This window comes from Sabethes cyaneus, chromosome 3 (genome assembly GCF_943734655.1).
Source record: "Sabethes cyaneus chromosome 3, idSabCyanKW18_F2, whole genome shotgun sequence".
Lineage (NCBI taxonomy): Eukaryota > Metazoa > Arthropoda > Insecta > Diptera > Culicidae > Sabethes > Sabethes cyaneus.
Window position 1 is genome coordinate 72,416,972 of NC_071355.1, and position 257,923 is coordinate 72,674,894.

The window sequence follows — 257,923 nt, forward strand, 5'->3', positions numbered from 1 at the left end:
GTATCTACGAAATCCCCTGTAAGGATTGCTCAGCTGTGTATATCGGACAAACCTGTCGAACGAAAGGACCAATGATTCGAGTGTAGCGATGCATTCTATCTGCCTCCAACACAAAATTGATTAGGAGAACGCAAAGCTCCTAAAAATGTGAGAAAGTCCACTCATTTGAATGCGTGGGAATCGATGTAGGGTACGGGAGGGTATTTTCTGCCCATTAAGCGGTAGCCTAAACAATATTCAGAAATTATGTTGAAACTATATTCATTCGAGACAAGATTTTTATACCAGTTGATAGAATAATATTTACTGAATATCGGCGTGCATTTTGGTCTCAATGAAACGCTACTGAATTCGAGTTATAGTCGCGAGAAATGATGAAGTCGCTGCTGCTAAATTGGGCCCATTTTCTAAAGTGGTGTCTGTGTTTTTTAAATCCGACCGGCCGAAATAGCTTGTACAGGGATTAAATGCTTTTCAAAAACAGATCAAAAGAGAAACCGATGGATAACGCGGCGGTATTGCCTACACTCTTAAATAATTCTACCTATAAATAGGTCAGATTTAGTTAAAGCTAGGTTGAAACTACTCAAATTGCCCTTAAAGTGTACAAACTCAGATTTTGAGTAGTTTTTCAACCAAAAATTGGTAGTAGGAACTTAAAAGTGCATAATTTGTCATAGACAATAATTCAATTATCGGAAGCAAGTTGCCAAAATTGGTTGAAATTTTTACCCAAAGTTTGAGTTTGTACACTTTAAGGGCATTTTGAGTAGATTCAACCTAGCTTTAACTAAATCCGACCTATTTACAAGCAGAATCATTTAAGAGTGTAGGCAATACCGACGCGTTATCCATCGGTCTCTCTTAAAAACATTAAAACATTAATTTTAAAAACATAAATTGATATTTTTTAGCGTTAATCGAAAGTTACTCGTATTGTAAGTGCCATCTGTTGCGTGTTTGGTGTAGCCAGTTAAAAATATTTCATGGAAGAAAGCCACTCAAGCACTAAATGGTCCACTAATGGTTAATTTACCCTATATTTGTGTTCATTTTCGAGCTGACTTTTCAAGCGCATACGTGAACTCTACATTGGACGTGATAAGTGCGTGTCTTACAGTGACATCTTTTGCTGCTAGGTGGTCTATGGGTACATCAGCTTTTGCTAAAATACTGTATGAAACATGCGATAAATCGGAAGCGCATAGTTTATGACATGTAAAATAACACGTTTTGAGTACTATCGTGAGAAATTCAAAAGTATGTTTAGCGTAAAATATTATCAAATGTTTATTTTTGTTAACAGGTAATTTATAACGAAAAAAAATAAGATCAATTTAATTTATTGTTTGAACTACCAGCCGAAAACTTGTATGAGTTACCAATACTTTTCCGTTTCTGACCAATAATAACGGCTGCAGTTGACAGTTAGAACTGGCTGCATTTGACGTTGGATTTTTTCCTATCCGCGAATCTCTTTCAGGTACATATACATTAGCACCAGAAGCAAGTGGTTGTCACTCAAATACTAGGTATGTCAGCACGATAGAAAAGTTTCAGGCGCAACTGCATCACATCTTGGTAGTAGTGTAAATAAAGCACCATATGCTGAAATTAAAAGCAAAATGCTGCAGATTGCTAGTGAATGTGACATCATATTAACAGCTGTTTAGTTGCTAGAATAAGTAAACGTGATCGCAATTGTATGTTTTCCAAACTATCATCAAGAGCGAATAGTTATAACACATTAAAGCTTATGAGTGCTACATTCGTTTCAGTATTGTTATACAGCAGCAAAGTTTTTATTTTGGAAAGCGCAGCAAAAAAAGGTAATGTATGCCGAATTTAGTAGCGTGCTGGAAATACCCTCCCGTAACCTACAGACAGGCCACATAAATTCTGCCGAGAATTGTTTTCGTAGTTTGTGCAAAATATAGAGGTAATCGATAATAATTGGCGTACAGCAAATCACCATTTCCAGCGCATAAATTGTGGATCGTACTGGATTAGCGTATATTGCTTGCTAAACGACATTTGCACAATCTTCTACGATTTGAAAAATAATTTGATTTGCTATTCAATAAAAGCATATTAGTGATTTGTTCGAAGGATAACTTTTTGCCATATTGGGCATAACATCACCAACAGAAATTGATCTGCAGCAGACGCTGTCATACCAGATACCAGGGGGTTAACGTCGTAGACTTCGATGAAAATAACATTAGTCTGCGGATCCGGTAACTCATCGTATGAATCCGTTCGTTCTAATGCTGAACGGTCACAGACTTGACAGTACCTGTTTACAGTATCGCAACCGTTTGGTCTTATCAGCGGTAGCTCAGACAATTCTATTAGACTCTGGGATGTTGAATACGGTACCATTATTATTCGGGTAAATATTCGATAATAATTGAATATTTAGCCCAATAAAGTACTTAAGAGTAGCTAACCTAAATGTATTCAATCGCTGGTGGTGACTTTTCAACACTATTTCCAAAACCTGTACGGAACAGCCTGTACCTATTCCGACGTCAAGTTGAATCATACAATTGTAATCGCACTTTACGACTTTGCAGTTTATGACCTCCTGTAATCAATAAAGTAAAACACAGCCAAAACAAGGCGCAAAAATTCAAGTTTGGTTCACGTTTCCCCCCAAAATAACTTCGTAGGCACGTCGGATTAAAGATTATTACTCCTCTACATTCAATGCACGCGAACTGACGTCATCGGATTCAAATACCGTTCTGCTCAGCGAAGCAGTAGGTAAGTATATTATCAGTGTGATGATAGATCCTTGAACGGCCTTGCGTGCTATCAACTCTGTAGGCACGTCGCGGTCTTTCGATGACCCAATCTGGTAATTTTTGGATGGAAGCTCGGGCGCGCGCACGCGGCAAGCATCAGGCAGCCGGTTCAGTAGAGCAGCGAACTTTGGTCGCTCGCGGAGTCCCCACTGATTGAAACTTTCGCGATAAGTTTCGCAATAAATACCTACCTATACACACACCAACTGGAGCGCTTGCTGGCCGTGATATGAGAGTCGGAGGCATCGGCATTCGGAATGAGTGACGTCGCCGAAACTAACCCGTGGTGAATGACTACGGGCTACGGGGCAGCTCTCATGATGCTGACGCAGAGCCAGTGTTTTGCATTGGAAGCGTTTTGCGTGTGCGACCTGTTTTGCCGGCTGTTTTTGCACGGGTCTTTCGCTAGCGCCATTGCCTAGCTGAGCTCATGCACGTACACACCGCGGTCGGTCTGAGAGTACGGAGCACAACAGCTGATGGGTGCGAAGCGGATGGCTCGACCCGAGCCGCGAGAAATTGTCCTCAATTAATCAATTCAGTTAGGGCCCGTAGTACGTATGGGGACTATCACTTAAAATCAGTACTGATAAATATCAGTACTGCATAAATTGTTAATAACGATCAGTAAAAGCAACACCTTAGCGATTTTTAATGCAGGACAAGGTTTTTGTTTGCTATAGCAGAGTGCACGTTGCACTGAAGCAAAGTGGTTAGGTTTTACACGCATGTATAGTTAAATTATAATTTCTTAACAGGTTTTAGGGATATTTACACCAATCTATTAAAAATATTGCTACGGATCTATTACAGTGCAGAAAAGTATGAAATGCCCTGACAAATAATTATTAATCGTTAATAAAATGTCAAACATCACCTATTCAAACATAAACATAAACCTGATAGCCTGCACCCACTGCAACAATTATTTTTAATAAACCTATGACGAAAAATATTTTCCCGAGTATTTGGAAGATTGCTGTAATTATACCCATCACGATTTACAGAGTCTATTTCAAACTCTTTAAACCATTCAGAAAATGAATTTCCTTACCTCATTACCAAATGCTCAAAATGGATATTTAGTTTAATCCAATCAAAGCTCCATGCTTCCTGCAAGAAAAGAACGAACCGTACATCTTACATTTGTACCGTAAACGCAGGTAATTCCGATTAGTTCCTAACTCCGATCACTCAACCAAAGTAGTAATTTTTTTAAATATTGAATTAAAATTTATAGTTCACGTGCATGCTTTGATCATGAGAATTTTCATTAACTATAGTTTTTGATTCAATCTGCTAAAAATCAAAATCAACTACTTTGATCTGACGTAAATAATATCTGAGTCTGAGAAGTGTCAATTAATATGTGGACGTTCTGTGATTCTGTTTGAGTTGGTGACTGTAGAGAATATGCCAGATACTTAGATTAAAAATTCAAATGTGATTTATTTCAGTGTAACTGAAAAGTATAAAGTACCGGCACTCTGTTTTGAGTAGTATATAACATATAAGCATGGGTTGCTTCGTATTAGATCTGCTTTGGAAAGCATGCCCCTCAATATGTATGTGTGTGTTGGCTTTCGTTCGGGGTAACAAGAGAAAAAGAGAAACAGGTTGTATTGCTTTGTTTCGGTATCAATACTGTTCGATCAACCGAAGTTGTATTGAATGTGGGTGTGAGAGAATTGTCGGTGGGAAGAGAAACTACAAAACAAAGAGAACTGGCTAAATTAAATTGCTCTGAAGGGATAGATTTTCAGTTTATGGACGGACGTATAGACGATCGGTTGGTTTTGTTCTTCAGCGTACGGTTTGCGAGAGACGGTCACGACAGTGACCCCTAGGTGCACTTGTGTAGGAGTCTATGCTGGAAGAAGGTAATATGTACGGCCTTGTTCTTGGAGGTGGCAAAGCTGATAAATCACCCAACAAACATTTTTGTTGAATAATAGCTTTTCAATCGCTTGTTACCCGGTAATCAGTTGTACAATGGTTGAACAAGCTACTATTCAACAAAAATGTTTTTTGGGCATAGACCCATTTCGTCGTTAGGTGTACGCTGAATCCTCCGATCACCGCTTTGTATTCTTCCTCCTGGCCGTCCTGAGTGTTGAAATCCCCGACGCTCCAACTGAAAAGTCTGGGGGCACGGTTTCCGGTTGTTTGTTTTCATTCGATCACTCCGTTTTTAAAGCAATTTGTAGTGTTCAAACAAAGTATTTATTGATGCAGTTTGCGCGAGTGCAGTGTTTAGTGTTGGGTGTTGCTGCCTTCCTGTAGTATGCTGGTCATGTCGATTGGCAAGAGATAAGTATACATTTTCAAGGTTAAAGTAGTTTCCAATCACATGTCATGAAAACAAAACAAACCAGTAAACCCCAATAAAATTCTTCCAGACGCCTATTATCGAAAATTATTTTCAATGTTTATTGACAAATAGTGGTTTCAATTGGTCTATAGTTGGCGCTACGGTAGAGATGAGATTTGAATATATGATTTTGTTTAACTAAATACGTGCCAGAATAATGAAAATTATTCGCGATTTATAGAAAGATTTTTTTTACAATCGCTAGATAGCGAAATTCAACGGAAACTTATAAGTCAAAGTTTTCCCATACGTTTTCCGTGTGATAGCCTTGCTTTCCAGGCACGGACGACGATTACGTTCACTAAGCTTGTGGTCAAACCTTCCGACAAAAAAAAGCTTGTGGTTTTGGCTGCTGCTGGTGCTTCAAGACAGAAAAACAGCATAAACTTGTAGCGGTTGCGTAGTGCTGCCTTCTTGACATATAAAGACTATTGAAATGACATAAAAAGACAAGCAAAGCCATTATCGTCATTCAATCACTGCTCAACTTCCGACTTCTGATTATAGTAACTTTCTACTTCGATCTAAGCTTGGACCACACCAGCGGTAATCCGACTGTGATATCGTCACTTGGAAATTTATTGTACAAACTTCACAGCAAATTCTAGGTGCTACATTTCGATTTAGAAACTTGATATTCTGCTTTTATACGACAATCTTCGCAACAAGCTGTAAGAATGCAGGACAATAGGAGGGCTAGTGTAGCAATTCTATTGATTCTCTGTGCATCTCCCAATCGAGACTCAACCATGCCATGCATGACTTGTTAGACCAGTGTCCTACCTCGAGGCCAACTACATGACGCTGCAAACAGGCGACATATGCAGTCATGGCACTATGGGCCAGAAATTAAAATTTCGGGACAAATATATTTGTGGTTAAACGGCATGGCTCAGCTCAATGTGGTCTTCGGTAACTTTTTGAATGAAAAAATGATGCATATTTTGAAGGGGTCGTCCAATATTTACATGTTACTTTAACAACAATTTAAGTAATAACTTTTTAAATAAACTTTTTTTCACCTTTTTGGTTTCAAAATATTGAAGATAAACCAATTACAAGTATTTTTTCTGAAGATATTAAACTTCTACCTTTTACCCATATTCAGTAATAGACCTTTGTTTATAAACGACCCCTCAAATCACATTTCTTCGTGTAACATGTTTATTTCAATAGACAGCTCAATGTGATGTTCTAGACAACATTTTGCACATAAAAGAGGAATATTTTTGCTGAAGACTATTTCGCTTTTTCTGCATTAATTAATAAGATATAAACTGATTTTAGGTTAAAAACCGTCTGATGAAAAATGTGTATTTTTTCAAGGGAGGTGTCTTCAGAGAAGTAAAATAATAAAATATAGCGCATCTTCCAGCACTATTATGGTGACCATGAATTCACCTATTAGGGTGATACAAACTTTTGTTTTCTTAATTAATTTCAAAAAAAAAAAGTTTTTTACTCCAAAAGTTGCAGAACATACTAAAATAAGCAACTTTGCTGAATAAAGTAACTATTTATCTCTTACCGGTCGCGAAATAAAAGGATGTGTTAAGAAAGAGCACTTAAAAATCAATTACACTCAATAACTTTGTGCACGATTATTTTATTGGTTTCAAATGTTCTACAAAGTTATTCAGTATATTGAAATACATATTTTCGTTGAAGACTGTTTGACGTTAGGAGGCATATTTATTAAGTTATAAAATGTATGAAAAAAAATCCGCACTATTTCCAGGTATTCCCAACCATGGTATTCCCAGGTATTCTCTGAAATACTCATTTGGGCAGATAACTTTAACAATTCCCTACAAATTGGCATGCAAACTAATTGCAGATACTTGCAGATGGCTAAGATATTCGGATTTTTCATCAGACGGTTTTTACCCTAAAATCAGTTATATCTTATTAATTAATGCATATAAAGCAAAAGTTTTCAGCAAAAATATTCCTCTTTTATGTGCAAAATATTTTCTAGAATATTACATTGAGCTGTCTGTTGAAATAAACATGTTACAAGAAAAAATGTGATTTGAGGTGTCGTTTATAAACAACGGTCTATTACTGAAAATGTGTAAAAGGTAGAAGTTTAATATCTTCGGAAAAAATACTTGTAATTGGTTTATCTTTAATATTTTGAAACCAAAAAGAGCAAAAAAAGGTTATTTAAAAAGTTATTACTTAAATTGTTGTTAAAGTAACACCCAAATATTGGACAACTCCTTCAAAATATGCATCAATTTTTTATTCAAAAAGTTTCCGAAGGCCACATTGAGCTGAGACATGCCGTTTGACCGCAAGTATTTTTGTCCCGAAATTTTAATTTCTGGCCCATAGTGCATGGACTGGCTAATGTAAATCAATTTTCGTGCCCTGACGGTTGCAGCCGCGGAATGAGAGAGCAGACAAGAGCGAATATGTTCAGATGGCAGAGGATAGGTGAAGCCAGATCAAGAAATGGCTCTTGTTAATACCAATAACATATTGTTTTGAACATTTTTTTTTCCTAAATTTTTTTTATAGCTGGGTGTGTGAGGATGATTTCTATCCTAAAATACAGCGATTTTAGAACTGGTAAAAATATTCGTTTTAGGCATCACAAACTACACAAAATGCAAAATACATACCAAAAATACGCTACCATTATTTAGCACTATCATTTACTTAACGCTATTTTACGCCATACATAGGTCAATATGGTGTGAAAGGTTTTTTTAATATTCAAGGTTTCTTCACCTAACACACCTAACGTAGTATTACGCCAGGCTACTCGGCACAATCTTCTAAAAATCAACTACTTTTGTTGAGTGATCGGAATTAGGCGCTGATTGGAATTACCTGCGTTCACGGTAAACCTATTGTCGCGGTAAATCAGCCAACGAAACCCAGTTAGCTTCAAAGTACAATGCTGGACTGATAAACCAATTGTCGTATGTTCGCGCCTCGCCTGGGTACTCACGGCTTTCGACGTATTCGTCTGCTCGGTTGGTACAAAAAATTTTAGATCCTCCACCAATATTTGCATCATAAATAAAACGAAATTTGAACGATGAAAACGTAAAATAAAATACTAATTAATGCATCCTAGTTGTTTCAATCGTCAGCTTTCAACTTTCAGCTGCTGTCGATTCCTGCTAAGGAGTCTTCTCATTTCAGAAGGGAGATAACGAACAGGAAGACATTGACGAACTCGAAAGTTCTGCGGAAGAGAGGGAGGACAGTGACTGGCAGACCGTCGAAAACAGAAAAGAAAGAGATGGAGAAAAAAGCGAAAGAAAAGGAGTGAAAAACAAGGAAAATGTGAAGCGTCGGGAGAAAAAAAGAGGCGATGGCCTAGTCGTTGCTGCAACGGGCAAAATGACATATGCCGACATCCTCCGGTAAGTAAGAGCCGATCCTGACCTGAAAGAGCTTGGGGAAAAGGCAATGAAGACCAGGCGCACTCAGAATGGTGAAATGCTGTTTGAATAAAAGAAAGACCCTACGGTCAACAGCACAGCCTTCAAGGAGTTCATCGTAAAAGCTCTGAGCGAGGAGGTGAACATAAGAGCCTTGTCTCGAAAGTCAGTGGTCTTGTGAGAAACCTAGACGAGGTCACAACAGAAGAAGGGCTAAGGAAGGTGAGAACGGAAAAATGCGACCTAAAGGTGTACCGATGGCAATCCGCTTGAAGGCAACGTACGACCGTACGCAAACGGCAACAATACGACCCTCGGTGATGGCAGCTGAAAGCGTGCTGAAGCTGGGCAAAGTGAGAGTAGGGTGGTCTGTGTGTCCACTCAAAGCCATTCCTCGCACGAGTATAGAAACGGAGAGCTGCTTTAAATGCATGGTCTTTGGTCACTTGGCGAGCAGCAGCTGCAATGGACCTGATAGATCTAAGCTATGCAGGAAATTCAGCCAGGAGGGATACTTTGTTCTGAATTGCAGAAGCCAATCGAGGTGTTTGCTTTACCAAACGGAAAACCATCACGTGACGGAAGGGTTCATGGACAAAAAGGTGTAATAAAGGCAACACTAGCACTATTTCACTTTCTGCAGTCCGTCGCTAGCAATAAGCATGAACTGGACTTCACGTACAGCGATCACCAGGTAATTGGATATACCATCGGTCGTAGGAACTCCGTGTAGTGTAGTACAGGATTAGGGACTGCGAACAGAAGTGGCAAACAAAAGTGTTCGACAGAGATATTTTTGTTGAGGCTTTACGCGTCGACAGTAATTCCCTGGAACTGATCGCGGATGAGCTGACAGAAACGCTAGCAAAAGCATGCGATGTAACCATTACCCAGAGAACGGGAAACAGACGCATCCCTTTTTACTGGTGGAATGACGCACTTAAGGAGCTTCGAGCTGAATGCCTTAGAACCTCTGAGAGCATAGTATGATAGCAATGTCTACGTTTCATTCAAAAATTTCAGAATCTATATGGACATTTGTCGACGCAAGGAAAGGGAAAGTATAATACCGTCCTGAAGCCGTCCACGTGGAATATGAATGACCCCTAAGGTGCTATCCATGTACCACATGGATGTACCAGCTGCATGTAACTGGTCGCGCTTAATCGGATTTTATCGTATTGAAAGACCTGTATAAGTGCATCGCTCAAAATTATTCCTCAGCGCGTATATCGCCTCCAAAATGGTACGGATAAGCGGCTTTTGTGCGTCGAATACGATTTTGTTGGATACATATCAGTACGTAACTCTTATTTGCAATGTAATTATACATATGAAAATGCTGTCTGGGCGGTATCAGAGATCGCTGTAATCAAGAATGAGATTGAATTACGAAAAAACATATATACTTCTGAATTACCATCATACCCATTATGGATCTGGAAACCTCGCAACAAACGGTGAAAAATGCGAAAAATCGAGATATCGAAAACTACGGTTCCTACAAATAGCGTTAGTAAACAAAAACAATACCACGGAGAAGTAAACTGTCAAATGCGCGATGCAGAAAAGTGGGCAATAAAATTGAAAGGAGTGTCGTTCGATGTTACAGATATTGATCTTAGGAATCCATCGGCAATTATTACAATAATTAAACAATTTCATTCACTTATTGAATATAGTTAGTTTCTGTCAATGTTACGAAATCCATAGAACATATGTATTTACATCTAACATTTGGTGAAAGCTAGTTTTGTAAACCAACTTTCTTTGTGACCAATAATTGTGAAACCAATAATTGTGACAAGAAAACCAATTGGTGAAAAATTTATTCTCACGTTTAGAAATCAAGTTGATTTACAACAAAAATCGTAACATTTCATGGATAATGAAATTATATAGCCGTTATTGTTGTAAAATTACAATTAACATAATAATCCACGGAGAAAAAATACAAAACGAAGAATGCAATATTTGGGTAGTGTGCTATAATTGGCAAATTACCATAAATGTTATTTCCAAAATTTCAAATCTATCACCTCTCTCCACTCGGGACAGAGCAAAAATCTTCTAATTCCATTAGTTTAAGCGCATCATTCTGCTCACTGTACCCATGACGAAGATGACGTCGGCGTGCCGTCCCGTGCGAATCTTCGCTCCACTCCGCACCCGCCGCGCTCGATAAGCTATCGCCGTGCTCTGCTACTATCCGACCCCACAAACAACAGCTGAGCTAACGCTTATAGCCGGTGCTGGTAGTTGCTACATTTCGTAGCAATATTTGAGTAGAAAAGAGAAACATCGTTCATCAGCGCCATTGAGTTGAGTTGTTTTGCATCTAAATCAAACTGTTTATCTAGCTGTTTGGTAATATGGTGATAACTTTCTGCCTTTCAGTCGTATTTTTAAATTTGATGACGGAAGTTACGGTAACTATGGAAACTATCAATAGACTCGATTGAATATGACATAAGCTGAATTGTCATCCAACCGCCAACCAAAAAAATGGGATTGGCGAGACTAAACGTCAATCCACAAGGGTTAAATAATATGAAGTAATAAAGTTTATCAGCTTATTTCAATCGACGAAATAGCAAGAGCTGTCGTTGTTGTCGTAAATAATTCTTAATAAGATTAAACACTGAAAAGCTAGGCTAGGTGGGTTTTATCTTAGCAAATATGTTCCACTGTATAAGCCACCCCACCATAGAAACTTAATGTAGTCTGAAGCTTATCTTTGCATCAACTTCTAAACTAAATATTCTTTCGTTAGAAATAATTCTGTCCCCTTCTGGATACTTTGCACTTAAGTATTATTTTACTGTGTTATTCAATTCGCACTACTTAGTGATTCGTTTATGTCGTTATCAGTCCCCTATAAAGGTTCAACAGTTAAGTTTAAAAGCGTGTTATTATTGCGTAAAACAATCAACCGCTAATCAGATTCACTGATTCGCTGTATGATGAATTCACACTACAAACCGGAAAACAAGCCAGTACCGGTATCAACGACTTCTGCAAAACATGAATTCAAAGCGAACCTCATTCATCGACTGACTGGTTTAATCTAAATCCTATAAATATAACCGTTTCAATACCTCGCCTCTACTGCCGACGCATCATACCACCCCAGGTTTAAGCCGCAATTGAAAAAAGTTAGCACCATTTCTAACAACGACATAAAAGCTCGTCTCGAATGGCGATTGAAAGTTCGAACATGAACCGATGGACGGTCCCCTTCCTGACCCACAGATACCGGCCTATTAGTCGGTCCAACGCCGCACAGCAGGGACTTTCGACGCTATGTCACACCGTCCTGTTCATTTTTTTAAGTTTCAAGTCACCAACTGCAGCCCTAGGAGCGATATCGGCCATGTTATTCGTTATAATTACTCTCATTCGTTGCATAGTGCAGTCAGTATGGACAATCTATAGTATTGAGAGTACATTTAAATTTAGAAAATGCTAGAATTCGTTTAAAGAAATCAAATGTTAATAATTAATAATTGTCTATTAACAATTTACTTTTTGTCTCAGTTGTAAAAATTGATTGTGCAACAATTTTCGAGTTTCTTAGAACTCCCTTCAATACAGTTATTGATATCAATCTTGGTTGCAACCGATAAAATCGACCTAGATTTTAATATATGTTAGGATTAAACAATTACATTAAACTTTAACAATTTTACCTCCAAGTATTTGCCTACTGTCCGCATCTCGCGTCATAATCGCCATTAGAGAGAAGCGATTGCTAAGCCGTACTATTACTTCCAATTTCAACTCCGCAGTGATGGAAAGAAATTAAATGGACAACCGTTGTTGAACATTCATTATCAAATAAAAGAGAAATGTTTACAAGATCTGGCTTTGTTCGCTCTGCTTCCTGTATGAAATGCACCTATAACTGTACTTATTTCATAACGATTTACAGATACGTATTTTCATTACAATTTACATATTTTGATAACTTGATAATTTTGATTTTCAATTTTGTTACGCAGAGTAATTTGTTTACTATTATCTATGATTTACTCTTTTATGTAATTAATATAATGAAGCACCATAATATCAACATCATAGTGCTAAATTCCCAAACGGTGCGAAAACTTACTTGTCTCAATTGATTAACAAAATTTCTGATCGATCAATGACATTATTACGATTACTGCAATTATTATGATGCAGTTCCAAAACGCATAATTGAAAACTGAATAACAAGACCAACCTATTACCACAATCTTTTTGAAACATTTACAAAAAAATCAGTTATCGTCGTTGTAATTCAACAAAACATGATATTCTTCAAATAATCAAGATTTCTGGCAATCATTCAAATGTATCATTATTAAACTAATTCCATTTAGTTTTGGCGATTATTACCTATTGCATTACATACATTAAAAAGTTTGAAAACCTATCGAATAATTCACTGCTTTTTTGCTTGATTTAACGATAGCTGGCACCACTGCGTACCACGTGCTTGACAGAAGCGGGAGAAATACTCGATGACAACGCGTCGGCACCGGCACCGGTGCTAAATGCTGAGAAACAGCTGTTTTGCTTGGAGAACTCACGCACCGGCAGGTAGGCCGTCTAGTCTTTCGTACTACAGAAAGAAGACGAGCCAACCGAGCCAATACAAGCGCGCTGGTTTCGAACAATTTTTGCTAGGATCTCAAAAAATGAGTACTCCCTGCTTGCTGGGCACTCAATCGCACACGGTGACTCACTCTCCTGTTCTCTCGGTCGTGACATTCGCCTCTGCGAACAAAAACGTCAAAAACTTATGAACAACTTGGCAGTGAAACCAGTTTAAGTACTTTCAGGCTGAATCTGACAAGTTTTATTTGCTTCAGTTCATCAACGGAACCGTGTAGCATGTATAGCTAAATAACATTTGGCAGTTTTTAATACAAACCAACCACGTTTATTCAGCTACAGATGAGTAATAAATAAGTGATTTTTAAACAACATAAATCATTCCTTTCAAACTCAGCCGCACATAAACTGGTTCACAATTTCATCGAAGCTGCCAGCCCTGCTGCTCCGGGTTTAGTACCGGACGAAAAATGGCGATGTACACAAATAAACTGGTACGGTGCTCCCGGTTCGGGCCGTCTTTTACCGCGACAGTGCGAAATTTCAGTGCCGAAACTGGCCGGAAGTGGTTCCTGCATTCCTCGGTGAAATATCTCTGCCTAATCGGTGGCAGCCTGGTGGCCCTCGGCTACGCCAAGCATCGCCATCAGCCACGGGTGTACGCACTCCAGCTGCGAAAGGTAGGTGTCGGATGCTGAATGCTGTGATTGTGATGCTGCGGTTGAAATTTTCCAAGAATTACAGCCTTCGAGAGGTTGAAATCATCAACAGAAACTAGTTTCGATCGGAATTGTATGCGTAAAAAGTGTGACGGTGTTTTGTTTTGTGGTTGGTTAAGCAGGGCGAGCATTTTTTCAGCAATTTGCCTTATATGGAATGAATGATTTTACTTCGGACTAAAACGTAAACAATGTCGTTTGATTTTCTATTAGCTTGTATAAATAACACGCAACGTAAAGGGATAGGTTTAGAATACCAGAGAATGACGTTTTAACTAATTTCAAGGACAATTCACTTAAATTTTTGAACTAATCAAATGACATGAATCGGATTTGTATTTTGGCTAATGCATTGGTTCCAACAATCAACTGTGACGTTGATGTGGGTATTTAAATGACATTGTTATCTTTCTCGGTTAGTCCATTGGATTTTGTTCTTTTAGTACAAACATATGACGAATGGTTCTCAAGTTCTCAATGAGTGTCTGTCGTAGAAGAGTTATGAATCAAACGCGGAACACACACTCAAGTCCTTGCTAGTTGGTCAAGGTCAAAACGAATCACGATGAGAATACGCGTTCTTATAAATGCAGTTGAGTGCCCGATAGGCTAACGACCCCATGCTCTAGTTTTAAACGTAGGAAAATTGTTGATATTTGTTGATTACTCTTATGACGTAGAACTACGTCATAACCTTCTGCGGCTGAGGTGCCCTAATCTTAACGATTATGCTGACGTGGTAGTCTGCTGGACACCCAAACTTAACTTAATAATTCCTATTATTGAATTATGTAAATTCAGATTTTAATTATTTTAGAATTGAGTGCATATCTTTAGCAACCTTTTGGATGTAATTAGACCGCAGATATGAATCTGGAAGACAGTATAAACTTAAGAATCAAAATACAATACATAACTCATCTGTTGCATTTTTTTGATTTTTGGTGTCTGTCAAACTACCACCTCGGCCGCAGAAGGTTAAGTAAAGATCATTCGAAAAAAATTAAAAATGCGAACGATAATGATATATTTATAGGGTTTGAATGCCGATGCTTCTCAACCAATTCAAAAAATATTTATATCAATCGATTACAAATTTTTCTACCGATTGAATATAATCACGAAAACAATTTATGTTTGGCTACTGACTATTGAAAAACGCCTAAGCTTGCCTAAGTTTTCCCATAATTAATGACTCCATTGGTAATAAAATTAGTTTTTCTATTTTAGCTCTTTTTGTAGTTGTATAACTTTTTGATGTTTTATAAAGTTGTACAAATAGTAAAAATACGCAACTTTGCTGAATCTAGTATCCCGATCAGGAAGCCATAACAAGATTATATCTGTTTTATAACACATTTTGATATTTTTATCATATTATGTTATAATTTTGTAGGGACTTCCTGATCGGGATACCTCTATCTTTACTTGTTTTGGAACTGCAGTACTTTTAATATAAAAAATTTCCTAATTTTGACCCCGAATTACTCGACTACTTGCAGACATTCACCTTTATTCTTGTTTACGACCGTATCTTGCATTCGTACGAATAGTTTGTTTCGAACGAATCGGGAAGCACTATTCTCATATACGAATGAACAATAGGAAGGGGCTTTCGAACGTTCGAATTGACTCGAACGAAAACAAGAATACGAATCAGCTTAACTTTCGAACGAATAGCATTCGAACGAAAACAAGAATAAGGGTGATTATTCAGAGATAATAAATGCTTCAGATGTGTGTGCTCCATGTATTCAAAACTCTCAGAAGTTAAGTCGAATTAGCGAGTTGTTACTGGCACTGACATACGTAACATGTCATTCGATCACTTCGTACAGAAACAGATGTATGGCGAAGAAAAAGAAGCTTGGGATTCGTTTGAGGATGCAGTGCACAATTTTTAGGGGAATAGATACCAAAGATCCTCTCTACAAAACATGTTGTATATGTTGAAAGCGTATGAAGCTCAAGGATGAGCTTAAAAATACATTTCCTACATTCCCATGTTGACTGTTTTTCCAAAAACTTGAAGGCATATAATAAAGAGCAGGGCGAAAGAGTTCACCAGGATGTTAGTGAGATCGAGAGACGATATCAAGGAAGCTGCTAACAAATAAAACCTTCTGGATTTTGCAGCTCTTTTTATCCAGTTTCTGATTCATGTGAATTTATTTATATACTTTCATTTCTTCTTTAATTTTCTTTATATGCTGTCTATTGTTGTCTACCATTCTTTTAATTCGGTTCATTATTAAGAATTGGATCACCAGAAATACACACTGAGATGAGCATCATTCTGATGATTCTTCGTTTTCTCGTTATTTTATCACAGCTAAGTATTGATGCCTACCACCTGATATACGCAATGCACGTAAAACCCTTAGTTTAGAAAAGTTTTGATCGAAATGATTCCTATGCCGTCACTAAGGTAACTGGCCTGAAGTTGGCATGCTGTTGACGAATGTAACCTGGCTTAAAGATCTTGCTCAAAACATGAAATACTGCCATTGAACTCACAACTTACGGTTAATCGGAAAAAAATAAATAACGAATCTGGGTTATTTCTCGAAAATAATTGATATATTAAACCATTGATTGTTTTGAGGTTGTCTTTCAACTAACATATGGACAGCTAAATAAAATTATGATAGTTAACATATCATCAATTAGCTCCTATGCAACACAATCGAAAGTACGTAAAAATTGCACAAGCAAAGCAGCAAATTAAACGCCCAAAAGCAATTATCGGAACAGACACTCGTCACTTCTTCATTTCTTCTTTATTTTGAAAATTGCTGCGTCATGTCAAACGCATGAAGATTCCGTCAATACTGTTTTCATACAAGACATCAGTTTTGAAAAATAGCCGCCAGCTTCCTTGATATCGTCTCTCGATATCACGAACACCCTGGTAAAATCTTTCACCCTGCTTTCTACAATAAGCCTTCAAGTTTTTGGAAAATTAGTCAATATGGGAATGTAGGAAATGTACTTTTTTAAGTTCATCTTTGAGTTTCGTACACTTCCAACATGTACAGCATGCTTTGTAGAGAGGATCTTTGGTATTTATTCCCATAAAAAATGTGCACTGCATTCTCATACGAATCCAAAGTTTCTTTTTCTTCGTCATACATCTAATGTTTCTGTAAAAAAGGAATGAATGGCATGTTACGTATGTCATCGAAGCGGCCAGTCTCTTTTTGTCCACTGAATATCTCATGCTCGATTATCCCACAAGCATAGAAAGCAGGGATATTTTGTGTGCCCAACAATATGGTTAGTATTTTAAAATCTCCAGCTTCACATACCATTCACCGGCATTTTTCATAGGTAATTTTTATTAAATTATTAACAAGTCATTTTAGTTATCTTCTAAATGCACGGATAATTTTATAGAAAGTGTTATATTACTATTAAGCAAGAGGACAGCTTTTGGACTTGATTTGGAATAACTTCATACAGAAAACAACATTTTCCTCTTGAAAAACTGAGTAAACTCCTTTTCTCTGTATCTGTACCAGGGGAATGAATTACCATGCGATATAAGTTTTTTATTTTTCAACCGCACCGCACAGTTAGGTTCGATGTACGCTGCTGGACTAACAAGCCAGTCGTTTGTTCGAATCTCGCCTAGGTGGTGCAGCTAGATTAGCTATGTCAAACTGCGACCCGCGGGCCGCTTGCGGCCCTTCAAGATGCTTTATGCGGCCCGCGGACTGATTTGAAAGATGGTGGACTTGTGAGTAACTTTTTTTACGACACAGGGGTCACTCAAATCAGCCATACCGCCTCGTGCATTCTGTAATTTCGAATGCTTTCCGATTGAAATCTTGTGGTAATAGAGGTTTTGCGTCAGATCCTACCCCTCCTTTTCTTATTTTTTCTTGAAAGTACTCCCTATACAAGTGACAATGATGCAAAAAAAATTTTTTCATTGACTCTAGAATTTACTATGATTTTTTAAACAATGCAAAATTGCAAGAATGTAGAATTTTTTTTCACTAACTCACAAATGTTGAGTTTTAAAAAAGGCGTTTCGGCTGCACTGTTTATTAAAATTTTCACATTTTCTGGCAGTATTGCACAACAGATACTGACATATGTGCATCAGCGGCAGTTTACCTTCTTTTTCGTTTCGGGTGTTGCTTACCACAACCCACAAGAGTACAGAGGGGCACAAAATGGTTTCGAAGTGATGAAAATAGAGGACACTATTACAAAAAGGCGTGTAATACATAGGAGAAGTGATGTGTTGAAATAAACGTCGTTTTCATTTTTTTCATTTTTACAGTAGTTAGAGGCTTTATTAAAGAAAGTTTTATATGGGTATCATTTCTAAGTGTCAAAATCGAACATTTAACGAAAAAAAAATTTTTGACGGAAAACCTTCCCAGAAAATGGTTTTTATTGCCGCATATTTTGCATTTTGTTATGCGCAGGAATGGCCAGAGGAATTTGTGGCCCGCGACATTTATGGGGCGATCTCGTTTGGCCCGCACCATGCCTATGCCTGGGCACCACTCTGCTAGATAGAGTCAGTAGGATTTTTGCACTAGCACTATTGCAAATCTATTGAAAATCGATCGGGAAACTGCTAAGCTATCCAGCTTTCCACGAGCGATAATGGCGGATATTGAGCACAAGTGGGCACAATCTTTTGACATTCATTGGAGGAGCGTCGAGTTCGCCCTGACGGAGTTACTATGGATACATTCATGATTGTTTGTTGTTCGAGTGTAAAAATGTAAACATTGTTTAATTTTGCAGATCAGCTGAAGTGCAACATAACTAAACGGATTCAAACTCTTATAGTGGTCTGCGGCCATAATTTGCTGAAGGCACTGGCTCAAAATACTTTTTCACAATCGTGCGAATTAAACATTCGAAACATTACACATTAACGCAAACATTAACTTCATGTTGGTCGAGCCGTTGTCAAGTTTGCTCTCGAACAGCGTCTCGACTTGATAAGAAACTTTCCGTTGCGTATTTGGACATTCTCGCTGAAATTTGCGAAAACTGCAAAGCCACAATCCATAAAACTTGTTGTCCGTTCAATTATGTTCCTCTTTAGCTGATGTGCAAAATTGAACAATGTTTACATTGTTACATTCGAACAACAAACAATCATGAATGTATCCATAGTAACTCTGTCAGGGCTAACTCGACGCTCCTCCAATGCATGTCAAAAGATTGTGCCCACTTGTGCTCAATATCCGCCATTATCGCTCGTGGAAAACTGGATTAGCGTTCAAAACCTAACTACTTTTCAAGAAAGATTTTTTTAAATGACACCCTATCTAGCCAAATCTTGTCGTAAGACGTAGTCAAAACAGTACGCAAAACCGTCGCTAAAAATAAGTGTTTCATTCTTATTGAAAACGATCAAGTTTTGATGCAATAACAATAGTAATAGTAACCAACTTAGCCTGCACATTACAGCATTTTGACTGGTTCTACTCTTGCTGAAGTGGTATCTTATCAGCCGAATGAAAAATGGAAACAGAATGACTTGGCGAAGAAATGGATACAATTGGTAGTATTTCCGATTCCCAAAGTTAAGGATCCAATGACAGAAAATCTGCTTGACTGCTTGACATGCACTAAAACTCGATACAACGTCTATGCTAGCTTGATTCTTGAAAAACTTAAACACCAAATAGGATCATTGTGGTTAGGTTATACTGGGCAGTTTTTCTGCCCGATAGGTTCACTATTCACCATCTTTGTGTACCTTAAAGGCTGTTGCAGGATTTTCGAAAATGGGGAACGCCTGTAGATGTTTTTGGACATTGAGAAGGTACTCGATAATATGTCGTTAGAGTCGCTCAATTGAGTGTTGCAAAGCAACAGTATGATAATAATAACTATAGTTAAGCAAATTATTATGCATACAAATGTATAAAACCGTTTACTTGTTTAGATTTGTGTGACAAATCCATTGTTATGTATTTATTACGAGAATTTCTGCAACGTTTTTTACCAATTGGTTGTCTGAACATAACCTAATTTGATGTCCTGAACGTAAAACGTACTGAGAAAATGCGCAATGAAGCCTTTTACTTCTAACAATATATGGATATGTTAGAATATATTTAAAAATGAAATCTTGTAAGGAAAAAACGAGGAAGATAATAGAAATATTGTTTCATATCTTGTTGCGTCATCTGTGTCCCAAAGTGGACGTTTTAAGTAAGCTGCATCACTGTATTTATCTGTGGGCAATCTTTTGCATTTTCAGATATGGGACTAATTCTGTTTCGGAACAAATTTAAAATCGGTTGAAATGCATAACCATTTTTTCAAACCCCATAGGCCAATTATCGAGTGTCTTTCGATAACTCACAGGCCGTCGTTAAACACTAGAGGATTACAGCGATCGTTGCAAACCATGAATAAATTTCTCCGCGGAATTCAGCTTACGATTTCCGGTGTATTAGCAATTTGAATTTACGGCTGCAAAAAACCGAACGAACTGCCGTTGAATACCGAACGTTTAGCAATTTACTTCCCAACGCAAAGCGTGAAGCAATCACCACCATATAGATTATTATTAATATTAACGTTTAGCGATTTTTCTCGCCCGAGCAGTTAAATAATCACCGTTATACTTTTTTTTATTTTCAAAACCATCTTTTCTAATGCATTTTGAAGCGTTGGTCTTCCAAAAAACAGCAAATTTATGTTCCGAAAGAGAAAATACACGCAAATCATGACCTGGAATCTTCACTAACGCAACAAAATTGTGTGTGCATTAAAAATTGACTTGATCAGATCAGGATGGAACGAAAAAGTTAAGCAAATAGGAAAGACATAAATGATGATCAAATGAAAGTGATCCACATTTGGAATTGTAATTTATTTCTTCTTTTTAAATTAACAACATCAAATAGGAAAGTCATAGACGATATTGCGGCATGAGTAGGATCTATTTTTATTTAATTCTGCTACTATGGACTATGGAGTTTACAAAATATTCACTTCGCGAATGCTTCGTATACAAATATTTCTCGTTTACTCATTTTTGAGATTCTTTTAAGATGCTCAAAAATAACTCTTTCAATTATATAAATGTTTTGTTTTTCATGCTGATAACTCTTTAATTAAATGACTGTTATTGTCCCAAAGTACAGCATTCATGAGTGAACATCTTCATGTGTCAACGCACTTGATCGATTTTTATGTCAAATTTTATTAACAGCCATCGTTCAGCGAAAAATCTCATAAATGTTTTACTGCCATCTCCGTCAGTAGTATTCTCGATCTTGGGCTATCGACCCGCTTTTTAGTCGCAACGAATATTCGCTGACCGAAATGTGGGAGCCTCACTTGACTTGTTGACATAAATTGGCAAAACGTTAGAACCGTCTATACCAGCTGAGTTGCATCCTCCTCATATCGCAACTGATTGGTTTTTATTGGCGTTCGTGAATTGTGAGGCAAATAAATTCTGCATTCTTCGATAGGCGGCACAGGGACGTAAATTTCAGTGAATATAAAAAGCTTTGACAGTTTTTTGTCGACTTTGCCAACTTCTGAAAATCTCTAATATTACGATATTTTAATCAAATGCGGCTTAGGAAGATTTGGTTGACTCACAGGTCATCAAACTCAAAAAAAATGTTTGAATCATTCTAGCATAAAACTATAAAAACCAACCGTAACAAGTAAATGTCACCTAAACTCAACCTGATCGAGTTAAATCTTCGTTTGTTTGAATTAGGCAAATTAACTTGATGATTTCTCTAATCGGACACGCCGTAAATGTGAATGGCTAGTCCAATAAAGTTTACTATCACGTGCTACAAAAAACCGCTTCGCGTTGCGGAGGCAACTATATTCAATCTAAATCCCATTTCACAATTTCGCAAACTCGTCACAAACCCCATACACACGGCAAATGACTCAATCTTTTGGCGCTAGCTATTTGGCCACCAAGGGTACGATGACTCTTTCGAGCCGCCCCGTGCGTTGTCACCCGGGTAGGGGTTCAGCTGAGTTAGTCAACTTTGATGATATGCAGGCAATTTTATGCGAACTTTATTCGTCGTTCTGACGTTAAAAAATCGTTAAATTAAATCGATGAGAGGAAAACTACAGCGCGAAACGGCTTTGAAACGGTTGAAGATCACAGGAAGGGATGGCTTCCGACGGAATTCGGTTGACTTTCAATTTTTGTGTAGGACGAAGTTTTAGGTCCTTAAGTGATGTAAATGTAGGTTTTAAATCAGCAGTTTTCAAGTTTACTTCCATATTATTGAGGGTAATAAGGTTTTAGTAAGATTCTCTATTCATATCCTTATTTTGAACTTTTTTGCTGTTTATAATTTCTTATCTCCTCTGCCTTTGCCAAAATATGGGTTATCTCAAGTGCACGTCACCGAAGATTACAGATACTTCACGCGCCCCACCAAGGTTTTAATATCACCTGAATACGTTGGTAAACATGAACGTTACGGTAGAGTTGATAGAATACTTCTGCTGACACCAGAAAGTCGAGACTCGAGAGTTACACTACTAATCCTTTGGATCCCTTTTGTAATTTTTTTCGCACCAAGTTATAGATAATGGGACCAACGGATAGTGCGTATTGAGCTGGTTGTTTACTATTTCATTTAAAGATAATGAACCTTGTTAAGCTACCTTCGTGGGTCATAGACATAAAAAACAAACATTGATCGTCTCGTAGATATGTGGATTGGAATGAATCAAGACCAAATAAATTTGTTCAGTAATTCAACGCGGCGAACAGAAAGCCTTGTTAGCAAGGCGTACTTAGCACCTTTCGGCGTGACAGGACTCCCGCGTGTAGTGGACTTTCATTCCGCAACGTAACACAATCTTCGCAGTATTTACAGTTAACAATCCGCTTATCGCTGGCGGCGACTTTTCCAACGAGATAGAGTTATTCTCGTGCTGATTAAATATAACGATTTGTATTCATCACCGGGCTAGTCACATTGGCAGACTTGTTCGATAATGGAAGATAATCCGGGGGAAAACACGCGATAGCGTTTTGTTGTTGATCGTAGAGTTATATCATGCCGCAAGGCGATACTCATCTCTGGTTTAAAAGCTTACCGTGTGGACTTTCGTGTCTACGCTCTACACACGTAAGTGGCGGCCACAGGACAGGAGGCTGCTTCGCTGCAGCCAGCTGCCGAAGTGCCGGAGAAGTGAAGAAAGTGATTTAATTTAATGGTTCTAATATTTTCTGGATTACTTGTGTGAGATCTACACTACCGGTCTTACAGCTAAGGTGGTTTATGATTCCTTCTTCATTTATGCAAAACCTATTCTATTTTTTTCACTTGTTTCATTAAGTAATATCAATTAATAAACCGTGATTTTTAGGCAATGAATAGAACAAAGTTGAATTATGAGTCTTGGGTGGATAATGAAACTTACCTAAAACGCTAAAATTCGATTATAAAGGCTGTTTCTGGATCACTAAAAGTCATTTACATCGAAAATTTTTACAAGTATGATAAATCATGTGCAGATGTGGAAAAATATCTCGACAATTGATTATGACAAACATAATGAAAGAGAGTCCTACGTGTAGGTGTGTCTGCAGAAACCTCGTTGCTCTTGATCCAATAACGTATCAACATTTGTGGTTCGAACGGCCCGGTCTTAAAAATTGTTTAGAAGATTCAGCCCTCCCAACAACCAATAGATTCGCCCTTGGGATTTGAAAAGATCAAATTTAAGGAATCACATGCAAGGTAGACGAATGCACTGGGCACAAGCTTTAGGTTAAACGCCAACCAATGAATGGTATAGATAGAATTAAAATTGAAAAGAAAACATTGTTTTGAACCAATATATCTGTAAATATAAAATAAAACAAGTCCAGTACCATTTTTATTTAAGAACAAAATTATCTGTCAAGAAACCAGAAACTAATAAAATTGTTGATTGTGTACAGCCATTAGCAGGACCATCGATTGGCGTTCTTATTCATATTATTCATTTTCTAAAAGCCTTCTTCTGTTTATGTATGACTCAAATCGTATTAATCAATCGATTTAGATTCGATGTAAAAAGTATTTGAAATGGTTGGGTGCAATAGTAAGGGGAAATCTCCATTCATACCATCGCTGTATTAATGGTAACCCAGCGGACGGAAACATCAACGTCTCAATTAAATCAACTATTGCATACTGCCTTTCAGCAATCAATGGGAAAACAAGTCTCCGGCTCTTGTGGCACCACAGGTTGTTGGCTGTTGGCAGGAGGCAGGTTGGAATGTGTCTCTGATATCTGCACAACGCAACGCACCGTTCGAACCGAACCTTCTGGTTTGATTTGACTTGGTTCGGTTCGGTGTGTATTCGAACGTCTCAAGTAACCGACAAGTACGACCGCATCGGACCCAGGCTTCTGGAAGAGGTTTTGACATGTGAAATATCGACGGCGATTATTCAAGCGATCCACCGAAAACGAGATTTTCACCGTCTCTCGCTGTACTCCCATTCTGACGAGTTGCGTTTCTCGTTTCCCTTCGAATGCTGCACTTGTCGATCGTTCAGTAACGCGTCGACGATTACACTTCATTCATCGACGGGAAACCGGCAGAAGGCTGCGAGCAGCTGACAAAACACGCCGGGAACATCCTTCGGAGCTCCTACGGCTCCGGCAATCACCAGGATGGGAAGCGAGTCGGGTTAGTACAAGATTGATTCCTGGCTGTCAACTGTTTTAATTGAGCGGATTAGCTCGTTAACGCAGCAGATTGACTGTTATGTACTGTGATGGAGGAGGAATTTGTCACTTACATTCCTTACATGCAAGTTACTAAGTCAGTGGGGTATGTTGAGATAGGGACTCTGCACCCTGCAGTACAGTCAAGTGTTTTAAAAAAAATTTCCTCCTGTGAAGTCGGTCGGAAATTAGTTTTGCTGTTCAACGTGTAACTGTACTTTCCTGCGTACGAAGAAATGTAAATGTTATTATGGCTTATATGACAGGCCGCGTCGCAAGTGGCACGCCGCTGCGTGACAAATGGAGGTATTTTCACTTCACGCTTCAACAGGTGATCTACATTCGTGCAGGCAGACTACGGTCTCACGCAACGAAATCACGAACGTGGGAAAACGGTTTCCCAAATACTGGCAAATTCAGTTGCATGTTATAATTATAATAGATTTGCATTGAGCCTAAATGTAACGGAATAATTTTAAACACAAGAGGAAAAAGTGCCTGCGAATTGTAAAATTAAAAAAATATCTAATCCTTTGGGTATTATTTCGCATTGAAATACCCTGCCATCGCAATCCACATGAAAATAGCTTTCTTATGGCCAAAAAAATACTGGTTTTATATTATTTCAGAAGATTCCAGAATTATTGATCAATACATTTTTATACTTTGAGAAAAGTAGGGTAAAATGCCAAAATCAAACAAAAAACCACACTATTAGATGAATGGGATCCCAATAAAAATAAGCGGCATTTGGAGATATTGCAATAAAGGCATATTTTATACATATTGCATATTTAAACTCCGGTGCTTTGGTGGTATTGAATTTTAAAATATTGTCTTAGACATACGTACTGAACTTTCTATGAAAATTTCCACCTTCAATCTTGAAGCTATCGAATCCTATGTGACAAGAATTGTTATGTTGAGGTGAGCACTATTTAAAATAGTAAATATATGATTGACAGACAGAATATTTCTGCAGATGTGATACACGCCGTGGATAAACGACGTTAAATAAAATACCCACAGTGGCATTGTTTTACCTGCTGTGGGACAAGCATTTGTTGAAGCCAGATATTGAACCAGAATCCAATACTAGCATTTTTTGCAAAAAAAAATTCATAATCATTGACCGATACCTACAGAGACTGTAGATTACACAGGCGACAAGTAGGGCTGTCTAACCGGTAGTACCGGTAGTACCGAAACCGGTAATACCGACCAATTTTTGGATACCGAAATACCGGTTTTGGCAAAGCAAAAAACCGGTATTTCCGGTATTTTCTAATATCTTAGTTTTTTCAAACTCCTTATTCGAAGAAGAACTAAGTTTGATGGAAGGTTGTAAAACTCATAGAAAAACAACTCGGTGTTAATGCTGACGACATTCTACGACTACTAACAATGAAGAAGGTGAAATTGTAGGTCAAATAATTATAGCTCTTGAACCCGTTTAAGGCACAGTAGAGCATCTTTGCCGTAAAAAAGTTTCATAGTAGTTAGACGTCGCGTTTCAATTTATTTTTGAACAACTTGATATTTAAAAGCCACCAAATTATTCGAAGTTCTCAAATAACGAATTTAGCCAACAAGATCAGGGCCCAGCAACGTCACTTATAAATGGTTTTTCAAATCACTACTCAACAATGAAGTAATGAAGCTTTAGTTTCGACTGAAGCAACGCCGCTGCGTTTTAAAACTGGCTTCAATCAGCCTCAATAAAACGGGTTTCACTTCATAATGTCGACCGATTTTAAAGTTTCGTTTGTCAAATCAAATGTCTATCAAATATTCAGTAGAAGGCTAGCAACTTTGAATGCAATTGAATTGAATTTAAGTAACATTTCCGACAATTTAGCGCATATTATAATTAACCTACTCAACATCGACAAATCGTGCCTGACTGTCAATCGTAGTCATTTGAAATAGTCACTAACTTCAGCTGAAGCTTGCTTAAAACGTTCTGTTCATCAAATGAAACAAATCGCTTCATGTATAAAGCGAAGGTAAGAGAAAGTCAGCTTCATTTATTTGTTTCGAGGATACCAAGCCCTAGTCAGAATACGGGAATATTTCCGCTTTTCGGGCATTCTTGCCATTAAAGGATCTACCAGGAAACACTTTCGAATATTTTTCAAGTATTTCTAGTGATACATTGATCAAACAAGCAGATAAAATTTCCAAGCTCTGCGAATAGTGGGATTGATAATAGAGAAGAGAAGATATCTGTCAACGATGATGAAGAAGATTACGCTATGCAAGGGTTCTGCTCTAGGGATGCAGGAAAATTAGTGAAGAGACAATAGGAGTCCGGGCCATTTAATATGCTGGAAGCTAGATTACCGGGACATTTAAAAATAGTTAAAAGCGGGTTTCCCTACAATAAATTTGAATAAATGAAAGAAAAATTCCTGATGCACTTAGAGCCGTTTCTCAGACTTCGATGAAAGCAGAAATTTTCGTTGGAAGCGCTGGCAATAAAATCTAGCAGGGGAAATAAATCACTAAGCGTATTATATCTGCTTAAATTCTACTTTGATAAGGAACAATACTGAAACTAAAGATTGCAAATAGAGACATTTACTGAAAAACATCGACATTTCTATAGATTCCGAATAATCTGCCAATACCGGTTTTTTACCGGTACTACCGGTATTTTCTACGCCAATACCGAAATACCGGTTTTCACCAAAAGCACTCAATACCGACAGCCCTAGCGACAAGGCACTCAAAAACCGCTAACTTATTTATTATAAACTAGCTGACCCGACAAACTTCGTATTGCCACAAATTAACCTGTGTTGTACATAAATCATGAATCTCGGATGATCTTTGTCACAATCTCGAGTTTTGCAAGTTTCTGAGGAGTTCAACATTAGATGATTCATTTTGGCAGTTACGTAACTATGAAAGCATCCCAGGCAACCAATAAACATCACCAATGCTATTCAAATATAATACATAGTCGCCTTAAATGCTACTTAAATGCTATTTTGGCAAAATATACAGCTACTTTACTGATAACCTTCTTATAGTGCTGACAATGCTTATTTACAGCTGACACGAAGAATTTGAATATCATTTTGGATGCCAATTTACAACACCTAGACCTAGACAGTAGTGATTTCTGCGGGGAGTTGCCTCCCCACAGTGGGCGGCGCTTCCGACGGCGGGTCGCCGGCATCTCCTACATGCTAAATTTGGTTCCATTGACTTGATTAGTACTCAAATTATAAGGAAATTTGTATTTCATTTGTATGGGAGCCCCCCCTCTTAAAAGGAAGGGGTCGAAATACACCACAGAAAAAAATTATGCCATCTAAAACTTCCACATGCCACATTTGGTTCCATTGGCTTGATTAGTACTCAAATTATAAGGAAATTTGTATTTCATTTGTACGGGAGCCCCCCCTCTTAAAAGGGTAAGGGGTCGTAATTCACCATAGAAAAAAAGTTGCCTCCAAAAACACTCACATGCCAAATATGGTTCCATTTGCTTGATTAGTTCTCGAGTTATGAGTCAATTTGTATTTCAGTTGTATAGGAGCCCCCCACCTCCTAAAGTTGGGAGAGGTCCTAATTCATCATAGAAAAGATTCTTGCCTCCAAAAACACCTACAAGCCAAATTTGGTTCCATTTGCTTGATTAGTTCTCGAGTTATGAGGAAATTTGTATTTCGTTTGTATAGGAGCCCCCCTCCTAAAGTGGGGAGGGGTCCCAATTCATCATAGAAAAAATTTTTGTCTCCAAAAACACACACATGCCAAATTTGGTTCCATTTGCTTGATTAGTTCTCGAGTTATGAGAAAATTTGTATGGAAGCCCCTCCCCCTCTTAAAGGGGAGAGGAGTTATAATTCCCCGTATAAAGAGGGGAGGGGTCTCAATTTACCATAGAATAAATTCTTGTCACCGAAAACATCCACATGCCAAATTTTGTTCTGTTTGCTTGATTAGGTCTCGAGTTATGCAGAAATTTGTGTTTCATTTGTATGGAAGCCCCCTCTCTTAGTGGGGGGAGGGGTCTCTAGCCATCACTAAAAGCTTTCCTGGCCCCAAAAACCTCTACATGCAAATTTTCACGCCGATTAGTTCAATAGATTTCGATTCTATAAGGAACATACGGACAGACAGACAGACAGAAATCCTTTTTATAGGTATAGATAAAGGTAACTCTCCGCTTTGATTTAAAATTCAGCGATAATTGAGTGCCTTGTCGGCTCTGTAATCTATAGTCTCTGTGACCGATACTTAGCTCCATTGATAGTGATGTGACGGCCATGTTTGAAAAAATAAAGAGTGCCGATCCGTAAACCATCCATCCGTCATATCCATGCATCCAGACATGAACTTCATCGCTGGATACAATTTTTCGATAAAAAACGGATCTTCTTAAAGTGTTCCAAGTCTACTTATCAGAAACTCAGCCCTAATCCTTGCGAAAAATCTTATGGGTCAAGAATACACCTGTATCTTCAAAATAGTAATAATAATTTGTCTGAACAAGGTCCTTGAACGTACCACGAGGGGTCGTTTGTTCCCGTTCACACTTTCTTGTTTATTTATTTGGCGAAAAATGTTTGTAACTTGGTTGATCTACCACGGGAGGTCACTTGACCTCCAGTAGATGGCAGAATCAAACAATGTAATGTAATATATTGTTGCATCATGTTTGTTGACAACTAGAGGTTCTTATATGAATTATGTGTACGTACGAACACCATCTTTGCAGAATAGTTGTCCGACATTCTTGCAACATGCCCTGCCCATCGAAGCATCAAGGAAAAGTAAACCCGGCTTGCAGCTTGAATGCATCGTTGAATCTCTTTACTCGTATTACTGTCGGCGGTGACGGAGGATCCCAAACATATGAACTCATCAACTACTACAATTTATCACCGTCAACAGTCACTGATATTGTAGTCTTCGGAGCCTTTTCTTACCATATATTTTGTTGCGATGCATTAATTTATAACCCACTGCTCTTAGCCTCCGTTTTTAGTCTGATGTTGATTGCCTTCTCCGTCCCAAGGTTTCCAGTAATGATATCGAGATCGTCTGTGAAGGCTGGGAATTGGCATTTCACTCGCCGTGTCACACCTGCAATAGCGATGCTGAATAACGTCCCCTTGCCGCAACCTTCTGCACGAATCGAAAAGATTTGAAAATGCCTCCGAAGCACGCACGTAGCACATAACTCGCTCCAGGGTAGCTTTGATCAGCAACATTAGTTTGTCCATAGTTGTACGTGTTCGACTGTATCATATACTGCCCTGAAATCCACGAAAATATGATGCGTGTGCATGGAGTACACTCCCGACATTTCTAAAGGATTTGTCTGATACTGCTCGACGAAATGAAACGACGTTGCAAAATCTGGAAGAGCATCTTGTAGGTGGCGTTGATCAACGTGATGCCGCAGTAATTACGTTGATTACGCAGCCCCCGTCTGAAATCCTTGAAATTATACAGTGTAATGCCGCTCCTTGCGAATTTTATAGAGTTTTTGCGGGAGTCGGTCTTTTACAGCGACTCTATTACTCTTCAGCTGACCGGTTTCTTGCTGGATCACTTTGAAATCGTGAGGCAGCACGCAGTTATCGTCCGTAGGCAGTCCTAGATTAACGACCGTTGCGGTCCGGTGCGTTATATTGCCATGGAGATCGCCATCTATCGAAGAAATGCTTCCTTCTGCCGACTACCTCGCGTTCGTTTGTAGCGGGGTTTTCCTCTTCGTCTCACCCTCTTACAGAACTTGCGCGTCGCATTGGCCCAGAATAGTTGTTCTAACACTTTACGATCTCTGTCCTCCTTCGGGCGCTTTTTCCTCCTCAATATCGTCGTTAAACCAGTCATTTCGCGCACTCGAGTTTTCTTCACCTACCATCGCCTGTTTCCAGTGTGTTGATCGCTCTTCTGCTCTGATAAAATTGAACTTTGCCGCCGCGGATCCTTTTCACATTCTCGCCTTTGGGACAGATCTCCTCCAGTGCCACGACATCTAACTTTTGGGGTTCTAGCTGTTCCAGCAACACCCTGTCGCCATCCACGCACTTCAACGATCTACAGTTCCAGGTACTCATCATCATATCCTGCACAGTTGAAGATGCGGCTAAGTTAGTCTGTTTCTTCCACTTTGAACGCATTTCTTTAGCACTGTTGACTGCAGAACCGCTTTGCCAAAGTCGTTGTATGATAATTATTCAAAATTTCTAGTTCATATCACAAGGGGCGTGCCGGTGACGCACTAGGGATGTCTAAATTTACTTTTAGCCAGGCTTTATTTTCTTCTTGGACCTGGGACATAAAAACTCTCAACATAACAGCTTGGACCGAATCCAAAACTGTTTACGGAACTCACATACTTGATCTGTGCTTTGCAGACTAAGATGTTGGACAGACATGTACTTAAACTTTTCGAACCTACCAAAACATTTCCTCCAGTTGTCCATGCACGTACATGCATTTACCTACGATGCTCGTACTGATAAATACGTACCGATAAATACGCGAACCATTTTACAACCGAACACATGACTTCACACGCGCTGACAATGAAAATCTTTACCGCCTCACTACCGCCTTCAATTTTATGCGTTTGATACCGATCTAAAGGTAGTCCTTGGTAGAGATAATCGCCATGTTTTGCGTGTCAAACTCGACCGTTTGAGTGTGCCACCAGGCTTTGTCTGCTGATCAACGTCGAGTCGTATCTGACTAATCTTCGCTGTGCTTCAAATTGAGCTCAACAGAATCAAAAACTATGCGTCCCACAAGGCAGTAATCTAGGGTTATTTTTAATAACGTCTGCAAATCATTATCCAAAAGATCCGAATTTCAGTATAGCGACAACCGGAAAATTGTTTGGGTCATCAGAACTCCCACTGACTATCATCAGTTGCTGCAAAGAATCATCGACAAGCTTAACAATCGACTGATGCAAACGTAAATTCTTATAAGATGACCGGGTGTTGCTCAAACAGCTTAATCCCTGCAAATCTGGCATCGCTGCTCTACCGGAAAATTAAGCGATAGAAGGTTTAGGATTCATAGAGGAAAGACTCAGGTACTACCGAACTGGGAACGGGCGTGAGGTGGTTAATTAGTGGAAACAGCTCTTCGATTAACGCCTTAATGGCGTAATTGCAGAAGAAGGAGCAATGAAGCTTAACTTAGGAATTCATTTGGAAGATTAGGAATTCCTATGGAGCAAAGCCGCCGGTAATATGGCCAACAGTCGCTCCCAATGGATCTCACTGGGTTATTTCTAGAATATGCGAAGAGGAGAGGCTACCGGAAAAGGATGATCGGTTCAACTGCTGCAACTATCGCGACACAACACTCTTAAACACCGTCCACAACGCGTTGTCCCAGATCCGTTACGCCATTACTATCACCGATAGCACAATGTTTCGTAGGAAATTAAGGAAGTAGCTTTCATGGAAGCTCGCGGCAGTACGTAACAAACTTTTAACGCCAAAAATATCATACCGAAATGTAGGGAATACAAAGTAGCCACGTGTCGCTTATTTATTGTGTACAAAAAAATTGCATCCAATGCAATTCATTAAAACCAGTTATGGTAGATAATGCACGAACACTGTTTTCTGACCAAATATAGTCAAAAAACATTGTACCGAGTGATGTGTATCGTGCGCATCTCGAGGACACTCTCGAGATTCTTCGAAACACTAAGTGGAGGACGATATAACGACGAAACTGACAATGTGCAGACACTTATTAGACCGACAGTTCTTCATGGGCTTGAAACTGTAATGCTACTTACGGAGGACATATGCGCCATTGTCGTGTTCCAGGGGAAGGTACTACGAACGATATTTGGCAGAATACAAACGCCTACGTATATCTGGCGAAGGTCAGAAAGTTTCGGTGGGCTGGGCACCACGTAACAATGGCGGATGATAGCGCAGTGAGAACGGTTCTATTCAACAATCTTATCGGTACCAGAAATAGAGAGGTCCAACGTGTGAGATGGCTCGACCAAGCCGAAAGTAACTTGCGACTTCTTAGGTGAAATTCTATGGCATCTAAGGCTCGAGCAGCACGTTTCTCATAATCAAAGTATTATAATCTCAAGTAGGCCAAGATCGAGTTGAATGAAGATGACAGTTTGAAACAACGCGAGCTAGCCTGACTTTCTGCTGACTTTGATTCGACGACGAGCTATCCTATGAAATCAGTTCCGTAGCACTGTATCGACGTGCTGCCGCACCCTCTTCAATAGTGGTGTTTTTTTTTAACCGGTATTATTTTTTTGATTTCAATATTAGTTCTAGTGTTTTCTGTGACTGACTAACAAATATTTATGTACATTTCTAGCTTCATTCCTCGTTTCACACGTGTTGTTCATATAGACCGTCTGTCAGAGGAGTACAAACAAATAAAATAATAACCATAATACCTAACAGTGAAATATTTTTTTCAAATCCCTCGTCCAACACGGTATCTTAAGCAGATTTTTGCTAACTGAAATCGACTAATCACTGAAATCACACACGAAATCGTCTGCAAACCGAATATATTGTCAAAAACAAATCTATAAAAATGTCACCAAATAGAATAATACTTCCAGTTGTGGTAGTCTGTCCAAATCAAACATTAATCCAACAACTTCTGATGGATTGACGCTCACGCATATCGTAAAATAACATCATTCAATTCATTAGAGTAACCAATTATTGACAGATTACCGAGAAACACAGCACCTACAAAGAAAACATGCACGCCATAAATCCACATATCTAAAACGGAAAAAATTAAACTGAACTCAAGTTGTATCAATTTCTAAATTTATGTTTATTGCAACATTCGCACCAGACCTCGTACTGAAACATATTTACGGCTACGAAACTCCGTGATGTCATAATGCTATGATGAGCCGGCCAGTTTCAGTCACTCATTCCCGAGTCCTCCAATTTACTGGCAGGGCCAAACGAGTAACCTTTTGCGTCGGTCCTCCCAAATCAGGCGCCTCGAAACAGTGCTTATTGCTCACTCGTCAGAACTTTATGGCATTTTAAAAGGGATCAGAAATTTATAGCTATCGGGTATTTAAAGATTAAAACAAATATTTATTTATGGTGTTTAGCATAACAAAAGGGCAACCAACGGCTCGAAGAAAAAGGGATCATGTATGTATGTTCGGTTATATTTCTACTGGATCGAATCGGACATATCGAAAATGCAGTTGCCGCGCAATCACCTGCTTTACGACCGTCGTCGGCCACTGCCTTTCTTCTTCGAGCTTCACACGGGATGATTACGACCCGCTAACGAGTGAGAAGTGGTTCGGCTATCACCTCGCGCGGCTGCGAACCCTGATATGGTCCTGCCACCTAACAACGACAGCCAGCATCCGACTGGCCGACTGCCGTCCGTTCCAGCAAGCACATCGTGCGTGTCTATAAAGTGGCGGCTTTAGATCTGTTTTGAGCTAACTTATCTTAATCCGGAGCTGAAGAGCAACGCATTTCGTGCGCCGATCCGGCCGGTTCGCTCGATCGTTTTCCGCTGCGCTGCGCTGCACCGACTCGAAACGGCTACACCATCTGGTTCATCGAAGAAAATATGGAATAATAAAAAAAACAAAACGGCCAACGTCCAAGACGCTGAAGCAATTTGAAACCGAAACATGAACTATCAAATACCAATAAATAATAAAATCAATAGCGTATGCAACGAAAGGATTACGTGAGCTTAATTCGATCGACGGGCAGCGATCGGTGCTTGAAATAATCAAAAAAACTGAAAATTGACCATAGAATAGAACATATAAAAATGTAGTTTCATCCCAAATTTTTTAATATTTCTAGATAATATTTATTATATGTTCAGACAGTCTGTCACTAAACTTATTTTTTCGTTTCATTTTCTTTCAGGTACGTGTTAACCATTTTCTACACAGGATGCTTAACCTTTCATCCTATCGGATTTGATACAGTGGAGGACCCCCAACCGGCTAGCATTTTACTAGTAATGCCGAACCACTGCACCACTCTGCTCTGTTTTGATCACCTTTCTATTCTATGCACAATGTTGTACAAAGCGAGCAACGATTGATTTTTCGTTTTTGTAAGGCTTAAAATGAGCGTATTAGCCAGCCAGCAACCGCCGCCGGCCGGTGCGGTGTGCCGATCGAACTCCATCAATAGCGGTACAGATTTTATGACTGGTGGCGGTCGCAGTCACATTTCATAACTGCGGATGCTGGTTGATGGTCGCGTTCGTTAGCGGATACGGCCTCCAGAGAAATGGGATTCTAATTCGTGTTTGACTACGAATTAGATGAAACTGATAGGAGTCTATGGGGTTGAGAGGCAGAGAATGCATCATCAGAACCGTAGCCCTGGGGAATGTGCATCGGAATGCATTGATATTCTTGTCGTTTGTTTGTCGATGCAACACGGCGAGATTAACTTTTCGTGATGAGCCAGCGGTTCTTAGAATATCGTATAGATGAAATACACAATTCATGAGTTGCACGCGAATGAATCATTTGCCATTGCGCGAGGTGCGTGCTGTGATCTAGATCTCGGGTAGAGTTCAAGGTTAAACACGACAGGTACTACACCTAACAATTGCGCGTCTTTCTCTGAAATGAAGAAATGAAGTTGAACATGTAGGTCTTACCGATGGGGTGCTCCGGTTTAAACTGTGCGTGCTTGTAAGCCGTGTCATTCAACTTGGAGTCGTGACCGGTCCATCTAAGGCCCGACGGTGGCCAATGATCGCGGGAATGGCTATAAATTTTGTCAATCCACCTTCGGTCAGGTTCAACGAAAACGACAGTGATATTTGCAACAACAACAACAAAACAGCCCGTGATGGGTTTTTATTTATGGCTCTCCTGAACGGGAAACGAAATGCAAAAATCGAGCACGTTTAAACTTTTGCTTTTATTATTGAGATGTTTGATCCACCCGATTGGGCGGGGGAACTTGATCTTGTTCTCACGACTGAATGACCGTGATTTTGCCGGAGCCGAGACGAGAAAAGCTACGTAGGCGTTTTGGTTCGATTTTTTTTTGTATCAACGCTTTACGATAGAATATTGGTGAAGGAAAGATTAGCTGAAAATATTCTAAAGCAGTTATTGCGGAGTTTCCACCTATTTAGAGTCCCACGCGAAAATTATTAGCGTGGTTATTTTCTGCGTTTAGTACAGATGTTAGTAATTTAGCAATTCAAACCATCAGTTTTTCGTTATTGCCTCCCCACTGCACCTCTCCTTACTTGACAAGCATAGTTTCAGTGTATTTAGTGAGTACAGAATAATTATTATTCAAAAACGTATTTGCGTAGGACTCGTAAAATTGCTGCAAGGTACAATAGCAGTTAAAGGAGCAGGAATTTGAAGGTCTGATCCAAAATTATCCTATTAATAATAGTTCAGCGCGTGTTTCAACCTGTAGCTGTATTTCAGCAGTGTAGCAGGGATATCCTTTTTATATGATTCTCAAGCGGTTAGTATTTCAATACTTTCCATACGATATTTTTGCATATGAAAGATTATTTGTTGACTTTTTTTACATGCTATTTATTTAATTCCACATTTGCAGTTTTTTCCATTGTTAACAAAAGAAAAACAAACCGTTGAATTATTTTTTTTTTTTCTTATAAACGCTTAGCACTAAGTTATTTTAAGAATACCCTTGCCACGTCTGTTCTTGTATCAGATTTTTACCTTTCTTCTTAAAAAATTAGTGGAGTTGTGTACAAGACACGACCGCAATTTACACGACGACAGTTTACCATTATTAGCCAATTAGTCAAAAGCTTGTAACAGAAATTTACTGTATTCCCAATTCATAGATACATTTCCAATCAATTGAAGCAAAAATCTTCAAAATAAATTAGGAAATTAGCAAATCAGAAACATGTAAAAACAAAATTTTTATGACGCTAGCTTTTTACAATTAACGTAGAGAACGTAGGGGAGAGACGTCTACAGTGAGACACTTTTTTTCCAAAAATTTAAAAAAAATTTTGTTGATAGTTACCAACGAGGTCTTCAATCCGTTTGAAAGGTATATCCTTCTAGTTGTCTGAAAAAAAGTTTCAGCCCGTTTGGTTAAAAGATAAAATAGTTACAAACGCAAATGTGAAGGTGTCTTTTTGGCTCACTGTTCCCCAGTAGGTGGGAAGAGTGAGACAAGGAGTATTGAATACTGAGATACATATTAGAATTAAACTTAAACCTTATTTTTTGGTTACAAAGAATAGTTTAGAGGTCGTACTGTTTATTTTGTGCATGAAGGATACATTATTGTTGTGTATTATTGAAAATTCCGATTTTTCTCACATCTACATTTATATTCATATAAAGGTCCAATCCTGGTTATCTGACCTTCAACTTACACTTCAGAACTCATTTACAATCAATTTATATGGATTGATTTACAATTCAACAAAAAATTTTTTTTTGAAAATTACCCTCATCTGTTTGTCTCACTGTTCCCAATAGGAATGTTTTATAAGAAATAGTGAAATAGTGGTGTTAGCAAACAATTCGATGGTCTTATATGTTTTATTTTTATCTCTTATTCCTATGAGATGCCATGTAGTAAATTTAATTTGGGTTAGTTATGCGATTTGCCGTTAAAAATCACCTGAAAATGATCGCAATAAAATGTACTTTGACCCCCCCCCCCCCCCCCCCCCCAAAACGACTTTTATTGCAAAATATACTAAAAAATTAACAAATTTTTCTCAAACTGTATTATGTGATATAGATTCACAAACTTTACTTTGCACGAAAATATCATGAATCTTGTATGTTTTATGGCGAAGCTATTCCCGATGTCTCACTGTTCCTGTTGTCTCACTGTTGACTACTCTCCCCTACACGAAAATAATCAAACACAGATATTTATTGTGTACTATACAGAACAAAAACAAGGCGTGAACGGGCTTACTAACTTAAGTGGTAAAGGTCCGTTACCGATCCAGCGGCGAACGAATTATGGTCCTCCAGTACTGTCGGTCTTGGACTACCGTTCTCCAATACCCACGAACTCCAGCTGAACGTGCATAGTCTTCGACATCGCACACCCATCGGGTGCGGGGTCTGCCTCGGAGTCTACGGCTTCTTCCTGGTTCTCTGCTGAAAACACTTTTGGTTACTCTTTTGTCGGGCATTCTGGCCACGTGTCCAGCCCTCCGCTGCACAATGGGCAAAAACGACCTCGTAATGCCAATAATAAGAAGCCGCTAATTTGCAATCTTACAAGATACCTATTCCTATGTAAAAAAATGCAAGGAATCGATTGGTGATGGTCCTGCGCAGACGCCTGGTCTATTTTGCACTATTATCCCCAAAAATCATGGTAAAAGCTAATTAAACAGTATAAAAACTTATTTGCCGCCCGTGAAATTAACTCAAATAGCTTCCAAATATTAGACCAAACCTCGTGTTTTTAGTCTTGACCTTGAAATGCGGTCAGGCATATATTATTATTTTTTTGAAACGATGGTTCTACAATTTATGAAGGGACGGTAGGGGAAAGTAATGAAGAATTTTTGAATGGATGGAAAACAATGGAAAGGTGAGCGGGGGGGGGTTATCAGTAGCTACGCTTAATAAGTTGTCGTTGTGACCTTTTTCCAATGCTGGAAGGTGCATGGGTCGAACCAGCTATAATCTGAAATTATAAGCGGAGTCGAACCCACAACACCCGCCAGGGCATGTGGCTCGCTGGTACTTGTACCTTTGAACCATAGAGGCGCTTGTAAGCGTCGGTAGGCTCCGCTATGAAGGTTGTATGGATTTGTTTATTTTATTCGTTTGTTTCTTGTTCTATTTTAAAAAAAGTGAGAAATGCTTGTTCTTGTTAATGTTAACTCCCACAAGATATCCCACAACAGTTAGAAATAGGGCCATATACCCCAAGTACGCAGCCCACCACCCATCGAGTTTCCACCCGCTGCCACCAGGGGAAAACAGACAGAAAGCTGGACACCGCTCACAGATGATCGGAGGCTGTAGGTGGCGAAAAGATGGCGATCGGGGATTGTTTATGTACATAACGGGGGCAACGTCCTTTTGGCTAAGGGGAATAACCTGCAGGTATTAAAACGGTTTTGTCGAGATACAATAAGTCACTTGTGAATATAATCCCGGTCGAGACAGTCGACAACTACACGTTAAATTCGTTAAAGAAAGTGACTATACAAATTGAAGTACCAAGTGACAATTGTTAATAGGACTGCAGGTAAACCTTTTCCCCTTGCCTCTCGATAATTTGCCCTTCGTCAAGTTCCCCGTCGCCAGCCTACTAAAGCCGGAATGTTCATGCTTCAAATTACAGAACCCCGCTGGGTCATCTTTGAAAACCTTTATCGCCAGCGTCGGAGTGTGATCACCGTTACACCGTCGGATTGAGAATTGGATTGAGTGGCTCCCGATCCCGGCTATAGTGTCCGTTTGAAGTTACACTTGGCGGCAAGGGCCGCAGTGTAACGGAAGTTTGTAGTCGTGGAAGCGGAAGGAGAGGAGCGAAACGGAGAGGATTCTGGAGTGGCTGGAGTACGGATTCTGGAGGAAATAAGGAAGGTGTGGTGGATACGGGGCCCCGTCGACGAGAGAAATAGACAGGTTAGATAGCTTAAGAAAGTGGGAAGAGTGAAGACAATAACCGTTGTGAACGCTAAATAAATTTGTGAACCTTTACAAACCAGTTAAGAGTTTTCCATTAACTATCCCGAGCATTTCTTTACCCGCGAAAACAAGGATAGGCAGGCCGACCCTGAGGCGTTGATTCAGGGGGTCCATGCTACGCTCGTGGCTGTGATTAGCGATAACTTACACTTTGGCGCCCAACATAAAATAGACTTACCATCGTTTTTGAGGGTTCAGCTCGTAGATTTGCATGGAAAACAGTCGTTACTGCGTACGTCTCTGGGAAAACTTCCGAAAGGTCACAAGTTAACGTTCACTCACAGTGGCAAAATTGTTTCAACTCACACCGCGAATGAAATATTGATTTGATTTCAGAGGGGTTCTAAAGTCCGAATATAGCGAAAACTAAACGATCGTATAAATGAAATACAGTAAAACGAGTATCAGTGATTCAAATAATTGAAAGAGTAATTACACCAGTAGATTTCGGAAGTATAGTAAAACACAAAGAAAACCATTTACTTTATTCAATAGTCGTAAATTCCACAGTTTACAGTGCTAATTGAGATAGATCATTCCTTTTGTCACCGTTTTAAACTCAATGATGGAGCAGCAACATTTGTTGACCAATTACCACGCGATGGTCACAGGTCATCTCACAGACGATGAGATTGATCACGAGTTGCAAGTCCGAGGTGCAGATATGATAAACGAATCCCGCAGTAAACAAGAACGAACGCTGCGTGGCTTCCTAAAAGCAGAAAGAGAAAACCCGAATGTGACTCATAGAAAGTGTTGGACATCGTTGACTGGAGAATGGAAATATTGTGAGGAAAAATTATTGGAAATAAAATCCCACTTAGAAGACAGAACGCGTAAAAAGGTCCCTGACCAAGCTTTCAGAACAAGAATAATTCATATCTTCTTTCGTATGATGCGGTTGCAAACCCATGCAAAAGAAGAGAAAGACTTGAACAGTATAGCAATCATTGCGGGAGAGTGTATGAAACTTTTGAACGAATTTTTCTCAATCACCTCTCCGTTGCAAGAAGTGAGAGAAGCAGAAATAGCAATGCTGAATGAAAGCTTGCGAAGACTTAGAAACGAGGAAAATGTAGAAATAGAAGAAGAGTTGGATAGAGCAGGAAATGTAGAAACGGAAAGAATTGAACCAGAAATTGATACGGAACAGAATAATGTTGAACAAGAGGAAATATTAGTTGACGTTGAGCGAGAGGAAGAAGATAGTACAAGAGTGGCATTCCTAACGGCAGAAAATAATCGCCTGAAGGAAGCAGTTGAACAATTACTTCATCGTATTGAGGCTCTAGAAAAGAATAAAAGTGCGTCGCAAACTGCAGCGACAAATGATAAAGAAAAATCGATTAACAGTACTCATGTGGAGGGGAAGGCGGATCAGATTGATAAAGAGTCGGGAAAACAGGAAAGTTTTGTAGACTGGATTAAGAAAAGATGTAGTTCGTTAGAAAATGTGGGTGCAATAAGAAACGAGTCAATAGAAAGAGAAGAAAGGCGAGAGAAAGAAGGTAGATCCAATCACAATCGGTTCCCGGTTTATAAGTGGTCAGTTAGATACGATGGTTTAGACAATGGGAGGAGATTAAACGAGTTCCTTAAAGAGGTCGAGTTCAATGCAAGGTCAGAAGGCTTTTCCGACCGTGAACTGTTCGTATCTGCTCATCATTTGTTTACAAGAAAGGCTAGGAGTTGGTTTATGGAAGTGAATGCGAATAACGAGTTGGGATCTTGGGAAAATATAGTAAGGGAGTTAAAAAACGAATTTTTACCTGTAGATATCGATTATCAATACGAAAGCCGAATAAACGCGCGCAAACAGGGTCCAAGGGAGAAATTCCAAGATTACTATCTTGACATGGTGCGAATTTTCCGGAGTATGTCCAAACCGTGGGATGAGGACCGTAAATTCGACATGTTGTTTAGGAACACCAAGGAAGATTGCAAAATAGCTATGCTAGGAGCCAATATTACGACGATACCTAAAATGAGAGAGTTTGGGAAAAGATTCGATGCGATTAATTGGCAACAATATCAAAGAAGAGATAACAGATACGGGCAAAGAGCACAGGTTGAAGAGATAGTGGAAAGAGCTAGGGGTAGTCAAAGACAAAGCAATTATTCTAATGATCGATTCGGGGGTCAAAGGGGAAATTTCCAGGAGAGAAATTTTCAACAACGTCCCTATCAACAGAATTTTTCTGGTAACTGCCCTAGCAAAAATAAGTTTCGTGATAACCAGAACGATTTTCAAAAAGCAGTGGGAGAAGAAAAACTTTTGAAACGACAGGGTTCAAAATCTGACTTTAATACCAAAGCAAATAGCCACACTCAAGAAGCTAGAGCAGGTCCTAGTGGAACTAATGCGCTTCAAAGGATAGTGAATGCCTATATTCCAATCAGAAAGGGCACTTGCTTCAACTGCCATGAAGAAGGGCATGCATGGCGAAATTGTCTGCAAGATCGGCACACGTTTTGTGACGAATGTGGGTTTCCGGGGTTTGCAGTCAAAAAACTTAAAAAAGACTGCTTGAAGAGGCACAGCAGTCGCATCAGTAGCTCTGAAAGACCTCAAACGTTAGTGCAGGAAAATCCATCAAGTATTCTGGAGCAGTTAGGGTATTCAAGAGTTGCTGAGCAAACCAGTGAGCAGGAGGAGATTTCTTCTTTACTCGTTAAGCTTAGTGGCGATGCTAGACCGTTTACTAAAATAAATATAATGGGAATAGGTTTGATTGGTTTATTAGATAGTGGAGCAGCGCGTACGGTTCTAGGGATTGGAGCAAAAAGAATAATTAAGGCGTTAAACCTGAAGATAGAACCATCGCCAGTTCATTTGAAAACCGCGGCTGGGGAAGATTTAGAAGTAGTGGGTTGTGCGGAAACACCGATAACCTTTAACAACACTACAAAAATTTTACCAGTCCTGATTGCCCCAAAGTTAAACCGTAGATGTGTCTTAGGATACGACTTTTGGGAAAAATTCGGAATTAGACCCACAATTCTGAATGAAGCAATAGAGGTTCTGGACAATAAAGATCTTGAGAGTTTTGAAAGGGAAGATGAAGAGGTAGAAATTACTGAAGATCGAAGAAAAACGTTAGAAGAGGTAAAAAAGATGTTCCTTGTAGCAGAAGCAGGCAAATTGTCAAAGACTCATTTAATGGAGCACACAATTGAAATGAAGGAGGAATTTAAACAGTCGGAACCGATAAGGAAGAACCCCTATCCGTGGAGTCCTGACATTCAGAAGAAAATTCACTTAGCTTTAGATAATTTACTTCGAGACGGGATAGTGGAACCATCTTCTTCTGAATGGGCACTTCCGGTAATACCAGTAGCGAAGAGAGATAGTCAAGAAGTCAGACTTTGCTTAGATGCCAGAAAACTTAATGAACGGACGAAAAGGGATGCATATCCTTTACCGCATCAAAACCGAATATTGAATCATCTAGGCCCAGTCAAATATCTATCTACTATCGATCTTTCGCAAGCTTTTTTACAGGTTCCCCTGAATAAAAAATCGCGAAAATATACAGCATTTTCGGTACCAGGTAGGGGACTGTTCCAATTTACCCGCCTGCCTTTCGGGTTAGTGAACAGCCCCGCTACATTGAGTAAATTAATGGATCGTGTCTTAGGTTATGGTGCATTAGAGCCGGCGATATTTGTATATCTGGACGATATCGTTATTGCGAGTCGAACATTTGAAGAGCATATCGAAAAATTGAGGGATTTAGCATTACGTTTACGAGAAGCAAACTTGAGCATAAACATCTCAAAATCAAAATTCTGCTGCCACGAATTGCCGTACCTTGGGTATATTTTGTCACAAGATGGGTTAAGGCCTAACCCAGATCGCGTGCAAGCGATCATGGGATTCCAGGCGCCCAAATCAGTACGGCAACTTCGACGATTCCTCGGTATGGTGAACTATTATCGACGGTTCATCGCGAATTTTAGTCAGATTACCGGCCCTCTTACTGATCTATTGAAAAATAAGCCGAAGAGGGTACAGTGGAATGCAGCAGCCGACAGTGCGTTTAAAATGATAAAGGAGAGGCTTATTTCTGCTCCAGTAGTAGCCAATCCCAATTTCAAGCTTCCTTTCACGGTCCAAACGGACGCGAGCGATAATGCCATAGCAGGTATTCTCACACAACTACATAACGGTGAGGAAAAAGTTATTGCCTACCATTCAGAGAAGCTCAAAGGTGCAGAATTAAATTATCATGCAGCGGAAAAGGAAGGCTTGGCTGCCCTACGTTGCATAGAAAAATTTAGAGGGTACATAGAAGGAACCAAATTTACGCTGGTAACTGATTCTGCAGCTTTAACCTTCATCATGAGAGCGAAATGGCGTTCCTCTTCGAGATTGAGTCGTTGGAGCATAATATTGCAACAATATGACCTTGAAATTCGACATCGTAAAGGGAAGGAAAATATTGTCCCAGATGCACTTTCTAGGTCCATCGAAAGTCTGGAAATAGAACCAGCAGAAAGCTGGTATAACAAGCTTTGTGTCGGAGTTCGTGAAGAACCCGAAAAATATGTAGATTTTAAAATTGTTGATGGAAAACTATTTAAATTCGTTGCTTCCAAAGCGGACACGATGGACTACCAATTTCAATGGAAGTGTTGTGTCCCGGAATCATTAAGAACCAAAATTCTCAATGAAGAACATGATGGCAATCTTCATATTGGGTATGAAAAATGCGTGGAGAAAGTTAAAAGGTTATATTACTGGCCACGGATGGCTGCCGATATAAAATACTACATTGCTAAATGCGAACCCTGTAAGGAGAATAAACATTCTACCAAATCAACAACACCTGAGATGGGCAAACAGCGTATAGCAACCAAGCCCTTCCAAATAATTTGCATGGACTATATCCAGTCTCTTCCACGTAGCAAGCATGGCAACGCGCACTTGTTAGTCGTTATGGACATCTTTTCAAAGTACTGCCTGCTTGTTCCCGTGAAGAAGATTTCGTCGATAAGTCTGTGCAAAATACTGGAAGAGCAGTGGTTGCGAAAGCTGTCCACCCCGCAAATCATTATAACTGATAACGCGACGACGTTCATGTCACGAGAATTTCAAAATTTAATGTGCAAACACGAAATTCAGCATTGGGCTAATGCTCGGCATAGGAGCCAAGCCAATCCGGCTGAGCGACTTAACCGCACGATAAATTCAATGATACGCACTTATGTTAGGGAAGACCAAAAGCTTTGGGACTCAAAAATCTCGGAGATAGAATTTGTGCTCAATAACACAATTCATTCCTCCACAAAATTTAGCCCTCATTGCGTACTATTTGGTCATGAGGCTGTGACGAAAGGTTCGCAGCATAAAATGGAAACGAATGAGGATGCGAGCGAAAAGGAGAGAATGAATCGTCGAAGAGCAGTCAGCAGAAAAATCTACAACTTTGTCCGGGAACAACTAGCAAAAACCCACCAAGAGACCAAGAGACGGTATGATTTACGGCATAAGCGTTACTCACCATCGTTCGACATAGGGCAGCGTGTGTACAAGCGTTGTTTTCGTCAATCGTCGGCAGGAGGGCGTTTCAATGCCAAGTTTGGGCCACAATATACACCTTGTGTGATCGTCCGTAAGAAGGGCACGAGTTCGTATGAAGTAGCGGACCTACAGGGAAAATCTTTAGGTATTTTCTCTGCCGCTAACTTAAAAGCATAACCCTAAAATTGCATTAAAGGAAAAGCTAAATTGAAAACTAGTTTTGGGAACAGGTAGGATTATCAAATGTCTCTTTAAAACTACCGCAACCGTCTAGTTTGGCAATTCACTAAAAAGAATTTAAACGTGCTAGCATAAGATGTCACAAAAAGTGCATCCGTAGAATGATTATTAAGAAGGATAGAGGGGATAGATGTATGATAACGGAAATTTATTGTTGTTAAATTGAATCGAAGTCGGGTACAGGATTAATGCTGGAGTTAGATAGGAATTCTAAGAGGAAAGAGTTAAAGCAAACTACGTTTAACGCGTCTTTAGTAATGCATTCTCATGAAGATCGTTAAATGATAGATCGAAAACGCAACAAGGAGAAGTTAGCCACGTGCAGACGAGAGAACTGGAAGAATGTTAGTTAGTTAGAGTAGGGAAAGAATTCAAGGTCACGGACACTAGATGAACAGAAACACGTTGCACAAAATACAAACCCGAAACAATTCATTGTCTGGAACTCACATGAACGAAATTTAATTGGAAATAGAATTACCTTAATACTTACCTGATATCGCATGTCCATAGCCACAACCAGAGATGGGCTACACTATCGGAATTCATTAAGTGCGCACCTCGAATAATTCCGATATTTTACCACATCTTACAAACCACATGTTTCATACCGGAATAATCTCGCACATGACAGAAAATTGACAGTAAAATTTTATAGCATTCATTTCTCGCACTCATACTAAGGAATTGTGATCATGCTGAACAATGGATCACAACTCCGACACTTTGGTGAAATATTTCATAGTTAATGGGCGTGACTTTGTGTTGTACTTACTCTGAATTTTTTACTTACGTAGATTTTAATTATAAATTTAGTCATTAGAAATTTTTATTATTATATTATATGATTCTTAAATTTTTAATTTGTTTTGCATGTTATTATTATTAAATTTGTTGTTTGCATGTATATTTATATGATCGTAAATGCTGAATGAGTTGAGGTTACCATGTTGTATTTGATCGCTGGAGACCGGAGTCGCATAGACGGTGATGGTCAGTAGAGACAAAAGTCTTGAAATTGCGAGGAGTCGGTTTAACTGATGATGAAAACTTATGACCCCGATACTCAGCAACATCAATCAGTATAGTTTTCAAAAATTTGGGCTGACTGAATCTATTATGTCGCAAATGAAATATTTCATATGCTACCGTAAGTTGATGTAGTTTTGTCCAAGTAAATGTTATTTTGTGAAGTAGTAGGTTCAGCAGGTACGTGTAATTGATGTTGTGATCATGTAAATCGCTATGAAAAAAATATTTACTTCATAAATATTTTTTACCCGAGCCGGGGGAGAGTGTAAGCGTCGGTAGGCTCCGCTATGAAGGTTGTATGGATTTGTTTATTTTATTCGTTTGTTTCTTGTTCTATTTTAAAAAAAGTGAGAAATGCTTGTTCTTGTTAATGTTAACTCCCACAAGATATCCCACAACAGTTAGAAATAGGGCCATATACCCCAAGTACGCAGCCCACCACCCATCGAGTTTCCACCCGCTGCCACCAGGGGAAAACAGACAGAAAGCTGGACACCGCTCACAGATGATCGGAGGCTGTAGGTGGCGAAAAGATGGCGATCGGGGATTGTTTATGTACATAACGGGGGCAACGTCCTTTTGGCTAAGGGGAATAACCTGCAGGTATTAAAACGGTTTTGTCGAGATACAATAAGTCACTTGTGAATATAATCCCGGTCGAGACAGTCGACAACTACACGTTAAATTCGTTAAAGAAAGTGACTATACAAATTGAAGTACCAAGTGACAATTGTTAATAGGACTGCAGGTAAACCTTTTCCCCTTGCCTCTCGATAATTTGCCCTTCGTCAAGTTCCCCGTCGCCAGCCTACTAAAGCCGGAATGTTCATGCTTCAAATTACAGAACCCCGCTGGGTCATCTTTGAAAACCTTTATCGCCAGCGTCGGAGTGTGATCACCGTTACACCGTCGGATTGAGAATTGGATTGAGTGGCTCCCGATCCCGGCTATAGTGTCCGTTTGAAGTTACACTTGGCGGCAAGGGCCGCAGTGTAACGGAAGTTTGTAGTCGTGGAAGCGGAAGGAGAGGAGCGAAACGGAGAGGATTCTGGAGTGGCTGGAGTACGGATTCTGGAGGAAATAAGGAAGGTGTGGTGGATACGGGGCCCCGTCGACGAGAGAAATAGACAGGTTAGATAGCTTAAGAAAGTGGGAAGAGTGAAGACAATAACCGTTGTGAACGCTAAATAAATTTGTGAACCTTTACAAACCAGTTAAGAGTTTTCCATTAACTATCCCGAGCATTTCTTTACCCGCGAAAACAAGGATAGGCAGGCCGACCCTGAGGCGTTGATTCAGGGGGTCCATGCTACGCTCGTGGCTGTGATTAGCGATAACTTACACGCTGGATTCCTCCACTACTTCATATCATTCCCCATCTAATTTCACCTAGGCACTAACACCACTTGGTCTCCCACTTGGTTGATGATATCGACGTCGTTTATTTGTTTATTTGTATAAAAATATCAACAGGCCTACTGGTTCTACTGATACACTTAAACTAGAATCTACGTGCTAGTGCCAGGAAACGAGTTTTCAGTACCTTGCGACTAACGTTTAAGTCAAAGCTATGTGTAAATCGATTGAAATGGCGTTGCAGACCGATGATTGTGCTAAATGTGCTATAGTTGGTTCGCCGATGCGGTACACGCAGAAATGGACCGTTGCGTAGAACACGACTTTGGGCGTATATGTTGAGGTTCGCGAGTAGACATGGGCAATCCGCTCTCGAGGTCAGCATGTCGGCGACAGCCATTGCTCTGATCACGTCACAACGAGTGTTCAACGGGTCAAGGCCGATGAGTCTGCAGCGTTGTTCATAGCAGGGCAGCTGAAAGGGGTCGTTCCAGGGCAATCTTCGAAACACAAAACGTATGAATCGGCGCTGCACTGACTCGATTCGGTCAACTCCATTTTGGTAGTATGGACTCCACACAGGAGCGCAGTACTCAAGGTTGGACCGGACAAGAGCACAGTAGAGGGCTTTGAGGCAGTAGATGTCGTTGAAGTTCTTGGCGATCCGCATGATAAATCCCAGATTCCTGCAGGCTTTATCGACAATATATGCGATGTGCTGTTTGAAGTCAAGCTTAAAGTCAAGCAGTATTCCCAAGTCCTTAACACAATTTTCGCGGCGTAGAGGCAGGGTTGCCACATGCACAGATTATTCTGTGTTTAAAAGATATTTGAAAGAAATTGCCTGTACAGAATCTTTATGCATAGAATACAGATTTTCGCCAAATTACACAGATTAAACAGATTATTGAGCTTTTACATGAGAGTGAAAGAGACGGAAATAGTCAGCAAAATGACTCTCTATCTCTTTCACTCTCATTGTTTTGCTTTGGACAGATTTTTGCACAGATATTTTTCCTCGCCATACTGATTGTCAGATTTTTTCAACAAAAAACACAGAATTATATGTGGCATCCCTGCGTAGAGGCACGTCTGATAGAATGTAGTCGAAAACGAGAGGGTTCAATTTTCTTGAGAATGTAATTATTTCACATTTGTCGGAATTTAGCAGCATGCGGTTGTCTGTGCACCATTTTGCAAAAATCAGTAGCTGCTCCTGCAGGAACGCGGCGTCGGACGGACTGTCGACTTTAGCATACAGTTTCAGATTGTCGGCAAAAGAGAGTCACGGGCATTTAAGCAGGAAGTTAACATCGTTGAACTAGACGAGGAAAACCAAAGGTCCGAGATGGCTGCCTTGTGGAATTCCAGAGTTAGCAGTGAAAGGTCTGGAGGTGAACCCGTCGATGCTAACTTCTAGGTGGCGATCGGAGAGGTAGGAATTAAACCATCGTAGCAACGAGCCTCCGATTCCGAGTTTGTCCAGTTTGGCGATGGCGATTCGATGATTCAATTTGTCGAAAGCAGCGGAAAGGTCCGTGTAAATAACGTCCGTCTGCGACCGGTCGTCAAAACTTTTTATCACGTCGGACATAAGAGTTAGAAGATTGGTTGTCGTGGATCTCTGGGGCATAAAGCCGTGTTGATCATCTACGACATATTGCTTAAAGAATGCAAATACAGGTGCACACACAACAAAGCCAAGAAGCATGTGAGATTTCGTGATGCTTCAGTCCATCCAACGTCACGAAAGCGGCTGACGTCTCACCCGCTATTCTAAGGCATGATCTGGACACATTCAGCGTCGCACGAATCAGCGTAACTAGTTTCGTCGGAAAACCATGTTCTAGCATTATCTGCCATAGCTCGTTTCGTTTGACTGAATCGTACGCCGCCTTAAAGTCCACAAATAGATGATGTGTCTGTAAGTTGTACTCCTGGAACTTGTCTAGTAACTGACGCAGGGTAAACATCTGATCCGTTGTGAAACGACACTCACGAAAACCAGCTTGGTACTCGCCGTCGAAGCCTTCGACTCGAAGGACTCCGCTAACGGTCTCAGTCTGCAGAACAGGATACGGGAGAGCACCTTATAGGCAAACCTTATAAGCACCCTCCATAGGTTCTCTCGAGCTTGTCGTAGAACTCGTCCTTAGCATCATCAAATTTATCGTTTGTCGGTGCGTAGACGTTGATTAGGCTGTAGTTGAAAAATTTGCCCTTAATTCTCAACACACGTATACTGTCATCTACGGGCCTCCACCGGATAACTCGTTGCTTCTGCTTTCCCAACACTACGCACCCGACACCATATTCTGCTTTTCTACCGCCACTGTAGTAGATGTGGTACTTGAAAGAAATGCCTGTAGTAAGATCTACTGCACGAAACTCCCTTTCTTCGGAAGCCACCCCTCACCTGGGGTACAGGCGCTCAAGTACGCACCTCTTATCTTAGCTGATCCAGTATGCGCATGAGGCATTTCCAGGTAAGGCCATCAATCGCCATCATTTGACTTAGATCTGCGTGGAGGCGCTAGGTTGTGCGTGAAGGGGCAAAAGCGGAAAATTAGGTAAGGGATGGTCATTGCAGCAACGTTTAAGAAGTTGTGTTCCGCATCTTTTTATCCAAGCTGGGGAATCCACGGATAGAAACAATCTATAATTGGAGCCAATTATAGCCATCAGATTCGAACCAACTCGTCCAGGCACTGTGGATCGCCTATAGTGATGAACCTTTGAACCACAGCAGACTGGATAGAAGGAAGACTCCACAACCCCCTTATTAAGCGTGCGGCGTACTTCAAACTCCGCCAACACTACACAGACGGGTTGAGTTATTTTTAGACACAAATTGTGCCTCTTTCTCCGTCTAAATGGTTCCACTGTGAAAATGTCGATTTGGCTTTGACAAATTTTAGTAGTCCTGATTAGGACTAATTAACTTTGAAATACCTGATGATAACAGTGGATTTTTCATGAGTTTTTTCCGACGATCGAGTAAGATTTAATGCTGATGATCTGAAACTATTTCTTGCCATACAAATTATGACGGACTCCATTAAGTTGCAATTGCTGCTGGACTCTATCTAACTGGTGCCACAATTTAGCGATTATTAGTGTGTCCAAATGATTTGTTATTTCTTTCGCATGTAAGAAAAATCCAGTATGGGAAAAACGAATTCATTAAGGCGTTGTATGACGTCTTTTATGCCACATATGAACTACTAGCTGAGTGCCCGATCTTACTAGAAGGCACTTTACCTCTCAGCCACTTAAACAACCGTTTATGACTCTAATTCCCTTTGTTAGTTCTCCCGTCCCCCTGTAATTCCCATCCCACTTGTAAATCTGTCTTCTTTTCGGAAATCCCTTTAAAGAGATACAAAGCCTTTTTTCTTATTTATACCTTCTTCTTTTCTCAAAGGCCACCTCATTTACGTCCTTTTTGAACTTGTACATCTGGTATTGATCGAGCAATTCACATAATGTAAGATGAACAAAGCTTTCTTTCCTTATTTGAACTTTCTTCCCATGTTACATACTTTTATATGTATATTACCTAATTGCCCGATCTCACTCGGGGCCCCTTTGTCCCTTAGGTCACGTACAAGTACACGTAAGGGTAAGCGGGGCAAGACCGCCCGCCTAAGCAAAACCACCTGTATAAAAAAAAGTTGTAGCTCAATTTCTAATTTATCTGCTTTAAATGAACAATTGATCTATTACCTACATATAAAAAATAAAAACATAAATATCTGTAATGATTTTCTATTTTTTATTGCGATTTGGAAACACGTCCAAAAAATAGAGTATTTTTTCCATGCGGGGTGAAACACGCCCACTAACGGGGTAAAACCGCCATAGCATATAACTTTAACAATATTCAACCGATTTGAATGAAACTGGTGGCATTGGATTCATGAATTTATCTAATTTAAACAAATTGAATCAGTTTGCTATCAAACAATACATAGTTCCCCGAGATTCGCAAGTTCGAAAGAGTGTCCGGCAACCACTCGTATTGGAAGAATATCAGTAGTATAGGTACCGACAGTCTTGAAATTGATACCGTGTAGTTTCCTTAGACAACAAGATGGATCGGGTTAGGCATCCTGGAGTCAATCTTTAAGGACTAGAGAGGATCTAAGATAAATCTAACTAACAATATGGGTATTAAAGTTCCTGCAATTGATCCGGTAGGTCATTTTTTGACATTTCAAATTGTTCTGATTGATAAAGCAGATACATATTACTTTTCCATTGCTAAGATAACTTGCTATATTTTCATAAAAAATATGTTTATTCTATGTTATTTGTCCCAAGAGGGAGGAATTATTAAATAAAGCTATATCCGAGAAAACAAGAAAATGTCCATAGCGCCCGCAGGGAAAATTGGCGATTTAGATTTTTCCAAACAGTACACCAGCTATAAACTAAGCACATTTATATTATTTTATGTAAATCTGAGATCCTTTGGTCCAAACTATGCAATTATTTTAAAAATCTCCTTATCGCACTAGCATTATTCACGACGGTCTTGCGCCGTTCGTTGTGGGCGGTTTTACCCCCAAATGACCGATTTACACATTTCACTATTTATTTCAACAAAACTGCATGAACAGTTACCTAATTTAGGTACTGTCGGATGAAGACAGGATCAGAGAAGCGATGTGGGTTGGATTTACTGAAAGTTTTAACGTTTTGAATAAAATAAACCCTAAGTTCTGCGGGAACAAAGTTATAAAAAACGAAACGATTATAACGAAAAATCTATTTTTATTTATTTCTCCGATAGTTTATACGATATTGCTGTACAAGGTACTGTAAAATATTGCCTACGCATTCAGTAATATGACTGTCATCAACATTTAACACCAATTTGAGCAAGGCCCTGTAAAACCATGGTGGGCGGTTTTACCCCGGCGGGCGTTGTTACCCCGTTTACCCTTACAAGTAGTTTGTTATTGTAACGAAAATTCTCATAATGCAAGAAATAAAACCATTTTTCTTCATTTGAATGTGTCTACCCTTCGACAGCTCCCCTCTCCTGTTGTCCTTCAGTCACTTGTAAATCTCTTTTATTCTTGGCAATCCCTATAAACCGAGATAATGCTGTTTTACGTCTTTGAAACTTTCCGTTGTCAATGAGGGCAACCATTTCCCTATTGCAGAAGTCCTCTCTTGTCGTCCAGTTACTTGTACAGCTGCTATCTTTCCCAATGTAATAGGAACACACTCCTTTATCCATTTGAAACTTCCACCCCCCTGTTAAGAGACCGCCTCCCCTTTTTGTCAACGCTCCGGCACTGATTCTTGTATGTCAAAAACATGTGTGTCAAGTTGTCTGTTGTCAAGTTGCAGCTAATTATGCATGTGTTTGCTCGCTAACAATTCCTATAACAGAAGCGCAATAAAGCATTTTTTCCATATATCCCTCCTAGGGGCCATCATCCCTAATCCCACCCACATAACCACTTCCCATCGCCTTGTCCTCCAGCTACTTGCGCAACTGCCATCGATCTATATACAGGAAAAACAAAGATCCTTTTACTTATTTGGTTAGGAACAGGCTTGGCATACACTTTTCGCTTCGATTATGCTCTTTTGATTACTGCATCTCAGCCAAGCAAAATTTGAAAAAGTGATGTATGGGGCGTTTGTAGAATTTGTTATTATCTACAATATTGCTGAAGTAAGCGTTACTGTGCGTTTTGTATTTATGACGCTATAAGGCTGCTACCCTCTTGGTAGCAAAAAGAGCGCTCTTTTGGCTACCAACGGCATTGCTGCGCTACAGCGCCGTAAATACTAAAGATAGAACTTCACTTTCTTCAGCAATATTATAGATAATTACTAGCTCTACATATGCCCCATACACCACTTTTTCAAATTCTGCTTGGCTGAGGAGCAGTAATCAAAAGAGCAAAATCAAAGCGAAAAGTGTATGCCAAGCCTGGTTAGGAACTTTACCCCGTTTGTCAACCCCCCAGTGCTGATTTCCTTATGTCAAGGAACATGTGTACCAAGTTTGGTGGAAAACGGTCAAGACGTTCTGGAGTTATGACGGACCATAACGACATACTCACGTTTACTTTTATCTTCCTTTTACTTTAAGTGGCTTGCCGTCCTATGACAAAGCCAGTTGAACAAGGTTTCGGCAGTTAACTCGGTTGTGGGCTACCGTTCTCCAATTCCTCGCAAACCGAGTACTCTTCGCCAGATCTCGCTCCACCTGGTCGCTTTGTTTCTACCGGATTTGAGGCAAATACCATCTTTACAGGGTTGTTGTCCGGCATTCTTGCAATATTCCCTGCCCAACGTATTCGTCCAGCTTTAGTCATCTTTTGGATACTGGGTTCGCCATAGAGCTGTGCCAGTTCATGATTCATCCTCCGGCTCTATACTATAATACGCTTTAGAATCTCACGGCTTGTTTCATTGTCCGCTGTTACCAGTGGCCAAGGTAAACAAATTCGTCGACTACCTCAAACTCATCGCCGTCGATCATTATACTACTGCCCAAGCGGCGTCTGTCAGCTTCGGTTCCACTGGTCAGCATGTACTTTGTTGTAGACGTATTTACCTCTAACCCAATCTTTTCTGCTACGCGCTTAGTCCGCCACAGATGTTCTGTCAACAATATCCATTTCATCGGCAAAGCAGACAATTTGACTAGATTAGTTGAAGATCGTGCCCCGCGTATTGATATGCGCTTGGTTCATAACACCTTGTAGCGCTATGTTGCACAGCAGGCATGAGAGACCATCACCTTGACAGAAGGCTTCTGTGTGATTCGAATGAACTTGACAATCCACCCGAAATCCGAACACAGCACTATATACCATCGTACATTGAATTAGTTTGGTGAGTTTACTGGGGAAGCTGCTCTCGTCCATGATTTTTCATAGCTCTTTCCGGTCGATGGCATCATATGCGGCTTTGAAGTCAACGAACAAATGGTCAGTGGGAACTCTGTATTCATGGCCCTTTTGGAAGATTTCCAGGAGCGTAAATATTTGATCCGCTGTAGACCGACACTCGACGAAGCCGGCTTGATAAGTTCCCTCAAATCGGCGGAAAATGATTTGGGACAGCACCTTGTATGCGGCATTGAGAATGATGATCACTCGATAGTTCTTACAGTCCAACGCAGCCCTTTCTAAATCGATTTTTAGGTGTACTGAAAATGACAAAATTAAGACATGGCATGCCATTTGGTAATTTTGCAATAGCATGCACTTAAAAAATCAAAGGTTTGGTAGAAAAATCAGGAAGAAGTTATCCAAACCCTGATTACTTTTCGCGACGCTAGCCTTTTTATATTTTTGGAATTGCACCCTACCTTTCCGCAAGATGCAGTTCTACGTCAAAAGCCCGAATATTGTTTAAATGACGCCACGAATGTCTGGAAACTTTAAAATACTTAGAAAACTTTCTTAAACCGACAGTTTTCAGTTTCAAATTAATTTTGAATTCTTTAATCCATTGCATTGCAAGTTATTACCACCCAATTATCTCCTGATTTATTACGCACGGTTAAGATCGAAAAAAAAGTAACAGGAATTGAAGATGTTGGGTGTAAAATATTATTTCAGCTTAACTGTCTTAATCAACCTGATCAACAGAGATGCACATTGGTGTGATAAATAGTGTAGCTGTACATTGCAGCTGTTAAGCGAACTACATTCAACCGCCAAGGTATGATGAGCTGGTAATTACACATCTTCAATCAGTCAAATCGCCTGGTTGGAGCGCAATGTGCCAAGGAAGAAGCGATTTGTTGGCGGCTCAGCTGCCGCGTAAATAAAAATAACTGACTCCCGACACGTCGCTGAATACGCTGGCCCGTTCGCTAATGCCTTAATCACGCCACCACCCCGGCAGAAGACCGATCTCCACAGATCAGCTTCGAATATGTGCCGGTAAATAGTGTTCCGTATGCGCTGGGTTCCCCTTTCGGGATCGGAACAAATAAGCTGAGGAGCGATAGTTGTAGGTTCTAGTCCAGAGCTATAGCTAGATAGATATTTTAATCAAACGATAAGCATCTGACGGCTTGCATGCTAGATGATCGTGCATAGCGGCGCGCTTTGGCAATGATCTCTTTTCACCTACTGAGGTCTCGATAAGATTGGATTTAGAATGCCGCCCATTGCCGAGAAGGATGTCGAAAAAGATAATCTTGCAGCCCACATCGTTTCTATTGCGGACAGCCAAGCGCTAAATGAATTACGCTATCACTCGCTCGACAAGCACGCGGAGACAGTCGAAGGGAAATGCATCAACGGAACGTGTTCTGGAAGATAAAATACGTGTTTGGCTGATAGAAAACTCAAAGCCATGGGTATCAGATTTACTAGAGGTTAGGTTGTACGACAAATGGGTTGACAAATCTGTAGCACGATGATAGGTCGCGCGATACCATAAATGGTCACCCGCGGTTTGACTGTCAAGTCAAACAGGATAAAAATGGATTTAGAGTACGATAGCTGCAAAACCGATTTGTTCAGGGTAAACTGAGTTAGCTACTGGAAGTATATATTTTCCCAAGCGGATGTTTGATTGTTCATTGTATTATATTACAACTGGTTACAAATCAACTGTGCGGGTAACGTGTTTAACTATGCAAAACAGCAAGCACTTTTAACGTAGGTATGATGATATGATGACTAGTGCAAACGAGCTGCCCTGCACGTAGGCACTTGGTTGCGGTGAATTAATTTATTGCGCAAATTATGAATGAATCCTTCCCTTGACGCTATAAATACAGAAGTTATGCTTCTTTTGGAGGTGTTACCGCACGATGGAAGCTTTTGTACATTAAATTAAGGACATGTGGTCAACCGCACTGCATCAGTTGTGGCATTTTACCATGTCAGACATAGCCTTTTTTGCTGGCAGTACCTTGGAAATGATAAATTACACTGATGCTAGCCGATCTTACAGCGGAAGGTTTCACTGGATAACGAACAAACCTGACTACAACACATTGATAGTAGTTTCCAAACAAGAATTTTTAATTCAGATTTGATCCGCAGATCCAACGTTGGTGAGAGGAATTGCCAGCTTGGTAACTCTAATATTCTGTTGATCTTCCAAATCACTATTTTGACTCCAAACTAACCCACTGTACAGATGAATCCTCTCCACCGCAACTGCCAAGTGCGTATAGAGCACCATCTAGCGTTGTCGCTCACACTCGCTTACAAGTTTATTAGACAAACCGATCCATCACTCACCGCGACTCGCTACTTGTTGCCCTAATGGGGTTCATTATTTATGGCTCTAATTCAATTGAGACCTGTAATTTGTAGCATTTTGATGGCGTCTTTAAGCCCCGTATCGATTTCGCGATACCACTAAGTAAACTGTTGCAAAACCGGATCAAATTGTTCCACAAGTAGCAATCAAGTGCTGCCGCTGCTCCGCCATCCGCTTGTCGGTACGCCATTAAGATCCCACGATAAAAGCTTGACGCCAGTTCAGTTTCAAAAGGTTTGATCGAAAATGGTTAATCAAATTATCACTCGTTAGGTGCAAAACATGCACCTTAAACATGGCCGCCGCAACCTGCCGTACAATCCTGCCCACGAAATAAAGACAAACCTGTTTGCTACATTTTTTTCAAACAATAATACCTACTTATCAAGGTAATATAAATTAGCTCTATCAAACTACGTCGGCGATATTTGCAAGTAATCACGAACTAATTTTATGAGCTTCGGCGATGAAAAGAAAACCACCAATGTATAGGGTTTTTTAGTCTATAAATTTAATTTTTCTTGTGTTTCAGCTTTTCGTACCATACCACACAAATAGAGCTCGTGCCTACCCAGAAGGTACTCTAGAGAAGAAAAAATCTCGTATTGTACGCTAAGCTTCAAACGGCAGTCGTAACTTTGCGGGGTGCAAATGCATAATTGAAAACAAATGGCCACCCTACGGCGGCACAGTGGCGCTATCGGATCGGTGGGATTCGGTTCGTTTGAAGGAAAGGTTGCCAGGTGCCCAAACATTTGTGGAGAGTGTCTGTTTGTTGCATTTGCAAAAATTCTCAGCTCATTGGAAGATCGCAAACTATAGTTGAAAGTTATTGTGATTTGCGATAATGTCGTGTAGCTAACCGGTTTCAAGATAATTTAACATCTTATGTTAATTTTTTATAACAGTAGTTTTTTACAAGCGAAGAAGTGAGCGGTAGAAGAAAGTAATGAAACAAAGGTGTTGATAGTACCTCCGGCAGAGCTGCCACACATACAGATATTTGTGCATGCATAAATTTGAGACCCATCAATTATTTCAGTTGCTGTGATTTCTGGCTCTACTAATGTTCCTGAATTTTAAATTTTAGTCCATAAACTATTTCTATTATTTAAAAGATTATATCGAGAAAATTGAATACTCCGGAGAAAACGGTAGGGTCCCAAATTTACGCAAGCACAAATATCTATATTTATGGCAGTTCTGACCTTAGGGGAAACAAGGCGTGAAGGGGAAAATTATGTAAGGTAAGATAAGGATCATTTGAAGCAACGCTTATTAAGCTTGTAAAACGTTCCTTTTTACCTAATGTGAGGGACCCGCCAATCGAACCAAGCTATAATAGGAGCCAATTATAACTAGATTCGACCCCACTTCTTCCACAGGTGCTATGGGTGGCAGATGTTGGTGAACTTTTGAACCACAGTGGACTGGATGTTAGAAACATTCTATGTTGAAAAATTGGTGATGAAGTCTAACGCATTTGATAAATATTTTTCAATTTTTATCGAATTTCAATCGGAACATTCTCTCTGACTTTTCTTTGGAGTTTTCCATCACCGTGGACCGCATTTTTATGCTATAATCGCTATTGAATGAGCGATATGCTTATTAAATTTTATGCGTGCTTGTGTGTATGGGATAGGATGTCATGGGATTTACCCTTCTACTTTACCCACCTTGCTCCTCAATGCCAGTACTGTCTCCAATTACAGCCATCCCTGGCTGACCAATACATTTAACTATAAGTGTGACTTTTTTGCACTGTCAAGAGTGCTTTTATAGAATTAAGTATGAAGGAAGGGTAATGAGGGGCCTGAGAATAAACCTATGCTAAAGTCGCTTTGGCATCGAATGGCCTGATCCTACATCGGCATGGCATCGAATGGCCTGATTTGAACCCACGACCACTCGCTTGTCAAAGCAGACTCGGTAACCTTGCGGCTACGGAGCCCCCTTTATAATTAATTCACGTTTATATTTAACTAGCTGACCCGACAAACTTCGTATTGACACAAATTAAACTGCGTTGTATTATGTACATCTCGGATGACCTGTGTCACAATCTTGAGTTTTGCAAGTTTATGGGGAGTTCATGGATGTTTTAGTATACAAATTTTCCTCACAGTAGAAAACAACTCCCCCCATTGCTTAGCCTGATAAAATAAAGTGGATAGCTTTCAAATATTCGCCATCATTACAAACCATTTCGCCGAATATCATTTTGCGGAACACCAATTCTCGGTCGACCATAACACGGAATATAGAGTTTCGCAGAATACCATTTCGCGAAAAATCTTACGCGGGATGTACCATTTCACGGAAAATCTTTTCGTAGAAAGTGCCATTTCGCAGGATTGACACAATTGAAGGAAAGTAATAGAGGTCAGTAGATCTAGGAAAATAAATAAACCTAGATAGAGGTGATCTCTACGGGGGGCAGCAGTGGCCGGCGCTTCCGACGGCAGGTCGTCGGCAACACTCGCGGCCTGTGGCCGTCTCGCGCTGAATCATCTAATGCTACTATTGATAGTTTTTGGTGGTCTTGTTATTGACTAATGTTTTATGGAAGAGTCTCGAACTTCTCGAGTTCGATTAGTTTTTGAGTTTCGCAAAAATTTCTGTTTTATTTGTATGAGAGTCCATATCCCCATACCACAGGGGTGAGAGGTCTCTAACTATCATAAAATAAATTCATGACTCAAAAATCTCCCACATGCCAAATTTGGTTCCATTTGCTTGATTAGTTCTCGCGTTATGAGGAAATTTGTATTTCGTTTGTATAGGAGCCCCCCTCCTAAAAAGGTAAGGGGTCCTAATTCATCATAGAAAAACTGGTTGCCTCCAAAAACACCCACGTGCCAAATATGATTCCATTTGCTTGATTAGTTCTCGAATTATGAGGAAATTTGTATTTCATTTGTGTAGAAGCCCCCCTCTTAAAGTGGGGAGGGGTCCTAATTCACCATAGAAAATATTTTTGCCCTCGAAAACTTTCACATGCAAAATTTTGTTCCATTTGCTTGATTAGTTCTCGAGTTATGAGGAAATTTGTATTTCATTTGTATAGGAGCCCCTCCTCCTCCTAAAGTGAGAAGGGGTCCCAATTCATCATAGAAAAAAATTTTGTCCCCAAAAACACCCACGTGCCAAATTTGGTTTCATTTGGTTTCTATGAGGAAATTTGTATTTCATTTGTATGGAAGCCCCCTCCCCCTCTTAAAGGGAAGAGGAGTCATAATTCCCCTTATAAAGAGGGGAGAGGCTCAATTTACCATAGATTAAATTCTTGTCACCAAAAACACCCACATGCCAAATTTTGTTCTGTTTGCTTGATTAGTTCTCGAGTTATGCAGAAATTTGTGTTTCATTTGTATGGGAGCCCCCCCTCTTAGTGGGGGGAGGGGTCTTTAACCATCACTAAAACCTTTCCTGGCCCCAAAAACCTCTACATGCAAATTTTCACGCCGATTTGTTCAGTAGTTTTTGATTCTATAAGGAACATCCCGACAGACAGACAGAAATCCATTTTTATATATAAGATTCACCGAGAAGCGAAGGGCAATCGATGTGAATGGTCAGTCTATCGGCAATTAGCATGGCAAGGAAAAGCTCTCTGCTCACTTGCAACAAGTCAAGTCCAATAAGCTGTCTATGACTTTCCTAACTTGGCAGTTAATGTGGGTAATCGCCGAACCGTATTTGTTGGACCGCTTCGATCCTGTGTACGCCATTGCGGTAATACACGTATCAGTCAAATCAGTTTTGTTGGAAAACCATGTTCAAGTATAATCCGGTCCTGGTCAATAACGGAGTAGCAGCACACGAGCGGTATCCTATGCTTATGCTTATGCTTAAAACCATGTTCAAGCATAATCCGTCACTGCTCATTTAGTTTAACTGAATCATACACCACCTGAAGTCTATAAATAGCGAGTCTGCAAGTTTTATTGTCGGAATTTATCGAGGATTTGTCGCAAGTTGTATCGTGATCCGTCGTGGAGCGTCCCTCTCGAAAACCGCACTGGTATTCGCCAACAGCGTCAACGGTCTGGTTCCTGATCCCGTTGATCATTCTAAAGAAGCTTCTCGTATTGTTCTTTTCGAAGTAATTCTGCACCTCCGCCAGAACGTGAAGCCAGTGCTGATGTTTCTTACAACGGTACAATCTCTTTTCGGTAGCTCTCGGTATTTCTCCCTACTTTAGCGTCTCACTAGAAGTGGCTGCTGTAGTAGTACTCAATTACTCTCGCGCTATAGTACTGATCGCATCTTTGATGTGATTCCAGTGCTCGTTTCGATTCTCTCCAACTTGTTCACCGATCCGCTCATCAGTTCTCCGAGAGCACTCTGCAGCAATTTCGTTCGCTGATAACCGCCTAATGTCCAAGCGCATGATCCTCGTTGGTCTGGATTTGAATACGATGGATAACCGAGAATCCTTCTTACTACGAGATAGTGGTCGACGTTTTTTTTATGGCCCCGACCACTCGCCCGCACGCGTCGTAGTAAAGAGACTAGAGACTGCCGATACTATTTTGCATGTCTTGCCTTTGCAAAGCAACATAGTAAGCTCTCCTATCCAAGCAATTCTACCTTAGTAGACATCAGACTACACGAATCAATTTAATTTCAGCATCACGACGTGTTCATATGCATGTGTTAAAACTAACTTTTTACTGCCACAATTCCCCTTCGCTTAAACTGCATTATATTTCTTGTAGACTTCACGTCCAACGGTAAACTGTTGTATATTTGAAGACCTTTATAAAAACCTGATTTAATCCACCTAGTGGTGAAAGGAACCTTTGTTATACGGTCTTACTTGCTATTTGAGATAGAAATCGACACGTTTGGTTTACATGAAATTTTTGGAAATTGAATAAGTTTACAAAATTTGAACCAAATAGAAGCACTTATAAATTTTGATAGTTCCTTTTCTCATGAAATTGCTGTGTAAGTTGTTACTAATGAGGGTAAGTGCAAGTAAAAGTAAGTTGTAAGATGAAATATTATTCTTTAACATATACATTGCGTAGTAAAGGTCTAGTTTATAGGTTTTTGAACTATGCATAATTTCCTGTATTGCCATTCTATTTGATTCACAACAATAAAGTTTTCTCGAATAAATTTCATCAATTTTTATTAACCTGCGGTTACTCACGTTGTTGTATTTTGTACACCATATGTAGGTTTTTGAATGCCATATTGTTATATAGTTACAAATCGTATATTACGTATATACTAACGTATATTCTTCAACAAAAAATGTTATGAGCAAAATATCAGAATTATTCAATGCATTATTACTTTAAATTGTTAGGAAAATAGATTAGCATAAATCGACATCACAGAAACGAAGCAAGTAGCATGTGAGGTGTACCGCAATTGGCCCCAACTGGAATTTTCTTTCGTTTCTTCATATGGAAAAATGGTGTCTGTGTGCAGCAAAACTACCAGCAAATGTAAAATGTTTAAAATGTATCCGTCTGTTGGTAGTCGAGTAATTCGGGGTCAAAATCAGGGTATTTTTTATAATCAAAGTTCTACAGTTCGTAAACAAGGAAACATAGAGGTATACTATGTTCAGCAAAGTTGTGTATTTTTATTATTTATACAACTTTGTAATACATGAAAAAGTCATACAACAATTACAAAAAGAGCTAAAATAGAAAAAATAATTTTTCAAATTCATATACAATAAATAAGATCTCTTCGTTGAAGAGATAGAAGGTTACTGTCTTCAGCAAAATTTCTTGTAATAATATGCTCTAAAACTTTGCAGAACACATCAATGTGTTATATTGAAACTGAAGGAAAATAATTTTTTATTTCACTTTTAGGGGGATTAATCAAAATTCAAATTCTACCAGACGATAGAGCTTTCAATTTCAAGAAACTCTTCCAAAGGTTCGATAAACCTAAAACCAAGTTTTCCTAGTCAAAACTCTAGTGCGCACGTTTTCTTTGGTTTTGGGCTATTGCGCGCGAGTAACTGTGTTATAAAAGTTGGCGCGAGTGTTCGAGGGTTAATATCTTTTGACCGGTAAAACCAATTCTTATGAAATTTTGCATATATATTCGTAGTGTGAAAACCTCTCGTTTGATATTAAAATAATTGAAATTAGGTTATTTTTCTTGGTTAAAATCATTATAAATTATTGTTAATTTTGGTGTGGTGTATTGAATCACTCATAACTTTCAAATTAAACATCCAATCAAAAAACCATTCAATAGTGATCTATCCGACTATATTACCTGCCAAATGAAACTAATAGCACGTAAATCGGTTTGGCCATCTCTGAGAAACAGGCGATCATTTGAACCTTGTCAAAACTGGTTTTTTAAGCATAACTTTTAAACCACTTGTTTGTTTTCAATAAAAATTGGTGTGAAGTTTAGCAATAGTAAGAGCTTTTATTTGGTACTAAGATCGATGAAATCGGTTATGTGGTTCCGGAGAAAATCGTGTCACGTAATTTTCACATTTTTGCTTATAACTTTCAAACTAAAAGTCAGACCACGAAACCATTTAATAGTGATATACTAAGTAAAAATACCTTTCAAATAAAAGTTATAGCAGACGAATCGGTTCAGCCATCTCCGAGAAATAGGCGATTGAAAATTGAAGCGCACACACATACACACATACACACACACACACACACACACACACACACACAGACATTGCTCATTCGTCGAACCTGATCGTTTGGTATATGTGACACGGCCCTCCGGGCCTCAGATCGACTTCGTGTTTTTCGACCAATTCCTAAACCTTTGTTATATTGTATAACAAAGGTAAAAAGCGATCTCTGAGTCGTATGTTTCAAAAATCGAGGTAATCTGAAATCAGAAGCTCTTCTAGTATTGTGTCTATATAGGGTATGTTGCTACATCGTCGTAATTGCCTATTTCCGTCCTATCCAACACAAATATTTTTATCAGCATTTTTATGACACACAACGCAAAACTAGTTATTCCCTAATATTTTAGTTAGTTGTCTATCATACGCGATCAATCAAAGTGAGCTGAGATCTATTTAAATGCTTTTTATCGTTAAAGAAGTCCTACCAGCCAAATTTCCTACGTTTTTTCGTGCGACGAAGAAGACAATGTCGACTAATCGTTTTAATTTCCGTCATTCATAAATGAAAGTAACTCACGCAAGGCATTGTCGTTATTCTACTGCCAGGAAAACTTGCCTGACCTGCAGAAATTTTGTAGAATAACATTTGTCATGCCGTCCTACACAAATACTTACGCGTTAGCTTCGTAGACATTGTTGTGATCTTTAGTTTGGACGATGAAAAATTTTGATGGACGGATTTTAAAACGGTACGACGAATTTTAGCAATAAAGTCAGTTGCGTAATTTCAATAATATGCTTTAATAGTCGCTTTTCAGTGATTTCAAAGTTCACGGGTCGGAAGGTAAGTGTTTTTTAGTCAAATCAGCACAAGAACTTTTGGAATATCAATTAAATCCATCCAACAAATGATGAAAATTAGAATGGCTTTGCTTATTACGACGGGAATTAGAAAAATACCCTACATCTTTGATCCCTAGAAGGATGGCAGGTCTTCGACATCTGAAAATTGTCAGCTATCAACCAGAAAGTGGCCAATCTGTGAGCAGACCTTTCCATTAAGGTGTTTCCAGGTAGGCTTCCGAATGTTCCGTCGTGCAAAATAGGTGCTACAGATAGCCATTCCTCTGGCTGCAGCGTGCTTAAACACGCAAGGACGCCTAAACTATTACCTCCACATAGTAAAGCCTGACTAAAAGTTAATCTGGTTGCATAGCACAACGTATAATTCGGGATTGGAGTGTCACAAAAAATCCATAAATGACTGAATTGCTGTATTCTTATTCAGCTTTAAGTTTCACGGTTACATCATTGCATTTCTCTGGCTCCGGTAAAATCTCGAACTTTTTTCTTAGTAAAACTCATCATTCCCCATACCTTGCACAGTTGAAGATGCGACTGAATCAGCATGTTTCCTTCACTTTGAACGCATTTTAGCACTAGTGACTGTCCCCCAGCTTCATCGAAGTCGTTGGTTGACAGTTGCCCAAAATTTTTCAATGGATCGAACAATTTAGAGGTAGTTTTTTACAATTAACGGAGGGAACGGTAGAAGAAAGTAATGAAACACAGAGTCGATAGGATCTAATAGATTGAGATCTGGCGTGAAAGGAAAAGAGCGGAAGATGAGGGAATAAGGTAGGGTCATTGAAGCAACGCTCAAGAAGTTGTGTACCGCAATCTTTTATCCAAGCTAGGGGATTCATTCATCGAACTAAGCTGTAATCGGAGCATTACAACCGGATTCGAACCCACTACTCCTCCTAGGCCATGTGGCTCGCCGGCAGCAATGATCCTTTGAACCGCAGAGGGACTGGACGAAAGCTACACCCCACAACCCTCTCATTAAGCGTGCGACGTGTTGCAAACTCTAGCAACAGTCTCTCAGTCTGTGGAGTCTCTCTTGCTCCTCAGTTATCGGTCTCTACTTCTAGTTATCTTGAAAATTATTTGCCGCCTTTTCACACCTAGGTTCTCTTCAGAACATTACACGCTGTTGATTTTGGCATTTTTTGCACTTTAGCCAACTTTGATCCGGACCACTCTGGATTTTCCAAGTGTTTGTGCAACTTTTTTTTCGTCTTTCGAGTTCTATTTTGTTTTACGCCGCAACGCGGTGGAATATTTTAAAGAAATTGACCTCAGTCATTCTTCATAAACATATATATTCCTGTTTTCCTTTTTTTTTTCATATTATGTTGGAGAAATTAGGTTGGCAAATTTGAGGAGTCATTTTTATGCACATCTATTATCCTAAGAAAAAAGTCCGCTAGGGTGAATAGGTAATTCTCAAGCCTCAAGCTTAAAATTGGTCGGCGTTAAGTCAGACCGAACCAAGTGACAAAACTCTGATTTTGAGAAACACGCGTTCAAAGTTTGCTGCTCTGTATGGTTTATAGCTATCAATCGTTCGAAAGCATCTCATAGCTCTGGCTGTTTGCAATATTTATATAGTCTGATTAGAGTAAAATGTAGCTAAGAAAATTCTTGATCATTTGCTGTCATTAACCCATTTTTTAAAATTTTGCGACTTGGTCCGGTCTGATTTAACACCGACCAAGTAGCGTCGTATGAAAATTTCAAGCATTTTAGAGAGAATTGCAAAAGCAGGGACCGAAACGGTTATATTTTTTCTATACAGTTGTCAGTATGCAGTGCCATGTCAGAATCTCAGCCAATACATGATGTACCTTTTATTAGAACCGGAAGTAGCAATTTTTAAAAAATATATGAATCTTACGCTACTGGACAATAAACAAGTAAACAAACAAAACCATACCGTTGCTCCGTATTGTTTCTATATCGAGAGAGCCTGTCTCCTGATGCGTTGAAACTAGCTCGAATACGTACATGATAATAAGCAAACATTCTTACTTGCACTATGACCAGTTACGGAAAATGTCGCAGTATGATAAAAATGACAGGCATTCGCCGCTTTTTGCTTACAGTTTTAGCTGGAATAGTCTGGACAAGCGATAGAGAATTAGGTGTAATTTATGGATGCGTTTTCCACCTGAAATTTATGTAATGAAAACGATTGCATTTTTGTACGGTTTTGTGGTTGATCACTACTTTAAAGATGTTGTAGAAATAGATGCAGTTGAGTTCGTTTTCAATTTTAGGAACGTTCTTCTTTGAATCCGCATAATTTGGGGAATAGCTGTAGGCATACGAATGAAGCAGCAAACGCAAATACCAAAAACCATTGTCATGCATAGTGCTAAAATGTTGAAGCGTGTCTTGTCTCTGCCGCTCCGAAGTGTGTACGACACGACGGGTGCGCGATGTTATCGTTATTCTGATATTTCTTCTCGGTGCGTGTGTATTAGAAATCTAACGCATGACTGATCGCAAGAAATAATGTCCCATGTCTTCAGATTTTGGTCGCCAACCAGTACATTTTGCGTCCCTGGTCCAAAGTGTCTGCTTCGAGGAACCGCGGAAGTATCGAAAAAATACATTGAGAGATAATCTTTTGCCTTTTCACTCATCAAGCGATTCGATTGCTAGGCTTAAATTAATTTATATGGAAGTCCCGAAAATGAAACCGTCAAGTTTTAATAATATTTCTTACAATTGATGTTGTCAAAAATGTCGAAATACTTCGTATAGGTAGGGCCAATATACATGCTGCCAACAACACCGTCGCATGAATCGATCCTTTTCGCTTGCATCCGCGATACCGCTCGCTTGAATACGGCAAGGGCACGAAAGCAAAGTTGCAGTCTCTAGTTCGTAAAGGGCTACAGCGGTCAAAATCTATAATCGAGCGATCACGCTTCAAATTCACAAAGTATTTTTGCAGTAGCCTTTTGCAGAAATAAACCCAAAAATGTAGAATAAGAAAATCTTAGTTTAGCCTTCATGTTTATTCATGAATTTACGCGAACTTATATTTCTAATCTATCCTAGGACTGACCTAAGAAGGTCACTAGTACGGGTCACCCGATAATTTTTAGCTAGGTGTAGAATGCATAGCAACTGTATTCGCTCAATTCAATCACCATACGCCTAGTTTTTCGAATTGAATGATATCAAAAGTGGCTATAGAATTGTGTCTCGAAATGTCGTATACAATGACTGCATGTAGCTAGACGCAATTTTTCAAACACGTAGGTATATGCAACATTATGTTGGTTGGTCCCAACCGTCAATGTATCCGAAAGCATTCAGACTGGCAACTTCGGTTCCAACGATTTTCATTGCCCAGTCCCCCGTGAGCGCAGTTCGCAGATTATCAAGCCATAAATAAATTTTAGCTATAGCTATTACCATACACTTATGCAGTGCACTTGCTTTAATGGGTCGCCGCATTTTGTTCTTTTTTTTATTACCACTATCATTATAACTGATGCCGTCCGTCTATTGCCAACGGCACCAAACGGTTCTCCATAGCTATTTAGCGCTTTACCATGCGTATAATATGGCTATTTTGCCCTCTGCTCGACTTCGATCCATATTGTGCTTTCTAATACAAGGTTAATCGGGTTAAACGAATGACACGTGGAAATTTGAAAGTCGGTCACTTGGTGTGGGAACGGTTCGAATCAGGTTCCGTAATCCGGAAAGAATCCCGTTCAATCGATCGAGAAGTTTTCTTTTGCCGAAACTCATCATCCGCTATCCCCATCATAAATAAGTCCGCACTCATGTTTTCAGCCCATTTTTCGCTACAGTCAGAACCTGTCCGGAAATATGTTTCTACACCTATTTACGTCTAAGCCATTACTGAATCTGAATGTACACTGGAAACATCACACCTTTGTTATGCGGCAAAATTTTATCTTGATACAAATCATAATCTCACCTTTCCCATTGTGCATCCACAAATGGAGTAGATCTCGCCCGATCGCTCCGGGGATCAACGGGTTGGTTAAGCGATGATGCCAGACCCTCCGCAACACACTTCCTGGCATTCCAAAAACCAGCGCGTGAAATAGCGCGACCGTGAAACGTCCCGCAAAACGCCCGCAGTAATGTATCAATCGGACCAGGGCAATTAATCAAATATGTATTCCGTTGCCGCGCCGCCGTCCGGTCCGTGTCCGGTGTGCACACTGATTGAACGGATCGGCCGGCGATACTCCACCCGGTTTGGCACGGGCAAAGCAGGAAAGTGTAAATTTATTACAATTATCGCGCCCAGTGTTTTTAAACCGTCAAAAAGGGGTTGTTTTTTCGTAGATTATTAGGAGCCATAAATTTTCACGCTTACCAGCCCAGTCGGCGGAGCAGGTTGCTTGAGGAAACGTGAACCGTACGATATTAGCTGGAATCAATTGAGTTATTAACACTCGATTCTGAGGATCAGTCATCGCTTTAAGGCGTTTAGTTTGCTAGTTCTTTAGGAAATATGATGTCTTCTTTTGGGCGGATTTCACCGGCAGTGATATGGCTAACAGCAACAGGTTCAACGATATATTTTTGGTTATTCGGCACTGAAGTGAAGTTATTCGATTCGATGCGGCATGTTTGATCTGCTGCAAGAAAGTATGTAGTGCTGTCTGGTCAGGTTGAAACTTAAAATGCGATATAAAAATAGCACAAATTAAAGTTTGGCGATTGGTTGAAAATGCAAAAATTTACTGAAAAAATATAACATTGTTCGAATTAGTTAGCATGAATTAGTAACACAACCACATTGAGATCCGTAGATTTAAGGTGTGAAGCATAACATGTCAAAATGAATTAGTCTAGGTTTATTGATACGTAGCTGTGTCATGTGGTCACAAAAAATCATCATGCTGTGACCAACGCAGAAGCATTTGAACTAGCTGCCACAAACACTAAACGCTCCATTAAGTACACGACAGGTCTCCAACAGCGAAAGACCTCCAAATATTTGCGTACCTACAGAAGTTCTTCGCATCAAGCGGATAGCGGACATTCCCGAACCAGTCGGTCGTGTGTGGGATTCCATCATGCTAGCGAATGAGCGATAAATTCAGTTCGCTCCGTCTGACCTCTTGCTGAGTCGCTAAAATTTTCTGTCCATGGTTGTCAGTAAGATTTACGAGTAATTGCTTACCTTACACACTGTGACCATTAGGGCTTACGTTTCAATATCGTGTTAGATCTTTGTGCCTTTGAAAAAAAGGCCAAGGTGAATTAATCTGTTGTAATTGCAGCATTAACTGCTTTCTAACACAATGATGTTGGTATGATATCCCCCGAATCTGTAGGAAGCCCGGTAAACTTAACAAATAAAATTGTACCAAAATGTGTCTTGAACCAAAACCCTGTGATGACAATGCCACTCCGAGACTCTTTTAATTTGCAGAATGAAATTACATAGCAGGTTCAACTATTTTAAATTTGACTCGGTCAATGTTCAAATGCATTGTAAACTAGGTGCTTCTCACTGTAACAAGAATGAAACCAAATTTCAACGATTCAACGGCATTTTGTAGTCTTTTAAAGTTGAATTATCAAAAAGAATTTGAAGTTTTTCCGTACCCAAGTTAGAAGATAGTATTCAAAACACGACTGCAGATCTACGATACAAAATCAGATCAGATACAAGAAGAAATGTGGAGAAAATTGTGTCGGTAATATATCCAAAGCCTTAAAAAAAATTCATGATTTTTTTTAAGTTAAAACTGATTTAAGCACCAAATTCTGCTTGGGAAAAGCATGCATATTTACTGTGGCACCATTCATTTATTATGCCGGTTCTTAGCCGATTGAAAATCAGTTTTAAGGAGTTATAGGGTATTGTCGTTATCGTCGGGCCACTGTTATAGTCGGGCCATTACGATTTTACAGTTTTAGTGTGACTCATGATATCTATGATACAACCATTGTAAAACTTCTTACTGTGATAGCTAACTTTTGATAATATTGTGAGTTTCAATCGCGTATTCAAAACACCCGTACTGAATTCAGTGACTAAATCTTACAAAAAAAGTTTTCTAGGCGCAATGAACTTTTCTTCAAGAAATGATTCATGAAATGCAATTATCGAGATAAATTTTGAAAATGTGTGAAGTGTGTTATGCTGCACACGAAGACTATAGAAAAATCCCCCCCCAGTAAGGTGCTTGGAAAGGCTAAGGTGAAATACTATAGAAAAGCGCTATTTGTAAAGGTCGGGCCACTTATGTAGTCATGGTTGGGCCCCCATAATTTTAAGCGCAGAAGCACAATAATCGCTAGAGAATGTCAGTCACGTAAAATGTGATGAAATAAAGCAAAATTATTACGATAAAAACCTAGATTTTTGTTGTTTTTCCATTGTAGTTGTACATTTCGGAAAAGGCGATTGTAGCAATATTGATTTTACAAGATCGCCAAAATTTCGCAAAAATGCAATTAAAAATAGAGTATTTTGTACCTATGTGAGTCGTTGTTCACGGAATTCATTCTTTTCATGCCCCTATGTAGAATTTCAATGCGTATGTCTTAGATTTTCTGCGGTGGCCCAACCTGTACAACATGGCCCGACTATGACAACACTTTTTGTCTTCACGTAAATGTCTATAACTTTTTTATTTTTCAAGCAATCAGTTCAAAACTTTCCGGAAATATACCTTATTCTTAGACCTTTGCAACGATGTATTTAGATTTCTAAAATTCCTTTTGAAACGAAAGTTATGGGCGAATTCCAAAACGTGGCCCAACCACGACGACACTTTCCTATACAGTTGGAATTTCCGAAAAATCGATTTTTTGTTTATTTCATGATCGTAGTGTATATATTTAAGTGTGCACGCAGAAAATGTCATGCCAATCCGGCAAATATTAACGAAGGCATATTTATAACGATGTGCCTGAGCGATTGAAGAAGGAACGCGAAACTTTGAACGCGCGTTTCTCAAAACCGTGTTTTCAAAGTCGGTGAGCAAGATTTCTCGAAAACGGCTGAACCGAATCACTTCAAATTTTGACACAAGTGTTCTAGAGATTAATCGAAGGTTTTTCCTCACCGATTAATATTTCTCATTTTATGGACAATTCAAGAGCGAAGTTTATGTCAAAAATCGATTTTTTATGTTTAAAAAGCCGCCGTTTCGTCAAAACTTATTATTTTGCCAAATCCTTCGATCAATCTATAGATAATATATTTGATCACCGATTCGTTTTTGGTTTTTCGATTGTCGATGATTCAGTCCAAAGATATCGTGCCCACCGCAAGACCTCTTATTTTAGAAGAGTTCCAGGAAATTAACTATAGCAGCTATTTAAATTCAACTTTTTTCAGAAACAAAATATGTTAAATACAGCCAAGAACTACTGTAACATGTATACAAATTTTCACTTTGATCAGTTAAAGGGTTTTCTCTAGAAAAATTCTAGAAAAATCGATTTTTTAAGCGTTCTAACTGTATATAACCCCTTAATGCAACCTAAACACCACAATTGACACTGGATCGGTTCAGGATTGAATTGCGCTAGCTAGTACCATAATTGTTGAATTTGCTTGACTTTAAAAACGATTTTTACCTTTAGGTGTAAACAATAATAAGCGAACTTTTACAACAAGTAGCCTCAGTAGGACCAAATTTGCTGAAGACATCATTTATCTCTCGTATTTTCTAAAACCTGATAAATTCCAACGACTAACTTAGGTTGTATTGATATAAATTTTTCTGTTTTGTTTTGTTCTCATGAAAACTGCCTTCAGGCAATATTTAGAACTGGTATAGATACATATATTTTCTGAAAACATCAATTTTCTATAAAAAAAATTATCAATGTTCCTATTAAAAATAAAAATCCTAATAATGGAGGGATCCTAATTCATCATAGAAAAAAATCATGCCTCCAAAAATACCCACATGCCAAATATGGTTCCATTTGATCAATTAGTTCTCGAGTTATGAGGAAATTTGTATTTCATTTGTATAGGAGCCCCCTCTCCTAAAGTGGGGACGGGTCTCAATTCGCCATAGAAAAAATTCTTGCCTCCAAAAACACCCACATGAAAAATTTTGTTTCATTTGCTTGATTAGTTCTCGAGTTATGCAGAAATTTGTGTTTCATTTGTATGGGAGCCCCCTCTCTTAGTGAGGGGATGGGTCTCTAACCATCATAAGAACCTTCCCTGGCCCCAAAAACCCCAATATGCAAATTTTCACGCCGATCGGTTCAGTAGTTTTCGATTCTTTAAGGAACATACGGGCAGACAGACAGAAATCCATTTTTATAGGTATAGATTTAGTCTAGCTCACAACGTCACGTTAGTCAAATGAGAGATTGTTCGGATTACGAGTGGATTTCGAGTATTCTCACTGGTTGGTAGTGACAACAAAGACAGAGGCGGCGGCAATATTGGGCCAATGTCTATAGTTGATAGGGTATGAGTGAGTATAAAATGATTCGGTGATCGTGATCGTTGTATAAATTGGTTCGATAACAAAATTGTGAACAAATGGCGAGGTACGACCATTTGAATGGAACAGCTCGGTACGACCGGTAAACAAATGACCTGGTGACAATATTGATTTCAAGCGGTTTAGTACAATCGCTTTATAAAGTGGCTTTATAAACAGATTCGGTACGATCTTTGTTGATTAAATACATGGATTAATTAAATGATTCGATATGATCATCGTTGAATGATGTGTATGGTTCGGTACGACTATAGATGAAATAAATGATTCGGTACGATCATTTTTGATGAAACATGGTTCGGTACAACCATAGATGAACTAAATGATTCGGTATAAAACGTAGATGCATGGTGGTCTGGAAAATGTGTATTTTAGCTTACTGAATAACTTTGTAGAAGGGGTCAGTCCCGGCGTAGTGGTCAGCATTCACGCCTGTCACGCCGAGGACCCGGGTTCAAATCCCAACCCCGCAGAAGTCACGAATGACATAAGCTGTTAAAGTTATGATGTTATAATCTAACAAAAAAAAACTTTGTAGAACACTCGAAAGCAATAAAAAATCGTATGCAAAGTTATTGAGCATAATTTATAATTTATAGGTGCTCTTTTTCAACACATTATTATATTTCGCAACCGGTAAGAGCTAGATAGTTACTATATTCAGCAAAGTTGCTTTTTTTAGTATGTTGGGCAACTTTTTGATGAAATTTTTTTTTTTGAAATCATTTAAAAAACAAAAGTTCGTATCACCCTAATAGGTGAATTCACGGTCACCTTAATAGTGCAGAAATATGAGCTATCTTTTATTATTAAACTTCTCCAAAGACACCACCCTTCAGAAATAACTCATTTTTACCCAATTGCTAATGTCCGCTTTTTTCGATACCGGACCACCGTGAGATGGTTCGGTATGACCATAGATGTATTAAATGATTAAATGAATGATGTATATAGTTCAGTACGACTATAGATGAATTATATATAATCCGGTACGATCATTTTAAAATGATTTGTATGGTTCGGTACAACCATAGATGAATTAAATGATTCGATGCGATCATTGTTGATTGAAGTACGATTGAAGCACGACCATAGATCAATCAAATGATCAATCATCTTTGATTGATGTATATGGTTCGGTACGACCATAGATGAACTAAATGATGCGGTACGATCATTTTTGAATGATGTATATGGTTCGGTACGACCATAAATGAATTAAATGTTTCAATGCGATCATTGTTGAATGAAGTGTATGGTCGGATACGAGCATAGTTAACTAAATAGATATGGATCGATAAAACCACAGAGGAATTAAACTGCTTGATGCGACAATTAGTAAATAAGATATTTTTATATAACTACATCAACTTGCGCTTTTTGTTTAATATCCCGAATACAGTTTGACGTAAAATCGAGCAGATCCGTTGTTACGGAACGATCAGAGTCAAATCCGTGCTGACCGGAGGATATGTAGTTCTGCATGCTACAGAACATAACAGTGCTTACAATTATTTCGGACAACTTGAATGCAGCTGTTACATGTTTCATGTTACTTTATTTTATCGATTTATAATGTTTAGGAATACATAGTTTGGTACAAGGTAAGAGATTTAACTTTCATGTTTTGCATCTTTGGTTTCGATTTTTCGTTATTTTAAAAAAATATTTGTATCACCTTGCCTGAGAGGCTTATTTACATAACGAAGCTTTAGCTTCTGGAAACTTAAAGCAGCTGATAAACTAATAAGCCCATGAGGTCAACGAAGACTGTTATATTGAAAAGAGCAACTCAAAAAAATAGTCTCATGTTGTGTTATGAATGTTAAGTGAAATTAATAAGAAGTAAAAAAATCTACTTGACGGACTAAAAGTTGCTCTTGGGTACTCTACGAATCGAATCATATTCGATCCCGAAAAGTCGGAAACTTGTATTTCCTCTCATGGGGGAATGCGCTAGGACATCCGTTCGTTTTCACCAGGTACACCTAACCAGATATCAGTATATTGTGTTCTTAATGGTGTCGATTTATAATGAATTACGGAATGGCTAAGGATTTGTATAATGCATCAAGTGCTGGAAATTGTGTCAAACTGTTGTACCTTTTGGGCGATTAGTTACAGGGATTAACCTCTGTAACAAAAACAGCAAAGCCTTGGGCTCAAACGTCTTTCTAAGACTTCTTTTTCGACAGATTTAAGTGCCGACTATTAGAGTACAGAACAGTTACGGCTTACGGAGTTAGTGCTACTCCGGCACAGATTCACTCCCAATTTCACAAGAAAGAGTTATCTTCAGGATTTTGTTTGCTTGGGAGATATCAGTTCAATGTATGACAAACTCGGCTTTTATCTTCAAATATATTTAATCATAGTAAAAATTCGTCAATATAAATTGTTTTGAACCGTGTTAACTAGACATTTTTTCTACGCTTCTATATTAGGTAGTTTTTTATCATATTTTATCTTGTGAGAAGAGGAGAGAGGTGGGAATGGAATGGCCCTGGTACAGAATATCGCTTATCCCAGTATCAGAACATGCCTCGCGCAGTATACCATCTCTGCAGTGACACACTGTGGTGCCGATGCAACGAACAGTCTGAACAGTACGGCGCATCATCGTGGCGTCAATCATCGGTAGCGTCTAGATTCCGGTCGCGTTTAAAGACTTGACTGCTGAGCACAGCCAATCGCATTTAGTTGGCTAAACAAACAGTTGGTCGATTCTTTGTGACTGTAATTCAGGCTTTGCACAAAACCTGTATAAACGGAATAGAAAAAGAGGAAAAACGCTCGAGAGAAAAAGTACAAACACTGGCATGAAAAAAGAAAAACAAAAGAAAGAACACAAGAAAAACGAAGAACGAAGAAACACGAAACAAAAAGCGAAAAAACTGAATAGAAAAAAGAACAATGAAAAGGAGAAAATTCAGTAGCAGGAAAATAGGAACTAGTTTTTCCATTTTTACAAATATCGTAACACTAACTGTAGACAGGGATGGTTCTATCACTTTGGTTCAATTTTGAATTCTGTCATTCTATATTCGCACAACACGCTTCTCTTGCGACGATATTATTTTTGTATGAGTGCCCTTTGTTTCTACCGCCGAGAAGACAGACTGTTATCTATTCGATCACGATCAGACACTTTCTCCCTTTCCAAAAAGGAGTTTACGTCATGACCGTGTATAAAATCATATACAACTAAACAACAGTGGATCAGATGTTTACCTTTCGCCAGTTAATAGACAATCTCCAGGAGCACAACTTGCAGACTCATCATCTGTTTGTGGACTTTAAGGTGGCGTACAATTCAGTCAAACGAAATGACCTGTGGTAGATAATGCTAGAACATGGTTGTGCGACGAACTCTAGTCAAGCTGATTCTCGCGATGCTGGATGTCGCTTTCGTGACGTTAGATGACTGCAGCAAGTAGATACACTCTCTAACATTGCCTTAATGGCGTAATATGATGAGCAAACGTGCAAAAGAACGGAACCATCATTGTGAAATCTTACGTGCTCAGATCATCGGAATCAATCGTAGAGAATTTGAAGACCCATTTAGACCTTTTAGATGGAAAGCAAAATTGGGACTTACCATTAACACCGCCAAAACGAAGTACAGGAATCCCCCGAACAAGGCTGTACGGCTGCTGGTGGTGCTGTACGCCCATCGCGATATCTCAGCTGTCCATTAACCAATAAAGTGGATTTTTGATAATTGACTAGGTTATGCCACATTCTAACAATGTACCAAAAATCAACTTTATTGATTATTGGACAACCAAGAAATCACCATGGGTTGTACACCACCACCCAACGCCTTATCCGGGGCACTTCTGTACATGGTTGCTGCGTGGGAGCGAGGGATTGCAAATGGTGCTGGTGCCGAGGTGAAGCTGGATTGGAAACGATAGAAAGTAGAGAAAGAATTCATATTCCTCGGTCCGTTCGTGACATGTGACTATGATGTAGGTCTCGTAGCAAATTCACACAAAATGGGCAATGGCCGATGGAAAAGTAGCCAAAACTATTTTCAGTAAAGAACCAGGAAGAGGCCGTAAACCTAACTTTGTTTTTACTGGCGGGACGACGACACTATGCAGTAAAACCCAAACACTGCTAGTAAAAACGACGACACTATGCCAGTAAAAACAAGGTTAGATTAAACTTCTCGGTCGGTGGTTTCTACATTAGACAGAGGAAGAGGCACAATTTGTGTCTAAAATAACCCAACCCATGTCGCTAGCTTAATAAGCGGCGTTGCGCAGTCTCCTTTTGTCCAGCGCCTCTATGATTCAAAGGTACAAATACCAGCGAGCCAAATGCCCTGGCGGGTGTTGTGGATTCGAATCCCGTTATAATCTCAGGTTATAGCTTGGTTCGACCCAAGCACCTTCCAGCATTAGACAAAAGGTAGAAGTCACAACAACTTGTTAGGTGTAGTTACCAATAACCCCCCCCCCCTCACCTTTCCACTCTTTCCCCTCCATTCAAAAATTCTTCATTACTTTGCCCGACCATCCCTTCATAAATTGTAGAACCACCGTTTCAAAAAAAATATTGCTAAAAACTATTGCATTTTTTAAACAGTACTTTTAATTTTACTTTTTCAGAAATACCAGGTTAATGTTAAAAGCAGTGATTTTTGTCTAGATTTTGTTAACTACTGCTACAGTTCTCTCAATTAGAGAAATTGTTATCGTATTTTTTATTTCTTTTTAAATGGCAAAGTTACTTTGTTTTTTAAATGACATTTGTCCATCACTAAACGCCATATTCAACTTTCTTCTACAGTTTCAGCCTTCATTAGTATATTCACGCACCATACGCAGTTTTTCCCTCCAGAACGATGGCTGCCTCCGCATCAATCATGACTGGGTCACGATCCACAATCGACCTGCAATGCACATTGGTAAACATTTAAATTATTGAAATTGGGCTTTAAATTAGGCCTAGCTCACCCATCGATGTAGTTTGTCTGCAGTGACGATGTTACGATCTCGAATTCCAACGGCAGTCCACGGAAAACCTCCGATAGATTAACGGTTTGCGATTGTTTGGCAAAATTTAAAATAACAACGATGGTGCTAACATCCGCCAGTTCTCGCTTGTAAACAATCAGATTGTCGTTTACGAGCTTCATGTCGAATGTGCCTTCCCTGAGTGTTCGCTGTTTGCGTAATCTAAGCAAAGTTTTGAAAATTTTTACGTGACTTCGCGGAACCGATGTTTGAAGTTTGTAGTTGTTTTGTTTGTAGTACGGTGATACAGGAAGCCACGTGTTGGGATTAGTGGAGAATCCAGCACTGGTTGTTTCATCCCATTGGAATGGAGTTCTTGCCGGATCACGAGAATAGATCAGAAAGTCTCGCGCGTTTGAGCGGCACGCAGCCGGATCGACAGTCTTACTCCACGGAATATATACATCTTCCATGCCAAGTTCCTCTCCATTGTATGTGACTGCGATACCGGGCAAGGTGTTCAGTGCAATATTGTACAAATCAGCCCGCTCTACACCCAGTCTGGAGGCCAAGCGCTTGTTATCGTGGTTTCCTAGCTGGAATGAAGTGGGTTTTAAAGTGTTTGTATACAAAATTAATCAGCGCAAAACTTACAACCCAGTTTGCAAACCGATTCTGTGGCAAGGCATCCCAGAAGCGTTTGATATTATCGTAAAAGTTTTTGCCAGTGCTGTGCTTGTAAGTGTAACTTAGGACTTCAAAATTGAACGGTATTTGAGCTCCTTCTCGTTGGTTATATCCATATATTCTCATAATGTTGTTCAATGATGTGTAAGCTTCCACCATTAGCACTAGATCGTCCGTATTCTGAGCAGTTTTAACTTCCTCTAACACATCGCGCCACTGCAATACCATTTCAAACGTTTCGTCTAAGTTTTGGGTATGCGTGTGATTGAGATACTCAGGATTATCTAGATCGTCCGTGGTCCCGCTCTTCTCTTCATCTGGATACATCCCATTCTCCTGCTTACTTTCAAAAAGATATGGTAGAGCGTCGATTCTAAAACCACTGACACCTTTTCCCAACCAAAACCGCAGTACATCTTTCATGTCATTAACTACTTTTGGATTTCGATAGTTTAGGTCGGGTTGTTTGGGTACGAACTGATGGAGATAGTACGCCTGACGCTTGTCATTCCACTGCCAAGCGCTACCACGGAATACACTAATCCAGTTGGAAGGTGGAACGCGAGTTCCGTTGACCAAAGTTTTGCCCCGGTGCCATACGTAGTAGTCTGCGTAGTCCGGATCATTATCTACTGACTTTTGGAAAAACTCGTGCTCATCACTAGTATGATTAGGCACAAAATCCAAAATCAGCTTCAAGTCCTGCCGTTTACATTCTGCCGCCAGGGCTTCCAAATCTGCGATCGTACCGAACTCCTCATGTATATCCAAAAAGTTAGAAATATCATACCCGAAGTCCGCCATAGGAGACTTGAATATCGGCGACAGCCAGATAGCGTCTACGCCCAGCTCGTGCTTGAGATAGCCAACTTTCTCCATCACACCGCGTAGGTCGCCGACGCCATCGCCGTCACTGTCTTTAAACGATCGCGGGTAAATTTGATAAAAATTAGCATGCTGCCACCAACCGTTTTCTGCAAAAGCGCCGCCCACTATCCACAATATAGCACAACACACCGGAAGACGCATTTTGTATGATTGACTGTCTGCTGAGGTCCATTTAATGTACGACTGCTTTCGGACGCAGTGATTGAGCTATTTTTATATGCAACGAAACTACTCGATATCGGAATGGTACATAATTGTTCTTAGATAAACGAGCAAACAGATAGTACAGTTTGCTAAGAACTCGAAAGCCTTTCGATATTTGAAGTTTGATACTATGAAGCTTCAGAAGCTTGGAATATTGCGCAACTGTTTTGATAAACTTCATGGTTTTATCACGCGATGCGGATACTTACAATAACGATATTGATCGTCCACTTTCTTCGGTTTCGTAGTAAGAATATGGCCCTCACTGTAAAATTATATTGTACTTAAGTATAGTGCAATGGTGCAGAATTCATTTCGTTTCGCGAGTCGTATTTTTTTCGCTGGACTTCTTAGTCGGAGCTAACAGGGACAGAAACTGTTGACAGAACTTGCATGCATACATACATACATACATTATATTGAATGGACCGTTGATTGATATATTTTGGTTTTACACGTTTGGAAGTTTTAATATACAGTGCTAAAGTGTTAAAGTTTGAATAACTTTTGAAGGAGTCGTCCGATTTTCCATAACTCGCTTTCGTTTGAAAGATCTCAACATTAATTTTCAAATAATAATAAATTGTAGAGTATTTCCCATATAATTAATGCTTGTATGTATTAAAAATATGTTTCAAATACTTTTTCTTCATATTTTTTTTTATGTAACTTTCAAACCACAAGCCCAATCGGGGTGAAATTTGCAGGTTATGGCTTTAAAAGCTCTCCTTTCATTTGCAATCAATATTGTTTAAATCGATTAAGGGACTCCTTATTCCGGAAAATTGGCGGAAAGTAAGGGTGGTGTTCATACCTAAGGCTGGCAAAAAAAACAAAACCATGCCTAAGGCTTTCAGACCGATAAGTCTGACTTCAACGCTTCTTAAGCTATAAATCACGGATAATTATATCCGCACTCTCCGTTACATGTAAATCAACATGCATGCCAACACGGTAAATCTACAGAAACCGCACTGCACTGCTTAGTGACGTTAATTGGGAAATCGCTCAAATATCAAGAGACGGCACTTTGTGCTTTTCTTGATATTGAAGGCGCTTTCGATAACACATCCTTCGCGTCAATTAATACGGCTCTCTGTCAAAAGAGAATCGCCCACACTACAATGAGCTGGATTCAAGCAATGCTCTCGAGCAGACAAATTACAGCATCATCGGGAAATACGTCGGTCACGATTTCGGTGATCAAAGGATGTCCACAGGGAGGAGTTCTCTCCCCCCTGTTCTGGTCACTGGTGGCCGACGCACTCCTTCACAAGCTATCACAGCTTGGTTATGAGACCACTGCTTACGCCGACGACGTTGTACTTATCGTCAGAGGAAAGTTTGACGCAGTATTGTCAAGTCGTTTGCAAGGAGCTCTAAACACCACCATGGTATGGTGCTCACAAGAAGGACTTAATGTTAACCCCACCAAAACAGTCGTTATACCATTCACTAGGCAAAGGAAACATAACATTACTCCCCCTATACTGAATGGTGTCAGGCTGGGCTTCAGTAATGAAGTCAAACACCTCGGAATAATTCTCGATAAAAAACTGAACTGGGCTTCCCACCTAGATTATGCTGTTAAGAAAGCAACTTCGGCTATCTGGGCATGCAGTTCACTGTTTGGCAAAACCTGGAGATTGAAACCTCAACTAGCCTTTTGGTCATATACTACTACTAGAAGACCCGGCAAACTTCGTACTGCCACAAATTGGACTAAATATACGATATGTAAACTTCAGATGAACTCCTGCTGCGTTTTAGAAAAAGGGATATATTCTAGGTATAAGTCAAGTTTTGCCGTTGTCTAAGGAGTTCTGCGTTTCGAAACACCGGGATTTCAGAGAATGTCTAAATTTAACAACTGCATTAAGTCATTAGTAAGAAATGCATATCGGTGTAAAAGTTGGTTTGCCAATCCCCGCAATATCATCAGTCGTGTTGGTGGTAGTTGCATTGAGTCTTGTTTTAAAAACTCTGCTGGTTAAAAATAGTAATACTGGATGTTAATATATTTGTTGTAAAATTTGGTACGACAGCCAATATCGTCTGCTGCAACTTTGGAATTTCTCGATAATTTAAGGGCCAATTTTATATTCTGATATGTATTCAATATCAATAGTCATCAGATTTTTATTTTTTTTATTCATAAATCTATTGATAAGAATTACCCAAAGGAATTGCATCGCTGAATCTCGATAACTGTTATTCTCAATTCTCAAAACAAACTAAATTTTATTATTCCACAAAATCAATTGATCGCTGTAATGTTTCCTTTGGTAATTCACGCACTAAAACAATCTATACCTATAAAGAAGGATTTCTGTCTGTCTGTCTGTCTGTCCTGTGTTCCTTATAGAATCAAAAACTACTGAACCAATCGGCGTGAAAATTTGCATGTAGAGGTTTTTGGGGCCAGGAAAGGTTTTAGTGATGGTTAGAGACCCCTCCCCCCACTAAGAGGGGGGGCCCCCATACAAATGAAACACAAATTTCTGCATAACTCGAGAACTAATCAAGCAAATAGAACCAAATTTGGCATGTGGGTGTTTTCGGTGACAAGAATTTATTCTAGGGTAATTTGAGACCCCTCCCCTCTTTATAAGGGGAATTATAACTCCTCTCCCCTTTAAGAGGGGGGGTTTCCATACAAATTTCCTCATAACTCGAGAACTAATCAAGCAAATGGAACCAAATTTGGCATGTGAAAGTTTTCGAGGGCAAGAAAATTTTCTATGTTGAATTAGGACCCCTCCTCACTTTAAGAGGGGGGGCTCCTGTACAAATGAAATACCAATTTCCTCATAACTCGAGAACTAATCAAGCGAATTGAACCAAATTTGGCATATGTGTGTTTTTGGAGACAATTTTTTTTTCAATGATGAATTGGGACCCCTCCCCACTTTAGGAGGGGGGTCCTATACAAACGAAATACAAATTTCCTCATAACTCGAGAACTAATCCAGCAAATGGAACCAAATTTGGCATGTAGGTGTTTTTGGAGGCAAGAATTTCTTCTATGATGAATAAGAACCTCTCCCCACTTTAAGAGGGGGGGCTCCTATACAAATGAAATACAAATTTCCTCATAACTCGAGAACTAATCAAGCAAATGCAACCAAATTTGGCATGTGAAGGTTTTCGAGAGCAAGAAAATTTTCTATGGTGAATTAGGACCCCTCCCCACTTTAAGAGGAGGGGCTCCTGTACAAATGAAATACAAATTTCCTCATAACTCGAGAACTAATCAAGCGAATTGAACCAAATTTGGCATATGTGTGTTTTTGGAGACAATTTTTTTTCAATGATGAATTGGGACCCCTCCCCACTTTAGGAGGGGGGGGTCCTATACAAACGAAATACAAATTTCCTCATAACTCGAGAACTAATCCAGCAAATGGAACCAAATTTGGCGTGTAGGTGTTTTTGGAGGCAAGAATTTTTTCTGTGATGAATTAGGACCTCTTCCCACATTAGGAGGGGGGGCTCCAATACAAATGAAATACAAATTTCCCCATAACTCGAGAACTAATCAAGCAAATAGAACCAAATTCGGCATGTGGAGGTTTTTGGAGGCAAAAATATTTTCTACGGTGAATTAGGATCCTTCCACACTTCAAGAGGGGGGGCTTCTACACAAATGAAATACAAATTTCCTCATAATTCGAGAACTAATCAAGCAAATGGAACCATATTTGGCATGTGGGTGTTTTTGGAGGCAACCATTTTTCCCATTATGGATTAGGACTTCTTACCTTTTTAGGAGGGGGGGGGGGGCTCCCATTCAAACGAAATACAAATTTGCTCATAACTTTAGAACTAATCAAGCAAATGGAACCAAATTGGGCATGTGAGAGTTTTAGATGGCAAAATTTTGTTGACGCTTTAGGCTTGAGTTTAGGTTGATTAATAAGTTGGACCTATTGAAATGGTTATTTTCTGAAATTGTAAAGCCCCAAAATGTTTAATAGCATTGTGCGATGTGGCGATTTCAATGAAGGTAACCACGTGTTTGTTTGAATACGACAACGGTGCTGCAAAAAATCGTACGATGATCATAGCAGCCAATGACATGGCGCATACAATGCGTTGCGGGTTTTAAATGAAACACTAATTTTTCGAGTTTTCCTATCTTCCGAGTAAATTTTTCAATTTTTCTCGCCGTAAAAACATAGCGGTGGTGGAAACGAACACAATAAAGAAAAGACGGCTCAAATCGGACGCTCCGTTCTCAAGTGATGCGCGGTCGAACTTTTTCACTTCCATTTTTATATATAAGATTGCACGGCCTAGGATAACCTATGCTGCAGTCGTATGGTGGCCAAAGGTGAATGACGTGACAGCCCAAGCCAAACTAAACAAAGTTCAGCGTCTGGCCTGTCTTACAGTTACCAGTGCCTTGCGTACAACACCTACTGCAGCTATGGAGGCAATGCTAAAACTATTCTCGAAGGTGACCAAATCGGTCATCTTCGCATACTTCGGGAGTTCAATCTGACACCCTTAGTAACTTCAGTCTCTGACTGCATGGAAGCCAGGCCCAATATGGACGTTCCATATGAGGTGATTGAAACAGAGCGCTCATTGTGGAATAATGGAGAGCCCGACCTTCCATCTGGAACTATCTGCTTTTTTACAGATGGTTCAAAAATGGGGGCTTGCACAGGCTCCGGAGTCTACGGACCCGGCATCAGGGAAACTATCTCATTAGGAAAGTTGCCCACCGTTTTTCAAGCAGAAGTATATGCAATATACATCTGTGCAACAATATGCTTGAAACGAAAGTACAGGCATGCGAAAATCGGTATCTTCACGGACAACCAAGCAGCACTACTGGCACTCAAGTCCGCCAAATGCGTGTCCAAATTAGTTTGGGAGTGCAGCACAGCATTGAGGGAGCTTTCCCGCCAAAACAAAGTTTTATTACTTTGGGTGCCCGGTCACTGCGGAATCGAGGGCAATGACTTTACTGAAAACCTAGCAAGACAAGGGTCAGCTCAGCAATTTATTGGTCCTGAACCGTTTCTGGATACCTCCACATCCGCCGTGAAAGGCGAACTGATGACATGAGAAAAGCTAGAAATAGCATCCCGTTGGAATCAAACACAGGGTTGTAGACAAGCCAAACAGTTTATCTACCCAAATCCTGCAGTAGCTAAAAAACTACTCCATTTAACTCGTAGTGAACTACGCACAATCACGGGACTCCTAACAGGACACAGCCCCGCTCTTTATCATTTAAAGAATATCGGCAAGGTATCATCCGACGCCTGCCGCTTTTGTAACTCTGAACCTGAAAGTTCAGCGCATCTGCTCTGCTATTGCGGAGATCTTGCATTATCAAGGCACAAATTCTTAGGAAGTTTCCTTCTTACTCCATATCAGGTATGGAGCCTAAATCCCAAAACGGTCACTGGCTTTATAAACCATGTAGTACCGAATTGGGGCACTGCCAATGCCGAATACCCTTCTGACATACAAAAAAGGGACTCCTGAGAAAATGAAGTTCCGTATTTCTTGTATTTTTATACATAACTTTTGAACTAAAAGTTAGATAAATACAAAATTCAATAACGACTTATGGGACAGCCTGCCCTTTTATTTGATACTAATATCATCAAAATCGGTCCAGCCATCTCCGAGAAAAGTTGGCTCGATGAAAAGCGTCACACACATACACACACAGAAAATGCTCAGTTTTCGAAACTGAGTTGAATGGTATCCGACATTCGGCCCGCAGGACCTTCTTTCCATTTCCGGTTTACCGAGTGATTTCTATCCCTTTATATTATCTCTATCTATAAAAAAGGATTTCTGTCTGTCTGTCTGTCTGTCCCTATGTTCCTTTTAGAATCGAAAACTACTGAACCGATCGGCGTGAAAATTTTCATGTAGGGGTTTTTGGGGCTACGGAAGGTTCTCTCGATGGCAAAAGACTCCTCCCCCCACTAAGAGGGGGGGGCTCCCATACAAATCTATGCCTATAAAAATGGATTTCTGTCTGCTCTATGTTCCTTATAGAAACGAAAACTATTGAACCAACCAGAGTGAAAATTGGCATGTATGGGTTTTTGGTGCCAGGGAAGGTTCTTATGATGGTTAGAGATCCCTCTCCCCACTAAGAGGGGGGCTCCCATACAAATCTATACCTATAAAAATGGATTTCTGTCTGCCCGAATGTTCCTTATAGAATCGAAAACTACTGAACCGATCGGCGTGAAAATTTGCATATAGAGGTTTTTGGGGCCAGGAAAGGTTCTTATGATGGTTAGAGACCCCTCCTCCCACTAAGATGGGGGGGCTCCCATACAAATGAAACACAAATTTCTGCATAACTCGAGAATTAATCAAGCAAATGGAACAAACTTTTACATATGGGTCTTTTTGGAGACTAGGATTTTTTCTATGGTGAATTGAGATCCCTCTCCACTTTAGGAGGGGGGGGTTCCTATACAAATGAAATACAAATTTCCTTATAACTCGAGAACTAATCAAGCAAATGGAACCAAATTTAGCATGTGGGAGTTTTTGGAGGCATGAATTTTTTCTATGATGAATTAGGACCCCTCTCCCTTTTTAGGAGGGAGGGCTCCCATACAAATGAAATACAAGTTTCCTCATAAGTTGAAAAGTAATCAAGCAAATGGAACCAAATTTGGCATGTGGGGGGTTTTGGAGGCAGGAATTTTTTAATGATGGTTTGAGACCCCTCACCCCTGTGGTAGGGGGACTATCATACAAATAAAACAGAAATTTTCGCGTAACGCAAAAACTAATCGAACTCCAGAAATTTCAGACTCTTTCATAAAACATTAATCAATAACAAGACCACCAAAAACTATCAATAGTAACATTAGATAATTCAGCGCGAGCCGGCCACAGGCCGCGAGTGTTACCGGCGACCTGCGTTGGAAGCGCCGGCCACTGCGGGGGGCAGCCCCCCGTAGAAATCACCTCTATCTAGGTTTATTTATTTTTCTAGATCTACTAACCTCTATTACTTTCCTTCAGTTGGGTCACCCCTGCGAAATGGTACTTTCTACGAAAAGATTTTCCATGAAATGTTACATCCCGCGTAAGGGTTTTCGCGAAATGGTATTCTGCGAAACTCTATATCCCGCGTTATGGTCAACCGAGAATTGGTGTTCCGCAAAATGGTATTGGCGAAATGGTTTGTAATGATGGCGAATATTTAAATGCTATCTGCTTTATTTTATCAACCTAAGCAATGGGGGGAGTTGTTTTCTACTTTACTGTGAGGAAAATTTGTATATTAAAACACCCATGAACTCCCCAGAAACCTGCAAAACTCGAGATTGTGACAAAGGTCATCCGAGATTCACGATTTATGTACAACACAGTTTAATTTGTGGCAATACGAAGTTTGTCGGGTCAGCTAGTATATTTATATAGTAGAAAGGCAAAATATATATGAACAATAAAAATCGAAAACCGATTTTAGCATTTTTGTCCGGCCCGGCCCCTCTGTGAGATGGAGCAATTCAGCTTGATCAGCAAATTCAACGAACTGCTCGTACATCCAAAAGAGATTCTTCCGTTCATGTAACATTTTCATAACCAATGGCTTCTCAAGTATAAATTTCGAGCCCGGTTATAATTGGATTCAATTATAGCTTGGTTCGATTCGCGGATCCCCTAGCTTGGATAAAAAGGAGCGGTACACTACTTCTCAAGCGTTGCTTCAATGCCTCCCTTTCCGAATTTGTCCGCTCTTTCCCTTCACGGCTGGTCCCATTCTGTTTGGAACCTATCAAAACCTTTGTTTCATTACTCTTTTGTACCGTTCCATCCGTTGATTGTAAAAAACTATCGTTATAAAAAAAAATTAAATTTCAGTTGAAAATTATTTCTCACTAGGCCATTGCAAATTATTTTTTAAAGTTTTTGTCACCCCCCTTTGAAGTTGGCATGAAAAATCGGAGGGCAAAAATATAATTTGTCGGATATAAGTCAAAATATTTTTATAAAATCAATTGTCTGTGATCTCAGCCTAAAAAACTCGAAAAATGGGTATTAACGCTTGTAACACGGAACAGAAATGGAAATTTCGAGCAACGGAATTTCCGAAAATCAGCCAAAAAAAAATCATTCGATTTTGTCTTTCTGTTCATATCTTTTGCATGAAAATAATAACGGATATATAATAGAAGATGTCACTTTTAAATTTTAAGTAAAATGCTAAAAACGCAGTTTTTTTAACCGATTAAAAAAATCTCTTTATTTTGTTTTCGCCCCCACCCCCCCCCCCCCCCTTCAGTTGACCAACACCAGATGGACAAAAACTTTTTTAAATGTTTGTAATGGCCTTATCAACTGGAAGAAACTTAAATCAATTTTTGTATAAGACAGTTTTTTGAAAAGATGAAATATCTTATTTAGAGGTATCCCTGTAAAGTCATAGAGATCGAGGGAATGACGAAAACTAATAAGGAAAACTAAAAACGAAACTGATAAGGAAAACAAGAATCAAATTTGCGAGCAGAAAAAATGAATGATTAGTAGGAACTCATCAATGAGAACAAAATGCGATTGCTTTCTAATAAGTTTTTAAATTCTATGAAGCACAGAATGACCAAAACTTCGAACTAGCTAATTTTCGCTATAAATCTTCATTCAACTTGAGCTCAGTGCCCTTAATAATCAGCAAAAGGCAGGCACAGACGCCGGTGAAACGTCTACGCCGTAAACACACAAAGTAACTTCATCAACGAGATTATGAAGTTTCGCTAACCAGGATCCTCTTTCACCCCGCACGAACTCGTCCACAATCAGATAATATCAAGATAATCGCAGAATCTGACGTGATGAAAATTAATAAAGCTCGACTGCGATCTTCATGATTCACGTCGGTTTGATCCGCCCTCGACGCCAGTCAGTGTATGAACCAAGCAAACAACAGAGACCCTGGCTGCAAGCTGAAGCCGCTATGCTATGATACTCCAGCGTCAACATTTGCAAGCAAAAGCTACCTACTTCACAGTCCGAGTCTTGTGCGTTGCTTTGAGAAATTTCCCTCCATCGCTGCGGATCAGTTGTTTCCTGCGCAGTCACCCAGTCGGCTCCGCCCTATCCTGATTCGTTCGTTGCTATTAAAAGGTATTGCAATGTTATGACACAACCAATTAAAACCTGTTCAAATTCAGCACAGAGTTTAGCTGCCTGCTGCCTATCAATCTATCAAAATCACATTATGATTATGAGTGAGTCTGTCTACGCCACTTTGAATATGTTACTCAGCCGAAAAGGTTAGGGTGGTTTCCTAAAATCGTTTGAAGGGTGTAACAACATAAATTCAAATTAAGAAAATCCAACACTAACTAAAGTGACTAACAAATAACCAGTTAAAAAATTAAACTTTGATTGGTGCTAGTTAAATGTGCTGAAATTAGTTTAATTCGTTTGTCCAGTATAAGCCCGAAGTTTAATAATTTTAAACAATAACATGCTGGCCTCAAACCGAACACCCTAACCACCCCGAACGGCGGCGGCGGTCATCCCGGAGGGTCCGAACCACAGTTTCAATTTTGTATCTTTCATCAAGCTGCCCCGATGAGTTTTGCTTAAATAGACTGGATTAGAAGTTACGCGTTTCGTCGCGGTATCAGTCATTGCTTACGGGTCGCGAATCAACATAAAACGCATTAATAGGCAATTCGAGGAGTTTCCTCCCCCGGGGGCCTAGGCCTAGTTACTCGCGACAGGGTCGACACTGGCACTGGTTGAACAATATTGCTGCCACTTTCAATCTGCACTCACGCAGAGCAGCGCATTTGGGGCGTGGAAAACGTTAGAGTCATTAGGCAACGGAGGCTAACTGACTGGCTAATATTTGTGAATCACGATTCCTGCTGCCATAATTGTAACTATCAAGGCGTGGAATGCAAAGTTTTCTAACTACCAAGACGTGACATTGATTGTTGACTATGATCGGACTATCGGAGCAGTTGATGGTCATCCTTCCGGCTTTTTGAGGTTGATGGCGTGTCACTTTGTGGTTGCTAATTTAAATTTCTCGTACTGCAATTACCCCACTGACCGCAAAATGAGGCTACGAATATTCTAACTTACATCCGGCTGTTATTGCGATGCAAACCATAGACGTAAACAGGACAATATGCAAATCAGGGTGTGAGGTTTCTCCGCTCGTGATGAGTTTGGGATGGGAAATACCTAAGGCAGAATATGAGAAATGATTATTTGCTGACAGGTGTCTTGATTCTTTTGCGTTATTAAATGTTACCTTCTTCCCCTTGACCACTCAAGTGCTGTGTAATTAAAATCTGTAAACTTCTTTTCTTTTTGCAGGTAAGGAAAGATTGACAATATGCAGCCGTGAAATATCTGAAATCCAGGTACCAGTGGTAGTAGAATTAAATAGACATTCCTCCCAACTTCCTTGGTGATTCGGGCATGCTGTTAAGATGAAGAACACTTGCTCGCCGGTGCAAAGGACAGACACGGTGTTTCTACAAAACGGTAAGACACAGGAATATTGCCATTCCTGTGATGTGCAATAATAGTGCTGGCAAGATAACCCAGAAATCACCAGGAATGGGATTAGAATTATAATTGTAGAACCACCCACACAGGAGGTATTTGGGAAAGTAATCTGTGAGCTGAAAACTGGTAAAACAGCTAATGCTCAAGTAAAGAACTTCTAAATGCGAAGATCGAGCGGCTATACGAAGCAATTCACCAGATCATTGTCATAATCTGGAAAGAAGAACAAAAGCCGGAGGAGTCAGCGGTTGGAAGGCCTCATTGGCTCTATTTTGTGAAAATGGTATTGAGTGGAGTGTAAAAACTAACGAGGCATAACTTTGGTAATACGGAAGTTGCTCTCCCGTTCCCTTTACTGTACACTACACTAAGACCGTTAGCGGAGTCTTTCGTCGGCGAGTACCAATCTGGTTTTCGTGAGGGTCGCACCACGATGGATCAGGTGTTTACCGTACGTCAGTTACTAGTCATGTTCCGGGAGTACAACTTGTAGACCCAACATTTGTTTGTAGATTTTAAGGCGGTGTACGATTCAGCCAAACGAAATGAGTTATGGCAGATAATGCTTGGATGGACTGAAGCAAGGCAATGTACTCTCTAACCTGAACTGCAATACGAAGAGCAATACTGCAATACGAAAGGAACGCGACTATCATCACGAAATGTCACATGCTTATTCTGTTATCATAAATTAGTGGACCAATAAAAATGTATTTCAGGCATCTGACGATAGGTTAGAGATAATAATCAGAAGCAGCACTTTGTGACAGAAGTCTAGTTCTTTATCACTATATTCTCAAAAAGAAGTAAACGAGAATCGGATAGTCTTCAATTGCCATGACGAATCGCAACCGTTCTCATCTGGTTCTTACGGATACTCTTTGCGATACGTGCGGCAAAGTTTCTACCGAAAATAATTCGATGATCCCTTGCGATGGACGGCAAAAGTTGCATCAAACCCGCTGCATCTGAATTTCCGATGTAAAAAAGGAAGGTAAGTGGTACTGCAAAGAAGAAGTATGCCAAAGGAAGAAGAAAAGAAGTCGCTCCAAGACAGGTGGTAACGATTCCAACATCAAATCTGACCGCTCAACATCTCTAGAGAACAACCTGAAAGCGATGCACAAGAAGCAGAAACGGTTTGAGTAGGAGCTAGAAATGGATGTGTTAATTAAAAGGGAAGAGATGGAGTTCCACCGAGCTATCGAGATGAAGCGGATGCTGATGGAAAAGCAGTTACTCGAAGACGAAAAACAGAAAGACAAGGAGATGCAAGAAGTCATTCTGCTAGCACGACAGGAATAGCTAGACCGGTCATTGTCATTGGCGAACAAAATGAAGGCGATCCGTCAATACTGGCGAATGTCTGGAAACAGTAAAAGGCGGAGTACGAAGGTGAAAAAGCTAACAAAAGAGAATCGGGAGAAATTCGAAGAAGTCCATGAAGAAGATAGCGATTTCAGTGAAAACAACAGCGACGGTGAAGAAAGTCTACACGAAGACGAATCGGGCGATGAACCTGATGGAATAAAGAAGATCTCGAAAAAATCCGATCGATTGTGTCGACACGAGCAATGGCAGGTACAAGCCGAACCGACCAAGACGCAACTGATAGCCTGAAATGGGTACAAATTTCTTGGGAAAGCCGGAAGAAACACCGTTACTCTTAGGAATGTACTGAGCGTCCTACGAAGCTTATAAGTACTCGAATATCAAAAAGCTTGTGCGGCTAGAAGAATGCCAAAAAAGTCAAACTCTGGAGATGGCTGGAAGACAGCTGCTTTTACCAAAAACAGTTCCGAAAGTAATCGCAAGGCTTCGACGGTTTTTTTGGTCATCCGGAACAACTTCTGTAGAGTCATCTGGAGAAGGTGCACAAACTGGAACCACTGCAAGGCTGGAAAGTTGGCCACATTCATACCCTTCGCTATAGTCGTCGAGCAGCTTTGCGAATATTTGGAGGCGGCGGATCCCAAGCACTTCATCGATTCGCTTCTCTTTAAAGAGCTCTTTAAAGTTCCGGATGATTCCGGTTAGCCTGCACTGTGAGGAAAAGTCCATCAGTGTCTTAGTCTTTCTGGACGAAGAAGCGTCCGTAGCCCTGGTGGAAAAAAGCGTGGCGGATCGCTTGAGCATTGCTGAAATCCTTGAAAAGCTTACGATACGTGGACGGCCGACATTGCTAGAGTGGAGAAGGATTCCAAACGGATGAAACTGTGAGTGTCAGGTGTCGGACAGAACGAGAAGATGTTAAAGTCAGTCCGCATCGTAGATAGGTTGATGCTGCCTAATCAAGCGACAGATGCAGGGAATCTCGTACGACAACTCAAGCACATATGCAGGGAATCTCGTACGACAACTCAAGCACATACGAGATCTGCCTATTACGTCGTACAATGGACGACTAAAGATGCTAACAGGACTAAATAACCTTCACTTATTGGTCTTTTTAAAGCCATGATCGAAACAGTAATAGACCCGAAGCTCAGATGGACAGTTTACGCACCGAAGCAAACAAATGTCACCGAATCGGAACATAGATTCCTGGGATTCCACCGTGAAGTCATTCGACAAGGACTTCAATTCAAAGATCGAAGTGGTTCGAGAAACAGGAGCCGTTGATGGCGGACGATCAAGTGTTCATTGCAAGTTTGATAAATGCTGTTCTACTAAGTTTACTAATAATTCTGGTGTCCCACAAGGCAGTAACATGGGTCCTCTATTATTCGCACGATATTCCATCACCGAGAAAAATCAATAAAACACTGAATAATGATGTTACATTACTGTTGGGTGTTGGCGTTAAACTTGTATAAGCCGATGATTTGAAGCTTTATATGCCGGTACGATCCATCGAAGCCTGTCGCCGATTACAAGAACTCCTGGAAGTATTCGTATGCTGGTGCCGTAGTACCTGGTTACTTATTAGTATAGCTAAATGTCATGTTATTGGCCGGTTAAGGCCCTAACCCAGCGAGGTTAAGGTGCCGAACAAAGTCGCATTCGACTTTGCGCGACGCCGTATAGCCATAAGATGGGAGCGGGAACTCTTATCCCTACCTCCACGCGGTACCGGCCGGGACGCAACTGGGTCTAGGGTCGACCAAATACCAGTCTTTGGTTGCACCCTCAGTTGTGTGCTAACAGGGAAAGGGGGGCACGTTGTGCTTGTGGGTAGCGTGGCGCAGTGGTGTAAAGAGGCGAGCAGAGCTCAACTCCTATAAGCCAGCTGCGGGCGCCGTAGTGCTTGCGAGTAGCGTTGCGCAGTGGTGTAAAGAAGCGAGCGGGGCTCAATTCCTATAAGCCAGCTGCGGACGCCGTAACGTCCTGTTAGAGCTCAGGACTTTAAGCAAAAAAGCCGGGTCAGGAGTGCCATGGGCACATTAGGATCGGTTCCAGGAAGATCCTAATTACGGTGTACTGGACGGGCGGGAATAAACGTTTGGATTTGGCGCTACAGGGCTGACGGCTGTGCTATTCTACTACCTTATGTAAGGAAGGGTGGTACCTTCCTGAAACGGCGAGTAGGCTAATGGTACAGCTGCCTTCCGTCCCGTTAAAACCGTGGCTGGTCTCTAGGTACGTTCAAAGCTCGTCACTCACGTCAAAGTGCGGTGGTGTAGGCTCAGATGATACATTCCTGACTAACGCTGATCGGATGCTGACATCCCTGCCCCCATGAAGGGTAGGGGGGAGTGTCCCTAGCCATGGCCTCCCTGCTTGCATAGATCACCATGGGATCGTTAAGGCGACTACACAATTACGAGTGGAGATAGCGGCCTAGAGTTGGGACCCTTTCGAATGGACAAATTTCTAAATTTGAATTTAAAAGAGGGATCGAATACGGGTGCTACTAGTGGCAAAGATGATATCTTTGCAAAAAGTAGTAAGTTGGCAAGGTCACCAACAGCAAAGACAGGTAGCCCCCCGTTATCGGGGGCGCGACCCAAGAAGGGAAGCCCGCCTAGATCGGGGGCACAGCCCATACAGGGAAGCCCCCCGAAAACGGGGGCGATACCGAAGAGGAAGTTGACACCACCTAGGACTAACACCCCAGTTAGAACGCCGGTGGCCATCGCTGCCAGCTCAGCCAAGAAGGCGAGCGACAGCGGTAGGCAAATGTCAACGGAGGGCGTGGTGCACCCTCCTGAGGGCGAAGTTGGGCTTCCTCCAGCTAGTAGCAAGCTGGAGGAAGCCAAAAAGTTGGTGGACGAGTTGTACTCGTTCATCAACTCAAGGTCAAATGTCCACCTCGACATTAAAAAGCTGGCGGTGAGCCTCCGCTCTACCGTCATAGCTGCCGAGGTGGAGAGGCAAGAGCTTCTGCAGCGATGCGAAATCGCCGAAGCTCTGGTCATAGCCGCTAAGGCTGTGGCCATACCTAGTCAGGCGCGTACGCCGCTTGCCAAGCGCAAGGCGGCTACGCCCGACCATGGACCAACGCTGGTAGCCAAGAGGCAGCGGACTTCGGCTCGCGCCTCTACCAGCGAACGTGCGGAGGCGGTCCCGGATGGTGCTTCCGGGACCGGGGATGAGGAATGGCAGGTGGTTAGGCGTAAACCGCCGAGGCCGAAACCGAGCGAGGCTGCGGCTGCAAAGCCAAAGCCAAGGCGCGTCCATAAGGGCGACGCCTTAGTAGTGAAGCTGACAGGTGAGCTGTCGTACGCCGAACTACTGCGTAAGGTTCGAGTGGACCCCAAGTTGCAGGAGCTTGGGGCCAACGTAGTAAAGACCCGCCGAACCCAGGCAGGGGATATGCTCTTCGAACTCAAAAAGGACCCAACGGTCCAGAGTTCGAATTACCAGAAACTGGTAGAGCAGTCCCTGGGCGAAGCGGGTCAGGTAAAGGCGCTGTCGCAGCGTGTTCTGGTCGAGCGCAAAAATCTCGACGAGATTACGTCGACAGTGGACCTGAGTGATGCTCTGCGGGCAGCGATGCCAGATCAGCGGTTTTCCCGCTAGATTTAGCGGGATTTCAAGCCGGATAGCGGGACTTAATAACCAAACGGCGGCTAGCGGGAATCTAGCGGTTTTCTTAAATAACTCGGCGGGATTTTAGCGGGAACTCGATTTAGCGATATTTGGTAGGCAAGAGAAGTGCTGACAGAGAGGTTGACAGCAAAAAACTTCGTTTATTGACAGTCTAATGTCTGCTCATGCATTGGCAGATGGTTCAGTATATCCTGCTGATTAGAAAACTCCGTGGTTTTTGCCTAGAATGGGATCAGTTCTGACAAATACTCATTAGAACTTACTGAACAAGAAGACCACCAAACCAATCCGTTTTGCGTATTCATAATTTTTCCACAAACTAATTCGTTGCCAATGGCAAAATCCAACTGATTCATGAATTGCAAACAAAATAACACAAACAACTTATGTGTCTATATACATCATAATTTGCTATATACCGCAGCATTTGTATGATAACAAAACCAAAACAAATCGGCTGATGAGCCGCTATACCCTAAATCTAAAAGACAAATCGGTACATTTTTGCTAAAACAAAATATCAGCGAGAACAAAGAGCCGATGCGCTTTTCAGATATTTTTAAATTTTGGCTGCTTATAAAGATTGAAACATATCTTCTTTTGTCACCAAAAACCATAACCATTTGCCAGCTTTGCTGAAATTTTGCATTATTTTTATCAAAGTTAGACACTAAAAGTTAGACACTGTGCTAAAACCTTTTTTCGAAATTTTCGCATGTGTTCTTAGACTCCCTAATCTTATAATTCTTGCGAAATGTCGTAGTAAATTGTCATTATATGAGGGATAACAAGATACTTCTTTTTCTGTTTCCTGAAGCTTCGTCAACATGAATGCAGCAAATTTGCATAATGTTCATTTAATTGCAACCTCTCAATTTCAGCAGATCATCTTGATTTCAAATGCAAGCCTTACTGAAATGAATATTCTGCACCAGAAACGCAAGAATAATATGACTTTTGGTTCAGCGGGATTTCTAGCGGGAAATAGACTCTAGACAGCGGGATTTCAGCGGGAAATCAACCTCTGGGCAGCGGGAAAATGGGCAATCGACCTGGTAACACTGCTGCGGGATCAGCTTAAGGTTGATGTGGCACCCGCAGACATCCGGTTGAGGAAGGCATACGGTGATATGCAAACTGCGACCTTAAACGTGCCAGAGGCAATCGCCAACAAGATGTTGGCGTCTGGCAAAATTAAGGTAGGATGGTCAGTGTGTACACTGGTGTCGAAACGGCGTATCGAACGCTGTTTCAGGTGTATGGGCTTTGGCCATCGGGCGGCCAAGTGTAAGGCCCCCGATCGGTCCAAGCTGTGCAGGCGGTGCGGCGAAGATGGCCACTTCGCCAGGGGATGTAGCAAACCCCCCAGGTGCATGCTCTGCACAGTCGATGCGGGAAATAAGCATGCCACAGGTGGCCCACTGTGTGCGGCTTATAGGCGGGCATTGCAACGATAAGGGTGCAGGTTATACAGATTAACCTAAACCACTGTGAAACGGCACAGGAGTTGCTTTGGCAAACGGCAGCCGAGACGGGGTGCGATATTGCCATTATCGCGGATCCCTACCGGGTCCCCCGTGGAGGCGCTAACTGGGTTATCGATAAGGGTCGGATGGCAGCGATCGCCGTGATGGGTAGATACCCGATCCAGGAGGTGGTGTCGTCCGACCAAGAGGGGTTCGTGATCGCGGTGGTCGATGGCGTCTGCATCTGTAGCTGCTACGCTCCCCCTAGGTGGTCGCCGGAGCAGTTTGACCGGATGCTAGACGTGCTCACCGACGAACTCACGGGCCGCAAGCCCGTTGTCATTGGAGGAGACTTCAATGCTTGGGCTGTCGAATGGGGTAGCAGGTGCACTACTCCGAGGGGACAAAGCTTGCTGGAAGCTCTGTCCAAGCTAGATGTAAGTCTGGCTAACGTGGGATCCGTCAGTACCTTTTGTAGGGGGGTACAACAATCGATCATCGACATCACCTTCTGCAGCCCAACGTTGCTTGCCAACATGGGCTGGAGGGTGTCAGATGAGTACACGCATAGCGACCACCAAGCTATACGGTACACGATTGAACGACGGGCGCTACGGCCACGCGGGGTGAAGTCGACAGGGAGGAGGTGGAAAGTGAAGGCCTTCGACAAAGACCTGTTCGTTGAAGCACTCAGTGCAGAGAGCACCCGCTCGAACCTGAGTGCTCGTGAGCTGACCAACGTCCTAGTACGGGCATGTGATACCACTATGCCTAGGACGGGGCAGCCAATGAACGGTCGTCGCTCGGTATACTGGTGGAGTGATACCATTGCCCAGCTCCGTTCCAGGTGCCACAGAGCGAGAAGGCTAGCGCAGAGGGCCCGGACCGATGCAGATGCTGAAGCTCGGGGAGTTGATCTTAGAGCGGCAAGGTCGGCGCTTAAGAAGGAGGTTAGGCGTAGCAAGAAATCCTGTTTCCAGGAGCTATGTCGCGATGCGGATTCAAACCCCTGGGGAGGTGCATACCAGGTGGTAATGAAAAAGATGACGGGTACATCTGCGCCGCAGGAAACCTGCCCCCAAAAGCTGAAAGTCATCGTGGAAGGGCTCTTTCCGCAACACGATCCAGTTTGGTGGCCTCCGACCCCGTACGGTCAATCGAATGATGTCCTCAATCCGGTCACGAATGAGGAACTCATCGTAATTGCCAGGGGTCTAAAAACGAAGAAAGCGCCCGGTCCTGACGGGATTCCGAACGAGGCACTCAAAGCGGCGATCCAAGCATATCCCGATATGTTTAGAGAGACGCTTCAGAGTTGCCTAGAGGTATGCGAATTTCCAGACAAATGGAAAGTCCAAAGATTGGTACTGCTGCCAAAGCCGGGGAAACCACCTGGTGAGCCCTCGTCGTACAGGCCAATTTGCCTACTGGACACGCTAGGCAAATTGCTAGAGCGGGTAATCCTAAACAGGCTAACGCCTGTGACGGAAAGTGATGTCGGACTGGCAAACACGCAGTTTGGCTTCCGTAAGGGGAAGTCCACTGTAGATGCCATAAAGTCCGTAGTGGAGAGGGCCGAGAAGCCTATGAAACGGAAAAGGCGAGGCGACAGGTATTGTGCCATAGTCACAATCGATGTCAAAAACGCCTTTAACAGCGCTAACTGGGGTGCAATCGCGTTAGCGCTGCATAGGATGAGGGTACCGGATCATCTATGCAGGTTGCTTAAGAGTTACTTCGAGAACCGGACGCTAGTGTACGACACGGCGGACGGGGCGAAGAGGTACAGAGTGACAGCGGGTGTTCCACAGGGTTCGATTCTCGGCCCCACGCTTTGGAATGCCATGTACGATGGGGTGCTGAGGCTCGAACTACCCACTGGGGTCGATATCACTGGCTTCGCCGATGATATCGTCCTTACAGTGGTAGGCGAGTTTCTGGAGGAGGTGGAAATGCTGGCATCAGACGCCATAAGCATAATAGAGGGTTGGATGGCGGGCGTCAATCTGCGATTGGCCCACCATAAGACGGAAGCTGTGATGGTCAGCAACCGAAAGTCGGCCCTAGAGGCAAAAGTAATAGTGGGGGGACAGGTGATTGTCTCCAAACGAAGTGTGAAGTACCTGGGTGTCATGACAGACAACAGGCTGAACTTCACCAGCCATGTGGATTATGCTTGTTGTAAAGCGTCAACGGCGGTCACTGCGCTGTCTAAGATCATGCCGAACGGCTACGGTCCTAGCAGCAGTAAGAGACGCCTGATGGCCAGCGTTGCCATGTCGGTGTTACGATACGGTGCACCGGCGTGGGCCCCGGCTTTGGAGAGTAAGCGCAATCAGGCAAGTCTGAACAAGGTGTTCAGGCTGTTAGCATTGCGCGTTGCGTGCGGCTACCGTACCATATCGTTGGATGCGATTGGGGTTATTGCAGCCATGATTCCAATATGCATACTCCTAGGTGAGGATATCGAGTGCCACAGGCAGAGGAACGTCAGGGGCGCCAGGGACAGAGTTAGGCTGGACTCTATTAGGCGTTGGCAGGCGGAATGGGATCGCACCGACCATGGTAGGTGGACCCATAGGCTGATCCAGAACATATCGTCCTGGATCGGCAGAGGGCATGGTGAGGTAAACTTTTTCCTTACCCAGTTTCTGTCGGGTCATGGATGCTTCAAGAAGTATCTACATACACGCGGGCGGGTAGATTCACCCTTTTGCCCCGTTTGTACGGTAGCCGAGGAAACGGCGGAGCATGTGATTTTTCACTGCCCGCGGTTTACGTCCACTCGGCGGGCGATGCTTGCGGTCGTTGGGGAAGACACCAACGCCGACAACATTGTGCAGAGAATGTGCGCTGAGCAGCGCGCATGGGGTGCCGTCGATAGGGCGGCAACGGCGGTGATAACGGAGTTGCAACGGCTAGAACGGCTGCAACGACAGGCCCTGACATAGCTTGCTAGGGTCAGTAACGGGCTGATTGGGCAGCCCAGGCCCTAGGTGAAGGGTAGTGGCGGTATGAAATGGCAAGGGTGTTGTGTGGACCCACACACGCAACGGACAAGTCGGAGTGCTTCGGCACGTCCTCCCTCCTGAAGTAAAACCTAACGGTAGTTCCGGGAGGGGTTCAGGAACGGGCAGCAGGAGAGTTTTTAGTAGGTAGGCGCATGTTGGCACCATGTGAATCCTATTCGGCACCGTGAAGGTGCTGTCTATGAAGATTTTCTCCCTGCATAAACAATACAAAAAAAAATGTCATGTTATTACCTTTCACCGCACTGTTAATCCAGATCGATAATCAGGAACTAGTAAGAGCAGATCACGTTAGCTACCTAGGTGTTTTGTTAGATGCCAAGCTCTCCTTCAATTCACATCGCACAAATGTCTTCGTTAAGGCAACACGTCAGCTTGGTTTCATCTCGAAATAAATAAACAACAATGTGCAATGTGGCAGGGCTAGGCACATAGTCAGAATACCCGACGAAAGAGTACCCTGCACTTTTTTCAACACAGAACCAGAAAGAGGCAGGCCGTATACTTCGGGGCAGACTCCGCACCCGGTGGATGTGCGCTGTCGAGGACGTTACGCTGGTGTTCAGAGAGATTTGAGAACGGCAGCTCAAGACCGACAGTACTGAAGGAACATAATTCGTCCGGCGCAGGATCGATAACGAACCGTCGCCACTAAAGTAAAGTAAGCATGCTGACAGAAAAAGGGGCTCTGATGCGACTGCTGAATATTCTCATTGCCTTCAGTGTCAATTCTTATGTCTGGACGGCTCTTGATGATGATTCCACTGCAGAGCCGGACATCGTATTATCATCGCAGTGAGCGTCTGTATTTCAAATTAAGAACTCCCCACGACAGCGTCTGACCCGGAGCGAAAAGTTGATTTAAAAAATACTTAGAGCATGATTGAGTGCTCTTAATGTGGGGGAACTGTGGTTTCAACAAAACGGTACAACATGCATTAACGCGCGTATTGCAATTGACAGATTTCACGACAACTTGATCAGAGGGTAGTATGACCCTCTCAGAATTCAATGAAACTTTGTGTGTGTAAAGAGTTCATGTAAATAAGCAACTTGGCATACTTAGTTTTTCCAAAATTTGTCTAGACTAACTTTTGGATACAAAATTACATTGAATTCTGAGAGGGTGCTGCCATCCCCATAGATGAGATGACGTAAAATCTTTCGATTGTTTTATTGAAAGAAATGTTCGGCGAATAAATAATTTCGTACAATGCTCCTGTAAATTGTTCTCTCAAGTCATGCGATTTCAATATCAATTTAAAATTCTATAAATAAATTTACGTTAAGAACGTTAGATTGTAAATGAAAGACCAATCGATATGAATTATCTGCGCCCAAAAATACAGTGCTGGCCTAATAAGCCAGTCGTCGTGTGTTTGACTAGACTTTGCTTTAATTCTTTCCATAATCAATAAGCCTTCTGCATTATACCGAATACCTTTTTCAATGACTGTGATTCTAATGTGGAACGAGCTGCGGGAGGCAGTGACAAATGTGCAATAGAAACACCATGATTGTCACTTGGGAACATACTTTCTTTCTGCGCATGTTTCAGAGAATGCAACAGAAGGCGTAACAAATCGCGCACAGTAAATAAATAAATCCTGCTTGATTAAATCTACAAGGACAAACAATCGCCGTTCCATCGCAACTGGCGTCCATTGGAAATCCGTTCTGCCGTCACGATTATCTGAGAGTTTAATAATGTATATCGTTGACATCACAAATTGTTAATCCACGGGCGTTCGGTCATGGTCGAAGGCCTTGGTCAGTGTAACTGATTGGCTCGTGCACTTGTAAATATACAGAATGAAATTATCGCACTTTCATCTGGCTGCTACAAGTTGAGTACACATAACATTGAATTTTATGTCCCATTCCAGCTCCATTAGCGTGTCGCAAAGCGATGATGAGGGACAATTAAACGTTTGGAATCTCAGATCGGATTGTCTGGCGACAAATAACAAACGAAACGTCCCACGTTTTTCTGCTCTGGCTTGGTAAGGTTAAACTCTAAGCACTTGGTGACTGGAGAGTAGGCAGCAAAACCACTGCACTATATCATCTCTTTAAAACGCATAAATTGATTGTTTTGTCAATGTTAATGAATTACACTCAGCATGATTGTCCAATTGCTCCGCAATAGACACAGTATTGCAGTTTGCAGTCTCCTGTTTCCGGTACAAACAGATTCCCTCGGCAACAAAAGACAATCCCAGGAATCTTATTGCGATAGAACAATCATTTATGACATTTGGATGCACACCCTGCCTAACCTGAACCGTCTGCGTCATCATCGTTCAGGGACAGAGTTAATTAACGCCCATCTGCTAAACTGACAGTAGGGCCAATATTTGCTATCCTGTCAGGTCTGGATTGTTTGCCGTCTAAGCCTATAAAACAGGGAAAACAAGATTCCGTTTTTTCTGCTGCTGCTACCCTGTGTTCTGTGACTAAAGGATGCGCGTCAAGTGGGTGTACATTTCACCGCAGGAGAAAACCACAGTTTTCGTCTTCACTTCACTGTCATGACAAACTGGATGACAGGAGTAAACAGCCTGAGATTTCCTGCAGCGCGGTTCCGATGGTGGGTGTTCTTCACCGCAGTAATGTTTGTGCAATTGTCTTGTTGACTCAGTGTCGAGTTTTATTCAGCGAGACTTATTATTAAGTGAATATTAATCACGTAAAACCGGTTAAATAAGTCAAATAGGTTAGAACACTTTCAAAAGAGAAAAATTTTCGGTAGTTAAAGGTTTCCTTATGAGAGTGATCTGACTTCATTTTTCTATCGCACATAATGAATCAGCAAGCAGCGGAATCCAAGCATCAATTAATCAACTACTAAGCAACTAAGTAGTCATAAATATCGAAACAAATTTCAAATCCGACATGCTCGAACTAGCTTCCCGCCGACGACACCGGCGGAGAGATTGTGAGATTGGGTTGCACGCATGTGTACGCACAAGGCACAAGATCCCGAACGGGATGACATACCAAACACGTCTTACCAAAAATATCATATTCCGTTGTAACAAATTTTGCTATTGCGTAGATATTTTCATCAATGGTTTTAAGATACATCGTTATTACATCTTCAACATAACTTTTTGGGATTGAAATAATATTCAGCCACTTAATTCAGATCAACTATGATCAACCTGTGATGTGAAATTATTTTCGTTTCCATAGCTATGCTCGATATATGTTTCACCTTTAGTTTTTGCTCGGGATATGCACCGACAGAACGTTGTTGCTGACCAAACTATATTTTATTGGCTAATATTTACTGCTGTTTTAGTCATGTTAATCGGAATCGATTTATCGATGACTATCAAGAGGCCTACTCAAAATTACTTAAAATGTCTGTTAGTCTGAAATTCGTTTGTGGAGATAAACGTGCAGTAGCAGATATATGTCCTAATAAAATATTGTCGATTAGCCGAGGCGTTCTTTATGATATTATTCAGCTGGTATTGTTAAACAAATTCAGCACTCAACAATGATTAGATTAAAAGAAATGTTAATCTGCTACTCTTCTGTTCTCTTCAACGTTCTGTGGCGCAACAGGAGCTCCTTTGAGATGGACTCAACGACTCAACCTCGTGTTTTTGTCTGGAGAAATGAAGTCATGTATTATTCGAATAATTTTTGTAACGGTAATCTTTCCAATAGACACAGAAAAATTGCAAGCAAAGCAAAGCCAAGGGTATAAGCGTCCTTCAGAACATGACCCTTCTTTATCGACAGACTTCGCAGCTGGTTATTAGAGTACAGGAAAATTACGGCGGTAGTGCAAAAGATCCTATTACCTCTGTTCTCCTCAAGAGCCCTACCGGTCCCAGGAATAGAGGCCCATCGTGTCAAATGGCTCGAGAAGTTTGAAGCGAAATTGCGAGTGTCGAGACGTTCAACGAATTCGCGGCGAGTAGCCTAGGACCGAGTACAGTGGAGAGTAATTCTTGATACGGCGCGCTCTATGCTACTAGGAGATGAATATTTGTAATGCTTATACAGGGTATGGCTTCAATAGCCTGTATCAACATTTTGGAGTTCAGATATCTTTATTGTCATTTGAAACAAATTTACTCGAAATGTTTTTAATTTTTATCAATGACATCCTCAAGAGGACGCTAGATTTATTCCTCGGCGTTTGCTTTAATTTTATTCGGTTTTACTATGAATTTTGGGGTTTAATTAGGTTTTACTCTGTATTTCGGGGTGAATTGAGCAAAATGGACTATTCTTGAACATTTGGAAATTATTTGAGTTCATTTCACTGGCGGCAAAAAATCTATAATTCTCTTAGATGGATTTACGTTTAAGCCCTCTTTGTTACACCACGCCAGCGCGTGATTTAATGCTGACTGCATTTTTATTTACCTCTCACGAGAATCCCAATATCATCAGCAAATCCCACCACCTCAAAACCTTTTTCTGTTAACGCTTTCAGTAGATCGTCCACAACTAATGACCACGGTGGGGGGCTCCGTAGCCGCAAGGTTACCGAGTCTGCTTTGACAAGCGAGTGGTCGTGGGTTCGAATCTTAGTAGAATCAAGCCATTCTCGATGTCAAGTGACTTTAGCATGGGTTTATTCTCAGGCCCCTCCTTTTACCCTTCCTTCGTGCTGAATTCTATATTTACCCTCTGAAGCCTCTTAACAGTGCAAATGTCCCTCCTATAGTTAAGTGTACTGGTCAGAGGTACGAATGAGTCCTCGCCAGGGACAGCTATAATATGGGATAGTGCTGGCAGCGAGGAATAAGTGGGTAAAGTAGATTAAGCTTTGAAGGAAGGGTAAACCCCAATACACGCAAGCACGCATAAAATTTAATAAGCATATCGCTCACTCAATAGCGATTATAGCAAAAAGAAATGCAGTGCAGGTCATACAGCAAACACCCGGGCGATATTACAATAGATCAACTATACTGGTCGCAGTAATGAGTCCACACATGGAAAAAAAAAAAAAAAATGACCACGGTGGAGGAGAGAGAACCCATGTTTGCGCATAGCTTCTTGCATTGATGCATATGAAAAGCGTTGTCAAAGGCTCCCTCTATAACAAGGAAGGCTGCCAGTGAGATTTATTTTGTATCAATGAAACTCTCTAATTTGTCAACAATATTCAAAGCATCTACTGTAGATTTATTGTTCTGAACTGCGAATTGGAATTTACTTGAAGGAGCTTTTTCTAAGTATATGGCTTTAATAAAATAGTCGACAATTTTTGCAATAGTTTTTAAGAACATGAAAGTCATACTGATTGGCCTAAAAACGTTCGGAAGCGTTCTTTAACGCTTTCCAGCTTTCGGTATGAATAATGCCCTTGTTTGTCTCCAAGCGGTTGGCTAATGACTTAGTATATCAGTATATCAGGGATGGAAAAAAATCGCTTCTAGCGATCAAGAACATACGGGCGATCAGATTCAGATTCATTGACATCACTACTTGTAAGCGACGAATAGTTTGTTGCGATCTGTACAGAATATGACAAACATTACATCAGATCATGTCCATTGCTTGATTGCGTTGAGAAATTTAACAAATACAGACGATCTGTTGTGTGCAGTGCGTGAATACATAAATGCGCTTCAAAACATAAACGTTCTTCTACACCCAGAATACTTTTAATCTTATAAAATTATTTTAACATGTTATTCATAATTTTTCTACATTCACGTTTAGTGCAGCATAAATCTTTTTTTCGTGACAATGACAAGCACCAGCAACGTTTGCAAATGTTTACAATATACAAGCGATTTTTCAGACTTGTTGGCAGGATCAAATTTTGAACAGTGGCCGACGATATTTTTATTATCAACCTTCATCGTTAGTCACACAAGAAGATGTATTATTTTTCATAGCTTCGAACCTTCTAGCCACCAAATAATAATAATAATATTGCACCAGGTTTGCATTTCATTGAAACTAAATCTTGAAACCATTTTGTTTGTCCGTGTGCCGCTTGAAGTTACTGGTTGTGTATGGAGTCGCAAGTATATGTTGACGTTAGGCAAGTTACTAATTATAATATATGGTACGAATATCGTTTTATTTTTGAACGAACAATATTTTTTTTTGTAATTTGCCAAAAAATATGCTTGTTTACGTTTCATCGCAAAATACATTCTTGGTTGGATGACAGCAAGTAACGATGATTAGCGATGAGTGTGAGACAGAGATACCGAGCGAGTATTTGCGAGCGTAATCCATTCATATTTTGCTCATCAGTTTTTGCGTCGGCGATTCATCGCGAGCAATCAGGATACGATCGAGTTGCCAGTTGATAAAATTCAAATCGCTGACGAGCAGGTGATGAGCCTTCATCGTGATGAGAATTTGCAACATTGTCTATAGATTGAGCAGTGATTGGCACACAATATCAATATCATTAAGATGCTGTTGATATTGAAATGAAATTTTGATGAAATGACTATATAATTGAGTTAGATAATATCAATGAAAATGACAATTGGCCGTATGAATAAAAGAGTTAGAACAAATGCTCCGATACGATTTAAACGGGCAAAGCAAAGTAAACTGTTTTATTCATACGGCCCAATATTTCACTTTTTAATTTCAGGCATTCAATGTCATCAGCGTCTTCGTAATATTGATATTGAAAACATCATTCAATACGTGATAGAACCTAGTGAATGAACTCGTCACTACCAAAATAATTTTGATGGATTGAACTGAAATAAATCACTCGGGTACAGCGCGTTGTTTTCTTTTTCGATTGGTATGCTATGATGCGAATTTTAACTAATAGTTGTATTCATTTTCGTCGGAATGTTGGCATTGAAATTGAAAATTCGCAGCCCTGTTTGTATGGTTAGCAGCCGCAGGAGTGCTTTCAACTTGTTCGCACATCACGCTCCAGCTTTTTCTAAGGGTAAACGGGGTAACAACGCCCGCCGGGGTAAAACCGCCCACCATGGTTTTACAGGGCCTTGCTCAAATTGGTGTTAAATGTTGATGACAGTCATATTACTGAATGCGTACGCAATATTTTACAATACCTTGTAAAGCAATATCGTATAAACTATCGGAGAAATAAATAAAAATAGATTTTTCGTTATAATTGTTTCGTTTTTTATAACTTTGTTCCCGCAGAACTTAGGGTTTATTTTATTCAAAACGTTAAAACTTTCAGTAAATCCAACCCACATCGCTTCTCTGATCCTGTCTTCATCCGACAGTACCTAAATTAGGTAACTGTTCATGCAGTTTTGTTGAAATAAATAGTGAAATGTGTAAATCGGTCATTTGGGGGTAAAACCGCCCACAACGAACGGCGCAAGACCGTCGTGTATAATGCTAGTGCGATAAGGAGATTTTTAAAATAATTGCATAGTTTGGACCAAAGGATCTCAGATTTACATAAAACAATATAAATGTGCTTAGTTTATAGCTGGTGGACTGTTTGGAAAAATCTAAATCGCCAATTTTCCCTGCGGGCGCTATGGACATTTTCTTGTTTTCTCGGATATAGCTTTTTTTTAATAATTCCTCCCTCTTGGGACAAATAACATAGAATAAACATATTTTTTATGAAAATATAGCAAATTATCTTAGCAATGGAAAAGTAATATGTATCTGCTTTATCAAACAGAACAATTTGAAATGTCAAAAAATGACCTACCGGATCAATTGCAGGAACTTTAATACCCATATTGTTATATTTTATCTTAGATCCTCTCTAGTCCTTAAAGATTGACTCCAGGATGCCTAACCCGATCCATCTTGTTGTCTAAGGAAACTACACGGTATCAATTTCAAGACTGTCGGTACCTATATTACTGATATTCTTCCAATACGAGTGGTTGCCGGACACTCTTTCGAACTTGCGAATCTCGGGGAACTATGTATTGTTTGATAGCAAACTGATTCAAATTGTTTAAATTAGATAAATTCATGAATCCAATGCCACCAGTTTCATTCTAATCGGTTGAATATTGTTAAAGTTATATGCTATGGCGGTTTTACCCCGTTAGTGGGCGTGTTTCACCCCGCATGGAAAAAATACTCTATTTTTTGGACGTGTTTCCAAATCGCAATAAAAAATAGAAAATCATTACAGATATTTATGTTTTTATTTTTTATATGTAGGTAATAGATCAAGTGTTCATTTAAAGCAGATAAATTAGAAATTGAGCTACAACTTTTTTTTATACAGGTGGTTTTGCTTAGGCGGGCGGTCTTGCCCCGCTTACCCTTACGTGATTTCTACGTGATTTCTCCGTGGACTCTTTTGTATTCTTCCCAGTGTACTATTTGTTTTGCCTTGTTGAATAGTTTTCTTAAGAACTTGCGAAATTCCTCAAGAGCTTTATTACACCAAGGCGCTTTCTTGTTGGATGTCCGCGTTTTAATTGGATAGCTTTCTTTATACGCTTCCGAGAGTTTGGAAATAATATTTATTGAAGCAAGTTTCAGCTCTGTATTTTTGCTTCAAAGCATACTGATTTATTCAACAAATTAGACAGGGATCCAAGGAGAGATACAGGTACAGGTACGGTATTTTTGGGACTTCTATATTTTGTCGGAATTACCCATCTTTGTATTTGAAGCATATGTGCCTAGGATCCGATATTGAAGTTCCGTCTAAAACGCGCCAGCTTACTACGTTTTCAGAGAGTTTCGTACTAGTCAGAGAAGTTTGCCTTCACCTAGCACTTGGTCATTCAAAATTCAAATAAACACTTTGGTATTGATTTTAACCGTCAGACGGAATCATGCCAAATAATATGACACGTGTTGTATGCAACACGCCTGAATTGAAGCAATATACTGCCCATTCCTTGCTGTTTCTAGTACAGATCAAATGAACTCAGCATTACCAACCAGAAACCAACAATTCTAGCGAATCACTTGCGTTCGAGTTTGTGTTGTTCTCTAAATTCTTTCATTCTCGATAATAGTGAAATTCATCCATTTTGAACTGCTAATAACGGCAAATGAAATTACAATAAACGTAATCATTACTCTAAAAGTTTAATTAATTTCCTTCAGCCAGGATTTGGGTGATTTGAAAAAGCAGGCAGTTTAAAAAACTAAACTCAGCAGTTCAGTAGTCATGGCCATGGGCTCGGGCTGACAGATAAAAGAATACTACCAGGGGTAAAACTGTATGGGCTGAATGCGTTTTATATTCGCCTTCATGCAGGGCAGTCAATTTTTTCAAGCACTAGTTTGGCGTACCGTAGAACGGAGTCACATTGCTCACCGAAGGTAACATTGATCAGTTCAGTAAAGTTGGCAGAAATTGTTTATTTCACTTGCTTATGAGAATGGTCTAACTGATCAATGTTACTCCGATGATCAATACTATCCCGTTTTATGGTACGTGTAAACTGGACCGGATTTCCACTACCCGGCTTCCGCTGCTTGAAACTATCCTAAGAGATTTTTTGATGCAATAAACTGTGGCCAAATGCATCCTATCTAGGGCTTGAAAAGGGATCGCAAGTTGAATGTGACTGCCGTGAATGCGAACTTTTCGCATTCAAACTCCGCTTTTTGAACGATCATTTGACTGTTTTTTGAATCCAGTCAATCTGCCGTTTGCGCTGCTGCCGTCTTACAATTCATGCGGCATCTCAGCAAAAGCAAACAGTCGATCTCCCGTTTTACTTTGCGCTTTGAGAATATAAACTACAAACTGACTGGAAGCATACGGTGACGTATTTTTTAGTTTCTCTTTTTGTCTCCAAATCGGCTGCTCACAGTAATAGTTTGTTACCCGGACGTCGGTCCGACGCAAGCAAAATATGGTTGTTTTTTTTTGTAGTATTGAATCATACGATTGTGCAGTTGCTTTTCGTTAGCGTGGTGATTGCTAGTCATTTGACTGTTTTGCAGTCATTCGCTGCTCCAGACGGTAAAGGCAACTTGATCGAAACGAAAATGTCAAAAAGTTTTAGAACGCGTTCGTTCTGCTGCGTGCAATCGGCGTTTGACTGAGCAAACTGCCAGTTGTGTTATGCATAGCGTTCGTATTCCACCTCTAAACGAACGGTATGAACTTGAATGCGCGTTGGTGTGACTGCGGTAGAAAAAAAAAGATCAGTCGAAGCCCTGATCCTATCGCCTTACCAATTTCCTTCGGCGGTTTCCGAGCGGGCAACAAACTCGTAATCACTTCTTTGGCGTACATTTTTACAAACATACAATAAAAACTACAAGGTATACAGCCCTAAGGGTTGTACGAAAGGGTGACGTAGGCCTATGTTAACATTATATTGTAATATTTTGATAACATGTTTTACTTGATGAAGTATTCCTTTATGTTAGATTATTAGAGCAAGGATTAATACAGACTGCATTTCTGGTATGTGTATGTTCATAAGTATCTATCGCCTCCAGCTTGGCTCATTGAAACAGTGACCAGATGCGCTACGGAAACCGCACGTGAGGTTCAGTTCTTCGTTCGTTTCTTGTTGGTGATTGAATTAGCCAAAATTCCGTCCCGGAAGGCACATAATTATCATGACATTCGGGCTTCTAGTAAATGTTTCAAGATAAATGTGAATATCATCCATCAATCTATCCGCCTTGGTGGCCTTCAGTATCAAGTAATAATTGAAGATAAAATTGAATTTTCTTTCGACTGAAAATATTTTTTTTTTTTTTTTTTTTTTTTTTTATTGGGGCAAATATTCGATTACATAAAATACTTAAGAGTAACTATCCTATATCATATTGTGTGTTCAATCACAAGTGGTGACTTTTCAACACTATTAGAATTGCAATATATACTATTATTCTGATTTCTTATGATTTGTTACGACAATTAAGATTATTTAGCAGTAGGGATTACAACCTAAATGTAAGGGAAAAAAATATAAATCTTAACCTAATATCTAACCTAGCTAACTTATGATCTATAAAGAGACCTAATCATAGCAATAGAGGATTGCAACGATTTTTGACGGAAATTTGAAATAATTTTGTTTGACATAGTTTCTAGGGTTTCAACACCAGTAAGTCTATGTAATTCTAATGTACTAAACCAAGGAGGACGCTTCAAAATCATTTTCAAAATTTTATTTTGAATCCTCTGAAGACTCTTCTTCCTTGTAATACAACAACTTGACCAAATCGGAACGGCATATAACATCGCCGGTCTAAAAATTTGTTTGTAAATCAATAGTTTATTTTTCAGACAAAGTCTAGAATTTCTGTTAATAAGAGGATATAAACATTTCATATATTTATTACATTTTGCTTGAATACTTTCGATGTGGTCTTTAAAAGTAAGTTTTTTATCATAAATTAATCCCAAATATTTAACTTGGTCAGACCAACTCAAAGCAACTCCATTCATCTTGATAATGTGATTGCTATTTGGCTTAAGGGAAGAAGCTCTAGGCTTATGAGGAAAAATAATTAATTGAGTTTTACAAGCATTGGGAGAAATTTTCCACTTTTGCAAGTATTTGGAGAAAATATCCAAGCTTTTCTGCAGTCGACTACATATGACACGAAGACTTTTTCCTTTTACGGAAATGCTTGTATCGTCGCAGAATAACGACTTTGTGCAGCCAGCCGGTAATTCAGGAAGATCAGATGTGTATATGTTATACAGGATTGGGCCCAAGATCGAGCCTTGAGGCACACCTGCTTTAACAGGAAATTTATCAGATTTAGAATTCTGATAGACAACCTGTAAAAATCGATCAGTTAAATAATTTTGTAAAATTTTTACAATGTAAATTGGAAAGTTAAAATTTAGCAATTTCGTGATTAAACCTTTATGCCACACACTGTCGAATGCTTTTTCTATGTCTAGAAGAGCAACTCCAGTAGAATAGCCGTCGGCTTTATTAGCTCGTATCATATTAGTAACTCTGAGCAATTGATGAGTAGTGGAATGCCCATGTCGAAAACCAAATTGTTCATCTGCAAAAATGGAATGTTCAGTAATATGTGACATCATTCGGTTAAGAATTATTCTCTCAAATAATTTACTTATGGATGGAAGTAAACTAATTGGCCTATAGCTTGAAGCCTCCGCTGGATTTTTATCTGGTTTCAAAATAGGTGTAATCTTAGCAGTTTTCCATAAGTTAGGAAAATATGCTAATTTAAAACAGTTATTAAATATTTTAACCAAAAGTTGATAAGTGATTTCAGGGAGTTTTTTAATTAAAATGTAAAATATCCCATCGTCACCAGGAGCTTTCATATTCTTGAATTTCTTGATAATTGAACGAACCTCATCCAAGTCAGTTTCAAATACTTCATTAGGTGAGACGTTATAAGTAGAAATTTGATCATATTTTTGAGAGACATCGTTTTCAACTGAGCTCACCACGTTCAAATTTAAATTATGAACATTTTCAAACTGCTGAGCAAGTCTTTGAGCCTTTTGTTCATTTGTTAATAGAATATGATCGCCATCTTTAATTGCTGGAATAGGTTTTGATGGTTTCTTCAGAATTTTTGACAATTTCCAGAAAGGTTTTGAATAAGGCTTCAACTGCTCAATCTTATTCGCAAACTGTTCATTCCTCAAAGCAGTAAATTTTTGTTTTATCTCTTTTTGTAATTCTTTATAAATAATTTTCATAGCAGGGTCTCGAGTTCGTTGATATTCGACTGAAAATATCTCTTCGATGTATCAGCAACAGCAAAAATTGTTTTAGGGATTTTTACAGTATTATAGCTTAGTAGTTTGAAGGGAACGCCAGGGATGATTCGATCACTTTGACTCAATTTTAATTCATTTGACAGTACCGTCTCAGCCGAGCAAAATTTGACAAAGTGGTGACATATGGGTCAATTGTAGGTCAATTGTAGCTCTTATTCACAATTTTGATGAATGAAGTTTTGCTGTATATTTTGTATTTACGGTGCTACAATACTAGTTTCTCTATAGTAACTAAGTGAACGTTCATTTAGTCACTATTGAGTTACTAGCATTGTAGCACTGTAACTATGTCCCATATATCGCTTTACCAAATTTTGCTCGACTGAGACGGTACTATCAAATGAATCAAAATTGAGTAAAAGTGATTGAATCATCCCTGCGGAACGCCACAAAAGTAGCATATATTTAAAGTTTTAAGTACGATTAACTAAACATTTTTACAAGAAAGTTAATTTGCAATTTATTATAAATACGAATTGCAGATTACGAAAAATTTTATTTAACCTTCATTTAATTTGTTGGTGGCCCTTGAAAGGGCCATTGGTTACAAATAACATCAAAGCCAAAGCAAGTTCAGTGCAAATACCGGATGCCTTTCCCTTTTGGCATGAATGGCAACCAGAGGGGTGGTGTGGGCGTCAAACTACATACATTGTCCATGTCCCACCCATTGGTTTTGGTACTTTTGGTTCTGGTACCTACTTACTGATTGATTCATCGTAAAACAACTTAAACTAATCAGAAATCATTTAAACACAGCTTAGTGACTATAATTTAACTATTACTAGCTGTTATTTTCGATATGAAGGCTACTTCAGAGTTGTTCGCTTCCATGGATGTTTTGTCCGCCTAATTTTGACAACTTCATGAAAGATTATTATAAGTATGTTACTATAAAATTGCTGGACATTTTATCTTTCCAACGACATATTAACAGTTATGTTTCGTTCTGTAGTATAGAAGTTTAAGCATTTGAAATCTTTCATTCAAACGTTACACTTCTATTTTCATTTTCACAAAGTGCTACCCTATCCAGTATAGTAAACAAAGACGTAGTCCTACATCAAAAATTCCGATGTTCTGATACAGCACTTAGTAGTAAACGTAAACAGATACACTGTCCACAAAAATAAATAGTTAGTTACTTAAATTAACCCAATATTGAAGTTTAAACATTTTTGCATTTTTTCCTGTCGCACCCTTTTTAACATGCCTGCAGTGCCTAGAGGTATGTTCTACTTTTAACAGGAAGTATCCAACTAACATAGCTTTCCTTCTTCCTTGAATTGATCCACGTTATAAGGTTTTGCAAGGTGAAGTCACGAATGTACCGGATTGAACGCAATTCACCCATTTGACATCCACTCATGGTTTGTTTACTATTTGTTGGACGAGCGCGATATGCATAAATTGAAGTTAAACGTTTTAAAAGCGTATTATCCAGCAATGTCGCCCTCCAGACTACTCGGAATGGCAGTTTTTGTGCTTTTCTGACTTAAGCAATATTCACTTTCAACATGTTAACCCACGTTCTAAGTCGATGTAAACAAACCACTGATAGACGTCAAAGAAATGAGGTTATGCTCGCCCGTGCAAAACCTTATTAACCACGATCCGAATGGACCCGTGCTTTGCAGCAAGTTTTCTTGTATTAAAATTCATTCTCTGTTGCCATTTTTACTTCCAGTGCAAAACCAGAAGTGACATCGGTCACGATAATGGAAGCCACTGAACAATCCTATCCAACTCCTAGTAGCTAATTGGCCGATGCGTGCCATAATTTTACGCAATCCAATCCTGGTAGACTAAAATCAGCATATTTTCCATATTCTTTTCGCTTTTCTTCTCTCTAATTTATTCCGCCGATCACCGTTGAAATTTAGTGCTATATGATGATTCCCACCCAAACGTTACCCACTTAAGCGATAGATAATATCGAATTACATCGGCCTCCATCGGCTGAACCTGTTGTGTTTCAGCGTGGCACAGACTACATGGAAAAAATTAAAAAAAAACAATCCAAAGATTTATGAACACTTTTTGGTCAAAATATGTCAATTCGAAACCTGTGCGGAATCGAAATCCGGTGCCGTCAGAGGTGCAGCGAAGATCGATATCAAAAAAGCCTATCGGCGTTGAAATCATGCTGAGAGTGTTGATAACCATTGTCGTATCCTATCGGTTGGTCGACATTTCACGGAGCAAGTGCATCTCAGCGTCCCCAAATGAGGACATCTTTCCAAGAGAGGTAGAGCGTATAACCGACCATCTGTTTCCAAATAGTTTGCGCATTTGAACATAAATTTTACTTGACGATTTTGCCAGAATGAAGGTTCCAGCGGTTTAGAACTCGGAGATTTGTGGAGCAAGTGTTATCCTAATTTTGAAGCGATAAATTTCCATTCGATACCCTTTATCGTCGCGAAGGTGCTCAGAATGAAATTAGAAATCTTCGGAACTTTGAACATTCTGCTAGAGGAAATGTGCAAAAGAGAAGTAGAATCCGGCTAACGTTATTCCGTGCAAGGATGATCCTTGTAATCCGGTACTAATATGGATGTTGACCGTCGTGTGTCGGTTGAGAACTTTTTCTTGCCTGTACACCGAAAAAGACTTTTCAATCTGATCCGCGGATAAAGCAAGCGATTAGCACCATCAACGCCCGATCAATGCGGGTGATAAATATTGCGCTTTCAATTATACTACCATCGCTGATCCGGGCTCGAGCGGCCAGTCAGAGCGTGCGAACCGTGACAGTTCAAGTGCACACGGCGGAGGTGGTGATTAATATGCAGTGTAAAGTGGTGTTCATTTGGAGACCTTCCACGAGGGACGTTGCAGGGCAGCCACTTTTCGTCTCTTTTAATGCAGGGTTAGGCACGACATGACACAAACCCGACGCGACGCGACGAGTGGATGAGATCCTAAAAAGGCGTCGGGAAGTTCGCCGGTCTTACACGGTACGCGCTCTTAGTCTAATTAATGCAATTTGATAAAAACCGCGCGGTACGTCGCATCGTATCGTATCGGTGAAAAGTTAGACGAAGTGCCGTAGTTAATAGTCAATTATCGATAATTGTGCCGCTGACAGGTGGAAACTCCGCGTGTGATTTCGCACGCACGCTAACGCCACTTAATCGGCACATAATTGAATGCAGTGCATAGATTATACGGCAATTTTCAGGGGCATTTAATATGTAGAACACGCGACGTGATAACGTTGTAGTGACATGTAGTAGAAGCGAAAGTCTTACAGTTGGGCTCATTCCAGTTTATAATTAGTTTATGCATAGGGTAGATTATTCAAATTGGATCAAAAAGTATTCAGGTATTATTATGGTTTCGACAGCCATGAAAGTCAGGGCCTTCGACATCGTTATGGTTAAAAATGTATTCTCTTAGGTTCATAATTTCAGTTTAAATTTTTAATTAAACCAAACGAAAGAATACCAGCTATGGATGAATTTCCAAATGCCACAAAATTAATGTGACCTAAATTGAATCGATTACTATTCTAACAACCTAGCAAACATAGTTGCAAATTCAAATCAATGATAAATGGCGTGATCTTAAAATTTATGGATTACCAACCTTTTTGCAAACTCCTAGATTTTTCTCTGATATTCCTACCAATAGATCTTCCTATTTCGTGCATAACTCCAGCAGTAACAAAATTATTAAAAACCATCCATCCTGAATGTTTTTGTTCTCGTTTCTAAAACAAAACAGCACAACAGATAAACATCCATCGCCTTTTACGGCCACGCCGGCGGGAGTGTTGTGTTGATGAATGAATCGCAGCACCATCTATGTAGATGTAGATCTATGTAGATCGCAGCACCATCTGCTTGCTTGCGTTCGCTCGTTTCGTTGTCAACGTCGTCCTTACCATCTCGAAAACTTTTTTTTTTTTTGCTTCACACATTCAATGATTTACGACCATAAACTTGAACTGAATTGTAGCATCGTCGTTGTTGCGTTGAAGCACTAAATTTCATGCTAGGTTTGCCGCCAAAATCCTATTAGCAGGAAATAGTTTACCCGATAAATGCGGCCGGTGACACGTCTTAGATCTATTCTAGTAGGTTCACATTCCTCGGATTTCGGACTCACGATGCTCGCTAATTAGTTATGCATTTTTGGGAATTGGACGCAAAAGATTACGGTTTGCCGACATGGGAAATGGTTGCCCGAAAAATTTGCATGGTTATTTGTATGGCGGTCATACTCCGCTTACCCCTCTGCATTGTATACCTTTTGCCTTTAATTATAATATCCTGTTTTCGATTAAATTGTATTTTGACTTTAATTTGAAAAACAACACCGATTTTGTAAATAGTCATGTATGTGTTGCAAAGTCCCCTCTGAACGAATCATCATATCCGTACTGTATCTCGCTGATAATGTCATCCCGATCTTGTTGTCGCCATATGTCCGTCGCCATATATCCATTGTAACATCAACCTAAGACTTCGCACATCTCTCCATACCACGATCCATCTCATCTGCTGCACGAATGTGAACCGGGACGCACGCAACAAGGCACTATGAGAGCCTCTGATGGCTCTGACCCAGTCGTGACCCTCAGGATGAATTGCCAAAGTCATGCAGCATCCTGTCATCAAGGTCATCCCGGTCTTGTGGTCGGAGTCGTGGCAGGGGTTTCTCAGCCTGTATCTTCAGGCAAGTACGCTGAATATCGCGGATCTTTCTGTCCCTGAAATGTTTTTTTGTCCGTAGAGATATGGTTACGAACCCGCTAGAGCCCAGTACTCCGAGGTCATCAGTCAACTGTTGGAGTTCAACCGGGACGCACACAACTAAACCCTGCTGGCTCTTACCCAGTCGTGACCCTCAGGACGAATCGCCATAGTCACACTGTATCCTGCCACCAATGTCATCCCGGTCTTGTGGTCGGAGTCGCATCGAGCATTTCTCAGTCTGTATCTCCAGTGACACGTTAACGAAACCGAGAAGTTCAACCGAGACGCACACACTAAGGCACTCCGCGAGCCCTTGTTGGCTCTGACCCAGCCGTAACCCTTAGAACGAATCACCACAGCTGTACTGTATCGTATATTTCATCCGGTAGTTATGCAATTAAGCAATCGTTTTTTTTTGTTCCTTAAAAGAGTTCTCACTCACTGGAAGTGCAATCCATTGTAAATAAAAAAAATAAAAATAGTTTGCTTTTGGTTAGGAATAACTCCGCAATCACCCTAATGGTGCTTTTTAAAGAAAGGAGAGTAAGACGATTTGCAAAATATTCTTTTTCCCGGGGCATGAAAATATGGTCGTCGTCATCAGCAGTACAGTGCCAGGGTAGCTTGTGCTGTTTCAAGCAGTCCCAGTCGTCTCAGAAGTTGCAAATCACTTTCGACCTGGTCGCACCATATTGCATGTTGTGTCCCCTGTTCCTGATACCGGTGGGGTTGTTGAAGAGAACTGTTTTCATCGCCCTGTCGTTCGGCATCTTTACGAGGTGCCGGCTCAGCATACTGCCTTTCGCTAGATGTGCGATGGGAATCTCTTCGCCACTCTCGGCTTTCAGTTTGACCGAATCTCACTTTGCCAAACCGCTCGAACACGGCAAGGCTGCGTAAGGCCTAAGGGTAAGGTAAGGGTGAGCAGCGTCACGGCTTCATGTCCATAAAGAACGAGCGATCTAATAAGAGTTTTATACATCGTCAGCCCCGTCCGGCGGTAAAAGCTTCTTGATCGTAGCGTTTTGTGAAGGGCACAGTAGGCCCGATTTTCCGCTTGCCTGTGTGCCTCTTGTTTCGATGCCCACTCATCGGATCGCCCCCTCACGAGCGATGTTGAATCTTGGCTCAACCCTCGCCGCGTCTCGAAGGAACTCGAAAGTGTCCGCGAGATGCGCACGAAAAACATCACCCGATCCAATGTTACGTTTGTTTATTCGGAAATTCTTCGTGCATTATATGCCATAGCTGGTCTCGATAAACTGTATCGTACACTGCTTTGAAATCAATAAAGATGTGATACGTGGGCACGTTGTACTACCGACATTTCTACAAGATCTGTCGGATGGTAAAAATTTGATCCGTATCGGTAACAGCGTTATACCGCGGTAGTACAGCAGCATCAGTCGAGCCGATCACCCTTTTTGTAGATGGGCCAAACGCACTCCTTTCATCCACTCCTGCGGTAACTTCTCCTCCTCTCAAATCTTAGAAATAACCCAGTGTAGAGTCGTAGCCAGCGTTTCTCAGCCATCTAATTCTTCACGTTCTCGCTTTTCACTTCCCAGGATGGTGATCAACTGGTTCCTTACTTGGCCAAGTTCTCCCTAGTGTCAATGCTCAGATAATTTTACAAGCATCTAGTGCCTCTCCGATGGCCGAGCGTATTCTGCGTCAACCGTCCTCGAAATTCGAAACATCTAACTCTTCGGAAGAAGCCAATGCCACATCCGCTATTCACGCGTAGTACTCGACCGAATGCCTGATGTTCAGTCGAAGACAGTTGACAGTTTTGAGCGCACATATACTGCTACTAGGTGATGGTCAGAGTCAATATCGGCTCTTTATCTTCAATAGAAACATTCTCTCGCTGATCGTCCTCTAATCTATCACGCGATCCTGCATTCTATCGCCCAGTACTGCAAAGTCCGATCCCAATTCGTTGATAGAGCGACCGCTCTCGTAAACGTAAAACGATGCCTTCCCACCGCGGATCTTCCAAACCTTCTTTCCTTTGCGACAGATATCCTGCTGAGCTACAATGTCGAGTTTACGGGATTCAAGCTGTTCGAACAGCACCATGTCGCCACTTGCGGAATTTAGAGACGACGCAGTGCCTCCCTATCTGTATGCGAACTTAGTATCCATCGGGGTTGGTTACAGATCTCCGCTAAATTTGCTCGCACTCTGGCTGGTACCACAAGGAGGTAGGGATACTAGGAATTAGGAACTACTAGAGGAAATATACTTGAACCAGGAAATATACCTGAATAAGTGCCTGAAAAATAGCTCCCTAGTTGGCCACGATGTACGATGCTGGTTTAACAAGCCAGTCGTTGTATGTTCGAATCTGGGCTGGCAGAGTCAATAGGACCGTAGTACTAGCTCTAGTAGCTAGATGCGAAGTCTGTTGAATAAAATGAGAAGGTCAAATTTCGAAAATGGGATGTAGCACGTAAGCTTTTCTAAGCGTACGGAAGTATCCGGAAGATTGTTCCGTGTTGTTTTGACCGGTTTTGATTACCTTTTGCTACGAAACAAAGGCCATAGAGTTGTAAGCCGCAAACAACGTACAGTGTAATTGTCTGGCGTTTTTACAACATACCATGTCCATCGTATCCGTCTAGCTTTAGCCACCATCTGAATACTGAGTTCTCCATAGAGCTGCGCGAGTTCATACTGCATCTCCCGCCTCCATTATCCGGTCACCTGTATACCATCGAAGATTATTCTTAGCACTCATCTCAAAAACTTCGAGGACTCGCAAGTCCTCCGTAAGCTAAGTTTGTGTTTTTCTTCCAATGAATATGCTTCTGTCTCAAAAATTTCGACACCATCGTGTTCCCCAGTTTTTTTTACGTATATATCTAATCATCACAGCACATTTTGCGCAAATTCCGAAATCATTTTGAGACAATTTGAGACAAACTGCGTCCCAATTGCTCTTGTAAAATTAAGAGCAAAATTACATCTGCTTGATACACTGTAACTACGTAAAGGCACTTTGCGCTATTGTAGAAGTCTATAAACAGTATATTATAATGATTTCTTCAAATAGTGTTGCCAGTTATGCGAGTATTCTGAAATTTGGCAATTTTGCAGTAGATTTAACCCTTTTTCTAATAGCGAGTGTCGAACACTCTTTGTTAAGATAGCCACAGATAAATAATATACGTCAGATACAAGGCCCGACAACGTAACTTTCCATTATAAATCGTCACTTAACCCTCTAACGGGTAAGATCGTCTGTAGACGACTTTCACTTTTAGAGCTCCAGAGCCACATACGAAATTTGTCTTGAATTGGCAAAATGAGAAATATGTTCAGAACAGATTTCCTGACATGTTGGTACTAATATCGCAACATTCTGACTATGCGTTCAGAAGTTATCATCTTTCAAAAACAAGAATTCCGAAAAATTCCGAAAAAAAATTATGGTTCGAATATTCCCTTTTTTACGTTTGAAGAAAAAGGACATCTAGAACAAAATGTTCGATCTCAAATTTTTCCTATGAGCAATTTACATGCTTTTTTTTCAATTTTGTGATATATTTGAACTGAATAAATATTTGGGTAGAGCGTTAGGCATGAAAAACTAAAAAGAGAAATTGGACTATTTCCTACCTAGCGGGGACCTCCAGATAAATATTTTCCCATGAAAATCAATACTCGAGCTCCTTTTGAGTGTACTTTCATGATAAAGTAATTATTTGATCGATCGCATCGTTTTTACGATGTTGCCCGTTAGAGGGTTAACAATGAAACAATGAACTTTCCGTTCTGGTCAATAAATAAACAATTTGACTTTTTTATTTAAAACCCAAAATAACCAATGCCTCAGAAAAAGTTGTACAAAATTTTACTTTAGTAGTTATTGTCGAAGAAAGAAAACTTCTATCTCTTCAGGGAAAGAAGTTATAGACACATTCCAGCGTTACGAGACACCATGAGCAACCGTTTTTTCGTAGCAAAATTGTTCATATTTTACCAACAGCCTGACGAAAATCTTTCAAAATAGGTGTTTTGAGCTGCTATTTAGTAGTACTTTCTCAATACGAGGGCGAAATATTTATTATAATAAGCACCATTGAATAGTGGCGGAATACTTTTCGTTACGGGACACCATCGCAGAAAATGCGTATTCTGAACATGATTCAAACATTTGCAAAACTCTGCTCTGTTTCAAGTTTTTCAAAGTCGACATGTTCCAAAAATTTTTAGCTGAAGGCAGCCTGAAACTCAAAATGTAATGGTATATTCAGGTTTTGTGTTTAGTTTTTAAGATATAATAAAAATCATTTCGTTACGGGACACCATGCGCTGTTGGGCAAACGGTATTCTGCAAATGGTGTCCCGTAACGAAAAAAGTAAACTGCATTATATGGTTTATTTTCTCTAGATTTCTGTTCAGGCCGTCATATTTTCTGTATCTGGTCTATATTCACTATATTTTGTAACAAGAGTGTACTGATTTGGTGTGTTATAGTCTGGTAATAAGACATACGTAACGAAGTATATGTAAGGTAAAGTTTACTTTCAGGTAAAAAGAAATACCCATGGGAGAACTATACTGAAGTATCATAATGAAATGCTTGCCTAATCTTAGGGTTTGGACACATTAGTAATTAAAATGTAGGGGCTGTGCATTAATTATGTAACGAGTTTTCCCCATTGTTGACTACCTATGTAAGATTTTGCATGATTTTGGCCAAAATAACAAAATTCAAAAATTTTATTTGAAAAAATTTAAAACGGTAAATAAGGTTCGTCTTGATGCGAAAGGTATGCTTTATTTGCGCTGCACGCCAAAATAGTATTAAATAGCAAATATTCGAAAAATTAGGTATTTTGTTTTACTTCAGACGTATCAGTTAACGTATCATAACGCATAAATTTAAAAGTTTTTAAGCAACTCTACTATTTCATGCAACATTAACAACTCATGTTGCGAACTATAACGATAACATAAGTTGCTATAAAAGACTAAGTTTGCCTATTCTTTAAAATAACTTTGTTGATAACTTGCAAATTATTATACAGTCATAAAACAGTTAAATAAAATATAAAAAAAATAAAACAGTTGAAAAGGGTCATGAAAACTTTCAAAAAAGAAACGCTATAAAAAGTAGCTGAAAATGATGCCGTTCGAAGTACGACACTTACTATGCATCTTGCAAGCTAAAAATTGTTCTCTGGGCTAGGCTTTCTTGCTAGTGTGCTTAGCGAAGCCACTATAATTGCTAAAAAAGCTGACTAAACAACTTTCAGAAACGGAATTCCAAATTTTTAGACTATTCAAGTATTTTAATGATAAAGTATTGAAGTAAGTCGAAATCGGCGTTAGGTATAAATATCTTTAAGGCTTAACCCTTCTTCTTTATCGAGAGACTTTCTTTCTTTTTTTTTTTGTTTTCGGGTACAGTGGGTTGTTAGCCTCAGGTCCCTATCTCACTAACGTGGCTGCCACCTTAAGGTGGACGGAAGCCACTCTGTCCCCTTCACTGTTAGCCTATAGCAACGGAGATTGCGTACCCCAGCCGGCAACACGTGGACGTAGGATTAGAAGTTAGTAAACAGAGGTTATGGAATGCACATGTTCACCCTTTGCCTGGAGCCACCCTTTGTCGAGCAGCTAGTTATTAGAGTACAAAACAATTAGGTTGATTTGTCTATTTTGGATAGGCTTTACGCGTACTTTATTCTGGTCACTTCTATTTGATTTTGCCGTAAATGTCCAAAATAACGTACGCGCAACGTCTGCCCAAAATAGATAAATCACTCTACGGGGCTTGTTCAACGATCCTACTGACTTTGGCAGCACCATCCAGTCGAGATTCGAACATACGACGACTGGTATCATACCTTGTTAGCCATTACTCATCAGGCATTACACCTTTTTTTGCGGTGTCCACCTTTCATATAATGTGTCCGTTTTTCTGTACAATGTCTAAAAAATATAATTACTAGGTAATTTTTTTGATGTCAAAGCATAAGTTTTGAACAAAATTTAGTAGTATATGGCTATATCAAACAGAGATACTTGTGATGATATTGAATTTTAATCTTGAGGTGCCCGTCTTTACCGCACATTCTTTAATATTACAATATATTATTATATTGTAATAATATTTATACATACTTATAATAAATACATATTTACTTGCATTTGGTCATCAAAATAATAGATTTGTTATCGTCGATAAAGATTAGTTGAAATATGATGTGATAAGTGCTTTTTCATTCAATTACTTTTTGCGTTAAACAAAACGTTACGGGACACCATTTTGAAGCACCTATTTTATTTTACATAGAAATGCTTATCAAAAGTCAAGCACAGCGCGATTTTGATTGTACATATATGATTAAAGAAAATCCATAGTTTCAAAAAATTCGGAATTATAATCTCTGGTATATGGAAATAAATGCAAAATTTTCGTTACGGGACACCATTATAAAAGTATCTGTTTTTAAAGGCCGCTTATCTGGAAAATGCTTTCATTTTTTAAAAAACTCTGTATGAACAAAATGTTACCCTAGTAATGAAACATGTTTTGACGATATACAGTTTTAAATTATTTTGGCTTAAAACTATTGACAGAGAATTAATTGCAGCCTTGCCTAAATCATGAAAAAATCTATATTGTTAACCTCCCACTTGTAAGATGCATTTTAGCATGAATTGTCAATAAACAGTATGACAATTCAGGATTTTTGTAAGCTTTATAGTATGTTTGAACATACTACATACAAATATTTTTAATATTACTACTTTCAAAATTTGCTCTCATGGGATAGATGCGCTTGGAATGTGTCTATAGTGCTACAAACTAATGTATCCCCTTAATACCAGTTTTTCAAATATTTTTTTTTTGGTTATTTTCATTTTTACGTAGGTTTGATGTTCCGCAAAGTTGAACATAGTATAAAAAACATCTTTTTACAGAAAGATGTGTAACTCTACCCTTTTGGGTTTTCGAGCTATTCCAGCTTTTGTCTACTTTTCAAGTACTTTTTAAGGGGCTTTATTCTAAACGGGCGCAAGTATGCGCAACCAATCTCCGCAACTTTACGTACTGCAATATATGTTTCATTATGTTTCATTTCATATATATGTCACGGTGGATCACGGTTGAACATCTGAGAAAACTGCAAATGAAATTCCCAATTTCGCATGATTTCTTTGTTCTGAATCAAAATATGCAAGCAAAGATAGGTATTGCCAAAAATAATCAACAGTCACGTGGCATGGCTGGCGGTGCTTATATGAGACACTCACATCCGAGCATTTTAGCTTTTGATATTTTTTTGGCATTTGAATTTTGCCGCGGCGTCAGCTTTTCCGACAAATATTCAATAGCAGGTTAGTAACTTTGAATGCAAATGAATTGAATTTGTCAAATTTTTGAGTAATATTTCCTACAGTGTAATGCATATTATAAATAACCTAGTCAACAGCGATAAATCGTGCTTGACTTTCAATCATCGTCACTTGAAACAGTTACCAACTTCAGCTGAAGTTTGCTTGAAACGTTCTTTTCAACAAATGAAACCAGTCGCTTCATGTAGTGAAGGTGCGAAGCGAAGGTGGAAGAGAGTCAATTTTATTTAACTGTTTCCACGTCACCGGGCCTGGTCAGATGAGTTATTGCTGTTTGAACTGATCGCGATGTTAATCCACTGACCACATTGCATTTCAGTGATTTTCAATATTCACAAAACAATCACAATCCCAACGTAACGTTATCAACCTGAGGCAGTCGTGCTTCGTAGAACTTTGTCATAAATCTTTGATACCAAGAAAAATTATTATGCAAGATGCCATCAAGCGTCAAAAAAACTCAATCTGCTATATAGAAAAATATTTATAAATAGACATTCGAAGAAATCACACCATTAGAACGGATCCTAGTGATGTTCGGCGCATAAAGGCGCCTACTGATAAGCAGCAGATCATTATAAAGTTTTCATAAACAGGTAATCACGAAACTAATCACGCACCTAATTTCCTTAGAAATGATGATATAATGGATAGTGATGATCGCCAATGGGCGATGACCAATGATTATTTCATTCTAATTTCGGTTGAGATCGACGTTTAACAAGTATGATTTTACAACGGACAAAAATAAATTTGAATAATTATCGTTTTTACCAAATTAGCAAACGGAAGCGATTCGGCTAGCACTGATAAATGGCATCCGATAAAAAAATATCATGTTTTGTTTTACAATCTCATCTGTTCTGCTTGATGGGATTCGTGTCCATTCGCAGCTCATTCAGTTACAATAAAAACCTGCAAATTTATAGACCCAACTACGCACGGTCCCACCGCAAAATGCTAATGTGCGAAAATTTTGCGCCGAACGCGTTTGCTTGAAGATTGTGTAACGCAGTTAATTATTGTCATTCATTCCAGTCGTTCCAGTCCAGATCTTAACATCCCATTCAAATCGAGGATCCAACGAGCAACATAGATCAGTAAGCGAGTTCTACGCTAATTAATTCTATTCTATGTTAATCAAATGGCAGGGATTCGAATTAGCGGGCGCATTTGTTGCTTACGATTCTGTTGAATTCACTGGAAACGAATGTTATTTATTGGTACGATTGAGCTAATTTATGCATTTCTTTAGCCGATTTTGTGTACCTTAGTAAAATTGATTTACGGTGTCTATGAACTTAACAGTCACTGAAGTAGCAAGAAATTTCAAAGAGAAATAAAAATACTATGTCGTAGATCAGTTATAAAGTTTATAAACTGCCGGTATAAACATTACACTTGGGCCATGTGATGGCTAATGGCTTCAGTGTCCAGTGCAGTGTATACGATCTGTCAGTGGTGAATTTAATTCATTAAGTTGTGTTTTTTATCGACTGGATTCAATTGTAACTGTTAATATTCGGCAGGGCAGTCTTCGGAGAAATTTATCAAGACTGAAGTTTGATGTTTTCCCGACGTTTCGACACTTTGTTGGTGTCTTTTTCAAGGGGTACTGTGGTAAAATACATTTTTAATGTTATTTTTAAGTTGCTTACATAAATTTCACTTTGCTTACATATCATTTAGTCTTTTTTTCTGTTTTTTGGTTTGTACATATTACGGTCATGGAGGGTAGTAGTTGGTGCATGAGCTGGAACTGGAGGGACATATTTATTTTAAAAGTGCACTGTATTTTAGATATTGCACTGTTTTTCTTACTTGGAATATTTAAAAATTCAAATAATTTTTCTTGCTTTGAACTGTACTGCGGAGCACTAAACGCTTCTTTACAAAAGGTTTCTATTGTTTGAAATATTTCAGTTTAGCTGTTGGGCCTTACCAATCTATTACTGTGTTTATTCTTTAGTGTATGCAAGATTGCTGCGTAGGTGGTGTTTAGACCTTCTACATCTACACGCTTGTTTACGGTGTTTGGTGTATTCGTGATGTGACACATTTCTAGAAATGGTACTGTATGTGATCGGTAGCTGTGATCTACTATGGACGTTTGGCTTAGATTGAATCTGTGGTTGTGTGTGATGCAATGTTCTAATAGGGCTGTCTTTTCTCCTAGTGACCTGATTTCGGAACTGGTATTTGTGTGACTCATTAGTGTAGCTTCCAATTTGTTTACATTCGACTGATGGCCAGAAATTCTAGTTTTTAGCTTGTTTTTCGTCATCCCAATGTAGCAACTATCACAGTTGTTGCAGGGGATTTTGTAAACGACATTGGTTTTGTCTAATTTGTCTACCGGATCCTTCACGTTGCTGTGGAAGTGTTTTATTGTCCTGTATTGCCTGCTAGCTATTACTAGTGTAGGATGATCTTTCGTAAGGATTTTTGTTATTTGGTTAGTGAGCTTTGGCACGTATGGAATGGATCTGTAAATTTTTGTTGCGGTGGATGTTGCTAGTGTGTCGTGATTTGTTTTCGGCATATTTGTCTGGTCGGCGCTAGTGGTTCCTTGTGGTGATCGATCTCTAGTTGGTACCGGTTACCTTATTTAGATATGATGGTGATACGCAACAACGACCAAACACTAAATACGGACTGGTACCAAAAATCCATATCCTCCGGAAGAATGCTCCACTATAACTCCTGCCATCAGCTCAAACACAAAATAAATGTAGCCAACAACTTCATATGTCGAGTCAGTCGTTTATCACGGTCTAGAAATCAAAGCGAGATTAAAAAGACAATTCAAGAGCAACTAAAACTATCCAATAACGCTGATAAACAGACTAATCAACACCTACAACAACAAACCAGTCATGAATTCAGCATCAGCTACGGATCCAAGTCCAACCCAGCCAGCCACCATGCAGAATAAACCGTCACCGCCAGAAACACCGTTTGACACCGCAACCCTATACCCATCAGCATATGCACAAACTCCGTCCACAGAACCGCAAATTCTTGAAATCCAACCACCCACTGGAAACCATCAAAGCCAGCCATCACTGCCAGCCGTCCCATCAGTCCATTCACCACCTGAAAGTCAACCAGCAGCATCGGATAATCCACCAAAAACACCAGAGCAAGGAAACAAACTACCAACTAGAGATCGATCACCACAAGGAACCACTAGCGCCGACCAGACAAATATGCCGAAAACAAATCACGACACACTAGAAGCAACATCCACCGCAACAAAAATTTACAGATCCATTCCATACGTGCCAAAGCTCACTAACCAAATAACAAAAATCCTTACGAAAGATCATCCTACACTAGTAATAGCTAGCAGGCAATACAGGACAATAAAACACTTCCACAGCAACGTGAAGGATCCGGTAGACAAATTAGACAAAACCAATGTCGTTTACAAAATCCCCTGCAACAACTGTGATAGTTGCTACATTGGGATGACGAAAAACAAGCTAAAAACTAGAATTTCTGGCCATCAGTCGAATGTAAACAAATTGGAAGCTACACTAATGAGTCACACAAATACCAGTTCCGAAATCAGGTCACTAGGAGAAAAGACAGCCCTATTAGAACATTGCATCACACACAACCACAGATTCAATCTAAGCCAAACGTCCATAGTAGATCACAGCTACCGATCACATACAGTACCATTTCTAGAAATGTGTCACATCACGAATACACCAAACACCGTAAACAAGCGTGTAGATGTAGAAGGTCTAAACACCACCTACGCAGCAATCTTGCATACACTAAAGAATAAACACAGTAATAGATTGGTAAGGCCCAACAGCTAAACTGAAATATTTCAAACAATAGAAACCTTTTGTAAAGAAGCGTTTAGTGCTCCGCAGTACGGTTCAAAGCAAGAAAAATTATTTGAATTTTTAAATATTCCAAGTAAGAAAAACAGTGCAATATCTAAAATACAGTGCACTTTTAAAATAAATATGTCCCTCCAGTTCCAGCTCATGCACCAACTACCACCCTCCATGACCGTAATATGTACAAACCAAAAAACAGAAAAAAAGACTAAATGATATGTAAGCAAAGTGAAATTTATGTAAGCAACTTAAAAATAACATTAAAAATGTATTTTACCACAGTACCCCTTGAAAAAGACACCAACAAAGTGTCGAAACGTCGGGAAAACATCAAACTTCAGTCTTGATAAATTTCTCCGAAGACTGCCCTGCCGAATATTAACAGTTAATTCATTAAAATATAGATTAACGAGTGCACCTGAGTTTTGTAATAGAATTTTAAAAAGCAAAAACATTTACTTGATTTGGTGTAAACTTGTGCCAATTTTGCCTCAATATCTTGTCAATCTTGTCATCTCTTTTGAATCTTAATTATATTTGCTGGGTTTACCTACTAGAAAATATATGCAGCGAATAATATCCCGAAAAGCATTACCTAATTCTTTTTGAGCGAAAGGAACTAATCGAATAGATTACTCTAATGAGAAGTGCATCAGAAAGGTAAGATTCAATTTAATGCTGCCATACTGTAAGATTGAGTGACGTAGAAAAGGCAAAGAAGAGACGGCGACAAGACAGCGGAAAATGACAAAAATGTGATGAAAGGATAACGGAACAGTGACAAAAAGATGAAGGAAATACGATAAAGAGATGGTGAAAATACGATGAAAAGACGACAAAAATAAAATGGAAACGCGACGAAAAGACGCCAAAACAGCGACAAAACCTTATCGATTGGTATATTTGACTTGACCCTCCGGATCTCAGATAAATTCCTTTTTTTTCGACCAATTTCTAAACCTTTGTTATATACCGTGACCGCTCCCAATTCTGCGCAGCTCCTAATTCTGCGCATTTTTCTTTATATAAGTATTTTTTGACATTGTGCATAACTATGATCATTGCGTTATTTTTTTATAAATGTCTGTTGAATATTACCCCATCATTCACAAACGGGCCATAATATTTGAGAGCGAAATCACTTCACGTGAAACTAAAAGTATTTTATATAACAGAAAACATCGTCGTTAGCACCAACGCTAAGATTGTCTTTCTAGAAAATTCAGAAATTTATGATCTAAATTCTTTGCAATGATCAAATTACCCAACATAATTAGAAAGAATAATTAGTTTTAGTCATGTTTTAGACAAAAAGAGTGATTGCATGCATCGCTTTCCTTAGAAAAATGCGATGCAATAATGCGCAGATTTAGGCACAGATTTTTTATTCATGTTCCTAATTCTGCGCAGTAATGTATCCTACGAAGAAATCGCGAAAGAATACGCAACCTCACCCAAATGGCTGAGGTACAGAGGCATGAAAATTCAAGTAGAATCTTTAACTTGCATTGATTGGCATCCTGTGCTGTGTCTCGGGGTCCGAACCTACAAGCGCCAATTCATGAAGCCATGTCTTCTATTTTTTTTAATGTCCAACCTCATGGGGCTGTCAGAGTGTGAAGAAGTGGAATCTACATGAAAACAGAATTTTTAGTATGTTATAATTTACAGTGTAATGTTCAGTATGCAGAAAACCCGAATCAATTCGCTGTTCACGTTATCGAGAATAAAATATTTAAAATGAGGCAATCAAAATGTTAACAATATTCCTTTGCCACCCGGACAGCACAAGAAGGCCGGATCATGGATTTAATTATGGTAAAGGCTAATGCCGGATTTTTTGGTGTGCTTTCAGCGTATAAAGACATAAACAGCATGGCAGGAGTATTTATTTTCACTTTTTGGGTGCGCAGAATTAGGACCAAACATGTGCAGAATTAGGAACATGGGCAAGAAAGTGCGCAGAATTAGGCACCGTGGATAAGTTTACAAAACGAAAAATATACTCAATTGTTGGTCGACTTATAATTCCCATATGTTTTACCACATATCATAGACCGTAGCGCTACACGTTGAGGCTATCCACGTTGTTAATTTAAATCTAGAATACTTAGAATAGCGGAAGAATCATAAAAATGTCTTAACTGCGCAGAATATGGTACGTTCACGGTACTATAACAAAGGTAAAACGACAAAAAAGGCAAAAAGACGTAAAAAATCGGTACGAAGTTGTCTAAATTATACGTCAAAAATGTCAAAAACAGATGTCCAAAAGCGAAATGATGGAAAGATGGCAAAAAAAAACCTTGAAAAGACAGCAAAATAACGATAGAGGGATGACAAAGACACGAATACATCAAATATTTGATGTACTTTTCCATAAAATTTTGCTCTAAACATGGGAAATACATCAACGGCTTTATGCTAGATTTATACCACATGCCTATGGCCAGGCTTGTCCTGCACTCAGTGAACTTATTTTGCTTTTTTAACTATAACACCTCAGCCAAGAAAAATTCGAAAATATTATATATGGGGCATTTATAGAGTAAATTATTATCCATAAGGTTGCTAAACTAAGTATTGCTCTATCTTTAGTATTTACGGCGCACTCCCAGTTCACACTGGAAGCGCACCACAGTGAGATCGAACAGCTATAAAATTTTTTGAATGCGGATGCTGCACCACTTTACCCTACTGTTCATTCTTTGCTGTTTCTAGTATAGATGAAATGAACTCAGCATTGCTAACCTAAAACTAAGGATTCGAGCGAATCACTTACCTTCACGTTCATGTTTTTCTGTACATTCATGCATTCTCGACAATAGTGAATGAAATCAAATGTAAATCATTCAGTCATTTTGAACTGCCGACAACGGCAAATGAAATCACAATAAACGTAAACATTGCTCCGAAGTTTTAATTAATTTCGTTCAGCCAGGTTTTGGTTCATTTTGAAAAGCAGGAAGCTTAAAAAACGGGGCTACCCTATATGGCATAAAGACATTTGGCATAATGCTGTTTGGCATAACGCCATTTGGCATAAATCCATTTGGCATAACGGTTATTTGGCATAACGGTCATTTGGCATAATGGTTATTTGGCATAATGGTTATTTGGCATAACGACTTTTTGGCATAATTTATAATCTAGCCAGGTTTTGTTGATGGGTGCTTAATCTTTATGTGTGCAGCAATTTACTGAGTACCTTTTCAGTTAAATTGTTATAACTCAGTCAATTTGGAAGATACGTTACGGAAATTTGGTGACATCGTAAAATTTGTTGATTTCAGGCAATTGAATCTGTTCCTGTGGAATCATTGATAGTCAATTGGGTACACAAGGCAAAATTAGAATTGGTTTCACTGATCCTTTTTGACATTTCGAAAGGATATGGTCACAGTAGTACTGATTGATCATATGGGAACTGATTCTAAACGAATAATCGATGGTTTTAGGGCTAAGCATTATTTCGAATCCTAAACTATAATCTATGATCCTGTAGAAGCCAGTTTCGCAATTACCATTCAAAACAAAAATTACTACTTACTCTAGATTGTTCAACCTGATTCATCGTATTATATGAAGAAGTTCTTTAAATGAATTTCTAGAGTTTTGACACCCACATCATGACAGTTATTCTTGTAATCCAACCAGTTCTCTACTTCATAGCTGACACTCCGTCGTAATTCCGGATTTTCTGGCACTGTCTTTTAATGGCCAAATAGTCCTGTGTGTCTAAACTAGATAAATTTACGAACCAATTGACACCTGTTGCGTCAAAATCAAAATTTGTTATGACAATTGTTAAAGTTCGCTTTTGGGTAGCCGGGTACGCTTGTCGCCCTCCTAAAGATGTTTTTTGTAGTTGGTAAACCTACTTAAACGAATAAGCCTAGACAAAAAGGATTTCTGCAAAGGTTCGCCGACAAACACTCACAAACTTTATGACATTAAACTCGATTCTTATAACACCAGTGCAAAAGCCAGTGACAATTAGTAATTGATTATTAATCTTTGCGTACCGATTTCCTGTTCCATAGTATGCTAGAATGTCTTTGACTTTTGTGCTTTTCAAAATTTCTGGTAATTGATTATCTGCCGTCAACCTCAAGAAATTTTTTGTTGCTTCTTGCCATAGAAAGAAATCTTGCATAACTTTTCGAAAAGAACTAAGAGTATCACTTAAAAACGTACCGGTGCATTACATATACCTATACAGTCTGAATTCATTGAAACGATAGAATTTTGAAATACAAGTGCATTTTAGTTAGAGCAGGGCCCAACTAGAGAACACCCAACTAACGAACAGCCCAATAAACGAGATTTTTTACGAGCGAGTCATTGCTGTATTTGAAAGTGTTACTTACACTTCATATAGCACACAGTAACCATCCACTGTACACTAAATACAAAGTCAAGTTTTTAGTATATGTCCAGCCAGCAGGACAAAGCTTTTAGTCATTATAAAAATTTTTTTTTGTTATTTTTCAATGAAACCTTGACAACAGATATCCCAAATTATCACTTGTAGGAAAAAATAAAAGCTTTCTAAATATGTCTTTCACCGTGCACAAAAATTTATTCACCGTTATGTCTATGTCTTACTGATTATATTTTTGGAAATAAGTTCTTGATTTGGAATAAACGTTATTTATGAATATTTCTGTACAGGTAACCATTATCCAAAATCGTTTTCCGCTGATTATTAATGAGGACCACTCGTTAGTGATGGTAGCTGCGTGGGTACTATTCGCAGCTGCGGAAACCAATTCGCAATTGACCAAAACGCGCATTATAGTGTTTCGCGAAAAGTATTGTTTGGTGGAAATTCATTTTGCGAAAAGTACCATTTTGCGGGGAAAATTTTCGCGAAATGTACTATCTGGCGGAAAACTATTATGCAGTAAATTTCTTTTTTCGGAAACTATATTTCGCAGTAATCCACCTAATTAAGCCCATGGACTTCGATCGCCTCACAAAGAAAGTGTGATCCGTCCTTACTCGCTATCGCTCGTTCGGACCCAACTGAAGGAAAGAACTAGAGGTCAGTAAACCTAGGAAAACAAATAAACCTAGACAGATGTGTTTTCTGCGGGGGGCTGCCCCCCCCAGTGGCCGGCGCTTCCGACGGCGGGTCACCGGCGAACACTCGCCGTTGCCTACGGCCGGCTCGCCCTGAATCATCTAGGAAAGTGACCATTAGGTCATAAAATAATGTTTGAGGAATTATGCCAAATGGCGTTATGCCAAATGGCATTATGCCAAATAGCCCCTTATGATTATGCCAAATGGGTTATGCCAATTGGCGTTATGCCAAACAGCATTATGCCAAATGACTTTATGCCAAATGGGCGCCCCCCTAAAAACTATACTTTGAGATCTAAAATATCAGTCAAGAGCAAGAAAACTGACTGATAAGTTAGTCGAGCAATCAGTCAGCACTGCAATTCATGAATAAATAATTTTGAAGGGTAGAAAACTAAGAAAGACAAACACTGTCAGCAGTTCAGCAGTCATGTCCATGGGCTGTAGATGAAATAATACTAACAAGGGTAAAATTGTATACTCTAAATGTGTTTTATATTCGTCAATTTTTTTAGCACTGGTCAGAAATAGAGAAGCGAACAGAACAGAACACGTTCGGTCGAGACGGCATAAGATTGGATAGCATCAAAATGACGATTGGCTTTTTTGTTTTTGGTTACACAAAATATACCACCTATTAAATATACGCTAAAATGCTTGTCATACTTAGTACTTCACGGATTTGAACCAAATTTTGCCAGATTGTTCGTTTTCGGTCAAAAAGTAAAAATCCAAAACTTGGTGGCGATCGGACATTCCCTCGATTAATGGGAGGGAAAAATTCCCGATTTTGTCAAAACCTCTTTTTTTCTTTTGCTTATATCTCCGGAAATATTAAGTTTAGAAAGACACTACTTTCAAATTTTCAAAGGAAATCATCCAAGGAATTCTAAAAGGATATTATTTTTGAGCACCAGTGCTACCAAACATTTTTAAACTCAAATTGAAAACTAAATTTACATTTTTCTCTCAATGAAGACAATTTTATCTCAAAAATTTCAACTTCATCGTGTTCCGCAGATTTTTTTACATAAGAATCACTCATCTCCCCGAGGTATTCTTTGCCGATCCCGAGATACAGCCGTTTAAAGCAAGCAATTCCCCATTTTTAATGTAAAACTAAGAGTAAAATAACTTTTTTTTGAAGCTGTAATTCTCTACGCAATGTAAAAATACTTCGGCAAATCGGAAAAGCATTTATACAGTATATAACAAGGTTTTTCTTAACAGTGTATAAAATCGTTTAGCGGATTCGGTAATTGAATTTTCAACGTATTTGTTATTTTTCGATTGTAAATGTAGTTAAATGTTTTTCATTATCTATATTCTTTTAAAATTTAGTATTCATTTCAATCATCCCAGGACTTTTGAAAGTTTACTACGTGAAAAAAATCCCAGTAGTAAGTTTTTTTCATTGACACAATCTTGACTGGCAGCATACATATCATAGTTCCATCAGTCAGCCAGTGTTGTTATTTTTGAAGTGAAAACATAAATCTTTATAGCCCTTCCCAACGTTGAAAATCTCCCTTTTATACTAGCCTCTTGATGAATGATGTCAATTATTGAATTTTCCTCACTAGGCATTTGTTTAACTACTTGAACCGAAACGGAACACCACCATACCATTCATTGCCGACTTTGAAACAATACGGATGAAACTGTGTCACGCTGTTGTTCCCCTAACCTATGTTGTATGAGCAATTTAAAGAGCCAGTTTTACGGTTTTGTTTTCAATTATTACCTCGGCGACACAGAGATGTGCCACGTCTTGCGTCACACATGTTTGTCACTGCGTGCGTCGTTAGTCTTCTTCCGAGTTCGAAGCTTTCGGTAAGGGGGGTGGAATTTCCATTTCTCGATACATTTAACGCTAATAATGCGTGAGAAAGTGCGTCCCATAGTATTAAGGGCATTTACCTTCGTGAATGCCGAATGCCGCCGCAGTAACAATTTCGACATCGTAAATTTTTTCTCCATTTTCTAAGGCACTGTCAAAGACTTGCGCTCCCATTAACGGGTTTATGCGCGATTTCGAAAAATCATTAGGTGGAAAATACGACAATTAACACCTCCTGAATGAGAAAGGAGTAAATATTTCATTGTTCGATCGACGACGGGCGTGCACTGTGACTTTATTTTCGCTTCCAAGTAATCAATTACATCCAAACACGTGTGCTTCGAACTGTTGTATGCTGTAAGGAAAGCCACTCATATTCAAATAAAACATATCATCAACCACAATTCTTAGGAAGTCAAATTTCGCACTTGCCAAAATCGATCCATTCTGGGTTTCAATAAAAAATGGGAAATGATTAATGAATCGAATGTCATCGAACCGTTTCATAGCCGCCCGGTCTTCATAACGGAAAATATGTTTTCGATTGTTCAAACCGAACTTTAAGTGAGTTAATTTATTAAATTAACTTTGTCGTACCGTCCTCCTTCGTCGTTCTGAACTTTGTATGTTTTTGACGTTATACTGAAATACAACAAGGAGTTTAAAGTCATCACAATATTTGCTTTGACTTTTGATCTTGATTTTTGTTGTTTTGTTGTGCCCCGACTTGATTGAAAAAAATTACATGATGGTAGTTCAAAGAATCTTCGGCAAATCAGAAGTACCTCGAAGAGCGAGTTTCCCATATCAAACTAAACCAGTATATTCTGTAACCGACATCTTGGCGGCATTACTTCGCCTTACAGTTCATCGCAAGTCTACAAAGTGACAGGGTCACATAACCGACCTCGAATGATGAATTTATGAGATCGATCGCAACAGGTCATATTTCAAGAGTGGCAACAGCCAGCTTCGACTACGAGCGGTCTCACGGGACACACAGACACAGATGACAACAACCAGATCGGGCAAAGTGAAGAAAAGGATCACCCAGGCGATCCCTGTTTTGCGTAGGGTTATTGATCGTGGTTCGGCCTATGCAAAAACTGATCCTGGTTCGGCCCATCAGCTTAATCATCGATAATTCATTGAATATCTACAGATTTAAAGGTAAAATAATTTTATAAGCAGCTTATAATGTTTTCCTATGCATTCCCTTTATTTATTTGCCATAAAAATTAATGTAGCTAGCTCAAATAATTAGATTTATAACATATGTAAAAGCGGCTTCCAATGTCGCCATCACAGCTGTCTTTTTAAACATCTAGAAAGTGTTTTAGTCTGTGAAGTATAGGTTGAAAACAATTTTAAAACATAGATTCATCTATATTCTTCCATTATTGGAACATTTTATTCCAAACAAAAAGCGAGATTACGACTTATTGAGAAAATACGATATTAATTTTTTGATCTTAGTTCGGCCTACAAATGATCGTGGTTCGGCCTATCAGCTTCACTAAATCACCGCTAGTGGCGCCGCGCTTCGCCCACGTTTTACCCATTTCTGGCTGCACGTACCACTTGTGTTAAATCTAAATGTTGTGTTTTATTCCATATTTTATTATTTCATGCATTTCAGAAACAAAATTATTATCTTCCTAAAATTGAGTTTTTCTTTTAGCAATAAATATGAGGGTATTTTTTACCAAAGAAGCGTACAAACTGGGTTGTAATGTTTTAGAATTTTATGCAACCTTATACGCGGTTTCAGGGCTTGTGCATGAAACAATATTTAAAAATTCACCAATCCAGAAAAATACTATCTGGAAAAAAAGTTTCCACAAAAATTTCATGATTGTGGGAACTCTAACGAAAAATCAATAAAAGTAGTATTACGAATTAATTGGAAATGAATTCCTTTCAGTTCTACTAATTTGACTTACGTCACTTATACGCGTTTTTCGGTTACGACTTGCAACCTTCATCAGCGTGGCAAATTTCTGCAGAAATTATAGTAGAACTAAAAAGAATTCGTTTCCAATTAGTTCGCGATATTTCGTGAGTTCTACTAAGACGCTCGTAAATAATTTTTAATAAAAGTATGCTTTACCTTTTGAATTGTTTTTAAAAGTATGTCGGTTTGCCAATTTCTATTCTTTTAACGATAGGAATTTAGCATTATTTGTTGTCCCTGAATTAGGTAAAAAACCAACGACTAACGTCGGTATATGACCGGTTATTTGTTAACACAGTTGTGATTTTAAAAGCAGCTATTTTCAGTGATGTATTGGACAATATTCTGAAATTAAATGTAAATTCTGTCTTTTTTCAAAGGTATCTGTTAGAATACAGGACAATTACGAGGCTAGTGCTTCGATCTATTGAGTTTTACAGCCTCTTCCAGTCGAAATTACGACATGCAACGCCTGGATTGTTAGATCAGCGTTGTACCTTGAGGTCAACTGGGAGGAGAAAGTTAAAAACTATATCTAAATTAATCTTATATGAAATAACCACATTATTATCTATGTACAAGCTTATTTAACACTGCTAGGTAGATAAAGTGAAAAAAGATACTATATTTAGCAACAAAAATACATCTGTACTATTTTTAATGCTTCCGAAGAAAGTAAAAAATTGTCTAAATTTATATAACCCGAAATAGTTAGAATATTGACCATGTACAAGCTCATTTAACACTGCTAGGTAGATAAATTGAAGTAAGATACTATATTAGGAACCAAAAATAGGCTTTTACCATTTCTGATTGATTAATATATAAAAACATTTGTTTTGGAAACTTTATATCGCAATAGGCCGAACCAAGATCATCGATGGGCCGAACCACGATCAACATAGGCCGAACCAGGATCATAATTTGACTGTCATTAAAAATCAAATTCTAAATCAACTGGTCTTCTAAAGTTTCTTCTAAATCAAGAAATAGAATCGTCTTTAGTTATTCTTCCCAAATATTCTAATTTTTTTTCGAACAACATTGTGATTTTGTAGATATACGTGCATTAGTCCATGGGTGCTATGTGAAACAATGAGAATAGGCCGAACCACGATCAATCACCCTACTCGTCCACTTCGAAGCGAAATGAATTTGAAACTAGAGGTGCATCCGCAGCAACAGATCATTTGTCAATGCGGCAATAAAAATGAGGCATTGTCTTTATACGTATCTATTGCTGCTGCTGCTGCCGTTTTCCGAGAGGGAGTGTCCTTTTTATTGGTTACGAGAAGGATCTTAGATCGTGAGCGGTGGCCGGAAATGTGTCCTTCGTGATGAATTGGCCTTAGCCGTGAATTTATGGTTACTGATAAAGTTTAATGAGTCCCATCGAAGGGTACGCTCGGGAAATTGAGCGATAAATTTCAATGTTCCTATTACGCAGTTTGTTCTATGAACAATTTGGTGGGAAATTGCTCATAGTTTAGATCTTTCAAATTTGTCCGAATGAAACTTACACGGTTCATATATTTTAAGTAACATGTGTTTTTCTCATAATAATAAATCTTCTCTTTTGTTTTAGGTAAATTTTATACATTACGAGGAACCATTTATTTAGATCTCAGGTAGGCCAAACCAATACAATAAGATAAACAGAATAGTAACGGATCTAAGCACCTTTATTTGATAACCAAATCCATTCCAAAAAAAAATAAAAATTTAAAATGGTATGTAAAAAGTTCCAAAAATCCAGGATTAAATATTTCAGAAGAGCTTTAAAAAAGGGGAACCCATGTGAAGCATCTTTGTGTTCCAACTTAAATTAAGTCCAGAAATTTTTCCTCCGCAGGGATCAATCATGGCTTTCAATCATCTCAAAAGGCAATATATTTTCCGTAAATTATCGTCCGTTGTCGGTTTCTAGGTGAGAAGTGATTCATCTTGTTTGTTGAACGCTAAATGAAGAAGCAGTTCAAATTTTCGAGCTTTGGTTGCATATTTGTCCACGTACGAAGATTGCAGACACATTAAAATTCCGATCGACTGCCGGTAGGATGATCCTGTTTCAGTTCTGTTAGTTCATTCACGCAATTTTTATTAATTTGTTTACGACGTAGTATCTTAATTGGCGGTCGTAAAAAGTGCCATGTCACCCGGGCTTATTCGAGCCATATAAAATAGTAACAGTGACCAAGCGGACGATTTGAGCTTAAGATATTTTCAATGCCATAAACTTATTTTGCAAGGATCTACTGTCCAGTTTGCTTCACGTTCGGTCACATTACGATCTTGCATTTAGAACATGTTAGATTTGCCGAAGGAATTATGATTTCCATTCAATAATCAAATTGAGATATCAGCACGCGTCGATCTGGGCAAAATATTAAAGAACCGTGTCGGTTCCTCCTAGGTACGGATTTTGCGCGTACATAAATATTAGCAATATAACTTTTTATGGTTCAATTTGCATACTTATAAGATCCGATAAATTACAGATTTAGAACCCGCCGGGTAACGTCGTTCTCGCATTTTTCACAGCTTGTCGGCATCGATCCTATCCACGCTTCGTTAGCACATCGCGCCCTGTTTTGCCGCGGGCCACGTATCCTCTTTCGTGCTAAAAGAGTCAATTTTGGAGGATGCTTTTGTGCTGAAACAGATCCCCGGCACGATCACTAACAAGTGTAAATTGGAAAAAGCCTTCAAGGATGGCCCCACGATTCACACATCGTTAGAGCAAACGTGCAGAAATTCGTCTTCTCGATTATGCTTTACTTTAGATTGCTTTGCAACAAGTGGCTTCATCATTACCATTCATCGTCTTAAGGTATCATAGTCTACAGTTGGTTGCTCATTGATTAGAGTTAACTAAACGCTTCCAACTTTTACCTTCCATTGGGATATTGCTCAAGCTGACCAGAATGAAATTTTCGTTATTAAAGCTAAAAGAAGAAGACGAATTGGCTAGATTTGTTGAAGAACGTGTCCCACGTGCTCAAGAGCATCACTTTGACAAAGCCCTCTGTGAGTTTCGAATAAACTCCACAATTCACTTAAAATTCACACACAGTTTATGTTTAGTTATTAAGACGACACCAACAGATTATAATCCCAATAACGGATGCCCGTTAATTTCCGACTATTTCTGGGCCCACGGTCGCATCAAAAAACTTCATATCCCGGACTAAACACCTGACAGAAGAGAGTTCGCGAATCGAGCCCGGTTTCGGTTAGTGCAATGATATCGTAGCAGCCATCAGGTGCAGTCAGAATTTGCTCGTTCACGTCACAGTTTATCCCTCCAGCTTTTTGATAGTAGATGAGCACATCGTTTTTGGCACCACCGTCCGTAAGGTGTGACCTTGATTGCATCTTGGACGAACTAAAAAATGATGTATCAGGTACCGACAGTTCATTACTTGAGTTACGCAATTACGCAGTTTTGAAGTCAACGACCAAATGGTGCGTGAGAACTCTGTATTCACGTCTTTTTTGGAGGATCTGCCGTAGTGTGAATATTTGATCCCTCGTAGATCGTCATTCAATGCCAGTTCACTAAATTCCCACAAAGCTGTTCGCAATAGCCGGCGAAAAAAGATTTGGTAAAGCACTTTGTAGGTGGCATTGTGAACGGTAATCGCACAATAGTTATCATAGTCCAGATTATCGTCTTTCTTGTAGATCGGCCAGATAACCGATAAACCGATGCTCCTAGCCTCCGTTTTTAGTCTGACGTAGATTGCCCCCGCCGGTCGTTCCAATGGTGATATCCGTTTGTTGTACGATATTTCTCGCCGCCTTAGTGGTGCCAGGATGAATGCAAAGATGCCGCTAAAGGACAGAGCTGGTCAGCTATTGACTGACCGTACAGAACAGCTTAAGCGATGGACTGAACATTTTGAACAACTCTTCCGAGTTTCAAATGTCAGAGACCAACAAAACCAGCAGCGTATGACGCCTACAGTTCGTCGAATAAATCGCGTGAACTCGGAGGCGCCGTCGCTGGATGAAATTGTAGCAGCCATCAAGAGTATGAAATCCAATAGAGCGCCAGGGATAGATCGTATTTCAGACGAAATGCTCAAAGCTGACCCATCTTTGTCAGCCCAGATGATGCATCAGCTTTTCAGCAATATTTGGGAAACCGCAACTTTTCCGGTGGACTGGATGCAGGGCATTTTGGTCAAAGTCCCTAAGAAAGGAGACCTAACTGAATGCGGTAACTGACGTGGCATCACGTTGCTCTGTATTTCTCTCAAAGTACTCTGTAAGGTAATCCTCAACAGGATCCAGGAGAAGATCGACGCTACTCTCCGGCGGCAGCAAGCTGGATTTCGTGCTGGCCGATCATGTGTAGACCATATCACAACGGTCCGCATTGGAGCAGATCAACGAATTCCAGGACTCTCTTCTGCTGGTGTTCGTTGACTTCAAAAAGGCGTTCGACCGACTCAACCACGAAAACATCTGGGGCGCACTTAGGCGTAGAGGAGTTCCAGATAAGCTAGTCCATCTCATCGAGGCTCAGTACGAGGCGTTCACGTGCAAGGACTGCCTTGGAATCCTCTAACGATGGAGCAGCTAAATGACCTCGACCTAGCCGACGACATTATCTTGCTCGCACAACGCCGAAACGACATGCAGTGCAAGTTAGACGACCTCTCCGTGAGCTCCCAAGCAGCAGGTCTTACAGTCAATGTAGCGAAAACTAAGTCTATGATAGTGAACACTGACAATTCCACCAACTTCACAGTAGCGGGACAACAAGTTGAGCAGGTAGACACCTTTCAATATCTTGGTAGCCAAACAACGCCCGATGGTCATACCAAGACTGATATAGGGCCCTAATCTCACAGTCACATCACCTAAATTTTTCAGGTGAGCTGACAATTTGCGATTCTCACAGTTACCTAGGTGACCCCGCTCACCTGGGTGACTGTACAAATCAAACGAGGAGCCGTTAGGTGAGGTGACTGTGAGAATAGGGCATGTGAGAGAAGTAAGATGAGGTGAGGTGACTGTGAGAATAGGGCCCATAGCCACCCGGATCAGGAAGGCCAGGTGCCTTTGCAAGTCTGCGAAACATTTGGCGCTCAAACCAGATCACTCTACGTACGAAAACCCGAATCTTTAATTCAAACGTGAAATCCGCACTGCTGTATGCCTGCGAAACGTGGTGCGTCTCAGCGAAGAGAACGCAAATACCGCAGGTATTCATTAACCGGTGCCTGCGATACATCATTCGTGCCTGGTGGCCTGGTAACTGGATATCCAATGAGGAACTCCATCGCCGGTGTCATCAACGGCCGATAGCCACAGAAATTTGTGAACGTAGGTGGAAGTGGATCGGACACACCTTGAGGAAAGGAGCGAACGAGGTTAGCAGAGAAGCACTGGACTGGAATCCACAAGGACAACGTAGAAGAGGCAGACCCTGAGGCTCATGGCGACGGAGCTTAGCCAACGACATCCGGGCTGTAGACGAGAACCTGTCCTGGCGACAGGTAAAAGCCATGGCGGGTAACCGTTAGCAGTGGAGATCCCTGACTTCATCCCTTTGTTCTGCCGGACCGGCGGACATGGACACATAAGTAAGTAAGGTCGTTCCAAGGTTGCTAGTAAAGATATCGAAGTCGTCGAAGGGCATTCCATCCTCGTGTCGCAACCCTCTGTGCATTTAGAAAGGACTCGAGAGTGCCCCCGAAACATGCACGTAGAACATCACTTGCTCCAGGGTAGCGTTGATCAGCCACATCAGCTTACCTAAAAAACCATTCTCGTGCATTATCTGCCAGGGCTGTTCGCGCTCGGCTGTATCGTATGCTATCCTGAAATCCGCGAAAATATGATAAAATCCATTCCCAGTTGTAGCGTTATGTCGAATCTAATTTTAATCATTTCATTTTAATATATTATGAAGTGCAATTATATACCCAATTTCAAAGTTTATTTTAAGTTGGTCGGGGTTCTGCCAAAACGAACCAAGCGCCAATTTTCCAAAAATTGAATTATTTACACCATTGGATACGAAAACTAATAATCAATTGACCATAAAATAATCGTTCCATTCGGACAAATAACAACAGTTTTAGAACATAAATTATGTGTAGCAGACTGTAGAAAAAACCAAATTGCATCCAAGCAGAGCGAACTGAAAAGCAACCGTAGGAGCCTGGAATACTGCTCTATGGCTGCCCTGCAGCAAAAAAAACAGCAATGGTAGAGCTGTATTGCATTTTTTAAGTTTGCGTTCAACCAAAAGGAACCAAGTACAATTTGTTTTAACATAAATTTATTTTCATTAATTAAAATATTATGCTGCGAGAAACACCAAAAATCAGTCAATATACATACAATATATGAAATTAATCAATAGCCGTTACAAAATACCAATGCGTTGTATAATGATACCATGTTAATTATTAGTATGTATTTGTTGGCTGAACAGAAAATGAAGTTATGCATGGCTGAAAAGAAAATGTTTATAGGATTTCATTCTCTTTAAGATTCAGAATCCGAAATTGTCGACGATATCGAGAATGACTTCGCGATGGAGGACAGAAATTCAAGAGGTTAATACCTGGTTGAACCTGGTTCATCTTGACTGAGATGAGAAATTTTTTAATTTCCTTCGAACATAACTTTTCAGAAACAGGAGAAAACGTTACTTTTGAGTCTACTGAAAAAGTTTTGAATTCTCTCCAGAAGAACGTTGATTGGACGCCTCGGCTCAAAAAATGTAAAGACGGTGATGTTTATTATGGAATAAAAACCCACGTATACGGAATACTTGTGCTTAACCCTCTAACGGGTAAGACCGTCTGAAGACGGCCTTCGCTTTTGGAGCTCCAGAGCCGCATACGAAATTTGTTTTCAATTGGCAATATTGAAAATATGTTCTGTACAGATTTCTTGACATTTTGATACTAATATCATAACATTCTGACCATGCATTCAAAAGTTATCATCTTTCAAAAACAAAAATTCCGAAAAATTTCGAAAATAATTAATGCGCGAATTTTCCCTTCTTTTCTTTTGTAGAAAAAGGACATCTAGAACAAAATGATTGACCTAAAAAGTTTTTCTATGAGTAAATTTCATGCATTATTTCTTTTGTAATATATCTGAATTGAAAAAATATCTGGGCAGAGCGTTAGACATGAAAAAGGAAAAAGAGAAATTGGACTTTTTGTTACCTGGCGCTCCTCCAGATAATTATTTTTGCATGAAAATCGGAACTTAAGGTTTGATAAAATGATAAAATAGTCATTAGCTTGATCGCATCGTTTTTACGGTGTTGCCCGTTAGAGGGTTAAGTACAGCCACGAGCCAGATGCTCCATTCTTTAAGCCGGATTCAAGAAAGAGGTTGAGAGTCTACACCAATCGTTAGTCAAACCGAAATGGAACTTCTGCATGCATCATAAGTTGTTCTCAACCTTGTAAAAAGGACATAGCGTAAAAATACATCCAATCAGATTGAACTGAAAACCATATTCTTTCATTTTCATTCTGCCAAAGTGAACTCAGTGCATACATACCAAAACTAAAAGTTAATTATTTCGATAATAACGTACTATTTTACGGATCTTTACAATCTCATGGCATAAAAGACATCCTGTTTGTGATATGTGAGTGATAAAATTATTTATTAGGTCAGCTGCAAACAGTTGATGGGACGAGAAAGTTAGAGATTGAATTACTCCCGGCCAGTTCACTGATGAGCCCAGGCTGGTGCCTGTGCCCCACCTTCTCTATAATATTGAATTTCTCATTGGGTAACTCGAAAGCTCTGAAGATTACGTAAAAATTGATATCCTTTATTCTTGTTTGTTTACTTGATTTTCCTAGACTAAAATAGGTTTTTGCAGGAAGATACATCGGCCACGTTTAGCACCGCTTTGGAAGCAGTGATTTTCGACCATTTGCACTGAAGTTAGCACTGGCATTGCTCCTTTTTCCAAAGCGGAGACTCACATATTCATTCAGAGGTAGTTAAAATTTAAGGAATATTTTTGAGCGCATTTTTAATCAAACAAATTCAATACAAAAAATTAAGAGTGATCAATTAGGCTTGGCGCTGCTGCTTTCAAATTGCTCGAAAAAGGTTTGAAATGGATTCTGGAATGATTGAGTTTACGGAATTCCAGAAGTGAGTACAAACGATTGTTAAAAGGCTATGGTGAAACTTTTGATTTTATTAGCAGTTCTATGAATGCGGTCGGTGCCTACAGACATGCACCGTACATTAATAATACAGAATATGTAAGACCTCATATAGAACCTAGTTCCTGAGTCACGGCAGATAAAAATCCTGTCCAACATTGTTGGATTTACCCCTAAAAACTAATCGTACAGAAGCAACAATGCCTTTGCCGAAGCGGAGCTTCAAAAATCGAACATCCAGCCAAGGTGCCCTAATCATGTCTATCGTTTCGCCCCGATCAGATTTAACGTTTTCAGACTATCGACGATCGCATACTGCAGCATACAGCAAAACTGCGCAAAGGTTGATGAAGGAGCCTATGCGCCTAAGCATAATCGCCCAGTTTTAGCGTCATTTTGTTCGTTACAGCCTTAGAGCCACTGTCAACCGTGTAATGGTCCTAAATTGGTGCATTGTTACTGTTCGAATTTGAAACATGCAAATATGACAGAACAGAAAGCCGCCAAAAGAGCGCAAGGCGTTGCGTACACCTTTTAACGGCGCGATTGAGTTGTTAACCGATTGACTTATATTTATGCGACTCGATTCGCACAAGTATTCCTTCTGTCGTCGCCCCCCGGCTATGCTAGCTGTTTCAATGGAAACGTCTCCCGAAGAGGTAAAGCAAAGCCTTCGAGACCGAGCAAACTCCTCAGACCTTCCTGCCAGCCAATTATGAACAGCCGCAACCACAACCGCGGCTGCCTTCGGGTTTCTTATGTGTGCTCAATAAAATAAATATTTATAATAACATATATTTGGGCGCGAAAAATGAAAAATTGATCCTAATGCCGGTGGAAATCGTGAGCAGATTAGGTGTTATGCACTCGCGGCAGAGTTTTTGGTACTGCGGTTTGTTAAATGTTTTCGCGAAAAATACGAACTGCTTTAGTTTAACAGACTTTTGGTCGTCTGTTTGCCACAAACAGAATGCTGTATACATTGGCAGCTGCACCGGTGTGGTATGATTTTATTTGCACTACATTCCGGTGCTACAAATTTATTATACCTAGTGTTGCATTTGAATTGAATTAATTCCACTCAACAGGTTTAATGAAATAAAAACCTTATCGAGCTGCAGTCAATTTTTGTGCATATTCTAAGTTGACCGTGAGACGAAAAGTTGTCAGAAAATCGAAAGCGCCGAAACCAGATTTTAAAATCAACAAACAGGAAGCGTGTGCCTCGCGGTGAGAAGCCAAAAAAAAGAACTCTTACTCGAACCGGTAATTCTTGAGCTGATAACCATTTATCGTTGATTTATGCGGGTAAGCTGCCGGATAAAGTAACGCAGAGAGCACACACATGCAAGTACGATATCAATCCCGCGCGACCTAAGGATATTCTGCAGTACTTTAAATTAATGATCAAAGAGAATTTTGCAAGTGTTTAGCTAACGATCACACTGTACGGCAACATCCATACAGTGCACTGTAGCGTAAGTAAAATAAATGTAAATTTACATTTACCGCCAATTATCTGGCGTCTGTGACGCATAAACCGGATGGGATGTATACACATTACGACCAGCCGTCCAGCTCGGATACAGTAAGGTGCAAACCTTGACATTGAAAGGATGGAGAATAACACAGCAATCGGCCTATGCTTCTCGCTCGTATGAACCTTAAAGACGCCTTCCGGCTAGCACTCCGGATCGCGTCGACCATCCTTCGAAGGCACACACAAAAAACAGTCACTTTCAACAAAATCCTGAGAATCAGGTTCCAAACCAGCCAGTAGTGTGCTTTTATTTATTATTTTTCATATGGTCGAACAGTTGATTGAAAGTAAAATTGAAACCGAAATTGCTTCGCTTCCAGTCTGCTCCCAAAAGGATCTTTTCTGCATACGAATTTATCGAGCTAATACCTTAACTCGTTTGTGCGGCGCGACCTGCTTACCGGGGACGATTAATAATGATGTTATGAAGCGAAAGTAATGATCAGAATTAATCAAACGATCGGGCGAAAAGGAGTCTTGCGAGATGAAATTTTTGAAAATATAACTTTTTGTGTGAACACATGAAACAGGTCGGTTTAAGCAGGTTATTATGTATTGGGAATTTATTTACGAGTTTCTGATGACTTACTAAAAGTCTGCTAAAAGACAGAACAAAGATAAATAGATAGATTGATTTGTCACATTAAACATTTACTCTTCCCGTAAAGAAAAAAGTAAAGTGACTTATTGTCAACCAAAAAAAGGAAAATAAATAGAAAATATAAAAGATACAGTTCAATAACATTCAGTTATAAGCTAATTCAAAGACTAAGTAGTAAAGAAAAAGTTTGGCGTTCTAGTATAGTTCTAGCGAGTGTCGAAATGAATTTAGTCGGTTTATCTATCCCGCACTTTACTGATTTTCTCTCTTACCACGAGGCTAATAATTTTCTATAATTTTCATTACAAAATTCGCGATTTAATCATATTTTAACCAAGCGTCAAAAATCGTACATATAACATAAAACAAAACCACAGCATCCTTTATATTTGTGTGACAGTTTCCCATGTGAGAAAATACCTAATTCTGAGAAAATTTAGCAACCAATTAAAAATCTGCTAAACCAGCGTGTCCCACTAACCTGGTCGTAGATCATTTTTAATCAGTTTTCAATCTGAAATCCAAAAATAACTGCACATAGAAATTCATCGATCCTATCCCATATGAAGAAAAGGATCGACTTTGAATAGATTTCGAAAAATGATGGATCACTTGCCTTGTTCTAGAAATTCTTTTCGCTTAATTTTGCTTTTTTGCTTCCTTTACCTGCCTCTTCAGTTCTCACAGCAGCTGGTAGATCGCATATGCAGTGTATGTAAATTATCACACCCTTGCTCTCAGTACAAAACGTATCCTGAAACGTGCCACAGTTAATTCAAAAAGAAAAAAACAATCGATGAATCAAACCTAATAGCTCCAAATATCACGAAGCATCAATAAAAGTTCCGCTTCACGCACATTCTAGCGACATTAACTGCAGTGCAGCGACAGGGAGGCAATATTTTATCAAACCATCCATCCAAAAGTGTCTCGCCTAGCCCATTATGAAAAGAAAAGGATTCCAGCAGGAAGGGCTTTTGCTTAAAAATAAACTTACAACCCTTTAGCGTCGCAACGCAAACGGTTTGGTCGCCTGCCGGTTTGCCACCCGCAAGCATCATGCTCGCTCAGCCAGTTCAGTCAGGATGAACAATTGCAGCCCGCGCTAAATTGCACTTAAAACGTGCGTCGGTCCTAGTCAAGTGCTTCGGGCCGTCAGAAATATATCTCCTTGCGACACGCAAGGGACGCCGAGACATCCTGACAAAAACATGTTACTCGTGTGAATAGATGCCGTGCATTTCCAATATGTCAAAACAGACGCTTAGTGGTTATTTATGTTTATCGGGTTTGGTTCTTATTTATTTTCTTTTGCTTTACAGAAAATTTATGGTGCTGAGGAAATGTAACGATTTGTTCTGGTGATTTCACTTTTACTTATCAAGGAATTCTATATAAAGCAGCAACCGTTGGTTGCTGATTCCATTGCCAAATACACAAAACTGCATTAAATTATGACGAGTCATTCGGTTTAACATTAACTGCTTTATAAATGCACCAGCTTGATAATCATAAGCGATAAATTCCTCACCTCATTAAATATCACCAAGTTTCGTCCAGCAAATAAAAATTAACGAAATCAATAAATACGTTGATGAGATGAGGCACCCCGCTGGTGTCTGGCAGTTTTGCCAAACAAAATGCAACCGGAAATAATATCAATTTTGGAGCCATAAAATGATGACATTTAGTTAAAATTATAATCCGCACACGCAGCTAAAATAAATATGCACCTTTGGTCACACAAGTCTGAGTTTCGAGTATGCTGTTTGCAAAAGTGTCCTACCACTAAAGCTACATAAAACCACAAAAACTGAACACATAAAGATGGCGTTAATGTCAGCATCATCGAATCGTAACAAGTTCAAATGTGTCACAACCATTTAGTTCCGCTAAATGTTATGATTTTTAACTGCATGTAATTATCGTTGCTTCTAATGGCTCTTGTGTCGTTTATGTGGGCAATAATCACCTTTCTCAAGCGAGCGGTGGATATCGCCGTTGCGTGGGACGATCAAACAACGTCCTCTGTGAGAATTTATTCAAATCGTTCGTCGTGTGGGGAAACGTTTCACGACAATCGCCGCGCCGGTCGACGGCACTAAACTCAACTGTCAGTCGTGTCATAAAACATAATTTAATTGGAAATTTAGTTTTTTTTGCCAAATTTCCGTAGTCTGCTGCTAAATTTTCAATTGTAGGTAGTAAGGTGGCCGTTGTGAAAGATTTTTATTATGTTAGAAATTAAGTGTTTGACATTGTTAATATCGGAATTTATTGTTCATAAATTCTCAATCTCAAAAACATTCAAACATCTTGTCTTCGCACCATTACAGCTAAGTACTCTGTAGAATAAAATATAATTTTATGAAACCCAAGGCCATGTTTTTGAGTTTAAGATTTTATTGCTTGTTGCGATTACGCTATTTTGGTTTTTAGGCTATGCGTCTTAAAAACAGAAACCGAAACATTTAAATCCTTTTTGAAGATTGTAAAACTGACGAATTCACAAAACAAATGCGTGGGTTTTACAAATATTCGACTGTCTCTGTACTCTAGCATGTTAATGTCTTCAATTAGCAATTTAGTAATAACTAGTGGTAGCCCACATGCACTGCCTCGCATTTAATTGAGAGCGAATCGGTGGTACTCAACCAAATATTTTATAACGTTTTTGAATTTTGATTTTAACTGTTTTATATGCATATTTTTTCGTTTAGAACTACAATACATTAAATGTATTATAATGTATTATAGTTATGAGTAATAAGATATGCATATAATGTATTAGGAGCCAAGATAGGACTCCTGGCCCCCACCTCTGGCTACGTGGCTGCCTGAAACACTCATTTGGTTGTTCATGTGACCTTAAACGAATAATTAAATAACTGAAAAAGAACAAACAACAAATTTATTTTTGGGGCTGACATAATCGGAAAAAAGCTTATATAATCGGGAGTAGATATAATCGGGGGCTGATATTATCGGAACCATACTGTATAACGAAAAAATGGCGTCAGGAGCTTAGCTTTGGTTACAGCAAAATATTGGATACCGTCAAACAGGGTAACTTGCAACAGTTCTCAACTATGAGTGCAAGTAAAAACTTATCTGTAGTACATTAGAGGACATTTAATTAATACAAAGTTATTAGGTCTAGGATAGAACAATTTCACATGTTGAGAAAAAATATGTGATCAATATTGGCTGTCGTAGAATTTTTTAACTAATTTGTTACTAGTAACCCCTTAAACGGGGTAACTTGCAACAAGCAATATTTTTTGAAAATTGAACGAATTTAATGATTTGTATGAGTTTCTTTTGACTAGAATATGCAAATGATAATCCGACTTGAAATTTTTAATGCTCTTGCTATGAATTTACGCATAAATATCCTATGTCACGTTGGTTGGAGAAAATAATTTATGAGCCCCGTAACGCAAATTACGAATTAAACTTTTTATATTATTCATGCAGTTGACATTCCGTGTCTGGATCCGATAGAGCTGCCTTCTTTAAGGACCATTCACATATTACGTAACGCACTTAGGGAAACGGGAGTTGTGTAAAAACGCATGACACGTCGTAAATCCGCGATGCAAAATCGCGTCACGAAGTGGAGCGGAGGAGGTAAAAATCATCGATATCTTAGTTTCGTAATATATGAATGTACATTACGTTACGAGTGATCCTAATTAGACACTATTATATTGCTGGTCGATTTCTCTCAGTGAGGATATTTTCTTGTTGGCCTCTTCTATGGCCTTTTGCTGTATATCCAGAGAAAAACTGGCTTATTTTGACTTACCGAAAGTATCTTACACTTTTTAAATGTGTTTTAGTATTGCTTGATGCAAAATTAAATGATAATTTGCCTCGTGAAGTTAACGGAACACAGCTTTTTATATCTTCCAGCTGTTGCAAGTTACCCCGTTTAAATACTTGTTTTACGAATAATGTAGTAACAAGCAGGATAAACAAAACTAGTCATCATAAATCACTTATTTTGTTTCCTTATTATTCATTGTACTATAAAAAATGTACGTTAGGCTTCTTTTATTTGAAGTGCTTGTGGGCGACACAAACGTTTCACAGACGAAAAATTGATGATGAATTTAACACCACTTGTGGGATTTTTTAAAAAACACCAAAAAAGCAGAAAATTAACATAACAGTAGCTAAGGCTTCTTTGAACTGTTAACAACAAGATTCAGTGACTGAGATAGATTGAAAATTGAAGTGACAGGTAAAAAAGTACAATAAATTAATTGGATATAGCGTTGTTGCATGTTACCCCGCTGTTGCAAGTTACCCCGTTTGACGGTATGCACTTTTATAATTTACTATGCTTGTTGATTCAACGGATTTCTTAGGAATACAGGAAAATTTGTATTAGAATTTGTTGTGGGGACATCTTCCACCGGGAGCCGGGAGATTATTTCCGACCCAACTTCCTAACAATAACTTAGGTCAGGTGTTAAGTGTTGTTGGCTCAGAATCGGTGTCTAGTGATAAATGAAGTGGAAAAATGGAGTGGTCTTGAATTGATGATCATTTCGATTTCCATGAGCATCTGAGATCTAAAGATCTCGACGGATAGTAGACGCGGAGGCTTAAGATTTTTTTAAACAACCATAGTAATCTCTCCCAACAGCCTCCGAAATGGGAAATATCCGGTGGTGTTTAACTCCTCTAAGGTCTACATCGTTGTTAGCACTGCAAAATTCACTAAAATGGCCGTAACTTTTTTATCTTTCAATACTTTTTCACTAAATTTGGAAACTTTCCCGAAAATATTTTCTATTTTCATAATATCTGCAGATAATGGCCATATGTCATATGGCTCCGGAGTTATTCCGGAGTTCCTCGGGGGACCGTGACATGGCTTTTTTAGATAAAGTTGCCAAATATTTAAAATTTGCTTGAAATCTGATGATTTTTGTAAACATATCATCGATTATGGAGATATCAGTTACTTTGCCGCAGTTACGAGCCATGGCGCGCCAACTGGATCCGTGGGGACACTATGAATCCGGAACCGGTTCCCATAAAGGGACAATTCAGCATCAGTGCTCGGCAAAATAGCTATTGGCAATCATATTATGGCTTGCAGAGGCCATGTGGCCGATTCCATGTTCCGGACAAGTTTCTTCGAAATCCGTCCCTTGCTTGAATCAGAAAAGAAACCCTCACTGGGCCCGGAACCGGTCATATGGCCTCTGAGCGACATGAGATGATCGCCAATCGCTATTTTGTCGAATGCTGATGTTTTTTTGATATGCTACACGACATACTTTACTGATGCTAAAATGTCTCTTTATGCCCAGCTAGCATTTTTATGTGGATACTAGCTGACCCGACAAACTTCGTATTGCCACAAATTAAGCTGTGTGTTACACATAAATCATGAATCTCGAATAATCTTTGTCACAATTTCGAGTTTTGCAAGTTTCTGAGGAGTTCAACCTTAGATGATTCATTTTGGTAGTTAAGCAACTATGAAAGCATGGGTAGTTTAATATACAAATTTCCTATTTTTCCTCACAGTAAAGTAGAAAATAACTCCTGCCATTGCTTAGCCAGAAAGCGGGCGATAAAGCGGATAGAAATATTCGTCGTGATTGTATAACATTTCGCGGAATACTATTTCGCGAAATACCTTAAGCGGAATGTACCATTTCACGGAAAACTTTTCCGTGGAAGATACCATTTCGCAGAGGTGATCCTCTCCTTACTCGCTGTCGCTCATTTGGACCCCACTGCACTGAAGGAAAGTAATAGCCATCAGTAGACCTAGGAAAACAAATAAACCTAGACAGAGGTTCTTTCCGTTCAGTTGCCCAACACTGGAAGGACAAAAACTTGATAAAATATTTGTAGTAGCCTTATTGACTAATGTTTTATAGAAGAGTCCAAAGTTTCTTGAGTTCGATTAGTCTTTGAGTTACGCAAAAATATCTGTTTTGTTTGTATGAGAGTCCTTATCCCACTACCACAGGGGTGAGGGGTCTCAAACCATCATCAAATAAATTCATGCCTCTAAAATCCCCCACATGCCAAATTTGGTAGCATTTGCCTGATTAGTTCTCGAGTTGTGAGGAAATCTGTATTTCATTTGTATGGGAGCCTCCCTCCTAAACAGGGCAGGAGTCCTAATTCATCATTGAAAAAATTCTTGCCTCCGAAAACCCCCACATGCCAAATTTGGTTCCATTTGTTTGATTAGTTCTCGAGTTATGAGGAAATTTGTGTTTCATTTGTATGGGAGTCCCTCCTCTTAAAAGGGGGAGGGATCATAATTCATCGTAGAAAAAATTCTTGCCTCCAAAAACCCCTACATGCCAAATTTGGTTCCATTTGCTTGATTAGTTCTTGAGTTATGAGGAAATTTGTATTTCATTTGTATGGGAGCCACCCCCCCCCCCCTTCTAAACAGGGGAGGAGTCCTAATTCATCAAAAAAAATTCTTGCCTCCGAAAACCCCCACATGCCAAATTTGGTTCCATTTGCTTGATTAGTTTTCGAGTTATGAGGAAATTTATGTTTCATTTGTATGGGAGCCCCTCCTCTTAAAAGTGGGAGGATTCCTAATTCATCAAAAAAAATCTTGCCTCCGAAAACCCCAACATGCCAAATTTAGTTTCATTTGCTTGATTAGTTCTCGAGATAAGAGGAAATTTGTATTTCATTTGTATGGGAGCCCCCCCCCCCCCCTCTTACAAGGAGGACGGCTCATAATTCCCCTCCTAAAGAGGGAAAGGGTCTCCATTCACCATAGAAAAAATTATTGCCTCCAACAACACCCACATGCCAAATTTGGTTCCATTTGCTTGATTAGTTCTCTAATTATGCAGAAATTTGTGTTTCATTTGTATGGGAGCCCCCCCCCCTCTAAGTGATGGGAGGGGTCTCTAACTATTATAAGAACCTTTCCTGGCCCCAAAAACCTTTGCATGAAAATTTTCACGCTGATTGGTTCAGTAGTTTTCGACTATATATAGAACACACCGACAGACAGACAGAAATCCATTTTACAGGTATAGATAAAAGTTAAAAATTAGTATTAGGTACATATATCCTTCCTAATAAATTGTATTTGATGCGCAAAATTGGCATATCCGTGGTATTTTTGAGGCGATATACGTGATGGGGAATAAACATACGCGTTTTATCGATATAAGTAATTATATACAATATTATCCGATTAAACCCAACCCGCTCCGTTCTGCTATATGATTCTGTGCGGAAGTATGTATGTAAGCTATTATCATTATAAACGACTGAAAATCAACTTGGGCAGACTTTATTCAGCTTTTGTTACGATTCCGAATTTGTTAAGAGTTATTTACGATAATTTTCGGTGATTGATGCACGATTTGGTGCTAGCTGGGTGGTTACCTTCGAGCATCTAACAACCCAGTCGTCGTAATGTCGAATATTGACCGGACGGTGCTGCTAGAGTCAGTAGCAACCTAATAACCTGTTTCGAAGTCTGTTGATAAAGACGGTGCAAGTCTTAAAGACGTTTATAGGCTTTGCTTTTTGCGTAATAAGAAAAAGTTGCACCAGATCTCAGGAAGCTGCGAATTTTATACATCTTTGGCCATTAGCGTTCCTATTGGTGTGTAAGATATACTCCCTACCACCGGCCTATATATGGCTTCCCTACCGACCTGAGCATTTCTATCGGGGACGACTATCTTGATGTCCTGTGGTGAATAGCTCTTGTACGTTACATACAGTTGTGCGTAGAATTCTTCCTTCTCATCATCGGGTCTACATTCGTGCGGACAGGGTCTTGTTCTTGTTCTTGTTCTTGTTCTTGTTCTTGTTTTCGTTCTTGTTCTTGTTCTTGTTCTTGTTCTTGTTCTTGTTCTTGTTCTTGTTCTTGTTCTTGTTCTTGTTCTTGTTCTTGTTCTTGTTCTTGTTCTTGTTCTTGTTCTTGTTCTTGTTCTTAAATCGCGTAAGTAAATTTTCTCAGTAGTCTAGAAAAACAATTATTTGGAAAAAGTTTTCCACAAAATTGGGGCATGGTTAATTATTTTTTTCTTGCTTGCAATTCACAATCTTTGAGTAATCAAAATTTCACGATAGTGTCTTGCTTCGTTTCATAATTATAGCTGTTTGCTCGTTAGTTTCTCATCCATAACTCAGGTGCAACAAAAAACGCAATATTGATATTTTTCTCATGAAAAGATTAGGAATTAATAAATAAAAAAATACTTTAAATTTTTTTGAAACTTCCATGAAATAGAACATAGTTTTTCGGACTTTTGGAGTTTTCCACCGCGGTTCACCGTGAAAAAATGTATTTAGGTATCCATACCTAAACTTTATGCATCAAATGATTTCGGTAATCTGATTTAAAAAATTCTCTGAATCATCAGCTGGTTGCGTCGTAAACCATGAACCGAGTTTCAGTTTCCAAGAATTAAATTAATAGAGTTGAGGTCGATAATTCATCATTCCATGAATCTAGTTTCCATTTACCTCTCGTGAACACAATTATTCATGCAGTATTTCCACAACATGAAAATACACCATGTTCGTAGAATTGTGGGCCATTTCACTAATTTCCGATACTGAATTTAAACTCGTGCGCGTAACGATTCAGGGTTTTTAGATAGTTCGCCCCGACAACTCGTTGTTGATGATTGGTTGTTAAACCACGTCTCCCAGCAGTGCCGTAACATTTTCCATGTGATCAAGTTTGAATAACCAATAAATTTTATTGCAATTGGCAACGCTTCAACTATGTCGTAAGCAGCATGAAGAGAGAAGCTCAATTGGTCAAGAATACGACTGAATGTGCCTGAGCGCACGTATGCCACTCACGAGTATGAAGGATGTTTCACGACTAAAATATCACTGATGGTAACAAGCTCGTGACACACTGATGGGGCGAAGCTGCAGAGTAATTACTCATATGTACAGATTTTCCCTGAAAATGGCCATGAGGCATGATTATTGCTATTCAGGTGGCAGTAAAAATCAACAAGTGTCCAAAGTAAAATATTAAATTTACTCTCACAGACTACTTTTGGGAACTAGTTTTAGAGAGACCGATCGAAAACCACACATCTTGTCTTGTCACCAGCTGCTCGCTTCAGGAGATTAATTACTCCAGCATAGGTAAACTAGTATCAAGTAAACAAACTTTACGATGTTAAACTTTCCTCTTATTTGTTTTTCGTAAAAATGCTAACGTAATATCGTTTCCAAACTTTCTTTCTCCCAGGATGAAACCACCGAGAAAGCCATCAAGCTGACGGCCCGCGAACGCCGCTTCATCAAGTTCGCTTCGGTTGAGTTCGACGGTCAAATCTACATGACGCCGCAAGACTTTCTGGAGTCGGTCGTGGAACAGGAACCGAGACGTAAGTGAAAATTGCCCCGGTTGTCGCCAACAAACACGAAAGTTACATTTTATCCCACGCAGTTCGATCTCGACGACCAACCAATTGGACCGACCGTACACCAGATGATAAGGGTCGACTGTCTGTACGGTGGCGCTTTGTCATTTGGGAAATTGACTTTTCTCTATTTTTTGTTCACCGGCAGTCGTTTGAGCTGTTTGTTATCAAACGCCCATATGGGACTCATATTCTTGCGTATTTCTCACATTATTATGATGACAAATTTCTCAACTATTTGCCACTATTTATCTATCTTTTAAAAATAAAACTCAATTCCAAAAGAAGTTCATTAAAGTAATTTTCACGTACTTGTGTAAATGTCCTATATAAACGCGAAAGGTCGAACGTCATACATCTTTTCCTTACAGTGCGCACACTGTGCGAACGTCTGCTACCGGGAGGAAAATGCTTTTAATTTCTCGTGTTAATTTGCGTAATCGCATGACCGCCAAGATAATTGCCTTGTTTTGCGGCGACTTTCTGGCTTGGCCAGGGAGCGTTTATATCGGCGGCAAACGTTTTCCGACATACGATAAAGTTTGTTTGGCTCATTTTGATCATTGTTCGTTGTTGGTATTTGCTCCACAGCACGGCTTAAGCGAAAATCACTGACTCCGGAGGAAATACAGAAGCTAAAGGACTTCACACCACAGCTGAAGCACGGATCTTCGCAACTGTTTCGCAGTTTGCGCGATAAGGGTAAGTACACTAGATTAATGTAAATCCGATTGGATGAAATGGGCGACTGTCGGTAGAATGCCTAAGTTTATTTGTACCAGCCAGAGCATATGTCGAATATGTCGGTTTTGACATTCGAAGTATTTAACGCACTGATATAAACTTTCGCTTTCGGAAATCTAATGATCTTTTTCGATAGTACTTACATAGTATACATAAAGCGTTGAATTGTCTTAAATTGCATAAAGGCATAAATGTTAATGAGATGTTAATACGTTAGATGCGCAACTGAATTGTCGCTTTTTTGCTGAAAATGCAAGTTTATTGTGAAAAATGACTGATCAGAAATATTTTTCCTATCTGTCTAGCAATGCTCGAATACCTTTTAGATATACACGCAAGTCTTTTTTTCATGGTTTACTGTTACGAGTTTTGAAGTAACGCGGTCTTTTATGACAATTTTTGAATTAGCACGGTTTATTTTTATGGTGATTTTCTAATTAACGGTTTTTTTTTCAACATTGTTCGAATTAACGCGGTTTTTTACACGGTTTTCTTTTACGCGCCACGTATCCTTCATGTATAAAACGTGTACGTCTTCGTGTTTCGAGGCTATCTGTAAATGAAGACATTTTTTATGCCTACGGGCATCAGTCAAACCATGTGCCATCAGACGGTAATAATCAGGCTGTGAACCATTTCGCGAAATTTTTAACTTTTTGGTTAAAATTTGACAGTTCGATGGTTTTTCGAAAATAACCCTGCTCGGGAGCATGGTTAGTTTTGACCACGGTTTTGACAGTTCGATGGTTCGCTTCAGAGCCAATGAGATATGCACAGGTGAGGAAGAGAGCTTCGACGTGTTTCACTGATTTTTCATTGGAATTTTTTTGCATTGGTATGGATGCTTATCGCATATAATAAATTTGTTCAAACAACCCGGGTTGAAATGAGATGAATTTTATCTATCAAATAAAAGCAAATCAACATCAAAAATTCATCCAATTTTAACTCGAACAGAATAAACAATATTTTCATCCTCACCTCATAGGCTCTCATTGAACAAAAAAAAACTATCAATACGTCAAATATGAAATGGTTCGCATTCTGAACTGATTTTAACCACTCGAGGAGAAATAACCATCAAACTGTCAAATTTTAACTAAAAAGTTAAAAATTTCGCGAAATGGTTCACAGCCTCAGAAGGCACAAAAAAATAATCTAGGGAATATGGCAGGTGGGGTAGGATTTCTCACTTGAGTGTTTCCAAACAGGGGGGACATCAAAATCATCATCGAGGATATCAACACCCTAGTCGGTAGGGAAGAAATGTATAGACCGGTTATAGAACTTCATAGCCTGCCCACCGATGCGAACGATAACAACCAACGATGTATAAACTTCGTAACTTTCCGAGGCCTGACGATCCGAGCCACCAGAGATCCACCACCTGACCAACGTACAATGAACTAGATTGACTACGTAATTATAGAACGCCGATTCTTCTCGAATATCATGTACATACGTTCCCTACAGGAGTTCGAGAAGTTCTTTCGAGGTGCTTCAAACTTCGAAGGCAGTTGGGGCAAAATACGCTCGGTCATCGGAGAGGCACTAGATGTAGAGTCCCGTAGTATACCCGTAGTATACACAATTATTGGTGTGATGGTGGCCAACAAGCGGTGGAGAGAAAGAAAATTGCTTGTAAACATTATCTGAACATTGCCACTAGAAAGAATTATTGACGAGCTAGGACCCAGTTGACCATGATCCTGAGGAGTAAAAAGCGCCAAAAGGAGGGCAGACATCGTTAAGAATTAGAACAAATGTTTCGAGCTAGTGACATGCCTAAGTCTTACGAGAAGGTGAATCGATCTTATAAGGGCTACACACCGAATCCTGACATGCGTAGGTACGAGGGATGGAATCTAATTACAAGCGAGCGCGAAGTGGTCGACAGGTGGAAGCAGTCCTTCGATGATCACCTCGGAACGGTGGTGGAACGGAAGTCAACCTATGAGTACCCATGGAAGATAGTAATGTCTCAGCACGTGATCTCCATGAAGTCAATCGAGAAATCGGGTTGCTGAAGACCAACAAAGTCGCTGGTAAACATGGTCGAGAAACGCCGCCAACGGCTCTATAGAGGGTATTTCCAGAATTTGGAAGGAGTAGAAGCCGGATAAGCCTCCCAGTTGGCTTCGAGGTATGATGCTGACCTAATAAGCCAGTCGTCGTATGTTCGAATCTCGACTGGGAGAGGCTGTTAGAGTCAAAAGGATCATAGCAACTGGCCCTGCAATTGTCATGTACTCTAACAGCTGGCTGCAAAGGTCAAGTTTCGGAATGTAGCCCCTAGGCTTTGCTTTGCTTTTAGAAGTCGAAGGAATGGATGGAAGGAGTGCTTTGTCCCATCCACAAAAAAGGTGATCGGCGTGACTGCTGCAACTATCGTGAAACACCGCCTTCACGGTACTTTTCAAGATCCTGTTACGCCGGTTGTCACCGATAACACGTGGTTTCGTAGAAATTACCAGGCAGGCTTCATGGGAGCTTGCGCAACTACGGATCATATTTTTACCATCCGACAGATCTTGCAGAAATATCGGGAGTACCCCACGCATCACATCTTTATTGATTTCAAGGCAGCATGCAATACAATTGATCGAGATCAACTATGGCACATAATGCACGAACACGGTTTTTCGGATAAACTGACGCTACTAATTAGAGCAACATTGGATCGAGTGATGTGTTTCGTGCACAGCTCTTGGACACTCCCAAGTTTCTTCAACAGGCGGCGAGGGTTGAAACAAAGTGACAGCTTATTCTGCATGTTGTTCAACATCGCTCTTTGCGGGGTGATCCGACGAGCGGGCACCAAAACGTGAGGCACCATTTTGACCAAGGATAATCAGTTTTTGGGCTTTGCAGATGACTTCGATATCATAGCCAGGAAGTTTGCGACGGCTGAGGCTATCTTCACGAGACTGAAAGGATTGAGCTAAAAATCAATGCGTTGAAGACGAACTTCATTAATGGAAGAAGCTCAAAAAATACAAACGCGTGCCACCCACGAATGGTAACCGTTGACGGCGACGAACTAGAAGTGGTAGATGAATTCGTGCATTTGGGATCGCTAGTGACCGTGGACAACAATGCTAGTCAGGAGATGCAGCGGCGCATTCAAGCGGCATATCGGGCCTACTTTACCCTTCGCAAAATGCTACGATCAAGAAGCATACGCTGCCGTACGAGCTGTAAAAACCTTTTATTAGACCGGTAGTTCTTTATGGACTTGAAGCTGCCCAAGTAGCACTTGTAACTAATCATAAAAATAAAAAAATATAAAAAGGTTGCACAGCAGTTACATTTAGGATACTTGTAACGAGTTAGGTTACATAAAATTAAAAATAGTTACTTTTTAGTTTTCTAGTGACAAAAATCTCAAAAAGTTACCAGGTAGTTACCAAATGACCAAATTGAAACCTTTTTCAACAACTTGGTCGTCGCAAAACTGTCACCTCTCAGTTACGAGTTACCAAATAGTTATCAAGTGACACAAATGAAACCTTTTTCCAAACTGTCATCAACTTACTAGTCGCAAAACAGTTAATTTTCCGTTACGAGCAGTTACGAAGTCAAAAAAAGTCGGCTAGTAACATTTTCGCCACAACTTGTTCACGGTTCCTTGTAAACACAACGGAACGGATTAAGCAAAAACCAGATCTCAAGAATTTTACTAATGGTAAAAATAAATAATTGGTACACGGGTTGTAAATGCTCTTGTAAATGCGTTTATTTACTTAATTGATGGTACTTGGAATCTTCTCCGCACAGACATTGGTATTAAGTAAACAAATTTTGATTATTCTCAAACGTCAAAACGATCAAGTTACATCGAAACGAAACCGGCAATGAAAATAGGTTACAGTGTAACTTAGAAATGACGACATAAGAAATAAGTGACCACAATAGATTCAATATTGGTTACCGTAACCGATAGCGTAACCAGGTCGAAGGCTAAGGTTACGTGCAACTATAATGTAACTGAAATGTAACCTTCTATGATTAACACTGCTGGTAAACTGTTTTATTCAAACTGAAGCTATTCTTTGATATTAAATTAACACTTTCTTTTCACAACAATCACTAAAAACACCTTTTCCAGATATCTATGAACAATGTCTGCTTAAAATCATTTCATGCAATATGCCGAAAACGATACAAAACTTCAAAAAAGATGGTGTAGTAGTTAAAACCAAAGGCAAAATGGCTATGAATTTTACTAAGTGATAGCGAAAACAATTTGTTTTTAATGATTTCTAGGTGAATGCTCCACTAGTTCATTATTGCTAAGAATAAATTTAAAAAATCAGTAAATTAAAATTAAAATTTTTATATTTGTACATATTTGTTTTACAAAAAATCTATTTTTCAAAGAGGTAAGTTACGAAAAGCTAGATTAAATAGGAGCGCGTGAATTTTTCAAAGCTAGAATCATGCATTTCACCATAAATTTGAAACTGCATTAAAATTTGTGTTGAAATAACAAGCGAAATTTATACAGTCTTCTATATTCAACAGTTAAGTTTACTGCTTGACGTTGACAGTCATAGATTGGAATAAAAAACCTGCTGCATTGTTTTCGCTATGCAATAAAAGTTTCAAGATAACTAATTTGCCACCAATTGAAAGTCAATTTACAGTTTATGTGTAACTTCAATAGTAAACATTTTGTAACTATACATGTTACATATTGGTTATTGAGTAACTGTTAATGTAACCATATTTAGTTACATAAGTTGCGCTATTTCGGTTACACAATTGTTATATTTTAGGTTACTGTAACCGAAGTTTTACATTTAAATTTGTCGCATATCAGCCGCTTCGACTCAATTGTGACAACGCGTGCTACTTGGGTGTAACGCTACTCACGGAGGACATAAGCGTCCTTGCCGTGTTCGAGCGGAAGGTGCTACGGACAATATTTGGTGGAGTACAAATTGAAAGCGGAGAGTGGTGGAGGTGTTTGAATCACGAGCTTCAGGCAATGCTTGGAGAGCAGTATATGAATATGTACACCGAGCATCGGTAAACGAACTCATCACGAGAAAAGAGAGATGCGAGCGGTTCAATTCGCTTATAACTAATAAGTCACATACATTCACGCTTCATGGCATCGCCGAATATCGTGTGCAAAGTAAAAGTGTGAAATAACACCTTCTGCTGCTTATAAAGCAACTAGCACTACTTTAAACTATTCTCTCTTCATGGTGATATTATCTTCAACGCTTTTCGGCATCCCCGGGATCCAATACCGGCTAAATCGGCCACACTCAATATAAAATCTTCAATTTTTGAACGAATTCCGATGTTCGTGATGAGGTTATGTTCGTGATAAAATTCAAAGACAATGCATGCATTATCGTTGAGGCAGGCGAATAGTATATGTTCATGAGGGATCTTCAAGGATTCAAATAATCATTTTTTCATGAATTCTCCAAGCACTGTTGGAGAGATTCCTATCGTACATCTGGCGAAAATCGGTAGGCTACGGTGGACCGGACACGTCGTAAGGATGCCAGACAGTAGCGCGACGAAAACAGTTCTCTTCAACAAACTTACCGGCACCAGGCCAAGAACAGTGGACCTCGACCGCGTAAGATGGCTCGACCAAGTCGAAAGTGTTTTGCGACTTCTGAGACTTTTTGAAACGGTGGTTCTACAATTGATGAAGAGACGGTAGGAGAAAGTAATGAAAATTTTTTGAATGAACTTTCACCTACCGTCCCTTCATCAATTGTAAAACCACCGTTTCAAAAAATATTAATATATATGGTTGACCGCATTTCAGGGTCAAGACTAAAAACACGAGGTTTGGTTTATTTCATAGGAACGGAACCTTTCCCCGAAACCCGTGCCGAGAATCGCGGCTAACACGCGCTTATCCAGTGTTTTGCCTGTCTCCGATAATACGTGATCATTCACTGATTTTCACCACATCCATTGTACATTGTACATTCCACTTCAAACAAACCATCGGCTAAATATGAAACCATCCAAACAAACATATGGCTCTCGAAAAACTCCTCCATTCTGCAGAGATATTCCTTACATTATATGCAGTGACTATACGATGGCCTTCCTGCTGGTACTGTTAAAAGCGTTTCTTAGGTCGATTCTTCGGCATAAAAGCAATCTCGTTTAATTTTCTGCTTACACAAGTTCTCGGCTCGCTCCATCACTGTCTTAACCCCTCTAAGGTCTACATCATTTTTAGCGCCGCAAAATTCACTAAAATGGCCATAACTTTTTTATTTTTCAATATTTTTTCACCAAATTTGGGAATTTTGCCGAAAATATTTTCTATTTTCATAATATCTATAGATAATGGCCATATGCCATATGGTCGTGCGCGCCGTGGCTCATAACTACGGCAAAGTAACTTATATGTCCACAGTCGATGATATATTTACAAAAATCAACAGATTTCAAACAAATTTTAAATATTTGGCAACTTTATCTAAGAAAGCCATATCTCGGTCCCCCAAGGAACTCCAGAATAACTCCGGGACCATATGAGATATGGCCATTATCTATAGATATTATGAAAATAGAAAATATTTTCGGCAAAATTCCCAAATTTGGTGAAAAAATATTTAAAGATAAAAAAGTTATGGCCATTTTAGTGAATTTTGCGGTGCAAAAAATGATGTAGACCTTAGAGGGGTTAATAGCACCCTCCGAGGACTACCCTTTCTGCAGAATCAGAACTGTGTTCGACAACCCGATTTTGCCTTCCGATTACATCGTCATAGTGGTAAAGCTGATCTTCACCAAAAGTTTGCCGCTTATATCTAGTGGATGTATCGACCTATATACTGCTGGATACCCTGACAGTGTTCCTGGTTTAAACAACACTAGCTTCTAGATTTTTCACCTTTCAGGAAAGCTACCGTCTTCCAAATATTTCTGCAACATTGTCATAGCTGTGTCCGAGAACGCAAGAATCGCCACCTCCAGGGTCACGTTAAGGATTCTATCCGGACCGAGCGCTTTCCTAACTTACAACCAGTACTGCCACCTGTTTTTCTTTTCTGCGCCATATCCGGAGTGATTCGCGATTGGGGTTCAACTGACAAATTGTGAACAAATCGTTTTATTACACCATCAGCCTTAAAAAGACTGATAATATCCTTGGCAAGAATCCTTTCTTTTGTTTTAATCGTTAGAATTATTTAAAACAAGTTTTTAGTGATGGGCGATAGAAGTGTTTAATCAAAACAAAAGACAATTTGCAATTTAGCCCCTTGCATTGTTATGAAGTGACAGGCTTATTTGCAAATCGTTTTGTAAACAGGCGATAGTAAAGAGCGAAACTGCGTTGTTTTCAAAACACAGGCGCATTGTAAACAGGCGAAACTAAAAAAAACCAAAACAAGGCGAAACAGGGCTGGGCGAATCTCATTGTCAAAATGCTTTGAGGCTCATTCCAAGGGGTTCAACTATAAAACTTAGATTTTGAGCTTGAATGCACAAATTTTATACAGTATTGTTGTGATATTATAAGATTGATTTATTCTACACCAATTTATGTCTTTAACCTTGATTTTTGTAACTTTTATTTAAATTAAAACTTGAAAATGTACTGGCAAATTATCACAGTGATATTCCTCATTGTTTACACTTTGTTAGTTGCGCCCTTATCGCGAATCACTCCGGATATGATGTCGATGACCATGCCGTAGGGGGTGGTAAGGAAAAAAATCATTCCACAAAAGTTTTAGTTTTTAAGGTACAACTTCCTGGCTGACGTAAAACTTTTAACCTTCACCATTGCGAAGCAGAACGCGTCACTCCAAGGGTTGGCATTAGCTTATCGGTACAGCTTCTTCTTTGTACGAGATGTTTTGCTTTGCTTTATCTCCCATTTCATTGCAGCCTTTACCGTTATAAACACCACGCTATGCTTTTCTCAATCTACTGCAGTTCTGGCTGATATATTTTTGGGACAACTAGCACGAAAGATGCTAAGTTCTCATTCCACCAGTAAACTGAGCGCCGGTGATTTATTGAATCAGTTTGTCATTTGCTGCGGATTTTTGGTATCTTTCGCCACTGTAAAATATCACCTATCTAGCAGGCGTTGTAACGGTATCCGACTATCTCCTTCCGTCGTTGAAAGCGTGGTATAAGCAAGCAGCTCACCTTGCTTCAAACCATCTAACGTCACAAACAAGTCCGATGTCTCTCCCGCTACCCTGACGCTTGATTTTGAACCATCAAGCGTAACACATATCAACCTAGTCAGTTTTATTGGAAAACCATGTTCTGCCACAGCTCATTTCGTTTAACTGAATCGTACGCCACCTTGAAGTATACAAACAAATAGTGAAACTGCAAGATGAATTCCCGAAATGTATCGAGGATTTACCGCAAGGTGAACATTCAGTCTGCCGTGGAGCGTCCTTCTCGAGTACCGTACTGGCATTCATCAACAAAGGTTTCCTGTAACGGCCTCAGTCTGAGAAACAGGATGCGGGAGAGAATTTTTGTTTGCAGAACTTAGGAGAGTAATGCTTCGTTAAATGCTGCATTCGAGCCGATGGATTCCAACTAGCCCGTAGGTAATTCCACTTCAGTCCGTACCTTTAGTATAACCTGATGGATTGCACAATAAAGCCCTTCGCTCCCGACTTTTTTGCGGCGGGGATGCTGTCCTTTCCAGCTGCTTTGTCGTTTTCAGCTCTCTAACTGATTTTTTAACCTCGCTCAATAATAGTGGATCAACAGCTTGTCCATCATCCTCAATCTTGTTCATCGAAATATTGTTTCCAACGCCTAGCCACCTACGATCTTGCGGTAATCAGGTTCCCCTTCTTGTCGTTGCACATAACAGGAGTTGACACGGTTCCGGACCAGAGTTGATTCCATCGATCATATTAGGAAGCTCCTCGTATAGTGTCTCTCGAAGCAATTCTCAGCCTCCACAGATTTTGTCTATTTTCGGCAGCTCTAGCATCTCGATGTCTCTCCTTGCGCTGGCGTATCACAGTTGCAACCAATATGTGTGCTCTGGCCGCTCCTAACGTGGTATAAAAGCCAAGCAGGAGGGTAGTTTGCCAGTCAGCTATATTTCACATAAGACATAATTATGAAAATGCAAATATTTATCTTATTTTTCTCAGTATTTAATCCGCTACTTATTTGGATTTCAAACGTCCATGCTAGAAATAGAATGATTTAATGACTTGCTTTCCATTTTTACAGGAATCATATCCTACACCGAGTACTTATTCCTATTGTCCGTGCTAACCAGTAAGTACCTTTTTTAAGCATGCTTCACCACATCGAAATAAACTCCCTCGTTATTTATCACAGAGCCACACTCCGGATTCCGAATTGCCTTCAACATGTTCGACACGGATGGAAACCAGCGTGTAGACAAGGATGAATTTCTTGTAGTGAGTATAAAATTAACAGTAAAACTTTACCCCATAAAATAAGATCATGACAAAATATTCACACCGAAAACATGTGCCTATAATTGGATTGAAAATATTCTTGCGGAAGGTATATTCTTGAAATTCGAATTCCAAATTTTGTGTTTGTTACTTTTTCATTTATTTTTTTACGATTTATTTTTCTATTTTTTACGATTGTTCTCTATTTTTTATATGCATTTGTTTGCCTCGGCACATGCCCCATCTTTGCACCGCGAACACCATCGACACTCGTACTCTCATACACGTTTTAAACACAGATACGTCAACTCCTCGGAGGATCACTCAAGGATCGTGACCTAGATGAAGCGACTAGAAAAGCTGTGAGATCAAAACCAATTTTGTTTGTTACTGTTTTGCTTAATATTACTAACCTTCACTATGAATCATTTCTCCCATCAAAGCTATCCATCGGAGCTTAGCTTCTATTCATTGTGGGATATTTTTCAAAAGTACGAACAGTGTTGCGATTCCACTGCGAATATTTGTTTGCTTTTCTGTGTAAAGCTCGTTATGTACTATTTAATGTCGAGCATCAAACTAGATCAGGTTGTGATAATGTTACATGCAAATTGTTCTTAATTATTGATAAACTTAATAGACTATTCTGATATAATAATACTAACCTGTTTGTGAACTCTATTTATTGGCAAGGGTCTACCGCGATTTGTATAATGAAATCACTTTCCTAGAAGAGGGAAGGCTTTATAGCCTTCAACCGAGCTATTCCGGTTAACCACGTGTTGTGTGTCACTAGCAAACCTATTCATCCAAAGAAACCGTTAAATATCAAAAATTTTCTCTCTCATTGTGCACAAATGTGCTTCGCATGTTCATCGTTCCGCACATCCTTCACCTCCACGAATGGCTGATATCAGCTATTGCATCTGGTATCGACCACTGAGCAAGCAAAATTCTTGCTGCGTCAATACCGTCGTCCCCAAGAAGCTTCAGAATCTCGACGACAGCAGCAATTGCGACGCGGGGAGCAAAATCAACGAGCTTCCTCGGATAAAGGGAGTAAAACTTTCGTAAGTCTTGATCCGACATCGTCATCCCCCTTCTCTGTGTAATGAAGTAGTGGAACTTATAACAAAATAGTTTTGCGTGGTTTGTCAACAACCCATTACGGGCTGAATTTCCTGTGCCGGGTTTACTTTTTCCGAAAAACACACCTCTCTATTGTTTATTGTTTGTTCTGTCGATTGTTTCATTTTTCCAACTGCAGCATTAACCAACTGTATAACTCCGCAAATGCTCGATTTAAATCCCTGATATGTACTTATTTCATAAATTTCCAAATCCAAATATCACACTTGCAAACAGAATTCCTTTTGGTGGCATGATTACTAACAACACTGGAGTGAATTTCCACCTGACGTTAACGACAGCAAGTGTTTATTGTTTTGTTTTTGTTTTTGTTTATTTTTTTTCGCATGAAAAGGGATATGTAAAATGAATGTAAAATTTACTTACCTGCGAATGTATATTTGTAGAACCAGCAAATTAACTGCAATGAAGTGGAATGCTCATATTTTTTTCGAAACATGCTAAACCCTCTACGATGGATAAACCGCTTTTAGAGACCTTTTGTTTCCAATTATTGTATAGGTATTGTGTAATGTATTACCAAAATCCCGCGCACGTTGCTACGCGCCCCACTTTAAACGAATAAGGTATCTTCTGTAATAGACTGGATGTTGACAGATGAGTTTCATTCAAGTATTTTATCGAACTAAACTTGCATACACCACTGAGTTGCACCTGGTGACGTATCGCTGAATCAGCAGTTTTTTTGCTATGTGCCACTATGGCGTTATTGGGCTTACGTTACAGACCGGTGAAGGTTCTTATATATATGAGACTAGCTGACCCGACAAACTTCGTATTGCTACAAATTAAACTGTGTTGTACATAAATCGTGAATCTCGGATGACCTTTGTCACAATCTTGAAATTTGCAAGTTTCTGGGGAGTTCATGGGTGTTTTAATTTACAAATTTTCATCACAGTAAAGTAGAAAACAACTCCCCCCATTGCTTAGCCTGATAAAATAAAGCGGATAGCATTTAAATATTCGCTATCATTACAAACCATTTCGCCGAATACCATTTTGCGGTACACCAATTCCCGGTTGACCGTAACGCGGAATATAGAATTTCGCAGAATACCATTTCGCGAAAAACCTTACGCGGGATGTACCATTTCACGGAAAATCTTTTCGTAGAAAGTACCATCTCGCAGGAATGACCCAACTGAAGGAAAGTAATGGAGGTCAGTAGATCTAGGAAAATGAATAAACCTAGATAGAGGCGATCTCTACGGGGGGCTGTCTCCCCGCAGTAGCCGGCGAATCCGGCGGTTGGTCGCCGGCAACACTCGCGGCCTGTGGCCGTCTCGCGCTAAATTATCTAATGTTACTATTGATAGTTTTTGGTGGTCTTGTTATTGATTAATGTTTTATGAAAAAGGCTAAAATTTCTCGAGTTCGATTAGTTTTTGAGTTACGCAAAAATTTCTGTTTTGTTTATATGATAGTCCTTATCTCCCTACCACAGGGATGAGGGGTCTCAAACCATCATTAAAAAAATTCCTGCCTCCAAACCCCCCACATGCCAAATTTGGTTCCATTTGCTTGATTACTTTTCGAGGTATGAGGAAATTTGTATTTCATTTGTATAGGAGCCCCCCACCTAAAAAGAAAGAGGGGTCCTAATTCATCATAGAAAAAATTCATGCCTCCAAAAACACTCACATGGCAAATATGGTTTCATTTGATTAATTAGTTCTCGAGTTATGAAGAAATTTGTATTTCATTTGTATAGGAGCCCTCCTCCTGAAGCGCGGAGAGGTTTCAATTCACCATAGACAACATTCTTGTCTCCAAAAACACCCACGTTTCATATTTTGTTACATTTGCTTGATTAGTTCTCGAGTTATGAGGAAATTTGTATTTCATTTGTATGGGTGCCCCCCCTCCTAAAAAGGTAAGGGGTCCTAATTCATCATAGAAAATTTTCATGCCTCCAAAAACACCCACAAGCCAAATATGGTTCCATTTGATTAATTAATTCTCGAGTTATGAGGAAATTTGTATTTCATTTGTATAGGAGCCCCCCCCCCCCTCCCCCTCCTAAAGTGAGGAGGGGTCTCAATTCACCATAGAAAAAATTCTTGTCTCCAAAAACACCCACATGTAAAATTTTGTTCCATTTGCTTGATTAATTCTCGAGTTATGCAGAAATTTGTGTTTCATTTGTATGGGAGCCCCCCCTCTTAGTGAGAGGAGAGGTCTCTAACCATCATAAGAACCTTCCCTGGCCCCAAAAACCCCTATTTGCAAATTTTCACGCCGATTGGTTCAGTAGTTTTAGATTCTATAAGGAACATTCGGGCAGACAGACAGAAATCCATTTTTATAGGTATAGATAGATTATTTACATTGTTGATACAGTCTTCATATTATTCTTGTTTGTTATATTGAAATTCGTTAACTCTTATACATAGCCTATAGAGAAATCGCTTACTTTTGTAATGTGACGACCATATCTTGTCATTTATATTCTAAATCTCTGAACCATGCCTTCCATAAGTCAATGGTCATATTCTACATACCCAACGTTTTAGTGTGTTTTGTTTTGTGTTTTTGTGTTTTTGTTTGACCCATCTCAACCCTATCTTCATAGGTGTTGGCTTTGTGCTTTTCTCGACTTAACCCTAACAAATGTTTGCTATGGGCTTTTCCCAACTCAATCATAATGCACGTTGGCCATGGCCCTCTCGCCGGATCAATCTTAGTATACGTTGGCCATGGCCCTCTCGCCGGCTCATTCATAACACGTTGGCCATGGCCCTCACGCCGCCGGCTCAACTTTAACACAGACTGGCCATCGCCCTCACGCCGGCTCAATCTTAATATACGTTGACCATGGCCATCACGCCGGCTCAACTTGAATACGGATTAGCCATGGCCATCTCGCCGGTTCAATCTTAAGAGGGCATAGTACTTTTTCAATTTTTAAAAAGCGAAATTTTTTTTGTTTCAAAGCCAACAAAATTATCTAGTGTTTGACCTATCCTTTTTTCGATATTGCAATTTTTGTATTTTTTAGAAATGTTTAAAGTCAGTTTTTTCGACTAAAAACCTTATTTTTATGTTTCAATGTTCGCCATTTTGTTATGCGTTCGAATTTTAAAAAAAGAATGGGTCAAACACAAGATAATTTAATATACTTTCATGTCGTTTTTGAATTTTTCAATTCGGATAAGCCCCCGAGCGCCAAACCATGGTACCGCAATTCATGTTTTTTTCGATTGATCATGTTCAAGGAGCCGTAGGGGAGGGGGGAAGAGGTTCCCATATGTAAACAAAATTGTAAATATTAGTCCAAAATATAATGTTTAGAATGCAAAAAACCCGAATCGATTCGCCTTCCGCGTTATCGAGAAAAAATATTTGAAATAAGGCCAAAAATATGGTGTAAAACGTACTATGCCCCCTTAACCCTGACAAATGTTTGCTGTGGGCTTTTCCCAACTCAATCATAATGCACGTTGGCCATGGCCCTCACGCCGGCTCAACTTCAACACGGATTTGGCCATGGCCATCTCGCCGGATCAATCTTAGTATACGTTGGCCATGGCCCTCTCGCCGGCTCATTCATAACACGTTGGCCATGGCCCTCATGCCGCCGGCTCAACTTTAACACAGATTGGCCATGACCCTCACGCCGGCTCAATCTTAATACACGTTCCCGAAAAAAAAATCCATAACACGAATATGAAAATTACTGAAACTGTAAAATACAAAATAATATGTTGCAAAGATGCCAGAAAGACAGATGTTAAAAGTACGACACACGACTAAAAACGAACGAATAAAGACAATGAAAAACCGACAACAAGATGACAGCAAAAAGCAGCACAGTACACATAACGAAACAAGAGGAAACTGAAAGTGACAAATGAAATAACAAAGACGAAACGCGAATGATAAAAGATCAAGAACGAAAGTCGAGAGTAATATAAATGCGATAAAGAGTGATCACACGTTTAAGAAGAATAAAGCGGGGAATATAGGGATGAACCGTATAAAATTCTAATATATTAAAAAACAGCACACATCGAAACTAATTTACACTTGTCAGCAAAATTAACAAATCTTCAAATGAAGCACAAATGTCGGTTAAACTTTTATTTAACCTAAAATTTGATGCAGGCCCATATGCAGTTGAAATGTCTTTCACTTCCTTACAACTAATTCAAGGTTTTTAACACTTAATGCGACTTGAACCGTATAACAGATAACCCTGGAGATGTTAAATTTTCCTGGAAAAAGACCGCAGTTAACGTGCAAGCTGCATATCTGTTAACTAGTTATAAAATTTGAAGGCCCTTAGAGTTCCTTTTCAGGATTGCACAGCTTTTTCTGATTTCCACAGCCTCAAATCAATATATAGGTGTTGGATATTGATGATACATAATTGAGAATGTATATTATCTCTATACATTTTCTATACAACTTCTGTAACACATACGACGGTCGCAGCTGGAGATCGGACATAAGGAAGCAGACAGGACAGAACACATTCGGAGGGGGTAGAAGAGCGTTGGATTGCATCCACAATCTACAATTTCAATAATTGTCAGTACAGAAATTACATTAAAAGCGGAAATTTGGCGTGTACACCCTTGGTTCTACTTCATAAATTCATTCCCACTCTCACACTATCTGGCGTTAGCTGGTGTTTGTCATGCTCCTTTTTGAGAACTCTTTTTTAATACAATAGCACAGATGATAGAAAGTGAATAAATGTGTGTTATTCACGCACAGATAAGGGCACAATTGTTGTTTTATTTTTTTTTTTTTTTGTAACACTGACCATTGAGAAGATTGTCATCTAAAAGAGGACGTCGTTTTTGTAGTTTTTCTGACCGATTTCGGTCACTGTAGTGCTGGGAAAAACTCCAAATTTTTCCTTTCCTAGATACCCCTATCTACGACACTGTTTTAGTTCTGTGACAGCATCCAGATTTCAAATTGTATCAAGTCAAAAAATCGCAACATTTTGTTTATCAATTCATGGAATATTTCTTACAGATCAAAAAATGTTAAACTGAATCACATGTTGTCGAATACTGCACTAAAATAGGCACCCACGCTATGTCCGAAGGCACATATTATTTAACTTTGATGCACCTCAGATTTTTCTTCACAGGCTGTTAGTATTGATCAAAACAATGAATTTAAAAAAGGTCTTAAAATATTCTATCTTGGGTTTTTTGAAAAATTCAATTTTTAAGTTTATATTGGGGTCATTTCCTCTCAAGTGATATTACCCGTTGTAATCGACCACCTCCGATTTCAACCAAATTTGGCATAATTGCTAATTGCTCGGCCTCAAAGGAACCAACAGTTCCTACGCGTCGATTCACACCGTACTAACTATGGACTTCATGAACCAGTTCGTCGTATGGCTTTGGAGTACAATCGTCGCGGAAATAGCATGGACTTTTAGCTACTTTTTGGTGCAGTTTTTAAAATGTTGGTTCGTGTGTTTAAGTTATTTTACTGATTTTGTACTATGTATGTTTATTGTATATCGATGTAAAAGACACTGGGTTTTTGTGCCACTTTGAGTAAGAGTATGTAACTTACTCAAGGTGGCTTTTCCCAGTCCAATCTAATTTCATTAAGACGTAACGTCGGATGAATTGAATCAAATAAATAATAATAATAAATAATTTCAACCTCACATTCAATTTCCCAAAGTTTTGTACGGATTGATCAATCCCCCTTGCAGTACCGCTTCTCTATTTTTCTGAGATTTTCGAAAAAACTCATTTTTCACTGCATGTCACTGCAAGGGGGATTGATCAATCCGTACAAAACTTTAGGAAATTGAAGGTGAGGTTGGAATGAGCAATTATGCCAAATTTGGTTGAAATCGGAGGTGGTCGATTACAACGGGTAATATCACTTTAGAGGAAATGACCCCAATATAAACTTAAAAATTGAATTTTTCAAAAAACCCAAGATAGAATATTTTAAGACCTTTTTTAAATTCATTGTTTTGATCAATACTAACAGCCTGTGAAGAAAAATCTGAGGTGCATCAAAGTTAAATAATATGTGCCTTCGGACATAGCGTGCACCGTCCACACAGACCTCGCGTATTCGAAACGCACAGTCCTGAATATCTTCAGCAAAATACTCACCATTCGACACCAAAAATATTTTAATTTATCTTCATCTTATCGAGTTATTGAGATTACAAATTAATTTTGTTTATTTTCAAGAGCCTTTTACTTAAGGTTGACAGTACGTTAAACTTTCAGTTCATAAAGCCTCAAGTTTGATATTGGTTTCCAATACATTTAGGAAATGTTCAAATTTAAATTTGCATCTGATTGAAACAAATACCAATATTTCTTAATAATGTTTTTAAGGAATCAGTTACAAGCTGGAACTTCCAAGAGAAAACTAATAAAAAGGCTTTAATTTTGGCAACCAGCTCTCAGCTGGACAATCCCACACGTTTGCTTATTTTACTACTAATTTAAATTTAATTAATTTATACTCTCAATGATTGCCAATTGGTCCGGTTACTGTCCGGTTTTATGTCTGTTCATCACTGCAAGCATAGCATTCGTATTCTGCTTGAAACGCAAACCAATTTAAACAACGGTGTAGAGGTAAATCAGGTTAAAAGGTTATGGGCCGGTAAATAATAATTAAATGTTTTTGATGTTACAAAAACTTACCTGTGTTTGTTTTGCCTGTGCAGTCAATAACTGTTGTTTTCGTCTCGTTTTTGTTTTTTTTCCTTTCAATATCACAAACAAGATGGAGAAAATATTCAGCTTTGCCTGGAAAGGCAAACGTGGCATAGAAAACCAAACGGGAGAGGAGCCCGGAGAACATGTAAGTGTCAAAAAAAAAGTGGCAAGCACTGATTTTCTAAATAACCTAAATTTCAGGACGACTACGTAGATGACGAACAAGGTCTGCAGAGGAAGCATAAGGTTGACACAACACTGCAAATTCACTTCTTCGGCAAGAAGGGAAACCAAGATCTGCAGTACGATGGGTTCTACAATTTTATGAAAAATCTCCAAACCGAGGTGCTCGAGCTGGAGTTCTGCGAGTTCTCCAAAGGGCACGAGCGTATTTCGGAAGTGGACTTTGCTAAGATTTTGCTAAGATATACTTACTTGGTAATAAAACACAATAAAGTTAAAATTTCATTTCAAACATTTAGTAACATTTCTTTGGTTTACACCGTAGGATACTGATGAGTACGATAATTATCTGGATCGTTTGCTGGATAGGGAAGCCAAAGAGAAAGGAGTGTCCTTTGACGAGTTCCGTCAGTTCTGCCAATTTCTCAACAACCTCGATGATTTCTCCATTGCCATGAGAATGTATACTCTTGCTGATCAGCCGATTTCAAAAGGTACATTTAATCAGACTAACCTTAGGCTGTTCTAGGTTCATCTAAAATCTATCTTTACAGACGAATTTGGACGCGCAGTTAAGATCTGCACCGGTTCGGAGTTGAACTCGCACCTGATCGACACCGTGTTCGCCATCTTCGACGAGGACGGCGATGGGTTACTGTCCTACAAGGAGTTCATCGCCATCATGAAGGACCGGCTGCATCGCGGTTTCAAAGTAAGTCACTACGAGCACATAGTCGAAGATTACCTGGAGGACATCGACAAGGGTACGGCGCACGCCAACAACTTCCGCCAGCTGCTGAAGATGCGTTCGCGTGCCTGTCGCCGGCTGAGACGGTATTTGCTTTATTTCTATAACCATCCGGACCACGGGTACAATCTGGAGCACGAATATCGATAGGGGAAGCTTCCGGCTTAGGATCTAGTGGTGGTTTAGCTTCTAATTTTATCTCTTCATGGGTGAGACGAAGTCCGGTTATTAGATGTTCAGCTCCGGTATAGTGTTTTAACGATGTATTGTGGGATCTCGTTTATTTTTATTTTATTTTGTGTACTCTGGTTGTTGCTGTTAGTGACAACAGTATTATATATAGTTAAGCCATGTACTTATTAGTGTGATGAAACAAACAAAATCGCGATCTGACATATCTTTGTGGATAACAGACATTTATCTTCACATAAATTCCACTAAACGCCTTCATTATTTTCACTTTTTTTATAGTATTATACTTCTATACATAAGTTGCAAACAGTTAACTGACGATCGTATGATGGAAAACATTCGTTCGATCAACGTAGCAAAATTGATGAACTATTTAACTGCCAATATTTAATAGGTTGTGTGACCATAGATTGCTTCCTTGCGGTCCACCTTTAACCAAATCATCAAAAGGTTCTCTTAAAACAACTTTTGTTGTAATACCAAGATTATTTAATTGAATTTCAATTAGTGTTACGTATTTTTGTATTCATAAATATTTAAAACTATACAATTTAACTAATCGTTTGGTAATTAAACTAAAACACTAAAACTAAAAATTAGACTCTGACTTCGTCTCATTCCCACCCACCCCAAACATACTTTTAATTATTAACAAAGTTTGGTAAGTAACATGATGTGACTCACAGTTAGTTCCGTAAGCAGTTTGTGTTTCATTTAATTGATGTTATTTTGTACACACTTTCCGATCCCAATAGTTCTAATAAACGATAGATCATTTATGACTAATGATAAAAAAAGCTTTATTTTTGCAAACTTAGTTTAGAATGTTAATTTTACCAACTCTTTGCCAATGCAGCATAATTCAAATTCTTTAGTATCTTTTAGTTTGAAGAGTTCCTAACTGTTTCTGTTTATAGTTTGTTCTAAAGGTTGGTTTTTGTTATTGCTTCTGTTCTGTGTCCCGCTTTCTGTAAAATGTTAAGGTAAGTGTTACCCTTCGCTAAAATATATTCTATTCAATATTTCTTAAAACATATTTTCAATTTGGGAACAAACAAATAATAATCTGTTTTCTTTTGCAGTCCAACGTTAAATCGGAAGGATGGGAAGCATTCAAACACTGCCTCAAACAGGAAATGAGACAGAACACTTAAGCCCACTGCTAGTTACTGTTTCCCAAAATCTTCTAGCTGTGTTTCATCTAAAACCACCTACTCAACTAACAATTTACATGTACGTGTGTCCTTTCTTCATACCAAAAACAAAAACCCTTGAAAGTATTGTTGCTAGCGGAACGTTAAATCTCGCGTTTAAAACGAACAAAATTATTACTGTTTAGAAAATCGTCATTGTTACAACGCTTAAAAACCACTGTGCTATTTAAAGAAAAATAATTTCGATTATTTTGCCTTTTGAGTGTGATAGCGTTGTGAGTTTTCCAACGGCTTATGAAGCCGTATGGAAATAATAAATTCATTTGTTATACCCAGCCAAAATTATTTATTGCATTAGGCCAAAGTAATTTATTCTTGTTGAAACGCGAAAATTAAATGGATTTAGTTCAAATTTTCATGTTTAACATAGCACAATTGATGTTAGGAAAATAAACCTTAGCTAATACTATTGTTAAAAAAAATACACAAAATATTGATAGCTCTATCAAAAAACCCTAAACTTATCATGAACGATAATAAACTCGTTAGAAATTTGTTGCAGCCATCACATTATTGTTTGAAACGAGCCATTTCGAATGTGCATTTTACTCGCCAAATCCAAAAGTAATCGCTTATCATTGTTATCGCTAGCTGAAGACACCGAATGGAAAGTTAAATAAATCGACTTCTTGGTTGAAGGAACCATTTAAAAACAAAAACAGGCTGTCATCATTTGCTTCACCCAATCCCAAACCGTGTGCGAATAAAAAGAACTCATCGAAACTTTAAGAAAAAGCACAAATTTATCGTATATATATTATTTGGTTTTACCTTGCAGGTTACACGTTTCGCTCAATAAATTAGTAAAATCCTAAAAATATTGTTTCGCTTTTTTATTTTGGATTTCAGTATCTTTATTTTGCATAACCGCAAGCTTTTGCGTTCATCTCTTATGTTTTTGTTTAGTCAAACACGGCATGCGTTTCTTTTATATTTTGTTGTGAATATTTAAAAATTTGCGCTTGGCTGCATTACTTACGCCTCAACTCTGCTGAGTCTTAACTGTTCTGATGTTTTTGGTTTTATAACCCATTAGAGTTACTATTATTTTCTGCTCGCCTTCCTATTGTTGATGCTTCATTTGAGTAGCTCAAATTGAAATCACTTTATATGCAAATAAATCTGCTTCGGCTAAAAATCATAAACGCCTCTACGCTTCGCTCCTCCCCGATTTGCAGTGCATTCATTGCACACGATATTGTTCGTCCTCGGTCGACGCTGCTGGACAGCCGAACGGTTCCAATTGCTTACTCCCGTAATGCTACGATATTTACTTACAAAATACTCGCGATAAAGTAGATATTTGTATAAAAATATAGTTTGTATTGTACGCATAATTTTTTTTTCGAAATTAATACTTTTCCGACTCCTGTTCCTTACTGTTACCCTCTCCGTTTCCTACATGCATCTTCGGTCCAGTTTCCACTTGTTTTTATCCAACACGAATTAACTAATAGAATAATGGTTAGGATCTTTAAATACACTTATGCAACAGTTGGTTTTTACATTACACACTCAATCGAAAATCAGGTAGTTCACGATAGGTTTTCATATTCGGATTTTTTTTTGTTTCTTATAATGTTTGGATACTAAATCTGAACTGAAATCAAACATGGGATTGTACTCGGAACCAGGGTTTTTTTCAATTCTGTGTCTAGAAATGCAGATTAAATCTGGCAAATTGGGAAATTTAAGCAAATCTCGTGTAACTTTTCAAAAGGTCCACTGTAACAGTACATTATCCAATGAAACATTGTACTGATCCTAGGCATCTTTCATGCGATTTCCCTGCCACCTGGTGGTAAATCCACCTATGCATCGCCAATCGTACTCTGAAACAAAAACCAGGGTATCTCGCACAATTTTGCAGAAAACGCATGCTTTTTGTAAGTACCATGAAAAAACTATTCAAATTTACCATGATTCTTGTACTAGTATGTTCTCAGATAATTTTACCACCTTTCATGGTCTTGTCTAGTAATTTTGACTACGATTCTGTTATTTTTGTTATGTATCGGGGTAACACCGAAAGTAACGCATAGTAGTTTTGACCAGAACACTGCTTAAGCTAAACAGAAATCTTTTCTGCAAAAATTCACTGGTTCACCTCTTAATTTTACCCTCTAATATGGTAACAATTACCATGATTCTTGTTTCAATGTAGCAACCCTATTGTGTATAAAAAAAATTGATAGCGTTATCAATTAATTTGCAGCAGCCATGGCGAGAACCGTCAAGCAACTACGCTCGATGCTTTGTTCGTACACCAGGTGCATCCCGCAGCAAAGAAATTGGACATCGTGTGTGAGGCACTTCGTGTCCGTCAAATATATCCGATCTGGCATTTACAACATCCTCTGGTTTCTGGAGAAAGGCGATATCGTCGAAGAGAAGGCTGATTCTGGTCATCAAACGGTTCTGTGCATCCGTAAAGTGCTGCAGAAGTTGAAGAGCAAGACCTAGAGGCACTCAATCAAGTGAATGGTCAAGTAACTCAATAACACAATAACTCGCCATTACGTTGGCCATTCTCTTAATTGAGTATCTCTAGGAGGACCGATAGAAAAGTGGCCTCATCGCCGAGGGGACCGGCACTTTACGTCCCCACCCAAGGAGTTAAGCGATCGCGTTAAACATATCTTCCACACCAAGTTCCGAAAGGTAGTTATCCTGTGACTGGCGAGAAAGGAAGGCCCAAGCCGCTCTTCTTTTCTTCGGGACTTGCGATGAATGGAGAAATAAACTGTACGAAGCTGCGACCGTCAAAAATTTTTTGGCCGAACTGCTAACAGAGAATTTACTCTTATAATTTTGGGGCCGAAACGGAGGAGTAGTTGCTATCATCCATCTTTTCATCGGTCATTTGTAGAAGGCTTTTTTATAGAAGGCTTCTTAAGCGTAAGATTTAAGGAAAATTTGTTCCATTACTCAATATTATTCCATTTTTAATGCATACGTTATGGGAACGAGCTCGTTGATGAATAGCGAAAACAAAAAAAGTTTCGAATTGCTACCCCGGGGAACGCACGAAACATTTACAAATCAGTAAACAAGAACGTAAAGCTCCGAAGCATTCAAACAGTGTAGTTTGATCTTTGTACAAACATGCATTGACTGGGCATATTGGTTAACGTGGGCTCAGCCAACATGTTGGCCTGTATATGAAAGCCACGAACCAAAGCTAGTAGAGAAAGAGGTTGGATTTGGCGCTCGGTGTATGGAGACCTTTAGACGAAGCTAGGCAACGATCTTTTCTGTTCGATACACCACTAACCAGCGCTAAACCAGAAAGAGCGAAGCCATCGATAAATGCAGAACTGACAACATCCGCTAGGGGCGAGATCGCCAAAGTCCAGTCACCAAACTGTAGAGACACTGAGTTATAAGTTAAAGTTTGCAGCAATACCATACCCATAACTCTGTGTAACTAGATGTTTCGATTTTTGAAGTCGAATATGGTAGCATACGCTGAGCTAGCAGAGAGATCTCAATCGCGGCATTAGACAAAGAAACTTCAAGTACACAAAATGACTGGTTCAACGGGGTACACCAACAACACAAGCGATTTGGAGGCAAGAAAGAGTTTAAAAACTATCTAAGCATTGCCACGAGGAAATGATCATGAGAAGGGAAAAAATGCCACACGGATGACAGAGATCGTGAAGCACTAGAACAACTGCTGCGGGTTCAGGATTTTTCCTGAACGGCTTGTTAGCATATCAGAAACCACACTAAAAAGTCCGGATAATCCTGCAAAATCAGGAACATTGGCATCTCTGATTAATACCAACTTTGATACCAATTTCGTTCAAATTTTTACTGAGCATCAAGATTTATGGAACGTCTTTTCGTTAACCGACAAAAGATAATGGTGGAAACTGGGCAACACCAAATTACTAGTTACAGGAAAATTGCCCAAGTCTTACTTGTTTAACTAACTGTAAACGACTGAATTGTGCTCAGCAGTCAGGTCGTTGAACGCGGTCGGAATCTAGACGTTACCGATGATTAACAATACGACGACGCACGGACATAGTAAGCATAAAAAAATGTCAATTGTTTAATTTATTTGGGGAAAACCCTACCCCGTAACAAAGTGACAGTTATTAACAGTTTGCCATAACACCCGCCAGTGTCAAAAATGTCGCGACGATCGTTTTTACGTGCCAGTCAAAATTGACGCACCTTCGATTTCCAAAGGAAATGTTAATTTTTGTTACGTTAAATGTGAACGCAAAAAGCTGTCTGGACAACGATTTGAAAAGTGCGTATTGATTATTTCAGCATTATTTCATGTTTTCGGTAAAACTGTTTGAATTCTTGGTGGGTTGTTTGATTGATTTGTTTACAAGATAAAAAGCGGTATTTATTACAAGATTGTCATTCTTGTGTACGAGTTGTCTGCTCTAAAGTATTTGAATATTGCGTGTTTCATTAAAAGTTATCCGCTGCGCAATTCAAAATGAAATGCTCTTTCATGATTGCTGGATCGATTTGGTCGTTAACAGAACAAGTTAAGCAAAATTCAAGAGTAAATCCAAGCAATAGAGATCGTTGCAGTTGTACAAAAAACACACTGTTATATGACAGAACCAAATAGAGCATGTTATTATGACAGAAGAACCAGTTATGCTGCTATTGTCATTACCACGGAAACGTTTTGGTACTTGACATAATATTGTCAGTTCGTAAAATACTCTATTGAAATAATAAACCAATTCAGATCTTATATGCACAAGGGATTTTTTGCCAAAACAAATGATTAATAAACTCTTTCTTCGATATTTACGCCGCTTTCAAACATCTGTCGTGAACCATGAACCAGCAGTTTTAGGTACGTTTGATTAGTATGGGAGCTGTCACATTGTTACCGGGTTGGGAAAACCCGACACTTCCCTGCCAGGGGATTTATAGTAGCGCTGCAGGAGGTGTGCTGGAAGAGCTCAACGGTACGTACGTTCAGAGATGGACATACCATCTACCAGAGCTGCGGCAACACACACGAGCTGGGTACAGCTTTCATAGTGATGGGCGAGATGCGGAAACGGGTGATTGGGTGGTGGCCAATCAATCCTCGAATGTGCAGGTTGAGAATCAAGGGCCGATTCTTCAACATAAGCATCATCAACGTGCACAGCCCTCACCTCAGAAGTACCGATGACGACAAGGATGAATTCTACGCGCAGTTGGAGAGTGAATACGGCCGCTGCCCAAAACATGATATCAAGATCGTCATCGGGGATTTCAATGCTCAGGTCGGCCAGGAGGAGGAATACAAACCGGTGATTGGAAGGTTCAGTGCACACCAGCGAACCAATGAAATGGGCCTAAGACTTATCGACTTTGCCGCCTCCAAGAATATGGCCGTACGTAGTACCTTTTTCCAGCACAGAATCCACCATAAGTACACCTGGAGGTCACCAAATCAGACAGAATCACAGATCGACCACGTTTTGATCGACAGTCGGCACTTCTCAGACATTATCGACGTCAGATCCTATCGAAGCGCTAACGTTGACTCGAACTACTACCTAGTGATGGTTAAGATGCGCCCAAGACTCTCCGTTGTAAACAACATTCGGTACCGACGCCAGCCTCGGTTAGATCTCACGCGGCTGAAGCAGCCAGACGTCGCCGCAAACTACGCGCATTCACTCGAAGCTGCGCTGCCGGAAGAGGACGAGCTGGACGAAGCCCCTCTCGAGGACTGTTGGAACACTATCAAAATAGCCATCAGCAGTGTAGCGGAGAGCTCCATCGGGCATGTGGCCCGGAATCAGCGGAACGATTGGTTTGACGATGAATGTAGGAGGGTGATGGATGAGGAGAACGCTGCGCGGGCGGCCAAGATGCGCAGTGCCACACGTCAGAACGTGGAAAGACACAAACAGAAGAAGATGCAGCGAAACCAAATCTTTCGGGAGAAAAAGCGCAACCTGGAAGAGCAGGAATATGCAGAGTTGGAGCGGCTGCATCGTTCTCAGGAAACGCGGAAGTTCTACCAGAAACTGAACGGATCCCGCAAAAGCTTTGTGCCGCGAGCCGAAATGTGTCGGGATAAGACTGGCAGTATTCTGACGGACGATCGTGAGGTGACGGATAGGTGGAAGCAGCACTTCGACGAACACCTGAATGGCGCCCAGGCGGAAAACCATGGCGGCGGGGAAAGCGATTTCGACGGTGCAGCAAACGGGGAAGAGGTGCCAGCCCCAACGATAGGCGAAGTTAAGGAGGCCATCATGCAGCTAAAGAACAACAAGTCAGCTGGAAAAGATGGCATCGGAGCGAAGCTTATTAAAATGGGACCAGAAAAGCTGGCCGTTTGTCTGCACCGACTAATTGTTAGGATTTGGGATACGGAACAGCTACCGGAGGAGTGGAAAGATGGGGTTATCTGCCCGATCTACAAAAAGGGCGACAAGTTGGACAGTGAGAACTATCGAGCGATCACCGTTCTCAATGCCGCTTACAAAGTGCTGTCCCAAATCATTTTCCGCCGTCTATCACCAATTGCGAATAAATTTGTGGGAACTTATCAAGCCGGCTTCGTCGAAGGTCGGTCTACAACGGATCAAATATTTACACTGCGGCAAATCCTCCAAAAGGGCCGTGAATACAGAGTTCCCACGCATCATTTATTCGTTGACTTCAAAGCCGCATATGATACCATCGACCGGAAAGAGCTATGGAAAATCATGGACGAGAACAGCTTCCCCAGGAAGCTCATCAAACTGATTAAATCTACGATGGATGGTACGCAGTGCTGTGTTCGGATTTCGGGTGGATTGTCAAGTTCATTCGAATCACACAGAGGGCTTCGTCAAGGTGATGGTCTTTCATGCCTGCTGTTCAACATAGCGCTACAAGGTGTTATGAACCGAGCGGATATCAACACGCGGGGCACGATATTCAACAAATCTAGTCAATTCGTCTGCTTTGCCGATGACATGGATATTATCGGCAGAACATCTGTGGCGGTGGCTGAACAGTACACCAGACTAAAGCGCGAAGCAGAAAAGATTGGGTTAAAGGTAAATACGTCTAAAACAAAGTACATGCTGGCCAGCGGAACCGCTGCCGAACGACACTGCTTGGGCAGTAGTATATTGATCGACGGCGATGAGTTTGAGGTAGTCGATGAATTTGTCTACCTTGGCTCACTGGTAACGGCGGACAATGATACCAGCCGTGAGATTCGGAGGCGTATTATCAGCGGAAGTCGTGCTTACTATGGGCTCCACAAGCAATTGCGGCCGAGCAGACTAAGTCCCCGTACAAAGTGCACCCTGTACAAGACGCTTATTAGACCGGTTGTTCTCTACGGGCATGAAACATGGACAATGCTCGAGGAGGACCTGCGAGTGCTCGGAGTTTTCGAACGACGAGTGCTAAGAACGATCTTCGGCGGCGTACAGGAGAACGGAGTATGGAGGCGGAGGATTAACCATGAACTCGCACAGCTCTATGGCGAATCCAGTATCCAGAAGGTGGCTAAAGCTGGACGGATGCGATGGGCAGGGCATGTTGCAAGAATGCCGGACAACTGCCCTGCAAAGATGGTGTTCGCCTCAAATCCGGTAGGAACACGACGACCAGGAGCGCAGCGAGCAAGATGGTTAGACCAGGTGGAGCGAGATCTGGCGGAGAGTACTCGGTGTCCGAGGAATTGGAGAGCGGTAGCCCTCAACCGAGTTACATGGAGAAATTTTGTTCAACAGGCTTTGTCTTAGGACGGCAACCCACCTAAGTAAGTAAGTAAGTCTAAGGCTTTGCTTTGCTACAACAGACGATGGAAAACTTGCATATGACGAAGTGAAATTTCCGTATGACGAACACCCTTTAAAACATGAAAAATTGTTTCTCTAAGAAATCTATCTTCCGAAATATTTTATCTACCCAAATGGGTGTTCATGTACAGGTAAGAAGTGAAGAATTCATCTTGCCAAAAATTAAGTAGTTACAGACTTAACCTATAAAAACTCGCAATAAAGTTTTGAATTGTGTTTAGTTATGACGAAGAGGGTCAGCCACTCTACTGCGTTCAATATTTGACTCCTGCTTCAAACATGATAAAAATAATGTCAATATTTATGTTTCTCTGCTTCTATCGAAGTATCCTCAATTCCTATTGCTGAAAAACCACCAGTTTGCTGTAAAATCAAAATTCGCAAGAATAACGAATTGAGAGTTGAAACCCAATCCAAGCAAAATTATCGATGGCATTTAAGCACAGCTGAAAAACACAATTAGTTCGACACATAATTTTCTCGGTTTATCTACCTGTTTCCGCAATACAATCCCAAATGAGAAATTAAAATTCAAACACTTCTTCAGTCAGTTTGTTCGGACGCTGTATCAGACCTGTTGTACAGAAAGATAAACGTCGCTAAGTTTTTACTGCATTTTTGCTTTATATGCTTATTCAAACGTTGCTCTATTGAAGTTTAGGAATGAAATTCTACCCAACAAAAAAACAAACTAAAGAAATTAAGCTTGTGGTTGTTGTATTCCACACCGGTTAGATTTCTCTTCTGTGTTGGGACCGTCTATAATATAGTTTGTTTTCCGGTTATACGAAATATGTTGATAGCTTTCTATACTACGTTATATTGTTGAAAGTTCATACGTGTTTTGTTGTAGTAATCATTTGAACATCGCTTTGGTAAGTTTGTTTTGTTGTTGTAATGTCTGCAACTTTTGGAGTAACATTCGAGTTTGTTTTCTTTCTTTGTATTGTTTGCATTAGTTTTGACTATTGTTTCAACAGTTATTAGTTTTCTTTGTCCTTTCCTTATTAGTTTGTACTTTGAATTCTTATATATTTTTCTCTGCTGCGATAATGTGTTTTGCTGTCTAGTTTGTCTAATTAGGAGAATCAATCTTTGTTTTTTTTTCTATAGGTAGACATAGTATTTTGTTTTGTTTTTCTTTGAATGCAAGGTAGCCTATTTCGGTTTCGTTTCTGGAGAGATTTTCCATCCTACAACAATCGGCAGTCTCGACAATTTTCGTTCAGCGAGCTGTTCAATTTCCTTTACCAAAACTCTGTTCCAATCACTCAACAACTGTTTTAATGCAAATTTTCACCCGCTTCGCCTACTCTATTTTTCCTGTTAAAACTTTAATGCATATATTTAAGTCATCGTAATACTTTCTTTTTAATATATAGTTTTGTTAGCTTAAACATCTGTTTCACTGGATTCATAATACTCATTACAAAATATATATATTCTTAAGGATATAATCTACCACATCGGATTTTTTTTTTCGTTCGAAAAATAAAATATTACACTTTCTCCAATTGTATATCGTCGTATATCCGCGACTAGTTTGCGCCTTTTTTTCGGTAAAAAATATTATCTGTCATTTACATTATTGATTTCGTATATTCATTCTTTAGTTTGCAGCTTCATTCTGGCATACTATTTTGTTTTAACTTTAAGCTTTGCTAAAACCTACACTGCAGCTTTGTTGCGTGCTTCGTTTCGCCGTGAAGTTTTATTGCTGTTTTGTTAAGCTATCTCCAAGATCGATTCAGGTGGATTTTGGAATGTTGGCGAAGGAAGGAGAAGTCTCAAGTCAGCTAGCAGATTGCACGTATACTCGACCCGGACAGATGACTTCGTATCTGTCTCGATAATACAATGTTCGATATTTCGTTTCAACCAGGTTGATTTTTTTTGCGGTACTTTTCAGTATACAAGATTATATCCGGAAAATTTCAAAACTGTGAGCCTTGAGGATCTGGACATATAAAAACGTGGACTTTGGGTAAAGTGATTATGATGTTCTCTCACCAATGTTAATACCGATAGACTTGCGAATCACAGCGTATCGAAGCTGAATTTATATTTAAGGCTCCTTCTTTTGGCAGAAGTTCGTTTAGATTGTATATGTGTAAAATAAACCGGTGCAATTCAACATTGCTTTAACATAGATACTCTATTGCGTACTGTTGGACTGATAAGAAGAAAAAAATATCTCGACTTACCTTCAGCTATCGATTCTATCTTCATCTAATTCGGTCGGCATTACAAATTGCGTGAGCACCTTTCTATGCAGAAGAAAGACCAGATTCGATAGAACATCCACTTTACCAAAAGTCCTTGTACGAGGCTCAGGAAGCTGTCACCGGTGCACCCTGCATATTGGTTGCCATCAGGGAAGAAGCAAGGGCTGAGTTATTGTTGCTATTGGTGGCGTTGTTGGAATTATTCGAACCGGACCCGGATTGAGCCGACATTTCCGACTTTACGCGGCGAGCGATATGCGATCGAGTGTGCTTGCGAAGATGATCTTTCCGGTAAAAACCTACGGCCAAACGGAAAATTAATACACCGATCTTAAGCTGGATTAACAAAGACTAATTACCTTTACCACACTCTATGCAAATATGCTTTTTCTCGCCGGTATGAATAACGATGTGCAGGGTGAGCTGTTCTTTGCGCTTGAAAGACTTTAAACATATCTGAAAACCCAAATAGAAGAAACAAAATTTCACGCCTTAAACTTCAAACTTGAGCCCTCAACTCACACTGCAAATATGCGGTCGATCCGGAATGTGCGATAGTTTGTGCCGAGTCAAGTGGTCCTTGCGCTTCAGCGCCGCATGGCAGATGTCACACACGAAGCGACGCTCCACGGCATGCGAGATGACGTGCTGCTCGATGAGGCCACGCTCCGGGTAGGCCATCTGGCACTCCGGGCAGCAAAACAGCGGCGAACCGTCCAGGGCTTTCGTCTCCCGGATTTGACCCGGCTTGGGGCGGGGTTTTTTCTCCTTCGGTGGTTTGCGTTTCTTCTCCTTCTTTTGGCGTTTGGACTTACCGGTGGTTGTCGTTGTGCTAGCACCGGTCGTGCCCGTCGTAGTTCCAGTGTTGCTGGTTGTGCTGGTACTATTTCCGTTTGCTACCGGAGCGGCCGGAGCAGCACTGCCGTTGACCAGTCCGTTAATGACGTTCTGCTGGTTAATATTTTGCGCTTGACTATTCGGTGCGTTATTTGCGATGATCGGTAGCTGATTAATGTTTCCATATACGTGATTTGTATCCTGATGATTACTGGTATGATGCTGTGTCAGATGCTGATGATTTAATCCCAGACTAGCTGCCGCCGCACTGACGGCCACGTTTCCCAAAGCTAGATTTAGGTTGGAACCATTTTTCAGATTTAGTAAGTCTTTTTGCACGTTAAACGCGTTCGTTTCGACACCAATTAACCCACTTAAAGGTCCAGGGGAAGTCAGTCCCGATCCAACACCGTTGGACTCCTTTTTAATAGACTCGGAATATTTGAGAAAATGTTGTATTGAGATGGGCAAGGTAGCAGACAAAAGATGCGACGAGTAGTCCACCGTATTCGTAGGATTGGCCAACGTTTGCCACGATTGGTTAACGTTCTGCAATATTTGCTGGTTGATCATTTCGTCTCGATCGATCTTTATAACGTTCTTCAATTTATTTTGTTCATTTTGCATGCTGTTTACGAAGCCGTGGTCATTCTGCGGTTGACTGTACGGCAAGGAGATGTTCTGACCATAGGACATAGGCGTGTTGACCACTGAAAGCGAAAAAGAAAAGCAATTGGCGTTATTAGCTCATGTTTAAGTTAGTAAGCAGTTCAAATTATAAAAAGTGGTGCAAAACCGTTGAAAATCGATCAGGAAATTGCTGAGTTATTAGCCCTCGAAGTCACATATCTTTTTTTTGTGACACACACATTTTTAGATATTTTGGAATATCAGTAAGATGCAATCCTAGATGTTAAAAAATTTAGAGGTGAAGAGGTAGAGTGAAAGAGACGAGTAGTTTTTTGCTTGTGTTTTTAAGGTTATTCCAGTAATTTACCAAAACTTTTATTTATATATGCAGTTTTGTTCGGCTATACATGACAAACTATTCGATGGACGCATCGTATGAATAAATTGTAACCGAATTCTCACTTGAAGTATTGAATCTTTGATATTTAGGGAACTTTCCGAACCTTTTTTTCTATTCTATTAAATTTAGAACCGGATTCTATACACGGACAGTTTAATGCCAGTCAGGGGCGTTGGGGCCAGAAAATATTGCAGGATTTACCAAAAAAAACTTCAAAGTAGAAGTTGGAGTATGAACCTGGACTGAATTCTGAACCACATTTTTTCAGATTTTGTTCCAAATTTTGTATCAAATTTTCTAATAGATTTTGACTAGATTTTGGATCTTATTTCGGAGCACATTTGTGATCAGATTTAGCTCCAGATTATATAACAGATTTCGACTAGATGCTGGACCAGAATTGGACCACATTCTATACCAAAACCAAATGGCGGACTGGTCCACATTTTTGTTCATATTTTTTATGAGAACCGGATTTGGATCAAATTTGGGCCCCTGGACTCTGGAACTGGACAGTTTTTTATCAGTTTTAAGTCACCAACCAGATTTTGCATCAGGTTTTCAACCAGATTCCGTACCTGGACCATCTGTAGAACCTGGACTACATCGTGGAGCACATTTTCTATAAACTTTTGTTTCAGATTTTGGAACAGATTTACATTAGATTCTGCACCTAATTTTGAACCACATTTTCATTAGATCAGATTGGATTTTTGAGCAGATTTTGGATTAGAGGTTAGACCCAGATTAGAGGCCTGATCTAGACCACATTCTGGACCTGTATCAGATTCTGAACCAGATTTTGACCCGCATTTTTTTATCACATTTTGGAACTGATCAAATTTTGGATCAGATTCCGGACCTCGACTACATTTTAGACTTGAACCAGCTCATGGAGCTGCTTCAAATTCTGGTCCAGATTTTGAACTAGGTTTTAGATATTTTAGACCATATTCCTAATCAGATTTTGCATTAGATGTGGGATCAGTTTTTGCACCACATTCTGGACCAAGACCAGTTTTAGGGCATGGACCAGATTCTGGACCATATTTCTTGGTCCAGATTTTGCCCTAAAGTTTGGACCAGTTTCCCCAACTGTACCAGATTATTAATTTTTTTTCCAGATTTTGGACCGCATTTGTCATCAGATTTTGGACCTGAAGCATATTTTGCACCACATTTTTAATCAAAGTTTAAACTAGTAACCAGATTTTGAATCTGATTTTGAGCTAGATTCCGGACCTGGACCTGGACTACATTTTTCATCAAATTTTGTTCCAGATTTCGTAGCAAATTTGGGCTAGATCGTGGAGCATTTTTATTAGATTTTGAAACTAGATTCCAGGTCTAGGAACTAGGAACCAGGTCTATCCAGAGCCGTAGCGTGACATCGGGACGACTCTGGAGAAGACCCGAATTGACACCCCTTGTTTCTTATATCAGTTCTTCACTACACTTGAGAGTGCCTTACCCCCAGGGCTAGCGCCATGGCGGGGGCTAGTCTGGCCAACTGCCCACTACGGCGATGATATATATTTGTAAAACAAATTTCATAGCAATTGTAGAGCAAGTGGGAGTGCTTGGGCTTAGGTTTAGGCTTGAACTTGAGCTTAAATTTGAGCTTAAGCTTGAACTTTTGCTTGGGTTTGGGTTAGGGCTTTGCCTTGGACATGGGCTTTGCTTTGAGCTTGAGCTTAGGCCACGGTTTGGGTTTAGAATTGGACATCAACTTCAACACGGATTATGTTTTACATTTAGACGTAGACATAATCTTGACTAGGCCATTAATAGTCGATCTTCATCCTTCCAGTCAGGCACGAGATGTAGCAGAATTGAATTTGTGGCTTATACGCATGTATTCCGTATCTAAGCTGGATTACCACTGGAGAGGCCCAACTCAGATGGAGGAGGAACTAGGAAGGACGATTCAAGGTATCGTAGACCTTCTTCGGCGGATGCCCAATTCAGACCTTCCATTCTTGTCGAAAATACCACCTTTACATGACAAATGATTTTGGATAGTATTTAGTATTTACAGGGGTTAGACTAAATGATCGGGACAGGCACAATTTTGATGAAATTCAAACGGCCATAACTTTTACAAAATTGAACATTTTTAGATGTAACCAAATGCATTCGACGGGGAAGTTTTCCTAGTTTTCCTAAAATATTTCAAAATTCGCAATGGTTAACGGACACCGGAGATATTCCGGGTTGTCTGGGGGTATGTCAAAAACTGATTTTTTTTAATCGCCTGTATCTTTTTCTGGCATTGAAATTTATTAATTTTCATATTTTATCCCAAAACTTGATTTCATTTCCAGTCGACTGGTCGAAAAAGAACGGAAATCTGACGAGAAATAACCGAGATATGGCCATTTTCGTAAAATGGTTTGTGGTACCATTGCTGTTCATTGAACCTAGTGTCGAAATCAACAATCAGTATTACATCAATAATGTTTTGAAGAACCATTTGTTTCCCATCGACAAAAAACACTATAAGAATGCACCATACAGCTTCCAACAAGATACTGTACCGATTCACCAGGCGAAAACTACACAGTCTTGATGTGAAAACAATTTTTATTTCTTCAAAAGAGTGGTTTGCCTCTTTGCCTGGTTTGAATCCTCCCGACTTCTATGCTAGAGAGCACCAAGAATTGACTGTGAATACTTTCTAGCAACGATTGGAGAAGATTTGGCTGAAATGCCAAGGTCCATGGCCCACCTTCTGTCTATGGCTGGGCACGCCAATGGCTGTAGCCAACAAGTAGGCTCTGGCACGTTGCTTTTCATCCGTCACTGATTCGCTCTTAAGGCCCAAACACAATGCATACGGGTTTTACTACGTTGCGGATATTTGATAGAAAACCCATGGAAAAACTGTCAAATTGCCGCAACGTAGTAAAATCCGTATGCATTGTGTCTGGGTCTTTAACGTCTAGCCATTCGTTTGATACGGGTGCCGCAAATGTGACCATTATTTCTCGCGCTATGGTATCAAACATTCCTTCAGTTTATATCCACTGTGGATTCAATCGTGTCTTAATTCCTACAATATCCGATAAATCACGAGATAGTGATTCGAGTCCCGTAATGACCGCATACTTGTAACGCCAGAAATGTGCCTACTATCGATCATAATGTCTGCGTGTGACAACTTATACAAAACCAATAATATTATTTTTTACCAAAAGGCGCCTAAACTGGCGAGAAACCTTCGGCCATCACGAAACCCAGACAGTCATTGAAAATAAACTTGAATTGCAGAAAATATCTAACAAATCGGCACTTTCATTGTCCAAAACCTGTTCGAAAGAGTCAACCCAAAAGTACGAGCTTTTGGGTCGAAAGAGGAGGTTCAATTGCTGTCAAAATATGTCCACAGACAAATAGACATAAGTGTTTGCTGAAGATCGTACAAAAACATCGTCGGGCATATTTTGTGTGCACCCGAACAGGAGGCCTTAACAAGATTATGTCTGTTTTCAAGATTATGTGTTACAATTTAGATAAAATCATTACCGGGTTTGTTATTAATCAGGTATTAATTGAGTGGGTCAGAAGGAAAGGGGTGTAAGTGACAAAAAGTAAATTTCGAGAAAATCAGATCCAAAGTTAACATCGTCTAGAAAATTCGTCAGATTATATAATAGAAAACTAATGACGCTCTATGGTTGTGTTGGCTTTACTTTATTAAATTATATTGAAATCTTGGAAAACCACTTTGATTTTCGGGATTTATAAGATAGTTTTGAAAATGTTATTTGCGCTTACACCCCTTTCCTTCTCAGTTATGCACTTGTACCCCTTTCATTCCAAGCGATTATAGGGAATTACTGCTTGGAGTGAAAAGGGTGCAAGTGCAAATCTTGGAATCATATTATAATCGTCTTCATTGAAAGGTAGGTTAGCGGGCAGGCAGCAGTAGTTCAGCATTTTCCCGCTACGTGGCGCTAGTGCAGATGTAATATTCTTGTATAGGCTGTATCTTACGCTACTGACTATTTAGAAAGTTGCAGTCTTCTTGAAGGTTGTTCAAATGACTGTCATCTCGGAAATGACACTGAAAATAGTTCAGAATATTCTCAACGTGCAGCGCTAGTGTATATGCGAACTCGTTTTATTTTCTATAGCTTATAATTCATGTAACCTAAGGTATTACTTTCTTAGGCAAAGTTGTTTGAGTAATAGCTTCCTTGCAGATGGTATAGAAAATAGTGCAGAATTGCCTCACTACGTGGCGCTACCGTTAATGTAATATTATAGTATACGCTGTAACTTACGGTACTGATTACCTAGAAAGTAGTGGTCTTCGAGAAGTTTATACAAGTGATTGTTACCTTCAAGATGGCAGAAAAATATGCGTATACGTTATATATCACGATATGAGTAACTAAAAATATTACTTTCTTCGGGGAAATGGTTTTAGTAATAGCAGCCTTGCTGATAGTAGGGAAAATAGTACAGAAGTGTCTCACTGCGTGGCGACAGCGTACATGTAATGTACTTTTGTGGGCTGTATCCTGCGCTACTCATAGCTCATGATCTTTATAATCTAAAAAATCGCTTTTTTCGGAAATAGAAACATCGTTAGACATCGATTTTCCTCTAGAATTCTAATTGTATGTAATCCCTGATGTGCCTGATTAAAAAATCTCATTGTTTGTTTCTCGCGACCCCCCATTCCTTCGGTGGCCTGACATCTTAGAATCAAAATCTTCATAAAATATTTGTAATAGCCTAACTTCAGAACGGCTGATCCTAAGAAATAAGTTTATATGACATAATTTGTTCAATTATTCTCGGCTTTAGTGGTAGCCTACTTAGAGCACTCTAATTTGTTTAATTTGTTATGCGAAGAATTTAATGTTTTTTTTTAATTTTACAAAAATAATATTTGGAAATTTTTGAAAAATTGTCAGAATAAAACAAAAAATCCGATTGAGTGCCCATTAGTAGCTCTTCGCCAGATTTTAGAACATGTTTTAACTTATTAATAACGATGAGACAAATCTGAGGGGACATGTTTTGAGATAATTCACGTTTTATGCTTTTTATTTTGATTTTGCAAAGTTTTTTCTTTCAGAGTATTTTTTTTCGAAAATACACTTAATTTCCTTCAACTTTTCCGTTGACGTCATTTTTAACAAATAAAGTAGTTTTCAAGATATATTTTGAAAAAAAAATTATTTATAAATACGCCTTTTTGAAAAGTTACTCCAGACGAAAATAATTATGTTTCATGGAAAATGAATCCTTGCGTAGCGTCCAACACATCAGCAAAATTTCATCCCAAAATATTCGAGACAAACGGTTTTGTTAGTTCAGCTGGCATTGCTCATATAGTGCACTTACACCCCTTTCCTTCCAAGTGAAAACCAACTTTTATTTTGCTTTTTTTTTCATGATTCTAAAAAAAGTCAATAAACGGTAAAATTTTGACGTGAATTTTCTAGCATGCATAAAACCATGCTCAAAGTATCGTTTCCTACCATTATCTCGATTTTTTCAATTTTGTCACTTACACCCCTTTCCTTCTCACCCCCTCAATTAAAGGAAGTTTAGTTCAAATTTTTGTTATTTTAACCACTTACGGAGGCTAATTAATAACAACGGTTGTTATAATTTATCTAAATAATAACAACCGTTGTTAGAAAAGTTAAAAACAAAATTACATGATCTGTTATAATTTTGTTAGGTCCTCCTGATCGATCACACTTTAATGCGAATCCGACCTGGAAAATTTCTAGCGACCTATATTAGGTTCCCTTTTTTCTAATGATATTTGAAACAACTATGTATTGACAATTAACGAATAAAGTGGTGAATGACCATTTGGGTTAAAACCACTCAAAAAAAAAAATAACGAATATTAATATTTCTGTTCTTTAGTAAAATTAATATAAATACATTTCTATATCATTAATTTAGATAAGTCTTAAGATGAATAAATAAATAAATATAAATTAATAAGTATAAATATTATTAAATGTTCAATCACGCCAAAAGTGTAAACAGGATAGCAACATCGAAATGGTTTACAAACTTCGTGAAAATCCAAATTGCAAAATTAAGTTACACGTGACACTTTAATGTTTGTTGTCAAGCTTTAGTAAACTTCACAATCCTTTAATCGGAAAGTAGTTCAGTTTTTACTCTAATATAAATTGTATGTAGGTAAAAAACCAGCATTCGATATTGAATTGGCATATCATCTCGGTTATTAATTATTCGCAGAATCACATTCTATTAGAGATGTTCTTTCCAGAAACTGAAAACGGTAATTTGCTTGTTGATAGAAACTTCCACTCTTCAACGTTAGTATCTTTAACTGCAAGCTTTCATTGTCACGGACGCCCACCACCCACCACTGAACGAAGCGCAGCAGTTAAACATGACGTTCAAATCGTAAAAAATTCCGATTTTTTTTACGCACATGCATGACTAACAGCGCTTGCTTAGAAGTCTTCTCTCCACAGAATCCTAGACGACCGTAACATCCTACTTTATAACTCACTTGAGGTAGAATTCTGATTGAAATGATTTCCGTTAGATCCATGATACCGATTCAAGTCCTGCTGGGTAATGGTGGTTGCTCCTGGAGCGCCAGTCGCTCCACCTCCTCCTCCGGCTGCTGCACCCACTAGGCCACCAGGTCCGGCGCCATTTCCTGCCGTCGCGTTCGTGCTGGTGAACGCACCGTCATTACTGCCGAACTTTGCCGCAAACTGGTGGATTCCGGAAAATGGACCACCGAATGCGGAGAAATTCATCGCGACTGTATCCTGAGTTGCACGGAAGATGATTCAACAGGGCTCACACTTTGGGAAGAAAATAGGAAACACTGAAAAGACGATTGATGATGACACGGCACTGCCTTTGGTTGCTAACGCATAGTTCATATGTTTGTTCGGGGCACTAATTTTTCCGCGGCTCGGTTCCACCGTAAGACACCGACCACACTGCGAGGGAAAGAATCCGAAATTAAACACACGACAAAATTTCGCGGCCGATAGAAGAGAAAAACTTAAATTTTGATTGACATTTTTCAACCCAGCCTCAGACAGCCAGACAGACAGAGAACAGAGAGAAGGGTGAAAAAGCTTTTCCAGCCAGAAACTGCACCAATAACTGAACGAGTGGAAAATGCTGCCTGCTGTGCGCGAGTGTGTGGGTGCAATGCCTGTGCAGGACGACGACGTTGCCTCATATCGATGCGAATTCTTGCCTCCTCCTGCTCCGTCGCCGCCGCCCCAGAAACCGTCTTCGTCCTGACGTCGTGGTCGCCGCGGTTGTGGTGGGAGTATTTGTATCCTGCCTGCATGGCAGACGCTGCCTTCACACAGCGTCGCATGGGAAAATGGGGTTTGGTGAGTGTGTTTTGTCTGACGCGGAGTTTTCCTTCCTGTGTATTGCAAAACAAGCACATTCGTTGATTCGTTCAATTTGTTTCGTTAGGTTGGCGTTCACGGCGTTAAAAATGGTCTAAGGATCAGGACGTTTTAAATGTTCCGTTAATCTTTGTTTAGTACATGAGACGCCCGAGAGACGATTGTAGAATGAGCTAAAAAATAAGTATGTAAGATTTTAAAATAAATCTCTATGTCTCAATGGCTGCAGGCCTTGTACATATGAACCCCCGTCCACGTATTTTCAAAGTCACCATACATTGCATTCAATGAAGAATTGACTCTGAACATTTCGCTATTCTCTTTTAAATATTCACTTAAACAATGGCACTCACAGATCCTTTTAAACATACATATGCCAGAAATGCAGTTTACATTAGTCTTTGATCTAATGATCTGATATAGTCCTACGTTACCCTTTTGTACAACCCTTAGAGCTGTATACCTTGTAGGAAAATGATCGTTTTTCAAGATGTGAGAGCAAATATTGTGAGTTTTTCATCACAGAGTCATTGTTTAGATTGTTTTCTATGAGATACAAGAACTCCCAGTGCTTTCGAACGGTTATTTCACAACAAAAGTTATTTTTTGAAACTGTCAAAAATGCGGTGTTCATCAACTAGTGAAACCGGTACCTATTCTTATCGATTAGTTTACTCGACAACTACTGAACTGATTTGTAAGTGACCACAGCCAAATAAAAGTCACTATGGCAATTTGTAATTAAGGGGGGGTCGTTCAGTTCGACCTCTTAAAAAACTAAGGAATACAGGTCAACTAATCACACAACTTATGAACACATCATATTGATTCGTATAGCACTGTACGTGAATCCATTTTTTGCAGGAAGTGCACGTGTTTCATCCTTGGCCATTCATCCCATTCCCCCATTCAAAACCACATCGATCACAGAGACAATCTTCAAACTTGTTGTTGACCACCTATGATATTTTAGCTCTCTTTGTTAAGTTCTTGCGATCCCTTTTTATCAACAAAATATCCTTGACTGCTTGTGCGTTAATCAAGGTTTGACGGCAATTATCAGAAGTAATCTCTGCAGCCTTTTCTGCCGAACGCTTTCGCTTGATTACGCGTGGTTGGGTCAGCTTAGGAAGCGGACAAATTTTCTCCGGAGGAGATATCGTAAAGGAGCTGTTTGATGGCATACTATCATCCTTTGTGTCATCAACTGTTTCGGACGGTTTCGCTGTTTCCATTTGTTCGGTATCTTGCTTGTTTGGCAATGGTTAGTCGGTGACCAGCGATGGTGCGAACGAACTTTCATCAAACACCAACCGATTACTTGGCCATAATCCGCATTTTCGAAAACCATTAACAGCAGTTGGTATTGTAGCAGCGTGTCCAAATGCAGTAGTAATTATGAGTGGCATTATGTTGTACTGTACGGGCTTATGATGTACCCGGATTGCTTCGTAAAAATTTCTCGGCAACCTTCGAATAGCGAAACTTAAATGAAACCATGAAAGACACGTCTAATGGTTGCAACTTGTGGCTGCAGTCAGCGGGGCGGGAGGACAAGGATTGTTATGTGCTCTTTTCTAGCTTGTTCTGTTACCGTTCTTCGTGTGTGACGAATGGCCATTCACTAACTACAGTACAGGTTTAGCTTCTGTTGCATGGATGTGCTCTATAAAATGGTCAAACCAACTTTAGAATACTTCGGTAGTCATATATCCTGACGGATTACATGCAAATTTCGTTCCAAGTGGGGCTCAGTGTTTGAACGCTTCGTTCATTCGAAATCTGGGACATGTGACGAACGGCGGAATGTACTTGACTGAAGTTTTTGGAGCGTCTTAGTAGAATACGAAACCTAAACTAATAATGTGATGTATATACTGGACACTATCACTTGTTGTTCTTACAAAATAAAATAAACATTTACCTTATTCGCCAACCGGTTTCGGGTAGATGTTACCCATCATCGGGGCTAGGTCCAACTGTTTGATGAATGAAGACGATGCTCCGATAGTATCGCCGCTCTTTCATCTAACAAAGCTGAAGTTGTAACTACTCTCTTATCAAAATCAGTTGGACCTAGCCCCGATGATGGGTAACATCTACCCGAAACCGGTTGGCGAATAAGGTAAATGTTTATTTTATTTTGTAAGAACAACAAGTGATAGTGTCCAGTATATACATCACATTATTAGTTCAATAGTTCTTACGTTGCACGAAGATACGAAAGTGAAACGAAACCTAAAATTAAATAAAAAGAAGAAACTTAGCCTGCAGGTCGTAGGCGAAATACATATCTGTCGTGAATAAAATATACATAGTAGAATTAAATTGGATAAGTTTTCTTCTTTTTATTTAATTTTAGGAATGTACTAGCCGACGTAGACATGGCAACAGTGGTTGTCTCTTCTTGGTCTGCTGACGAAATTATGCCGATTTGTTTTTTACCTTTGAGGAGAGCAATCTTCTTCTTATTAGGTGGAACCTGAAATTAAGCACAAATGTACAACAAGACGCATTCAAAAATCTTTTGATATTAACATCTTTTGATATACAGCAGAAATAGCCGTTTCGTCGGCATTGAATATGCGATCCGGAATGAAATCATATATGTCGAAAAAGGCATTAATGGATACCTTATTGACCTAAAAAAAAGACCTAACACCTAAGTAAACTGATGAATTAAAGTGCATTTAAATTGCTGTAGACTTAGCCGAGTGGCTGAATGTCGAGTAGCACTTGTTGCACGCAGCGCTTAAGAGTGGGATAAAAGCTAGTAAACGAGCCTGCTTTGAAAGGTTATGTGGTAGTGCCAATGCGAACCCATGGGGTGATGCCTACAGGGTCGTAATGGCAAAGACCAAGGGCGTGATGGCGCCCTCAGAGCAATCGCCAGAGATGCTAGAACGGATCATCGAGGGCCTCTTTCCGCGCCACGAGCCAAGGCCCTGGCCCCAGGCCGCTGAATCGTCCCCCGGCCGACGTTCCAGTATCTCAAACCATAGCGTAGGATTGTCGGCCTCCCAGCCGAACATCCAAAGTAACGTGGGCGACGGCGGTTTAGAGGTCGGGGAGGAAGTGACGGTTACGAACAAGGAACTCTTTGAGATCGCTAATTCCCTAAAGGTGAGCAAGGCACCGGGGCCAAACGGAATCCCGAATATGGCCATTAAAGCGGCTATATTAGAGGCTCCCGAGCTATTTGGGGCAGTGATGAATAGATGCCTGGAAGCTGGCCACTTCCCGGACAGATGGAAGCGACAGAACCTCGTGCTGTTGCCGAAGCCGGGAAAACCTCCGGGTGTCCCCCCTTCATATAGGCCGATCTGTCTGCTCGATACTGCCGGCAAGGTGCTGGAGAGGGTTATCGATAACAGACTCGTACAGTACACGCAGGGTACAAACGGTCTGTCAAGGAACCAATTCGGCTTCCGAAAAAGCAAATCTACGGTGGATGCCATCTTGTCTGTCACTAAGACAGCCGAGGTGGGATTCCAGCGCAAGAGGACAGGGATCCGCTCTTGCACAGTTGTCACGCTTGACGTGAGAAATGCGTTTAATAGCGCTAGCTGGGACTCCATAGCCAGCTCGCTTCGGAAAGTCCAAGTGCCGGTGTCGCTGCACAAGATTCTGGAAAATTAGTTCCACAGAGGAGGGTCAGAAGTGCGTTCCTGTCACCGCAAGGTTCCATGCTGGACCCGGTGTTGTGAAACGTCATGTATGACGAGGTGTTGAAGCTAAAGTTCCCGGCAGGGGTGGTGATAGTTGGCTTTGCGGACGACATCACCTTGAAAGTCTACGGTGAATCTATCAGAGAAGTTGAGTTGACGGCTGCCCACTCTATAAGATTTGTTGGATAATGGATGCGATCCAGGAAACTGGAGCTAGCGCATGATCTTCTCCTCTGTTGGGTACTCTTACCACTGCGTCCATTATTTTGAACTATTGTGGTATGCCCCGTTTTATTGTTTTACTATACGCTTCAAGCTTACCTATTACTTATTGAGGAAGTGACAGGCTGGTAGCTGAAGCGAGACATGTGCCAATCAGGGATGACTAGGTTTATGAACCTAGTCCGTTGATCGGCGACGCTAACCAGATCTCCCCTTTTAGAGATATTGCAGTCTGCGTACTATGTGTGCTACACAATTGCAGAGCAAGGGTTCCGAGGTTAAATATCATCTTGTACGAAACTGAGATTCCGAAGATGATATTTACTCGGACAATATCCTGTGTGGTAAGCTTGCTGAGATCTCTCTTATTGAGTCTCAGCAACTTTTGAGTAACCTAGAGGTAGATACTCGACGTTATATATTTATTTAGATTGTTTGAGTGATTGTACAGCCATCCAACTGGCCATAACTGTTCGGCTCTCCTTTTATTTCAGCCCACCCTCCAGCACACAGTCAGAGATCAGGCAGAGTGAATCTCGACCCGTGAGTAGAAAGTTTTGGAGCCACATCTTCGTTTGTCGACTCACAACGAGTCGGCGTGTTGAAGATAGACGAGGATTAGGACTGAACTCCTGCCAGCGCATCGTTCAAGTCCTGCTCCTCCCCTACTCTCCTCTCCACCTCATGCGTTTCTTTGTTTTTCGGCAGAGAGAGCTGGCACGGTAAGAAATCGTCCACTGCATCAGTGACCGGCTTGATGCAGCAAGGGCAAATTGCTGTGAGGGCGCCCTGGTACTCCACAGGCTTCGTTGTGGTGAGAAAATTTATAGAACCCCCTCCACCATTCATCCCTCGGCACGGGTCGCGTCACACCTTGGATTAGGGGTTTATCCATTCAAGTTTTTACATAATAGCTTCGCCCAACGTAGAACTAGAGGCATACGGAGTACCACAAATGGTCGGTGGATACATCGACTCATCCCGGAACTATCCGGGTGGGCCAACAGGCGCCACGGCGAAGTCAACTTCCACCTGACACAGATTATGTCAGGGCATGGTTGTTTTAGACAGGATCTGCACAAGTTTGGGCATGCGGAGTCCCCTGCGTGTCCCGAATGCGTGGATGTTGAGGAAACTGCAGAACATGCTTTGTTCATATGCCCTCGTTTCGCGGGCGTGAGAAGCAACATGATGGCAGTGAGCGAACAGGACACTACTTCGGATAACTTAGTCCGAAGGATGTGTTCCAGCTCGGACGTCTGGGGAGCGGTCAATGCGGCAGCTACCCAGATTATACTTGAGCTACAAAACCGCTGGAGAGCCGATCAACGGCGAATAAACAGCCTAACCACCATAGCCCAGTAGTTATCTATGAGGGTGTGTTAAGCACAATAGCCCCTCCCTGAAATAATACCGATAAGGTGGTGCCAGGAAGGATTGAGGCTGGAGACTCGAGTAGAGTTTTAGTGGGTCGGGATCCTCACGCCCCATTAGGGGGGCCGGGATACCTAAACCCCACTCCCTGAGTTGTCTTCTCAGGTATCTGAAACTACCGTATCTTCTAAGGTGCTCAGCAGATTTCCCTACCCGTAATAGAAAAAAAACCTTGGCCCAGTTTCATCATCCTGTACTCTGAGAATAATGTATCGGAAGCTACGCGGCTCGCATTCTTCGAACAATTCTAATGGAAGTTTGGTAAAGCGAAACTGGTAATATGCGGTATAACAAGTTGATACGCTTTTGCTCGCCCGTTGAAAAAATTGACGGCTGATTATCAGTTCTAATTTGACAACCATATTTGACATCCAGTTTTTTTTAGTTGGACCATAGCCCTAATAGCGAAGGCCCAGCTAAAATGAAGCCCAAGTATTAAAGGCCCAACCAGCGAAACTCGAATGTATAGAGTTTTAGTACGATTTAAGGTGTTGCATGAGTTTTTGGTCATGTTCGAAATTGGTCATTTTCTAGGGGTTCCTGGAGTCTTCCAAACATGTCCAGATATGAACAAACCTGACCTTAGGTAGCTTCCATTGATCTAGTTATTGAATTCTAGTGTGATCGAAGGTGTCGCATGATAAGTTTTTGTTCATGGACGAAACAGACCACTTGTCTGGGTGTTCCCGGAAGTCCTTGGAACTTGTCCAGATATAATCAACGTGGCGCTAGGTACTTGACCTGACTCAGATTAATCTAACTTCCAAATTCTGGTGTAATTTGAGGTATCGCATGATAAGTATTCGTATTCGATACTGGCCATTTCCCCCAGCGGTAACTCAATCTGGAACATTTCCGGTTGATCCCAAACAGTGCAAAACTCCTAAAATGGTCGCTAATGGACCTATGTTGCATAAAAACCAATACCGGCTGTGATTTACGTTCATTTTGGAAGTGTCATTGAAGGTTTTTATTTACTTTATATGAGCAATCTTCCCTTTAAAGTTCAAAAAAGCGTCAAACCTCACAAATTTGTCGAACCCTTTTTTTTTAAATTGGCTCAGAGGTAGGATGGCAATACAAACCAACTGGCATTTGCCGTTTAAATGGCCTATTTTATTTTTTAATAAAGGTATTTTGAACACCGTGTACGAGTTAAATCCGTTTTTTAGCTACTGCAGGGTTTGGGTAGATAAACTGTTTAGCTTGTCTACAACCTTGTGTTTGATTCCAACGAGATACTATTTCTAGCTTTTCCCTTGTCAGTAATTCACCTTTCTTGGCGGATGTGAAGGTGTTCAGAAACGGTTTAGAGCTAATAAATTGCTGAGCCGATCCTTGTCTTGCTAGGTTGTCAGCAAATCTACTGTCCGCGAATCCGCAGTGACCGGGCACCCAAAGCAATAAGACTTTGTTTTGATGGGAGGACTCCCTCAATGCTGTGCTACACTCTGAAATTAATTTGGAGACACATTTAGCGGAGTTGAGTACCAGTAGTGCTGCTTGGCTTTTCGTAAAGATACTGATTTTCGCATGCCTGTAGGTACTTTCGTTTCAAGCATATTTTTGCACAGATGTATATTGTATATACTTCTGCTTGAAAGTACAACGTCCAGCTATGGTCTCATAGCCAAGCTGTGATATCTTGTGAAAGTGTGCTGCGGCCATCCGTGACCAGAGCAAAGGGAAGAGAAATGCTCCTTTGATCACCGAAAAAACAGCCTTTGATCACCGAAATCGTGACCGGCGTATCTCCCAATGATACTGAGATTTCTCTACTCGCAAGCACTGCTTAAATTCAGCTCATTGTAGTGTGGTCGTCTTCCTTTTGACAGAGAGACGTGTTATTGAAAGCGCGTACAATATTTCTGGATACAGTACCGTGCCGTCTCTTCTCTTGATCTTTGAGCTTGAAGTCAGACTATCGGTCTGAAAGCCTTAGGCACGGTTTTTTACCAGCCTTAGATAAAACACCAACTTTACTTTCCGCCAATTCTTCAGGATATGTCCCTCAGTAAAACTGGCTCGAAAAGTTGATGATCTCGGGCATTATAACACCGTCCGTTTTTTTGTAAGAAAATTGGTAGCATTGGGTGTCTCACATCAAATTGCATCACGGAAGAAACGCTGTAGAAAATTTCCTAATTGACCGATCCTTTTCAAACTTTCAGGCAATAAAATATAACCCATTAGTAAGCTTTTGGCATATTTGTTTCATTCAACTTAAATACCATAACCTATGTTCGCACCTTACGCTTAACTCCTCTCAAAAAATTTTGTACAACAGCTGGCTGCAGCTTCTTCTGTACGGAAACCCACTTTTCTTCATGTCTTCTTCAGATTTGACATCCTTTGGATGCTTCCGTAGTGCCTGCTTCATAATAGGCCAGTATTTTTCTTGGGCCATAGTTCCGGTGTGGGGGGGGTCATTCTTTATGTACGAAAGTAACTCCGTTAGTTTCGTACCACTTCTTGTTTATAGTGACACGAAAATAGATCCGGCCAGAAGATCGTAGGGCTCTCGTGTTGCTTCAACAGAGGAAGCAGACGCTTCTGCAGACACTCCTTGTGGTAGATCTGCCCGATTACAGTTTCGGTAGTCACGAACGGCGCACTCTGTTTGCCACATGAGCAGATCACTTGCCAAATCGTGTATTTCTTGGCAAACTTGACAAAGTTTCTGCATCCTTACTTCCTCCAGAACATCAAACTTGTGCTGGGCGGTGAAGTACAGTAAGCTGCCGGAAGTCCGCCTTGAGGTAAGTCCCATCATCCATGATGAGAGATATGAGAATTTTCCAGGTGCCTGCGCAAAATAAATTCGCGACGAGGATTAACCTCGATGTCGAAAATGATATTTCTGTGGTCTGATAAACTTGGTACATTAGAGATACACCAATTTTTGACTTTCTCAGCTAAGGAGGCACTTCATAGTGTAACGTTTAAGACCACTTGCCTGATAGCATTTGCAAAGGTGGGGTTATTGATTACATTGACATCGTTAGAAGTAACATATTCAAGTAGATACTCACCCCTTTTGTTTGTATCCGAGCTGCCCCATATCATGTGGTGCGCGTTGCTGCCGCAGCCTATCACGTACGATTTGTTAACTGCCTTGCAGTACCGCACCAACTCAGCAACCCCCTTGTCGCCTAGAAAGTAGGTGGACGCAACGACTATGTCCTCTTCCCTCTATTCGTCGGAACTACCACCGTGATGGCAACGACGTCGCGTTGGATGAAATCTGTAATTAGAGAAAATGTTATTTTCCTATTTAACAGAATAGCAGTCCTAGACGTGGACTGTGTGCTAAAATAGATCAACTTACCATTGGGTCCGGATAAACCGAGGATCGTGGTATCATTGATCCATGGCTCCTCCCAGCGACAGGCTATAGATGTCCGACCCGCACTTAATGGCTTAACTGGTGCATTGTTTAGGTGACGACGAGGCACTCCATAAAGGAAGTTCCGCTCTTTCCAACCTTAACGCTACGGAGTTGCATTGTCTTGATGGTAACGGGGCACTTCGAGAAGGGAGCTTGCTCGTACGGTCTTCGACTTTGCAGCAGAGGCTACTGCACCTGTGTTGATCGGACCTCTATTAACTTGTCGCATGCGTGCTTTGGCAAACATGTAGTATAGCATAAAGCGCTGCACGGCGATCTGGCTAGCCGACTATTGGTCAACCTCCGTCGGTAGTTCAACGGTATTTCCACACACATTGCAACAGCGTATCTGCCACACTTGCGTTAAAAAGCGATCGTTCTGATTCTGAAGGAATCGCAAAACTCTCTCGTTCGTGGTACCGATACTGTCCTGAAAGTACCCTATGAAGGTATGAGCCATGTCGTAGGTCCGTAGTTGTGCCGCTTCCCACGGAAAGAGAGTAGAATACCGTTTGAGCCAGCCATTTGATAGTGTTCTAGCCAGAGCAAGCGTGTATCAAGTAGCCGTTCTTGAATTGGCAGCTCCTGAACTTGGGCCTAATGTTTGCAGTCTCCTGGTCAGCCATGTTATTCAGAAGAACGGTGCGGACAGTCCGCAGCTGATCCATATTGAGCAGGGAAACGTGATAATCAGCCATAGTTATGGCTACGCTGAAAGCTTCCACTATTTTCCTGTATGTGCATCCCGAGCGTGGTTTTGATGCCAAAGTGGGATCTTTGTTACTGATATTCGGCGACGCCGGATCAACCGATCGCTGCCACTTGGTAATGACCAGGTCCCGCTGGCCAGGCTAGTCGGCAGACAGAAGGGCGAGTTTCTACGCCTCATCTATTGGGTATCCTCTGCTACAATACCATTTCTGTCGTCGTCGTTGCGAGTTGGAGAGTCACTTGGCCGCACAACCAAAGGTCTCAGGTTGCCCCTTGACCTCAGGTAGCATCGCCGGATCGGGAACGTTATCCGCGCATCTCTCCTTTCCTGAGTTCAGGAGCAGGGATGAAACTGAGTCCTCCCTACCAGTAACATGCTGTCGAGGTTAAAGTTCTCATCCATCCCTACGTCCATCACTCCGGCAGTAGCGGCCCAACCGATCGAACTGCGCATTTCCGATCTACCTCCGTACGCCACCTCCATACCTTCTGCGGTGTTTTGCACCAACTTTTTGGGGTTGTTGGTTTCTCCCTCAATTTTTCTAGTAATATGTTCCATTGCGATGGTAGCAATCTGTTGGGAAGTAAAGACAACTGTCCTTTACCAACTTGAAACAGAGGGAGCAATTTCTGATACCATGCAAGCTCCGTTCAACCTTGGGAAACTTAATTAAACCCCCTCAAGCATTCATCGCCAGACATGGATCGCGTTACACCGAGGATTGGGATCCTCTTTCGTATCTCGTTCAGAATGTAGTATACTCCTAGAATGCTTGCTATATTGAGAGCAAAACTTACTTGTAGAGTTTTATTACATTATAACGTCTTACAGGAAAACCAAATGCAGTCATCACTCTTTCGCGTTAAATTAGTAAGCCGCGATGCTAAACATTTTGTAGTAAAATTTATTCACTATTACTGTACAACTTTTTTTTTGTTCCGTTTATACAAATGTAAATTATTACCAAATAACGTATAAATCTAAGTTAGTGCAGATAATCGCTCGTTCAGATTGATTTATCTTTTCATTATGCTAATTTCTATTTGTTATAAACTACATTATCTAGGGATTGAAATAGTTTAGCAAAATTATCACAGACTGTTAAAAACGCAAGTGCATTTCCGCTTAATTTTTTCCATGAAGAAAATTCGTACTACCTCGATTTGGAATCGCACAGAGATCTCTGGTCACCTGCTGGTCGGTCAGTTACTGCCGGGTGTCATCTGATCCATCCGAAGCGCCAATTTAGTAGTATCATGGCTTTTGTAAACAGTAAGATTTTTTGAATATTGATTTATGCGTTATGGAAATGATGTAAGTCACACAAATGTTTCCTGGCGTCAGATTATAGCTCAATGTTACAAAATAATATTAGTTACGATGTCTCTGTATGACTAAACTAGACGTTATTCAACCCTTTAATGACTATCCTTTTTAATCTGCTTGCGGGTGCAAATTCCAAGTTACTTTTGGACTTTCCCTACGTCGTACGTTATTGTTACCTTTCCGGCGATTGTTATTAGTATTTACAACCGTTACAAATTCATCGCCGTCCGTATTTTCAGCAACAACATTCGCATAGCTGGGAGGTTCTGCACCAAGAGCGGCATTCGCTGCAGCGTTGGCACTACCGCCCATCATCTGCTCCCTCGTAATGAACCCCGTACTCGTCGAATATTTGCTAAAATTGTACGCGCCCCGGCGTTGATTCTTCTGAGGGGAGTCTGAGGTTGTCGCCGTCACGTCTGCTGCCGTTACGGGCTTTCGCTTGGGACTTTGAGATGCTTTCAGCTTCTGTGCCGCTTCGTAGTACCGAATGAGATCGTAGTTTTCATTACCCGCCTCGTCGAAATAGGCCGGTTTCGTGAAGTGATAGCTGACTTCATTGTCATTGTAGTACGGTCTAAATATAGGCTCTTGCGAGTTCTCGGCTAAGGCGTGATATGCGTGCGACAGCAGTCGCGGAAACCGGCTGATCCAGTAATCGGTGAAAGCCTGTGGGATGGTGCCCAGAGCTTGCTGCGCTTCGGGAGTCAGCTCGTGATAGTGATGTTTTTTGTTACGAACAGCCCGCAAAAGATCCCGAACGCTGTAACCTTGGTAGCCTCGGTATTTCCGCAGGTCACTGGTAATTTCCTGATCCAGATGTAAGCTCCAATCCTCGCGAACTATAAAACGAGCATTTCGCTCTAGCGTTCGCAGTGGATCTGCTAAGACATCTGATTTTTCCACACGGTCGCTAACATCCTGCAGGAAGGAGAGAATCCGTTCGTTACTCCAAAACAGAGGATGATTTCGCACGGATGTTGCCGGGGGCCTCTTTGTCTGATCAGCCGATATCATATCGGCAATAAGTTCCTCGGCTAGCACCGACATGTTGCAAGGTTCGCCTTCAGCATGCACGGCAAACAACTGGTACTCGTTGGAAAGAATGTTTGCTTGACGTTTCAGATTATCGCCGAAAGGGTGATATCCTTTAGAGATTACATAGTAGAAAACACAACCCAAAGAAAAGATGTCGACAGACGTAGTAGTTCGATGGCCGCGCTGCATTTCCGGAGCAATCCAGCCGTCCGTGCCCGTCACGCCCGAGCGCCTCGAAAAGCTAGCTTTGCCATAATTTAACTTCTTACAGAGGCCAAAGTCTGATATCATGGCTCGGACTTGTTTTCTGTTATCTGGCAGCGAAATGAGAATATTCTGCGGTTTTATGTCCCGATGGACAATATTTAGGGAATGTAAATGCATTAAGCCACTTGTTGCTTGTGCTAGAACTTCCAACACTGCAATTTGATTTTGTAAAGTTTCCGCCAATTTATCGTCTACGTAATCCTGCAGAGTCGCGGCGCACAATTCCACGGCAATATACCGAAACTGGCGATCCTGCTCGGTACAAAAATATCGAACAACATTCTCGTGAGCGTCACTTTCTCTTAGCAATGCCACTTCCCTGTCTGCCAGCGTAAAGCATCCGGGTAAGATACGTTTCACCGCTACTTCGCGCTTCTCAAATTTTCCTCTAAACACAAATGTTCCTTCACAACCCTTTCCCAGCACATCCAGCGTATTAAAGTGGATCTTACCCACTCGAACTTCGCCATCCCCAAAATCAACCATTTCCGCATAATTACTCACATTGCTCCGATTCGAATTCGTTTGCGATCCATTCTGGCTTTGTTCTTGGAGAGCTTTCATTTGCATGTGGAAATACCAGAAGCCAAAAACAACTACTCCAAACAATGCTACAAACAAAATCGTTGGCAGCTTATTTGGTTGAGCATCTAACCACAACTCAACATCTTTGTACAACCGCCCAATCAATGCTTTCAAGCTAATATCACTGAAAATTGTCGTTTCATTTGATCCCAGTGTATCATCCGTTTGTATTCCAATTGTTTTAGTATCTTCCTCTACTTGATGCTTGTCCTTTAATCTGTTGAATTCTAACAGAACCGTCGATAGTTGTCCATTTTTGAGAAAGGTCCCAGGGTTTCCAGGCGCAATATTCAGCTTGAGACTATCGTCCGTTTTCGGTGGCTGATAGTGTCCCAAAATAATGATATTATCGTTCTGAACGTGTGCCGTTTCCGTTGGAATCAACTCCTTTCCCGGTATTTTCTCCTCGTCCTTCCAAATTGTTCGCGGACCACCGAGCAGGTTTACCGTCGGTTCCGACGGTAACGTTGGGGTATTTTTGTCCACCAGCGACGGAATGGCGTACACGTTGTTCGATGCTTCCCCCACATAAACGGTCGGGCTGTGGATGAATAAAAACTTAAATTAAGTACCTGAATGGCTCTGGTTAAAGATGAGTTACTCACAATAGCTTCAGGTCGTCAAAGTTGCCATCCCGGGCGCGCTCGTTGATCTCCAGCAGCACTTCGTCGGAAACCGTTTGAAAAGGCACACTCAGCAGCCCTTCCGAACCGAGCAAAAACACAGCCACAACCGGACTGGATAGATCCGTCTGCCACAGCGGGGTTCGTTTCTTCTGCTCGAAGGTGGCCGTCAGCCCCGACGAGCTGCTCGTGAGATGAAGGAACTCTGCGGGAATAAAAACAAGTTATACTTTATAGTACTTTTAACGATCGGACTCGGTGAATTACGAATTGTTAGATTTTAACAGAAATCACACCAATGAAACTGGAAATTTGAACTTTTATGATTTATTTTTTAGATTTCTTGCTGGCAATCATTCCGTCAAAGCAATATTTTTTTTGAGCTAATAAAAACGTTGCCCAAACTTTGTAAGTACAATATGAATGATATTTAGATTAGATATTTTCATCAAAGCATCAACCGAACCAACATACCACAATGTATACACCTACTCGTCCTTGAAAGGATAAGATAATTGCTGCCATAGCATAGATACTAAAGTAAAAGTTAATGCACTACAGGAATAACGCGAGCATACGTATTGGAATTACACCCATACCCATTACATTAGGTCTATCAATTAGTGTGATTGTCCACTTGCCGAATGCTGATTCACAGTCACAAAAAACATTGTTGTCCGATAAGGATAGAATGCTCACGGAACTAGCTTCCAAGAAGCATCGAAAAGATTATTATCATTTATTGCCGTTAACTCAGTCTCAATCTAAGAGCAGAAAGAAATAGAAGTAAGATTTACAAAAAGTAAAAGATTATCATGTGATTGGTGAAGACAAGTTGGTAATCTTTTACATTTTTGCTTCCAAGGACACTCCTATTTTTCGATTAGATTGCATTCAAATTTCATTGTAATTACGGCAACAAAACGTACAGAATTGTAAAATTGAAAGTTTCAATTAATAGATAATTTCGTCGTCGGTAAAAGAAACATCACATACAGACAAACTCACAGGAAGGGTCACACTCGAAAACAGTTGGACGAATTCACACAATTAAACTTTAACGCTCATATCGATTGCAATAATCGAGAGTCCATTAGAGTTGAAAGTGATATGTGGCAAGGTAACACTTTAGATGTGACGTAAAAATTGATATCCAAACAAAATATAGACTAGGGATCCCGGTATTCTTCGTTCCGAACAAAACGACCAATATTATCCAATAGTACTCGGCTATGCTAGCTTAACAACTATGTCTACAGAATTGCACAATTTAATATTGTTTTGATTAATAAATAAATTAAATTAAATTTATCTTTTGTGTTAACGGTACTATAAAGCTACATTTACACTGGTTCAGCTTAGAGTCGCAGTAGCTGGTACCGTGTCGCGAAAGATAAAGAAATATTATTGCTTTTGACTGAAGTTTTTGGAGTGCCTTAGTAGAATACGAAACCTTTTTTTTTCCTTTTTTTCGGGTTATCCAACTGGTCGCTTAATAACTTATAAAACTCTGCGCTGGGCCCTTTTGTGATGTCAACAAAGTGTCAGGGAGACCTCAAACATCAGTTCTACCTGACGAGACAGGCACTGTCGCCCACTAAAACACAGGTAGAGCCCCAAGCATAGCCGTCACGCCTATACCCGCAGGCGGAGGCGTTTCGGCCCTGCGCGGACTCCACGAACTGACTCTAAGATCTCTCTGCCAAAGGCCGGAATGTCATATTTTAAATATAATGATGATGATGATAATGATGATGATGACGATGATGATGATAATGATGATGATGAGAAGAAAAATTATAGATCGAATTTGTAAATGTGCTTTGGACTTTTTGTACCACTCGAGTTGCAATATGTAGTATAATGAAGAAGTGGAGGATTCGTCAGCCCCGCCTGACACCGGTCTTCAACCACGCGCCCGCTTCCAACACAAACAACCACAAATGAACCAATAGGTAAGACAAATTTCGGAGCATTAGTGGTTATCAACTTATCAGGGCAAATTTAATCTTTCATCCCCTTAGCATTCACAGTGCATTCCCACGATACAAAGTAAATTGAGCGCAGCACAAGCTGGACGTTCGCGGTAGTCGACAGAAGCTTCAAAATATAGAGACTCGCCCGCCTTCCAACCCTCGGGACCAAAGTGCTGTAAAGCTCTGGGCTTAAACGTCTCTTTAAGACTCGATCCCTTCGCATCGACAGAGCCCGCGGGCGGCCATCAGAGCTCAGGACAGCCACGGGGCCAGTGCAAAAATCCTACTCTATCTAGCAGCACCGCCTAGCCGAAACTCGAACACGCGACACGAATTGACCTAATTTTCCCATCTGCTACCTAAAAAGTGCTATTACCCGTAATCATTACAGAATGGTCCTTCGGCATCCAATCGAATCTGGTATCCCGCTTAGATCCCCTTACTAACCCTAAGCTCCCGACCAACTCAATCAATCCGACATTTTTCGGAGATATTTGTGACAGTTGTGATAAATAGGGATGAATCCCAGAAAACTTCATCTATTGTCAGATATCCCCATACTGACCTTATTCTTAAACGGAATAAAAGCACTTTCTGAACAACGCAACAATCACATTTGGTAAATTTTTACCCCGAGTCCCACTTGAAATCACAAAAGTATTTTGATATATACCCACATTCAGAAGTAAACGTGACCGCTGTTCATGTTCATGTTCGCGCACACTAATCAGGAAGGTCGAGGTTGCCCTTGATAGGTCTGCGAAATATTTAGCGATAATACCAGAACACTCTACATACCAAATCCGAGTTTTTAAGTCAAACGATTTGCCACAAGATAATTCTTATTTAGGAAGAATCCACGTTACGTTGAAGTATTGTCGTGAGAAAGGATCGAAATTTCTTCAGGAAGCACTTTAGATATTCCATAGGTTTTCCAGAATTAGTGGTGGCAGTCACCCAGAAATGATCATACATTTAGTCCTTTGGTATGTCGACAAGCTATGTTTAAGCGATGGGAATGACACGAGCAACGTGAACTCCTCTCTTTTATCTTATCACCCCGTTTCCGTTAAATTTTCTAAACAAAATAGCAGTGGCTTATCTGAAATTTCGGGAATCTGGGTAATCAATTCTAGATAAGGTTAAGCGAAGCGTTAATGAAGCACGAATAAGGATAAGTAAGAGGCGACTGTTCAAACATCTTTTTTTTTAAACCAACGAAATATGCCTTACAGCCTGTCCAAAAAAACCTATACTCATTGATCAATTCAATTCAAGTTAATTCAATTCATTTGATACAGGTTTTATTGCAAATCCAATATCAACTTTAGCAAATAAATTCCAGTAAATCGTTTTCCGACAGCGTGACATTGGTAAGAGATTTCGAAGAGAACTTTTTGTTAACAATCTTTTCCATTATCGGCGGAAATAATGCAAGGCCATCGTACAAGAAAGGTGATAGAGGGTCTTCTCTCTAAAAAATTTTCTTAGAAATGACTCAACCGATACAGCAGCCGACATAAAGAACGACAAACTTACCCTAAAAAGTTTGTCCCTGATAGCTTTAGCGACAATTTTAAAAATTTTAGTGTTAAATACCCCGGTACAACTCGTTTTGTATCCAAAATATAACCGTTGCACTCGAGAATAAACTTAGGACAGGATATGTCAGCTCGAACAACTCAACACACGGTACCACAGGGCGCTTGATCGAATCGACTAACGGACAATCCTGCCAGCTGAGTTTTTCGTTTACTGTTTGAAGTTGCTTACCAACTCGCGTTTAGTTGCAAACAATAACTTTATCTTGTAATATTGTTAAAATACGAATTACAAGTGCATGTGCTAATATGGGCTCAACACCCGAGGAGGTAAATCAAATAGGCGCCTGTAGCATACTCCGTTTTGACTTTTAAAGGAGAAGCTATACCTTTGAGCTGACACGTCTAGGCCTAGAAATGAACAAATTTAGCTGCTGACAGGTGCAGCGAGAGTTCAAAGTGCAGCACCGAGCGGTGCAACTACACCGCAAACATGAAAAGGTTAATAATAAACAGACAGTGCAAGTAGTGGCTCACTACTACACATTGTCCACAGAAAGGTAGACCCATGCGCAGTTGGAATCAACGTACGACAGCTGCTCACCACGGGACATCAAGATCGTCATCGAGGATATGAACTCCCAGGTTGGCAGGGAAACAAAGCAATGATCAGACCCCATTGCCTGCAGTGCACACTGATACGAACGATAACGGTCAGCGATGCATCAACTTTGCATCTAGGCTCTAGGCTTGGTGATTAGAAGCACTTTCTTTCCCCGAAAAATATCCACAAAGGCACCTGAAGGTCACCTAACCAACGAACCTGGCACCAAATCGACCATAATCAAACATCGCCAATGTACGCTCCCTACGGGCTGCGGATGAACTCGAACCTAGTAGCAGTACGTGTTCGCTCAAAACTTTCGACAAAGCCGCTCTGCTCGATTAAACATTCGACAATTAGACAACCCGCGAGTTGCTGAGAACTATGCGCGCGTACTGGATGAAGCTCTATCTTCTTCTATGGAGCTAGGTGCTTCGACCCACGAAGACGAATGGATTAGAATACGATCGAGCGTCAAATAGGCCGTAACCACTGTGTCAGGTGAGGAAGCAAGTCAACAACCGATGGAGAGGAAAAAGAGTTTGGAAAAACTATCTAAGCATTGCCACGAGGGAGAATTTTGCCAAGTATCGACGAGCGCAGAATGAGTTGATCATGATTCTGAGGAAGAAAAAGCGCCAAAAGGAGAACAGAGATCGCGAAGAGCTGAACAACTATTTCGGGCTAATGAGACACGCAAGTTTTACGAGAAGGTAAACGAAATTCGTAAGGACTACACACGTAAACCTAGCATGTGTACGGACGAGGGATTTCGGGGACACTGTAGAGTGCTTTCGAATCGCGCGCGGAAAGGGAAGCCGATCGACTGTGTAGTGAAGTCCGTTCTCTTCAAGAACCTCACTGGCACTAGGAATAGAGGAGGCCAACGTTCTAGACCAGTGGTGCCCAGGCATAGGCGTGGTGCGGGCCAAATCAGGTCGTCCTATGAGTCCGCGGGCCGCAATGACCTCTGGCAATTCCTTTGGCGCATACCGAAATGTAAAATAGGCGGCAGCAAAAGCCGATTTTTAGCAATCACCACAAGATTTAAATCGGAGAGCAATCAGATCTACAATATGCACGAGGTACTACGACTGTACTGAGTGACCCCTGTGTCATCAAAAAAATTATTCATCCCTCAAATTAGCCTGCGGGCCGCACGAATCATTACGAAGGGCCGCATGCGGCCCGCGGGCTGCGCTTTTGCCATCACTGTTCTAGACGGCTCGACCAGGTTAAAGCCGACTTGCGTGTGTCGAGTCGGCCAACTAACTGGGGTGACATTGCGATTCTCGTTTCGAGTAATTTTGGTTCGTTTCGCCCATTCGTTTAACGTGGTCGAAACGAACCAAAATCACTCGAAACGAGAATCGCAATGTCACCGCTGGTGACGACTAGCCCAAGACCAAGTACAGTGGAGAGTAATTCTTGATACGGCCAGAGTCACGCCGACTCTCTGCTGGTAGAAAAAGAATAGTTTCGATTGTTTAAGAAGATAATACTATTATTGTTTGCTACTTGTTTTTTTTTCTCTCATTTTACGCTATTTTGGGCTACACATGCTTGATGTTTCCGCGTATAAGCTGTATTCTGTTTTTAAAATCAATAGTAAGTTGATTGAAACTATCCTGCTGCTGCTATTTCAGTGCAGAGAAACCAACAAGTTTGTATATTCAAATGACACAAAACAGTTGACAAAGAAAGTATTTGTGTAAGTTGTGATTAGTCAAAATAATTTCAAAAGTTTTGTAAACCAACAGCTATCGAGAGGGTGTAGGGATAGCGATTTTAAATGGAGAATAAATATTTCGCACGCGACCCGTGACCAAAAGCCAGTTCTAATTTAAAATATACTTGGATTTAAAAAATAGTAATCATTGTTGCAGTAGAATAGTTGGAATAAATCTCAAATAGAAACGACGATTTGTCAATAGCAACACAGGATTGTTAGTCAAAAAAGATTCTAAAACTCGATCCGTGATCAATGCTGATGTAACACGCACACAGCATAGGTGCTAATTGACTGGTACTGCTATCTTCAGAGTTCATGTTTTGTTTTTCACAACTGTAGGTAATTTAGCTTCACAGCGTGGCATTAGCAACAGTGCAGTAAACATGCATAATAAAAACTATCGCAACAGTTTGATTGTGGGTTCCAGTAAGTAAAGCAGGTGAAATAATCAACAGAAGGGGATTCCTCCGATTAATTAAAAAGAAATGAACCAAAAAGCAACATGAGTAACACGTGGAAAACCCCACAACCACACCGCAGTTATCAGCCAAAATAGCCCACTTTCTGGAAAATATTGAGTTGCTGTTAGACTATGGTGATAAATAATTTACAGCCAAAAGCGGCAGATTGCAGCTGCAGAAGAAAGTGTAAAGAACAAGTAGAAAAAGTTGATTGCGAGCACTCCTCTAATCAATACACAATTGAAGTGGTGTTTTTAACCGCAACCTTTTTCAAAAAAGCATGCTTAATAAATAACGAATAATTGAAACATACCGTACTCCTTGGTGAGCTCCGGTGCCATAGTGTGCGACGTATAATCGAAGAACGTTACATTCCAGGGTTTCGAATTCCTCTCTGAAGCTAAACTATCGTACATCATGACGGTATATTGCGTGCGGCCCAGATAAACCGCTCGGGAGGTAGCCCAGCCTATCGATTCTGCCTTGTCTCGTTCCAGCGGTGCACCAAAACCGAGCACCTTTTCCCGGCGTCCGGTTTTTGGATCAATCAGGAACCAATCGTCACTCTTCTTGCCAGAATACAAGATACCATCGTTCGAACGGCATGGTGCACTGGCTACCAACTGGGGAATGGTGTAGGGTAGCTTTTTAAGACCGCCATCCGGGTTACGGTACGTATACAAACTGCCATCTCTTGGATCCGGCAAATAATGTGGGTTCATCTCGGACAACGAAGGCACTCGTATAGCTGGCTCGTCAGCAATCGACCAGCGTATCTCTCCAGACAGCGGGTCGATAGCCGTTAGGCCTCCCCCTAAAGTGGAAAAAACCAACAGGGTTTCTTCATCTTTTGCAACGGCGGTGCAATCCTGTAAAACAAAACATACAAAACGAAAATGTATCGCACCAAAAACTGTATCGGTACTTGTGTTGGTATAAGTTTATTGCCCTAATTAATACATTCTCAAAGGTGTTCAGAAAGATCGACAGAAATTAAACAAAATTCAATGTGTTGATACGCCTTCTTTCCACACCGCTTCGATGTTATTTCATCAGCACTTTGTATAGTTAGTTATTGGCCTTACCAGCGTTGAAAGAGATTTCGTAGGCTGCTCGCACTTATTGGAAATCTCGTGCCGAACTGTCAACACGTGAGTGTTGACAAAAGCAAAAATACTTCCCTTTCTTTTTTTCTCACGCAAAACCCTGAACAATATCAGCAACGCTGGCAAGGCCAATACACAGATATTCTGCTTATCGCTCCTACTCGAGTGCCAACAGAGCAATATTTGTTCCATTCTGCAAGACGCAGTAGACTACATTCGCCCTTTTCCAGCCGCCCCCTTTTCTAATTCACTCAACTCACCTCACTGCGTGACGCAATTCCATCATTAATTGTTTGCAGCAGTACAACTAGGATCCCCAACAAAACATTCGTTATCCTGCCACCTTTCACCATTGTGCCCATATAATAGATGACCAATAAATCCTTTATATTATGAAATGTTGAAGCAGCTATTCAATCTATTCACATCCGTTTTTCCTTGGACTGGGGCAATGTTCCGAGAGAAAATTTAATGACACAAACTCCACAGCACTTCTAATACGCACAGAGGTTGTTCTATTTCGAATTCGAATCATTACACCTGGCGAAAATAAGATCAACCAAATAGTTCCACGGAAAGGCCGACTTGTTCTTTAATTATAATAGTAAAAATGTCGGATAATAAACACAAAAACATCACCCGAAACGATTGAAAGGTTCACTTAAACTGCCGTGCCAAGCCAACAACAAGAGAAGTTTCATGGCGTTTTTCTTTTTGTCATTTGCGATCTTTGCGATGAAATGAACCAGAGATGCCAGATTTTTCAACATATAATATATTGGCTGGAACTACTTGTCCTTGATGTGCATGCTAACGTGGTTAACCAAAACAAAGCTGCCTGGGAAATAATCTGCAAACATTTTTAGAAAGTCTGCGTGCATCTTAACAAATTTTAACCAAAACTATTGATAATAACCGTAAGTATCTGCATGTTTTCAAAACTGCGCACTCTAAAAGTGAGACAAATCAGCATATCTGGCATCCCGGCTAGAAACGAACAGGAATATTATTAACGGCTAGATTGACGGTGTTTGACGGTTAATTTGATTATCAGGCCCATTTGAACAGTTACTCTTGCCTCGCTTCATTTTTGCCACTTATTCGGTTTGTTTATATTCGTTATCGTTATCGTTTTGTAGTTGCGTAGAGTTCCCGCAGTTCCCGAGTTTAACTTAGAAATTGTGGATATGCACGTAGTTTTCATTGCTTCATTAATTTAAAACTTTCACTCGGGTCAATAAAAGATAATTTAGTGAAAATAATCATAACATAAACCAATGATCGCACGTGGATTGCACACTTCAATTAAATCGCTCGGAAAAATTGTTCCGTCTAATTTAAAGGGCAAGAAAAAAAGTTCCCAAGAATGGCTCACTCGACAGTTGAACGACCCGTTTGTAGAGCGGGCTAAAATGTTGAATTACAGGTAATTCACCTATCAATTTTTGAACTTCGACCAAATATAATTTTGAAACCCAATAGATGCCGGAGCGCGTTCAAGTTGCTCGAAATAGATCAGAAGTATGGAATCATAAAGCCCGGTTCCGTCGTAATAGACTGTGGAGCTGCACCGGGTTCTTGGTCCCAAATAGCTGTAAAACAATCTAATGCCGACGGATCTAGTGCTAATAAACCAAAAGGCATGGTCATTGGACTTGACTTGTTGCAAATCTACCCAATTGAGGTTTGCATAGTTCATATAAAATATTTCTTATCGTGATCAATTATTATCTTCTGTTTTAGCATGCTACAATGATGGGAAACATGGATTTTACAAAGCCAGAAACACATAACAAAATCCGATCGCTGTTAGATAATCGACAGTTGGACGTAGTGCTTTCCGATATGGCACCCAATGCGACTGGTGTTCGTTCGCTGGATCAGGAGAATATCATGACCCTTTGCTATTCTGTGCTTCGCTTTGCCATTCTTATGTCTTCGCCAAATGCGTCGCTGCTCATGAAAGCCTGGGATAATGCCGAAGTTTCAACGTTAGAGAAAAATATTCAAAAATACTATCGCATGGTCAAACGAATTAAACCCAATGCAAGTAGGAGTGATTCGGCGGAAATATTCGTTCTAGCCCGTGGGTTTGCTGGTGTTGAGCAGCGGTAGCAACAACATTAAAAGGTAAGGGCGCCTAGGTATTGTTAAATATATTAGTCGCAATTGGTACACACCCCACTGGTTGATTGATCCGAATGGCACAGTATGCTTGATTGCATATCAATGTTCTTTTTTAATTATATAATTAAAACTATCAGCCATCGGTTAGGGCAGGTCAGGGCCGACTGGTTGATCTGGCCTTGAGGTACGGGACTGCTCTTATAAACCAGTCCTCGCAGCTTCGATTTTCGACTGGGACCAAACGTAAGAGTCAATAGGATCATAATAGTAGCCTAACAATAGATCATTGAAGATATCAGGTTTTAAGTGATAACAGTTGCGCTAGTTACCTTTGTGCGATTTGTAATGCTTTGGGGGTTACCAGTTGAGGGGTTGGCAAAATGACCATCCTTCAGAAATTTTCTCAGCTGAGCGGTTTAAAAAAATTAATTGTCAAACTCCTACTAAGGCAGGTAAATTATACGAAACTGTTTAAATAGCTAGAATTTAATCGATATTTAGGAATGAACCTATCCAACCAGCGTATTGCCTAGGAATATGGTGCTAGCACCATATGTTGTCTTATGGACTATCTTTAATTCTGGAGAACAGTATTCCAGAAATCAGTACATCCTAGATAATAATTTTCTAGGGATTATTTCTCTAACTTTCTAGGGATTTAATCCTCTGTTCTGCCAAACAGGCTTATTACACTCTTTCCACTTCGATTTGGATCTTTTGATTGCTACACATAAACCAAACAGAATTAGAAAAAGTGGTGAATGGAGCATTTGTAGAATTAGTTATTATCTGCAATATTGTCGAAGGAAGCATTTCTATATATTTTGTATTTATGGCGCTGCAAGGCTACTATCCCTCACTTACTTTACTTCTTGGGCGACAATCCGCTTATCGAATCCATGTCGAATTCAGGAGACATTTCCACGTTCCTCATCCAACGGGTACGGGTCTGCCTCGAAGTCGTCGGTCTCTGTCGGGTTCTCTGCCAACTATGCTGCGTGGATCCCACCTGCCTGATATCAAAATTGTAGTTTTGGGCAGACGGCTGATGCACTCGGCCCCATTGATAGGTAGGCCCCAACATGTATTGTAATTATATGTTTCATTCTAGCTCTTCAAACACCTACTATATAATGGAAACATTGACCGTAAAACTTTTTAATAATGTACATGGATATTGTTGGGTTGTTGTACATGTAGGACTGATAGAAACTCAAATGATGCAACTGTATCTGATTCAAAGGACTGTTGGTGAGCTCTTTCTTTTTTTATCTATATTAATTTCATTTCATTATATATCATATTATGTATTATTATATTATATTATACTATGTGATAAATTCATTCCTGCCTTTAATCGCATATGAGTCCCATCTGCAATATCATCGAGTTGAGAAAACAGCGTTTGAAGGTATTTTTCTTGTTTTGGTTATTTCACCTGTTAAGCGCAGCTTATTCCTATTTTTTCGACATAATATATTGAAATAGACTTTTAATATAACTTCTTTATCAAAACATTGCATTTTTTGTGAAAATTGCAATTAAAAATAAGGTAGAGACTGATATGCGATTACTTAGGCCATCGTGTATAGCTAAATAATCGCATATCAGTCTCAGCTCTTCTCAGTCACAACCGTTCTGTGACAGATGTAGTTATGCTACTTATAGCATTTTTTCTCAGCTTTCCAATGGTGGTCTTAAAATGAAAATCGGTTGAGGTACTCATGGTGAAAATAGCGATTTTTGTCATAAAATCCAATAAAGTGATCAAATCCAAGATGACCACCCAAAAATTGATTTTTACTTCAGGAATTTCAACCTGTTCTTCTTCTTTACAGAACTGCCATTTGTTAGTTGTTTCATTGCAAATTTAGGAAGCATTTCATGATATATATTTCAATATTTTGCTAAAAATTTAACATTTTTTTAAACCATCAAACCCCTTCGCGAACGAGGGGTCCACTGTTTCGAGATATTAAGAATTCTCATATTTTAACCATTTCCAACCAATCTAGTATAAGAGTTCCAATATTTGAAGACCTCACGTGTCATTAGTGGCCCCGTTTCAACGAAAGTTACTCAATTCATTTTCGTATGGAATTTCTTTGAAACAATCCTGTATTTATTAAATAACTGATGATTTTTAATAATTAAAAAGCGTAAAAACAACAACAAATATTGTTTATATGGATTGAAGAAAAATATATGGCTATAACCTGGAAAAACATTTGGTGGGACTGATATGCGATTATTTTTAAGATGGGACAATTTGTCTTCATATTTTTTTTCAGGCTTTTTGAAATAAAAACAGCTTTTTAGTATTCTTAATGGATAGTAAAGCAAGAAAAAGAGAGAATCTGATATTTAACTCAAAAACGACGAAAATGCATATGGGACTGATATGCGATTATAGGCACGCATTATAGCGTTGTACTTATGAACCCCCGTCCACGTATTTTCAAAGCCACCATGAAGTAATTTGCGGTTTCGTCACTAACGAGAATGACATTAGCTGCGGATCGTTTATGTAGGAGTGAGAGGGGAGCAAAGAGTGGAGGAGAGGATCCGGGAGTTTGGAATTTGATGTTCTTGATATTATTCCTACTGCAAACAGCTTCAGCGAGGTCCACAGCTAATGTCAAAAAATCTTTATATGTGTGCGTGGTGGAATACTTCATTGCGTTAAATGAAAAATAAAATCTGAATATTGCTGATTGCAAGGAAAATTGTACCATCCAAAGTGCGATATCGCTCATAAAAGTGCTATTTTGTATTAAATCGTTGCGGTATCTTCGGCGCACTTTTTCGTTATATTCCAAGCAATAAGTGCGCCGAAGAGACCGAAACGATTTAATGAAAAATAGCACTTTTATGAGCGATATCGCACTTTGGATGGTACAATTTTCCTTGCAATTGACAATATTTCGCTCTTCTCTTTTAAAGCGGGGTACGCTGCTGAAAAGAAAACAGCTCAAGAAAAAATCTTGTTATTTACCGAAGAAATTTTGACAACTCCAATGCAAGCAACCACCTGTCATTTTTTCTTGTGGTAATAATTGCGCCGGATATTATTCCGTACGGAAAAGTGACGTTTTAATTCACTTGCGTGTAAACCAACGTCATCTGGACGTGAAATAATATTTCTTATGAGGTGCGTACTGCTTAAGAAATCGTAAAAGAAATCGATTTCTTGAGCATTTCTTGTCCTATCTTTTTACCCATTACTTTTCAGCAGCGTACCCCGCTTAAATATTCACTTAAACAATCACACTGACTGATTCTTATATACATACATAGGTATGCCAGAAATGCAGTTTACATGAGTCTTTGATCTACACACTTAACAAAAAGCACCGAATTCGGTAAAATTTTACCGAATTCTAAACAGCTGAACGTTCGGTAAAAATTTCGATGGTGCCAATCGACGTTTACAGATCATTAGTAATGTTTGGTGCAATAAAAAATTTTACCGAACGTTCAGCTGTTTAGATTTCGGTAAATTTTACCGAATCGTTTAAGTGTGTAATGATCTGATATAATAGTCCTACGTCACCCTTTCGTACAACCCTTAGAGCTGTATACCTTGTAGTTTTCAATTTGCCTGGTCAACTTAACTGTCAACTGAGTATGACGCTTGATCAGCTTTTTATGTGAACGCATTCATACCAACGAGGTTCAGAATTTCAGATTAAAAATGTTCAGATTAAAGAAGGTGATTCCAGCGGGGGTACACAGCATAATATTAAAATTGTATTGCACTTAGCAGCAATTTTATGAGTCCTACGCAGGTTCGTTTTTTAATAATTATTATCTTGTACTTACTATATATAGCCTAGTATCCAGCTGAAAAGAAAACAGCTCAAGAAAAAATCTTACTATTTACCGAAGAAATTTTGACAACTGCAAGGCAAGCAATTATCTGTCATTTTTTCTTGTGGTAAAAATTGCGCCGGATATTATTCCGCACGGAAAAGTGACGTTTCAATTCACTTGCATGTAAAACTGCGCCATCTGAAAATGAAACAATATTTCTTGTGAGGTCCATACCGGTATAGAAATCGCAAACGGAAAATCTTTTCTTTAGCATTTCTTGGCCTATCTTTTTGCCCATTTCTTTTCAGGTCGATACCAGGCTTATATTAAAAATATGCTTGTCAAGTAAAGAGGGGTGCAGTGGGGAGGCAATAATGAAAAACTGATAGTTCAAATTGCTAAATTGCAAACATGTGTGGTAAACGCAGAAAATAATCATGCTAATAATTTTCGCGTGGGACTCTAAATAGGTGGAAACTCCGCAATATGTCGGCGAAGTATTTTTAATAGCGAAAAAAAGGAAAATAGGCTAAATTTAGAAACCTGCTGAAAATACCCTCCCGTATCCTAAAATCAATTATGGGCTGCAAGTATAAATCACACAATAAATATTGCTAAGCAAAAAAAAAATCATAACTTTACGATTAAAACTTCTATATAATTTGTCTATTGATCGTAATTTCCATAGATTTGGCATCTCTTATTCACAATGGTAGCAGTGGTTTTTGGTTGGTAGCAACCAGTTTAGCAAGAACGTTTTCATTTCATTTTTTGTTTGGTACTGAAACGTTAAGGTCAAAGTCAGAAGTTAACGTGTGAAATATAATAACGGTGAAATCGGAATAGTGTAGTTGAAAAGACCACATCGAACCTACACTTTTCTTAGAATTTAGATTTTCTTAAAGTAGTGCCTGCCCCTGTAGGAAAACGAACCACGTGGATTATAGTTATACTGAGTGTCGAATTCGTAACAATACTAGCAATGGATCAAACCAAGCTGAAGGAACTCGGGATCAAGTTGTTCGAAATCAATGCGTTCAAGTTTGGCGACTTCAAGATGAAGGTCGGCATTAACTCACCGGTCTACTTTGACCTCCGTGTCATCGTAAGCTATCCGGATGTGATGGTATGTCTAGTTAATTGCGTTAGTGAGCAGAAAGTTTATATGTATGCGAACTCACATACCTATATTTCTTTCAGAATACAGTCTCGGATCTGCTGACCGAGTACATCAAGCTAATCGAGGTAGACACGGGTGTTCATCTATGTGGTGTACCATACACGGCGCTCCCCGTGGCGACACTAATTTCAATTAAAGCTAACAAACCTATGCTGATTCGACGAAAGGAAGCGAAAACCTACGGCACGAAAAAGCTGATCGAGGGGAAATTCAATGCTGGTGACAAGTGCCTTATCATTGAGGACGTAGTAACCTCTGGTTCGAGTATACTGGACACGGTAAATGATTTACGAGCGGAGGGTAAGTTGGTTTCCTGTTTCATGCTATTTTACAGCTTGTATTCGAGATGTTTTCAAGTCTAGGCTTTTGATTCGTTTCAACTACCATTTTACTCACACCGACACTAAAAGACAATGTCAAAATAGTAATACCTTTAATAGTTGCTCATCAACACTTAAGCCAACTTGACAGATATCGCTGTGCCAGGAAGCGAAATAATACAAATAAAATTTCTATTCCAGGGCTCGTCGTTACCGATGCTATCGTGGTGGTTGATCGTGAGCAAGGTGGCTCTAAAAACACCGAAGAAAGCGGTGTTAAAATGCATTCCCTTTTCACGCTGTCTTTTCTACTGAACGTACTACACGAAGCTGGTCGAATTGAAGAGAGCACAGTACTGGCAGTATCCAAGTACATCCAGGCTACTCAAATTCGAAGCGATGGATCGTTCATGGAGAATGGTACCAAAATTACAAACGAGCTTAGCCGCACGGGTATGACTTTTGAAGCACGCATCGATTTGGCCAAGTGTGCGCTTAGCAAAGATCTGATGAGGCTCATTGCTAGTAAAAAGACGACGCTATGTCTAGCCGCCGACTTAACTAACTCGGAGGATATTTTGAAACTAGTAGAAAAAGTCGGACCGTACATTTGTCTGTTGAAAACGCACATTGACATTGTTGAAGATTTTAACGAAAACTTTGTGAAATCACTTCAATCGCTTGCTAAGAAGCACAACTTTATGATCATGGAGGATCGTAAGTTTGCAGATATTGGCAATACTGTCGCACTTCAGTATGCTGGCGGACCATTCAAAATTGCGAACTGGGCTGATTTGGTAACAGTACATTCGTTGCCCGGCCAAGGCATATTGAAAGGTTTAAAATCGGCGCTGAGTGGTCTTGATCAGCAGCAGAGAGGAGCTTTTCTTTTGGCGGAAATGAGTTCTCAAGGAAACTTAGTAACGCCACAATATGCTACAGCAACGATGAAGATGGCTACGGAGACGGACTTTGATTTCGTCGCGGGTATCGTCTGTCAAAGTCCCGAGCTGGTCTCGTTTCCAGGTTTGCTGCAACTAACACCCGGAGTTAAAATTGAAGAAGGCATTGATAGTTTGGGACAAAAGTACGACAGTCCCGAGCATGTGGTTAAAAACAAGGGAGCGGACATTTGCGTTGTGGGCAGAGGTATATTGAACGCTAAGAATCCAGCTGACACGGCCAAGTTGTATCGTGATAGACTCTGGACGGCATATTGCGAACGAGTTGGAATAAACGAGTAAGCGATTTGCTTTCTGCAGATTACTTAGCAATCGACAGCGAGTATTAGAGTATAATAATTCTAGTAGGTAAAATAGTTACCTGACTGTTGGAAAGAGAAACTGTATTTTACATCATTCCCCATTTTATATGCAAAATTTTGAAAAAAAAAATTCCTGATAAATATACGTTCTATAGAAATGCGATCGGATTTTGCTTTTTTTCTGTTCCTTTTTAAAATATGATTTCGGATTATAGTAAATGCGTAAATAAGGCAATTGAAGTAACAATATAAAGTAGCAAATACTTTTTTTTCACTATTAAAACACATGTAAACTACAATTGTTCGTAGATTGAACATGGTCACTGCACATGCTATCTGTCTGCTGAGTGATCGTGGACAATATTATAAGCAATAGTTGGATAAAACTTTATAGCATAATCAAGGAAAAACACTAAAGCACCATTATTAGTCCGATTTCTTTTCCTCCTTATCGAAAAGCAGCTGCTTCAGTTGCGCTTTGTTTATAATATTGAGCACGTCCATCTGCGTGGCATAAAATAGGTAATCGTCTTTAATAGATGCCATCTGCGAACTAACAAATCTTCCCAGACTGTGGCACCTATCCCCGTCGACCGCAATTTCGCAGATTTCAGTTTTGCGGCTTCCGCTACCTTCACCCCCACTGCTCGATTGAATGGGTTCCTCTTCGATTACTGTCTCTGTGCGAGCCTGCTTGAGGATCTGTTCGTCCGAATTGTTCAAATCTATTTTACGCTTTGGTACCACTGTGTTGGCTTCCGTGATCTCGTAAATAATTTCCTCCTTATCGTTGCCATTCTCTGCTTTCGCATTACCGCTAGCTTCCGCCTTTATTCCTGTAAGGTAAAAAGCAAATTTGAAAAACTGACATTTGAGTAAAAGTAAAATATATTTTCAGTCTTACCTTTTGAAACGCTTTGAATTTCATAGATAACTTCGGAATCCCCATCGTATTCGAGAGAATCATCAGCATAGTTCTCATATTCGGGATCCGATTGATGACGAGCGTCGTCTTCAATGGCCGAACGTGGCCGTATATGAATTCGCAGGAAGGACAAATAGTTATACCACCAGATAGTAGGAACATAGGTTAAGCCTTTATTCTGACGTTTCTTTACTTTAGTCAGCTCCTGACCAAACTGTGTTCTCATACTCTGTATCTTTCTCAATATGTCATTGCTGGTCGTTCCGGGACGAAGATCCTCGAGCATGTCTATGATGGTATTTAGAGCTTTCTGCCGTTCCGTCTTATTGTAGTACTTTGGATGCCGCATATCATACAGGATCGGGTGCTCTCGGTAGAGCTTCAAAAGAACCTCCAAAGCTGGTCGCTTCCATTCGCCGCTGGTCATGTTTCCGTTATTATTCCGTTTACTAGATACAATATTCTATGTCCAATTGCACCAGAGAAAACTTCTCCGCAACAATCCACTTGCACAGTACCGAAGATTGTTTGAAATATTTGTAGCTCTTCACAGTGAGATTGTTGAATACACAAGACACAACAGCTTGCTTGCAAACAAAATGGAGACGAATTGTATAGAGTAGCTGCACTATTTTGTTCTTATTCACATCATAAACTAACGCTGATAATGTAAACTGTTCGCCTCACATCCAGGATCCAGGTAGGAACAAGACGACCAGGAGCGGGCAAGATGGTTAGACCAGGTGGAGCGAGATCTGGCGGAGAGGACTCGGTATCCGAGGAATTGGAAAGCGCTAGCCCTCAACCGAGTTATATGGAGAAACTTTGTTCGACAGGCTTTGTTTCAGGACGACAAGCCACCTAAGTAAGTAAGTGATAATGTAAACTTCAACTAACCGTGAATAGGTACCTTGCCTGCAATTGCCTACTTGCTGGTTACTGCGTTACCTACGCCAGATACGTCCAGATGAATTCATGCCATTAAACACACACTTGTACACAGTATGTTATCTACACTTAAGGCTCACTATCTACACTCATACACTGTCACTACTATTATACTTCTTGGATACAATTTTATGTTGTGTGCGATACCGTTGCATACTAGTTTTCCCACATAAACAAATTATGTTGTATTTAAAGCGCGAAAAATGCAGCAGTAATAGATCCACAAACAAGAAGGCGAGTGGTTTCCCGGTCGATTTTTATTTCAAAGTGAAATCATTTCATAATTACATTTTCAGATATCTCAGTGACATGAAGAGAGGAAGGCAAGTTGTTTTGACGTAGGATTATTTCGTCTTACGCCTTACGGCAAAGTTTGAGATAGGGTGTCACTCCAAAAAATCAAAAAAAAAACTACAAGGTATACAGCCCTAAGGTTTGTACGAAAGGGTGACGTAGAACTATATCAGATCATTAGATCAAAGACTAATGTGAATTGCATTTCTGGCATATGTATGTTTATAAGAATTATTGTTGTGAATGTTTAAAAGAGGAGTGAAATAGTGCCCTGGGCTTGGTGGATCAGCCTTTGGGGGCGTACTTCCGGTTCGCGGATGGGAGTGGGAGCTAAATAGGAGTCAAAGTCACTTTTTTTTTACTTTGCTTCTGATTAGTCTCTTATGTGGGCGGTGTTTATACGATTCTATATCTATGCAAGTTGACTCAGTAATTCTTGGGATCTAGAGTTGAAGAACACTGTCTCGCACGTCGACCAGACCACCAGTTTTTTAGTTCGTTTTTTTTTTTTTAATTTTTAAAGTATATTGCTTAGTATACATTATTATTTATTACATTTTACTTATCCCACTTATTTACTTATTTTATATTAGATGCATATCTATTTATTTATTTATTTATTTATTTATTTTTAACAAAGATTAAGTTAACCAACAAACTCACTATTTTCTTTCTTTTTCTTTCATTTCAATCCCGGTAACGAGAATAACTATAGAAGAGATCGCTTCGAAAGAGAATGGAGACGAACAATGTAATCGATGTCGAGGATAAACGGACCAAAATAAATAATAACCGGAGTAGAATAAGAATAAGGATAAGGATAAGGATAAGTATAAATAACAACAGGTATGTTGGAAGGAGAAAAGATCGTCAATATCTATTATATTATATATACCTATATTTACTATATGGTATGTATATATGTTTATCATATGTTATATGCTTATTAACAAAACCTAGGGAAGAATAGGTCACAGCTCCCCACGTTTTATAGCATTTGCCAACCACGGATTTTTGAATATTAGTTGCAATACGTCCCCAGAAAGTGCTGGGCTTCGGGTTGTTCGTAGACTGACACATTACAAGGCACCTAGATTAGATATGAAGTTGTAGATATGAAGGAGGATGGCTGTGGCGTTTTTAGGTTAAGACGAATAGACGGCAGCAAGACTGCATGACGAACTATGACACAATGACCTTACTGAGCAATCTTGGGTGATATTGGTCCTCTTGGTCCGAGGAACGGCGTTCAATTGACCGAAGTGTGTTAGTTTAGCCGCCCAATACCTACTCAGCTTGCTCGCGAGCCGGACCGAGACCCAATCAGCAATACGCTACAGTCCTTCACCTCGCGGAAAAAAAAAAAAAAAAAAAAAAAGAATGTTTAAAAGAGGAGTGAAATAGTCAGATTCCATTTTTCATTGAATGCAATGGTGGCTTTAAAAATACGTGGAGGGTTCATAAGTACAACGCCTCAACCATCTATGTGCGAGATTTCTTTTAAAAATCACTTGTGTGCATCATAAGGGTTGAAATAGTAATGAACGACCAGCCCAGCACAGATTATTGTAATCAATATGATTATGCGTAGCTTGACATGTTTCAATAATCTTACTTTAACTCGCTTGTGGCCTTTAGAAGGATCATTGGTTACAAATAACATTAAAGTCAAAGCACGTTCATCGCAAATATGACGTGCCATTCGAATGTCCTTTTTTGACGTGAGTGGCAAAAGGCACGAAAATTAGCAGCGTCGATTCACTGTCTCTTGTTCCGAGAAGGTTCTACCAGTTTACTTTCACAGTTCACCGCTTGTTACATAGCAGAAAATATGGCACATGTTTTATTTGTATGAGAGTCCTTATCCTCGTATCACAGGGGTGAGGGGTCTCAAACCATGCTTCCAAAAACCCACACATGCCAAATTTGGTTCCATTTGCTTGATTAGTTCTCGAGTTATGAGCAAATTTGTTTTTCATTTGTATAGGAGCCCACCTTAAAATTGCTCTCTAATCTCCTCTATAGAATTGCTGGTCATTTTATCTATCCAACGACATATAAATTGTTCAGTTTCGTTCAGTAGTTATTACCCTTTGAAATCTTTCATTCAAACGTTACACGTTATTCTCGTTTTCACAAAGTGCTACCCAGTCTCAGTATAGTAAACAAAGACGTAGTCCTACGTCAAAATGCGAGCGTCACGAAAATATGAAAGATTTTGAACGCTGATATTTCTGCCAATTATGAATGGATTTTTATGGTTTGGATACCGATCGACTCACAATAGATGCAATTATGTGATTTCGTTTATAACTTTCTTTTTCAATCACTAAATAGTGAAAATTAACTAATTTCGCCCGTTTGTATCCACATACTGTAAGAATTTATTCAAATTTGATGTCTTATATGAAAAAGGGGTTGACGTAATAAAACAATTTTCAAGGTGAGGCAGAATTAGCGATTGTCTGATCCAAAAATAGGGGTTGGGCGTTTAATTTGTTGCTTTACAATTAGTTGCATACAATTATGCAAGTATATAATTCTAATTAAGCAACTATACCTGAGGGTATCGACTAAGTTGTTTTTACGAGCAGATCCGTTCTTTTTATAACATTATCAAAAACATAAACATGCATTTAGAGTTTTTTTTTATTATTTTGCGGCTAATTTTTCTTCATTTTTTTCTTATCCTGAAACCGATCTAAAACATTCTTCGATTCAAGCGGAATGAAGTCTGGCGTCTCGGATGGATCACTCCTTTGTTTTAGAGCCTTCTTAGCCTCTACTATTTCCAGAATAGCTTCTTTTCGTTTGACATCCTTCACGATTTGCTTATTTCGGAAGCGCTTCGCTTTCGACATACGATTTTTCATACGAGGTTCGAAATCAATTTTTGGAGGCTTCATGGTGAGCAGTTTGGTTTTGGCATCCAATCGATCCTTCATCGTAGGCACATCCACTTCCGCAATTTGCGACGGATTGAGCGAGATAAATTCCGAAGGAATCTTCTCCAGCAAACTGTGCACCTCATCTTCGCGTCGTTGCGAGAGCGTTTGAAACGGATTGGCTTCCATGGTGTCAAAGTTTGGCTCTCCAGCTCCGGGGACTATAATCGATGTAAAACCAGAGGTAGTCGCAATGCCCAAAATGTCTTCATATGGGCAGAAGCGGAAATTGCTGACAGTCGCCGGCAAACGCTGTCTCAAAAACGGCCGAAGATTTTGCTGAGCTAGACTTGGTTTTTCGAAAATTTCGCAAATGTTGCCCATTGAAATTGCCATTAAATTTTTTTGTGAAATATCAATACCGGAGACAGGACTTTGTAGCTTGTAAGTCGTTGTAGGACCATTCAGTTGACGAATGTCCCATAGTTTAATTGTTCGATCAAGTCCAGCCGTTGCCAAAGCTCTTCCACTAGGATCTACAGCAATTGCACTCAGGGGCATCGAATGACATAACATTTTAGCCAATGGCTGATTCTGCGAAGGTGCCCACATAGAAACGACACCTTTAGAATTTCCAACACACGTTACAGCATTCCACGGATTCTGACACATCATAGTTATGTTCCCCATTCTTGAATTGTAGCTTCTTACAGTTTTACCCATAGACACATCAAGCCAGCATAAATAACCCTCATCATTAGCTGAATTTAGCAAAAAATGATGCGGAAGGTATTCCAACCGTGTTACCCGGTTCATTCCTTTTATACAATGTATTTCCGTTCCTTTACTATCGTATACATGAACCCAATTTTTTTGCGCTACTGCAAACATTGTTTGATTCATCAACCAGGTAACGTCATGAATCGATTCCATCACATTTATCTCGCAAAGTAGTGATTTTCGAACCCAATTGAATGCTGCAACGTGTCCTTTTTTCCCGCCGAGTAAAAGATAGGTTCCATTTTTGGTATAACGCATACGGTAAGGGCCAAACTCCAACTGCAAGTTGAAATGCTTCGCGGCTGTAGTGATGTCCACGTTATTCACGATTTCCGCTTGGGTGATCTCGGTAGTGTCTTCATCGTCGTCCACTTCCAAGTAACCTTCATCTTCATTAAGTAGAATTTCAGCTCGGGCCGCCTGCTCCGCAGCAAACTCTATATTGATTTCGTTGCGTTTTTGTCGAATTTTTTGAAATTTACTTTTAACCCCTTCCAGACTCAGCCCGTCGCCACGAGTGTATCGTTTCAGCGTTTTCGGTTTAACTGGAACTTCAAAATCATTTTTACGTTTTGCATCTTTGCAGAGGGCACGCTCTTTCTTATTGACAATTTTTTTCGTTTTAGTTGAAGCGCGATGTGGTTTAAATTTCCCTTCCACTTTGCGTTTTTCTTTTTTGATAGCAATGTTTTGCTTCTCAGATTGCACTCCACGATCATTGTCATCGTTGGTAGCGCCTGAATCAAAATAACGTTTTTGCTTTTTACTCTGTAAAAATTATTAGTTGATGATTTGAATACTAACAATGTTAAAACTATTCTTACCATTTTGGAGTTTCTTATTTTTTATAAACTGTAGTATATATGTCCTATATTATCGCTAGTAACTTCAACATTAAATATAACGATTTCATCGATTCCAAACACCATGCTTGTTTCGATTCGAGTTTTGACGTTTCGTTTCAGGCAGGCATTTAGGGATTTTTCTTGTGATGGTAATTTACGTAATTTACCGAATTTACCTATCGACATCTTACCGACAAATGAAATATATCGTCATGTGAAATATTTCTCAAATTTATCACAATTGGGTATTTTAGCGGTATTTAAATTCTCACATATTATGATAATATATGATGTCACTGTAAAGTCACATGAGAACTTTTTCAAATTTGACGAGTGAAAGTAATAAAAAAAGCATTTTTTTCATTTAAAAATTTTTTTTAGGATAAGACGATATCTTATAAGTAAACCATTTTTCTTCTCAGCTCGCCTTAGACAACACAGTGGATAAATAAACTATGGCCATCAGCCGATACAGGTTTCATATAGATCATTACACGGGAGCTCCTAACCACACTTTTTTGACAGCACTTGGTGGTTTGTTTACATGGTGTTAAATTTTGAATTGAGTTTTCTATCTTTGTCCGGCAGATAATGATAGAAATTTATAGTTTTTATTGAAGAGAAAGTGCCTTATATGCATTTTACAGAAATTGATGCAGTAATCCTTCACGAAATTTCAAATCGAAACTGCTGGATGTGACAAAAACATGTAAACAAACCACCAAGTGGTGTCATTTGACGGCAAAATGACGTCATCGCAAAATGATCTATGGGAGCTGTCAAAAGCTCGGTCAAAATGAAAAGCTCTATCAGAAAGATAGAAGAGAGGAAGAGAACTTCTGACATCATTTCAATCAATCGGTTTGGTTGATATCTGTCAAACAGCAAATCATTTTATTTTTGATTTTTATTAATTTTTTCATCAAATATTCACTTAATTGAAATAAAAAAAGAACTGTTAGATTCAGAAAACGACGGGTTATCAAATGAGGCAAAAGAAGCAACTTTTTTGGGAAAATTAAAATACCCAATAGAGCTTACAGACAGCTCAAGCTCCCACACTAGCGAACACGAAATAGGCGTGTGTATACATGACGTTTACCTCATTTTGGGGAACAGCTGATGCTGCAGGAACAAACCGAAAAATAGCGATTACTAGTTGTGTTTCTCCGTTTGCCACACTGCACATATTTCAGTCAAATTTTCCATCCTGTTCCAAATTCAAGCACATATTTTGAAAATTTGCTGCTATTTAAGCCAGCGGAGGACGAAATTCATTCTGTACCTTGGTGACAAAGGAATGCATCCCTTTTGTTTACTGTTATTGTTTGCCTCATTTTCAAGCACCAATACACACATAACTGGAAAGCTCTATTAATAAAAATCGCGCTCAAAAGATACTCAGAAACTGACAAATTGGAGCATTTTTTTCCTTTCTCCTTTTTGGCGCTAAAATTGGAGCATTATCGCTCAATAAAATATTAACGTCATTCTCTTGGTCATTCTGGTTGAAACGGTCGGCGTTAGAAATAAATCATTTTTACAACATTTCGTTTTCCATAAACTTTATTCAAAATTTAAATGCAACAGTTTTCTGAATAGTTTTCTGAAAAACATGTTGCAAGTGTTACCTTGGGTATCAATGAAAATGCAGTTTATTGAGTTTTTTCTTAAGAACTGTTGGTATAGAAACCTTTAGACCTTTCGAATTCGAATAGCACGAACTCGGGTTAATTCGTAAAAAACTGGATACTATTTTGCTTAATTTGTGAATTATTTGATTGGCAATTGCATTGCTCCTTAGACATTTGGTATTTTATTCATAGACGTCAAAATAATTTCACACATGCATTTTCTTCTAGTTGCTTTAAAATGTAATAGAAAATGCATCTTCAGTTCTATCACCAGTTGATTTGTGGTCGTTTACTTGTTAATCCCCGTTATCCATTTCGTTCTAAATACTTAAACGAATCCAGAAGTAAAAAGGGAACAAAAATCAGCAAAAGCCTCTCGCTTGGAATAGGAAATCGAATTACAGTAAACACCCACTGCATGGAAACGACACGTGCAATAATTTTGTAGTATTTCGTTCATAACACTTTTTTGTCATTTTTTCATTACATTTTAAATTTACCCATCTAGGGTGCTATAGAAATGAAAAATCAATATTGATGTTCAACCACCGATAAAGTTGAAGTACGCTTTTGATTTCGAGTTCCAACTAGCAAAAGCGTACTGTAGATTGGTGTGAGTATATTTTGGTGTGACAAAATTATTTGACTGTGAGTAGTGATGTCCGATTTTTTCAGTTAATCGATTAGTTAATAATCGATTACTTTTTAGGCGGCCAATAATCGACATCGATTAATCGGCGCTGCATAATCGATTAATCGAAATAATCGATTGGTTATAATCTTTACGTCCTGTAAAGCCCTGTATAGAGTTCCGAGCGAAGTGAAAATCCCATACAAAACGTTCAACTTTTTCACTAGCGCAAAAACTGCATTTCACTTCACTCGGAACTGTAAACAAACGTGATCCACCGAAATTAAAGATTGTGGATGACATCTTTTTCACTTGGGTACTTTTCTTTCGCGCGCGTCTACGTTCGTGAACAAAGCTGCAGCTAGCGAAAACTTGACGTTTCAAGCCAATGAGTGTGTACAGGTGTGGAAAAGGGAAATATTTAGTAATATTGGCAAAAAAAACTTCATGACTCCAAAAACATACCGCAACGAGCAATGTGGATTTTTCGTAGAATTAGACGTCACGCCAAACCGTTATTACTGATTTTTAGGTTTTAAAAACGTATTGATAATGTTTTGCGCTACACTTAATTACTGCAGCACCATTGCCCCACTTGTAAATACCGCATTGGCTTTAAATTTGTTTTCACTTCGCTCGAACTGTAAACCCTTCAATTCACTTCGCATGAACTGTAAACCGAAAGCTCATGAAATTATGAAGAGATCCACAGTCTTTATTTTCCGCGAGCGAAAAGACACGCTTTTTTACTTGCTTCGATTTTCACTTCGCTTGGAACTGTATACTATGCTTAACGGGGCGGGATGGGTTTTGGCGCAGGGAGCAGTGACAACCTTCACTTAAGCGCCAGGCAAGGATTGACTTGCCGTGAAGGAGCGTGTTTAGCGATACAATCCCGGTCCGGCTAGAATACCTCAGGGCAGGTCCATCAAACGCTCAACTATAAACTTACGAACGAAATGTCGACGAACCTAACACCGGTTGAATCCGTTCGGCCGACTCAACAGGGTGACAAGAGCAACCATCGGCTAGTGCAGTGTCCCCTAGGCATCCTACACTAACCTACCGGGGGCTAACTCGCGAACCGATCTGGGAGGGCACATTCGGGGACTCACACTTTCCGAGGTCACATATCGTAGAAAGCACCATTTCGAGGGTTAACAGATCTTCATTTACACGTTTCGCTTAATCTAGTGGTTAGTTTGCTTCAGTTTTTCTTACGGCCTGCTGCTTCTTGTCGACGAAGGATCTCTGATGTTCCGATGAACAGGTGACTGTGCTAGACTAGCGCTTTCGTAGACCGCTTACAGATAGCCCGTACCAGATACGGGGTGGGTGGTAAATGGTGAATCAAATGTTTTAGTTCGACCGGGTCCGACATCCGGTAGCCGGTACGAACGGTGGTGAATCCACGGACAATTGCTTATGTGGTGGCTATAGCATACGGTTGGCTCTTCTGCGATCGGTTCCTACGATCGATGGTGTATAGGGCCACGGGTGATAGCAACTGCCTGCTCGCTCGGTGTGTTGCTCGGAGAATCGGATCACGCACTCATGGTCGACTCGTGTTCAGGCCGACTGACGACGGTCGCGCTCTCAAGATCTAAGGGAAGACCTCCGTTTGAAGGAGGGTGCTGGTGGTCTTTTGCTTCGTTCGACTAGGTAATCTAACCTCGCTTTAGCGCCTATATTTTCTACCCGTGTTTTTTTCCACTTTACTTCTACTTATTGTATCTTTTCCGAATACTAGTTCACTTCGCTTTTCGTCTTCACTCACTTCGTCATGTATCACTTTGCGTCTTCTAACTTCTAGCTCTTTCCAATCTTGCGTGTCGTCTCTTAGGTGGTTATCTTTAAAATCGCTCATTCCCCAGACTGATTTGCCTGTCCTGTCAAGCACAGGACTTTACGACGGGACCGACGATTCAGCTTCGGCTAGTTTCGCCAGGTTCCATCCGGTGGGCATTAGCATGGTTTGTTTACTGTCGCGGTACCCTAACCTTTTTTCGGGGATAACGGCAGGTAACGCGAACAGGCTTTTAGTGAAGGTTGTGTGTGGGATTGGACAATAGGGTTTGTTACCTTATTTATTTTGTAACCTCGTTACAGTCCCCGACACCAAAAAAAGCTTTGCGTTCCGTAGTACTGTCCACGAGTGTTTTGGAATGCGCAGTCAGACTTAGGCTAGCTACATAGAAATCGAGGAGACCGGTTTTTTGGTTTTTGTATAGAAGAAGACGAAGGGTATTACCCAGTTTTATAAAAATTCCTTACAAAATTCCGTGTCTGACAGACTGACAAATTTCGAATTATCTTTTGACGATGGCACGGTTAATATCTATAGATAAAGTTTAGTTTGGTTTTTAGGCTTCAGCGTGGTATTTAAACCGACCTACTGCGTGCAAACTGGATGATTAAAAGCAAAGCCTTGGGGTTAAACATGCTTTCTAAGATTTGACCCATCTTTATCGACAGACTTCACAGCCAAATATTAGAGTACAAGACAGTTACGGGGCTATTCAAGGGGTCGGACACTCAGCACATATTGCCCCGGCACTGCAGAGATATCAAACGGCACACCTCTAAAGCCTTATAAAAATAACATTTATAGGGCTTTACACACCTCCGGTTCAATTTTACATATGAAATGGGAGCACTGCCAGTTGTCAAAATCATCTCGCACGGTTGCCAGATCTATCAGATTTTAACGAATTTAACAAATTTCGCAGTTCGGCACTTTCGATACAGCATCGGCACAATTCAGTTCGTTTCAAGTCGCCTAACATAAAAACGGCTGTGCCGAGTGACCGACCCCTTGGAGCTATTGCAACAATCCTACTGACTCTATCTAAGAGCACTGCCTAGCTGAGATTTGAACATACGACTACTAGTTTCTTAGATCAGCATCGTACCTCGAAACCAACGAACTGGCTGATTGCATGTGGTTAATTTAGAAGGTAAGTGCCTGCCACTGTAATAATTAAATTTGTTAGAAATTGTCAAACAATAAAATTTTAAATAATCCGGCATAATCGATCGGCCAGGTAATCGATTATCTAATAATCGGAACATAAAGCAATCGATTAAAAATTAATCGATTATTTATGCGGATAATCGATTAGTTCGATTAATCGAGAAGTAATCGAATCGGACATCACTAACTGTGAGTCTATTGAGGGAAGCAATGCGCAATACATCACGAAATAATTCCGTTTTGGTCGGTATACGTCTTGGGTGACAAACTCGGTAAATTCTGTAAATTCCCACAGGCTATCGAGTTCGACCCTGCATTTTAGTTATTTTATTTATGTTTACCTCTATGTGTCAAAAAATTGTTTGGTTCAGATCGTTCAGATTCAGAAAGACTGCGTTTTCTAAAAATATTAATATTAAATTAATATTAAAAATTAAAGCGTTCTCAAAGCGGGTAAAACGACACTTTGACTATAATGCAACGAAGTTTAACACAGTCGAAAGAAGCTTTGCTTAAGTCTTACAATACTCGTTTGAAAGAGGATGTCCGTAGCATGCTGGAAAACTTTGAGGGTAAGCCACAACCAAAATATTTGTAACATTTTCTGCTTTATTTCCAGTCTAGCGAAAAGGATCGATTAAATCCTAAACAGATTTTTAAGCTTTTCACGTTTTCACTGATAAAATGTAAAAATTATCAATTTGTTTCTTGCTTTAAATACACTCAGAAATCGTCCGCCTGGCTAAAGGGGAAAATGAAACCCAACTATCAAAAATGACGCAGTGCGAACAAGATACTTATGAAATGCAAGTGCGGGCTTCAAATATAGGTACGCGAAGATATTTACTGTAAACTATTCTCTAATAACATCGATTTTTGGATTTGTAGTGCGTGCCGGTGAATCCCTGATGAAGCTTGTGTCCGATATCAAACAGTATCTCATATTGAACGATTTTCATTCGGTCAACGATGCTATATGCAGCAGTTCACAGTTGTATCGAAATACGCAGCTCGATCGGGATACTAAACTCATGGCAGTGCGTGACGATATGGCCGCAGACTTGTACGATCTCGAAGAGGAATACTACACTAGCATGTATAAGTAAACGATAATAGTATTGTAATATATTCTTTCTTTATAACTTTTATTATCTCTACTGTACTATCTAAGAAAAGAAACTGCTAAATATGAGCTGATTCGCAACAGTGTAATCCATTGCCCATTTTTATCAAAACCGTTATTTATGCCATATCTGATTCGATAATTCGATCTGCTCGATAAAAATTGAAATACCAACCAAAGTTGTGTACCTTGCCTGATACGTACTGCGTGAGAGACACAGGTGGGAGCCCACTCTTTGCCAGCCGTAGGAGCATTTGGGTTGATGAAAATAATTGAACAAAATTTTTTCTAGACTTTTTTCGGCATTTACATCTGTAAAATTTGCCCTCTGACTAATAGACCAGTCTTATGTTGCAGGATGACTCACATGTAATGTAGGTAAAATGAATAATGTCTCTAAAAAATATGTGGAACCTGATCCACATATTGCTTCGTTAGAGTGAACTGGCTAAAATGAATGATGAATGGTCAAGTTTTACGCGCAGTGTTTTGAGATGATAAATATAAAGAAATCAAGTAAAAAAGATTCATCCAAGGATACGATGCCTGTCAACATAATTGCAAAATGTCAGATTGTGTAAGTGCTTTCGACTATTATCAGTTCTAAATTTCTGTCATGTCTAAGCCAAAAATTTCCGTCTATTTTTTCACCAATGGGCAACCTTTTAAACCTCCGCACAAGGTTGTGATTGCTCGCCAGAAGTTAGAGGAGAATCAGGTTATAGAACGTATCCATCGTCTGCATTATTACAATGGCTATGTGTAAAATAAACAAATTATACGTGATGGACAAAATGCACTAAATTCCTCAATATTATAGAGTCTATACGTTGTTCGGACAGCCTTTGCGCTCAATTCAGGAAGTTCACGATGATTCCGCCTTTGTTGCCGTACCACGTGATCAATGTTTCCAAGCGGGGCCTTACGTAAAAATATTTCGCCAGTACATAGACGAAAAATTGTAAGCTATGAAAAGGTGTAACTCAAAAGAAAAATACTGATAGAGCCATTTTTGCTTTTTAGACCTATTTCAGATGGAAAAAAATCTGACAAAAAGAAAAAACCTATCACAAGTAAGTTTCTTGTTTTTCAATAATTGGGTGTAGGTCTATCTGCACTATGGATGTGTAATTAAGAGTTCTCATCAACCATGTTTTTAGAACCCCTAGGCACCAGCTATGGCTGTAAATCGCCAGTTCCACGGCTAGCTAAGGAAGTTCGTTTCTGCCCCGGATGCCGCCATGTGGCGGTCGATATGCGCTGCCAGGATTTCGGCACAACTACTACTCGAGGCAAGCAGGATACCTGCGTGTGCCGAAATATTGATCCACATGGTGAGTGCGTTCCACTTCCGATTCGGCCGAAACATAAAATTAGAAGAAAGAAGCATGGCCGAAGCTGGAGCAGTTGTTTCCGAAAACGAGAGGAAAAGAAAGAACCGATTATACGCATGCGAAAACGGGACATAGAACAAATGGAACAGGCAAGAGCGAAGAAAATGCGAAAACCAAAGGCTCGACAACGGAAGGGTTGTTGCGGTGGACCAACCACCAAAGAAGAGCAATACAAGAAAGAACGGGATAAGTTAATCAAACAACGTAAGAAACGACTTGAAAATGAAGAGAAACGTAAGCTGAAGGAACAGAAGGCTGCACAGAACCGGATTAGAAGCCGACGGCGACGGCAGCAATGCATGGCCCGGTGCTGTCCGTGTTGCGTGAAAAAACCGGAACCAATATGGCGCCAGCCAGCGCCTCATAGCTGTGTGGAACACTTGAAAAAGGCACGTGATCAAGCCATACGGCGCAGAACGGCACTGGGCATTCCAGAACAATCTTCTTGGGAGAGCATCAACTTTCCTCCCAGGTTTAAGAAAAAGATATGTAGCACCCAAACGACTAAGGAAGATCTAAAAGAGGCTCGTAAGGCTGCTGGGAGTGGCTGGAACTGTTTTGGAGGAAAGAAAAAGAAAGCCGAGCCTGAGGAGGATCTATGCTGTAAATGAGTTAACCAGTTGTAAATTTCAGTATTAATAAATTAATTATTTTTTATATGAGCTTGTTATTAAAGCAACGATGGCGTCAATATATATGCAACAATATGCTTGAAACAAAAGTACAGGCATGCAAAAATCGGTATCTTCACGGACAACCAAGCAGCACTACTGGTACTCAAGTCCGCCAAATGCGTGTCCAAATTAGTTTGGGAGTGCTGCACAGCACTGAGGGAGCTCTCCCGCCAAAACAAAGTTTTATAACTTTGGGTGCCCGGTCACTGCGGAATCGAGGGCAATGAATTTGCTGACATCCTAGCAAGACAAGGATCAGCTCAGCAATTTATGAACCGTTTCTGGGCACATCCACATCCGCCGAACTGATGACATGGGAAAAGCTAGAAATAGTATCCCGTTGGAATTAAACATAAGCCAAACAGTTTATCTACCCAAACCCTGCAGTAGCTAAAAAAACTACTTCAAGGTATCATCCGATACCTGCCGCTTTTGTAACTGTGAACTTGAAAGTTCAGCGCATCTGCTGTGCTATTGCGGAGCTCTTGCATTATCAAGGCACAACTTCTTAGGAAGTTTCCTTCTTACTCCATATCAGGTATGGAGCTTAAATCCCAAAACGGTCATTGGCTTTATAAACATAAACCATGTAGTACCGAATTGGGGTACAGGATTACAACTATCCCGCTCAACTCCATCAATGGGTATGAGCCATATGAGCGGTCCGTAAACTGTTTACAGTAATCGGGGCCTGCCACAAAAGACGATCATTAAGACTGTCGCAGTGCATCATTAAGAGGGCGTCATATTGTCAATTGCAAGGAAAATTGTACCATCCAAAGTGCGATATCGCTCATAAAAGTGCTATTTTGCATTAAATCGTTTCGGTATCTTTGGCGCACTTTTTCGTTATCTTCCAAGCAATAAGTGCGCCGAAGATACCGAAACGATTTAATGCCAAATAGCACTTTTATGAGCGATATCGCACTTTGGATGGTACAATTTTCCTTGCAATTGACAATATTATATTAACGTATCTCTTGAGAGACGTACTGTTCTGACAGCTTTGAACAGAGTTCTATTTATTCGGCTGTTTTTTATATGAATCCCCACTGAAATATGCCTGGCCCGGTGCAATTCCATAAATGATTGCACTATTTTCATTCAGCTCTAAGTTTCGCAGTACTTCGTCATTGCATTTCTCTGATTCTAATAAAATCTTGAACATTTTTTTTAAATAGAACTCATCATATCCTGCACAGTTGCAGATGCGACTGAATCAGAATGTTTCTTCCACTTTGAACGCATCTTTTTAACACTGTTGACTCTCTTTCCGCTTCATCGAAGTCGTTGTTTTGCGGTTGCGATCTAGTATGTAGTTTATTTATAAAATTGTCAAACTAAAAATATTATTTTACCTGGTCGAGCCTGCCAAATTTTAGTCAAAAATGTCTAAATCCAAAATCAACGTATATTTTTTCAACAACGGACAACCGTTAAAGCCACCGCACAAAATAGTAATTGATCGTAAGAAATTGAAGGAGAACAAAGTTGTCGAACGGGTCAATCGTCTCCACTATTACAATGGCTACGTGTAAAGCACTCTGTTTTTCTTTATTAATTATTTCTTTCAAATTTATAGCTTTATTTTTAATTTTAGTGTTTACACGTTATTTGGTGAACTTTTGCGTTCTATCAGAGAGATTCATAACGATTCAGCTTTTGTGGTAGTTCCCCGTGATCAATGTTTTCTACCCGGGCCTTATCTGAAAGCATTTCGAGGATATATTAATGAAAAACTGTGTGTAGTTCGACCACTTGATAGTAATTTAAATGATTAAGCTTCTCAATTTTAGGCCATCCCTTGCTGAAAAGACAAAAACAAGCAAGATAAAGAAGTCATCCACAAGTAAGCAATCGAAAAAAATGCGTAATCAAAACAATTAACGGGGTATAACCATATAACGTGGTATAACTTTACAGCAGCGAAGGGATCAACGTCTGGCAGGAGAACAGCAATTCGTCTCCAGCAAAATGAACGAGTTTGTTCAGGTTGCCGGCACCTACCGGTTGATGCACGTTGTAAGCATTTTGGCACTACAAATGCTCAAAAAACCAATGCATCTTGTGGATGTCAATACGAAGATCCGCAGGGTATTTGCACCACCCCAAAGCGGACTCCATCGAAGAGTAAAGTTAACCGCAAGAAGCGTGGTAGTGGTTTGTCTGGATGTTTTCGTAAGAAAGCGATCAAAAAAGAACCAGTAGTTCGCCTAAGAAAGATGGATTTGGAACGTTTGGAGCAGCAGAGAGCAAAAAAGGAACGAAGACCAAAAAGCCGGCAGGGATCAGCATGTTGTAAGAAGAAGCCAACACGCACAGAATATTACAGAAACATGCGCGAAAAAATGGTAAAGCAACGAAATCAACGAATTGTCAATGAAGAAAAACGCAAAATAAAGGAGGAAAAATTAATTCAAAAGCGCAATAAAAATAAACGAAAGCATCGTCCGCTAATGGCACGCTTGTGCCCGTGTTGTATACAGCGACCTCCGATGATTTTGAGGCCGCCACCACATAACTGTGTGATTCACAAGATGGCGCGAGATGAAGCTTGTCGACGTCGTCAAGCTCTGCAGACTGCCGAACAATTATCTTGGGAAAGCATCACCGTACCTCCAATGAAAAAGAAACGAATTCGTGGAACTCAAACAACTAAAGAAGATTTGAAACAATCAAGAAAAATGACAGACGGTGGAAGGAAATGGTTCGGAGAGAAGAGTAAAAAAAGCGATGTAGAGGATAAGTGCGAGCCTGCAATGGATGGAATCAATGGAGTAGAGCTAGAACAAGAATCAAAAGATCGGTTAGAGCTAGACCAACAATCAAAAGATGCCAATGAAGAAATCAGCCCGACACGACTGTCGCTTAACGAAGGCGTGTCTAAACCTCCATCACAGTCTCATTCTGTAGATGATGAAAAAACTGCACCTGCTAACGTAGTGTCCGCAATTGATGAAAAAGAGCTGTTGATTTCTCATAACTCTCATAAATCAATTCCTCGAACTCCGGCTTCATCTAATTCTCTTACTAAGTAATATATTTGACCTTCACAACGAACGGCCAAACCAGCGGATGTTTTACTTGTTTTACAAGTAACGAATTACATTAGGTGTATTCACGTAGCGCTTGTCATGTAACGTATACGATACTTACTTTACTTTAGTGGCAACGGTCCGTTACCGATCCTGCGCCGAACGAATTATGGTCCTCCAGTACCGTCGGTACTGGGCTGCCGTTTTCCAATCCCCACGAACACCAGCTGAACGTGCATCGTCTTCGACAGCACACACCCACCGGGTGCGGGGTCTGCCTCGGAGTCTACGGCCTCTTCCTGGTTCTCTGCTGAAAATAGTTTTGGCTACTCTTTCGTTGGGCATTCTGGCCACGTGTCCAACCCACCGCAGTCTGCCACATTGAACTACCTTCACTATATCAGTATATTTGTATACTTGGTACAGCTCGTGATTCATGCGTCTGCGCCACACTCCATTTTCCATTTTGCCACCAAGTATAGATCGCAGAATTTTGCACTCAAAAACCCCAAGCACTCGCCGATCAGCTTTCTTTAGCGTCCATGATTCGTGTCCGTAAAGAGCCACCGGGAGGATTCGTGTACTGTAGAGCGCCAGTTTTGTGCGAATTTGCAAACTATGGGACTTCAGCTGGCTACGTAATCCGAAGAAAGCTCGATTTGACGGCTGCGACTCGTCGTTTCACTTTTCACTTTATCATTTGGCGGTGCGTATAAGTTGATTAGGCTGTAGTTGAAGGATTTGCCCTTAATCCTCAACACACATATACGGTCATCTACGGACCTCCGCCGGATAACTCGTTGCTTTTGTTTTCCCGACAGCGCGTTTTTAGCGTTTTTATTTTTTTGTGCCGGTCACACATAGTTAGTGAATGAGACTGATATTTTGCCAAACCTGTTCTCTACTTTCCAAGACTAATAGCTATCCGTTGTGCAGATGGTGTTACTGTTTAACGTATTTGGATTCAAATTTTCGGACAAAAATTTTTTATGAAAAATGTATGGGATGTCATGTCGGTTCGTCGGTGGTGCTACCGAAGCTTCATTGCTTCATTGTTGAGTGATGATTACTACTAAAACTAATGAAATTAACCGAAATTTTAAATGTTTTCATCAAAGGAAGAAATACTTGTCCCCTACGTGGCCGAAATATATACGTTACCCTATACTTGTTTTCTTTTACTTTTGGAGCTGTTTTCTTTTAGAACCGTTGGCACAATCTGGCATCACTGCTCCTGTTCCTGTCAACCGTGAAGTCAACTCTGTTAATGTAAATTAATGTCCTTTTAAAATCGTTATCATTTATTGTCGTGTTGTGTAGCTTTATAAATCGAAATTCAGAAATTGACTAGCGTTATTATAAAGTTAGTGTGCAAAGAAAATAATAAAATGCTCTCTGAAGCGTTAGGCGATTTAGAAAAATGTGTAGGCATTGATACGTCGCATATTTCCTCTGGGGCTTCTGTCGAAGATTTCTTTTTTTTTTCAGGTGGATACGGCAGGAACGCAACTTGATTCACTGGCCGTCAAAATTACTGATGTTGAAAAGAATCTTGTTGACAATGATATGCCTGGATTGGAAAACGGAATGCTGCAATTGTTGCAGTCGGTAACCGAGGTTAAAAATGAGTATCAGAATCTTCGCAAGGATCTGCAAGAAGTTCAGCATCTTCAAAAGGAGATGACGTGCTCCTTAAGGCACCAATTGAGCATGATGAACCAGGCGTTCTACGTTTTAAAGAAAAAGATCGAGGCGAACAATTTGCCAATCACGTCCTTACCACCACCTCCCACGACATCGGTTAAAGAGAATTCCGATGTGTAAAAAATGCTCAAAGAATGCACACACCAGGATTTGGACTGGTTAGGCAATATATGTGTTGATATTTAGGTACCTAATTGTATTGTTCTGAATGAAAATCAATTTTATAATTTATTAATTTTTTACAGACTCCTGCACATTTTGCTGTATTTTGTGTGTGATATCCTAGGCATTTAATTCGCTACGTGAGTAACTTTCGTACATAGTTCGAATAGTTAAAAAAAAATATTCACCGACACTATTGATAGGATGAATTTGTCAACTACCTAATATTAATTTCACGCATGTTGCATGTCTAACAATATGACAATTTTCAGTAGTGCATCAACGTTCTTCTTTAAAGCAAATGCCTTAAAATTTCATTATATAAACGGCACCAAAAGCCGTTTGCCTCTCCTGATCCCTTACATTTGACTGACAGAATGTCTCAATTTTAGTAGCAGATATAACGTTTGAAACCTATACAATTCAACCGAAGGATATTGTAAAACTACTGGTAGTTGTCACATTGCAATTCCATCAGAACGTTTTTAAATTTTTTATGGATCTCATACTCAACATGCGGGAATTTAATATGAACAACAATTCAATTTGCACAAAAGTGATCGAACCATGAACGCTCTAGGCGTGTCGACAAACATATGCATTTTTATTCTACATATTGATCAGAATGTTACTCGAATCAAACTGACTAAATCCACTTTAAAACAGTATTTTGCATTAACGTATCCGCGACAAAACCTAACTTACGTTGAGAAGCTTAGTAAACGGTTCGTTGAGAATTTAAAGTTTAGAATGAGTTTGGTCAATATGCAGTATAAAGGTGACGGCCACTTCGTTCCAATAAGTGTTAAACGGATGCATTCACCATTCATGATTACAAATGAAACATGTAATGCGAATTGATTTATCTGTGTTATTTACAAATCTTACTTAAGACTTTTGAAATAAATGTACTTTTTATTGTTTTCTTTAACATTTCGCTTTACTTTTTTCGAAATGCCGAAACTACGATGAAATTGTTTCGAAGTTTTTGTGGTACTTTTAATGATCATAGCTTTAAGAGCCACATCAAACACAGTCACAGTTGTGCAGCGAAAAACAGGATGACATGAGAGGGAGGGGGCTCAAAAATAAGCCGCCAGGGACAAGTGGCTTGGTAAGAAATGACGTAATTAACATTTTATTTCAACATTAGTATAGTTCAATCAGTGCAATTCATATCGAGCTGATATGTAGGAAACAAGCAGTCGATGGGCCATAAAAAATGATGGATTTTCTGGTTTAGACACATTCTGGTCGAAGCGCATGGGTCTTCCCAATTGGATTGCAGGATAGATTACCTCATACCTGATAGAACATACCGCATACGGTCATTATAATGTTCATCTAGATAGCGCACTCGATCCGTTGCCTATAAGATCTTTGTAAACGGCTTAAATGCACTCATGTCGTTTTACATTCTATCGTTTGCCGGTAAACTAAATTTTTGTAAGTAATCTTATCGGTTGCACGGCTTTATAGAATGATTCTATTTTAGTGCCATATTAACGAGTAGCAATGCTATAGATCCTAATACCTATTTGAATTAAATATCGCAGGCCATTTACATTCCCGTCTCAATTTTTCTTATTTTTCCTCACGTTATTCACTACAGTCTTGTTATTTTATTTCCCGTTTTACGACTTTTCTCTTTTTTCCTTTTTTGTTTCCAGGTTTTGTAAATTCTGATTATCTCCTTTTCTTATCGTTTTATGTCTTCTGATATTGCGTTTTTACTTTTTTTTATCTTTGTTTGTTTACTGTCACATTTTTTTTTTCTTTTTTTGGCTTCCTTTTCCCCTTGTATCCCCGGTTTTCCTTTTTTGTTTCTCGTTTTTCATCTTTTTTCCGCTTACCGTTTTCTTTACTCCGTTTTTCCTGTTTTTTTCTTATTTTTTGTTCCATTTGCGTCGATCTCTTTCTTCCGTTTTCGTAGTTTCCATTATCGGTTTTCTTTTATCTTCGAACCTCTTTTCTGTTCTGTATTCCCTCGTCTCTTTACCTTTTTTCTCTCTCATATAACCTTTTTTCTGCCTTCCTCTTTTTCTGTTCCCTTTTACTTCTCTTGTCCGGTTTTCGCCCTCTTTCCGAGTCCTCATTTTCCTTTGTTTCGTTTTTCAACGTTTTTCTTCCGTTGTTCCTCTTCTCCTGTCTCGTTTTTTTTGTCATTTTAAGCCCCGTTTTGCCTTTTCGGTTTTGGTTTTTGTAATTTTCGCTTTTTAACCTTTTTTCTATCCCGTTTTTCGTTTTCGTCTTTTCCGTTCTTGCTCTTATCATGTACTGCTTTTCCTCGTTTTCCATCCCGTTTTTCCTATTTGTACCGTTTTTCTTCTTTTCTGTTCCGTTTATTCGCATGTTCTTTCTCGTTTTTTTTCATGGGTTTCCCTTCTTTTGTATCATTTTTCTTCTTTTCTCTTCCGTTATTCATCTTTCTCTGTCCATTCTCCTCGTTTGTTGCCTCGTTTTTCCACTTTTTTTCTCTTTTTCTCTCGCGTTTCAATCCCGTTGGTCCAGTTTTTTTTTTACATTTTTCTTCGTGCTCTGTTCTCATTCCTTCTGTCGTCTCATTTTGTCTCATTTTTCGTTTTTGCTTTTTTTCCCCCTCCCATGGGTAGGTGGTTTGACGCGTACTTCGGCCAAACGACCTAAAAATTCTTAGTTCCGCATGTAGAATGTTTATAGTTTAAGTTGGATATATGTGTAGTATATAGTATTGCATAATTTAGCTTTATGTGTAGCATGTGTCTCGTAAAGCGGAATGGAGCGAAATCGAACGGATTTGATTTTAAATTCAATCCGTTTGGGCCGAAGCACCGGGAGGGCTTACTCGGTTCCCTAGATGAATTGCTGGTATGCACAGAAATTTCTCTAGAAAACTGAAACCAAATCCTACCCACCATTCATGAGATTTTGACTTACTCATGAAAATTAAAATGTATCGCTAGTTAGAACGAACGAGTGTTCAAAAATGATGTGATGTCTTTATTTGCGTAATCGAGACATTTTCTATGAGATTGCCATAGAATTTGTGGCTGTTATGCGATTATGGACAGCACAGCACTGAAAAATATACACACACGTACATGTATACTAGAGATGGTCGGGTCTCGGGTTTTCAGACCCGAGACCCGAAAAAAGCCCGAACCCGTCGGGTTCGGGTCGGGTTCGGACTTGACACTTTTATCAGGTGTCGGGTTCGGGTCGGGTTCGGGTTTGGCCCAAAAAAAAATAATCGGGTTCGGGTCGGGTTCGGGCTTAGCGAAAAAAAAAGGCCGGGTTTCGGGTTTGGGTAATGAGAAACCGAACCATCTCCACATTCAGTTCTTGTAAAAGTATTATTTTAATATAATAAAATAAGCAATACTTTAATGATATTTAGTATGACTCAGATAGCAGCTACACTGGACTGGTTGCTTATTAGACGGTTTAGTGTTTACAGATTTAAATCGAGTTTAGACTAAAAGTTATATATTCCAGAATTCGTTAGTTGGATCATGTCATAACTGCGCCCAAACTAGTGATTGAGTGGACTGACAGAAGACTACAGTTGTCTGCTATCAATTGACCCATTGCTTTTCCGGTCTTCTCGCGAAAAATATTTGTAGAGTGAAGTCGGTATGTTTAGTGTTAAAATCAATCCCTTTTATGTTTGCTACCTTTAAACTAAGGTGCTAGTGCTTTAGACTAAGAACTAGCTTTCAGCTATTAGATACCGGTATAACATAATGAAACAAGATCCAACCATTTCAAAATCATTTTTCATGTAAATTTTTCTTTTCGCTTTTTACAGGTTTCATAGAAAACTCACGAGATATTCCCGCGAAAAGTAAAAGAAACGATCCTAGTGTATACATTAATTTTTTAGAATTTTCAATTCAGTTCCAAAAGAAAGGTGAAAAAAACCTTAAATTTTAAATGAATTTTAGAGCTCGAACGTTATAGAGAATACGAAAAGAAAACTGCCGAGATTTAAATCGAGGTGTGGGTTTTATGAAAATTAATATAAAATTCAAGTTCAGGGTGGGATCAAATTTAACATAATATAAAAATTAGGGTTCGGATCGGGTTTTGGTTTGGTCGAAAAAAAAATTCGGGTTCGGGTCGGGTCGGGTTCGGGCTTAGCGAAAAAAATAAATCCGGGTTCGGGTCGGGTTCGGGTTTGACCAAAAATAAAATTTCGGGTTCGGGTCGGGCTCGGGTTTGACAGAAAATAAAAATTCGGGTTCGGGTCGGGTCCGGGTTCGACAGCAAAAAAATTTTCGGGCCCGGGTCGGGTTCGGGCTTGGAAAATATGAAACCCGACCATCTCTAATGTATACATGTGTATGCATGTATGAGTGTGCATGGGTGTATAGGTACGAATGAATATATGTTTGAGTGTTCTATGATGAGTCGGAAATTCTTCTTATACCTATGCTGTGGGAGAGTAACGATGACCACCTCTTACATCACACACCTTGGTTCTATTGACTAGTTACTTATCCCCCGTTTGCATTCAACTGTTGCCAACGTTACTGATACACATGTAAAACATTTCCTCTTTCTCTGTATACTTTTTTCACGGATAGACGCGATTAAAAACGTTCTTGTTATTTTCTTAAACGAGTGGTGTTTTTATTAATATAAGTTCCTTTTTCCGTCGTCTTTCGGTCTCGCTTGCTGTCGGTAGGGGCTCTGCCCACAGGTTATGGGCCCAGATACGCGGAATTCGCGGAAAAGTGACGAACAAAGTTGTATATTTTTCGGTCGGAAGATTCCACAGCGCGTGTGTTACAAAATGGCGGATAGTGCAAAAATTGCTTTCCCGAAGCTGAGCCAGGCAAATTGGGGCTCCTGGAAGCAGCGGATGGAATGGTTGCTCGAAAAAGAGGACCTATGGGAAGTGATAGCTGTTGCAAAGCCTGAACCGGTAACCGAAGAGTGGAAAAATCGCGATCGGAAAGCGCGAGCGAATATTGGACTGTTTCTCGAAGAAAGCCAATTTAAGCTGGTGAAAAATGTAGAAAGTGCACGAGGGATGTGGAATGCTTTACGAGAGCACCACGAAAAAGCGACAATGTCGACCATAGTGCATTATCTTGGGCTATTGTGCAGTGCTAGCATGTCGGAAGGTGAAAATATGGACTCGCATCTTGCCGGTATGGAAGAATTGTTCGATAAACTTGCTGCTGCGGGCCAGAACATAGAAGAGCCATTGCAGATTGCTATGATCTTTAAAAGTGTGCCAGAGTCGTATCATGGATTGGTACAAAGTCTGCAGAGCCGGGCGGATGCAGACTGGACAGTGACATTAGTGAAAACTCGGCTGCTGGATGAGTATAATCAGCGTCGGGAGAAAAGTGTGTCGCTATCCAATGACATGAAAGCGTTGAAGTTTGATGCTGGTAAAAAGCCGGAGAAAGTGTGTTATTTTTGTAAGCAACCGGGACACTTTCGAAAGCAGTGTAAAAAGTGGCAAGCACAGAATGGCAGTAGTGTGTCATGGAAGAAGCAAGGGCCAAAAGGTGCAAACACTAATGCAAAGCAGGCTCAGGGAACAACCGGTGCTGTATGTTTTATGGCTGGTAAAGTAAAGCCGAATTGTTGGGTTATTGATAGTGGCGCGTCATGTCATATGACGAGTGATAAAGCGTTTTTCTCAGCACTGTGCACAAGTGTAGAATCGAACGTGACATTGGCCGATGGTAACAAAACAAGTGCGTCCGGAATCGGCGAAGGTGTTATTTTTGGTGAAAACGGTCGTGGCGACCGAGTAGAAATCACTCTGAAAAATGTGTTGTATGTACCGGATCTGGATGGCGGGTTGATTTCGGTGAGCCAACTTGCTGCTAAAGGTTTTGAGGCCAAGTTTGGTGCGATGGCCTGTGCAATCGTTAACGCTGCAGGTGAAACAGTTGTAGTCGGTGACAAAATTGGTAGTCTTTATCGACTACGCGTTCAGGAACAGTTATTGAAAGCTGGAAATGAGCATCACGAGTGGTGCCAACACACTTGGCATCGCCGAATCGGGCATCGAGACCCCGATGTATTTCGACGCCTGACAACGGAGGATCTGGTAAGTGGCTTTAAACTCAAAGACTGTGGATGTTATATTACATGCGAGTGCTGCCTGAAAGGAAAAATGGCACGGAAGCCGTTTGCTCCGGTTATCGAGCGGAAAACTACACAACCGTTAGAGATAATCCACACAGATCTTTGTGGACCGATGGAAACTGTAACCCCATCTGGCAATCGGTATCTCATGACACTAATCGACGATTACAGCCGATATACTGTCGTGTACCTATTGCGGAACAAGAGTGAAGCAGCCGGCAGAATCAAACAGTACGTTCGATGGGTGCAGAATGTTTTTGGAAGGAAACCTCTTGTCATTCGGTCCGATGGTGGTGGTGAATATGTCAATCGAGAGTTACGTGATTTCTACGAGGCTGAAGGAATAAAAGCACAATTTACCACACCATACTCACCACAGCAAAACGGGATTGCGGAACGCAAAAATCGCTCACTGCAGGAAATGGCAATTTGTATGCTAGCGGATGCTGATTTGGGGAAGCTGTACTGGGGCGAGGCAGTGCTAACGGCAGCATATCTTCAGAATCGGCTACCGTCTCGTGTGCTCCCAAAGACGCCGTACGAGCTTTGGACAAATCGTAAACCGGATATTGCTCATCTCCGAGTATTTGGTTGTGATGCTTATGTACAAGTTCCAGATTCGAAAAGATCCAAACTTGATCAGAAAGCCGTAAAGCTCACCTTTGTAGGGTATTCCGAGAATCACAAAGGATACAGATTCGTTGATCGTACTACCAATCGCGTGACAGTTAGTCGGGATGTAAAGTTCATTGAACTAGGTAACGAATCCGAGCAGAACACGAATGAATCCGTTTCAGCTGATGCAGATCTAAATAGCGAGATTGACATCCCAATTGTTACACCAACAGAGGCGGCTGTGCCAAGAGGCGGCGACGATGATGAGTTATCCGCTGGATTGGAGGGATGGGACGATGCCAACGATGAAATGTTTGATGAACCATTCTTAGGATTTGAAGATTCACATGTTGAAGAGGAGCAAAGTTTACGTCGACAAGATAGACAGACAAGAGGTGTTTTGCCGAGTCGTTACGAGGATTTTATAGTCGGAATCGCAAACTACGCACAGGAAGAACCGACTGATTATCGCAAGGCTCTAAAGCTGGCAGACTGGAAAAAGGCCATGGACGATGAGATGGAGTCACACGACGAAAATAAAACTTGGGAACTTGTGCAGTTACCAAAAGGGAAGAAAACGATTGGTTCGCGATGGGTATTCAAACTCAAGAGGAACGAAACCGGTAACATCGTGAAGCACAAAGCAAGATTGGTCGCGCAGGGCTTCAACCAACGATATGGTGTGGACTATGTAGATGTCTTCGCACCAGTTACACGACAGGAGACATTTCGAGCGTTGCTGGCTGTAGCGGGGAAGAATAAAATGAATCTTCAGCACTTTGACGTTAAAACTGCGTATTTACATGGAACGGTCGAAGAGGAGATCTATATGCGCCAACCACCGGGATATGAAGCTATCGGAAAGGAGGAGTATGTCTGCAGACTTAAGAAGAGCATCTATGGACTGAAGCAATCAGCGCGTTGCTGGAATCGCGCTCTTCATGCAGTGTTGACCCAGCTGGAATTTAAACAATGCGAGTCCGATCCTTGTTTGTATGTTCGACGAAATGATTTGCGTACTATTTTTATGCTTATTTACGTCGACGACATTTTAATTGGCTGTGCTGACAGTAAGTTGATAGACGAAGTTTACGAAGCGCTACGGAAGGAGTTTACGAATCTTGGAGCAGTAAAACATTTTTTGGGATTTGAAGTACGTTGTGACGAAGGAATCTACAGTCTACGCTTGACAAGTTTCATCGAGGCGCTGATTGAAAAGTTTGGCCTCGAGAATTGCAATCCTTCGAAAACACCAATGGGACAGGAGTACACAAGTTCAGTTAGTAGTAGTACATTGTTCGAAGATACAACACTGTATCGAAGCTTAGTAGGTGCTTTACTTTACGTTGCTGTGAATGGAAGACCGGACATAGCTGTGAGCGTATCGATTCTAGGGCGAAAAGTCAGCGAACCAACGGAGGTTGATTGGAAATCAGCTAAGCGTATTGTCAGATATCTTAAGGGCACTAAGGATCTGAGATTAAAATTTGGTCCTGGAGATGGCTGGTCACTTGTCGGTTACTCTGATGCGGACTGGGCAGGCGACCATGCTAGCAGAAAGTCTACAACCGGGTACATTTTCTTCTTCGGCGGCGGACCTGTGGCTTGGGTTAGTCGCAGGCAATCGTGTGTGAGTTTGTCATCCATGGAAGCTGAATACAATGCATTGAGCGAGTCTTGTCAGGAGCTAATTTGGCTGCGCAGATTGCTGATGGATTTCGGAGAGACACCGTTAGAAGCTACAACAATGTTTGAGGACAATCAAAGTTGTCTGAGCTTTGTACAGGTAGAGCGAACAAGTAAGCGGTCAAAGCACATAGACACGAAACAACATTTCATCAAGGATCTCTGCGATAGTGGTATAGTGAAGCTTGTTTACTGTCCGTCGGAGCTTATGTTAGCGGATGCACTTACGAAACCGTTAGGAGCAACGAAGTTTCGGCAGCTGCTGGATCGCCTTGGTTTATCGAGTTAAGCCACGGTGCTCATCGAGGAGGAGTGTGGGAGAGTAACGATGACCACCTCTTACATCACACACCTTGGTTCTATTGACTAGTTACTTATCCCCCGTTTGCATTCAACTGTTGCCAACGTTACTGATACACATGTAAAACATTTCCTCTTTCTCTGTATACTTTTTTCACGGATAGACGCGATTAAAAACGTTCTTGTTATTTTCTTAAACGAGTGGTGTTTTTATTAATATAAGTTCCTTTTTCCGTCGTCTTTCGGTCTCGCTTGCTGTCGGTAGGGGCTCTGCCCACATATGCTGCCAAATTACAATTATTAATGGGCAGGAAGTTATAGTCAGTAGCTGTGTTTCCTGTATCAGTTTCCTATGCTATTACTATTATTACTAATATTGCTATCGTTGCTGTTACTGTCACCTCTATTGTATTGTTTTGGATGTAATTATAATTTTTTTTTCTTATTTCCCTCCTTTATTAGAATGATTTGCATGTCTTGTGACTAACCGCGTTAACGGTATTCAACTAACAACATAAAATGATCATGTATGACGCTGTTTGTCTCCCAAGGGCTTTCCTAATGCTGATGAGCCTCTGTCGGAGAATCCATCAAGTCGAACGGTGGCAGCTCACCGGCGGCCTGCTCCTCTCCATTCTTGCGGCTGTCGTCGCGGTCGGACTTAGTGGATCACTCGAAAAGATTTATAGCCTCGATATATATCTTGTTCTGTCCATTGCCCAATGCTGGCAGACTTCAACTGAAATTCCATTTCTAACTAAATCTTTTTAGAGTTAAAACTTCTTCAAGTAAAGACAGGTATTCGATTCTCTGGCTGATTCAAGCGATAGCGAAGGGCTGTCCTCAATCATTTCCACTTCCTAAAATGGGGTCATAGTACATAATATATGGCCATGGTATGAGGATTTATTTTTCGATTCAATACCATCCTCACAGAATTATCAACGTCGTTAACATCTTATTAAGTCTTGCTTTAGTGACAGCTTGCACTTAAGACCTAACACGGCATATATACATATCTCCAAGTGAAGTTCTTTTTGATCCACCTCATCCCTTCTTAGTTACAGAATCATTTCAATTGACCACGGTCTGAAGAGCATACCGACAAATCGGTTGACTACCGCTACAAATATGCAATTAATGCCACCGGGAATAATACGAGCGAGTACCAGTCCCCATTACATCGCATCTGCTCTATTTTTCGGAAGTTCAAGTAGTTTTTCGATAGTTCTGAGCGATAATATTGCTCTTGAATAATATTCCGCACAAAATATTCGAAAATTTACGCCATCAGCTACAATACTGCAAAGATGGTAGATAAAGAGGCGGCTGTGGCTTTTAATGAGCATAGGTTGTGGAACAGCGCTGGGTCAATCGTGATGACATGGGTATTTGGGAGATGAGTAGCGTCCAGCCTACTGTGTTACCTGACTCACTGCGAATATGCGTTGTGTTCGCGGGATCGTGTTGGTTCGAAAGGTTTCGAAAAATATCGCCTTTGTATCGAAAATATCGTTAATTTTGATCACTAAAAATAACGTACTTAAACGTTATATATCAAGTGCCAGTAGTACGCAATAATTGGATTGTGAAACTGAATTTTTATTCATGCAACTTTTTACAAATTAAATGCAATAACAAAAGCACAACTTATAAAAAATCGTTTGTTATCGATATTAATTGCACATGCGTTATAAACGAATAAAACGTATGGTTAAGTTTTATTTCAATAATACGCATATTCGCAGTGAGTCAGGTAAAACAGTAGCGAGTAGTTAGTCGGTAGTAGCATAGGTGATGGACACACATAGAATTCTCGTGATATTACTAACTTGAAAATTGCAATCAACATGTTGACTAAAAAATTCCTCTTTTCTTTTCTTTTCTTTTCTGCCTGATCTCTATCGCTTCTTCTCACGGCAACAATAATGTTGCCGTGAGGGGAGGCAAGCCAGCAGCCACAGATGACCACACTGGTGACAACGATGGAGAGGACGGCCGGCGTGGAGCCTGCTTCAGGTTTAATTAAGATTGACTACGAACAAGATGAGGAAACAAACAAAGGAAGGAGAAAAAAAGATAAGTACAAGCCATCTTATGCTATATTGACCAAGCACACAATTATATCAAGCCAAGTTCTGTCACTCTTCTTCCGCCCATTAATCCATAATCACCAATACATTATGGAGCTAGCGTAATCCGCACGGATTCTTTTAACATTATCACAACCACCTTATCTCAGCCCTGGACAGACTTGGCTCTAACTGCCCCACCTTGTGCTGCAAACAGAAACAAAAACAGAAACAGATTTTTCGTTTTTGCTTTTTTTTCTGAAGAACAGCAGAAGGCGGACTTTCACAAGATTCATCCGGTAATTAGTCTGTGAATATGCTAAGAAAATTTACTTACATTTTCATAAGAAATTATTTGCTCTGCGTTGTTTGGCTTATGAGATATGATTTTTGATGAATTTGTGAATATTAGGAAAAACCGAGGTTTTCAGCCATAACTGAAGAACAACAAAAACTGTTATCATGAATATTTTATCATAAAAAGATTAGCAATTTAAAAACAAGAAAAAAATATTTCAAAAAATTTCCATTCGACAGAACATAATTTTTGGACTTGCAGTTTTCCGCCATAAATTAAGCCCCACATCCCACGCTAGCAGAGATAAAATGCTGAAACTTTCAGGAAAGTTTTGTTTTAGATCATCTAAGAAAAAGACGCAGAGATGTATTTTTAGTTTTAGTTAGCTCTATGTCCCGCAACGCTAAGCTGAAAAAAGCCAAAAGCATGGACTTACGGGGGGGGGGGGGGGTGTAGGGGTGGTATTCAGGTTTTACATAGCTTTGTCATTGCGGATAGGTTAGAACAATAGATTCGAGTCCAGAAATACTGTTATTAACGTTTCCGCCGGTTTCGCCTTTTCCATCCGAGTGCAAAGTTACGTGTTTGAGCTAATTAAAAATTAGCAAGACCTTTTATGTTTACACGGCTGTAATTTTATTATATCTAATATCTAAGCTTTGACCAAAAACAGGTCTTTCTTTGTTTTTTAGGGTCCAAGTTGATATCTCAATCCTAGCCTTCTCTAGAATCGAGAGGAGGGTGCGTTGCGTTTTCGCAACTGCGGACTTCTGGGTTACAAAAATTATAATATTTAACGTTAAATTTTACAACGAAGATGGGGCATGTGCCTCAGCTTGGTCACGCCAGTGGTAGTCGATGTTTGAGAACTATAGGAACTGAAAGAACTAGTCACAGTAACAACTGCTAAAGCGAACAAAAATCTGCGGGCTGCGATGTGTTGTAAAAATCAGTTAAAATCTGATGTTGTTGGGGAGAAATTAAATTGAACAGTGCCTTGTTCGTTCCAGGATTTGGAACGGATCTTCTTCCTTGTGGTAGAAAAGCGAGTGAAGATAATAAAAAAATTACTTTTAGGAAAGTAAAGGTCATTTTCGAATTTAGAAACAAAGTTGTTGCTTAGTAGGGGAAGTTTGATTTTATTTGGGAAGACAAACCGAACCAAAATAAAATCTGCTCAGCATTAGTTCGATATCAAGCGAGCCTTAGTAAAAAAAATTCCAAATGGCATAAAAAACTAGAACACTTGAATGATGCGGAAATAGAAATAGATATCAAAAGTATGTAGGTAATGACTGTTTGGCGGAAAAGTAG

General features: G+C 40.0%; 10 protein-coding genes across 13 annotated transcripts; 6 read left to right on the forward strand and 4 right to left on the reverse strand.

The window, feature by feature from the left end:
- Window positions 1–13,650: 13,650 nt before the first annotated feature.
- LOC128741246 (calcium uptake protein 3, mitochondrial) lies at window positions 13,651–177,518 on the forward strand. Of its 4 annotated transcripts, XM_053836909.1 has the most exons (12): window positions 13,651–13,855; window positions 156,404–156,542; window positions 157,170–157,280; window positions 166,533–166,580; window positions 166,644–166,726; window positions 167,026–167,088; window positions 167,644–167,796; window positions 174,611–174,688; window positions 174,745–174,981; window positions 175,052–175,220; window positions 175,281–175,438; window positions 176,749–177,518. In XM_053836909.1, exons 1-12 carry the CDS (start codon window positions 13,652–13,654, stop codon window positions 176,818–176,820), a joined length of 1,515 nt encoding a protein of 504 aa, XP_053692884.1. In that variant the 5' UTR covers window position 13,651; the 3' UTR covers window positions 176,821–177,518. The 4 variants fall into 4 exon arrangements, with proteins under 4 accessions (XP_053692884.1, XP_053692883.1, XP_053692885.1 ...); XM_053836908.1 differs by lacking the exon at window positions 176,749–177,518 and having other exon boundaries at window positions 175,281–176,430; XM_053836910.1 differs by lacking the exons at window positions 167,644–167,796; window positions 176,749–177,518 and having other exon boundaries at window positions 175,281–176,430.
- Window positions 177,519–186,997: 9,479 nt separating this feature from the next.
- On the reverse strand, window positions 186,998–195,535 carry LOC128743494 (uncharacterized). The gene is made up of 4 exons (XM_053840090.1): window positions 195,280–195,535; window positions 187,415–188,439; window positions 187,252–187,348; window positions 186,998–187,191 (listed from the first exon to the last, which is right to left on the reverse strand). The coding sequence occupies exons 1-4, from the start codon at window positions 195,533–195,535 to the stop codon at window positions 186,998–187,000; spliced, it is 1,572 nt and encodes a 523-aa protein (XP_053696065.1).
- Window positions 195,536–206,498: 10,963 nt separating this feature from the next.
- LOC128740696 (serine/threonine-protein kinase/endoribonuclease IRE1) lies at window positions 206,499–217,494 on the reverse strand. The gene is made up of 4 exons (XM_053836260.1): window positions 217,097–217,494; window positions 216,044–216,599; window positions 209,399–209,621; window positions 206,499–209,334 (listed from the first exon to the last, which is right to left on the reverse strand). Exons 1-4 carry the CDS (start codon window positions 217,196–217,198, stop codon window positions 207,012–207,014), a joined length of 3,204 nt encoding a protein of 1,067 aa, XP_053692235.1. The 5' UTR covers window positions 217,199–217,494; the 3' UTR covers window positions 206,499–207,011.
- A 496-nt stretch (window positions 217,495–217,990) lies between these two features.
- On the forward strand, window positions 217,991–219,005 carry LOC128743416 (rRNA methyltransferase 2, mitochondrial). Its single transcript, XM_053839989.1, has 3 exons — window positions 217,991–218,262; window positions 218,319–218,520; window positions 218,580–219,005. Exons 1-3 carry the CDS (start codon window positions 218,114–218,116, stop codon window positions 218,949–218,951), a joined length of 723 nt encoding a protein of 240 aa, XP_053695964.1. The 5' UTR covers window positions 217,991–218,113; the 3' UTR covers window positions 218,952–219,005.
- A 4,495-nt stretch (window positions 219,006–223,500) lies between these two features.
- Window positions 223,501–225,943, forward strand: LOC128741603 (uridine 5'-monophosphate synthase). Its single transcript, XM_053837543.1, has 3 exons — window positions 223,501–223,902; window positions 223,977–224,256; window positions 224,478–225,943. The coding sequence occupies exons 1-3, from the start codon at window positions 223,759–223,761 to the stop codon at window positions 225,518–225,520; spliced, it is 1,467 nt and encodes a 488-aa protein (XP_053693518.1). The 5' UTR covers window positions 223,501–223,758; the 3' UTR covers window positions 225,521–225,943.
- On the reverse strand, window positions 225,817–227,024 carry LOC128741604 (uncharacterized). Its single transcript, XM_053837544.1, has 2 exons — window positions 226,445–227,024; window positions 225,817–226,376 (listed from the first exon to the last, which is right to left on the reverse strand). The coding sequence occupies exons 1-2, from the start codon at window positions 226,890–226,892 to the stop codon at window positions 225,967–225,969; spliced, it is 858 nt and encodes a 285-aa protein (XP_053693519.1). The 5' UTR covers window positions 226,893–227,024; the 3' UTR covers window positions 225,817–225,966.
- Window positions 227,025–230,370: 3,346 nt separating this feature from the next.
- Window positions 230,371–232,304, reverse strand: LOC128739712 (WD repeat-containing protein 46). Its single transcript, XM_053835210.1, has 2 exons — window positions 232,197–232,304; window positions 230,371–232,140 (listed from the first exon to the last, which is right to left on the reverse strand). The coding sequence occupies exons 1-2, from the start codon at window positions 232,197–232,199 to the stop codon at window positions 230,371–230,373; spliced, it is 1,773 nt and encodes a 590-aa protein (XP_053691185.1). The 5' UTR covers window positions 232,200–232,304.
- Window positions 232,305–237,829: 5,525 nt separating this feature from the next.
- On the forward strand, window positions 237,830–238,569 carry LOC128743581 (mediator of RNA polymerase II transcription subunit 22). Its single transcript, XM_053840181.1, has 3 exons — window positions 237,830–238,028; window positions 238,184–238,285; window positions 238,345–238,569. Exons 1-3 carry the CDS (start codon window positions 237,932–237,934, stop codon window positions 238,560–238,562), a joined length of 417 nt encoding a protein of 138 aa, XP_053696156.1. The 5' UTR covers window positions 237,830–237,931; the 3' UTR covers window positions 238,563–238,569.
- Window positions 238,570–239,195: 626 nt separating this feature from the next.
- On the forward strand, window positions 239,196–240,584 carry LOC128739713 (uncharacterized). The gene is made up of 4 exons (XM_053835211.1): window positions 239,196–239,341; window positions 239,400–239,540; window positions 239,603–239,652; window positions 239,740–240,584. Exons 1-4 carry the CDS (start codon window positions 239,196–239,198, stop codon window positions 240,582–240,584), a joined length of 1,182 nt encoding a protein of 393 aa, XP_053691186.1.
- A 1,451-nt stretch (window positions 240,585–242,035) lies between these two features.
- On the forward strand, window positions 242,036–245,506 carry LOC128739714 (uncharacterized). The gene is made up of 5 exons (XM_053835212.1): window positions 242,036–242,181; window positions 242,248–242,388; window positions 242,444–242,496; window positions 242,571–243,586; window positions 245,171–245,506. The coding sequence occupies exons 1-5, from the start codon at window positions 242,036–242,038 to the stop codon at window positions 245,504–245,506; spliced, it is 1,692 nt and encodes a 563-aa protein (XP_053691187.1).
- Window positions 245,507–257,923: the final 12,417 nt, after the last annotated feature.

Bases quoted from the DNA above. Each gene is read 5' to 3' on its own strand.
- LOC128741246 (XM_053836908.1), top strand. From the start codon at position 13,652: ATGTACACAAATAAACTGGTACGGTGCTCCCGGTTCGGGCCGTCTTTT. The intron at 13,856-156,403 runs GTAGGTGTCGGA...TCTTTCTCCCAG, and splicing joins ACGCACTCCAGCTGCGAAAG to GATGAAACCACCGAGAAAGC. The intron at 174,689-174,744 runs GTAAGTGTCAAA...CCTAAATTTCAG, and splicing joins GAGAGGAGCCCGGAGAACAT to GACGACTACGTAGATGACGA.
- LOC128743494 (XM_053840090.1), bottom strand. From the start codon at position 195,535: ATGAATTTCTCCGCATTCGGTGGTCCATTTTCCGGAATCCACCAGTTT. The intron at 188,440-195,279 runs GTGAGTTATAAA...TTTCGCTTTCAG, and splicing joins CAATCAGAATTCTACCTCAA to TGGTCAACACGCCTATGTCC. The intron at 187,192-187,251 runs GTAATTAGTCTT...GTTTGGCCGTAG, and splicing joins TTGCATAGAGTGTGGTAAAG to GTTTTTACCGGAAAGATCAT.
- LOC128740696 (XM_053836260.1), bottom strand. From the start codon at position 217,198: ATGGGCACAATGGTGAAAGGTGGCAGGATAACGAATGTTTTGTTGGGG. The intron at 216,600-217,096 runs GTGAGTTGAGTG...TTTGTTTTACAG, and splicing joins GAATTGCGTCACGCAGTGAG to GATTGCACCGCCGTTGCAAA. The intron at 209,622-216,043 runs GTATGTTTCAAT...TTATTCCCGCAG, and splicing joins GGAGCTCACCAAGGAGTACG to AGTTCCTTCATCTCACGAGC.
- LOC128743416 (XM_053839989.1), top strand. From the start codon at position 218,114: ATGATCGCACGTGGATTGCACACTTCAATTAAATCGCTCGGAAAAATT. The intron at 218,263-218,318 runs GTAATTCACCTA...GAAACCCAATAG, and splicing joins GCTAAAATGTTGAATTACAG to ATGCCGGAGCGCGTTCAAGT. The intron at 218,521-218,579 runs GTTTGCATAGTT...CTTCTGTTTTAG, and splicing joins TGCAAATCTACCCAATTGAG to CATGCTACAATGATGGGAAA.
- LOC128741603 (XM_053837543.1), top strand. From the start codon at position 223,759: ATGGATCAAACCAAGCTGAAGGAACTCGGGATCAAGTTGTTCGAAATC. The intron at 223,903-223,976 runs GTATGTCTAGTT...TATTTCTTTCAG, and splicing joins TAAGCTATCCGGATGTGATG to AATACAGTCTCGGATCTGCT. The intron at 224,257-224,477 runs GTAAGTTGGTTT...TTTCTATTCCAG, and splicing joins AAATGATTTACGAGCGGAGG to GGCTCGTCGTTACCGATGCT.
- LOC128741604 (XM_053837544.1), bottom strand. From the start codon at position 226,892: ATGACCAGCGGCGAATGGAAGCGACCAGCTTTGGAGGTTCTTTTGAAG. The intron at 226,377-226,444 runs GTAAGACTGAAA...TTTACCTTACAG, and splicing joins AATTCAAAGCGTTTCAAAAG to GAATAAAGGCGGAAGCTAGC.
- LOC128743581 (XM_053840181.1), top strand. From the start codon at position 237,932: ATGCAACGAAGTTTAACACAGTCGAAAGAAGCTTTGCTTAAGTCTTAC. The intron at 238,029-238,183 runs GTAAGCCACAAC...AAATACACTCAG, and splicing joins CATGCTGGAAAACTTTGAGG to AAATCGTCCGCCTGGCTAAA. The intron at 238,286-238,344 runs GTACGCGAAGAT...TTGGATTTGTAG, and splicing joins AGTGCGGGCTTCAAATATAG to TGCGTGCCGGTGAATCCCTG.
- LOC128739713 (XM_053835211.1), top strand. From the start codon at position 239,196: ATGTCTAAGCCAAAAATTTCCGTCTATTTTTTCACCAATGGGCAACCT. The intron at 239,342-239,399 runs GTAAAATAAACA...TCAATATTATAG, and splicing joins CATTATTACAATGGCTATGT to AGTCTATACGTTGTTCGGAC. The intron at 239,541-239,602 runs GTAAGCTATGAA...TTTGCTTTTTAG, and splicing joins CAGTACATAGACGAAAAATT to ACCTATTTCAGATGGAAAAA.
- LOC128739714 (XM_053835212.1), top strand. From the start codon at position 242,036: ATGTCTAAATCCAAAATCAACGTATATTTTTTCAACAACGGACAACCG. The intron at 242,182-242,247 runs GTAAAGCACTCT...TTTTAATTTTAG, and splicing joins CACTATTACAATGGCTACGT to TGTTTACACGTTATTTGGTG. The intron at 242,497-242,570 runs GTAAGCAATCGA...ATAACTTTACAG, and splicing joins GATAAAGAAGTCATCCACAA to CAGCGAAGGGATCAACGTCT.